Source organism: Oryctolagus cuniculus, chromosome 2, assembly GCF_051225735.1.
Source record: "Oryctolagus cuniculus isolate XC-2025 breed Fujian yellow rabbit chromosome 2, ASM5122573v1, whole genome shotgun sequence".
NCBI classification, from domain to species: Eukaryota; Metazoa; Chordata; class Mammalia; order Lagomorpha; family Leporidae; genus Oryctolagus; species Oryctolagus cuniculus.
In genome coordinates, this window is record NC_142868.1 from 170,040,415 (window position 1) to 170,328,772 (window position 288,358).

The 288,358-nt window shown below is 46.4% G+C and overlaps 1 protein-coding gene and 4 long non-coding RNA genes across 12 annotated transcripts; 3 read left to right on the forward strand and 2 right to left on the reverse strand.

Annotated features, from left to right (window-relative positions):
* Window positions 1–38,645: 38,645 nt before the first annotated feature.
* Window positions 38,646–79,437, forward strand: LOC149128141 (uncharacterized). Its single transcript, XR_016230438.1, has 3 exons — window positions 38,646–39,532; window positions 73,435–73,673; window positions 79,227–79,437. It is a non-coding gene; the product is annotated as an uncharacterized LOC149128141 (long non-coding RNA).
* A 220-nt stretch (window positions 79,438–79,657) lies between these two features.
* On the reverse strand, window positions 79,658–80,689 carry LOC149128142 (uncharacterized). Its single transcript, XR_016230446.1, has 3 exons — window positions 80,550–80,689; window positions 80,289–80,373; window positions 79,658–80,153 (listed from the first exon to the last, which is right to left on the reverse strand). It is a non-coding gene; the product is annotated as an uncharacterized LOC149128142 (long non-coding RNA).
* Window positions 80,690–81,094: 405 nt separating this feature from the next.
* Window positions 81,095–175,466, forward strand: LOC138848641 (uncharacterized). 4 transcript variants are annotated; one of them, XR_016230440.1, is made up of 4 exons: window positions 81,118–81,219; window positions 163,815–163,945; window positions 168,500–168,595; window positions 171,074–175,466. It is a non-coding gene; the product is annotated as an uncharacterized LOC138848641 (long non-coding RNA). The 4 variants fall into 4 exon arrangements; XR_016230441.1 differs by having other exon boundaries at window positions 171,162–175,466; XR_016230443.1 differs by lacking the exon at window positions 163,815–163,945 and having other exon boundaries at window positions 81,095–81,219; window positions 171,162–175,466.
* Window positions 175,467–240,055: 64,589 nt separating this feature from the next.
* On the forward strand, window positions 240,056–265,110 carry CDC42EP3 (CDC42 effector protein 3). 5 transcript variants are annotated; one of them, XM_008254532.5, is made up of 4 exons: window positions 240,971–241,232; window positions 241,938–242,136; window positions 244,047–244,139; window positions 263,136–265,110. In XM_008254532.5, the coding sequence occupies exon 4, from the start codon at window positions 263,334–263,336 to the stop codon at window positions 264,096–264,098; it is 765 nt and encodes a 254-aa protein (XP_008252754.1). In that variant the 5' UTR covers window positions 240,971–241,232; window positions 241,938–242,136; window positions 244,047–244,139; window positions 263,136–263,333; the 3' UTR covers window positions 264,099–265,110. The 5 variants fall into 5 exon arrangements, with proteins under 5 accessions (XP_089183851.1, XP_008252751.1, XP_008252754.1 ...); XM_089327725.1 differs by lacking the exons at window positions 241,938–242,136; window positions 244,047–244,139 and adding an exon at window positions 261,764–261,937 and having other exon boundaries at window positions 240,056–241,232; XM_008254534.5 differs by lacking the exon at window positions 244,047–244,139.
* On the reverse strand, window positions 264,524–272,933 carry LOC149128143 (uncharacterized). Its single transcript, XR_016230445.1, has 2 exons — window positions 266,970–272,933; window positions 264,524–266,598 (listed from the first exon to the last, which is right to left on the reverse strand). It is a non-coding gene; the product is annotated as an uncharacterized LOC149128143 (long non-coding RNA).
* Between the last annotated feature and the right edge of the window lie 15,425 nt (window positions 272,934–288,358).

Sequence of the window (288,358 nt, forward strand, 5' to 3'; positions counted from 1 at the left end):
ATATGAAAGCCTTTTTATAGGGTGATGTGTTGTTGATATAACCGAGCTGCTAAATCATATACCCCCACCTCTGAAGTTGCAGTTACTTGAGATAAAAAATTCCATGTTGTTTACCAATGTCAGATTTTGTTTTTGTTGTTGAAAATACCCTCACTGATACATAAGATAATTCTTCATTTGCAAAAAACACATTTGCAAATTGCTCTTGCTTTGGGGTACAACCTCAGCTAATAGTAAGTCTTTTCTTTGATCTGTCATGCTAGTAGGCAAAAGTCCCCTAAAAACATCATACACAGGGCACCAGAGCTGCCCAGATCAGGAGCAGAGCTGAGTTGGAGACAAGGCACGGATAGGATAGCAACAAGCAGACAGGAAGAGAATGGGGCTCCCGAATACCCAGAAAAGGCAAAGGTGTCAAGTGAGGTCACTTGTTTATCCTAGGATTGGAAAACAAAATCTGCTAAGGAGTCTACGCTGAAAGTGAAGGGAGAACCTGCTACTTCTCCACTGGGTTTGTGAGACGTGCTCATCTCAGCACCTGCCAGCAGCCTTCCTCCCCCAACACTCACGCACTCGAAATTGGTTCTTGGGTCTGTGCAGGAGGAAATAACATCCCAAGAATGTACAGTGCTTGTAAAGACAGGCTGGGTGCTCCGTGCCCCTCTCACACCTTGAAGCGTGGGAAGGGGTGGGAGTTGGCTAAGAGAATTGCTTGTGATGCAAAGAGGGGTCTTCTGTCCCCCTCATCCCCAGTTGGAGGTCTACTGAGTCAGGGTTCATTATCAAGCCCCCAGTGCTAGCCAGTCTGGGAAGAATTTTGGGGAGAATGGCAAGCAGCATTACCAGGTAGAAGAAGAGAAATGTTCCTGGGAAAAACAGTTGCCCCTGCATCCCCAGGTTCCACATCTGTAAATTCAACCAACAAATTCAGTTGTGTCCTAGGCAGTTAGACCTGCAAGGATTGCATCTGTATTGAATACACACAGCCTTTTCCTTGTCACTAGTGCCTAAACAATTCAGTACAACAACTAATTACAGATCATTTGCATTGCGTTAGCAAAATACAAGCAATCTAGAGATGATTTAGAGTATAAGGAAGCTGTGCATGAGCTATATGCGAAACTATGCTATTTTATACAAATGATTTGAACTTCCATGAATTTTGTGATCTGTGGTACCAGCTGTCCCGAAAATAGATGCTTCCGGTGCCCACAATCCCCAGAGCAGTCGATGTGACTGAGGGCTGCAAGAATACTGAGGATCTTTGTAGGGAGGAGAGAAGGGCTCATGCATCACAGAAACAATGAGCATTTTGCCTTCATGTGGATAATGATTGAGAATACACACTACAACTCTAAAAGAGATTGCCATCGCCTGGAGGAGCCATTTTGGACTGTGTCCACACCAGCAGGGTCACTTGCACTCTTCACGTGCCCACATCAGCTATGATGACTAAGAAAGGGAGCAGGATGTGAGATGCCCTCAGTGACCACCTGTAGTGCAGGAGCTCAGCTCCAGGAAGATCAGGTGCATTTTTGGACAGGCCAAAGAACAAATATGGAGCCGACTGCAGCTTCATATTTCTTTGCTTGCGGGGAACCAGGTGAGTGCACAGAGATCCGCCTTCACTCATGGTGGTGGCCAAGCACACATGCAGAACGTCTGCCCTTGCTCCCAGCAGCAGGCGAGCACACACAAAGGGCCCATACGCAGCCACAAGATTTTCCTGGGCTCTGCCACCTCTACACTTCCGGTGCCCCTCATCCCCTAAGCTTATCCCCAGGGGTTTCAAGAACTCCTGCCTGCTTTGCTACCTGAATGGGATATGCAGGGCTTCCCGAGACAAACAGCATATTGGTGAAAAAGCAAGGTGACACAGTCAAGCACAAATATCTCACAAGAAACCTTCTGCCTGGGAGTGCTTGCCCAATCCCTCATTTCCTTTTACAAAATTCCATGAAAGTTGTGATTGCTGTAGAGGAAAACAAGAAAGTAGCATTGCTTCCCACAGTACAAATTCTGCTCTGGGAAAGTAGGGAGAATTCGATCTTCTCTTTTCTTAGATAAGGGAACACAGCCGGAGATAAGCTAGTGTTGTCTTGGGAAAAATGTTTGCCTTCAGTGATTTTCCCTTCTGGGAGCTGACTGGTCTCTGCCAGCTCAGGGCTGAGCCAGCGTTGGGTTTTGTGCCAGTGAGCTTTGCATATAAAGCATACGGCTTCTCAAAGAGAAAACTGTCGAATGGTTACACTCCCCATGTTGAATCCTGAATCTGTGCCACCAGGCACCGTGTGGTGTGTGGGCTGTATATGGAAACTGAAGTTACCAGTTTACAAAAATGGAGGGGAAAAGTTAATACCTACAGTTTTGCTGCAATTTCAAGTGTTGGTTTATACAGGGTCAAGGAAGAGTTTTGAATGATGATGGTCCACATGCTTAAATACACACTAGTTAGGAAGGTAAATTTTGAGTTAAAAAAGAAGTTTTGCATGGATAGTAACCTATTGTGGAAAGGAAAACATTAGGCAAAATCAACTTAGAGTTGCTTTTGAGTGTTAAAGGATTTATGAATCAGGCAACATTCAAAACTAGGAGAATGCTCTATGTTGGCAGTGAGGGGGGTGGATTCTGTAGGTTGAACATGGAAGCAAAATAGAGTATTTATTTGATAGGCTACAGGCTTCAGCATTTGCTCTATTTGTGTGTGAACCAGTGAAACATCTCTAATCAGAGGTTACTTGGAAGTTTCTGATTAGCTGAGATGAAGTTTCATTTTACTGTTTATAGTAAATTGAATTTTGGCTTGCTAATGAAGAAACCCAATCACTGGAGTCATCAGCTGAGTGGACTTCCAAGTAATTATTTTAACACAAATACTGTTACTGGAGGAGAAGAGGCAGGAGATGTTATAGACTTGGGCAGTCTTGATAGAAGAACACTGGGAGGGAGACCTGAGTTGCAACTAAGAGGAGAGCAGCGGAGGGGGATGAGAGGAAAAAAGGCAGCAGGAGAGAAGAGACCAAGTGTGCACTGACTCTGCGGTACCCATGACTGACTAGGTCTCAGGGAGAGGCTCAGGAGGTCAGGGTGATCCTCGGGCTGGAGATCAAAGATCCAAGCCTCCAGGCTGGAATCATGATGGGGTTTGAAGACAAAGGAAGTTCAAATGGAGTCAAAGGGAGCGTCCCCCAGACATCCCAGGGAGCTGCTGTCAGACTCCGAGTGACCATCGCTGAGACATAGCCCTGCGAACCCTAAAAGGCCTGGACTTCACAGTGGTAGTAGCAACATCTGTGAAGAACCTCCAAGTGCATGAAATGTGCTGAGCATATTTTACGCTCTGCCTCACTTGATAATCACAACAAGTGATTATCTCCTTTTCATAGATGAAGAAACAAATTTAGATGTATAAGGATAAGTGTCCAAGATTACCCAGCAGATAAGCAAGCAGAAACTCCAATCCAATCATTATCCGACACTGCCTTCCACTGGTGAGTTCTGACCTCCTGGGAGAAAGCAGGAACTTGTTCACTCAGAAGAGATCAGAGACTATGTGTTATGGCCGTGTTGAAATTTGGGTTGAGAAGACTGGGGGGCTCTATATTTTATTGAGATTTATTTTATTTATTTATAAGAGTTACAGAGAGAGAGAGAGAGAGAGAGAGAGAGAGAGAGAGAGAGGTCTTCCATCTGTTGGTTCACTCCCCAGATGGCTGCAACGGCTAGAGCTGTGCAGAGCCGAAGCCAGGAGCCAGGAGCTTCTTTCAGGTCTCCCATGCTGGTGCAGGGGCCCAAGGACTTGGGTCATCTTCTACTGCTTTCCCAGGCCATAGGAGAGAGCTGGATCAGAAGTGGAGCAGCTGGGACTCTAACAGGTGCCCACATGGGATGCTGGCACTGGGGGCCGGGGCATTAACCCACTGCGCCACAATGCTGGCCCCAGGGGCTCTATATTCTTGGAATCTTCCCTAGAATCTGGTCAAGTCTCATCCTTTGAGTTGTAGCAATTTCATGACTTTTTTGAGTGAATTTCCCATTCCAATCTCATTGTGAGGCTCAGAAACTTAGGTTGAGGAAGAGAAAGAGAGAGAAGGAAGGAAGGAAGGAAGGAAGGAAGGAAGGAAGGAAGGAAGGAGGGAGGGAGGGAGGGAGGGAGGGAGGGAGGGAGGGAGGGAGGGAAGAGGAAAGGAAGGAAGTAAGAAGAAAAGAGGATGGGGGAGGTGAATGGTAGGCCCTGAGTATTCCAGAGCACATATTTTATCTCAGGGCTGCATTTCTCGGCAACTTTTCTTTCCCGTGTAACTGTCGTGGTCTGGTGGCGTGCAGGACAGGACTAGATCACCAGGGGACCAAGACCAGGGGTCTAACTACCCACAGATACGCGTTCAAGCAGAGGAGCCCAGATAACACAGGGAAGGTGGGGTGGGGAGGCAGAATCAGAGTCAGGGCATCTCCAGGGGCGGGGAGCACCCAGCAGCAGGAGGACTTGGAGCAGCGGGGAGGGGGCTCTGGACCTACCACATGAACACTGTCAGCAGAAACACGGATACGCTTCTGGAAAGGAAGCCAGGCCGAGCACTGAGGACATCAGCAGCAAGAGCAGACAAGCTGGGGGGTTCGAGGTGATGTGTTTTGGCATCTGCATCAACTCTGCAAGTCCTCAGAGCTACCCCCAAACCTAGACAGACCACTGACCTCAGGACAGAATCTCCTCCCTCGCATCTCTTGGCCAAGCATTCTCTGCCCGATTTGTGTAGAAACGCTGGCCACGGGAGGGCAGTAGGGAGCCACAAATGCCCTCGGATGATGCGTTCCTGCAGAGCGCTGCGTGCACTAGGCTGGCTCAAGGTACCTAGGAAAAATGACGTCGATTCTCAGCCCTGCCCGAGGAATTCTGCTTCTGCATGCAGCCTGGGTGGGACATGGCAGCCTGGATTTTAACACTTAGCCCGTGTCGCATGGGAACTATCTCCCTACAGTAGGCAGAATTCTCCAGCCTTGTTCTTTTTTTTTCTCCCCTCCCCTCTCCTCCCTCTCCTCCCCTTCCCCTTCCCTCCTCTCCTCTCCTCTCCTCTCTTTTTTTCTTTTCCTGTTGGGAACAGGCTGTTATGAATATTTTTGCATCTGAGGAATTTCTCAAGAGTTTTTCTAGTGTATATACCCGGAAGTAGAATTGCTAGGTTTTCCTGTGTATGCGTGATAAACACTAATGACACCAAAAAAATGACAAATTAGACCACATCAAAATTAGGACTTTTTAAAAGATATAAGTGAAAAGGCAAGCCATATCTTGGCTAAGGTAGTTACAACACCATATAATTAATAAAACTGGGTTTCTGAAGAACCATAAAACAATAAGAAAAAGGTAGACAGCCCATTAGGAAAATGAGAAAATGTTTGTGTACTTCACAAACAAGGAAATCCAGAAGGTTATTTAAAGTATTAAATGATGCCCAACCTCATTAGTTACCAGAAAATGCAAATTAAATCCACATGGGGTACGAGTGCATAGCTTACAGGTTGGTTCAAATTAAGAATCAGTTAGTATCAAGTGTTGCTGGGGTTATGGAGCCCTCAAAACTCCCATTCACTGTAGTCAATTGATGCAGTCACTCTGACACTGATATTGTCTAAGAATCCTCTTGAGGCTCATGTGTGGAAGGACAAGCTGGAGAATGCCATGGAATATGAGAAGCTGAGCGTCCGGGGCTGAAATGGCACTAGGAAGGGACGCTGTGGCGTCTGTGGGAAGCTCTCGCATTGGTGTCGATACAGTCTCTGGGAGTTGGCAGCCTAACACCTGCAGGGATACTTGAGGCCCCTAGAGCTCACCAGGGCCAGCAGTCTGGAAGAAGAGTTAGATAATGGGCAGAGGAAAGAGAGGCCAGTCTAGACCCTGCAGGCCACCTTACTTCATGCTGAAGAATTTCAGACTCCCGTGGCTCCCACTTCCCAACTCCCATCCAGATGTAGCCTTTGGCCAGCTCTCACCTGGACATGCAGCACAAGAGATGCTGGAGAAGGCCATTTCTTATTATGGAGATAAGAAACCACACAGACTTACTGACCGAATTATGAATGTATTAACTTTTATAGTTCCAAAAGTAAAATGTCTAGAACAGATTTCAATGGGCTTAAATCAAGGTATTTGCAAGGTAGAATTCTCTCTGACCGCTCTGGGAGAATCCGTTTCTTTGCCTCTTCCATCTTTGAGAGGCCACCTGCCTTCTGGACTCCAGGCTGCCTCCTCCATCCTCAAGGGCATCGAGGCAGGCATTTCTTCTCTTCCCACAGCTCCTTTCTGATTCTCAGCCTCCTAGCTTCCTACAACAAGGACCCTGTGACTAGCTTGGACCCACTGAGATCAAGAAAATCTCCCTGTCTCAGCATCCTTAGCTTAACCACACCTGCTTTGCACAGTACGGTGACATACTCCTATTCACAGGACCTGAGTGTGGACATGTTGGGGGGGGGGGGCTGTGATTCACTCTCCCACATCATCATGATGAAGTGGACTACCGCACAGTCCTGTCATCTTCCCCCATCGATGAGGGACATTTGTTACCACATGTTTTTCAGTTTGCTTACCTAGCTTCTTACACAATACCTGATCCTCTTTTTTTTTTTTTTTAAAGGGATGAGCTTTGTTGGCAACTTACACAAAGGTGCTTCAAAACATTCATGGAAAATGGAATCCGAAAGATGTTTATTTTGGTGCAAAAGTTTTTGAAATCCATGCACATGAGAAATCTTCAAAAAGTTAATGGGAAATGCATACTATGAAAATTTTATGCATGGATTCCCAAAAATATTTTTTGCACTAAAATACACTTATCTTTTCATTCCACTTTCCACAAACTTTATAAAGCACTCTTGTAGATTCTGTGGTCATCAGAAGCTTCTGGATCTTCTTCACTCTGTTAGGCCTTGTTGATAGTCCAGGTTGGTTCACTTACCCACGTTCTGGGGTCATAAGAATTCCTTTTCACCTAAGTTTGTTGAAGATGTATTCAAAGCTTTTTGCTCTGATCCTAGTTTCTATGTCTGGGTCTTCTTTTATAATTTTGGGAGACTAAGTAAAACTACACTGCTACCCAAATCTTAGTACCCAAATGATTTGTACTCTTGCCATGATTTTAAACCAACACAGATGAGACTCCTGCGTAGGGAGCTTTTCTCATACTGAAGTTAGCAAATAAGTATTGTAATAAAGATTCATAAAGGCTTTCAAAGGATTCTGAGACAGGATTATCCAGCCATTCTCTTCCCAAACCATCCCCTAAACTATGACTCGTCATTAAACTTCAAAGCTGAGTAGTTATATATACTACTAGAAAAGAAACTGGATATGAGGGTGTGTGGTCAATCCCTCCATTATGGTCAGAAATGAAACTTCAAGGGTTTAGGGTCATGATATTTTCTCAGCTGAAATACCAGCTACTTGGTTGAAAGACTCTTATACAAAGTAGTCTAACTTCTTAGTGCTCTACAAGCATTTGGTTTGACTTCTATCCCAATGAGATTTTAAACTATAAACCATACTGAAGAAATCCTTCAGACTCCCTACCTCAAAGCTGATGCTGTCAACCACAGAGAACACACACCACCACCACCACCACCACCACCACCACCACCACCATTTGAAGTGTTTGCCTAGCATGTGGCCATTTTCATGGTTATAATTTTCAAGTATCTATTTCTGTACCCTTTTATGGAGAATTCAAATCTCTAGTAGAAAATGCTCTTCAAAGAAAACCTACTCGATGCATTTGGGCAAACCGCAGACCATGTGGAGAGACTTCAGAGATGAGAGTTTTGGAAACAGTAGTTTAGAGCCCAAAAGGAATTACTGTCTTGAGTTGAGGAAGATCAGAAAGATACCAGGTACAACCTCTCCCCAAATGAAAAAGTGGCAATCGCAAGCAGTATCTGTTCCTTCATATACGAAAACTGTCTTGGAGTGGTTACCTGTGGAAATCAGAAGCCAGTCGAGACCTCCCTGCTGTTTGAGGATCTAGGAACCTTTGGGGCAATAAGGAATGCTCCTGGGCTCCTACACTCACCAAGACTATTTTACTTCCCCTCAACCTGGAGACTCAAACTACTTGGAAGTTTCCCTAACTGGCACCTCTCCTCCATTGTCTCACAAATGTAGTGATTTCCGTGGGGGTCATCTGACATCACACCTCACATTCTGCCCTCCCTCCCTCCTTCCCTCCCTCCACACACTTCTTTGCCAACCTCTACTCTTCCACCAGGGAGCAAATCATTCTGACACCTTGTGCTCTATGTCCCTGTCACCAGGCCACACCCACCCACCTGGAGAGTCACCTGCTCCAGTGATCCTAAGTATTTTCCCAACACAGATGAGACCCTGTGAAGAGGGATCCACCTACCAGCCACTCAAAGAATACACTTGTCTTCATCTTTTCACATAGATGACAGAGTAAGAGCGTGAACTACATGAATTTAGTTTCTTCCTCTACCAGATAGGTGAGGAAGAATGTGAGGGCATTGGAGGGTATCCAAGGGATGCCTAAAGCCGTCTTCTCCAAAACGACTTCCCTTCAAGGGTTCAGCAAATATTTCTTACCTGAAATTTAACCATCATTTGCTACAAACAGAATAGATGGTTCTTTTTTTCTTTCATTCTTTTTTACTCTTGGGAAATCCTTCTTCCCTATTAACTAAGATCGTAACTAATCTTTCTTCTTGCTCAAGGACACACAATAACTAGTCTTTCTCTCTGTTTATGAATAAGCAATTCACAAGCCAGCTTTCTCCTGCTGGGTTTTGTGTTTATTTTCCTTGCTGTTGAAAAGGCAAAGTTGCAATGACCTATACTCCTCTGATATCTCTTGGGTAGAGAAATAAGTAAGTTCCTAGGACAAAAACAAAATGAATTCTGATGTTTTCCTTCGAGTTTCCTGTGCTTGTGTGTTTTACTGGCCAGGGAACCAGCTGCCAGGACCTTGTTTCAGTTTTCCTTCCCTCCTTCACCTAACCTAGCCTGCTGCCACCTCCTAGCTTTAGAAATGAACACAGGGAGCTTCCCTGGGCTGCTTCTATGAGCCAATCAAAAGAAGAAGCTGTCTCTATTTAAAGTACTTGAAGAAACAACGTGATGTAATGGAAAATGTTGGACTTCAACCCTGGGGTTTGACTTCAGAAGAAGCACAAGCAGGTTATCGAACCACCTTTGTGAGTTCATTTGGTTTCTTTGTAAAATGAATATTATAATTACTGCTCAGCATGAGGTAGTTGTGAGACTCAAATATGATTATGTGTGGTGAAGTTCTGTGCAGCTTATAAAGTATCTCATAATATTAAGGCATTAAGCCAAGACTTAGGCATAGACACAAGGACCAACCAGTATGTGAAGGGAAAAAAAAAAGTGGATCCAGTTAATTTTCTGAGCCTTCAGATGCATTCTGTGTGCTTGAGCTTCAAATTCCTTTCTCTAGCTTGATATTTCATATAAACTCTCCTCTATCACCAACAGTGCACTTGGGTGTGTGATGTGTTGAGTGTAGCCTGGGAGAATGGCATAAATCTGAGCAAACAACGTGAACTTAGCCCTCTTGAGGGAAGGTCTCAGGCACGAGTTGTCTGGGAGTGATCTAGTCTCCCCTATAGGACTTCATGGTGTAAGTGTATTCCTGTGGATGGTTCACTCCTCTTGCCACATGCCAAGGCACAAGCAGGCTAACCATGCTAGACAATTCAGGCCATCTCCTCGGTCCAACCCAACTCTCTGAAGAAGGATTTCATTTATGTTTCTTTTGTGGATTCTGGGATGTGGGATTATCAGATCTGGTTAGAGGCCTGACTAGGTGGACACAGCAGTGACTTAACCAGGCCAAATAGGGTGGGGGTGGGTTTGGAGTTCCCTGCTGGGTTGCTAGGTCATGGGGAGAGCCATCTGGGGGATGGATACTGTCTGGACAGAGAGAACAGGGAGGAGGAATTTGGAGGGGAGCCTTTAGGAGAGATGTGCCAGTAGCTATTTGGCAATCAGTGGGAAGGTGTTTCAACATATTAACCAATTGATTCAGTCCTAAGGTTTCAATTCTGCAAATATTTTAATGACATTTATTTTATTTTATTTTATTTTATTTGGACAGGCAGAGTTAGACAGTGAGAGAGAGAGACAGAGAGAAAGGTCTTCCTTTTGCTGTTGGTTCACCCCCCAAGTGGCCACTATGGCCAGCGTGCTGCACTGATCCGAAGCCAGGAACCAGGTGTTTCTCCTGGTCTCCCATGTGGGTGCAGGGCCCAAGGACCTGGGCAATCTTCCACTGCACTCCCAGGCCACAGCAGAGAGCTGGACTGGAAGAGGGGCAACTGGGACAGAATCCGGCACCCTGACCGGGACTAGAACCCAGGGTGCTGGCACCGCAGGCAGAGGATTAGCCTAGTGAGCCGCAGCGCCAGCCCGACATATTTGCTTTAAAGTTACCATACATGGCATATTTTTGCTCAACTTAGGTCTTTTTAGGTGTCCTATGTACAGGATGGCAGGGCGTACTGGGTTCAATACTCAGAATGCTCTTATGAAAGCCCACAGGCTGAATAGCAGCTGAGGGTTTGAGATGTCCTCTCGTCGATCATCTGGCTTCACAGATGGTGAAATCAAGATCACTTTGCAACCGGAGTAGCCTCTGCTGTACTTTCTCCCTGGCCAATCATGCCTAATTATCTGGGCAACCTGATTTTTCTGGCAACCATAAAACAGATGTGATAGCGGATAACTCTATTTCATCAATACACATTTTGTTATTGGCACCTTGGATTTGATTTCCTGACACTTCCCCATATCCCTTCATGGGTAATTCACATCAACAGAACTTCATTAAGTAGCTATGGTGTGGGAAGAGCTATGCTGGAGTCTACAGGGAGCTGAGAGAATCAGAGAGCCCAGCTTGAAGATGACCATAGGCAGAAGCTGACAGGTGCTGCCTGGGGACTCCAGGAATTCTGAAGAGCTGAGGAGAGGTGTGAGCCAGGGAGTGCCCCATACTAGTGTCCAGGCAAGAAAATGGGGCCTGGTAGACATATCCACGAGGAGATGTAGATTTGCAGAGAAAATTGTATGAAACCAGAGAACTCCATGTTGACAGCTGACACAATGCGTGGCAGTGAGATGAGGCAGTTCTCTGCTCTTTGAAGCAAATCTATGCCAAGGCTGAGCATATAAAACGGATTGAAACAGAACTGTGAAGTGAGAATGGAGTGTGATAAACTTTGCTGTGGGGCCAAGATTTTGGCCTCGTGGTTAAGAGACATCTAAAGACAGCTGCACCCACGTTGGAGTGCCTGGGTTTGATTCCTGCCTTTGGCTCCTGAGGCCAGCTTCCTGCCGATGGCACCCTGGGAGGTTACGGCTTTAGTATTTGTGTTCCTGCCACCCATGTAGGAGACCTAGATTGGGTCCCTGGCTCCCAGCTTTGGCTCCAGTTCTTGCAGGCCTTTGGGGAGTGAACCAATAGACGGGGCTCTCTTTCCCTCTCTGTCTCTGTCTCTTCGCCATTCAAGTAAATAAATACATACATAAATAAATCATGATGGAAGAATAGCACTTCAGGGACACAGCTTGAGACCCAGTAATGAAAAAAAAAAGGCCCTTGGTGGCTTTGCTGGATGGCTTCTGTCTATCACCTCATTCCAGAATCCCCATGGGGAAGGCCTCAGACTCAATGGACCTTGAGAGATTGACTTGGGCTGGAGGCCAACTGCAGGATTATATTATTTATAAACATATATGTAAATATACATAAGATATATATATGTATATATTTCCCCCTCTCAGTTAATCACATAGAAAACTACTAAACTCTAAACTTTGTTGATTATGTACCCCAATGAGCTCACAATCTCATTATATGTATTTTGAAAATTTATTTTATTTATTTGAAAAAGTTACAGAGAAAGATAGAGATAGAGAGAGAGGTCTTCCATCCTCTGGTTCACTCCCTAGATGGCTGCAATGGCCGGAGCTGTACTGATCCGAAACCAGGAGCCAGGAGCCAGGGGCCAGGAGCTTCTTCTGGGTCTCCCATGTGGGTGCAGGTACCCAAGCCCTTGGGCCATCTTCTGCTTTCCCAGGCCATAGCAGAGAGCTGGATCAGAAGTGGAGCACCTGGGACACAAATTGGCGCCCATATAGGATGCCAGTGCTTCAGGCCAGGGCTTTAACCTGCTGCACCACTGTGCCGGTCCCTCAATATATGTATTTTGAAAATGTATTATATATGTCTTCTATTGGTATCTTGAGTATTTAACGTTAATTAAAATTCAATTAAAAAATGAAAGTTCCAGGATTTTATTCCCTCATTACAGTGAACTACTTACATAATCTTTTAATAAAAGAAATTGATTCTATATCCATTAGTTTACTACATATGAAATTTTGAAATTTACTACATATGAAAGTTTGAAACTTTCTATAGAAAGCTTTAGGTGTTTGGAGGCAATTTTTCTTAGATATGTTGTTTTAAGCTCTTCATCTACTTCATGGATAACTGTTGTCAACACCAGATGCAGAAATTCTGATTCCAAGCTTATGTATTTGCTCTTTGATCTTATCCACCAATGAAGAACTTTTTTCCTTCCTTGCATGGAAGTATTATGATAATTGAAAATATTGAGTGCTTAGGACCTGCATTGTGGTATAGCGGGTTAAGCCACAACTTGCTACACTGGCATCCCATACAGTGCCAGTTCATTTCCTGATTGCTCCACTTGCAATCCAGCTCCCTGCTAATTTGCCTGGGAAAGTAGCGGAAGATGACCCAAAAGCTTGGGCCCCTGCACCCATGTAGGAGATCTGGAAGAAGATTCTGGCTCCTGGCTCTGGCCTTGCCCATAGTTCAAATCTTCTTGACTGGATGGAAGTTTCCCCTTCAATAACCATCATAGGAACAACCATTACTTCTGTGGGCCTGCATTCCTATTAACACATGATAAAGGGAATGGTTTGAATCGAGCACGTTGAGCTTGGTGGTATTCAGTTTTTATGATATCATTAAGTGTACTCTGTAGTTCAGCCAACTTGTAAAAAAGGTTTAACAAGGTTTTCTGGATTAAAAAACATAGTGAATGATAAAGTGTCCCTGATGCAAACTCTTCAATCTGGATACCTGCCCCAGAAAGTATTCCTGACACCTGAGTTAGGCCATAGAGCACACATGATAAATGCTTCATCTTATTTGTTTCCAGTACAACCTTCCCTGGATTTATGCAGTTCAGAGCGAGTTGTGATACTCAATGACACAACTGCCCAACAGTTGCTCCTTTATATCAGTGTCAGGTTCAAATAGCATATGCACTTAAAGGAATGACCTGTTGGCAATCTCTGTGCATTCCTCAAGTTGAAAACTGCTGTGCAAGTGTTAGACGCCAGCAATGAGGACGAAAGCCTATCCTGGAGGGAGTGGCGAAGTGGAGGAACAGATCCATCCAAGCCTTGCTCATGAGGTGGGGCGGGGGCAGTGTGGCTGAGAATGCTGGTGAAAGAGGAGAAGCTGGCAGAAATTGTTCTCAGGCTTCCTGTTTGCACGACTAGATGCATGGTGCTGTAGGAAATAATACAGAAAACACCGGAGGAAGACAAACACTGAAGCAAAGATGCTTGCTTTTCTTCCAAGTAACATGGCAGGTGCTTGTATAGGTGTTCATTCATCAGGTTGTGCCTGAACTGTGATGATTTCTGCCTGTTGTCCTGGCTTAATTAGAAATAGAACTCCCATTCCCCCCAAAAAAGAAAGAAAATACTTGTCTGGCTTCATTTGTTTTTAAGAGTTAGTCTTCCGCATGGGCAGCCAGTTCCTGAACACATCAAGTCCAGTGTCATAGAAAATGCTGCAGATTCTTCTGAAATTTCCAAGCAACATTTTTGATGCTATTTTTCTTTTTTTAATAGAAAACTTCTGTTTAATAAATATAAATCTCAAAAGTACAACTTTTGGATTATAGCGGTTCTTCCCCCCCATAACAACCCTCCCACCTGCAAACCATCCCATCTCCTACTTCCTCTCCTATCCTATTCTTCATTAAGATTCATTTTTAATGATCTTTATATACAGAAGATTTTGATGCTATTTTCACTCTTTTCTTAGCAATTACATGAAGCATTAATCCGCTAGTCTGAAGTACTAAAGCATGCGCAGCACTCACGTTTAGTAAGAAATAATCAGAACTTGCTTTTACTGGATCTTTGACTCAATGTGTTTTCTTTCAAATATTTCTTCTGACTTTCAGCTTATTATTTTTATTTCTTATGTGTGAATGCCCCTTAATTTGGTTGATTGCTTCATTATTCATTATTTCTCTGAAGATCACACATTATAGTTTTATACTTTATTTTTACTATGGTTATAAAATCTAAAGAGATCATACTTCAGAGGAAAACTACTATAATATATAGCAGAAACCTTGCTTTCTGTTTCTTGGAATCTCTTCTGTCTTCATCATGTTGTTGCTGATCACTACCACATTCAGTAAACTGCCTTATCTTGATGCACACACATACAAAAGACATGAGATACACATGTGTTTATACACACATGCATCATACATGCAGTGTTTGGCTAGTGTATTGTTAAATTTTGAAAATTTGCATTTTATTTATTTCCACAGTTTTTGGAGATTTTATTTATTTGAAAGGCAGAGTTACAGAGAGGCAGAAGCAGAGAGAGAAAGAGAGAGAGAGGTCTCCCATTCACTGGTTGATTCGCCAAATGGCCACAATGGCTGGAGCTGCGTCAATCCACAGCTAGGAGCCAGGAGCTTCTTCCAGGTCTCCCACGTGGATGCAGGGGCCCAAGGACTTGGGCCATCTTCCACTGTTTTCCCAGGCCATAGCAGAGGGCTGGATCAAAAGTGGAGCAGCCGGGACTAGAACCGGCGCCCATGCGGGATGCTGGCACTGCAGGAGGCAGCTTTACCCTATACTCCACAGCTCCAGCCCCTCCACATTTTCTATAATGATCATGTAGTTCTTGAAGTAAAAAAATATGATTGATTAAAAAAAGAAGCCCAAGGAAGCTTATTTCACCAGTTATGAACTAGAGTTAAAAATAAGTAATAAATATCTAAGTTCTAAACTCTTTTAGTTAAAAACATTCATTATAAATTTTAAAATATGGTTAACCAAAAACTAAAATGGTCATGACAATAACAAGTTAGGGGGCCAGCACTGTGGCATAGTGGGTAAAGTTGCCACCTACAGTGCCAGCATCCCATATGGGTACTGGTTTGAATCCCGGCTGCTCCACTTCCAATCCAGCTCTCTGCTATGGCCTGGGAAAGCAGTCCTTGGGGCCCTGCACCCATGTGGGGGACCTGGAAGAAACTCTGGATCCTGGCTTCAGATAGGCACAGCTCTTGCCACTGTGGCCAATTGGGGAGTGAACCAGCAGATGGAAGACCTCTCTCTCTCTCTATCTCTTTCTCTGCCTCTCCTTCTCTCTTTGTGTAGCTCTGACTTTCAAATAAATAAATAAATCATAAAAGAAAGAAAATAATAAGTTAGAACCCCACATGCTGACATTTTTTTCAAAGCCTCCTGCTTCTTATTGACCACTTGTCCTACCATCTCCATCTAGTTGGAAGCTCTTGCCTTCTGTGACTCATTGTGTGAGTGAGTCAGCACCTGTACAGGTCTCTACCTGTTCACCGAGGTGGCTTTATACACCACATACTTGAGTGTTACAACAATGTCAAATCCATGAAAGTGTCTACATTTCTGCTGTCAACGTCCATACTTACCGCACCTTATACGGGCACAGAGTTCTCTGCAGGCCGTGCCTTGAGTTGCACTGACGTACAGTTTCACACTTCCTCATTCTGGGGAAAAAACACAACATGACTAAATGACTGAATTTTCCTTTTTCTGCTTGGCTGTTTCTGAAAAACCCTAACCCTCCTCTCACAACACACACACACACACACACCAAGCCTGAGAAGGTATACAGAATAGACCTAATCTCTTAGGTTCTTCCTCCCTCCCTTTCCCTTCCCTACACTCTCCTGGGGCTCAAGGGAAAGACTTTCCTCTTACTTCTTTATTTCCAGTATGGACTTCTATGGTCCTGTCATATGTTAAAGAAGGTGATCAAGGATTGGTAACAACTTTCTCTCTCTGAATAATGCTTGGCTCTTAAGCTTAGTGTTTTGCTACAAAATCCCATTTTGAATAACTAAAGCTGTGACTCAAAATATCGGTCATTTCCCACTTTGCATCCCTGCTCTAACAACCTTACTCCTAGATACAGCTGATAGCCCAGGCTGCCTAGGGAGAGAGGCGTGCACAGGCTCCTGCCTCTCAGTTGACATCCAAGAAGGCCTTGCAGGGCACGCTCCAGACCATGGTGTACTGCGGGTGTTTTGCCAGCACCAGCCACCTGGGGCGGCACTCACAGCTCTCTGAGGACCCTGTCTGGCTGTCTGTCATGATCACTGTTTCCTGCCTTAATGCTCCAGCTACAGTAGTTCTGGGCTTTGGTCTTTCATCTCTTCCTGCCAGTTGCCACCAGAGACACTCTGACCCACCACAGGAAGTCTCCAGTGTGTGAATGGTCTGTGTTCGGAACATCCATAAGTGTAGCATTGGAAACCCAGAACTCATTTTTCTGCAGGCAGAACATTAGAAGTGTGTGTTGAGTCTCTAGGTCAACCCACAAAGGTGCATTCAATCTCTGCCACAGGTAATGAATTCCCCCTTTGCTCCTTTTATGTATCAAAGAATTATAGAATGTCAGAGCTGAAACAGCATTTAGAACATTGTGTTGCAGTCTGACAACGGAGCTGTTTTCCACTGGATTCTATTACAGATGTCCTCCATTCTAGGTACATTAGACATTAAGTAGGATTCTGTGGTCTAGCCTTAACACCCAATCACTCTTTACAACCTGTAAATCAAACAGTCATAAAGATGGGATGGCTTTGCCACAGAGAACCTCTCCTTTCTGTCTTTCCGTTCCCACTGCAAGTATCAGATCTCTGTAAATGATGTCCCTACATCTCTGCACACAGACATGGCCCATGCGTACGCACTTGAAATCAATGCAGTCCCAGGGGCCACCAGCAAGGAAACCAAATGCCTCAGGATTCAGAGCCACGCCTGTGCTATGACACAACATAACTGACTTTGAATCAGAGGGAGGATTGGATTTGAATGTGGTTCTCACTTGACTGTGTAGCCCGGGAATGGAACCAGCTATCCCAGAGTCTCCATCCTGCAGGGCTGTTGGGCAAAAAGCTCCCAGCACACCTTGAGACTTCAGCAAACGCCATCGAACAACAGATCGAACATCCTGTGTTCTATGTATCTAACTTAATTTAGAAACCATTATGGGCATAATTATTCATAGTTTGCAGTTGGGAAGACTGAGGGTAAGAGAACCCTGCAGTTACAAGGTGGTTGAGCTGGGATGTATTCCCATGTTTGCCCTCTGATCATAAGCGTTGCATAAATAATTATGTTTTAACATCATATGATTATTCCTAAGAGTGTTATAATATAAAGTAAAAATCTTGTACCAGAGTCTATATTTCTCAGTTAAGTTCTGGAATCTAAAACTATCTCTTCTTTAAGGCCGATTTTCATTGACAGCCTGTTACATAACAGCTTGATTTTATTTTTTGACAGTAGATGGCGCTGATGATTGTCAAAAGAGACAAAGATTCCGGTGTCCACTACCTCCTTTCCTTAGCAACTAAAGCATGCAGGCGAACACACACGCGCACATACAGCCCACCACCACCACCACCAACAACAACAACGACAACCAAACCAAAACCCCAGTGAAAAGGAAATAAATAATTTCATTCTAGTGAAGGGTTGAAATCAGGTTCAGATATGACATGTAATTGAATTGGGTGTATTGCAATCCATGTGCATTGTATTTAGGACTGCAGGGGACATCTGAGCTATTTCCCAAATTTCCTTGTGAGGATTAAAAGAAAATATATTAAACTTTGATTATCCAGACAAACAATAAATTCGGAGTCCTCTGGAAGACAAATTTAATATTTGCACTGTAATTTTAGGAAGAGATGAATATTAAGACAACTATGAATTTAACTGATAAAAGCCCACACACCTATGACTTCCAGAGTCCTGCAGAGGGCTAAGGCCAGAGGAATATGGTGGTCACAGTGAAAACAAAACAAAATCAATTAATTCTAGGACCTTTGGGAAAGTTGCCTAAAGTCTCAAGACCTAAGTTTCCTCATTTGTAAGACTGAAATGTTTCTTGCCTCATTCAAACTGCAAACACCTTAGAATGACACGTTCTTTCCAAATCAACCCTTCTTCATCTTTAGCACACCTTCAACCCAACCTCCTATAGGTGAAACTATGACACCAGGAAAACTGAGACACTCAAGTGCTCAATTCCCTCCTCTGCTGAACAACAATCTGATAACCTTCAGGGTATTAATCATACATAAGAAAAGGGACTCAGGTATTTTCAAGCACAAACAGAGATTAGATAAACATTCAGCTACCTAGGACATTGAATAAAAGAACACTTGAACCCAAAGTCTTTAACTGAAGCAGCCTTTATTTCTTGCCCTGTCTTTGCAGGCGTGTGTGTGCCTCTGCACGAAGTGGCAGGGAGCCCGTGACTGTGGGAGTGCAGACACTGAGCATACGTGGCCGAGTATTTGTAAGCAGCAGAGATGCTCACAACCCCAAAGAAGCCTATTTGAAGGCTACGCGTTGGCTTTCATGAGAGGCAGAGCTAAAGTCTCTGCTCTTCCTTTAACAAGACAATCCCAAATACTCGCTGGGGCTGATGGGGTGTGCCTTTTCTGCTACAGCAGCCCAAGCCTCTGTGGCACCTGCTGCTGCTATTCCAAGCGCATTGCAACCCCTCTCCCTCCTCCCCACGCAGGAGCCCTCGGGGTTAGCGTCAGCGTCTCAGTTCCAGTGGGGAGCAACCTGGTTCCATGTTCCACTACTTGGGGACTTAATGTACCCTGTCTGTGCCCAAACAGTGATAGCCCAGCTTCTAAAAGCACAGGGGGCAGACCCCTGGCCCCTGCTTTTACAGATTCCAGCAGCCTCAGGAAGGGAGGCAAGGGTTTGGGGGTTCCCTTGGTGACCGCAGAGGGCTTTGCGAGGAGGAGGTGGAATCATCTGTCCTTTTTACAGCGTGGCCTCGGGCCTGGCACTAGGCACAGCACCAAGCAGGCGCTCGGCACATAGTTGCTGACTGAATTGAAGAACGATGGGCTTCAGCCCAGAGCCTTCCCTGCTAAACCAGCCCCAGAAGCCGCCGTCTGGTGCGCCCCTTCCTCCTCTTTCCCTTACTGCTCCCTGCGGGGCTGGGGCTGGGGCTGGGGCTGGGGCTGGGGCTGGGGCTGGGGCTGGCGCGGAGCTTGATCCTGCCTCAAAGCCTGCGCCAACGGGAAGCAAGCAACCTTTCTCCCCTGGCGGAGGGGTTTCCTCCTTAGGAAAGTTACAAAGGGTTCTTTTCAGAGAGAAAGGGGGCTGGGGCTGGTGTGTGGCCACGCCGCTGTCTGCCCGGCGTGGGGCGAGCCGTTCTGGAGCCCGGGGGCTTCCTCTTCTGGACGAAGCGCTGGGCTTCTGCGGCGCCAGCCCCGTTGAGCCTCGGTCCCTTACCTGCTCCATGCAAGCATCCTCTTGACGCCCCCAGGGTCATTGTGCAGGCCGGGACTTTCTTTTTTTGGGCTTCTAGGACACAGAAGTCTGCTTCACAGTCGCCCATCTGGGTCCTCTTCCTCCTTGTAATCCCTTCATCAGCAGACTGTCCTGGGCTCTCCCCTGCACCTCTCGTCTCTAATCACAACCGCTCTGTGGGATAGCACCCCACAGAGCCTTTCCTGGAAACAACTTCCCTCTGTGTGCAGGGGACTCCCACCTGCTAAGATACAGCTCTGGCCTCACCCTGAGTCATCCAGTTGCTTTATCCCAGTCCCAAGCCTCTATCTCCATTATTTGATGTCTAACGAGCGTTTTACACTTGTTCAATCTCAAGCCTAACTCCTGTCTCTGTCTGTCTTTCTCTTAATCCTTCTTTCCTCAATAAGTGGCTCAGCCCCAATCCTGAAGTCGAGGTGGGCTGGACTATATTAATTTTCACTCCAGGCTCTTGTCTCAAACATAGTTAGGCATTTTCAGCACAGACATATATAACGTATGCAGAAAGTGATAAAATTTTATTCAAAAACTGAGAAGGTGAACAAACATACATGCATGAGCATGAGTTGCCCCGCTTGGAGAAATACCCATCATGAGTGAGCCGTGGGCCAGAAGATTGTCTGAAGGGAGAAGGGAAGGGGAAGGAGAGAGGACACCTGTTTAGCTCCTCCAGTCATGATCTGCATAAAAGAGAGAACTCCCCCACCCATTGTTGGCCTCTTTTATGAGGTGGGGAGTGATGCCTCTGCGCACTTCCACAAGTAAAATATATCTGCTATGAACTGCGATAGCCTTCATATAACAAAAGCAAACACATCTTTTTTGATTTTTGGAATCTGTGGTCTTCAGCTGACTCACAAGAGTAGGCTGACTTAGCCTCTGTGTGCACCTGTGAATACTTGAGAAGCGAGAGTTTAATTCTTGACAACTGTTCCCAGCTTGGAATACCCTGTGATTTAACTGCAGAGGGAGTGCTACATAGCACCTGGTATGGTCCCTGCCTTTTAGGCTGTAATTGGTCAGAGGGAGAGCCTTCCTTCTGACCTAGATCTTTAATAAAGTATTTAATAAAACTAAGTCTCTTGGGGAGATAGGCTGTTCATGACTTTGGGATCTGGCACCAGGAGAATTTTGTGACTGTATTCCATCAGGGCCTGACCTAGATTGGTAATGTGCTTTATTCTTGAGTTTCTGAATCAGAAAGGATGTCAGAGGTGAAGAAGGATCCTCCACAGAACATTTCAAATGGACTCTGTTTTAAAGCAGCCTTAGGTGTCGTTCTAGCCTGAAGATGCCAATAGGTAGTAGCTTAAGCCATGATTCTGAGGTCTCTGGGCAAGGTTTAGTCAGAATTTTTTAAGACTACGATTAGCATTTTTACCTAATAACTGAGGTCTCCAAGAGGCTTGGAAATGAGAAGAGATCCCTGGAGCAGTGGCTTTCTGCTGAGTTAGTTTTAACACAAAAGAAGGTCCATTGTCACCTTGGAGTGACCTTGAGAAGCCTAAGGGAGGGAATGTTTCTTTTAGCAGGGCTTTAGGTACTTCTTGTGCCTCTTCTGCTTGTGTTCGCGAAGCTTCTATCCGCTCTGTGTATGTATCAATAAAGGATATACTTACTAATAATATCTACTAATGGGTATTTGTAATTATTTTGAGGGTGTGTGAGTGCAGTCTATCGCTCAGTCTTCACCTGAGTCTCTTCCTCTACTTTGTGCAGGAGTGAGCAAGGGAAGTGGTCGTCAGCGACCACTGGAGTGGCCCTGCTGTGGCACAGGTGCTGCGTGTGCAGCAGCTCTTTCCTCTGCCTGGTCTGCTGGTGCTCCCTGCAGGGTATGACGTCAGTCCCACAGGTTCTAGTGCCGCTTGACAGAGAACTCATAGCTCCTCCCCCTGTTTAATGGGAGAAGTCTTTGTAGTGAGTAGGCCTCTTTCTTTCCAAATCGCTGCACATGTATGCAACGACGTGAGAGTAAACATTCACTCTTTGGCTTATTTCCTAGTGGTAAGGCCCTACTCCAAGCAATAGGTTCAGCCTTCTGGACTGAAGTGTTAGATGACAATGCCTGAGCTCCTCTCGCCTGACTGTGATCCACCATGGCATAACCCCCTTCCGAACCCCTTCCTTCATACAGCTCCTGCCATCAGTAAGCCGTTCAGCATCTGGATTTTCCAGACGTTTGTCCTGGAGGTAAAACCTGCTTGACTAGAGTTTCTCTGCGCTCTCCACACAAGAGTGCGCTCACTCCTCACACCTTCAGCTGGCAAACGAGCAGCTGGATGGAGGAATCGGTATAACGTGTTACTTCGGGTGAGCGAACTAGCAAAGGTGCCTGGTATCTGATAAGGCATCTTGCTAGAACTCCTTGCCCCTGGCGGGGACTGAACTTCAAGTGACAGTGGTCTCCTCCATCATCAGTGCTGTAGCAGTGGCTGCCCTTAAACATGCAGCCGCTGGATCGAGTTACTTAGAAAGCAGCCACCGGTGGTGGAGATGGACCCAACTCTGAGTCGGTACACCTCAAGCCACTTCCTATTTCTCTGTTACAGAGTGAACAACTTGTCCAAAACAGGGATTCCTAGTGCGGGACTTCTGTTCATAACTCCAATATTTTGGAAGACTTTCTCCTGTCCAGTGAAGAGGGTTTGTGTCAGGACCCTTTAAAGTTTCATATAAAGGTTTGGCTATCAACCCAAATCCCAGAACCCATAACCTACACAAACTCGCCATTCCCAGGAAGTTCCACCTTTGATGGCCCTATACACATTAATACAGCTTCCTTTCTCTTAAATAAAAGAGCATGCTTTCTGTGAGTCAGAACATGTCCTAGGTAGTCTAACTCTTAGTTAGAAATCTGGACTTTGTTAGAGGATACTCTATATCCCTGTTTCCCTAGAAAGTTTCAGATTTGGATTGTATTTTCATCTGAGTCCTCCTTGGAGGACTTGCAAGTGAGAATCTTATCTACATATTGCAGAATTGCTCCGGTCTTTAACTGGAGCTCTCTGAATTCCTTTGCAAGAGAAATACCACACAAATGAGGGCTATCTCTGAAGTCTTGAGGGAGGGAGAACTGTTCAAGATGTTGCTGATCTATATATGCTTTAAAATATTTTTTTAAAAATTTTAAACACAGAGTTACAGAAAGATAGAGGGAAAGACAGAGATGTGGAGAAAGAGAGAGAGAGGAAGAGAGGGGAAGAGAGAGAGAGAATCTCCCATCTGTTAGTTCACTCCCCAAATGGCATAACAACCAAGGCTGGGTCAGGATGAAGCCAGGAGAGGAAGTAGAGCAGCTGGGGCTCAAACCAGTGTTCAAATGGGATGCCAGCATTGCAGGCAGCACCTTAGCCAACTGTGCCACAACACCGGCCCCGTGCTGAATTATATTTGAGGATAAATCAGACCATTCAAAGACAAACAAAAACTGGAATTCTGGGTTTTAATGGGCTGCAGAAGAAAGCATCTATTAGGTCTAGGACTATGTGCCATGAATTGAAATCAGGTATCTGTGTTAATATAGTGTAAGGATTTGGCAGAAAAGGATGAAGTGCAATAATGAGGAATCATTAATATTCCTGAGGTCCTGACCATTCTATATTCCCCATTTGTTCTTTTAAAGATTTATTTGTTTGTTTGTTTATTTGAAAGGCAGAGTTACAGAGAGGCAGAGGCAGAGGCAGAGGCAAAGAGAGAGAGAGAGAGAGGTCTTCCATCCGCTGGTTCACTCCCCAGTTGGCCGCAACAGCTGGAGCTGCACTGATAACAAAGCCAGGAGCCTCTTCCAGGTTTCCCATGTAGGTGCAGGGGCCCAAAGACTTGGGCCATCCTCTACTGCTTTCCCAGGCCATAGCAGAGAGTTGGAGTGGAAGTGGAGTAGCCGGGACTTGAACCAGTGCCCATATGACTCTCCATGAGCCCAGTTACGCTTAGACATATGACTTAAATGTCTTTTGTTAGATGAGACCTGGCATCCTGAGACAGCCTTCTTGAACCCCCACGTGGGGTTCCCTGTTCAAGCCTGTTCAAGTTGGGACTCCCTGCAGGTTGATCTAGATCTGGGGTTTTCTCCCAGACTGGAAACAACTGCCCATCCCCAGATATTGCTGGGAGGAGGGGGTGGTTACCACCATACCTAGGGTATCTAGCGTCCAGGGAGCACCACTGTCTCTAAGCTCTAAGGTCCCAGTAAATCAGAGGAGGCATTTGACACACATCCGAGATGCATTTCAGGGCCTTTCCTGGCAGCCTAAAGATTTTAGGAGCTGACGACCCTGCCACTGGGGCTTTTAACCTCTAAGAGGCATTGAGCCCCATGCCTGGAGTCTATGCTCTAGAATACGTCTTTGTGGCACCAGCATTGAGCTGAAAGAAATAAAGAAAAGGAACCTTGATGTTTGCTGATAACGTAGGCAGTGCAGGAAGAGTACCAGGAGGTGCTGTTATGGGGCAGGGACTGTCAATCTTCTGGTAAAGGAGGAAGCCCCGCCCTCCATGGCCAGAGGTAGAATCTCTACCCCCATCAGCAGCCCTCCTGATGCTTGAGGGCCAGTGTTTTCCTCCTTCCCCTCCTGTCAGGAAAAGCAGCAGTGTTAACAAGCTGCATGCTGATGGAGTAAGAACCTCAAATGAAACCTGGGCCAGGCATGTGGAGTCTGTGTGGCTCAGTGTTATGAGCTGATCTGTCTCGCAGTGGACACGAACTCCAGAAATACACGGTGGCCAAAGGGCAGGCACTCGTAGGTCATATGCAGATAGTGAGGATCTGGCTTTCCCTCTGCATTACCATCCCCTCTGCCCCAGCACTGACAGCCTGTCCTTGCTATCCTGCAGCTACCAGCCTTAAGAATAAAAGCACCCAGGTTTGCATTTAAAAAGGGCTGCCTGAAACTCCAAAAACAGAAGGCGATGGGGAGAGAGATTTCCGACTTTTCACAAAGGGCTAGGAACCTTGTGTAGCTAAGAGAGATTCAATTTCATTCACTCCTTCCTGCTGCTTGATGTCACGGTGAGATTTTCTCCAATTCCTGTTGGCTCACCAATATGAAGTGGGCTAGGATGTACCACGTTTTACTCCAGGCTCTTGTCTCACACTAGGCAGGCACCCCAGCTGCGGGCATGTAAAAGAAGGTAACGAAAATTATTCAAAAGGTGAGAAAGCGAACATGCAAACATGGCCTGGGCATGGGTTGCCCCACATAGAGAATACCCATTATGAGTGAGCAGTGGGCCAGAGGATCGTCTGAATGGAGGAGAGGTGGGGGAGGCACAGAGGGCACCTGTGTAGCGCCTCCAGACATGCTCTGGGGTGAGAGAGAAAGAGAGAGCACTCCCACTTGTTGGCCTCTTTTATAATGTGCAAGTGATGCCTCTACAGGGGTGAGGCCACTAGGAATTTTAGGATACCTCCACAAGATCCGCTTGGAGCTTAATATCCATATTTTCAAGGCATCCCTCTTTAGGTCCCGGAAGAAACAGGTGCACCCCAGGAAAGGGCCATTTTAATTGACTTCCGGCTCAGCAGATCGAAACTAAGTATCTGTCTATTTATCCCAATCAGAGTCACCTCAACTCCTCTCTCTGCTGCACACTCCACATATAACCCACAGCTCCACCTTCAAAATACCCCCTGCATCTTACTTCTCACAGCCTGGTCTCCAGCAGCCCAGCCCTAGATGAGGTTACTGGGGTTTGAGTTCAGTTTGCCTTCTTGAAACTCCTGTTGGAGGTTGATCTCCATTGTGAGAGCTTAATGAGACAGGGAGGTGGGGAGGAAGCCAGAGATCCTCCTGGAAATACAAGACCTGTAGGAGACGGGTTGGGTTCTCCCGGCTCTGAAGATAAACAGACTCCTGCCTGGAGCGGGCTTACTCTGGCTTAGGGGGCCAAGCCGGCGCCGCGGCTCACTAGGCTAATCCTCCACCTAGCGGTGCCAGCACACCGGGTTCTAGTCCCGGTCGGGGCGCCGGATTCTGTCCCAGTTGCCCCTCTTCCAGGCCAGCCCTCTGCTATGGCCCAAGTGCTTGGGCCTTGCATCCCATGGGAGACCAGGAGAAGCACCTGGCTCCTGCCATCGGATCAGCGTGGTGCACCGGCCGCAGCGCGCCAACCGTGGCGGCCATTGGAGGGTGAACCAACGGCAAAAGGAAGACCTTTCTCTCTATCTCTCTCACTATCCACTCTGCCTGTCAAAAAAAAAAATCATTATACACTCACTGTAATACATAATGACACACCTACCAGCCACCATGTTAGGAAATATGGGACCATATACCAAGTAAAAGCGGCCGTAGCTAGATTCCAGGAAATCTCCTTTATTGTCAGTAGCAACAGGAAACAAATTCAGATGCATACCAATCCATGCTACCTCACTCCCAGCCCATTGCAAATCTCTGACCTTTTGCTTCCGTTCTCATCCCCGCTACAAGCAATTCTCTGCACAGCAGCCAGGGTGATCTTTTTAATCACCAGGTCATGGCCCCTTTGCTCAGACCCAGCTGGGGGCTTCCTTCACATGTGGGATGAAATTCAAACAAAGGTCTCACAGCCCTCACAGGCTCTGGCTTCTGTTTCCCTCTCTGATTTCTACATCTGTTTCTGCTTTAGCCACAGTGGTGTTTGTGGTATAGGGCAGTCAGTTTTAAATGTAGTCCTTTCCCCTCTAAAGTCTGGACAATTTTAATTTATGAAATGAATGGACAATAGATGTATTAACAGGAAAAAAAGTAACAATTGTTATTACATACCCAAATACAGTATTCAGACACATATAGAAGTGGGTGGAAAGGAGGCCTGGTAGTTGACATTTCTGTAGAGCTAAACAAAGATTGAGTCTTGAGTGCGGAGAAAGGGAAGTGGGTAGCCACAGAAGGAGGTGGAAGCCAGAGTGTTGTCTTGTTATGCAGATAAAGTCTCCCAGGCAACAGTCACCTGTGGTCCCCATGGGCCACCAACCCCTTCCTCCTGTGTTTCCTTGGCAGAAGGGGGGCGGGGCATCAGATGGAGAAGCCTCTGCCTCCCCTCAGCTGTTAACTTCACTGATGTGGACATCAATTTGTTTTGCAAAGGGTAAGCCTTTTAGGACCTAGCCTGTATGTGCAGTGTCTCAAAATTATCATCTCAAAAATAAATGCATGTATTTGGGGTGATGGATTTTGAGGTCCCACACTGGCATGCCTCAAACCCTCAGTTTGTTACCATCTCGCCTTTCCACCTCTGTCTTCTCTCCGGACTTCTCTTTCCCTAGGTCTTTGTGTGGCTTCACATTGTTGATTTCTGTCATATCCTTAAGGAGCTTGCCTCTGACGCCAGATTTAAAATAGCTTCCTCCCCCCCCCCCCCCCCGATCGCATGCTGTCATCTGGCTTCACCTTTGACACAGCTCTTGCTCCTACCTCTGTTAAGTTCTTGGGTGGAAACCTTATGAGAAACCCTGGCTAGTTTAAGTAGAAGAATTCATCAATAGACTGTGGTTTAGTTGCATCCGTTTCTGTAATTATGTGAATTTATGAACTTCAGTGAGTCTTGAGTGAGGCTACTGATGCCTAAAATAAGTAAATGAATTTGTATGCTGGGATCGCCCCAAACTAAAAAGTATGGCGCTTGCAATTGTGTTCTTTATGGATGTGAGGGTGTTGGCAAAGCCTTAATGTGCAGAAAGTAAAGGAATTACAGAGTGAAAAGCAAACACAGAAATACTTGGGGGCATGGGGAATTTGGGGGAAGGCTCAGCTATTCATAATCAAGAACAATGCACAAATGGTAGCAGTTGGCAAGAACTCCGCTGCCCCTACTGGCCCTGATTATGTCGCTAATGCCCCTGTCATGGACACTGGCTCTCTGTACCTGCTGCCACAGGTCCCTGGCACCTCTGTCTCACTGCAGCTGCTGCCATCAGCAGTGAGAATTTGCCCTAGGTCTGCTGTCCTTAAATCACTGGCTCCTAATCTTGTAGGCAGGGTTGAGTTCTAACCTTTTCCTAGGTCTCTGTCTCACACAAAGAATTCTAAATGCAGACATTTATCAAGTGCACAAGTGGTAACAGTGCTTATTCAAAATCTAAGAAAGTGAACATAGATGCACACGTGAGGGCTGCCCTACATGGAGAAATATCCTTTATGAGTGGCCAGAAGATTGCCCGAAGGGAGATTGGCACGGAGGGAAGAGATAGAGCATCGGAGTAGCACCTCCAGCTGTGGTCCACTGTGAAAGAGAAAGACCGCCCCCCCATTTATTAGCATCTCTTATGAAGTAGATGGTGGTACCTACACATGCATGACACCACCTGGGGATTTTATAATACCGCCATCAATTCCACATGGAGCTTAATGCCTATCTTTCAAGGAACTGGTTGAAAAAGGTACATGCTGGGAAAGGGGGTGTTTTGATTGACAAGCAGAGGGATAGCATTACACTGGGGGCTTACAGGGACCTCCAGCTCACAAAGACCTAAACTAGCTACCAACTTACACCACATAACTAACTCCGTGTGAGTTAGTGTATGAGTAGTTAAGCTACAGGCCTTGACGGACAGAACCACTATCCATTATTTTCGGTTTCTACATAGTGCGCCATGGCTCTGCATCCCTGCAAGATTCCATGAGGTAGGTAAACTTTTAGATATAGGCTTCAGGGCAACCAAAAAATGATGATAAGCAGCCACCATACCAGCTGGTTTTCTGTGAATCAGTCATGTGCTTATTTGCCTGCTGCCTATTTCTTCCACTGGAACGGACGCTCCATGAAGTCAGGAGCTTTGTCCTTTCCCTGCTGTAGCCCAGCAGCCAGAACAGTGGCTGTGCAGAGGAAATCCTTGACACATACTTGCTGAACAACTGTCAGACTGTGTTGATAGTGTTGGCGATTGCAAAGACTAAACAGTGTACTTCTTGTGACCAGTTCTCTGTGTTGGTAGCTGATGCTCCTGGTCTCTCTTTTGGCTTATTCACTCCCTCTCCTGATCCCTAAGGCAAAAGCCAGCCAATGCAGATGATGTGGCTTGCTAGGAAGAAAGCAGGCAGGTTGATGGAAGCCAGGTGCTCTGTACTGCAGAGACAGAGGAGGATCCCAGGGAGTTTCGGGGGGGGGGGGCGGTGCAAGCTCTCAGAGGTAAAGGGCCAGAGTGCAAGCAACTGAGGTTGCTAAGCATGAGAATGCCCCATATTGTCAGTAACTTCTTCAACTGAGGCCCTGGACAGTGCCTTGGATGGGCTGCCAGCCACCATCAGGCCCTCATCTCCCAGTTTCCCTCCTCTTGCTAACAGTTTCTTTGTAAATCAACCTCTTACTAAATTTAGCTCAGCAAATTGAGGGAGTGATGCAACCAGCCCCAATGGGTCCCCGATTCCAAGATGCACAAGGTCATTTTCCTCTTCTTTACAATAACAACTTGATTTTGGTCTTGTCTTAGGGGTTTCCATGGAAACCCCAGGCCCTGAACAAAAAGTCACTACCACCTGACTGGCTGAGGTCCAATTTGCCATCATCAAACATTCTCAAAAGAACACAGTATCACAGACTAATCAAAGGAGGGCTACAAGCATTGTGGACCAACCAGAGACCTGCACCCTAGCTGAACATGCCCCTTTGAACCCCAACTTCAATTTACAAGATCCCTGATCCTTAGCCCCTCAGAGAGCCCTGGAATAAGGGAGAGCTCCCAGCATCCTTCCTCTGTACTTTGAAAATAAATACCTACTACCTTCTACCAGCCAACACCAGTGATCAACTTGCTGGGCACTGGGCGAGCAGACCCAGGATTTGGGGTTTTACAGGGCTTCCTTGAGGAGAGCATGTGCAGTCCCAGGAATCAGGGCTGCTTTTTACTTTTTCTTAAAGATTTAATTATTTATTTGAGAGGAAGAGTTACAGACAGTGAGAGGGAGAGTCAGAGAGAAAGGTCTTCCATCTGTTGGTTCACTCCCCAAATGGCCTCAATGGCTGGCACTGTGCCCATCCGAAGCCAGGAGCCAGGTGCTTCCTCCAGGTCTCCCACGTGGGTACAGGGACCCAAGGATTTGGGCCATCTTCTACTGCTTTCCCAGGCCATAGAAGAGAGCTGGACTGGAAGAGGAGCAGCCAGGACTAGAACCAATGCCCATATGGGATGCTGGCACCACAGGTGGAGGATTAACCTAGTGCACCATGGCACCAGTCCCAGGGCTGCTTTTAACTGCTCTGTGCTCGCAGACTCAGGGAGCCCAGTGAAGGCGAGAAAGGAGGAAGGAATTGCATTGGTTGGAGAGCTGAGAGCTAGAGTGCAGTCAACAGAACACTGGCTGGAAAAAAGTCCCCATTCTCCCTCCTTAGCTTCCAGAAACCTTGTATTTGTGTAGGGTTGGTGGGAAGAGCAGGTGAAAGGTGTAAAAGCAACTCACAGTGGGTGTCCTGCTCCTCCCCGCTCCTCCCACCCCCCACCAGGCCATACTTCAAATGCTCAGGGACTTCAGCATCTTGTTCTAACATTTGACCTTCAAGCATTTTGAACGTGCATGTGATTGGGGGTGGAAAGGGCTGGTTCTGCTATCGGAGCACAGCTCTAGGTGAGCTCTGGGTGGAGCCAAGCGTGTCATAAAGGCTCAGGGTCATCTACCCCAGCCACAGCCTTACCGTCCTGGAACAGGGACTGGGCCCACAGGGTTAATGCTTTGATAGGATGTGGGCCTCCTGGCCAGCTGGTTTTTCCATCCATTTTCCACACACCTGCCCAGCCTCTTTCCCTCCTCATCCTTCCACCACTCCCATGGAGCCATCCTGATATAGACACAGCAGGGATTCACCCATCCCCCGCCCTGGCTAGCTCTGGGCTTCTGGGACCCCTGAGCCCAGCTGACCCCAGCATGGTGGGGGAGCAGGGACAGCTGGGTGTCTTCTAGGGGGTCTTTAAGAATGAGGACTTGGGCATGTAGAACTCTAGCCACTGAATGGGCTGAGGGCAGGAAATCAAATGCAAGATCTTTCTCATGAGGAAGAGAGAATAAATGATGAGCCATGTCTGGGCAGGGAAAGAGGAAGAAGCAGGAAAGGAGTGGGAGCAAAGACAGCAAAACAGGGAAAGGGACATTTGAGGGTGAAGTAGACCGAATGCGGCACTAGGGAAAGGCTTAAGATATTCTATCTACAGATCCTAGAGAACTTCTGAGACGAGGCACTGTTAGTGGGTTTAGCTGTGCTAAAATATGACTAATTACAGTCATCTGCGGGAACCGGCACTTAGCGTTTCCAGCTAATCAGCCTGCAGGTTGGGAGTCTGTCAGCGTTTTGATGCGAATTCTATTTGACTGCAACACCTGCTCAGGGAGGCACCCTTTATTCTCATGCAGCAAAGCTGTCTACTCGGGATGAAAAATGGTCCAGAAGGAATGCTTTCTAATAAAGGAAAACAAAACAAATGCCTATAAGTATACCATATAATTATATTTTCTTAATTGGTGTGAAGGTTGATGGAAGGCTGTCAGTAAACACTAAGAATATATATTTTTTGCTTTTGCAGCTTCTTATATCCCCATCCCCTATCCTTTCTACCATCACACACACACACACACACAGAGTTGTTTTTTTTAAAAAGGATATATTTATTTATTTGAGAGTCAGAACTATAGAGAGAAGGAGAGACAGAAAGAGCTTCCATCTGCTGTTTTACTCCCCAGATGGCTGCAGTGGCCAGGGCAAACCGTGGAGCCAGGAGTTTTATCCAGGTCTCCCGTGTGGGTGTCAGGGCCCAAACACTTGGTTCATCTTCCTTTGCTATTCCCAGGCTATTAGTAGGGGACAGCCAGCATGTGAACCGGCACTTACATGGGATGTTGACATCTTGGGGGTGGCTTTACCTGCTAATCACAACACTGCCACCCTCCCTACAGTTTTTTGAACATGAGACCCATGACAGTTTCAGAAATTATGGCATCTCATGTGCAAATCTATCCATTATGGTGTTTTTCAAATGAACAAAAGATGATTTTTCCCCATTTTACTCTCTCTCTCAAACACACACACACACACATTCAGAGAGAGAGAGAGAGAGAGAGTAAAAGGGAGAGGGAGAGAGAGACATGGATCTAAGTAGCTGTTACTTATGATGATGCCTAGGTCATTCAGGAAATCTATATCCTATCAAGCCGTGTAGGATTTGGATGAGAACAAAGAAGGCTACATTAAATCCAAGCAAAAATCCCTCGACTTTTAGTTTAGAAATGCCTGTTGTTCCTTGCACTATATTCCCAAGTTTGAAAAGTCGCTCCCAAATGCAATCTGTGGGTGCCAGTAAATGTGTAACCCCTCAAGCAGTTTGGAAAGAAGTGGGTCAATAAGGGCCCGACTCTCAACCCCAGAGCCTGCTGCCCTTGACTCTGTGCAACGGTGCTATCGTAGGGCAGCAAACCCGGGAATAGCATGTATGGAAAAGGAAAATAGATTTGTCACTTAGCTGCTGGGTAAATTCGTCAGCTTCCATGCAGTTAGCACGTGGCACTGACACAAGGAGATGGATCTTCATAGACTGAATGCAGATGAAGATGTCACAGGACAGGAGAGCTTCCCAACACAGCAGCAGGCCCCAGATAAGAACCAGACTTAGGGGTCAGAGTAGGAACACGTTCTGTTTAAACATGTTACTTACTGTTAAAAAAAAAGAGCAAAAAATTTTAAAAATCAGAAAATAAAATATAGGGGAAGACAATTTTAAAAATCGAATGCTTTCTCATTAAAAATTATTATTTTGATGTCAAATTGTGATTTGGCTGTTAATGCTCACAATGATTTGGTCATTGGAGAAGAACAAAATAACAAACTTGGGAACCATCTATTGCAACACACATTTGGTATTTTTATTTGTTTTTTAAATGGACATCCATTTTTTAAAAAAAATTTATTAGTTGATTTTCAAATGCAGAGAGACAGACATTTTTCCATCTTCTGATTTATTCCCCAAATGACTGCAATAGCCATGGCTGAACCAGGCAGAAGCCAGGAGACAGGAACTTATTCAGGGACTCCCAAATGAGCTGTCACCTGCTGCCTCCCAGGGTGCACATTCGCAGGCAGCTGGACTTGGGAGTTGAATTGGTATTTGAAAATAAGTACTCCAAATGGGATGCAGGTGTCCCAAGTGGAGTTGTAACCTTTATGCCAAATGCCCAACACCCTCTTTATATTATTGAATTCCCTCTGTGTGCTCCATCATCCACTCCCTAATGGTGATTTTTAAAGTCCTGTCTCATAGCATGATCATGAAAATGAAATGACAAATGAATGAAAAACACACTTGGCCAAGTGCTTGGCATATAGTAGCCTTTTAATTATATGGGTGTGTATTTCACGAACTCCCTACACCGCACCACCAAATACTACCCATATTGCTGCTGCATTTTCATGCTGATGCCCCTTTCACATTAAATTCCCTCCCTGCTTCTGCTTGGCCTGATAAACTCTTGTAAGTTCATGTACAGATGTCATCCCTTGGTGGAGTTTTCTTTGACTCCATGAGAGAGTCAGCCCCTCCTCTGGCTGCCTCTCTGGTGACAAGAACTTGACTCAGCTACAATGATTTGCTTACAAAGTCACCTCCTCCATGACAAAGCCACTGAAGCTCTTCCACTGAAAGTCCTTTTTCGTTGAGGGTTCTGCAAAGTCAGACGTGGTAACCAGAGCATCTCAACAAACGTCAGATGAGCGGATAAATGAAGTCATGGTGAAAATGGAGAAGGCGGGCTGCCACCTACTTCACTGGAAAGTAAGGTCTGGCAAGCAGGTTCAGGCAGGGTGGTCAAGCTCCTTCCATGTGTGTGAAGACTTTCTGGCAATCATCCTGTTGCCAATGATACATGGTAAGGTTTGGCTGAACACATTAAAGTTCAAACTTCAAGCATTAACTATTGGAAAGCAAGTCTATGGAGAAATTCTCTGTAGGCTTAAGGAAAAAGCCTTTAAGAAAGTTGAGGATTATATAGTGAATAAGAGTTTTGATTTCACTGGGAATTTTTTTTTAAACCAAAAAGTGTTTTCTGTAAAGAGGAAGTTGACCAGTTGCCACAAGCAATCACTAATTTAAAAAAAGTCATTTCTCTCTGAAATTCAGACAAAGCACCTTAGAAATGAGGGCTAATGGGGAAAAGCAAATTGTCTCTGCATGCAACTCTTTATATTTTTCAGTACAACGATGTTGTTGTTTTTTCATATTTGGTTATTTTTTCACAAAAGCCAGGGAAAGTTTCAAACCATTTAATGACCTAAATTTTTACTGTCAAATAAAAAAATCAGTGACTAGAGTCTCCAAGGAAAGCATTATTTGGTGAGTTACCTGGACCTTCAAAGCAAATACACAAAAATAGAGCGCCACAAATGCTCCTTTGGGAACCCATGAACTGGCTGTGCGAATGTAGTTCAAGGTTCTTCTGGCCTCTCACTGACGAGAGGTCATCCTGGCTCCCTGGACAATTTTCCATAGGTGGAAGTTGCAACTAGAACCCTCGGCTGGCTCTCACCTTTGCCCTGCTGATGTTAGCAGCAAAGCCGCATTCAGAAGTCCACATGCAACATGAAACTTGGCTGGGCTCACTAAGGCCATGGAACCTTTTCAAGAACACAAAACAGAAGGTTATGACCTCGGTTACATGTAAAGAAAGACCTTCCTGCTTTAGATTATAAACTGGTTTGGATAGAAACCAGCTGATGTGTGGGCAATGGATGGGTTCAATGGCCTTTTCAACCCTTGTAATTATCTCTTTGCTAAAGTAAATGTTAGCTTAACCATTGGCATTTGATAAGTCACTCTGTGATACCCAAGAGAAAAAAAGATAAACTTCTAACATTATTTGAGTAGTTAATATGCATTTCTTATCACAGTACAAAGTCCCATTTTGTTAGATTTGGTGTATAAAAATACATTCACAAACATGTGCCACTAAGTTAAAATGACTGTGCATGTGTGCCAGTTGTGTTTCTCCGGTACATATGCATGTGGCTTTTAAAACAGGGGACACGTAGAGAACAAACGGTGCCTTTCCTTTGCACATCTGAAGCTCAGGCAGGGATAAGGACCTAACAGCGAAACCCATGACTTAGAGATGAAATGATTCTGTAGGTGCCACAGGCCTTTGTTAAGACATGCCCCCCTCTCCATTACCATCCACAGCACCGCTTCTCAGGCCAGCAAAAATTATCTATTTCCAAATATAAGAAACATAGCATGTTCAATAAGGAGACGATCTGTCAACATCGCACATAAGTAAAATAATAACCAGAAGGGCTTTGTCACTTATAGCATTTAACTTCTTCTATTCTGCTAGAAACAGCCAGAGAGGATGGGGCAAGTGACAAGCAGTTCACACACAGAGATATGGGCACCCTAGGGACTCCTGCCAACATTACAGGATCTAAAATGGTCTTTTGGCAACCGAATAAGGACTGGGTTCTGGGCCCTGAGGCAGCTGTGCACATCAGAGGAATGGGCCTCCGTCTAGGGCTTCAGCTAATTGTCACTGACACAGCAGCTCTGCTTTGAGGACAGCCAAATAACACTTGACAAAGACAGCAAGGGGAACAGCTCAGCCAAGCCCGTAGCCACACACCGCTACTGGAAAACCCCAGAACATCTTATTTAGTCTCCTTAGCAAGAGAAATTATCAGTGTCTTCCTACCTCCTCCTTTCCAAAGAGGCACTGTCCACCTCCCTTTAGAGATTCTTCAAAAGCCAAGTAATGGAACTCCCACTCCGGACACCATCAGCTTGTGGATGAGCTGATCAAGACCAATTTATTTAACATGCAACAACTATTTTCCAAACCCTCACTACATGCAAAGTCCTGTGCTAAGGCTTAGAGAAAGGTTCATGGAGGAGGAATAAGAATCATCTTAAGAAGAACAGCTCAGTGAGGAAAAATAAAAATAACGATACTAAGTACTTCCGTGTGTTATGGCTTCCTACTAACTGCGAGGCCCCGTGGGGTGCACTTTACATGATTTTCTCATTAGGTCCTCAGAAGCTATCTTGTAAGGTGGATATTGGCCTTCCTACTTTACAAATGAAGAAGCTCAGCTTCAAGAAATCAAGGGATTTGGTGAAGCTGAGCATATCAAGGTTATGAATTGACTCAGTGCTTGATGGGGAGCTGTGAGGACAGCTGAGCAGTGGAGAGATCCAAGTATTAAAGAAGCACATGGAATAATGGTGAGGTCGACTAAGAGGTGGGGCTATGAGCTGGGAGATCAACCAACATTTAGTGTAAAAAATGAGGAAGGTTGATAAGCAAATCTAACAATACTCATATACACACATAGGTTTTAAGAAACTGTAGAGAAAAGCAAAGGGTTTGTAAGCATAAAGATTCAGACTAGTAGTCTCTTATGGGAAGGGTAGGCAGAAAGGCCATAATTAGGGATGAAATATCAGGGACCTTAACTAATCATGTAAGTGCTCTATTCTCAAGTTGTATTATAGGCACATGGGTGATTATTTTCTTCTTTTCAGTTCATGATGCCTTTAGTGTCAGCAAATTCTTCACCACCCCAAGACAAAACCAAATACCATCAGTTTTATTCATTAAGGAATTTGATCCAAATGATTTGAAGTAGTGCATTTTGTGCTGCCCCTTGAAAATGAAAATATTCTAATGCCCCCGTGATTTAATGGTGGTGTCCTGGGTTGTTGCAGTGGATTCGTTCTGAGAGGAGGAACGTGGTGGGGGCAAGAGGCGCGGGGTCACCACAGAGATCCCAGGAGTCGGGTGAAAGTGGGCCAGAGGCAAGCAGGCTGACTCATTTATTTCAGTTGGTACAGCAGCTTATATAGCCAAGGTAGCCAATCCGGTCAAGGGGCGGTTTATGCCCTAACCAATCACAGCCTGTTGCCAGGCAGGCTCTGTTGCCAGGTGGTTTCCCAAGGGGTTTCTGAAACCACTCCTGAGTAACTGATGCTCACTTGCCAGCAGCCATCTTGGCATGGCCTTCTCATTCCACCACACTGTGTGTCTTAGTACACAGCACCATTTATGTTCATTTTTAGGAAATGTTTATATATTTATGCACATATGTAAGCACATATGTATAGTATACACTACATAATGTATATTCAAATATAATCAGAGCTTTTCAGTAGTGAGGCCAATGGAAACAGAGAGTGACTGAATGTGAGGAGGGAGGAAACAAAGGCCTCATCAGAGTGCTGAGGCAGAGTGCTCAGAAAAGGGGAAAGTCATTGGTAGGATCTAGCTGGAGACTTCCAGGAAAGTATAAGGGTAGTTTGGGACATAAAGAGCATGTGGCAGCAGAAGGTATTCAGACTTCTCGAGGTGAGCATGGGGGACAAGCTTGCAGTACAAGAGACTTGGCCAGGAGGAGAGATATGGAGACCACCTGTGTAGAGCAGTGGGGTTGGGTGTGAGGGATGACTACAGGACAGGGCATGAAAGAGGGTGAGCCAGTGCCACGGCTCACTAGGCTAATCCTCCGCCTGTGGCACCAGCACCCCGGGTTCTAGTCCCGGTCAGGGCACCAGATTCTGTCCCGGTTGCTCCTCTTCCAGTCCAGCTCTCTGCTGTGGCCTGGGAAGGCAGTGGAGGATGGCCCAGGTCCTTGGGCCCTGCACCCACATGGGAGACCAGGAGGAAGCACCTGGCTCCTGGCTTCGGATCGGCGCAGCGTGCCGGCCATAGTGGCCATTAGGGTTATGAACCAACGGAAGGAAGACCTTTCTCTCTGTCTCTCTTTCTCTCACTAACTCTGCCTGTCAAAAAAAAAAAAAAAAAAAAAAAAAACAAAACCTACAAGTCTGCACAGGAGCATTGAGAGGAACAAAAGGAACCCATGATGCAGCTGTCAGAGAGAGAGAGAGAGAGAGAAAGGGGGAGGGGCAAAGAGCAAAGTGAGGACGAACTCAGAGAAACCATAGGAGATGGGGTTCCAGATAGAGAGTGCAGACTGGAAAGATTGTCAATGGGGGCAACACTGGACAGCCACAGAGAAGAAAGGTGGACAGAAGCTACTGGGATGGACAGTCATAGAGCTGTGAAGAAAGGGTCATGGGTTATTCTTGTCCTTTCAATAAATGTGAAGGTAAGGAGAAAGAGGACTTGCTTGAAAGGATCCAAGTGGTCAAAAGACTTTGTTCTATTTTGTAAGCAATTGAACACCAGTACTCACTCGCGGTTAGAGAGAATGAGACCAAAGGAGAGGAAAAGTTTAGTTTTTAACTTGTTTGCTCTTTCAGCCACTTATTTCTTTGTATTTACAGTTTGTGTTCAATGCAAATCAATTCCATAACATGAGAAGTTACTATGAATCGAAGCATAAATATGCAAACACATGTACAATCCAAAATAAATGAGCAGCATTTAAGTATGAAGCAAAAAGGAGTGTTCATTCGCATACACAATAGCTTCAGATCTGTTCAGCCGGGTTGATCCCAGGTAGATCCCTAAAGATGGTAAAAATAAATCAATAAATAAACCCTTGGTAGCAAGACTCCTGTGGTCAGAGTTAGATATTAAACACCTAAGCGTCAGTGTGTGACCACGTGAACAAAAGACTTCAGGGAGTGGCTGGTTTTGAAAAAGACTTTGTGTATCAAGGGAGTTGTGACAGATTTATTGCAAACTAAAGCCAACTTTAGGCTTAGAACTATCAGATTCTAACTGTCTAAAAGTTCTGACTGATAATGGGAAATGTTCCAAATGTGGCTATCCTGATCCATCGTGGTTGGATTTTTTTTTTTTAAGTATTTACAGAAAGCGTATAAAAGTTTTTGTGAATTGAATGCAAGTTAGCTTCCAGTCTTCACTTCCCAAATACTTGATTTACAGTTTTGGCTCCTTCACATATTTGCCTTTCTATTTTTAATTTCAAAAGTTCTCACTCCACTTTCAAAACAGACCCTTTGTTAAACTGTAAAATGTACTCAATATAGGTAGAAATGAAGCAGCATTTTGAAATTAGTTGAAGTAAATGCAGTTCCACCACCACCACCACCACCACCCACTTTTTTTTTTTTTCTAAAGATTTTATTTATTTGAGAGGTAGAGTTACAGACAGAGAGGAAGAGGGCTGTGGCTCCTAGGGGGGTAGCACATCCGGGAGCCTCCTCACTCCCACTCCTCAGTCCTTAGCCTTGGGCCATCAGCCCTCCCAGACTGACCATCAGACCTCTGTGACGCCTCCTGGCTTCTGCCACGCCAGCCCAGACGGTGCCCTGCGGGCCCTCTCTGCTCTTCCCTCCTGAGCTGCTGACCACAGATGGAACTTTTTATCCGCTGGTTCACTCCAAATGGCTAAAACGGCTGGAGCTGAGCCAATCCAAAGCCAGGAGCCAGGAGCTTCTTCCAGTTCTCTCACGTGGGTGCAGGGGCCCAAGCCTTTATACCATCTTCCACTGCTTTCTCAGGCCATAGCAGAGAGCTGGATCGGAAGAGGAGCAGCCGGGACTAGAACTGGGGCCTGTATGGGATGGTGGCAGCAGGCAGTGGCTTTACCTGCTACACCATTGCTCCAGGCCCTGGACTCAGTCTCTTAACAGTAGAGATGTAGAAGAGAGAGTGAGACTTTGCGGAGACCAGACTGGCTGTTGTTGACTGAAGGGCATTGCCAGCTGCCCTAGCAGTGACATTGGTTGGACTTGGGGCAGTCAAAGCATTCTGGGAGGAGTTACTTGACACTGTTACAACAGTTGTTTGATTTGAATAAATCCGCCTGTGTAGGAGCAGTGCCAGAAGCAAGAGCCCCAGTCCAAGCCTGGCACCGTCGCTCTGCCGTGTTGCCTGCATCAGTACACAGTGCATCGCCTGGGATGCGGGGTACATGGGACCAGCAGGCTCCGGGTCAGAGCAGCTGAGGAGGGGAGGAAGACTTTGAGAGTTGCCTGAAAATCCACAAAAGGTGTTCAAAGGATGCCCAGCAGGGGGAGGGCAGGGCTGGATGGGCCGCGTCTGGGGGCTTCAGGAAACACAGCCCGAGTCTTCCATCTGTGGTCAGCAGCTCAGGAGGGAAGAGCAGAGAGGGCCCGCAGGGCACCGTCTGGGCTGGCGTGGCAGAAGCCAGGAGGCGTCACAGAGGTCTGATGGTCAGTCTGGGAGGGCTGATGGCCCGAGGCTAAGGACTGAGGAGTGGGAGTGAGGAGGCTCCCGGATGTGCTACCCACCTAGGAGCCACAGCCCTCAGTCCATTCCCTTTCTTCCCAGGCTCCCGGGTACCCCAGCTGTCAGGCAGTGTCCACCAATGGAAAGCGCTGTGGGGTGGAAGAAAGGGAGAATCAAAGTCACTACACATCTTCCTTTCTTCCCTTGGCACCGAGGGCAGTGGGTGTTTCCTTCTTGGCTCTGGGTCCTCCAGGGACCCTCCCTCCAGGGTCCCAGCTTCGGTGAAACAGCGCCTGCGCTGTGGCCACTCCACTTCCTCCCAATGTTCTCACTGTCCCAGCAGCGGTTCCGGGTTTCCATAGATGCTAATCTCTTAATAACCCCAGAACCGATTCCCTGGGTAGAGTCTCTTGTGCAGTGTCTGTCTTCTTGGGTGGACTTTCACTGATACATTAGAATAGAGTGAAATAAAGCAAATGCTCCCTCCTGATCACCTCCCTCCTCATTTTTGTGCTCAGAACAGTGGGGAACAGTATACAAGCATAGCTCCAATGGAGCCTACTAGGGGAGAGTGCAGGTGTGGACACATTTCTACTGACTGGGAGGAGGAAGGGCCTTTGTTTAATCGGAACAGCTGACCCAGGACACAAAGGCAATGTGGACACAGAGGTAGGGCTGAGTCTGCGGTAATCCACGTGGCCCCTTGACCTCAAAGTAGCCAAGGTCTTGGTGTCCGAAATTCCTCCGATGCTGGTTTATTCTTCCTCTTTGAGTCAAGTTACTCAGCATCTTCAGGTGGATTCTATTGACATAGTATAAGCAACACAGGGAAGCCTCTCTATTCCACTGGAGGTGTTGGAGCGATTTTAGGGAATGGAACCATACTAGAGCGTAAGGTTGAATGGACAGAGAGGAAGGAGGAAGGCCTTCTAGGGATAAGGCCTTCTAGGGTGGAGGGTGGGCCTGGGCTTGCTGGAACAGACAGGTGCACCTCTCCCTGACTGGCCCTGTGTGAAACGGAGGGAGAGAAGGTTGGCTGGGTGGGCTGGAACCCGAGGGACACAGGCTGCCAGACTGTGGATCTGGGCTTTCCCTGCTAGGCCATGGGAAACAGAGTTCTAAGCAGAGCTAGAACACGTCCAGAGTGGTATGCTGGGAAAAACAAGGCCCTGAGCTGGTGACCCTATGGAGACCAGAGACAGGCAGACCGCTGGAGGGGCCATGGCAGCAATCCAGGTGTGACGGAATGAGGATCTGGACTAGAACAGTGGCTGGCGATCAAGCCAAAAATGGATGTGAGAGGTCTGAGGATGGACGATTCCGTGGGATTAGGCTGATTGGATAGGGGGGTTATAGGAGATGGGTGAGATTCCTGCAAGGTTGGTCTGTTAGAAGTACTTCCAAATTGTGCTCTTTATTACTTAGTCCCAGATATTTATGGCTTCCCCAGTGTTATTACCTAACTCATTTACAATCTGGAAACTCCTATCCACTTTATCCATCATTATAGACTCACTCCTACTTCGCAAATGGGTGAGCTTAACTCTTTACAAACAAGGCTTTATATCATGATACCATGGAATTAAGTTTTCATAACCAAGGCTTCTGGAATCCTAGGATTCCCAAATCTGTTCCCGATCAAGAAGTATTAGGGAAACTCAGAACTGGTAACTAAGCCTTAGCTTAACCCACCCAGCTGGGGGGACAGTCAGCGCTGCTCCTATGGGCCAACCCAAGCCAGACAAAGCAACAGCTTAATTTGCTGCCAAATAGAGTCCTGCCTACTTTCTTTTCAGGTTCAAGTGATAAAGTGTTCGGATTTCAAGTACGAATTTAATAGACTACACTGTGGTATACACGTGCAGATGTGTCTGACAATAGGCAATACTTGTGTGTATATGAGAATGGAAGAGAACCATAGTTTGCCGCAATCTGTATGAAAAAGCAGAAATTCGACTGCGTTTGATAGTTGAATTTCTTCTGTGACTTAGGTCAGACTGCGTGGTTTCATTGGTTGCTGCTACTCCTATCCAGGGAATCATCTCCTCATTAGCAATGATGCCTACATCCTCCAGGGCGGGTTTTTCTACTTTCAGAACATAGAGCAGTTAAAGACCTATGAGCGCAAGTGAACACTCAGACTGCAAAGGCTCCTTTAGCCTTACTTATCCTTCAGTTATGGATGCTGAGCCTCAAGTCTGTGGAATGCCCTGGCCGTCCCATTCACAGATCCAGTTCTCAGCCACCTGCCTCAGCCCGTTAGTTCCCCCTCTCCCTGGCCTGCATCTTGGCACACAGATCGTTAACCTCCCTCTCCCAGTGTTGTCTTTCCCTAACACAGGGCTCCAGGCACAGTGTTCCCTTCCAGCTTTGACCTTGGGGCTACTGGATGACATTCTGATGCTTGCCTCTGGCAGCTACTCTTTGTATTTTCGCAAGTGATTAAATTTATTCTATATTAAAATGATAATAAGTTGGCCTCACCGTGATTTCAATGTGTACTTCTGATGAGGTCCTTATTTGGCTGCAATTTGTTCATGTAACAAATGTTTAATGAGCAGCTACTAAATAATCAAGTAATTGCTAAATGCTGACATACTCAAGTGAGCTCTGGAGGAGGCAGAATATTACAACACACAAATACGCATTAGCCACAAGAATCCTTATGGATTTAGACAGGATCTTCTGCCCCTGGAAGTTAGTATCCAATCCCCAAAGAAAACACTTAGAATTAAGCCAATAAAAGGAGTAGGCAGGCGCAGGTGTTGTGGCGCAGCTGGTTAAGCCCCCACTTGGGATGCCCATGACCAATATCAGAGCGCCAGGAATCAAATGCCATCTCTGCTTCCAAGACAACGTTTTGCTGACGAGCACCCTGCGAAGCAGCAGATGATGGCTCAAATGCTTGGGTCCCTCCCACTCACACTGGAGACCTGGATGGAGTCCCTGGCTCCTGGCTTTGGCCTGGCCCAGAGCTTGCTGTTGTTGGCATTCAGGGAGTGAGCCAGTGGACGGAAAAATCTCTCTGTCTCTCTTCCTCTCTCCCTCTCTCTGTCCTTCTTTCTCTTACCACCTCCTTCCTTTTCTGCCACTGTCTTTCAAATAAATAAAAAAATGGGTTTTATTTTCTATTTATTGAATATTATGGCTGGTGGTAGGAAAAAAAACATTGAAGAAGCAACAGACAAAAATTAAATGTGCTCTTCTTATAAGAAAAATACATTTCTCATCAAAATACTGACTCAGAAACCTTTTCCCCCATCAGAAAATAATTTGACACAAAGTGAATCCTTACAGAAATCACAGTGAGTTGACAACCTGGCTTAAAAAACAGCTATGTGACTTTTCTTCGTTTCATTACTGTATAACATAATACAAATTTAATTTTACTTTTTAAATATGATTTGGATTTGTTTTATCATAAGGAGTTTAGTTTATCTGAACTTCTTAAATGTTTTATATTAGTTTAGCAAAAACATAAGCCAAGATAATTTCCATGAGATAAAGAAAAACATAAAAGTTGTGCATACCCTAAATTATGATTGTCACAAGCCTTTCTATATCAATAGCGATTATGTTCCTTGATGTGTCAGCTTCAACATAATTCCCCATATCTTTAAGTTACACACTTCTGTCTTAAAGTGTCTGATTGTTCCAGAATGTGAAAGAGGACCAGAAAGGACAGAAGTTGATGGAAATAGATATTAAATGTTTGCAGAAAGGGTGCTTGATTATACATTAATGAAAATAGTTAAGTCTACAAGAAAGTAAGAAAATGTTCATTTTGATTTTAATTTTTAAGTGTTCATTTTTTAAAATTTTTAGTTACTCTTTAACAGATTCAATGTGATTTATAGATACAGTTCTAAGAAAATATGATAATATTGGCAATAAATAATGAGTGAATAAGCTCTTTAAAAGGGAACAGGCGGCCAGCGCCTCGGCTCACTAGGCTAATCCTCCGCCTAGCGGCGCCGGCACACCGGGTTCTAGTCCCGGTCGGGACGCCGGATTCTGTCCCGGTTGCCCCTCTTCCAGGCCAGCTCTCTGCTGTGGCCAGGGAGTGCAGTGGAGGATGGCCCAGGTGCTTGGGCCCTGCACCCCATGGGAGACCAGGAAAAGCACCTGGCTCCTGGCTCTAGCCATCGGATCAGCGCGGTGCGCCGGCCGCGGCGGCCATTGGAGGGTGAACCAACGGCAAAGGAAGACCTTTCTCTCTGTGTCTCTCTCTCACTGTCCACTCTGCCTGTCAAAAAAAAAAAAAAAAAAAAAAGGAAAAAAGGAAAAAGGAAACAGGCAAGGGTAGTGTCAGCCATTTGCTTTGGGGAGCAGGAATGATGTGTTCTTGTTTAGAACGTCCCTGAGTGACGAAGCAGTATCTGCGCAGTACATAAGTGGATAATGCATACGGTGATCCACAAGCTCACCACCGGCAGCTGGTGCGGACATCCGGCTGATGAGGCTGGGCTGAGAAGCCGGTGCAGGAGCTGGGGGCGTGGTCCATCACCCTTCTGTGGGCGCGCACCTGCCCGAGCGCCACTTCCCCAGCCCTCAGAAAGGGCTTCCTTTCCCACTGTCCCCTGCTTTCCCCTGCCTCCTGGGCTCACTCTCAGTCTTTGCACCATTGTGCTGTCTGCTTTGATGAGCCCAGCAGTGGGCTGGGCATCAGGGAAGCTGCACAGGAAATGAAGTCCTGGCCTTCCTGGGCGGCCAGAAGTGAGGTTCCGGGTTCCGTCACTGCTGCGAGAGGAGAGGGAAGGTGGGAAGAGCGGCAGAGGACACGATGGGCAGAGGCAGAGGATGTTTGTGCTAAATGAGCCCTGTCGCTGCTGTCACTGAGGACGGAGCGGATAAATGGCCAGGAAACACCTTCTCTGTCTCAAATGGTACCAGTCAGAGGGGCACCATACCAGATGAGGGGCACCCAGCACATCCCAGTGCTGCCTTTTTATAGAACTTCTCAAAGGACATCCCCCCGAGGGAGGCTGGTAGAGGCTATTAGCCCCAGGCTGGGGCCCTAACCTGCACAGCTCAGAGCCTGGTATCTTGCTCTTCTGGGGGAGGGGGGCAGGGCAGCCACTGGAGAGGTTAGCTGAGGTGCCTGCTGTGTAAGCAGGGCTAGAGGTGGCCTCTCAGGAAGTTCAGAGCAGGACAACTGCTTCTGTCAGGGTTTGCTCTGTGGTGACTTCCAAATTAGGAAGCCCAGCTAGCCTGGAAACGCAGGAATGCAGAAGGCAAAAAAAAAAAAAAAAAAAAACCTCCTGCCCTACAGAAGTACAGAAGGTACTGAGTTGATCTCATCCCACAGACTGGGAAGGAAGGCTCTCTCTGCCCAGCCCCCTGCCCACCCCCTCCTCAACGGCAACTGCATTTCTGCGCCCTCACACTCGCGGAGCTGACTCTGACAATGAGTGTATTTCTCTTTATGAAAAGCGTCAGGAAACAGCGTTTGCTACTTCATGACTTCCAGCTCCATCCGGAGTCTGCCGTAGATGATGATGCTCTTTGGCTTCTTACCAATGCCAATAAACAAATCATCCTGGCTTTGATTTCCCTTTGGTGTCAGGGACACAGGCCCAGACCACACTGGCCAAGGACTATCATCTACGGCGGAACTTAAAATAAATAAATCTCTGGTTTATGATTCTGTTATTATTTGTTTTGTCTTAAAATGTGCACCTAGATATTTTAATATGGAGGCTCAAAGACAAACAGGAGTTGGTGCCTTGGCTTCAGCTTTGTGGGGGCTTTCAGTTTGCGGGGGGGAGGGTAGAAGAACAGCAAGGCAGGCCAACATGCCAGCTGTCCCAAGGCCTGATGAGGAAAGATGCGCTTTGCTGTATCAGAGGCCGCCAGGAAAATGTCTCAGGCCTCTCAACTCATGTTCTCTGCCCTGGCCCCTAAGCACCGGGACGATGTTTGCATAAGGCAGCGTCCCTGCGTCTCCATTCTCTGTGTCCTTGGGTCCCTGAGAAATGATGAATTGCTCCCCAAGGTCAGAAGTACAACCCATCAGGGGATTCAAAGCTGAGGTCAAGGGCACTGGGGATCCCTGCAGGTATCAGAGCAGTCACCTGCTTGGATTTGTGCCTGCAGAACAGAGACTGGATTGGGGGAGAGCAGAAGCGACGGCAGGCAGACCAGATCAGTCAGGTGTTCGGCGCTGCAGCCAGAGAGCAGGCGAGGGCAAGTGGGCTCCTGGCAGCTGCCATGGGTGCTGACTCCATCCTGCCTGCCTCCAGCTGGTCTCCCAGATGATGCATCCACCGCCAGGTGTGACTCCCATTGCTGGGACCACAGACAAATTCTCTCCTCCCCGATCTGGGCCCAGAGAGGGCTGAGGGTTTGCACCCAAGGAGGGGACAGAGAAAACAGGGCTGAGAGACCCAGAGAGCAGAGCAGTTCAGAGCAGTGCCCTCTGCTGTGGCTCTGCCTGCTCTTTGTAAGTCATCTCCTGGGCCGGTGGGTGGGGAGGCTCTTGCCACTTGTTTCTGGTTTCCAGGATGCCTTAATACACGTCTCTCTCATCTCAGGAAATGAGTTTGAAAGTTCACAGACTCAACATCCCCATGATGGCAGAGCAGCTCTTGCCATGTCTGAGAGAGAGCTGTTCTCTGATCCTCATGGCCAAGGTCACTGGCAGGGTCTCCTGGTAGATCCAGGCACTTCCTTGGCTGTGGCACCTTAACCAAGTCATGGAATTTGGAGTCTTTATGTGCAGCAGGTCTGTTTTCCTGTCTCAGACTCTGAGGGAGGAAACCTTTTTGCTCCTGCTGGCTTTGTCATCTGCCTCCCTGGGCCCAAGCCCTCTGATTTCCGGTCTGTGGCTCCCGCCCTCAGATAGACTGCCTATTACCCCACCCTGCTGTCTGACTGTGCAGCAGGGATGGTGCGCACTGTATGCAGCAGGTCAGAGCTGAAATGCCAGGGCAGAGGCGGGAGGCAGCTTTCCTGGCCCTCAGCTCTGCTGAGCCAGCTTTGAGCCAACATTTTCCTTCCTTCCTGTTACAAATAGTCTGTTTATCTGCAAGACTTGGACAGAAGAGAATTCATTTCCTTAATGAAGAACTAACTGGGTGACACATGAGCTATCAGCCTAGGGATCGGAGTGACACATTGACTCCAGGAGTCCCTGCTACCTGTGGGAGGCTTCTAATGTGAGCCTCAGGGCACACTTGTTGGCTCCTGCCTGTGAGCTGCCAACCCAGTAGCTCCAACAATAGGCATTGCTCTTGCCAAGAAAAGCTGGCTGGACTCCTAGAGGACAGCACCTGGCTGTGCCCACCTCTGGCAGGAGCCACGGGCGGGAAAGAGTTCTGCAACCCACCACAAGCCAACAGGCCCATGAGCACCCTGGAGTGTTCTCTGAGGTCCTGGGGCTTTTCCCTACCTAGGCTTGTGTCTTACCTGCTGGCTGAAGTAGGAGAAGACACGAATCCAGGTTGTTACAGTCAGAAGAGTGTTGAGAACGGGAGGGCGACATGGGCTGGAAATCACGACCCACGGAGAGTCAGGGGAGCTGGGACACTTGACGTGTGTGTGTGGAGAGCTTAAGTCTGTGCCTTGGTTACATGCGATTCTCTTACCTCTTTGGATTCACCAGGTAGTGGGCCGTAAAGCGGGCAGTAATCATTGCTTGTTTCTGCCTATTCACTTGCTCACTGAGCAGACCTTTATAGCACATTAATTCCATGCCCTGCCTTGGCCAAATGGTGGGGAAATGCAAAGGGAGGGACCTAATGCTCTCCCTCCTGGAGCTCACCTTGAGGCTTGGTGCATCAGAGTCCTAGATGCTTGCTGAGCTTTGCCCACACCGCAAAGCTTCTAGGCAACAAATTTCATGCAGCTAGGTAAGCCCTACCATAGTATTGTCCCTATGACCTTTAGCCAGAGAAGAAGGGCTTCCCATAAGGTTCAATACACAAGATGTTCACAGCAAGCTGCTTCTGAAGTCTTTTCCATGGAAGGCTAAGGAAACCACTCTCGTCCCTGTCACCACCACCTGTTACCTGTCATTTGATGCAGGAGAATCAGAAGGCCTAGGCTTGAGCCCTGTCAGTCTTCCAACCCTGGGCAGATCACTAGTGCTCTGTGCCTCAGTTTCATCAATGGGATAGAAAACATAACAACAGCAATAACCAAGAGACTAAAAATAAAATTATACGTTATAAAGGCAAGGTATTCATTGTTACTCGTATCATCATCCAGGAGAATCTTGCATAAACTTAGTACAGTGCTATAGGCTATTAAATTGTATACACTTTCTAGCTCTCCAATAAATGCCTCAGAGAGAATTAGCTTCTGACTGTCCTCAACCCAGAAGCTGCTCCGTAAATTCCCACAAAAGCCCCTGGCTGCTCCCATGATGACTGTGTTTCCTCTAACGAGTGTCCTGGCTTTAGTCCCTGCTGTGGCAGACTCGGAGATGGAGTTTAGCAAGCAGGGTATTTTTTGGGGGGGGGGGGAGTTAGCTTTCTTTAACCAACACCTGTTGAAGGGAGGGGAAAGAAGCAGGAGTGGCCAGAGCGGGAGGTTGAGCCGCAGTGCAGTCCAGGATGGCCCCAGCTGACTGCATGGACTCCGCAGCTGGAGGAATGCCAAGATGTGGAAGCCCTGCCATTATCTACTCTTTTGTAGTAGTAGTCATTGCTGTTGTATTTTGCCTCCAACTGGAGAAACTGAGGCATGGAGCAGGGATGACCTGTCTAATATCCAAAGAGATGGAGCCAGAAGTCAAAACCTAGGTCTCCAACATCCTGGGTGAGTAGGAGGTAGTAGGTGGGATGAACGAATAAAGAGGAATCTGTGACTACCACCAAGTGTCTTAATCCCTCATTTTCTCCATCGTTCAGTCAATGAAGATGTCATATGCTTGTTTTTCTGCAAGCACTGGTCATTAAGAAATGAATAAGTCTCCATCCCTTGTCCTCCAAGAACTCACACTTTCCAGATGTATGTTTTTGGCCAAGTTTATTTGGAGGCTCTATAAAATCCTTGAGTGCTCCTCACCCTTTAACAGGCCTATGGCTCTTCTGGGATCCGGTTCCCATGCAGATTCTGAGTCAGTAGGTGTGGGTGGCTCTGAGGGTCTTCGTCAGGAATGTGGTGTTCTTGGTACTTTGAGTAGCAAAGGTCTACTCTTTAGGGGAAGTCTCTACTTTGACCCCTTTAAGCCAATGCCTCCACAAGCTCTCTCCTTGGGCATGTCTCATGAACGCTTCTAAAGGGACCAGTGCCACAAGAAATGACTCCATCTGGTGAATGACCTTCTGCTTTCAGTCCTTCTGTGAAGCCGTCACCCAGCGCTGAGTAGGGCTTTTCTGAGCCCTTCCGGTAGTTTCTACAACCTGCTGTATGTCACCCTCTCTACTTTGATTGTCAGGAGAGGTGGCCATGTGGTTTTCCATCTGTGAGTGGTGTTTAACTGTGGAGGGCTGTAGTTGCTCGTGTGAACCCTGACTAATGGCAGCAACTGGACATGAACTGACTATGAATTTGCATTGGCGGATTGGAGCCAGAGAACCTCCCAATGGAATCCATTCATTCTCCTGGGACAAGATTCATAGGAAAATTTCCCAGATTAGTGCACAGCTCTTTTCTGATGCTAATGAGGTAACTACCCACCATAATATTTAGAAGCAATTTCTTTGTTCTTTTTTTTTTTCAGTTCAGTAGTTATTGCTGATGCTGCTAGTTATAGTTTGTGTACATGCAAGTTCTTTTCCACCCGTGTAGGTGTCCAATGTGTCGCTGCTCTCAGGTTTGCTGTATCTCCTGGCTCATTGAAGCTGATATCTGGGAGGAAACATGATGAAGGGGAATGGTTGATGCTAATTCATAGGTCGCTTTTGCTTTTGTCTCAATAAGGAAATGGACTGCTATAGTAACACATTTTTTGGGTTTTATCTCATGGGGAAAGCAGAAAATTGCCTTACGTGTACAGCTCCACCCAATAATTACTCACAGAGTGCCAGGTATTGAAGCTTACCATTTCTGTGGTTTATATTAATGGCTGCTGTAAGTTAAAAAAAAAAAGGTAAAATATATTTCACTTTCTCTGCCAAAGCAAGCAAACAGCAGCAGGAAGGACCAAACTAAGAAGATAATTTATCTCGGATTCTTTAAATAGAGGAAATGAGCTTTCACATTCATAGCCCAGAACCTTAAGAAATAAGACTTCATAAATGTAAGGAGCACAGATTTAAGGATTCTGGACACCAAAGGGGCCAAAGGAGAGAGGGGTCTGGCCTCAGGGAGTGCAGTGTGGGCAGGACATAGATAAGGAAAATCCAACAAATAAGTCAATTAAATAAGTTCATGTCCTGATTATGTCTGTAAAGGAAATAACAGGAAATCTGCTGAAGAATAACATGGGCACCACCTACTTTGAACAGGATGGCTAGCATACACCTCCCTGAGAAAGTGACATTTAGGCTGAGACCCGTAGGATGATAAAGAACAAGAAGGGCATGTTCCTTCTCTTGCAACTTACTTAGTGTGCATGCAAAGGGTGGATTAGATAATTTACTACTTTCCTGGCCAAGCCAATTTTCCACCTACATCTCAGTGCCAGAGAACTAACATTTAAGGGCTTTGGGCTGGAGCTTTCTTAACCCTAAATGCTGTGAGAGGGGGTCACCTCATTTTCAAAGGAGGAAAACAGTTCAGGAGGTTAAGAAGCTTGACTAGCTTGTACAGACAGTGAGGAATGCCATGTCAGGAAAACTTAAGCATTGACTGCTTTTGTTTTTCCAAATAGCTAATTCCAGTCCTCCCCACCCGCCCCAACCCCTTCACATTGGTCACCATGGACCCACCAGTTGGGGACGGTTGAATGTAAAATATCTCAGTGTGGCTCAGCAATTCATAGTCTGATCTAGTTGTTACATTTTTGGTCTTCTCTCTCTTTCTTCTATTTGTAGGTCCTGCAGCACTGGTGTTGGTGCCTGGGGGTGGGAGATCAGGGAAGAAATGACCTGTGGGTTTTCCTGTTTATTAGCAGTGGCCAGTTGTCTTAGTTCAGTCCCTTCTTCTTGTGGTTGAACCAAGAAAGATGTGCGGTCTATTGGGCTGTCCTCTGGGTTCACAAATTGATGCTTTGACCAGTGGTGGGAGAGAGGGGATCTGGCTGAAGAACATTTCCAACCTCATTGCATCTGTGAAGTCCACTCCTCAATCTATCCCACCATGATTTTTGGGTAAATCCGAGAGATCAAGATGGTCCAAGTCCCAGCTGCTCTCTGCTCTATCTTCTTGACTGACCTATGTTGGGAAGGTTCCCACACTGCGTGGAAGTTGAGCTGTCTCTCCAGCCATCCTCTCTCCCCTTCTCTCTTTCTCCTCCACTTTCTCCCACACACCTGCACCATCAGGTTCATCTTCTGGTTCAATGGCTTAGTGCTAAACTAGACCAGTCCCAGACTATGATTGGAGGGTGAGAGGTGAGTGAATGAGTGAGCGTGTGTGTATGTATGTGTATGCATATATATATGTGTGTGTGTGTGTGTGTGTGTGTTATGGGAGGCAAATAAGGAACCCTTGATTGCAAGGGAAGGAAGAGAGAGCCACCCAACATGAGCTTTCTATTCTTTCTCTAGCCTCCTTACTAAAGATGGAAGGGACATTATTATAAAGGTTCTGTTGACTCACTTCACCTTAGAAGCCCCGTGGTAAGGTATAGCACCTCTGTTTTTAGCTGTGAGCTCTCTGTCTAGTTTCACACTGGGTTGAGTTGGCTGGGGGTTCCCAACCTACCCCTCACAATCTCATGTTCCCCATAAGTAGATGGTCAAGCTAGAATTCAAACCCATACCTATGTAGCTCAAAAGTGCGTGCTCTCTTCTCTTCATGGTGCTACTTCCATTGTATATCATGTATGTATGGTTCTGTCTGCATGTCTGCGTACCTCCTGCAATTGGCATGTTAAATCCAATCACCAGCATGGTGATGTTAGAAGGCAGAACTTTGGGGAAGGGACTAAGACGTGAGGGCTCTGCCTTCATAATTGAGATTAATGCCCCTATAAAAGAAGTCCTAGGGCAGGCATTTAGCTTAGCAATAAAGACACTGGTTAAGATGCCCATGTCCCACAACAGAGTACCTGGGTCTGATGCCCTTCTCTGACCTCTGACTTCTGACTGAGCTTCCTGCTAATGCAGACTCTGGAAGGCAGTAGTGACGGCTTAAGTGATTGGGTTCCTGCAACCCACATTGGAGACCTGGACTGTGGTGTTCCCTGCTCCAAGCTTTGGCCCCGGACCATCCTAGCCTGTTCAGGCATTTGGGAGAGAACCAGTAAATGGAAGTGCTCTCTTTCTCTCTCTCTCCCTCTCTCTCCTCCTTTGTTTATGCTAAATAAAAAAATTTAAAAGAAACCCTACAGAATTACTTTGTTTCTTCCACAATGTGAGGACACAAGGAGAAGGCATCAGTGAGCAAGGAAACACACTTTTCTGACACTAAATTTACTGGTGCCTTGATCTTAGTATTCTCCGTCTTTGGAAGAGAGAGAAATAAATTTCTGTTGTTTATAAGCTATCTAGTCTATGGTATTTTTAATAGCGGGCTGAATGAATCATATTTTATAGTTCAAGCATGTTTTGTTAAAAAATTCTTAAGCCAAGAGAGAATAAAAGTATGTGTGCTGTGGAGGCATAGGGTTAGGATATGTTCTTGAACAAAATCTAGCTGGAAGAAACAAAATGGAGCAGACTAGAAGAAGCTGAAATTAAAATCTCAACATTTCTAAGCCCCCTTCCCATCACGTGCTTTGCCTGGGGACTTTGTGCTGATCAGCACTTCCTCTTCCAGTGGGTGCATGTCCTGGCTGCAACCTGTTTGTCTTGGCCTCACCAGATGGGGGATGGCTCCAATGTACATGTTCTTCTCATGTGCCTATGAAGCTCATGCTTGCAGCAAGAGAACAGAGACCTATACCAGACTGCAGCAAGAATGGGTCTGTCAGGGTATTGAGCAGACTGTGTATAACATACAGCACTCAAACCACCATACCAGTCATAATGGAGAGCCTGATTTTAAGAGCAGGACTGGGAAGGAAAAGTGAGGAAGGATGGAGACAGTGGCTGGGTGCAGAGGCTACCAACAAGGGCGAGGCCATCTAAAGGGGCTTTTTCTGTCCTCTTTCCATTGAAGAGTCATTGGATTGCTCTCCGCATCTTGGCATTAACTATTTTTCCATTCAGGACACCCTATTCTCTATTATCTGCATCTGAATAATGCACCCAGATTGCTTATGAATTCTGCTTAAGACTGTTTAAACTGAGTGGCTGCCTATGACTAAACCAGTCGACTAATGAGAATAAGGTCTGTTATCTGAGTAAAGATATCTTTTTTTAATAAAGATATCTTGAATCCAGGTGTAATCTGAGGTTATATCTCATATTGCATTTTAAAGCATTCTGGCTTTAAATTGCCAGGAAGTTCCGAGGCCCACTTCATCCTTCTCGAATGAGATTGGGTTTTTAGTCCATGGTCATTTAACTCAATTAGTTCAAAGAATCTTTCCAAATTACATTGTTTTATTTCTGTTCTTTTCTCACTTATTCCTTATGGCCCTTCAGGGACAGTGGTGTATAACAGAACTTTTCTGTTGCCAAGGGCAAAGACAGCTTCATGTGACACCTCTGTGCTCAGAAGACAAGGAAATAAGGTTTTTTTTTTTTTTTTTTTTTTTGGACAGGCAGAATGGACAGTGAGAGAGAGAGACAGAGAGAAAGGTCTTCCTTTGCCATTGGTTCACCTTCCAATGGCTGCCACCGCCTGCGCGCTGCGGCCGGTGCTCCGCGCTAATCCAATGGCAGGAGCCAGGTGCTTATCCTGGTCTCCCATGGGGTGCAGGGCCCAAGCACTTGGGCCATCCTCCACTGCACTCCCTGGCCACAGCAGAGAGCTGGCCTGGAAGAGGGGCAACCAGGACAGAATCCGGTGCCCCGACCGGGACTAGAACCTGGTGTGCCGGCGCCGCTAGGCGGAGGATCAGCCTAGTGAGCCACGGCGCCGGCCTGGAAATAAGGTCTTACCTGTCGCTCCCCCTCTTCATGGAGGAGCAACACAGGACCCTGCCTAGGTTTCCTTATCCGAGTCACGGCACCATTATGTCGCTCCCCCTCTTCATGGAGGAACGACACAAGACCCTGCGTTGTTCTTTCGTCTGCTCGGCCCTCCCCGGGTTTGCTGCTGGTTCTTCCCGGGTTGGCTACCGTCCCTTCCACCTCCGTGGAAGGGCGGTTCCCCCTGCCACTTTCCCCACTTCCACGGGGGAGCGGCACACTGCCGGCCGGCTCTCTCGGGGGCTGCTCAGGTGTTCCCCTTAGATGTTCCCCTTAGATGTTCCTGGTGCATGTTGTCTCTCTCCTCCTTTATAGTCCTCTTCCACCAATCCCAACTCTGCTACCCACACGCCGAGTACGCTGCTCTCCTCCAATCAGGAGCAGGTCCTGCTGCTTATTGGTTGAACTGGAGGCAGCTGTGTAGAAGCTGTTTCCTCCTCTCCCAGCGCCATATTGTGGGAGAGCAGATGCATAGAATAAGCCTTAATTCCAGTAACTTAGTCTAGTCCGAGTTGCTCCCAGTTGCTCCCCACATTACCAGGCCAGATCAGAGCACAAGTGACTCAAGAAAAGATCAAGATTTGTCATGATTGAGTTAACTTTTCCAGGATAACAATGATGCTAATGATGATGGTGATGATGAAGGTAAATGACAAGATTCAGAACTTATTAAGAGCGGGACACAATGCTAAGTGTTTTGTATGCTGAGTAAAATTTAAACATTTAAGGTTGAAGCAGTCATCATGAGACAGATGAACTAAGGGCAAAAGCATGGAAAAGGCAAGCCCAGGCCATGTGGGTAGAATGTAGAGTATTTTAAATAGAAGAGGAGGCAAAGAGGTGGAAAAGGTAGCTAAAACGTGTTGTAGATGATCTTTGTCCTGTAGGTGATAAGACAATGAGTCCCATGAAAGGGTTTTGAGTGATTTCCATAGTTATTCCCACTACCCTGGTAGAGTTTGCTGTTTCTCCTCTTGTGCCCATTGTACTCTGTACTGATCTTGCAGAAGCATCTGTAGCCTGTACATGTTTCCAAGGACTAAATGCTTTTTTGCTTGATTGTAAGCCTCCTTGAGAGCAAACTCAAGGAGAATAATACTTCTACGTGTATTGAAAGAGTCATCATGGATGTTAACACAAATTAAGCTATAGTGGATAAGATGGGCCAAGAGGGAGGCTGCCCAAAGACCAAGAGACCAGCAGTGAGGCAGCCTGTGGAAGTGGAAGCATGAACTGATTATGGGGATCAAAGAGTTAAATCTACAACCTGATGCAATCAAATTACTAGAGAACACTGGGGAAACTCTACAATACATTGGCATAGGCAAAGAATTCTTGGAAATGACCCCAGAAGCATGGGAAATCATTGCCAAAATTGACAAATGGGATTACACCTAGCTGAGAAACTTCTGCACTGCAAAAGAAACACTCAGCAAAGTGAAGAGGCAACCAATGGGAGAAAATATTTGCAAACTATGCAACTGATAAAGGGTTAGCACCCAGAATCTATAAAGAGCTCAAGAAGTTCAACAACAACAAAACAAACAACCCAATTAAGAAATGGGCAAAGGACCTGGACAGGGTATTTTTCAAGAGAGGAAATTCAAATGGCCAACTGACACTAGAGAAAATACTCAGGATCACTCGCCATCAGGGAAATGCAAATCAAAACCACAATGAGGTTTCACCTCACTCAGGTTAGAATGGCTCTCACACAGAAATCAACACACAACAAATGCTGGTGAGAATGTGGGGAAAATGGTACCCAATCCACTGTTGGTAGGAATATAAACTGGTGCAGCCACTGTGGAAGACAGTATGGAGGTATGTCAGAAAGCTGAATATATATCTACCATATGACCCAGCCATCCCACTCGTGGGAATTTACTGAAACCAAAAGAAATCAGTATATGAAAGAGTTATCTGGACCACCATGTTTGTTGCAGCACAATTCGCAATAGCTAAGATATGGAATCAACCCAGATGTCCATCAACTGTTGACTGGGTAAAGAAATTATGGTATATATAGGAGCCGGTGCTGTGGCTCACTAGGCCAATCCTCCGCCTTGCGGCGCCGGCACACCGGGTTCTAGTCCCGGTCGGGGCGCTGGATTCTGTCCTGGTTGCCCCTCTTCCAGGCCAGCTCTCTCCTGTGGCCAGGGAGTGCAGTGGAGGATGGCCCAGGTGCTTGGGCCCTGCACCCCATGGGAGACCAGGAAAAGCACCTGGCTCCTCCTGCCATCGGATCAGTGCGGTGCACCGGCCGCAGCGTGCCGGCCGCGGTGGCCATTGGAGGGTGAACCAACGGCAAAGGAAGACCTTTCTCTCTGTCTCTCTCTCTCACTGTCCACTCTGCCTGTCAAAAAATAAAAAAAAAAAAAGAAATTATGGTATATAGACACTATGGAATATTACTCAATACTCATCTGTAAAAAAAAATTAAATTAAATCTTGTCATTTGCAGCAAAATGGATACAACCAGAAAGCATTATACTTAGTGAAATAAGCCAGTCCCAAAAAGACAGATATGTTTTCCCTAATGCGAGGTAACTAATACAGTACTAAAATGTCATGCATTGGAGTGAAAACAGACATTTTGAAATTCAATGATTGTTTATAGTCCTTGTCTCTTCCATTGAGGAACAGTTGTTTTTTTTTTTTTTTTCTCCTTTTTCTTCATACTATTTGTTGAACTTGTTTACTTAGTGTAGGGTTAATTTTTCGATCATTAAGTAAACTGAAAATTATGTCTTTGTGAAAATTAAGAGTGGGAATAGGAGAGGGAGGAGGAAGGATTGGAGCATTAGCCAGAGGGAGGTTAAGGTGGGAAGTATCACTACGTTTCCAAATCTGTATATATGAAATACGTGAAACTTGTATAACTTAAATAAATTATTTTTTTAAAAAATGAGAGTGCAGCCTGTGAGAGACAACTTGGAAGCTAGTGTTGGTAAACACATCAACTGTGAATTGATCCGTGTTGGGAGTGAGATGGGATGAGGTCAAACCATTATAAAGAAGCTCCTAGGAAAAGTACTGTCAAGGTAGGCAGGAGGAATCCTACTCAAGAGGGTAGACATAACTACCCGGGAAGATGTGTATCTTGCTCAGCTGTTTCCTTGGCCTGGAATCCCCACTGGCTTCCACCATATGTAATCAATCATCACTATCATTCAGGACTATCTCAAATGCCTCTGCCTTCTCGATGATCATCTAGTGTTCATCACTAGGCATGCTCTCACCCTCCTTCCAACCCCTACAACATTTTACATCTCTCATTTGGCATATTAAAAAAAGAAAGGGGGGAGGCCAGCGCCGTGGCTCACTAGGCTAATCCTCCGCCTAGCGGCGCTGGCACACCGGGTTCTAGTCCCGGTTGGGGCGCCGGATTCTGTCCCGGTTGCCCCTCTTCCAGGCCAGCTCTCTGCTGTGGCCAGGGAGTGCAGTGGAGGATGGCCCAAGTCCTTGGGCCCTGCACCAGCATGTGAGACCAGGAGAAGCACCTGGCTCCTGCCATCGGATCAGCGTGGTGCGCCGGCCGTGGCGGCCATTGGAGGGTGAACCAACAGCAAAGGAAGACCTTTCTCTCTGTCTCTCTGTCTCTCACTGTCCACTCTGCCTGTCCAAAAAAAAAAAAAGAAAAAAAGAAAAAAAAAAAGAAAGGGGGGAAACTGAAACTAGAACAGCGAGCCTCTATGTTGATGCTTTAGCCAGTGTGGAGATGGATGGGAGTTGGTCAGGTCCTTTCCTGGCTCAGACTTGAATAGCAATGCAGGGACAGACAGCATTATGGATTTACACAAAGTGTCAAAGTGTCTGCACAAAGCTTGCCCTCTCCAAGAGCACCATTGAAAATTTGGACTAGAAAATCTTTTGCCAGTGGCTTAGGATGGTCACAGAGAAATCAATCTAGTGCTGCCCAGGCTCTGAGTGAACAAATGTATACTGTAGAAGGAAAATCCCAGACCTATAAGTTCAAGAAAAATTAATGGTTTAAATATATTATACCCTCAAGGTCCAAGATCCCCAAAGCTAGAGCCATTAATGCTCATGGGGCACCTGTAGAAACATCAAGGCTGAAGGGGATTCTTGCAGAAAAAAGTCTCTCTAAGGTCAAACTCATGGTAAAATGCTGTGGAGTCTATGAGGTTAAAAGAGTTCACCATGAGTGAAAATAGGGAAACAAGGGAAATAGAAATTCTAGAAATAAAAGAAAAAAATTCAATGGCCAAGTAAAACAGGAGATTAGAAACAGACGAAGAATGAATCAGAAAATTAAAAGACTTGAGGAGTTAATCCGAATTAACTTAGAGAAATAATTTGCCTAATAGGGGTTTTGAAAAAAAGTGAAGGAAAAGAAATGGGGGGTTAATGTTAAAATAAATTAATGACTGGAAATTTCCACAATAGATAACATGAGTCCTAAGACATGAAGTAAAATGAGTCCTAAAGAGGATAAATGAAAGCAAATTTTCACCTAGATGCATCAGTAAAGAAAGAAAAGAGCTTAAAAGTACTCCTAGGTGGAGCCAGCATTGTGGCATAGTGGGTAAAAGCAACCATCTGCGACACCAGCATTCCATATGGGTGTGGGTTCATATCCTGGATGCTCCACTGTCAATGGCGTGAGAAAAGCAGCAGCAGGTGGCCCAAGTGCTTGAACCCTTGCAGCCATGCTGGAGACCTGGAAGAAGCTCCTCACTCCTGACTTCAGCTTGGCCCAATGCTGGCTATTGTGGCCTTCTGGGGAGTGAGCCAGTGGATGGAGGATTCCTCTCTCTCCATAACTCTGACTTTCAAATAAATGAATAGATCTTTAAAAAAAAATTGAGAATGTTTAAGTGAGCATTGTTGAAAGAACTATTAAAGGATATACTCCAGAGAAAAAAGAATGGGGTAAATAATGCAATTTTCCTGTTTTATTGTTTTCTATGTATTTTGTCTTTTGATATGTTTCAAAAGTAAAATAAAAATTAAAAATGGTCTATGTGTTTCTATGTCTGTCTAAAGAAGTATAGCTTCTTGATGCTTCCTACATCAAAGATGTTTATCAAAGAACTATGTCTTAGACTTGGGTTAATTCTAAAGATAGGTTTCTTACTTCACAGGACTGGTCTCAATCAAAAGGACTTGAAGTATTTTTTTAAAGGAAACAAAAAGAAGAAAAATAGAACCTGACATTGGGTTCCTAGAGAATGATTTTCTGGTTAAAGTTTTTGAGTCTCAAAGTTTTAGAAAGCTATGTTTCCAGCGGCTATCCCTGGCTTAAAATCAAAGACCATTACAAAAAAAAAATTATTGAAATGCTCCACAAGCAGGTGAATCATCCAGTTAGAAAGCAGTCAAAGACTCCAGAGACATTACTAATGTAGATGAATGAGTTGAAAAGAATGCTGAGCCTCTGGTTCATGTATTTTATTTCTCTGACTAGATGCTTCTCTGGGGGTAGAAGGAAAGGCTATTAAGAGATAGTAAAAGTTTGTAAACATATGAAATTAATGAAATATTCCTAAGGGAAATGTAAGAGAAGAATTTTTGAGTGGAAAATGGGAAAAGGGGGCTGTTAAAATGATGGATGCTGGAAAACTGATGTATAAGAACCTGCAAGGAATAAAAAGCACCAATAAAGAGAACAGTACTATACTGGGAGATGACATGTGGCAATAAAAGTCTGTATTTGGGAAGGGAGCTTCCCGAGAAGAGAGTCTGTAATTCTATCATTTGGCAAAAGTTGGAGCACTCTTTTGGGTTGCCAGGAAAGATGCTTAAATCACAAGTTTTATAGTTTCCTTCAATTGAACTTCAGGAAAATGGCCAGATATGCACAGTTGAGTATGGATCCAAACCTGACAGGCTGAGTTGTATGCTATATTGGGTCTCGAATACTCAGTTTGGCTCCTTCCTTCAGCTCTTGGGTCATCATTCAATCGGGGAAGATTCATTGAGCCTGACTCTGTGCCAGGCAGTGCGCAAGGTGTCCAGTGGTCCTGTCTCATTTCCCTGGGATCTCTTCCTCTTTGGAAATTTATCACAACACATCTCTCTCCTGAGCCTTCCAATTCATCCGTCCTTCTCTCTCAGCTGATGAACTTTCTCCTTGAGAAAATATGAATAAACAGAAGAGAACTTTCGTAGGTCTTACCCACTCTATATATCCCTAACCCTACCCTCCGGTTACATTGAATTACCTGGGCTTTTACCTGGGACCAAGGTAAGGCCTCTTCTCAGGTCACTGGATCCCTTCTCCTCTCATTGATCCAAATATATGACTCGAGATATTCCCCTAGTTTTTTTGCTCTGAACTAGGGTAATTTCCAACACCATCCAGGCACCTCTATTCAGTTCCCTTTTCTTTGGAGAATAATCATAAATCACTTACAAATAGTTGTCTATACTTACAATTGCCAGTTCCTCTTCTCCCACTCTTCCTCAAAACCTTCTAATCAGGCTTTCATTCCCATAGTTCTACTAAAATAGTTCTTGCCAAATTACAGACAACTTCATGCTGCCAGGTTCAGTGTTAGTCCTCACTGTTGACACGGTTATCAATTCTTCCTTTTGGAAACAAGTTCTTCACTCAGCTCCAGCTCACCACTTCTCTTGGCTTTCCTTCCTGTATGAGTGAATTACCTTTCCAGTGTCTTTGCTTCATTGGGTTCCTCTTTTGCTGGAGTACCCAAGGGTTCAGCTACTAGCATGCCCCAGGACTCAGTCTCAGGCACTCTCCTCTATCTTTAGTCACCCCTAGGTTTTCTTACATGATCCCATGACTTTAAATATCACCTCTCTATCAATAATTTCCAAATTTATAAATCCAACCTGACCTTACTCTAGACTTCCTCTCATTTCCTGCTTGATTTCTCCACTTTAACATTCAATATAAATGTCAAACTTTTTATGTGTCCAATACCAGCTCTTCATTCCCACCCCCACACCCAATCTGCTTCTGTTTCAGGGCTCCCCATCTCATTCACTGGCAGCTTCTTTCTATGAAACTTCTTTTAAACATTCATGGAAAATGGAATTTAAAATAGGAATTTATTTGCATGTAAAATACTTTTGAAACATACATATATTTTTTCATAATATGCGTTTATACCTGTTATGAAAATAGTTTTTGAATCAAATAAACTCAGACCTCTTATTCCATTTTTCCTTAAACTTTTTAAAGTATCATCATATTAGTTGCTTTGGTTATTTTTACTTTCTCTTACCTCACCATCCACTTCCAATTTTTGATAAATTCTATTGACTCTACCTTATAAAATATATAATAAACATTATAACCTCTCGCCACTTCTGGTACTACTAACCCAGTCAGAATTGCCACCATTGCTTGTTTGGACTTCTAACTGGTACCCCCTGTGCACTTGCTCCTGTATAGTTGACTCTCCAAAGAAAACATCTCTCTAAAATAAATCTGAACACTTGCCTCTTTCCCTTTGAGCCTTCCATGACTTCCATCTCATTAGGTGAAGTAAGCCATTGCCAAGGTCCTGCATACTCGGGCACATCATGGACAAGCCACATCTCTGACCTCATCTGCCACTCTCCCCTTCTCTCACTCCTATCCAGTCATGATGGCTTGAGTGTACTCCTATCTGTACTTTTTTAAAAAAAACATTTTATTATTTAATTGTTTGAGAGGTAGAGTTACAGACAGTGAGAGGGAGACAGACAGAAAGGTCTTCCATTTGCTGGTTCATGCCCCAAATGACTGCAATGGCCAGAGCTGGGCCAATCTGAAGCCAGGAGCTTCCTCTGGGTCTCCCATGTGGGTGCAGGGGCCCAAGCACCTGGGTCATCTTCTGCTGCTTTCCCAGGCCATAGCAGAGAGTTGGATCAGAAGAGGAGCAGCTGGGACTTGAACCGGTGCCCATATAGGGTGCTGATGCCAGAGGCAGAGGTTTAGCCCACTATGCCACATCACTGGCCTCCTACTTGAACTTTTGTTTTCTATTTTCTCTATGCCTGATTGCTCTTTCAAAGATACCTGAACTGCTGATTTCCAACCTTTCTTCAGGTGTTTACTTAACAATAATTCCATCCAAGATACTTCACCAACCACCCTGTTCAGAATGACTCTCAGTCCCTGTCACTCTCTGTTACTCACTTTCTTATATTCACATGACTTGGGAACACACATTTCTCTTTGAGTTTCAAGGTAGAGCTTATTCTAGATTAACTGAACATTTAAAAACCATTCAGTCTTTGTTGATTTGAGTTTCTGATAATTTTGGGTATAGTTAAAATAATATGTGTCTTTTTGCATCATTTACCTGTCCCCCCAGATCAGTGCAAACAAGATATGGGATGCAGGAGGATGTGATATAAAGTTACTGAATTAAGATTTAGGTCAGTTGGGTTCTAGTCTCAGGTCCACTCTTCAAGACTGTTCCTGTTGGCCTGCTGGTCTACCTTTGTGGGGTGAACTCTCCTCTCCTAATTCCTTCCACACACAGTGAGGCTACTCAATAGAGCGGCACTGGAAAATCAAAGGGATGGGGAACTGCTCTACATTAGCACCACTTATAAATTATCTCTGCTCCATTCTATCCAATAAACATATTCCAAACATTTATCATGTCCAAGATACTACGTTAAAGACAATATGAGTAGCTGGCATTGTGGTACAGCAGTTAAGCCACCTCTTGCAATTCTGGCTTCCCACATCAGAGTGCTGGCTTGAGTCCTGGATACTCTGTTTTTGATCCAGCTTCCCGAGAATGGCAGAGGAGGACAGCCCGTCTGCTTGGGCCCCAGCCACCCACATGGGAGACCATGAAGAAATTCCTGTTCCTGGCTTCAGCCTGGCCTAGATCTGACTGTTACGGCTATTTGGGGAGTGAACCAGCAGATGGAAGATCTCTCTCTCTCTCTCTGTCACCCTGCCTTTCAGATAAGTAAACAATAAATCTTTTAAGAAAAAGTTAATATGAAATAAAAGGTTCTCCTTGCCCTGAATCTGTAGATAGTAGAGGAGAGAAGACCTAGCATGCTAGAATGAAAATAAATGTATTTTTAAAGATGGCTTAGTGTAGTTGTATACTTTACCCTGGTCTTCAGTTGAGGAAACTAGGCTGAGGCTCAGAGAAGTGATGACTTATTCAAGAAGACTTGGTGAATAATAGTGGAGCTTTTCCAAGAAGTCAATAAACTTGATTACCTTAATGATAGAACACAGTTCATTTCCCCAACAATAGCCACTTGAAAAACCAAGTGCAGATTCCAAAACTGAACGTTTCCTTTATATTTTGGTAACCTTTTAGAGGTTGGGAGGCTTCATTAGGAGATGACCTTTATATTTGTGCAGTTTGAGAGTCTGTAAATACTAACGTGCAAAAGTAGTCAAGATTTAAATCCCTAAAGACGAATAGCCTGTCCATCTGTGTCCAAACATTGGACAGGATACATTGTGACTAATTTAAGTCAACAACTAAGACAAAGCCCATGACTGCCTCACCTACCCACCCCATAAGAAAAGAGGCAATGTGGGATATCGTAAAATTCCCAAAGGACATCTGAAATGATCCATAGAATGCACTCCTAGTTCCTGCCTGCATCAGCACAATCCGGCTTTGGTTTAATCTACAAAAACCTTATGCAAGAGAAAGCCATGGGGGTCTAGACACACCCAACCTAACTATGAACTGATTTCTCCCAGACAACCAGGGAAGCCTTTTAAGAGATTCAGTTCCCTGAACTTGACCTTGTTCAGTGACTTTGGCGCAAAAAAAGAAAATGACTACCAGATTGAAAGCAAGAGCTTGTATTCTTTGGCCAGACTCTGCTCAGCCTAGAAATAAGATAATGATGACTGGGGAGTGAGCACCCTTGGTTCCCAGCTGCAGTAAACAAGATGGAGCCACGTGGTGCAGTGGCGCTGCTGGAGGCCTTGCAAGTTTTCTCTTGTGAATGAAGTCATTGCAACACATTGGAAAATCTGCATATGTTTTAGCTAAAAGTAATTTGCCCTTCACCTATCAACTCCTTCCCTTCATAAATGTCTTCAGATAGAAGAATTATCATATTGATGCTCACAGCACTTTGTCAGGTAGGGTAGGCATTGGTGTTTTCATTTTAGATGAGAAAATGAACTCAGATGATGTTCAATGATTTGCCCAAGGTCCCACAGCTATTCCATCCGAGAGAAGGAGCCAGAACCGGGGTTGTTTCCTCTGAGTTGGGTAACTGGCTCTTACCAACCTCATAGAGGGGACCATGCCTGAGACCTGAGCACAGGCCCCAGTTACTCATCAGTGCCAAGATGAACAGATAGTGTGTGATGCATGGGCATATGTCACTCAGGTCAAAATCCTGCTTCCTGCCTGCCTGCCTGCCCTTAAATGTCCTAGCACCTTGTCCACCTACCCTTTGCTACCACCTGTTTTCCTTCTTGGATCCCACAGGAGGAAAAGCCACAACACACACACACACACACACACACACACACACCCTTTCTCTCCTCGACTCCCACCACTGAGAATCAGGCACAGTTTTTCTGTTTTATGGAGTTCATTGCTGTTGTGGTTTTGTTTAATAACCAAGGTTTAATAATCAAGGGGGAAAATAAGGTAAATTAACAGAGTTAGAGATGCTTCTAGTTGCTAGAGAATTCAAACACAATGACAATCACTTTGCTGGAACTATAACTCTTAAGTGCTTTAGTAGGGCCTCACCTACTAGATGCTGAGTTGGTACTATACAGCCTCAGTGTTGTTATATTTACTCGTGCCCATTTGGCTTCATTGAAACAGACCAAGTATCTGAAGCCAGGCCTTCCGACTCCTTGACTAATGCTCTGTGTCTCCAGGTTGCAACGCTCAGAATAATCAGTGTGTGGAAAAGAGAGGTTGTGAACTTGGAGGTAGTTGTGGTTGTGGGATTAACACAAGTGAGACAAATGGCATCTTATCAGTTGTTCAGGCAGGGTCATCCAGCGCCAGCTCCTGCATGGGTGCTGGGAAGTGCAAGGCTAAGACTGAATGAACGTATTGCTTGTCTTATATGAGCAGAGAAGCTGCAGATGTGTTTGGCTGGAAAGGAAAAGATCCATAGGAGAGGGGCAAGAGATCACTCACTTGTGCTGCCATTTTGCCAGTAGGGGACATAGTTTTTCTGTTTGGGTCCTGAGTGAAGGAGGACATAGTGAGACAGGAAGATCTAGGAGCCCCAGAGGGGCTTGGGGGCTGGGAAGGGCAGAAAGGGCATTGTCCCTGGCTTTGGGCTATGCCCCTGACTACATCAATATTTTAGTCAAGAAGTCACTTGACCAAACCCCCTGCCCCCAAGCTATGCTCTCTTCCTTGCTCCAATGAACAGTGCTCCATCAAATCCCATCTCTAACTCAGAGCCCCAGCAATGCCCAGGGAGTCTGTTTTGTGCCCCTCAGCTCCTTGCTGAAAAGTCTTTTCCCAAAACTCCCTTGTCAGGGGGACGCCTTGCCCGCCCCCGGGCCCCTGGGCTGGCCATGTGCAGTCTGTCTTTGTCCTCCCATCGCTTCAGTGTGGTGCTTGGTCTTTGATGCAGGGGCTGACCCCGCGTGCTGTATCACTGCGAGCCGAGCACGGCCAGGGCAGTGACTTACAGCAGATGCTTCGTCTTCTGTTCTTTCTATTAGGGGTGTGATTTAGAAGCAGAATGTTTATAGAATGACCCAAGGAATTTCAACTGTCTCTGGAAAACTGTGTGGGAGTGAAACTCAATGGACACAGAATGATGCCTTCTGGGTTCCAGCCAAATGTTTGCACTTGTTTAAACAAGTCTCTGGGCTCACCTTCGACTGTTTATTGTAAACTCACCACTTCATCACAGACGCTGGCCCCCTGGGAAGGGAGTGGTGACAACTAAATGAGCATCTCATTTGTTTTTATGGAGAAAGCACTTAGCAGGGATGATGTGCAAATTCCGTATTCAGTGACTTCTTGACCAAGCACCTTAAAAGGCTGTGTGGCTCCCCTCCTGCATCGTCCCTGGGAGGATGGGGGAGGATCCTGACAGGTGAATTGGATTGAAATGCTGAGGTACCAGGCAGAAGAGCAACTTCTTGTCAATGGGTAATAGCTTAAGGCAGGTCTGTGGAAGGTGGCTCCGTATGGTAGAAAGCTATAGGATTTGTTGTTCCTATTTCCTCATCTGAAAAAAAAAAATACTCATCAGGGCTATTACAAAGATTAAATTATAAATGTGTGTAAAGAGAAGGGTAACAATTCTGCTCTTGTATTCCTGTTTTCAGTTGGTATAACACAATATCCGAGAAGGAGTACTTGTAAAGGGATCTATTTAGCACACAGTTCTGGAAATTTGAGAGTCTGGCATCAGCATCTGTTGGCTCTGGTGGAGGCCCCTCTGGCTGTCACAACCTGGCAGAGGGCATTATGGTGGGAGTGGGTGAGAGGAGAGATCCCAGAGCAAGACAGGGCCAGGCCTGCTCTTCTGGAGCAACTCACTCTCAGGGGCTCACTAGGTCCCACAGGAACTGCCTTCATCCAAACCATCCAGGGCACATCCCCCCGTGAGTTTGCCACATCCTAGTAGGCTCCACTACTTAAAGCGCCCACTGTCTCAACACCACCATACTAGGGACCAGGTTTCCATACACAAACTTTTGGCAGCCAAGCTCAATCCTATAGCAGTCATGGGTTTTGTGCAGGACTTTTGTTTGCTTGGTTCTTGTTTGCTTGCTTTGTTTTATGTTTTGCTTTGTGACAGATTTCTTGCCAACATTATGACCTCAGAAAGGAAGAGAGTGGCTTCTGCCTCAGGACAGAGAAAGGCAGCACATGGACAGGAAGGAGAATGGAAACCTCAGAAAGAATTCTAAGAAGGCAGAGATTTTTACTACAGATGCAAGGGGAAAAAATGTTCAATTGTTTTCTGTCTGTGAGATTGTGGCAGCCAAGACTGAGTAGAGGAATACAAGGGAAAAGATGGAGAATTTTTGCAACTCAGGAGTAACCATGGAAACAGTAAAAGGTCTGTTTTACTCCAAAGAAGAACCTAACATTTGTGTTTACATGAGAAATGTTGGAAAATATCCCTACCATCCTCAACTGATTGACTGTACCTTTAAAAGCTTAAAGGTTAAAACTAATTAAAAGCAAGCCAGTGACTCTTCCAAAAACGAAACAAAACAAAACCTGAAGGTAATCTAAAACAGAGATTCCCTGGGCATAGATGGAGAAAATCCTATGTGGTTTATGAAGAAGTCGTGTGTTAAACTTGACCTCTTAGGTGGGGAGCAGAAAAGGCAAGGTGGTCGCCACAATGATCTGGGATAAACCATTGCTTTTCTTCACAAAGGAGGCCAGCTTCTAGGAATTCCTTGGTTTCCCGGGGCCTAGAGGAGATTCTAGCTGCCCCACGTGAAGCTGTAACATGGAGAAAAACAGCCCCCACCATGGCTATGGGGTAGACCGTATCTAGGTATGGAGGAGGGAGGTCATCTTCTATAGTACCAATAAGCTCTATGGTGGATGTCAATGAAGCTCTAGTGAATGTCTAGCTGACTGTCCAAAGACCAGTAAACGCTGCATGGCAGAGCCAGAGTCAGATGGCACTGTACCCAATATCAGACCACTTGAAATGACCAGCAGGTGGAGCCAGCAGTCAACAGACAAGGAGTTCCATTGGCCATGGACTTTAGCCATGGACATCAGACAGGTGCACAGGATACAGACCTAGCCAACCACATGGAGTCAGTAACCCAGTTGGTGAACCTTCTCATCACCATGAGGACACACAGACTTCACTCTTCAGCCAGATGCCATCTTGGTTGGAGGCAGAACCTAAGGATTAAGTATTTTTCCAGAGAGATTTGTATTACTCTAAAGATCTAGATTTAGGAGACTATTTTGAATTCAGAGGTTCCTGTAATGTCGCTCCCCCTCTTCATGGAGGAACGACACTAAACCCTGCCTAGGCTTCATATCCGAGTCACGGCACCATTATGTCGCTCCCCATCTTCGTGGAGGAACGACACAGGACCCTGCGCTGTTCTTTCGTCTGCTCGGCCCTCCCCGGGTTTGCTGCTGGTTCTTCCTGGGTTGGCTACCGTCCCTTCCACCTCCGTGGAAGGGCGGTTCCCCCTGCCACATTCCCCACTTCCGCGGGGGAGCGGCACACCGCCGGCCGGCTTGCTCGGGGGCTGCACAGGTGTTCCCCTTAGATGTTCCTCTTAGATGTTCCTGGTGCATGCCGTCTCTCTCCTCCTTTATAGTCCTCTTCCACCAATCCCAACTCTGCTACCCACACGCCGAGTACGCTGCTCTCCTCCAATCAGGAGCAAGTCCTACAGTTTATTGGCTGAACTGGAGGCAGCTGTGTAGAAGCTGTTTTCTTCTCTCCCAGCGCCATATTGTGGGAGAGCAGATGCATAGAATAAGTCTTAATTCCAGTAACTTAGTCTAGTCCGGGTTGCTCCCCACAGATCCTCCTTTCTTTTTATTTTTTTGGCGTTGATACGCGCCTGTCTTCGGTGTCCTGCGGCACACACTCTGCTCTGCTTGCTAGAGTTGCCCGCAGGTTCTTACAAGTCCTATCAATCAGGCAAACCGAATCCGGGTCCTCTCTTCGCCATGTTGTGAGGAGGTTTTTAGGCGCTGATGTGTGCCTGTGTTCGGTGCCCTGCAGCGCATGCTCTGCTCTGCCTGCAGGTGCTTACAAAACCTAGCAATCAGGCAAACCGAATCCAAGCCTTCTCAGCGCCATATTGTGGGGAGGCTTATTGGTGTTGATTCGTGCCTATCTTCGGTGACCTGCAGCTCATACTCTGGTCGAGCCGCCTGTTGGTGCTTACCGCCCTAATCAGGCAGACCGAATCCAAGGTCTCTCATTGCCATGTTGTGGGGTGACTTATTGGTGTTGATAACGTGCCTGTCTTCGGTGACCTGCGGCGCATAAGCTGCTAGCCGCCCGCAGGTGCTCATCGCCTCACTAATCAGGCAGACCGAATCCAAGCTCTCTCATTGCTGTGTTGTGGGGAGGCCATTCTATTTCTCTATTTCTCTATCTCCGGGCATTCCTATTTCTCCCATTTTACTTCTATCTTCCAGCATTCCTATTTCTCTCATTTTACTTCTAAACTTCTGTTTCTCTTATCCCCGTGGCTTCCCGGCGCCCACCCCGAGGCTGCTTCTCAGCGGCTTCCCGGCTGAGCCGCTTCAGCCCGCTTCTCTTATCTGCGCCGCTTCGTGGCTCTGCGTGGCTCGGCTTCGCGCGCACACTCCGCGGTCTCGCACTAGCCCAGCGTTCCCTATCTACTTGTGCCCCGCACGCTCTCTGCGCGCGGCAGCCTCCGTGAGTCACACAGCCCCAGCTCACGTCTCCGCCACTAGTATTCAATCTAAGTTCCCCGGGCTAACCTGGCGAATTCAACCTAGCTCACGTTTCCGCCCCACGATCTGGCTTCCCGTCCTCTGCTCCCCGGGCTAATCAGACGGATCCCAACCTGGCTTACGTTTCCGCTTCTGGTTTCAACTCTTCGCCCCCTATTCCCGGGCTAACTTGAGAATCCCAAAGTGGCTTTCGTCTCCGCCTCGGCCTGCCCCCCGCGGCTTCAATTTCCCTAACATTTTTCTCTACCCGGTATGTTTCCCCAAGCTTTCCTCCAACAATACTCCTCCCTCATTTCTCCTGGCTTCTCCCCACAGTCCGTATCCAAATCTGTTTGTTCTAGCTTTCACTTTCGCTTTCAATCTTAGAGATTTCTCCCAGCTTCCCCCCGTAGTCCGTATCCGAGTCTATGCCTGGCTTTCAATAGCTTCTTCCGGCACCTTTTTCGTCCGGCTTTTCCCTAGGCTGTTTGCTAGTCTCTCTCTCCGATATTTTCCCATTTCTTCCCGTTTCTTCCCTCCTAAGTTTCCTATCTGTCCTAGGTTTCCTATCGAGTCACGGCACCATTATGTCGCTCCCCCTCTTCATGGAGGAACGACACTAAACCCTGCCTAGGCTTCATATCCGAGTCACGGCACCATTATGTCGCTCCCCATCTTCGTGGAGGAACGACACAGGACCCTGCACTGTTCTTTCGTCTGCTCGGCCCTCCCCGGGTTTGCTGCTGGTTCTTCCCGGGTTGGCTACCGTCCCTTCCACCTCCGTGGAAGGGCGGTTCCCCCTGCCACATTCCCCACTTCCGCGGGGGAGCGGCACACCGCCGGCCGGCTCTCTGGGGGGCTGCACAGGTGTTCCCCTTAGATGTTCCCCTTAGATGTTCCTGGTGCATGTTGTCTCTCTCCTCCTTTATAGTCCTCTTCCACCAATCCCAACTCTGCTACCCACACGCCGAGTACGCTGCTCTCCTCCAATCAGGAGCAGGTCCTGCTGTTTATTGGCTGAACTGGAGGCAGCTGTGTAGAAGCTGTTTTCTTCTCTCCCGGCGCCATATTGTGGGAGAGCAGATGCATAGAATAAGTCTTAATTCCAGTAACTTAGTCTAGTCCGGGTTGCTCCCCACACTGTAAATGGAAAATTTTCTATCCCCTAACTCCCCCACCACCCTCTAGCCCAGTAGAATAAGTACTTATCAGGATTTGTTGCATGGATTAGTTACAGAAAAATAAAGAGTTCCAACTGTCTTACAAGCTATTATATCCTAACCTGTGTCATCACAGACAGGAGATAGTGCATATGAATTGCCTTAAACATGACAAAAAATATCAAAACAGTGTAGAGCCCTGCAAAAGGAAAATCTCCTCATTCGTGATGTAGTAAATACCATTACGCAGATTAGAAAGAAAGCTTGTACATATTTATTGTTCACAATTGATTCTACTTGTAACACAGAAAGAAATGAAAAATGAAAAGACTTCATTATGTGTGTTAGCTTGTGTTTCCCATTGAACATACTTGAGATTTTTCCCCAATACTCCACAAGTATGAGAGGGATGAAAACAGCAGTGTCCCTTTTCCAGTTTGATATCATCTGTGTTGCTTGTGATTCTTTTAAATAGATTTATTTGAAAGGCAGAGCAAGTGTGACAATGAGAGTGAGAGGGACACCTTCCATTCACTGGTTCTCTCCCCAGATGGCAGCAATAGCCAAGTCTGGGACGAGGCTGAAGCCAGCAGCAGAATTCCACGCAGGTCTCCTGCATGGGTGGCAGGAGCCCAAGCACTTGGGCCATCATCACTGCCTTCCCAGGTGTGTTAGCAGGGTGCTGGATCAGCAGCAGAGCAGCTGGGACTGAAACTCCAACCTGGGATGCTGGTGTCACAGGTGGCAGCTTAACCTGCTGCACCGTGAGGACACATGGTTCCTAGTTGTAATGTTTTCATCCTTCTCCCATCTAGTGCTTCAGCCTTGGGGCTATTATCTTAGCCAACTGCAAATCATTTTTTGCTACTTCCTCTTTACCACTTTGCTTCAATTTTTTCCTAATTATTTTGTCATTCTTTTTATTTAATTGGTACAAATGCCCTTTGGGAGATGAATTATTACCTCTACTTTGCAGAGGAAGAAACGATGGATCAGCAGTTAAGAGAAGATATTCCTAAATATTTAATGCACATAAAAATGATGAGTTTGGTCTGAGCCACTATCCTTATTAAATGCATGATTCTTAAAGGGGGCCAGACTGCCACCACTACAATGCAACCTTTACAACTTAAAGGTTAAAACTAATTAAAAGCAAGCCAGTGACTCTTCCAAAAATGAAACAAAACAAAACCTGAAGGTAATCTAAAACAGAGATTCCCTGGGCAGAGATGGAGAAAATCCTATGTGGTTTATGAAGAAGTCGTGTGTTAAACTTGACATCTTAGGTGGGGAGATAGTGAAGCTGTGCCCTACCCTGGCCTCTCTGGTCATGGACCTCTGGGGATTAAGCTGAGAGATGGAGAAAGGAAATACGTCTGCCCATTCCACCTGCTCCCTTTGGAATTGTACCCAGAGAAGACTACCAACCAGGGCTAGGAAATGACCCGTTTTGAGATGACTGACTTTCCTATCCGAGTAACAAAAATATGCATGCAGTCCTTTCCCGAAAGAACCACAACCTTTTTTTCTGTAATCAAAGCTGAAGGTGAGAACTGGATTCAACACGAAACTGTCCGGGGTATGAAGCGAATCTCAACCCAGCAACGTGGCTTCGAAGGCGTCTGGGCGGGCCCAGGCTTTCTCCAGGTCTGAATTCCACCTCGGGGGTTGTGACAGCGATGGTGGCGATGGTGTGGTAATGTTTCCTTTATACCATGCTTGTTCAGAGTTTTAAGTACATTAGTGCTAAGCTTTGCAATTCAAACCTATCTCCGTCACCTAGAAATCCATGACGTGGGAAGAAACGTGGAACTGATCCCTATCAGTCTGACGTGCCCAGGGCGTGGCTCAACTCGTGGTTTACAAACACTGTTTTTTCCAAATGAAATACTTCAGGGTGGCCAATCCATGCAGGAGCTCGAGGCAGACCCTAGCCAGAGCCCCACCCCCCCTCCTCCCTCTTCCGCCCATCCCACACACCCTTGTGACATCCTTTTGGAGCCTCAGAGGCTCCACAGAGTGTGGTCTGGAAATCACTGCATACAGAGAAAATATGAGCGAGCAAACCACACGTGAAGGACTGTTGCTGAGGGCTCCTTTAAGCGTCCTATTTATATTTGGGGGAATTCTGATTCATTAACCAAATAAAAACTCACCACTGTCTCTTCAAGGGCACTTTATCCCAGGCACACTGTGCACATGGAAAAGATTCACTGTGTCACCACAATGGCAGTTTTCTATCTTAGTAAACTCTGCCCTTTTGCTTTGGTTCTACTTACATATTCAAGTTAGGCACATCTTACTGACGCTCGAAACTGTGTTAGGTTTAATGAAAGTCATTGAAATATCTAAAAACATGTTTCTCAAGGAATTCTCAATATAGTTAGTGTAAAAAGATATAAGTGTGTGTGTGTGTGTGTGTGTGTGTGTGTGTGTGTGATTTAAGACAAGTGAAGAGACCCTGCAGGACCATGTATGACTAAAGACCAAATCCATTGTCCGAGAAGTGGTTGCTGTAGGGATTCAGTACTGAGATTGCCTTGCACCACAGTGGCAACCTAATTATGGTATCTAGAAGAAAAGATGGCAATTTTGCTTGCTTTGGCTTTGGTCATGTCTCACCTGATATGTGGACTTAGTTCTGGGCACGTAGGTTTAAGGGGCACATTGTCCAAGGAGAACAAGCTTCAAGATGAAAAAGAATATGGTCAGGCTCTCGCCACCCTTTCTCTTCGTTAACCTCTCTAGTGGGGCTGACACCAGGGGGTGCCATTGACACAGATAACTCTATGAAGCTGTCCCTCAGAAGGGTGGCAATGTAGTCACTGTCATCCTAGAAAGGGATTTGATTTCTTCCACATAGCTCCAAAAGGTAGATAAAAATAAAATGCCAGAAAGCTAGAATAGAGTGAGATTTGGGCTTCAAATAAGGAAACGCTTACAGTGGCAGGGGACAGAATGGGCAGCTCTTGATGTAGGTGCTTGGAGAGGGGTCTTGGAGAGAAAAGTCTATGCTTCTAAGGTTGATATTGATGATGGCAACCAGTGACTCGTGCGCTGAGCACGAGGGGACTGAGCTTGCGGTTTTCCCAAGTGTCCTCCTTTTAGTCATCATGACAATCCTCACAGGTAGGACCTGTATTTACCTTTATTTTACAGATGAAGAAACCCACATTTGTACAAGTGGTGTTCCTTTCCCAGGGTCACACAGAGAACAAATAAGAGCCAGCATCTGAGCTCAACTGCGTTTGATTCCAGAAGGCAAACTCCGGACCACGGTGCCACGTTGCCTGTTGATGGGAGTTCCAAGATCTCAGCTTCTTCAGTGTGTCCAGCTCTTCGATTGTAGCTAAACTTGATCAACAAATAAAATTCCACCTTGGCCTTATACATCAAAGGTGAGAGTGTTTCTTGCGGCAAGGGTAGGCAGGCTGGATTTGCCTTGCTCTCACGACTCACTGATGTCTGTATCTGGACACCAGGGATGAACCCACACACCTGGGCTCCAGATGGGGAGAGCTCTCCCACACATGGTATAAGCTCAAGATCCAATTCCATCACTTCAGGCTCCCAGCGCATGAGCACAAAGGCTCATCTGGATAGTTCAATTTTGTCATTTTCCAAATGCACACTCCGAAAATAACTCTTTAGGGAGGGAAGATGTGACCTTAAAGATACTGGTGGGGCTGCTGGGGGAAGCTGAAAGGAGCAGGCCCTACTCAATGGCCGTTGTCACTTAGAAAACATGGAGACGAAAGGGAGAGGCACACCCCTGAGCTGTGTGCACCGACAGCTGCAGCTCTCCCATTGCTCGTGCTGTGCCGGTGCAGGGAAGCCACGGCAGGACCTCGCTGAGGCTCTGTTAGTGCTAAAACAGATGTTCCTTCAGCACTCACATCTTAGGTGGCCACTGTCATGGGGTGGAAAAGGATAATCTAAACCTTCCCGTCCTTGCCAAAATAGACATGTGTAGGTCTTTGTTCTGCACGTCCCTGGAACACACTGACAGATTTCCAAGTGGTGGGAACCACCCGGCCGGTTTAGTCTTTGGACAGACGTTTGTTCTGCCCATTTCACCCCAGTTTCCCGGAACCCTGGCAGTGGGGCGCCCATGGCTGGAGCTTGTGAGAGCCTCCTTTGTACGGAGAGTTTTCCCAGAGAAGGCCATCAAGGCAGGCAGCAAGAGACACCAGGCTGCAAGCCAATCACAGCAATGACAGGTATTGCCACAGCTGCCCGGGCTGTGAGAGGTTGCACCTCTGCAGGTCCGCTCACCTTGTCTGGCTCCAGCCCAGGGAGAAATGTGTTGAACGACTGCCCCTGGGCTGCAGGTAGCTCCACATGGCTGTGGCGGAGAATGGCGGAGAGCTGACCTGGTACTGGGTCAGACACTTGGGGCTTCCATTGCTCTTTGAGCTGATGCAGCCGATGGAGAAACAAGCTGGGAGTGGTGAAACTCGTCCTCCAAAGCAACCCACACCCAGGAACTAGGAATTTATATTCAAGTTTTTAAATATGGTTTCTCCACGAATTTGGGGCATTTGCAGCCGAGAGGGAAAGGGGGGATGAAATGGATCTGGAAAAGAGAGACTTGTGGGTTTAGAGTCATATAGAGAGGCAAAGTGATACACAGAAAGCAAGGCGGGCTTGGAGTGAGGACGTTCAGACGCAGGGCCCTACCACTGCGCATCTGTGACGCCCTAGGCAGATTGTCTTTTAGCTCTGAGACCTGGGTTTCCAACACTTCTTTCCACTGTGGGATTTAGCCCTAAGAGCTTTTGGCTATATAAACAGAATTCAGGGGTGGGTATTGCTGCACAGTGAGTTAAGTCACTGCTTGGGATGCCTGTATCCCATATTGGAGGGCTGGTTTGAGTCCCAGCTACTCCTGATTTGGCTCCCTGACAATTCTCCTGGGACTACTAGACAACGGCACAATTACTTGAGTTCTTGTCACTCAGATGGGTGATCCTGATCGAGTTCCTGGCTCCTGGCTTCAGTGTGTTGGCCCAGCCCCAACTTCTGTAGTCATTTGGGGAGTGAACCAATAGGATAGAAGACCTCTCCCTCCCTCTCCCTCTCTCTCTCTCTCTCTCTCTCTGTCTTTCAAAAAAAATAAATAAGTCTAAAAAAATCAGAATTCATCAAAGACTGTAATTGTTCCCATAATCAAGAACTATTGATTAAGTAAGCACCACTGTGTGATATCCTGAAAATGAGAGCAAGAAGGTATGGTCCTTACAGGCCAGGTAGGTGTGAGATGGATCAGTAAATAAGCCTGTAAGATATAAAGATTAAACTAACTCAGAATAGGAATGAATGCATAATATGAATATTAGAATTTCAGTGAGCTCACAAGAGCATTCCTAGTACTGTGCAGTGGGAGAGAGGGGTCAACAGAGCAGCATTTCCCACTGAAGAAACCTCGCTCATGATGTTATGATGGTAGCTTCTATTTGGATTCCTCAAGAACCTGTGCCAGGTGGGGACTCTCTGACCTGGAGCATAACCCAGGCATGCATGGCAGAGCTGTGGCCCATGCCTGTTGCAAGACATGACAGGGTATTGGGTCAAGCTGAAGAAAGTCTTCTGGAGTTAAGTCTACCAAGTGCTGAAGGTCATGGCTGCATCCCACACCCACTGGAGTGGGTTCCCGCTCATGGATGACCCTGGTGGCCCTGGAAAGACTAAGTAATGTTTAAGTCACTTAACCAACAGACTCCCAGACTTCATGGAGGGGGGGGGGGTGGATCTGGATTCAAGCCCAGGCCACTTGATTCCAGAGCCAACAGTCTTGACCACCATTCTACATGGCCTGTTCCAAGATGCTGCCAGTCTGAGCGGCAGGGATGGCCATTCCTGACAGAGGGGATGATCCATAGTTGTGGTCCTCAAGCGAGGCTGCGTATTAGGCTCACCTGGGGAGCTCCGCTAAACCTGTCCTGGCTCAGGCTCGCCTCTAGAGTTCCCAGTTTTCTTTGGGAATCCATACGTTTTAGAAGCTCCCTCCAGGTGATTCTAAGGGGAGAGCATGAGTTGTTGGGTTCCATATTGAAAACCGTCAGACTCCAAATCTTCAAGCTCGGGTCTAGGGCTGCCTCCACGGTCTTACCCATGGTGGATCTGAGCTGCATGGGTCGTAGCTTGTGGAAGTGGACACAAATCAAATCCTCTAAGGTGGGTGGGGTCTCCAGACCTAGGAGAACTCTGGTTTTAGTGAAAATTCTCTGCCTGCCACAGGCCTCCATGGAAGAAATTACCCTAAGGAACACCACCAGGAATTCATTCTGGCCTCCAATACTTGCAGGGATGTCTGTTGCAAGATAGATTTAACCATCCCCTGAAAGAGTGAGTACTCTCCCTCTTCTCTGGTTTCCAGGCATAGGGATTTCCCTACTTCCCCTTATTCATTGGCTCACTGCTAATGGCCCATGGGGTGCGATGAGTTCCCTTGTTGGTGACTAAGGGAAATAAACCCACACGTGTAGCCCAGGACCTTTCTCCTTTCCTTCCCATTGGGAGCCAGCTTCCCCTGGAACATTCACATTGGGCTCTGCTCTGTCGTGTGCCACTGGGTCCCTCAGTGAGATGGCCTATGTTTTCTAAAACTGCTCAGAAGTGTGGTGGTACTTCCTAATTCCAGGCCCAGAGCCAGCTATGCTGTAATACCTTGACCGTTCTTATGAACCAGTGCTATGTTGATCTCTCCTTGCTTTATTTCTTGTCCATCTCTTAATTTGTCCACAACTTAGATGGAGGAAAGAAAGGTATGTGTTTATTTTAAATTTATTTATTTATTTGAAAGTCAGAGTTACATAGAGAGAGAGAAGTAGAGAGAGAGAGAGAGAGAGAGAGAGAGGTCTTCCATCCACTGGCTCACTCTCCAATTGGCCACAATGGCCAGAGCTGTGCCTATCCAAAGCCAGGAGCCAGGAGCTTCTTCTTGGACCATCTTCTACTGCTTTCCCAGGCCATAGCAGAGAGCTGGATCAGAACTGGAGCAGCTGGGACACAAACTGGCACCCATATGGGATGCCAGTGCTGTAGGCGGCAGCTTTACCTGCTACGCCACAGCTCTGGACCCCAGAGGTATGTATTGTCTTCTTAAATAAATCCCACCAGTTCCCTTTAAAATATCATTTGTCCTTCGTTGTTTCTTCACATAACAAAAGAAACACAAATTCCCCAACTATACCCTTGCTCAATTGTACTGCAATCTTAACCATAATGTATTTGCTTTTTCTTTAAATAATAATCACTGAACAAAATCTAATTGATTTTATCCTATCTGCCTGCCTACATGGAAACCATTTGTAATCCACATGCTTCTATCCACAAGTGACAATCAGAATTTCAGGAAGCAATAGCTAGGGAGAGCTTTTTGGCCATTTCCCCAAGAGCCTCCAAGAACAGCACAGGCACGAGCAGCTTCAGCTGTCCCCACTGCCATGTCAAAAGTTTATGATGCTTTCTGTCCTCAGGAGAGGGCCAAGAGGCTTTCAGGGTCTGTATGACATGAAAAGCTCATTAGAGCAGAGGGAACCAGGCCTTGTCATCTGACACGGACAAGGTGCCCCTCTCCTGGCATACAGGGGTCTGGAGGAGGAGGAGCAGATAACCTTCAGCCTAAATAAGTCATATCATCACGATTCTGGAATCTCTCTGAAGCAGGGCTGGTTACAGTGCGGAATTCCACAGGACACGTGTCTCTCTTGGACTGCATCCAAAGGAGCGTGTTATCAGAAGGCCCTCATTATAACACGGGCCAGTGTTGTCGGCAGGCTTCAGGGGAGCTGGTAAAAGGCTGACGCTAGTCAGTATAATCACTACATGCTTGTTCGTGCCGTCAAGCCTCAGTTACATAAGAGTCAACAGTTTGTCACGCATTCACTCCTTGTTCCTTCACTGCCTGGCTGGGCTTCCAGCTTCTTCATCCAGCTGCTCTGGGTATCGGGCAAAGTGGGTGCCTCTTCTGGAAATGCCTCGTCCAGGGGGTTTCCCCGTGACCTGTTTGTGCTACCAGCGCCTTGTTCCACGCCATGCTCTTAGCTAATTGAAATTGCTGAGGGCATGAAGTTTCTGCTAATGGACTGAGCTCTCCCAGAGGGCTCAGACACCAAACAATGTCACAGCAGGGAAAAGAGGAGCCCAGCTGTCCACTCAGGTGGCGAAAGGCCTCAGAATCCGCCTGTAGGCATTCCCTGGCTTTCAGTTGAAAAGCACCTTGGCCCCACCCACCAGGGCGAAGGATTTCCTGACAACTTGCAAAACTCCGAGCTGAACAGAAGGGAGAGAAGAGCACTGCTTGGGGACTTGGACTCCGGTAGGGTCACCTGAGCGTGGGTCGTTTCCCTATGGTATTGAACAAAGGCGAATGACGGAAGAGCCTTCCTATTGCTCCTCTGAGTTTGGCATTGTTTACTGTCTCTGCATTGTTCCAAATGGCACTTGGAGCTCTGGCAGTCTTTTTGTCCTCAAATCTTAGTGTTGTTGCAAGCTGAGTTTTCAGTTGTTTCCAACCACATGTGATGCAGTGAGTGGTGTGCCTGGGCTCCTCACTTACCACTGAAGAAAAAACACTCTTTAAATGACAATGTTGATTTTTCACAGCTTGATGTTTTCTACACCTAAATTTCACTTCATAATCTGTTTGCAGGGCTGGTATCTGGTGCAGTGATTAAAACGTTAGTTGGGACACTTCTATCTTGTATGGGAATGACTGGGTTCAAGTCTGGGTTCCACTCCTGGTTCTAGCTTCCAGCTAATACACACCTTGGGAAGCAATAGGTGATGGCTCAAGTGGCTGGGTCCCTGCCACCCACATAGTAGACCTGGATTGAGTCCCTGGCTCCTGGCTTCAGCTTGGTTCCATTGTGACTGTTGTAGGTTTTTGGGGAGTGAAGCAGGGGATGGAAGATCTCTGTCTCTGCTTCTCTCTCTCTGCCTTTCAGATAAACACAGATAAATCATCTGTTTTCCTTCATCAAGAAAGAACTGTGGTGGAACTCCCAACACTGCCAGCATCGGGGTCATGACCTGCACCTGTATCTGGGCTCCTGTCAGGATTTCACAGTATGTAGAATAATTCAGCCACAGTGTTTCCATCTGTGGTTTGAAGGCGATGAGGTTTTACACTTACATTCAACATTTTGAAAATATTGATATGAATGGAAGGGGAGAGGGAGTGGGAAACGGGAGGGTTGCGGGTGGGAGGGACGTTATGGGGGGGAAGCCATTGTAATCCATAAGCTGTACTTTGGAAGTTTATATTCATTAAATAAAAGTTAAAAATAAATAAAAAAGAATATACAAATATTTGCAAAGTGCCACTCAACCCTCTTTTTCTTTAAGATTTTTTTAAAGATTTATTTAATTTATTTGAAAGAGAGTTACAGAGTGAGGTAGAGAGAGAGAGAGAGAGAGAGGTCTTCCATCCACTGGCTCACTCCCCAGATGGCTGCAATGGCCGGACCTGTGCCAATTTGAAGCCAGGAGCCAGGAGCTTCTTCTGGGTCTCCCACACGGTGCAGGGCCTAAGGACTTGGGTCATCTTCTACTGCTTTCCCAGGCCACAGCAGAGAGCTGGATCAGAAGTGGAGCAGCCAGGACTAGAACTGGCACCCATATGGGATGCCGGCGCTTCAGGCCAGGGCTTCAACCTGCTGCACCACAGCACCAGCCCCATCCACTCAGTCCTCTTTAAAACGCAGCCTGATTGGGCGTTGCTGGTTCCTTCTGTCGGTGGACGTGTGGGGTGGTGCAGACTTCCTGTGCTGACCTTCTGGAACACGAATAGAAGATCAACACTGAAAATGGAGCCGTTCAGCTCCGGGGTGGTGTGTGAAGAGCTCAGATAATCACAGGCATTTTGCAGGCACCTGTGAGAAGTAAGTTTTTGGTTCACCATCTGCTCAGCTATAGGGGATTAAATGGTGCTGCCTGCCCCCGCCCCAACACACGTGTTTCTGCAAATGCCGGGAACCTGGGGATGTGAGCGTGTTAGGGAAAAGCACCTTTGCGGATATCCTTCATTAAGGATCTCTGAGATGACAGCCTCCTGGGCTACCAGGTGGGTCCCATTTTCCAACAACAAGTGTCCTGATAAGAGACAGGGGAGGAGAAAACACCAAAGGAGAAGACTGTTGAGGATGGAGGCGGAGAGCGGAGTGAGGCTGCTACCGGCCCCCGCAACGCCTGGAGACCCCAGAAGCCGGAAGAGGCGCGGAGGGATTCCTCCCGCCCTCCGCCCCCCGAGCCGTTGGAGGGCGTACTACCGTGTCGACGCCTGGATGCTGGGTTTCTTCCTGGACTACAGAACTGTGAGAGCTATTTTCTGTTGCTTTAAACCACCCAGTTTTGGGCAATTTGTTATGGCAGCTGCAGGAAAACACACAGCACTTAGCACCCGAGTGACCTTGCTCAGTTATTTACGCTCCAATCGGTCCCCTCAAAGGAAAGCCCCCTGCCCAGGACTGTCCCCGGGGTGGGGGTGGCTGGCTCCCAGCAGGCCTGCGCCCTGCGCCTGCTCAGCAAGTGCTTCCACGACGGCCCTAGCAAGTGCAGCAGGGTCGGGTGTCTGCTAAGAAGAAATCACACCTGAGGTCGCGGTGAGCTCCAGATGCTTTAAATCTCAGACGGGCTCCAAGAGCATTTTGCTCGTGGACATGGAGGCTGAGCCAGGCACAGCAGCTGACCAAAGTACCCGCGAAAACTGGTGGCAGGGCCAGCCCTAGTCAGGTTCCTCACTCTACGCGTGTTTGCGCTCATGACTAGACCTGGGTACCAAAGACATCAGAGATTAGAGCAAACAATTGCAGCTGCCGATGTCTTCCTGTCAGGCCCACGGCTTGGGCTGAGCATCTTCTAACCCGGAATTTGGTTGTCTTGGAGACCCGCAAGCGCCCTCCTGTGTTCCCAGAGGCACCCGGAGTGCACACCTGGTAGGTGAGTAAGCGGGTGACTTTGGCACTGGGCTGTGTACTTCTGAGCATGTTTCCCCAAAACAATGGCAACCGTAATCATTCCCCTCCAGGATAGTTGGGGAATGAGAACATTTGTGCTTATTACAGTGCGTGATGGAATCCATGTTGGCTAATTATTCTTACTGTTGGTAGGATGAGCGCTCGCCATAACTGATCTGGTCCAACTGTTCATGAAAAGTGGCTTTCATACTGATGAGCTACTGCACCACCAAGGTTATGAACGTGAACTCAGGAATCAAACTCGGGAATCAGACTTTCTGGGTTTGAAGCCTGGTTCTATTTTACAAACTGTGTGACATGAGATACTTTGATTCCTTTTATGCTATTTTTAGTAGGAAAAGGGGTAAAATCCCCTTTCTTATCTATACGATCATCCATAAAATCGGGGCATCTGGTTGTCCTCCATCCGTAAAATCAAGATAGCTGTGTTATGTGCCGCATGGAGTTGTTCTGAAGAGTGAATTAACCGGCCCCAAGCTCATAGCACCATGTTTGGCACATACTTTGTGTTCAGTTAAGGGACGCTGGGATCTGACTGCCTGTATTTGAATTTTAGCTGAGCCTTTCCGAGGCAAGTGCTTGGTCGACTTTTTTTTAACCCTCTCTGATCAATCTCCTGACCTATAAAATGGAATAACGACACACCGACCTCATAGAGGCATTGCATCTTATTTAATCCTCAGTGTGTCTCAGTGTCGCTCCCCCTTTTCGTGGGGGAACGACACAGGACCCTGCGCTGTTCTTTTGTCTGCTCGGCCCTCCCCGGGTTTGCTGCTGGTTCTTCCCGGGTTGGCTACTGACCCTTCCACCTCCGTGGAAGGGCGGTTCCCCCTAGCCACTTTCCCCACTTCCGCGGGGGAGCGGCACACTGCCGGCCGGCTCTCTCGGGGGCTGCTCAGGTGTTCCTTCAGATAGATGTTCCCGGTGCATGTTGTCTCTCTCCTCCTTTATAGTCCTCTTCCACCAATCCCAACTCTGCTACCCACACGCCAAGTACGCTGCTCTCCTCCAATCAGGAGCAGGTCCTACAGTTTATTGGTTGAACTGGAGGCAGCTGTGTAGAAGCTGTTTCCTCCTCTCCCAGCGCCATATTGTGGGAGAGCAGATGCATAGAATAAGTCTTAATTCCAGTAACTTAGTCTAGCCCGAGTTGCTCCCAGTTGCTCCCCACATCTCAGTGTCTGACATTTAGTAATATCACATGAACTGTCTTTATTATTTACTGTTAATGGTATGTCTACTAATGAGATGAGAAGAAGCAATGTTCCATGCCTGGCACAGGCCAGAGAACTTGTAAGCAAAGAGTGCTGGGTGTCTCAAGTTCATCCCAAAGAACGTGGTGTTCCCACACGTGGGACATGAAGGCCAGGAATGGCTGTTTCCCAGTGGGGAGTTACTTAGTGGCTTCTGCTCTGTGGTGACTTATCTGTGGTGCCCCCCCAGTTTTCAGTTGTCATGGCTGTTCCAAATCAGCCAAGAGTTGGGGGAACGTTGCATGATGGTAAGCCCAGGGCCACCCTGACCAAAGCTTCTCCAGTCCTGCAAACCCGGGTGGTAAGTGGGACAGAGGATACAGGTTTCCCTCACATCTAGGAGGTTGCAGGTGATGCGTCCTATAATTCTGGCCATAAGAAAGAAGGCAGCAATAGCCAAGCCACCTTCCCAGGCAAAACGATGGCTCTCATTGAAAGGGGTTCAAAGCTGACTTGTTTTTTCAAAAAGTACTTATTTTTTTGTATTTGAAAGGTAAATCCAGAAGTGGGGGGAGAGGGAAAGGGGGAGGGGGCGGGGGGAGAGGGAGGAATCTCCCCCACTTACTATTTCACTTCTCAGTTCTCAAATATCCACAATGACCAGGGTTGGCCCAAGCCAATGCCAGAGCCCAGGATTCCACCTGGGTCTCCCACATGAGTGGCAGGGATCCAAGACTTGAGCCTTCACCTGCTGCCCCCCAGGAAGGGTATTAGCAGGCAACTGGAATCCGAGTGGATCTAGGATTTGAACCCAGGATGTCCAATAGGGAATGTGGGCACTCCAAGCAGAGTTTAACAGGCTACTCCAGATGCCTGTCCCCCAGAAACGGAATTTGTTTCTTTCCTCTGCAACCACTACTTAATGCATGAGATTTCAGAAGACAGTAATTTAAAAGGCACGTTTACAGAGACACCATGAGATTGTATAAATAAAATGAAGTAATATCTGGAAAAGGTACACCAAAGGAAACTGAACCCCAAATGTCTAGCTTTGCAGTCTATACTCAGCCAAAACATCCATTGAATTAAAGCACAGACTACATAATTATGTATACAAAATGTCTTTAAAGTTCTTCCATAAATTTGGAGAAAAAAGTAGTTTGTTTAGAGCTGCAAAGGCAAAATTCCTGACTATGGGTTTATGGGCACTAGTACAAGGGGTGCCCAAATATACATTCTTTTTTTTTTTTTAATTATAAATAAGAAAGAACAGATTCTACCCTAGCAACTCGCATTCCTTTGCAGCCCTCCAGACACAGAACAGAGTTCTTGGGAAAAGTGGAGGGATTAATTCCAGGCTTCTGATACTGACGTTATAGTCTGACCAAACATTGATTATGCTTAAATCCACCATATTTTTCCTTTGAAAACCACATGTTATTTAACATCTTGAAGGCCTTACATTGAGCTTGTTGGGAAAATTTCCCTGTGTTTTCAGGCCTTTATCATCATTTTAGTTTCTATTTAATTTTTCTCTTCAAATAAGAGAATCAAGTTGAATGGGCACTGACATGTAAGTCATCCATGGAATATAGAAATGCTGGAAATTTTGGCCTTCTCTGGGTGTTTGCCATTTTACCATGCATTAGAACAAAGCAGCTTCTAGATGGGGCCAGGTCTGTTCCCAGAGTATGTAGAAGGGGACAAGGTTTTGGTCTCTGCTGTAAGAGAGCCGATGGTTGCTATGAGCTATCAATGAACATGGCCAGCAAAGGGGAAGGAAGTAGCTTTGGAGAAAGAAGAGACTGTTGAGTAACTCGGGCCCCAAACTACGACAAAATTGATCAAAGTCATCCCGTGCCCAGCATCTTCTGTCATTGAGAGTAACATGGTCATTCTAGTGTTCCTTCCCTAAAGCTCTTAATGCTACTGCACTCTGATTATGAAACATGGAATTATATGGGGTGAATGAGGACAAGGTGGATTTGCCCTTGATTCTATAGCCCCAAGGGAGATTGTCAAAAAGTGATCAGCTTAATTGAGACCATAAGCATTGTGTCATTAAAGACACCATATAATTGCACTTTTAAAGTATATTCACAATCATCATTTCATAAATTTTCCCAATATCCCTTTGAGATAGTAGGGATTATTATTTCAGTTTTACCAATGAGGAGTCTCAGCATCAAATGTATGAAAACTACTTGAATTTACTAGTATGATAAAAAGTACACAATTTAAAAAACGCTAATTTTGACCAATATACTAACAAGGCCATATATACCATCAAGATTTTAAAGGTAGATAGTATCTTAGGTAAAGCTGCATTGAGAGGGAAATTTTCTTTTTGCTGGAGGGTGTACACATTAAGTCTTTCTGAAAAGCAATTTGCTGTGTATGTCATACACCTGAGAATTGTTCATATGTTGGACGCAGTGATTTTTGTTTGCTTAGGTTTCCTTCTAAGGAATTTATGGACAAATTTCATAGGCAATGTTTAAGATTTATTTGAAAGGCAGAGTTACAGATATGCAGAAAGAGAGAGTAAAAGTTCTATCTGCTGATTCACTCCCCAAATGGCTGCAACAGCTGGAGCTGGGCTGATCTGGAGCCAGGAGCCAGGAGCTTCTTCTGGGTTTCTTACGCAGGGGCAGGTGCCCAAAAACTTGGGCCATCTTCTACTGCTTTCTCAGGCCATGGCAGAGAGCTGGATCGAAAGTGGATTCAAACTGGCACCCATGGGATGCCAGCACTGCAGGTGGTGGCTTTACCTGCTACACCACAGTGCCAGCCCCAGGCAATGGTGTTTTTTAACAATGTTTTTTATAATGGCGAGTGCTTGGAAATGATCTAACTAATAAACTATACAAAAATAGTTATGGGAAATCTACATTAGGAGTATTATGGAGACCTAAAAATGATGTTTTTGAAGAACTTTCAGTTTCATGAGGAGATGTTCAGAAGCAAATGTTAAGTGAAAAAAGCAAGACGAAAGACTTATATAGTGGCACGATTGCTATCATCTGAAGATGTGCATGTAAATCCATTCAAAGTAGCCTGGAAGGAAATAGACTTAGGGTCGTCTTAGGGTCTCACAGCTGCCGAGCAGAGGAGCCAACACCTAAGCCCAGTTTTTCTGAAATAATCCAATGTCTCCTTCCCCATACCATGATGTCTCTGAAAACATTCAGCTTGAGCAACACTTGGTTGCTTGTCTGAGTTCCTAGAAAACAAACCATTCATGGAACTATGCTAGAGTCCATTAGCACTTAGATTGGATTTATTTAAGGTTTCAAGTATGTTTAAGGCTATTGCTCAATCTCACAGTCCTGCAAGTTGCTGACACCACACCTTCATTTAGAACACTCAAGTATACTAAACTCCCTTCTGGGCCTCAATTTCCAAAATGAATCTCCTGTGCTAGATAGGAAATGCCATGAACACAGGAAACCGTAAAACCCAGTATAGAAGATACCTGGCAGGATTATTTTTCCCAGTAGTTGCCAAATTGAACTCAACATTAAAATTATCAGGATGATTTTTCTAAAAAGATTCAGATCCCACCCCAAAAGATTGTTTTAGTAAGTCTTGGGGGGAGTCCTGACCTCTGTATTTGTATAAGTACTCTGGGCATGATTGCATTTAAATCATTATAGCCAGAGGTAGACTGTGTCTGGTGAGATCCCTACATGCACAATGAATTACATACAGTGATTCCACTATTAAAGTTAGAAAAATTTTTCAAAATCCATGTTGTGACATAAGTATATTGTCCCTGTGTCCTGTAATCACAGGGTTCACCTACTCAGTAGTTAATGGAAGAATCACTTTTCTCCCATTGCTGCTTCTATTGGTTATTTCTTACTATTTAACAAGTGATGCCCAAGACTTTGTGGTTTTGGAAAAATATTATCTCACAGTTTCTGTGGATCAATAGTCTGGACATAGCTTAAATGTGTACTTCTGGGTCAAGGTGTCTCTTGAGGTTGTAAGCAAGCTGTTTGGGCCAGGGCTGTCGCCTCATCTAAAGACCAGAGAGAGGGAAGAAGAGAAAGGAAATCTGCCTCCAGGCTCACTTATGGAGTTATTGGCAGGTCTCCATCCTTCTCACTGGCCTAACTCACAATATGGTGGCAGGTGACTTCCCACTAAATGAGTCATCAGAGAGAGAGAGAGAGACAATGAAAGCAGAAAGGCAAGAAAGTGAGTGAGCAAGAGAACACGCACCCAGGATGGAAGCTACAACCTTTGATTTGATTAATCTTGGAAGTGATACCCTATCACTTCTATTTTTTTTTTCTTTTTTTTAACTTTTATTTAATGAATATAAATTTCCAAAGTACAGCTTATGGATTACAATGGCTTCCCCCCCCATAACGTCCCTCCCACCCACAACCCTCCCCTTTCCCACTCCTTCTCCCCTTCCATTCACATCAAGATTCATTTTCGATTCTCTTTATATACAGAAGATCAGTGTAGCATACATTAAGTAAAGATTTCAACAGTTTGCTACCACACAGAAACATAAAGTGAAAAATACTGTTTGAGTACTAGTTATAGCATTAAATCACAATGTACAGCACACTAAGGACAGAGATCCTACATGAGGAGTAAGTGCACAGTGACTCCTGTTGTTGGCTTAACAAATTGACACTCTTGTTTATGGCCTCAGTAATCACCCTAGGCTCTTGTCATGAGCTACCAAGGCTATGGAAGCCCCCTGAGTTCACTGACTCTGATCATATTTAGACAAGGCCATGGTCAAAGTGGAAGTTCTCTCCTCCCTTCAGAGAAAGGTACCTCCTTCTTTGATGACCCGTTCTTTCCACTTGGATCTCACTCGCGGAGATCTTTCATTTAGGTTTTTTTTTTCCCCCAGAGTATCTTGGCTTTCCATGCCTGAAATACTCTCATGGGCTTTTCAGCCGGATCCACATGCCTTAAGGGCTGATTCTGAGGCCAGAGTGCTGTTTAGGACATCTGCCATTCTATGGGTCTGCTGTGTATCTCACTTCCCATGTTGAATCATTCTCTCCCTTTTTCATTCTATCAGCTAGTATTTGCAGACACTATTCTTGTTTATATGATCCCTTTCGTTCTTAGTCCTATCATTATGATCAATTGTGAACAGAAATTGATCACTGGGACTAGTGAGATGGCATTGGTATATGCCACTTTGATGGGATTGAATTGGAATCCCCTGGTATGTTTCTAACTCTACCGTTTGAGGTAAGTCAGCTTGAACATGTCCCGAATTGCACATCTCTTCCCTCTCTTATTCCCACTCTTATATTTAACAGTGATCAATTTTCAGTTAAGTTTCAGCACTTAAGAATAATTGTATCACTTCTATTTTTTAGAAGTAAGTCTATTTCCGCACATAACAAGGTGAGAAAAATATACAAGGATGTGACTACTAAACCAGGGGTCACTGTGAGACATCTTGGAGGGTACTTGCCACAATCCTGGCAAACAGCAGAGACTAAATTCTTTATCGAACCTTCTTCACCCCTATTCTTCCAGTTCTCTTTGGTAAGTAGGCAGAGGTGGGGCTGAAGTCAATGCTGCTTACTGATGGTGGTTATGCCTACAGGCCCAAAGCAGAAGGAAAAATCAACCTGCAAGTTTAATGTGCCTGAATTTATTCATATGCAGTATGAGTATGGATGCTGCCTTAGGTATCAGTAGAAATATTCAATTAGTCAACAGGGCTCTCACTCTGTCTTGTTAGGAAGCAAACATTTCAAATGATCTTGAACTATTGTTTTCAACTCCTGGCTTTTCCAGGCCCTAACTTGTGAAATAATATACAATTCTTCTAGAAAAGTCAATCAAACTTCAAGACCTAACCTCAAATGCAGCTTGCTTGGGGGCTTATACAACTACGTCATTCATCCTCTTTGGAAGAAGAAAGGAAACAAATGTTGAGTTTTTAAAAATGTCTTTATATTTTATATGTATGAGGGGACTTCAAGAAGTTTATGGAAAACAGAATTAAAAGATAAATTTCTTTTGGTGCCAAGACAATTTGAAATCCATGCATAGATTTTCATAATAAGCATTTTCCATGAACTTTTTCAAGTCCCTTATATGCTTGATTTTCAAAGTTTTTGCACCAAAATAAAACTGTCTTTTAATTTCACTTCTCACAAGCTTTCTGAAGTACCTTTGATATATGTACATATGTGAGCACATATATGCACGTGTGTATCTGTCTTCATATGTGTGTATATACATGCATATACACTGCATTTCACTGGGACCTTTTGAAGTCCATCATCAGCTTACCCCACCTTCTCCAGCTCAGCCATGGTAACAGAGACTTTCAAAAATGCAAATAAAGGTAGGCATCTAAATTCCTCCAGTCTGTCCACTAGACTTACCATGTGATGCTAAATCCAACTTGCCATCTGGTTGCCAGGTGACCAGGGCTACAAGCATTTTCTAGCCTCTCATATGCTGTTGAGGTAGAGCCCCAAATAAAAGCAGCAAAAACAGCTGCACTGTGGCTGCCTTTACGATGGGTGTTTTCTGTCTCTTCCAGTAAAATCCCTAGTAAGGAGGGAGTTCCCTTTGTCATTTCAGCTGCCAAGACATTGCATGCTAATGAACTGTGAAAGGGAAGTCGTTAATGATATGAAATCCCTTTTTATGGCCAAGGCTGGGCCAAGGCTGCCAGGGTAGGGGTGTTGCTCCCTGACATACCCCTGGGAGGAGTTTTCAACAATGAGGACTGAGCTGACAGGCTGATCCAGAAGCAATGCCCAAGAACCAAGGCGACGTTGGCATGACTCCATAAGCCATTATAACTTTCCTCTCCAACACCTCAAAATTTTAGATGGGAGCTTAAATACACTGGGCTCAGAGGAAAACTGAAGGAGAAATACTTTTGGCAGATCACTGAGGAAGACCAAAATTATATTCCCAGTGCACCTGTTCAAGTTATGGAAGTTCCCCTATTGAACTCCATGTCCACCCTCATTCAAGCCAGCTGATAGCCTTAAGGACTCGAACAAAGGGGTGGCCCTGGACAGTGTGGTGGGCTGGGAAGGCCCCTGCTTTGGAGCCAGAGAACCTGGTCCATGTCCTTCGTTACTTTTGGAAATCTAATCTTGTATAAAACACTAGAATGTTCTTACTTTCCTATCCATATCTATATGCTATCATTAATTACTTTGTATAGTGTTATGAAACAAAAAAAGTCATTTTCACAGAAACAAAGATTAAAATAATATTAGAATCTTTCTGTTACTAGAGATAAGATCCTTTTGCCCCTTTTTAGACACAAATGTCTTTGAAAAAGGGTAACACCGAATATGTAAGTGATAAGTCAATAAATTTCTTTCCCCCAGCCAATAGATACTTCAAAGTCTTCAAGGAATGTGAATGCTAAAGATAGAGGAGGAACTGGGAGAAACACAGATTCCATCTTCAAAGAACAGAGATGTGGTGGGGATCTGTTTGTTGGGAGAAGGGGATCCTTCTGAGAGGGGGGTCTTGGTAGTGTCTGATATTTGAATTAAGACACTATCTCCCACTGAACCCTGTATGTTCTTGTTTCCTGTTAACAAACACTTCCCTGTGGCTTTTGATTGTGCTTGGCACACAGTGGTTGCTCGATGAGTGTTACAGAACAAATGTCACATTTGGGAGACTTCACCCTTTTGCTCAAGGTCAGCTGACTAACCCAGGCTTTGGGGGGCACTTCTAAACACACTTCCTTCTCTGGCTCCTGGCTTCTTGTGATATGTCTGAGGTGGGTGCAAGTCTGTTTATCTCTGAGACATTCCAGTGCTGCCAGCAACTTCGGAAGTGTACCAGAAGCCCCAGACAAAGGCGTGTGGGATGTGGCCCTTTCTGTAGACACATCAATCCTACAAGCTGCAAGACTCCCGAAAGTCAAACAGCACGGATTCCGAGGGTGGCATGCAGGTATAGCGAAAGCCCCTGAGTCAGGTGGCCAGCCAGACAGAACAAGCATTACTGTCCCCTGGGGCCTAGAAGCCAACAGGCTCCCATGCCAGGGGCTGGCCTGACCTGACCCGGAGCGGGTTAGGCACAACCCTTCTGGCCTCCTTAGGTTTCAGTTTTCACAACTTCATCTTCTCTGACCAGTATTCTGATTTTTACCAAATTACACATTATAGGTTTTAGATCATCAGAGGGAAGACAGAGGCTTAGAAAAGCAACAACAAAAATAAACCCATCAAATAAACCCAAATATGTGCAGAGACCTAGAGATGGAATCCAGGGGTCAAGCAAATCAGAAGGTGTCAAATTAGTGAAGAGTCAAGTTGGTCTTCACCTCATTAAAATGCAGCTATGGGCTCAGATGTGATGGATGTGTGTGGGCTTTTGGAAATTGTCTAAGAATATGCAAACTGTAGCCTCACAAATGTCTGTCTTTGTGTGTGTGAATGGAGATTACTCTGTAAGCACAGAGAATCCACCAGGCAAGTTGGATGTAAAGTGAGGATCTCTTGGTACTTGTTTCCAACATCTCGATTGCACTCCTTACCTCCTGGGACAGTCATATAAAATACCCACACACCCTGCATGCACACACATTCATTCATTCTCTCTTTCTCTCTCTCTCTCTCTTACACATACACACACACATGCACACTTTGCCTTGCAAATAAATAATCTTTTAAAGAATTGCCATGCTCTTTCCTTGCCCTCTCTGGATGTGCTGTCAGATACAAAGCATCTTCCAGAAGCTCATGGGAAATGTGCATGGATTTCAAAATTATGTTTGCACCAAAATAAATGCATCTTTTAATTCCATTTTTCTCACAAACTTTCTGAAACACCCCCATATGTCTATGTGTTTTCTCTAATTAGCTTCCAAGCTCATTAGAGCTTCAAATTTCAGCAAAATATGAAAGGTTTTTTTTAAAGATTTATTTTATTTATTTGAAAGACAGAGTTACAGAGAAAGGTGGAGACAGAGATCTTCCATCTGCTGGTTCACTCCCCATATGGCCTCTACAGCCAGAGCTGTGCCGATCCAAAGCCAGGAGCCAGGAGCTTCTTCTGGGTCTCCCACATGGGTGCAGGGGCCCAAGGACTTGGGCCATCTTTTACTGCTTTCCCAGGCCATAGCAGAGAGCTGGATCAGAAGTAGAGCAGCCAGGACTAGAACTGGTGCCCATATGGGATGCAAGCACTTCAGGCCAGGGCTTTAACCCACTGCGCCACAGCGCTGGCCCCAAAAGATAAAACTTACTGGCTCTACATGACACCCTTAGATTTCATTCATGTTAATTTTGTTCATCTTCCTTCACTTTTGATGGGGGGAGAGTAGGTAAAGGAAACAACTTTGTTACGTTCAGGACAACAGATCACTTCCTGCAGTCCTGGCGAGCTTGGCTGTCCTTGCGGAAGGGTGCGCCCCCGCCTGTATGTGGACGAGCATCTGTACGTGTACTCGATTTCTTTTTCTCAACGCAGGGACCGTTTCTCACCTTGTTTTCTAACTTTGCGGCCAGATGGAGTACAGGGCTTTTATTGATTCTTGTGACCTAGAGTAGAGTTTCTCTTGGTGAGAGTGAAACATACTCAGGTCAGTCCCATGGAGCATGGAGCAAGCTGAGAAATGAGCCGTAAATTCAGACGTGCCCAAGCAGGGGCTGTAGTGGAATTTAATTCTTTGAGTGCAAGCCAAATGCTGCAGTAGGGCCTAAATTGGCTGTCCAGGGCAGATTTTTGGAACGTTTCCAAAGAAATATAACTTCTGTTACTCGCCAGCAAAAGGAACTACTGCTGTAGATGGCATAGGATTCAACTTACCTGGACAACTAGTTCTGAGGCCGGTAGCTTCGGAGTGGGAGGAGTATGAAATGGGAGAGATTTTCTACTCTATTCTTGGTCTTGATCATTGCTGAGTGTACATATATGTAAGGGAAGGAAGAAATACTCTTCTGTTTTATTCAACTTTGCAAATGGTATTATTCTATAAAGCCAAAAAGTTTTCATTTTTAAAAGTCAATAGAAATCAGCAACTTTTGGGAGGAATTTGAACTTATGTTTCTGCTCTGTTAGGCAAACACAGCTGAGTGACATCCTCTCTTGTTGGAAGATTGGATTGGATGCCATTTTTTAAAAATATTTATTTATTTGAAAGTCAGATTTACACAGAGAAAAGGAGAGGCAAAAGAGAGAGAGGTCTTCCATCCACTGGTTCACTCCCCAATTGGCCACAACAGCCGGAGCTGCGTCGATCTGAAGCCAGGAGCTTATTCCAGGTCCCCCACGCTGGTGCAGGACCTGGGCCATCTTCCACTGCTTTCCCAGGCCATAGCAGAGAGCTGGATCGGAAGTGGAGCAGCCGGGACTGGAACAGTGGGTGCCATTCCTAGAGGCCGCTGTATTGAGTCATCGTGTTTCAGGGATGGGATTTGAGCTCGTGAAACAGCCTTACTTACATAGCACCAGTGTGTTTCTTCTCTAGAAGGAGACCGCTGGCCACGCCGACCCCTGAGGCTATGAGGATGTCTTTGGCGCTTCTCTCGATTTCCAAAGGGATTAAATTCTGCAAGATGCTCTAACCTCCAAGTTCCACACGTGGAAAACAGCGGAGCCTGCAGAAGTCGCTCATTTTGAATATTTTTCTTTTAATTATTTTTTTGATGATATGAAAAGACTGCAGGCTGATGTTTGTTGTTGTTTAATGAAACTTCTGTGAAAAAAGTCAAGGTAGAATTTCCTCTCTGTATTTTGTTTGCTTCCTTTCTTCCCACTTCTCTTTGCTCATCTTGCCAAAACTAACGTTTCTCTATGGCTTTGGTATGCTTGATCCTTGAGCAGGACTTTTGATCTCTAAAGATTTAAAATTTGGAATAAGCATTGGTGGCCTTGCATTTGCAGAAAAAAGAAAAGGAAAAAAAAAAACCCTTCTTAATCTCTTAATGTCTTGCTTTTTTGAACATGCCATCATTCAAAAGTGTGGTTTCCCAAATGTAACATCAATTAATGAAGTCAAAACAGTATTGGGCAAATAACTGGTGAATTTGGACCAGTTTAGCTAGGTTATAGCAAGCTGTTGAGAAGTCATGCATTCATCATATGTGACTCTCAGAACTTTGTGTACAGAACTGGCTTAGGGATCTGTCTAGGCCCCTGGAGAGGGGAAAACTCTCACCCTTGATTCTCATTAGTATTAGTCTGGCAACTCTTAAGGAACTATTGTCATCTTCCCTTTTTCCTAATGCGTTGTCCATTCTCCTGCAGAGGAAAGGAGGTCTCATTTTCTGGTCACTGGACAGTATCTGAAACACAAAACCAGTAAGCCCAGTGCCTGGTTTGAGTCCTAGCTCTGGTTTCCAATTCTAGCTTCCTGCTAATGCAGACACCAGGAGGCACTGGTGATGGCTCAGGTGGCTGGGTTCCTACCATCCACATGGGAGACTTGGATTGAGTTCTTGGCTCCTGGCCCCAGCCTGGCCCATCTCCTCCAGTCGATACAGGCATTTTGGGAGTAAAGCAGCAGATTGGAGTTCCCTGAATTGCCTGCTCATTCTCTGTCTTTAAAGTAAAACATTTTTTTTAATTGGCAAAGGCTCAGAATGGACATTTCTCCAAATATACAACTGGCTACTAAGCATGTAGAAAACACTCAGTATCATTAGCCATCAACAAGTGCAATTCAAAAGCAGATTGCGATGCCATTATGTACCCACCAAGATGGCTGTAATCAAAAGACAAATAGATAAGAAAAGTGTTGGTGAGGATGTAGGAAAAGATGACTCCTCATGCATTGATGTTGGAAATCTAACATGGTGCATCCACTTTGGGAAAAATCTGGCAGTTCTACAAGAGGTTAAGCATAGAGTTACCCACCACCCAGGAATTCAATGTTTAGACACATACCCAAGAGAACGGAAAACAGAAGGCCACACACGACTTGTACAGTACTGTTCATAGAAGCATTGTTTGAAATAGACAAAAAGTGGAAACAATATAAATGCCTAGCAACTAATTAATAGATAAAAAAAGAGTATGTATCTATACAATGGAATATTATTTGGCATAAGAAGGAATGAGGTTCTGATACATGCTACAACATAGATGAAACTTGAAAACAGTACACAAGATGAAAGAAAGCTGCTGTACAATTTCAGTAATAGGAAAAAATCCACGTAGCAGTTTCCTAGGGAGAACCTACCAAAGTACCATAGGCTGGGTGGCAGAAACAACAGAAATTTAATCTCTCACTGTTCTGAAGGCTGGCAATCGGACTTTAAGACATCAGCAGGGCTGGTATCATTTTTTTTTAAAGTGCTTATTTACTGAATGTATTTTTCATAGGTACAACTGTAGGAATATAGTGGTTCTTCCCCCTATACTCACCCTCCCATCTCACCTCCTACTTCCTCTCCCATCCCCTCCTTCATTATGGTTCATTTTTAGTTTGATTTTATATACAGAGGACCAACTCTGTGAAGTGCAGATTTCAACAGGTTGCACCCCCCCACACACAAACATAGAGAACAGTTTGAGAAACAGTTTTGCAGTTAATTCTCATAGTACTACTCATTAAGGACGGAGGTCCTACATGGGGGGTAAGTGCACAGTGACTTCAGTTGTTCCTTTAACAGTTAACACTCCTATTTATGACATCAGTGATTAGGGCACCTCTAGCCATGTGCTGCCAAGGCTGTGAAAGCCTTGTGACCACAGAATCCATCAGGTTTTGGACTCGGCTATAAGCAAAGTGGAAGTTCTCTCCTCCCTTCAGACAAGAGTGCATCCTTCCTGATGGCCCATTCTTTCCTCTGGGATCTCGCAGAGATCCTCCGTGTAGGACATTTTTTGCCACAGAGTCTTGGCTTTCCACACCTGAAATGCTCTCACAGGCCTTTCAGCCAGAGCTGGTATCAGTCTAAGGTCTCCCTCCTGGGCTTGCGGATGCCAGCTTCTCCTTGTGTCTTCCCCCTGTGCCAGGGTCCTAATCTCTGCTGCTTCCATGGACGCAGTCATGTTGGCTCGCAGCCCATCCTAGTGATCTCATGTTTGCTTACTTATCCCTTTAACAGTCCTGTCTCCAAATATAGTCACATTCTACAGTAGTGGGAGTTAGAAGACCAATCTATGAATTTCAAGGGATGGGATTCAGCCTTTTGCAGTCTGCATCAGGCAAATTTAGAGAGACAGGAAACTGACAGATTGATGATTGCTTGGTGCTAGAGGCTGGTGGAAGGCTTGGGACATTGATGGCTATTTGGTCAGAAGTTTCTTTGTGGTAACAAAAATGTCCTAAAATTGATTATGGTAATGGTTGCAAGAATTCTGTGAATATTTAGGGTGAATTGTATGCTATGTGAATTCCATCTTAATAAAGCTGTTATGAAAGAAAAATGATAAGGACAGGAGTTCAAAGGTTTTAGATGGCCACAAAAGATGAATGCCTATGACAGGAAATTGGCACCATCAGCAGCAGAAAAATTCAAAGCAAAGCAGGCAATAACAACTCATAGTCTCCATGGATTAGTTTCCAAGGATCAGCCTAAGTTTAAATCACCTTGACATATACCCAACGGGAGCACTGGCATTGCTGCTGTTTTGCCATGATGCCAATGTTCTTCTGAAGTCCATGGGAACAGGAGTGCCCTGGCTGTGACCAACATCATCCTTTTGATGGCCAGGATGAATATGGCTGTGGTGTCGGGCACCCCTTACCTTGGCCAAAACTCTAAGTACATCAACATATTGTAGAGGAGAATCGTCGTCTTAGAGATACAGTTTTTTCAACCCTGAAATATTTTTATTTCCAAGTTGAATGTATTTCAAAAATGTTGAACTTAAAAGTCATCTCTGTAAGACCTAACAGAGCCTGCCTTGGGTATTTATTTTGCCTTTTATAGCATTAGCCCTTAATCCCCATTTGGCCCTGCTTCATTCCAGCACCTCCTCTTCTCCATCTCCATGTGGCTCTTCCTCAGACTCCAGTCGCTGGCTGCACTTGCTAACTGGCTTGCTTTGCTCTCCCTATAAATTTGTGAGGATTTACCTGCCAGAAGTATATTTCAGGGAGGTGGCACTTGGTGTAATGGTTAAGACACCACTTGGGACGCCCATGTCCCTTATTGGAGTGTCTGGGTTCAATTCCACCTTCCTGCTAATGCATATTGTGGCCTTGGAAGGCAGTAGTGATGGTCCTGCTAACCTCATGGGATACTTGTATTGAGTTCCAGGCTACTGACTCTGGCCTGGGCCACTCCCAGCTGTTGAAGGCATTTGAGCAGTGAACTGGCAGATAGGAGCTCTCTCTGTCTATGTGTATATATGTCTCTATCTCTTTGACTTTCAAATAAATATTTTTAGAAGTATTTTCTTTTTTTAAAAGATTTATTTATTTGAAAGGCAGAGTTAGAGGAGGAGGCAGAGAGGGAGAGAGAGGTCTTCCATCCACCGGTTCACTCCCTAAATGGGCGCAATGGCCGGAGCTGGGCTGATCCAAGGCTAGGAGCCAGGAGCTTCCTCCAGGTCTCCCAGGTGGGTGCAGGGGCCCAAGCACTTGGGCCATCTTCTACTGCTTTCCCAGGCCATAGCAGAGAGCTGGATCGGAAGTGGAGCAGCCGGGACTCAAATCGGCGCCCATATGGGATGCCGGCACTGCAGGTAACAGCTTTACCCGCTACACCACAACGCCGGCCCCAGAAATATATTCTGGAGAAAGCACCTCGTAATGGGTGGAGGTGGTGGAGAAGGTCAATGAAAGCATCTTAGAGTAGAATATTTTGGACTTCAAGTCCTTAAAGATTGACAGGGAAGGAGAAAGAAAAGTGTTGAGAGAGGAAAGGACACTCCAGGCAGGATGAGCCTTATGAGCAGTCACAGGATGCTTGAAACAGCCTGGAGCCTAAGGCACCTGTGAGTGGTTTGGTTTGGCTTCAGTCTGGGCTACAAAGTGAGAAGGGGGTGAGAAATAAACATGGACAGGTAGGCTGGGCCAGGAGAAGTAAGTAGAGCCGGGGGCAGAGCCTGTCTAAGACAACTCCAGTATAACCTGCTATCACACTAAAACATTGCCAAATATCATTTGGGGACTGGCTTCTTTTGGTTCGTGTGGAAGTCAGCTGCGTTACTCTGGACAATGGGCTCATCTAGGAATTCTTTTGTGGAGCAGTGTAATGGAGTCGGCCCACATGAGCATTCACAGTGAGTGTCCAGGTAAGCTTCGAGTTGACACAGAAAAGGAAGAGGCAGTGTAATAGTCATGGTGTGGAAGGGAAGGGAACACCATCGTCCACCTTCCTCAGCATACGGCCTAGCTGGCCCCACCTCAGCCGACTTCGGGAGAAAGCAAATAGGATCAACAGAGGTAAACCAAAACTGGCTGTTAATGCTTCTGGCAACAGTTTTTAATGACACTTTCCCAAGCCTAGTGTATTTGTTCCTCTATCTGTCTGGATTCAGAGTGAGAGGTGCTGAGTGTCGAAGGCTCCAATCATGAAAGGATGCCTTTGCTTCCATTTGTGCGTGCATCCATCCACCAGGGCTATGAGTTCCTGTGTACTACGTGACAAAGTCCCTGCTCCTGACTTTTGATTGAGTGTACACACACACACACACACACACACATCTATAACAAAGTCTGCTCCTGACTTTTTATTGGAAGCGCACACACACACACACACACACCTATTTTGCAAAGGATAAGTGATTACCTAATAATGAAAATCAACCTTTCCCTTAAGCCCCAAGGGAGTATTTTTATATTAGGAAAACACTGAATGACAAGAACATCACCACCTCATCTGAGCATCCTGTCTTCTTAATTAACCTCCCTGTAGTCCAGTAAATGAAACCCTCCTTTTCTAATGGAAAGCCCACATTAATTTTTTGGGTGTCTGGAATAGCTTGTAATGACTATATACCTATTTATGTTATTCCAAACACTTCCTCTAACTCTAAGTGAAAAATGCCACACAGTTTTCCTCTCATACACCCAGCTTCAACTCAAATCACAATCTTCTATTCAGTCAAGAACCTACACGTACTGGTATTTGCTGAGAAAACATCACTGTGTATCTTTGCCCATTTCAACTCCTACTATCTCTGAGCAAAGCAATCTTATGCCCATTGATTACTCCTATCACGTATATCATTGCACACCCTTGTCTGGGGGAAGTGGGGTGGAAGTCATTTTCCAAGTTCTGCTTTGAGAAGGGAGGAAACTCTGTGATTTTGCATGGGATGGGGTAGGGAAGGGTATGGCAGCCCCTTGAGTGACACATTTGGCAGAAGGCCCATACTCCTATCTCTCCTAGAATCTTAAGATGACAGACTAATTAGAGAAGAGGAGGAAGGAAAACTTTCTTATAAACAAAGACTTTTTTTTGGAACCTCCCTATGTGTTTGGCCTCCTCCACCATGGTCCCATTGCCCTTTGTGCAGCCCTGTGTTTGCATTACTCACAGAACTTTGTCCATGCAGTCATGCGGTAAGCTGAGTAACAGCCCCCAAGAGGTCCATGGCTTCCTCTCCAGAACCTGCCAATGTTACCTGATATGGCAAAGGGCTCTTTGTAGATGGGGTCAACTAAGGTTCTTGACTTGAGATTAGCCTGGTGGGCCCAATGACATCACGGTGGTCCTGATAAGAGTGTCAAAGAAGAAGTCAGAGTCACATAAAGTCGGAGCTGTGATGATGGAAACAAGAGGTTGGAGTGATTTGAGGAACGAGTCATGGGCCAAGGAAGGCAGGTCTTCTGAAAAATCTACAGGAAGCAAGCAAATGGATTCTCCCATGGAGCCTCCCAAAGAGATCAACCCTGCTGACATCTTGATTTTTGCCCACTGAAACCAATTTGAGGTATCTGGCTTCCAGGGCTATGAGAGAATACATTTGTGTTGGTTCAAGTCCCCAAGTTCATGGTAAGTTGCCATAATATTCCTAGGAAACTGAAATGCTCCACTTAGAGACATTTCTGCTTACTAGCCCATCACTTTGATTAGAGACCACAAGCTCATCTTTAAATCCTTAACACTGGGCACACTGTCAACTAGTTCTCCCAGGATGCAAGAAATAGACACATATTGCAGTCAACTCCAGTAAAGGATATTTATCATAATGATACATGAGAAAAGAAAAGAATTGGCAAAACTGTCCCAGCAGCTGCCCTGCCAAGCCTTGTGGCCACTAGAACATTCAAGGCAAACAGTATTAGTTTTGGTCATTGAGCAGCAAGGTCAGTAACGCAACAGCATCATTAATGGCCTTCTCTCCAATGTGTGGGTTTATTTCAGTGACTCAACTTCTTTTGCCACTGCTGTCACCAGTCACTCAATAGATTTTTCTATCATCCCAACTCCCCTAAGAGAAGAAGCTGGTCTCCTGCTCACCCTTCAGTGTGGAATGCCCTCTGAGGGCAAAACTGTCTCACTAAACCATTCTGTGATGCTGGTCAACTTTTAAATGGCTATCTGGGGGTTGGATGCTAATCCCTGGTTCAAGCAACTGTGATCAGGATCACAGGGTCATGTTACTAAAAATGCCAACCTGCATATGTATGACTGAGCACAAGATGGCCATAGACTTGGCATCAGATACAGCTCAGATATTTCAGGCTTTGAAAGCCAAGACACTGTGGCAAAAAAAAAAAAAAAAAAATGCCCTACATGAAGGATCTCTGTGAGTGAGACCCCAGTGGAAAGAAGTGGGCATCAAAGATGGATGTACTTTTCTCTGAAGGGAGGAGAGAACTTCCAAATTGCTTATGGCTTTGTCTAAATACTGATGGATTTCGTGGATTCAAAAGGCTTCCATAGCCTAGGTAGGTCATGTCAAGAGCCTCGGGTGATCACTGACATCATACATAAGAGTGTTAGTTGTTAAATTAACAACAGGAGTCACTGTGCACTAACTTCCCATGTGGTACTTCTGTCCTCAAAGAGTTGTATTATGAGAATTAACTGTAAAACTTGTCAGTTTTTTTTTGTGTGTGTCCAAATTGTTTAAATCTTAGTATAGAGTTGGTCTTCTGTGTATAAAGTTAATTGAAAATGAATCTTAATGGAGAATGGGACAGGGAATGGGACAGGGAGGAGTAGGTGGGGTGGGTATGGAGGGAAAAATCACTATATTCCTAAAGTTCTTATGACATTTGTACGCATTAAATAAGTCTTCTTGGGGGAAAAAATAAAATTAAAAATAAAAAGAGCTCAGAGACAATGCTTTAATCTACTGGTGGATCATCAGTTCTCAACAAATGTTTAAGGGAAAGTGCCCTGTTGGGGGGTAAAAATAAAGGAAAGACATGATTCCTGCATCCAAAGACTTGGTGACTTAACAGTAAAAGAAAAATACACATGGAACCATTAGTGACAGGACATCATTATTTTCAATAGTCACACATCCCATATAATAAAATGTCCTTTGCTAGCTAGAATTGAAGAAAATTATATTAGTGCCATCTTTTCCTTATGCCTAGTGAGAAATTCTGGCATGTGCCACTTTCTTGATATGTTCCTTTTGGATACTTCAGAGGTTTAGCTTCCAAAAGATGATAAAGTAGTTAGGTTTGCTAAGGTTGTGAGAATAACAGAGTAATCTAAGGCTTCCCTGAATCCCCTTACAACCTTTCCCTGCCACTGTAGTTGTGGGAAAACCTAGCGCTTAGGGAGAAGCAACTGAAACGTGGTACCTCGTATATTCACCTGTTATAAGAAACTTCATATGGTATGAAAAACAGCCATGCTGTGTTGCTAGAGATGCTATCAGTGGAGCCCAGTTGGGAGTCTTTGAAGAGATACAAGCACCCACAGTGAGGCCTGTGTAATTTCAGAAATTGGGAGAAGAAATCTCAGTAGAGAGTAGAAGTTCCCTTGCCTTTTCCCTGCCAAGGGAACCAGCTCTCTCCTCCCTCCCTCCCTTCCTGGGAGTGTCAGGCGCTGGGGAGGAGAGCTGGAGGCATCCTGAGAATGTCTGACCCAGCCAAGCAGAGTCGCAGGCCTGCAGCCAGACTAGCCTTGTAGGGAGAAAGAGGATCCCCAGGGGAAAATGGGAGAAGTCGAGGCATTAAAAGGAGAGAGGGGTCAAAAGGCAGAGTCCTGAGGGAGAGAAGGAGGAGGGGACACACCCCCAGGAGACACCCTCGGGTGGTCTGGGGCTAGATCGCACCTTCTGTGCAGTGTTGAGGAACAGACAAGCCAGCCCTGCACCACCACGTTGGGTTTTGTCTCCTTGGGTGAGTGCAGCTCTGAGAGTAAGACAAAAGACCTTCGGTGGAAACTGATTTCGTTCTTCATCCAGATCCAGGGTGCTCTTGGTTTGTGGGGAAAAGAAAGATGAGGATGAGGGTAATTCTAATCTCCCATGGCCAGTAGGCAGGCCTGGGTTCTTTCTTTGATGGTTGTGAGATGGTACAAGACAGACTGAGGGAGCAGGATTGCAAAGCAGAACCTGCAAAGCAGGAGTCAGTGGCTCCACATCACCAAATCAAAAATGTGCGAAATGGGGGTAGTGCTGTGGTGTAGCAGTTAAAAGTCACCACCTTCAACACCAGCTTCCCAAATGGGCCCCAGTTAGAGATCCAGCTGCTCCACTTCCAGTCCATCTCCCTGCTGATGGCCTGGGAAAAGCAGCAGAAGATGACCCAAGTGTTTTGGCCCCTGAACCCACATGCGAGACTTGGAAAAAACTCCTGGCTTTGGCCTGGCCCAGCCCTGGCTGTTGTAGCCATCTGGGGAGTGAACCAGGGGATGGCAGATCCCTCTCTGTCTCTCCTTCTCTCTGTAACTGACATTCTAGATAAATAAACCTTTTAAAAAATGCATGAAATGTTTGGACGGAAGAACAGGCAGGGAAGATACCTCTGGCTAAGCTATTACAGAACGAACTGAACACATAAACATTTTAACTCTCCATGGCCAAGGAGTTCCAGAAACATTTCTGGGGAGCAGAGGCTGGAAAATGGATATCAGTTCTCCCAAATTGGATATGCGTAATGTATTGTTGTCTTCATTTGGTGTCCTGCCTCTCCTGGCTTACCTTAATGAGCATAACCTTATTTACAGTGAATTTTATAGATTCATGCATGATCTCTGCTCCCCCAATCCTATATTACTCATAAGGTTACATGTTCCTCAACTGGAAACTCCCCTACCTTTAAGGTTTTCACAAAATCTCAGAGGGTCACAATCAAAATCTAATTCAAGAGGTCTTCAAAAAATTTCATGGAAATTTCTGTATTATGAGTAAACTATGGATTTGAAAAAACGTCCGGTACTAAGATAAGCTTGCACTTGCATTTCATTTTTCCATGAATCTTTTGAGGCACCCTATGTCAGATTGTGCGGCACTGCCACTAGCTGACAGTAGGGTAGAGAGGTTGTGGATGTTATGGGAGTGTCACGCTCATGGTGGCATCATGTATCGATTGCTTGCTGCTTACCCCTCACTTCCCTCTACTTTTTGTTTCATGAATCCCTCCAGCAAAGGGTTGGTGAGGTGTTTCTGTCTGCCCTCTTCAGGTGTGGGATCTGGCTTTGCAAATGAGTTGCTGAAAGTTCCATAGCTAGTAAGGAACAGAGAAGAGATGTGAACAGAAACCAATCTAAATCCAAAGCTCATCAATGCTGCCTTCTTATGGGAAGGTTGTGAGGGTGGGGTGGGGGGAGAAGGCTTGTGGTTGTCCTGGAAGGATGAGTAAGAATTGGAGGCGAGAAAGAGAAAGGAGAAGAGGAGAGATTGGAGCTGAGGTTGGGCCTGAGGGGTAAGGGCATGGACGGAGAGTCAGGGAGACGGATGCGCTGGAGACTGCAGTTCATGCTAGCTCTCCACAGGAGCTGAGGCTGGGGAGGGAGGTGAGGCCAGATGGGGTAGTCCTCACAGTGCAGGCTGTGGGGTTAGCTCGTGACTCCCATGGGAGAGGGAGGTCTTGGGCATGCTCATCTTAGTCGGTGTGATGCAGCCAATTCTTCTTATTGAACAATCTTTAGGCAATTTCTGAAGTTATTGTTTTTGGTGACAGTGACTTTGGCAGGACACGAGGATGCCTGAGCACAGGAGAGTTTAAGAAATCGAGAGCATGTGGTGGTTCTGTGGATGATATTTGCAAGGCTACAAGAAAGTATTTCAGCAAACTTAATTACTCATATAAGCAGGTTCTTCTCATTTGTTTCTCCTGGGACAGTGTCAGGCCATTCAAATACAGAAAGAGGGAACAGGGAATGGCACGTGAATGCTTCCACTCCTGCAGAAACCTGTATCTTGGGTTCCACTGGGGAAATGGTAACCAGTGTTGCAATGAAGTTCAGTGGGTCTGGCCTAAGCTTGGGCCTCTGAGCTGCTTAGGGCTTCTGTTCCTACCCCAGTCATCTCAACTTTTGGAGAGGGGAACCTCCTGAGTAGAATTCTGATTGGGAGTCCTTGTTCCAGAGAGCATTTAGGCAGGGGAGTAGAACCTGGTGGAGCTTATCGAGTGCCTCTGTGCCAGATACCTTTATGAATGGCTACAGCATTAGATTCCTTCTATACTACTTCTCTATAACAGGCTTGGAAACAGGTGGAGAGTGAGCACTGAAGGTCACTGAGCTAGAGACTCAGGAAGAAGGATTTGAACTTGGCTATTCCTAATTGCAAGTCCAGTGCTCTTCCATCCTGAACACTCTGGATTGCAGATTAAAACAAACTGGCACTAAACAGAAAAGCCACAAAGGGGAGGAAGAAGAAATACCATCATAAGATAAAAGGGAATATGGCCGGCGCCGTGGCTCACTAGGCTAATCCTCCGCCTTGTGGCGCCGGCACACCGGGTTCTAGTCCCGGTCAGGGCGCCGGATTCTGTCCTGGTTGCCCCTCTTCCAGGCCAGCTCTCTGCTGTGGCCAGGGAGTGCAGTGGAGGATGGCCCAAGTGCTTGGGCCCTGCACCCCATGGGAGACCAGGAAAAGCACCTGGCTCCTGGCTTTGGATCAGCGCGATTGGAGGGTGAACCAATGGCAAAAGGAAGACCTTTCTCTCTGTCTGTCTCTCACTGTCCACTCTGCCTGTTAAAAATAAATAAATAAATAACATTAAAAAGGGGAATAAAAGAGGCATGTGTTTGGTGCCCAATTTCTGTATCAGAGTGCATCATTCAACTTCTGGCTACTCTGTTTATGATGCAACTTCCTGTTAATGCACACTAAGGGAGGCACCAAGTAATGGCTCAAGTACTGCCACTCACTTGGAAGACCCTGACTGAGTTCCAGGCTCCTAGCGCTGACCTGGCCCAGCCCCTGCTTTTGTGAGCATTTGAGGAGTGAGCCAGTAGAAGAAAGATCTCTCTCCATCCCTCTGTGTCTCTGCCTTTCAAATAAAAGAGAAGTTAAGAAAAAAATGAAAGAGAATAAAAAAAACAAAGAAAGAAGTTTGCCTTGGTGTTCAGATGCATGCTTAGGTTTGAACCTGCTATGTGTGACCCTCAATGGACTGGCCAACACAGAGCAGGGGTGGTGAGTGTGTTGCTCTCATTAATAATTTGAGTTTTCCAAAAAGAATCACTCTCTCTCTCTCTCTCTCTTCCCCCTCCCTCCCTCTCTCCACCCCACCTCCCCCTAACCACTGCCTTTTTGAGAAAAAAGTGAACCTGAAGGCGTCCTCATTATGTTATGAGTTTGCTGGGCAGCCGCAAAGGCCTTAATCCTGGGAGATTTATGGCAGTGACTTCACTGTGAAAACAAAGCTATTTTCCTTGACCTGTCAGGGGGTAACAATTAGAAGAAGAATGTGAGGTTTACTTCTGATGAAGCAAGTGCTTCACGATAAAGCATCTCTTACCAATGGGGTGATTTGTAGCGAAACTATGAAGACTGTGGGATAAAGAGAAAAAAAATAAAGAAAACAGAACAGAATTCCTGTTACCCTACTTCAGAACAGGATAACAAAGGGTAGGCCTTGGGAATAATATGATACGGTTTTGTATATTTTTTCTGCATTAAGATGCAGATCATTCTACACTTAGAAGTTGGTTTGTATTAATTCATGTTGGGTGGATCTATTTTTCCCTGTTGATAGAAAAACATCTCACAATATGCACAACAGGTCTTCAGAGAATGCCATCGATTCCTGAGCCACTGCCGATGATTGCATTCTAATAGGGATGGTACAAGGACTAGTATTAATCCCAGTCCATGCCTGTCAATAAAATGGGAGTTCCAGCCCTTAGGTTAGGTGGGTATAGGTGGGTATAATGGCTTCAAGCAGTCTTAAGGCAAGACAACATAAGGGCAGTAGAGATAATAACAGTCACCAAGCTAAAGACTGAACAATTAGGCAGTCTGGAAGTGGTAGGGCTCAGGGTAGTAGTCAAGGTCAAGGCCAAAATCAGACTCAAATCAATCTAAAGCCACCATGATCAGAGCTATTAGAGGGACCCAGAGATGGTTATAGAAAAGGAGTGCCCCATGGCAGTGAGTGGATTTTTCACCACCTGGCATTGTCTGTCACTTTGGGGGAGGCATATTTAATACAGTGTTCCATTTCCCAGTACATACTGCACATCTTTATCCTCGGGCAATATGTGTCAAGTGTTGGTTGAACATGTGAATTATTTTATGTCTTTTAAATTCTTGGGCATCAGATCTGTGCAACCAAAAAGAAGCCCAATGGGAAAAGTAGTCTCCTAAGCTTTTGAGGTAGTGAAATGTCTGAGCCCATGTGCTTTCCATGTGTATAGCTGAAATCCTCCTGGCTTCCTTCCCCTGAATTGAATGAGAGTTTGGTGAGGGAGGTGTTTCATTTTCTAAAACTGAATTGGTTGGGGCAGACATTTGGTGCAGCACTTAAGATGCCAGTTGTAATGCCTACATCCCGTATTAGACTTCCTTGGTTCAAGTCCTGGCTCTGCCTCCTATTCCAGCTTCCTACTAATGTGCACTCCAGAGGCAGCAGAAGGCTCATAGCTCATGTGGCTGGGTCCCTGCCACCCAGGTAGGAGATCCAGGCTGGGCTCCCGGTTTTGGATTGGTCCAGCCCCTGCTCTTGTGGGCATTTGAGGATTAAACCAGCAAATAGGTTGCTCTCTGTGTCTCCAATAATAGACAAACAACCTAACAAACAAATTGATAACTAAATAAACATATCTTTAAAACTAGTTTGAATCCCGGCATGGTCTGAATTTGGTAACTGACACTTTGGTCTCCTGCATACCTGAGAACTTTCAGCGTTGGAGACTGTATATTAGTCTTTCATCACTGTAACAAACACCTGAGAGGAGCAGCATAGGAAGGAAGGCTTATTTTGGCTGGTGGGTTTTGAGGTTCACAGTCCAATATCAAGCGGTCTTATTAGTCTGGTGTTTGATGAGGGTGGTGGCTAGTGGAACATTTGCAGAGAAAGGATTGCACAGTGAACCTGGGGGCAAAGAGACAGGGAGCTGGGCTTGAATGCCAACCCTCTCATGAGAACTACCTTCCAAGGACAATCCTCCGATGATCCAAAGACTTCCCTTGGGTCTACTGCATAGACACCATAATTATATCAAGCCTCCTCTCTTAATCCATCAATCATTAACATTGATCTGTTAACTTTTGTTTTTAAAAGACAGAGTTACAGAAAGCGTTACGGAAGACAGAGTCAGAGACAGAGAGATCTTCCACCTGCTGGTTCACTTCTCAAATAGCTGCAATCCAAAGCCAGGAACCAGGAGCTTCTTCTGGGTCTCCCAAGCAGGTGCAGGAGCCCAAGCACTTGGGCCATCTTCTACTGCTTTTCCCATGCCATAACAGAGAGCTGGATTGGAAGTGGAGTAGCCAGGTCTTGAACCAGCGCCCATGTAGGATGCTGGCACTGAAGGCAGCACTCTATCTGCTATGCCACAGTGCCGGCCCCAATCCATTAACTTTTAACATTATACTTTGAGATTTAAGCATCTGCCTGAGTTGGGGAATCGAATTATATTCAAACCATAACAGATTGTTTCTACTAATCAGTTGCCAAACTGTTCCAATCCATTGTGGAAGCTCTGTTGAACAACATGTGATACATTTGTATGAAGTAGTTTGACACCAAGGGTAAAGCAAATGTTTAAATCATTTAATATTTCCTTCTTGTAAGCTTCTATAATCATTCACATACATTTCCTTTAGTCCTTATCACCCATTTGTTTAAGTTCATACTATTACTGTGAACTCTGTGGAGAGGCCAAGCGTGGCAGCTGTTAGTAGAATGTCCGTAAACACTGTGATGGTGAATTTAAGGAATGCATTAATGAGTTTCTAATGTGAAACTGGATAGAAAACTAGACCGTTCAAATTTTAGTCAGCTCAGTGTATTCTCTTCTTGAAAGACAGTATTTTGCAATACTTTGTCCACATCCATTACATTTTGGCCTAAAGCATGAATGCAGAATGTCTTGGCATTTTGTTACTTTATGGCGATTCTCATTCTATTGTGACAGCCGTGCTGTTAACAACTTCTCTCCAGAGGGAACTTGCTGTTCAACTATGCAAAGTGCAGTCAGTGGGCAGCCTGTATCTGCAATGCCTTCAGATTCCATCGTGAACATTGGAACCACTTTCACAGTCTGCTGCAGCCCCCAGGCAGTGACTGACAGGTCAGGGGCGGGGACCGACACTAGGGTGTGCCCAGCTACCCAGTGTGCAACTGCTCTAACAAACATCCTTCATTTGGGAGTTTCTCAGTCTGGGCTACGACTTTCCTTGCACGTTTTTGTTTCCATCGCAGGAATCAGGTAGTTGTCATTGTCTGAGAACTTCCTCTGCCCAGAGCTGCTTTCTTCCTTTTTATCTTTCGCAGACATTACTCCCAATAAATCTCTTACACCCCTATCTCCCATCTCCAAATCTATTTCCCAGAGGACCTGAACTAACACACTTACACAATACCTCATCAGATGTGTTTTCTTCCTTAAGACACGATGGAGAGTTTTTATTAGCTTGTATGCAAAGCGCTTTCCATCTCCACTGTAGCCTTGTTGAAATCCTTCCCAAAGAAAGCCATTTATCATGACAACAAAGCCTATTCCAAATTGTGCTTTGGATCCTCATGTTTTGCATGCAAAAATGCCCTCTCTTGGGGGTGGATAAACTAGAAAATGAGGCCTTCACAACCAGCACCCCCCACACTGGCTGTCTGGCAAGTCTTTGCAGCTTGGCTCAGGGCCTAGAGGAAACCTGAGCTCCCTCTCCCTCTCCCTCCCCCTCCCCTCTCTGGGCGTGGGGAGGGGCACTGAGCAGGCTTGAGGTGGTAATGAGAGCACCTGTGTTTAAGTGGGGTTTATGAGGGTTCCTGGATGGGGCCCTTGAGAAGCCTAGCGCTTTCCCTTGGCATTTTGCAGTTTGGGCATGAGATAGATGAAATCTTGGAATGAGGTTATCATAAGCTTTTTGTTTTGTCAAAGAACCAACTACTGCTTCAAGTCTTAGGTTCCTCACATCTCTTGTTTGTTTCTGCCTTGCTAGGGACCCTGCTTTCCTGTGGTTCCTGGAAGCCCCCCACCCCCACCCCCGGTAGCCAACAGGGAGACTGGTGGTAGAGAAGAGCAAGATGTAGCCAAGAAAACCAAACAACCTGAGTCCTATTATTTCTCCACTTGCCGCTGGCAATTTCCGTTCTTGATGGCTGTTGGAAGCCCTCTCCCTAGGAGGAGGCGTATCAGGTGGATGACATACTTTTCCTCTTAAACCCAACCCTATGCCTCAAAATTGGGTGCTGAAAACATTGGTTTCTTCAGCTGTGATTTCATGTAGAAAAAAAGAAAACATTATAAAGCACACACTCAAGTGTGCTTTGATTTAAGGCAGTAATAAGATGGCTCGTGCATAATTTCAAGGAGCTGAATATAAGATGTCGACACAGTTGACAGCCTCCTCCAGGGAGCCTTCCCTGACCTTTCTTTGGCTGCAACCACTCCAATCATTCATCAGCTCCACAGGCCCTTGGGCGTGTGTCTGTGTAACTCCAGTTGGTTTTGTATATTTTTCTGCTCTGTCTGGGAGTTGGCAAGAGCTGGAGGAGTTACAGAGTAACCTATAACGGAAGACAGGAAGCTGCTCTCATACAGAAAAGGGATATCTTATGCAGGCATTAGGCTCCAAAGTCAGAATGTAGAAGGGAATCAAGTGTTGTCAACATCACCTTTGAAAATTCCAACATGAGAAGTGAGTGGGAGCTGAGGCAATAGGGGTGGGGCACAGCCTCAAATCCCTGGTCTCCCTCTCACCACTGGACGTAAACAGCCTTACAAATAGAGTAGCAGAGAGAACTGTCTATACTATTTAATAATTTTTATTTGTAATTTTATCAAAGTTAAACCAATTACAGGTTATTTTTATTAAACTATTCCACCGGGTTGGCTACCAATAGTATCTGTGCCCTCACCCTCCTTTCTGTCTTCTCAGTGGCCATGGTTTTCAAGTGAAATAACTGATTCTCCATAAATGCTTGTATTGCTACTTGGGATTTTCACTTTTAGGTATCATCTATTGACTTCCTCCCATGGAAAATACAGGATTTAATTCTCTTCATTTCTCACCTATTCCCATCCTCCTCCACCACCACCCTTCTAGTTTAACTTTTCTCCCATTGCAGTTATATATAATTTTGATTATATCAGTATTCAGTGGTGGCATTTTTATGACTGTGTGAATTGTATTCACGGCTGAGCCATGTAGGGGAACTTACGTGGGGAACTTATTTGGCTTTCCTGAGCAATTTTATTAGAATTTATTTTTGTTTAATTTTATTTTTTTTAAAAAAGATTCATTTTAGTTATTTGAAAGGCAGAGTAACAGTAGTGGTAGTTGGCAGCAAAGTGTGCAGAGGAAGGATCACATGGCAAGCCACAGAGCAGAGACACAGAGGTTGGGCCCAAACTGGGGCTTTTATAGCAATTCTCTTGCGAGAACTTCCTTCTGAAGATACATCCTCAATGACTGGACCCCATATTCTAAAGATTCTGCTACCTCCCAATAGTGCTACACTGTGGACTAAGCCTTTAACGTGAGGCCTTTTGGAGAACATCCAAACCCTAGCACTGGATCACAGATGTCCTGGCTTGTGCTTCCATATCATTTTGGGGATATCTCTGACCTTTCTCCTTGTTGGATCTCCTCTTTGCTGTGCACTATGTCGTCTCTTCTCTGGCCTAGTCCACCCATTACGGTGAGCTATATCTTATAGAAGCTTTCTGTAAAAGCATGGATAGGAAGCATATTTTTTGAGATTCTGTAGATCTGAAAATATCCTTGTTTTATCCTCACACTTTACTGATAGTGTCTGGGTATAGAATTGTAGGTTTTTCATTCAGAACTTTGAAGGTACTGCTTCATTGCTCTGACTTCTAACACCACAACTGAAGAGGATGATGTCATTCAGATTCCTGTTCCTTGTAAGTGTATTTTCTCTATGAAAACCTGTAGGATCTTATCTTTTCCACAGTATTCTGAAATTTCATAATAACTTGTGTCAGTGTGGATCTATGTTTATTCATTGGACTGGGTACTTGGTGGGTCCTCTGGACATGAGAACTCATATCTTTAAATTTTGGAAAATTTTCTTGAGTTATTTCTTTGTTGATTTTACCTCCTTAATTTGGTCTACTATAATTTTTGAGGTCCACTATTGTTTGCATATTGGACTCTTTAATCTACTTTTGGTAAATTCTCTCTTTTTCCTCTATTTGCTCTGCTTGCTGCCAGATTTCTTAATTTCTCTCTCTCAATGCCTCTTTTGCTTTTTTCATTTTTGCCATCATATTTTTAAGTCCTCTGTGCTCTTTTTCCCCTCTAATTCTTTTAAATGAAACATTCTTATTTCTTATCTCCTAGAGATATTGACAGAGATTTCTGTTTTTTTTTTTTTTTTTTTTTTTTTTCATTCATCACCATCATGAGAACACATTTTTCTCAAGGTACATGGAACATTCTCCAGCATAGATCATGTGTTAGACCACAAAACAAGTCTTAACACATTTAAGAAGACTGAAATAGTGTCACATATTTTTCTAACCAAAGTGGTGTAAAACTAGCAATCAACAACAGGGGGAACTTTGAAAGTATACATATTCCCGAACAACCAATGAATCTGAAAGAAATCAAGGAGTAGGCATCGTGGCGTGGCAAATTAAAGCACTGTTTGGGATGTTCATCTCCCATAGCGTGCTTCCTGGAATCAAGTCCCACCTCCACTTCCCACCCAGCTTCTTGCTAATGCACCTAGGAAGCGGCAATACTCGGGTCCCTGCAAGCCACGTGGGAAACCTATATGGAGTTCCTCTAGCCCCAGCTGTTGTGGACGTTTAGGTGTGAGCCAGTAGATGGAAGATATTCTCATATTTTCTCTCTCTCTCTCTCTCTCTCCCCCCCTTTCAAATAAACAAATAAAACTTTTATTAAAAAAGAACACACAAAAAGAAAAATTTTAAAATATCTTGAGGGACTGGCATTGCGGCACCACAGCTTAAACTGCTGGTTGCAACACTGGCATCCAATATTGGAGTGCCTATTTGAGTCCTGGTTGCTCCGCTTCCAGTCCAGTTCCCTGCTAATGTGCCAGGGAAGGCATAGGAAGATGGTCCAAATACTTGAACCCCTGCAACCCACATGGGAGGCCCAAATGGAGTTCTGGGCTCCTGGCTTCAGCCTGACCCAGTGCTGGCCGTTGTGGCCACTTGGAGAGTGAACCAGCAGATGAGAATCTCTTTTTTTGTTTCTCCTTCTGTTGCTCTACTTTTCAAATAAGTAATCTTTTTAAAAAATAATATCTTGAGATAATATGAAGACTTGCATGATGCAGCAATAGCAATTCTAAAATTAAAGTTCATATCAATAAAAACTAAAAAAATAGGGAGAGGAAGCCATTTGGTGCAATGATTAAGATGCCACTTTAGATGCCTGCTTTCCGTATTGGAGTGCCTTCCAGTTTCAGCTTCCTGCTAAAGTGCACCCTGCTAAAGGCAGTGGATGATGACCCAAGTAGCAGGGTCTCTGCCACCTGTGTGGGACACCCAGATTAAGTTCTAGGCCTTGGCTTTGGCCTGACCTAGCCCTGGCTTTTTTGGGGACATTTGAAGAGACATTTGGAAGATCTCTCTCTGTCTCCCCACCTCTGCCTTTCTGTCTTACACATAAATACAAATAAGATAAATAAAATGCTAAAAAAAAAGAAATACTGCATGTAAACACCCTAAGGAACTACAAAAACAAGCACAAACTAAGCCCTAAGTTAATAGAAGGAAGGAAATAAAGATCAGAGCAGAAATAAATGAAAGAAAGAGTAGAAAAACAATTGGAAAGATCAAACAGGACTACAAGTTGATTTTTTGAAAGGATTTATTTATTTGAAAGAGTTGCAGAGAGGCAGAGGCGGAGAGGAGCAAGCGAGCAAGCGAGCAGAGGTCTTCCATCCACTGGTTCACTCCCCAGATGGCCGCAAGAGCAAGAGCTGTGCTGATCTGAAGCCAGGAGCCAGGAGCTTCTTCTGGGTCTCCCACGTGGGTGCAGGGGCCCAAGGACTTCGACCATCTTCCACTGCTTTCTCAGGCCATAGCTGACAGCTGGATTGGAAGTGGAGTAGCTGGGACTGGAACCGGCATCCATATGGGATGCCGGCACTGCAGGCAGCACCTTTACCTGATACATCACACTGCCAGCCCCTACAAGTTGGCTTTTTTTTTAAATATAAGCAAAATTGACAACTGTTAGAATCACTAAGAAAAGAGGGAATATTCAAATAAATAAAACCAAAGTGAAAGATGAGATATTACAATTGATACCATAGAAATACAAAGAATCTAGTTATATACTGAGTTGAATAATTTGAAAAATAAAACAATAGAAATGACTGATAAAGCCAAGATTTGGTTTTTGAAAATGAAAAAAAAAAAAAAAAGACTACCTTTGACTAGACTAACCAAGGGAAGAAAACAGAATGCTTATATAAATAAAAGTGAAGTGAAAAATGAAACATTCTAATTAACACCATAGAAATACAAAGAATCTCCAGAGTCTTCTATGGATAGCTAATTCCAACAATTTTGGTATCCTAAAAGAAACAGCTAAATCCCTAGAAATGTAAAACCAACCAAGACTGGATTATGAAAAAACAGAAAACCTGAACAGAGCAATAATTAGCAAGGAAATTGAATCCATAATAAAAAAAATCTTCTATCAAAAAAAGCTCAGCATCTGATGGCTACAAGGAAGAGGACAGAATTCTTCAAAAACTCATTTTACAGGAGAGATTTATCCTGATACCAAAGCAAAATAGGGCCACTGCAAGAAAACAAAATTACAGACAAAATCCTTAATGATTATGCAAAAATTCTCAACAAAATATATGCAAAGTGAATTCAACAGTATAATAAAAGATCCCACCATGAACAGGCGGCATTTAAGCTTGGGATGCTAAGATGGTTCAATATATACAAGTCAATCAATGTGATGTACCACATTAACAGAATAAAAACCAAAAATCATATGATCATCTCAGTAAATGCAGAAAATGTATTGACAAAATGCAGCATCTTTTTATAATAAAAACTTTTGCCAAATTAGGTACAGAAAGAATATACCTCAACACAAAAAAGGTCAAGTTTCACAAGCATACATCCTCACTGGTGAAAACCTAAAAACTTTTCCTCTAAGATAAGGAAAAAGACCAGGATGTCCACTCTTATCATATCCATTCAATATAATACCACAAGTCCTAGCCAAAGCAATTTTATAAGAAAAAAAAAAAAGGCATCCAAATCAGAAAACAAAAACTTACATTTTCTCTATTTGCCAATGGTATTATTTTATATAAACTCTAAAGATTCCACCAAAGCCTGTGATAAATGAATTCAATTGAATTGCATGTCACAAAATCGATATACAAATATCAATAGTATTTCTATCATATTAGAGGCTGTCCTCATGGGTTTGATCTATTTGTTCACATTTAAGGCACCAAAAATCTGATCGTAAGCTTCAAAACAGAGATGGCTTTTGCCTAATATAAGTTTCTTTGTAGGGTGATGAAGCTGAAATCCCCAATGTCATTATTATGAAGTGTTTCCTCTTGAGCTGGTCAGGTTTCCCAGAGGAGGTGTCCAGCCTACTGCCTGGCGGGTGAAGTCCTGGATCAGTGTCCTGGTAGTTGATTTTCCAATCAACTGGAAATTGGGTTCTCTTTGCTTTTCCAGTGCTTCCCAAGGAATCCATATTCTTTTTTTTTTTTTTTAACTTTTATTTAAGGAATATAAATTTCCAAAGTACGGCTTATGGATTACAATGGCTTCCCCCCCATAACGTCCCTCCCACCCGCAACCCTCCCCTTTCCCACTCCCTCTCCCCTTCCATTCACATGAGGATTCATTTTCGATTCTCTTTATATACAGAAGATCAGTTTAGCATACATTTAGTAAAGATTTCAACAGTTTGCTCCCACACAGAAACAAAGTGAAAAATAATAGATGATTTTTTAAATGATAATCCATATTCTCAGGTTCACTGTCACTTCCCACATGATTTCTGCATATTGCTGCCATTTTGTCTCTGTTTTTTAAAGTTTTTTTTTCTTTTTTTTTTCTTTTTTCTTTTTTTTTTTGACAGAGTGGACAGTGAGAGAGACAGAGAGAAAGGTCTTCCTTTTGCCATTGGTTCACTCTCCAATGGCTGCCGTGGCCAGCGCCCTGTGGCCGGCGCACCGCGCTGATCCGAAGGCAGGAACCAGGTGCTTCTCCTGGTCTCCCATGGGGTGCAGGGCCCAAGCACTTGGGCCATCCTCCACTGCACTCCCTGGCTACAGCAGAGAGCTGGCCTGGAAGAAGGGCAACCGGGACAGAATCTTTTTTTTTTTTTTTTTTTTTTTTTTTTTTTTTTTGACAGGCAGAGTGGACAGTGAGAGAGAGAGACAGAGAGAGAAAGGTCTTCCTTTGCCGTTGGTTCACCCTCCAATGGCCGCCGCTGCAGCCGGCGCACCGCGCTGATCCTGGCAGGAGCCAGGAGCCAGGTGCTTTTCCTGGTCTCCCATGGGGTGCAGGGCCCAAGCACCTGGGCCATCCTCCACTGCACTCCTGGCCATAGCAGAGAGCTGGCCTGGAAGAGGGGCAACCGGGACAGAATCCGGTGCCCCAACCGGGACTAGAACCCGGTGTGCCGGCGCCGCAAGGTGGAGGATTAGCCTATTGAGCCACGGCGCCGGCTGGGACAGAATCTTTTTTAAAGATTTTATTTATTTATTTGAGAGGTAGAGTTATAAACAGTGAGAGAGAGACAGAGAGAAAGGTCTTCCTTCCGTTGGTTCACTCCCCAAATGGCCACAATGGCCAGAGCTGCACTGATCTGGAGCCAGGAGCTTCTTCCCAGTCTCCCATGTGGTTGCAGGAGCCCAAGGACTTGGGCCATCTTTTGCTGCTTTCCCAGGCAACAGCACAGAGCTAGATTGGAAGAGGGGCAGTCAGAACTAGAACCGGCGCCCATATGGGATGCCGGTGCTGCAGGAGGAGAATTAACCTACTGCGCCAGAGCACAGGCCCTTGTCTCTTCTTTAAACTCTTTATACCTTTAAAAAATCCAGGAGTTTGAGAGAGTGTAAAAATTAGTGCACACATTCAACCTACCATCTTAACCAGACTGTGCAGTTTTAGTATCTTTTCTGTTCATTTTTGTCGTACTGAAAAAATGGATTTATATGTTATATACTCATATGCTTTGGTTTTCTAGGGCTCATTTGTTAAGTTCCCTTCAGTTTATAATTATTCCACTTTTTTTTACTGTGACCTAGACCTAGTATGGTAAAACTGCTATTCCTGATACTTTAGTATGAGAGAACAGGTTTGGAGAGGCTGAATCCTATCCAATTTCTATGAGTTGGTCAGTACCTGAAGAGACTCAAAAATCAGGTTTTCTGACTCCAGGCTTGATGTTTCTTTTGTCATTTGCCTTGACATTTTTGTGAACCCATCCTATAGGTAAAACTAATCAACCTGCCAGGTACCCTTTTTCAGTAGTATATGGTTCTGCTAGGAGGTTCTCTGAAACTTGCAATCCTTTAATATATCTTATCACAGGTGCTGGTACTGCCACCTTCAGCTATATGGCACATATCTGATTTCCCTTCTTCAGGTAGATCTTGAACTATTTATATTCAGCTTCTATCCATGTTTTATAAGGATAAAAAGGAGTGGGGTTGTAAAGATGAAGGCTCTCTGAAGCTACAATGTTGGATGAATGTGGAAATTAGCGTTGGTGATGCAGGTAGGTGTTGGTGAGATACTAGAATTCTTAAGGATGGCAGTGACTGATGTGAGGTTAGTATATGACAGCAATGAGGTAGAATAGGGAGTACATGGTGAATCTGAGTAGCATGAACCACAAAGGAGGAAGAGAATTTATGTCTGAGTATATGGTAGACATGCAAAGAGAAGACTGGAGAATGTTGGCCCTACCTCCTGCCCTCTAGGAAAATAATCCAGAGATCAGACTATGAGGTGGATAAAACATTAGATTTATAAATTGAAGACATGGAAGAGATCACTATAAGGGAATGGTATTTAATTAAGACAAAGTGGGAAGAATTGGGATGAAAGTTAGTGAAAAGAAGAGTTGAGGGAAAAGTAAGCTCAGAGCAATTCAAGGATGCATGAGACCTTGAGTCAAATAGAAAACGTGTACTTCCTCCCCCTGACCACTACAGAAGCCGTTGAGGACGACACCAAGGCAGCGGGAGCCTTGGTTTGGTCTCCCTTCTTCCAGTGGATGTTCTCCTGTGGGGCAAGCCTGCAGCGTGCCTGTCCTCACCTGTAGCATGTCCTGACTTGCCAGCTTGGCCCACAGGGCTCTTTAACTGACAAAGGCAATGGGTGAAATATTTGGTCTGAAGCCAAAGCAAATAGCAGCTGAGAGACACACAACAGTTGGTGTCTGGCTCAGATGGCTCTGGCGCCTTCCTAGACAAAGCCCTCACCCCCAAAGTCTGCGTGGCTCAATAAAAGCTACAACCAACTTGTGCTCTGAGGCTCACTAGCCACTTCCACTTACTGCATTTCATTCCATCCCCCCAACTATGCTGGTGGTTAAGTTTTATGATCCCCATTTTGAAGATGAGGAAACTCTCAGCGCCATCCCTGATAATGGGGGGACACTGACTAAGTCACTAACTCTCCCTGAACCTCAGCTGTCTTAGTAATAGAGTGTAGGTAAGACTCATCACAGGGTGTTCTGAAAGTCCAGTAGGACTGTGTGTGCACAGTGCTTGCACACAGTTGACACTGCATAAGTGTTTTTTCTATATCCCCATGTAAATGACTTATCCCAGCCCTTTCATGAAAGGAATAATTTGTAAGTATGACGCTTCAGTGAATGTGATCAATTATAAGGATGGCCCCAGCAATGTCTTCCATCCCTACATGCATGCTGCTTTGCAGTGAGAGTTGGCCTTCTCTTCCAGTGACAGGCATGGTCTGCTTCCTCTACCCTTTGAGTCTGGGCTGACTTTCATCAACAGAATGAAGCAGAAGTGACACTGGTCCTTGAGAATTTACTCTCAACTTCTTGATGCCCTGTGAGTCCCATTTAAGGAACCCAGGCTGGTCTCCTTGATGATGAATGGCCACATGTGGAGGGTTCTCAGTCACTCAAGCCATTCCAGCCATCTGAGGCTGCTTAGGACCAGCCGGCCCTTCCTCTACCCATCACCAGTCAACTAACTACAACAAACTTGACCCCAGGTGAGACCTGCAGAGGGGGTACCCAGCTGGATCTTGACCAAAATTACAGAACGATGAAAACTCTGTGGCTGTTTCTTTTGGCTACTAAATTTTAGGTTATATTGTTGGTTGGGGATAGATAACTGATATATGACTATGATTAAATGGTAGTAATATGCTTAGATATTAAGATTGTTTCCCAAAGGGAATAGGAAGAGTACTTATGGTATCATCCCTCCCCTTTAAGCTTTGGTTGATTCTACATTATCTAGGGGGTCATTTTGACTAAAGATAAAATTGTGAACTGAATTTGTGAAAACCTAGTGCTCTCATAGGTGGCATTCTTGGGAGAAATAGATATGACATCCAGGGCACTCAAAGTTCGTAGTCTCATTAATGGCCACCTCATCTTTATCAATAAAGGTAAGACTATAGATGTCTCATAGAGACACCTGGGAGTATTTCATCATCATGCCAGGATTCCAAAGTCAAATTTGGAACCAAGTCTCCTAGTCCTTAACCCCCACAAATCCGTCTGGTCAGGTGGTGTCATCACCTGATCAGCTGTCAGACCTCTAAGTTGTTCTGGAGGAAGTAATGCTCAGAAGAGAGATGCAGAGCCAGGGAGAGCAGAAACAAGGCATTCCTGTGTAGCCTGATCTGGTGCCCCTAAACCAGGCCTGGTCTGTGTCAGCTGGAACATTTTAGAGGGATTTGGGTCTGAAGGGGCCAAGGTGCCCCTTAGCTCCCTCACAACCCAAGCAAAACTCCTGAAGCAGACTGTTCTCTGAGCAGGGAGGTCCCTGGTGTACCCTTTCAGGACACTTAGTGACCCCTTTCTGGAGTTGCTCATGGACTGGGAAGAAGGTTGAAGGGACATCGTGTACTGAATACCCGACCAGATTTTCTCAGCAGGCAAAAAAAAAAAAAAAAAAAAAAAAAAAAAACCGACTTAGAGAAGTCAATCCACAGGCAAAATGGGGAAATGCCAGTGAACATCAACACACACTGGCTGCAGTTTGTGGCACAGATCCTAAACTTCCTCCCTTCCTTCCTTCTCGGGCTCAGTCCCAGGGCCACCACCACTAAGGTCCTAGGATCCATTTGAGTGAAGCCTCTCCTACTGTCCCCTCTTGTCCTCTGGCCAGTGACAGGCATGGAGCAAAGGACTTGGGGCAGCAGACATGGACTCTGGCTTCTGAGCTCTGCTTTCTCTGCATAATTCCTACATGCCTGAGTATGGAGACAAGAAAGGGAGAATCTGCCAGCTGGGGCCATCATTGCTTAATTCTGGATGTGGAGAGCAGTGGCACGCGGCCATCCATTCCCCCATCACTCTGCCAGTAGCATTTGTGCAGACTCCACGCGTGCTCAGGAGGAAAGCCCAGGCTGCTGAGAGGACACGAGTGAGGAGGTCTGGCCCGATGAGGACCTATTGCATGGACGTAGGCAGGTTAGGTAACTGGACGCTTTTGAGTCCTGTCTCAATTTGCAATCTGCTTTCAAAAGTACTTTTGAATTATTCCTCCCAAACATATAACATTCTGATTACTATTTTTAAAATGAAGATACTGAGACCCCGAGAGGCAAAGTGATTTTCCCAAAGTTACACAGCAAATGGAACCAGAATCTGCTGCCTGTGAGCCTTTGGCTTTTCTCATCACCCTTTGTGTACTAACATCTCCGAGCCTGCATTCCACCGTCGGTCAAATAATGGCAATTTTACCAGGCAGTTACTCTGTGTGAGGTAAAGCATATTACCTGTGCTATCTTGTTTCATCCTTAAAATCACCTATGGGCAGGGACTATTTTTATCCCCCGTTTTACAGGTGAGAGAACTGGGGCTCAGACAGACTACAAGCCTATGTAGGTCAGAGCCTGTGCTAATAGCCCCCCCCCCCACCGTGTAGACCCCATCTACCCCATGATTGATTTTACTCACCCTCCTGCACCACAGGTGTCACTGAATATACAATTAGATGGCAGATATGAAAACGCCTTCTGAAAGTTAAACACGTGTGGCATTCATATAAGGAAAAATTTAAAATCTCTACTCTCACAGATCTTATACAATAGCTAAGCCCCTAAAGAAACTCCAATAAATGGACACAACCCAAATCTTCAGTGCCCTAAAGTAGCAAAGACAGCTATCCACATATAAAGAAGCTGCAGGGGGAGGGGATGGAGGTCAGAAGCACCAGTCCTGGAGGACTTCTTGAAAGAGGTGAGTTTGTGCAATGATGCTGGCACAGAATATAGCAAAGAGGAGGCCTCCCAGGCAGAAGCTCAGAAAGTGCTACCCTACCCAGGGAATGGTCCGTGAGAGTCCAGGCAGAGACGGAGATTCTGAAAGTAGCGAGTACAAGGGCATGATGCTCTTAAAGCCAAAAGAGAGAGGGTGAGAGGGAGAGAGGGAGGGAGAGAAGGAGGGAGGAAGGGAGGAGGGAGGGAGAGAGGAAGGGAGAAAGTGAGGAGAGAGGAGAGAGAGAGAGCGCCCACCTTCTGCCACGGCACACACAATAGCTTCCACAGTAACTCTAACAGATACTGAAAAGCGTCTTCCGAGCTCTGTTTGCTGCCCTGGTCCCCCGTGGAATCACAGTCCACATGCTGATGCTGGCACAGATGCCTGCTCTCACTTGTGGGCCTCTTCCCTGGACTTCTATGTCTCTGTTTGTCCTGTGTGTTTGGTAAGTGGCTCATGCCTATAAAGGAAATGCGCCAGCCACAGCCTGTCATTGTGGTCCTGCGCTCGCCCTGCTCCCGGGATGCGTGAGCCTGGGCTTTTAATTTGCCGTGACAGGAGATAATTGCTGCTTGAGCTTCCACCTCTGAAAATAACCCCGGGTGGTGCTTGCCGGCTGGGAATCCGCAGAGGCAAGCTCATCACTGGGGCCTGTGCCAGCGAGACTTCGGCCAGGGCCAGAGTGACTGGTCTCAGTGTCCCGCAGCCCTTTCCCTTTCTGGATTTCAAAACATGCAATCAGTGTTTTCCTTAAGAGCTCAAGATAGCAAAGTGAAGAAAGTTCAGGGAGACTTTTGATAATGTATGCAGGAATTCTAGAACTCTGACATCTCGGGCTCTGGGGATACTGAACTCTGTACTCTGGTCTAGTCCCTGCTAACTGCTGCACTGTGGTTCAAGGCATCGTGTTCTACCCACTGGGACTATAAGCTCTTGTTTCCTCCTCCTTTTATAAAATATGACATCCTTCATGGAAGTAATTGGAGCAAGGTCCCACCAGGCCAAGCATTCTGGATTAGAAATCAAGGCATGGGTGTCTGGACAATGGCTAAGACGCTTCTTGTGTATGAAATGAGGTAGCTGGAGATGACCTTCTAGAATTCCTTTCTGGGATCCCATAGGTTTGTCTCCCCACAGTTGATCTGAGCACAAGGGGTGGCGGAGTCAGAACAGGTCAAGTTCAGATGTTCAGGAGCTGTGTGTTTTCGCTACACCTTGGAACTGATACAGAGAACTCGAGAGGCAGGGACACTCGCAGTGGCAGAGAAGAATGACGTCACTGGGATGCTGCCCCGCTTCTGCTCTGTGCCCTCTAGAAGGCCAAAGGTGCCCTCTGCTCTAGGCCTCTATGTTCATTTCAAGACCCAGATGACACTAAGTCCCTCCCCTTTTCTAGTTTCCCCATCTATAAAATGAGGTGCTGTGAGGTTTAAGACAGGATAAGCGTGGTGGGCATTTGGGCAGTTCACTGAAAATCTGCACCCTGCTCCTCTGGGGCACATGGTAGCACGTTTCTCTAGCCGCTTGAACTTAGGCTTACCCACGTGACTTGCTTTGGCCAGTGAGGCGGCAGCAGAAGGGTTCAGTGTTGCTCTCTGCAGAAGCCTTGACCAGGCAGGGCAGGACACTGCTGCGTCTCCTCTTTCCATGACAAGCAGAATGCAGTTCATGGTGGCAGCTCTGTTACTCCAAGTCATTGGGTGAGAAAAGCTGGAGTGGAGTCCCAGGCCACTTGCACTGGGCATCTAATGAGACAGAGAAGTAAACTTATTACGAGCTCCTAAGGTTTGAGGGTTGTTTGTTCCATAGCACAAACTAGCCTGCCCTCAATACAAGACATGAAGTGCTTAGCACAGTCCCAAGAATATAATAACCTCATAGCAAATGATAATTTTTATCTTGATTCGTAGGACAAAGGGCTGCGACCTTTCTGAGGCCACCTTTCACAGGCGACCACACTGGCACAGTTCTGAGCAAATCCTTGTACCCCCTTTTACAGTGTCAGGGGAGAGTTCAAAGTCATCAGGGACAATCAGAACTCGAGGAAATACTGTGCCCAAGAAAAGTCAAGTCCTCCCCAGAACAAGAGAGAGACAGCAGTGGAGAGCTACCCCTCGCTCAATACACAGAGTCATCACTGTGTGCTCCAGTTTTTTTTACCAACCAGAAAACAGGGAGCAGAGCAACTGGTGTGGTTGCCCCTACTCTCTGTGAGGTTACTTCTGAGGCATAAACCTAAGGCTCAGAAGAACCGATAACAGATGGCTATGTATTTGATTCCAATGACTGACATTAATTACCTGGTGCGGATACCAAAATCATGGCTCGTTCTGATAGATGCCATGGGAATATTTTTCCTATTAAGTTCAGTAAGTTATGAAACTATAGAAACCTCAGTTACATTTGTGTTTCAGGAGTCTTTGCTCATTCTTCACAAGGCAGTCTCTAGTGACAAGGGAGTCTGCTACATGTAGAGAAGAGGTAGTGTAGTTAGAAGTTACTAGTATGGTCTTGGATGGCCCCAAGTTTGCATCCCGATTCCTTCACTTAAATATAAGGTGATGTGTGTTTAATAACCCAGAACTGCTTGATCACAGGGTGGAGTCACTACATAGTAAGCCTCATTTCAGACTCTTCCTGTAGATTGGTTGGTAATTTTTAACATTTATATTATCGTTTTAGTCATTTATTCAAAAAATATTTGCTTCAAATTTTCTCAGCGCCACTACCTCATTTATTCTTCCTGGTAACCCTATGAGATCAGTCGTATGGCTCTCCTTTCATGAGTAATTAAATCGAGGCACAGAGACAACACATAGTTCAAGACCACAGACTAGTTAAATGGAAGAGTTAGGCTTTAAACCCAAATCTTAGGTAGGGAAGTTCCCAAGAAATGAATCTTGCGAGTAAATTCCAAAATTTGATTGCTCCTAGGAAAGGGGAATAGAATGTTGTAATACCGCCCAGCCCACTCTGAAGCCCAGTGGCTTTGAACTTGATAGGGATATGCACTATAGGAAAGTATGCTGGCCAGGCGTGTGAGTCATCTCCTAAAGATAAAGACCATGTGTGCAGAGAGCGTGTGCTTAAGTAAGTGAAATGCAGCTCAGTAAAGAACGTCTGTCTCCCTTGGAAGCCAGGCAGGCCCAACATGGCAGCTGAGGACCAGTACCCTTTGCCCTCTGGCCACAAGGGCTCCGGAAGAAGGATGTGGACCTGGGGGACTTGGGCCTCTACACCAGCCACTCAACACAAGTCTAAAGTTTTCCAGTACGTGAAACACCCTCGCAGGCATCCTACCTTCTCCTACCTTCACTACGTGTTCATGTGATTCTATCTCAGAGAAAAATCATGGTTGAAAGAAGACTTGGCTCAATAGGTCTTTCTTTTACTCCCTTCCTTTTTAAGGCTGGGTGCATTTACCACATTTTCTTCATCCATTCATCCATATGTGGACACCTAGGTTATTTCTGTATCATGGCTGTTGTGAATAATACTGCAATAAATATGGACGTGCAAGAATCTCTGACATTCTGATTCCCTTCCCTTTGGATGCGTACTCAACAGTAGAATGGATGAATCATATAGACTACTCAGTTCCAAGTTACTGAAGAATGTTTCTTATTTCATTGGAATAAGCAAGCCAGGCACATAAAGACGAGTACTGTATGTTCTCATTCATTTGTGGAAGCTAGAAAAGCTGATCTTGTAGAAGCAGAGAATAAAACAGTGGATTCAGAGGATGGGAAAGGTAAGGGAGACAAGGGGAAAGAGGTTAGAGATTGGTTATAAAAATACAATTAGAGGGACTGACACAGTGGCGTGGCAGGCTAAGCCTCCGCCTGCAATGCCGGCATCCCACATGGGTGCTGTTTCCAGTACCAGCTGCTCCACTTCTAATCCAGCTCCCTGCTAACATGCCTGGGAAAGTAGTGTAGGATGGCCCAAGTCCTTGAGCCCCAGCACCCACGTGAGAGACCCAGAAGAGGCTCCTGGCTCTTGGCTTCAGCCTGGCCCAGCCCCAGTCATTGCAGCCATTTGGAGAGTGAACCAGTGGGTGGAAGTCCCCTCCCTCTGTCTCTCCCTCTCTCTGTCTGTAACTCTCAAATAAATAAATCTTTAAAAGACTGTAGTTAGATAGGATGAACAAGTTCTGTAGCATAGTATGGTGACTCTAGTTAACAATAATCTATTGTAGATTTCAAGCTAGCTAGATGAAGTGAGCTTGAAGACTTCACACATAAAGAAATGATAAGAAATTGGAAGTGTTAATTACTCTGATTTTATCCTTACACACTATATACACATGCTGAAATAGCATAGCATATCCCATAAATATCAGTTGAATATATTTCATAAGTTACAATTAAAAATTTAAAAAATTTCCCTTAAAGGAGACGCATTTCGGGGCTCCAGACATTAAGAATGCATGCAAAGAGTTCTTGAAGTCTCCAGTATTTCCCGGACCCAGCGGATATAAGAACGGAGATGTTTTAGGAATTTTCTTGAATTCAGTTTTGAAGTGTTGCTGCGAATGCCAAGCTGGAGCTTCATTGTTGTCATTCATTCATTCATTCATTCAAGCAGTAATGCTTGAGCGCCCTCCAGACTGTGGTTAGGCTCTGCCAGGGAGGCAAAGATGCACTTCCTGTCCCACGGGAGCTTGCAATCTGGTAGGGGAGAGAAATGCCGCCCAGGGGGCTGTATTAAGGGCCTGTCCCAGAGCGCTAGCTGTCCAGTGGGGGACCCCAGAGTCGGAGGCGGTGTACATTTTTCCTGTTTGCTCTATGACCTTGGGCCTCACTGGTTCGCTGTTACAAATGACACCTGCAGACTGAGCACCTGCATCTCAGTACCTCTGACCCTTGCTTCGTGGTGTTAAAGGCTTCTGGCAGTGCCGTCAGAGCCTCTTTCCGGGACTCTGGGAGTCTCAGGAGCTAATCTTGAGTGTGCCCAGGCACAAATGTGTGCATCCTCTTATGGAGCCCTGGGACACACCCAGCTTCCCAGGCACTCGGGCCCCTGCACCTCCCTGGTCTCCAACAGGTGCCGCCTGTGTGTTGGGCACAGCAGTTGGAAGACTGTCCTTCTGCCTGGCTCTCACAAGGTCCCTCACTGGCACAGTCCGTCAGCCTCTCACTCAACTTTTGGAAGCCTCAAGGTGTTGTCCCTATAGAGGAAAAAGACCCAAGGCTGGGTCCTTAACCCCATCTTTCTCTCGACTCAGCCCACTCATGCAAGCACAGTCTTCCTTTATGCAGGATGAGAGGCCCCATGCACATCACTTCCATCAAACACTACCTGGGACTAGAGAAGTGATCTCCCTTAGAGTGAGGCTGTCACTCATCACCCATGTGGGAACTTTGGCAAGTGACAACTGCGAGCCCGATGAGACTCTGGAACAACAGGAATTACCCAAGATTGTCCCAGAAAAGTTGAGAGCCGTGGCAATTCCTGTCCCCCAGCACATCCGGGTCTGCTAGCGCCACCACACCTTCCACGGAGTCAGTGTTTTACTCATGCTGTGTTTACATTTACTGGTCAAAAAGTACAAAAAACCACGGTAGCCAAATTTTGGTTGCCCTCCTAGAACTAGAAGACAAGCGCCCATGGACTTAAATGAAGGAGTTAGTTTATGAGTTTGAACTTCCACCTAACGGATTCAACCACTCTGTAGTCTGGAGGCTCCAGTCTAGGAAATAGCTGTCGACAGCCTTGTAGGTGGTGGCGTTGTTTGGGGCAAAGTAAGAAAATCTTTAGTCAAGAACGTGTTGGCCCTCGCGTGGACTGATTTGCCACTGTCCATTAAAGGGACCTCATTTAAGACTTGAGTGATTAGCTTCCTGTGATTTCCAAGTAAGACGCCAGTATTCGTAGAAGACATTTGTCTTCAGACTGGCGTAGCACTCTTCCCCTTGAGCAACCAAGTTTTCTCTATGAAGACAGTTGTTTAAAGCTCAGCCCAGCACTTCCGGACTTTGTCGTGCTTGTACAGACAGGGAAATCAGTCACCGGTTTAAATGGACTAATCAAGACCTATGGGTTGCTGTCTGCACTAATATCCACTTTCCCCGCGATCAAAGCCACGTGGCTGCGGAGCCAGGCTTCCAGCTGCTTGTCTTGCCTCCTTTTCTGATCAGAGAGATTTGTCACTTGACTGCCACAATCAGATCGGGGTCTTTTTACTGCAGCTATGTGGTACCAGACTGTTGAGTACAGAATGATATAACAGTTTGAGTTTGTGCTCGGTTTGCCTTATAAACAAACAACCCTGTGAGTTTTTTTTTTTTCTTTTTAAATCCTCTTCTATGGGAAAAGACTTCTGTATGTGACTCTGTGAAATGGGAAGAGGTGCTATTTAGGAAACCCAAAGGCCTCATTTTGTCTCGCCTCCCATCAACCCAGAGGTAGACAAACTGGTGATCAAGGAGCTGTCTCTGGGCCGATATACAAAGGCGCCCAGTGAGTGACATCTCCGCACCATGCATGCGGGGCTACGGGGATCCTTCAACACCATTTTTTTTTTTTTGACAGGCAGAGTGGACAGTGAGAGAGACAGACAGAAAGGTCTTCCTTTGCCGTTGGTTCACCCCCAATGGCCGCCGCGGCCGGCGCACCACGCTGATCCGAAGCCAGGAGCCAGGTGCTTCTCCTGGTCTCCCAAGGGGTGCGGGGCCCAAGTACTTGGGCCATCCTCCACTGCACTCCCTGGCCACAGCAGAGAGCTGGCCTGGAAGAGGGGCAACTGGGACAGAATCCGGCGCCCCGACCGGGACTAGAACCCAGTGTGCCGGTGCCGCAAGGTGGAGGATTAGCCAAGTGAGCCGCGGCGCCAGCCTCAACACCATTTTTGAGAGGAGGGGGTTCTGGTGTGGCAGCTCCTCTTGGGCCCTACATTAACGGGAAGAGCACCTTCAGCCCTTCCACAGACAGAAAATCCTCTAGAGTGAGGCCCACGTGCAAGCGTTCCTGCCAGCTCCCCACTCACCTCAAAGGACAAACTGTCCCATCCTAAGCATTTGAGCCTCTTTCTGTGCTGCCCCCACCCCTCCACCCCCAGACAAATGTCCCTCCTGGTGTGGTCCTGGGGCTCGCCATGGGGAAGCAGCTGTCTGCTGGCGGGGGTGCAGACCAGCATTCACAGTTGCTGTGAGCAGAAGCCTCCAGCTGCTTGGTGCTGCTCCTCCCCAGGTCCCCCTGCTGCCCCACGCGATCTGGGGATGTCATTCGCCCTTGCACTGAGGACAGCCTGCCTTTGCCTTGGCTCACGGTCTGACCGGGCCTGCCTGGCCTCGGCGGGGTAGTGCCCTCCCCATAGTGAGTTTGCAGCATCTGCTCTGCCGGGTCATCTAGTGGATTCCAGGAGGCTTGCCGGTTCCTACCAGCAGCCTGGTGAGCAGTTGATGGGTGACTGAATGCAGATGTGTGGGCTTCCAGCTCTGCTTCCCCAGGGTCCTCGCCTCAGACCGGGAGGTCAGCAGGGGGGAGTTGAGCCCCTCTGCCCCAGTCTGAAGACTCTGGCGGGGGGCGGGGAGACCAGAAGCAGGGGAACAAGAGCTGGGACTTCCTCTGGGAGTTTCCTGTGATGCTGCTGCCACAGGGCCAGGGCGAGACCCCCTTGGGACGAAGGAGGGAGCAGCATTTATTTCCTCCCCAGCCCTGGCTAGGTACCGCCGACTCGGCACTGCTCTGCTCTGCTCAGTCTTTGCGCAGTCTGGGACACATCAGGGACATAAAAACCATAAGGAGTTAGTGCTTCCCTGCCTCTCCAGGCCCCCAGTGTGGACCCCCAAGCACCTGACACTGCAGGGCCATCTTCCGGGAGGCTGAGGCGTTTCTAGCTGTGATGCCAACCCACCCAGGTGGTGGGATGCTGTGGCAGCGTTTCCATTCTACACATCCATGGCCACTGTTGGCCAGAAGAGAAACCCCATATGGTCACTAGCTGTGTTTAGCTATTAGAAATAAAAAACGCAGCCAGTACTCAGAAGCTAATTCCCTGCCCCTAGACACGTGGGCTCTGCTTGGGGAAGCAAGTCTCCACCACGTCCAGAGGATCCATAGTCAAATGCTTATAGGGGAGAATCTGTTACAGAAGCTCCAAAGTGGTCAGAAAATACCTCCAACCTGCCTCGGGGGTCGGGGTAGGGCTCATTGCAATCCTCAAGGCTGGCTGTGCGCCAGCTGTGCACACTCCTGCTTGCGTGAGCTCAGGCCAGCACAAGGGGCTGTGGGCAGCAAACACGTGCTGCTGTGGTTTGGATGTGGCTTGTCCCCTGCAAAACTCATGTTGAGATGTGGCCCCAGTGTAACAGTGTGGAGACCAGGTGAGGTCGGTAGGAAGTGACTGAATTGTGAAGAGGGATTGGTGCCTTGCTCCTGGGAGCGAGCTGTCACTCTTGGAGCACATGACTTGTTATTGTAGAGAGGTTGTTACAAAACAAGTCCAGTGTCCTTGGTTTTCTTTCTTTTTTTAAAAAAAAAGATTTTATTTATTTTATTTGAAAGGTAGTTATAGACAGTGAGAGGGAGAGACAAGAGAAAGGTCTTCCTTCCATTGGTTCACTCTCCAAATGGCCACAACGGCCGGAACTGCACCCATCTGAAGCCAGGAGCCAAGCACCTCCTCCCAGTCTCCCACATGGGTGCAGGAGCCCAAGCACTTGGGCCATCCTCCACTGCTCTCCCAGGCTACAGCAGAGAGCTGAACTGGAAGTGGAACAACCGGGACTGGAACCGGCACCCATATGGGATGCCACGGTGCTGGCCCCAGCCTCCTCGGTTTTTCTTGCTCCCCTCTCACTGTGTGATTTGTCTCCATTTGTACCTGTACGCCCTCCCATTTCCCCAGCACAGGAGACCCTCACAAGAAGCCAAGCAGATGCTGGTGCCAAGTTCTTGGAGTCCAGAACTATCAGCCAGAATAAGCCTCTCTCCTTCGTAAGTCACTCAGGCCCAGGTTTTCTGTAACAGCAATAGAAAATGGACTAAGACCCCTGGCAAGGGCCACATTGAGGGCAAAAAGAGGAGGCTTGATCTAGCCTCAGTACTGAAGAAATACCTACTTTTCAGGGCAGGTATCCGGTGCCACTTGGGATGCCCATACCTCATGTTGGAGTACCTGGCTTTGTGTCCCAGCTCCTTTTCTGATTCCAGCTTCCTGATAACGTATACCCTGGGAGGCACCAGCTGATGGCCCAGGGACTCGGGTCCCTGCTATCCATATGGGAGACCCGGATGGAGTTCCAGACTCCTATAGCCTGGCCCTCTCTGGTTGTTGTGGGCATTTGGGAGCAAATCAGTAGATAGAAGATCTCTCTTTGTTTGTCAGTCTGTAACTGTCTCTACCTTTCAAATAAATAAAATTAAAATTCAATCACATTTTTTAAAAAACCCACCTCTTTGGGGGGTAGATTTACATATTTACATTTCTTTTAATATTCTATTAATATAAAGAGCCCAGATTTCATGTATCTAATAGGAACCCTTCTAAGAAGAAAACCATATTTACTCCTCCTTTCCTTCCCTCAATCCCCTCCTTCTTTTCATTCTTTTTTTGTTTTAATTTTTGCCAAAACATATTTATGGTCCACTCTATAATCACAGGCTTAATGTAACAATAACCATAATATTCAACAAGTAAAAAGTAGGAAGAACACAGTTCTACAGGAGTATGAACAAGGGCTAAACGCAACAATCAAATCACAAGATGCCCATTCCATTCCTATCCATTTGTTTGTATTCTATATTGACTACTACATATCAGAGTAAACAGGATATTTGCTTTCCAGGGACTGGCTTATTTCACTAAGTATAATGATTTCCAGTTGCATCCATTTTGTTGCAAAAGACAGGAATTCATTTTTTTTATTGGTGAATAGTATTATCCAGTCATTAGCTGATGAACATCTGGGTTGATTCCATACCTTAGCTATTTGGAAGTAAACTGCAAAACATTTGGGAGCGTGACTCTCTTATATGCTCATTTCATTTAATTTCAGCAAATTCCTAGGAGTGGGATAGCTGGGTCAAATGGTAGCTCTATTTTCACATTTCTGAGGATTCTCCATACTGTCTTCCACAATGGTTGTGCTAACTTACATTCCCACCAGCAGTGGATTAGGGTAAGCTTTTTCCCTTACATCCTTGCCAGCATTTACTGGTTTTGATTTTTGGATGATAGTCATTCTATCTGGGGTGGGGTGAAATCTCACTGTTTTTGATTTGTATTTCCATGATGGCTAGTGCTACTGAGCATTTTTTCATGTTTCTGTTGGCCGTTTGAATTTCATCCTTTGAAAAATGTCTGTTCATGTCCTTTGCCCATTTCTTAACTGGATTTTTTTTTTATTAAGTTTCTTGAGTTCTTTTAGACTCTGGATGTTAACTCTTTATCAACTGCATAGTTTGCAAATATGTTATCCCATCTGTCAGTTGCCTTTTCACATTGTTGAGTGTTTCTTCTGCAGTGCAGATGCTTCTTAGCTTGATGTAATCCCATTTGTCTAGTTTTGCTTTGATTTCCTATGCTTCTGAGGTCTTTTCCAAGACGTTTTTGCCTATGCCGATATCTTGAAGAGTTTCCCCAATGTTTTCCTCTAGCAATTTGATAGTATCAGGTGGTATATTTAAATCCTTGATCCATCTTGAGTTGATTTTTTATAAGGTAGAGTCTTGTTTCATACTTCTGCATACACAGATCCAATTTTCCAGCAGCATTTGTTGAATAGACTGTCCTTTCTCTGGATGTTGATTTTAGCTCATTTGTCAAAGATTATTTGGTTGTAGGGCATGGCTTCTCCAGCTCCTTTGCTCAGGTTGGCCACAGGGCATCTCCAGGGACCCTTACTAGCATCCTCCAGCCATGGCATTTGCCACGCACTGGCGTTTCCTACACTCCTCACTATACTGACTGCATCTCTGAAGGCTGCTAGGAGCCCACTGACCAGGCCTCCAAGGATGTGAGTCAGCAAACTGGTGTCCTTAAGAAGAGGGTGTTTGGCTCAACTTGGGAGTTTTTCTTAGGAAAGACACGAGCTTCTCCAAAACACTCCCATCTTTGGTCCTTCCAGTGTCCCTTCTTCAGCGGCAACCCCTGGGCAGCAGCCTTGTAGTTACTCATCCGTGGTGGCACCGGCACAACTATGTAAGAATCACTGGAAGTTTGTTAAAATTTCAGATTCCTGAACTCCACACCAGACTTTCACTGGGTGGAGGGTGGGAAGTAGGGTACAGCAATCTGCATTCAAATGTGCTTTCTGGGTGCTTCCCAGACACTGCTAGCACTAGGAAGCACTAAAAATTAAGAAGTGTACAAACTTCAAAATGCATCGAAAATCTCCCTTTCTTTGTGACCTTTGTAAAAGTAACTTTACCACTTGGCGACCCTTAACTTCCTGATAGCTTTAAAAGAAGTAGTTCCTTCATTTCTTAAAACTACTCCCCACTCTGGGTTCTTTGAGCATCCCAGGCCAAAAAGAATCTGAGATTGTCTCCAGCACAATGTGGGCTGCAAACTGCCTTCGTAGGCATTCCAGACTCCCACGGATGGACAGACGGATGGACATAGCTTCCAGCATGTTCCTGAACTGCTGGAGACGTGAGCTTTCACCCAGGACTCACAAGATCCCAAAAATTCTAGACAGGGCCTTCCTGGGCTACGAGGCGCTTCCTGAGGAGAAGGGAAAACCTGACGCATACTGTGGAGGCAATCCCTGGAAAGGACTAAGGCCCCCTATTGTGTCAAGGGAGAAAGGAGTCTGGAAACAACCTAGAGTGAAGGCAGAGCAGGCGCTGCCAACAAGACAATTAGGTAACAAGAAAGCTGCATTTGTTGCCAGTGCAGAGGCAGGAAATCATTCATTTTCCTACAACTAATCTCTTTGTTTACCTTATTCCCCCTCCTCCCCAGGACTGCCTCAGAAAACGTCTGCTTTTAGGCTTGGGTTTTTCACTCCTTGGCCAATTTGGTCCTATTGAGTCTCAGACCAGGGAACCTGTAAGCCAAAGCCATTTTTGTGAGTCACAGCAGACTCGCCGTGGAAGGGAGAGTGAAGGCTGGGATGCACCTGCCCTGTCTCCCAGGACTGTCCTTGTCCACGGCTGGCTGGGGCCTGGGTAGGGGAGGCAGCTGGCCTAGATATCTCAGAGCAAGCGGGGGCAGGGGGGAGGTGTATGTCTAGCTTCACCCTATATCTCCAGCTGTTAGCACAATGCTTGACGAATATTAAATAGACCAATGATCCATAGGTAAGGGATACGGAATTCCCAGGATGAGCAAGGCAAAGGTGTCTGTCACCATCTCTGTACACACCGATGGAGAGAAAAAAAAAAGGGCGGGGAGGAGGAGGAGGCAGAGAGGAAGGAAGGGGGGAGGAGAATGACTTGGAGGATGGTCCCCTCCCCCATCATCACACAGCGGGGATTTCAGACCCCTCTGCGGCCCCTTCTGCCCATTGCTGATTGGCAGCATCCAGAGGTGAGAAGAGGCCAGGCTAAGAGCTGTAGGCCCGGGAGGCCACCGGCACTCACGTTGCTCCTCGCACATGGCCTCTGGTCCCTGGAGGTCCGGCTCCTGGGGAAGCGGTGAAGTCCGGCACTTTCCGTGCCTCTTGTCTCTTTAACACCGAGAACCCCGCGGTGTGCCCTCCGGCTTCCGCACGCTGTGGCGTGACCGGGCGTGGGCAGACTCCGCCTCTTCCCAGCATTCTCAGCCAGGGGTGCGGAGAGAAGTCCCCAGGGCCAGTGTCCACAGGGCAACCAGGCCCTCCCAGTGCCCTTCCTCCCTGTCCCTCTGGATGGTCACAGCTGCATGGCCCAGCAGAAGGCCGTCTGTGATGTAGAGGGCGCGTCTTGAATAACATGCAGTTTTCTGCCTTAACAGAAGAAAATCCCTCTTCCTGTGGCCCAAGTGAAAATAAAACTGGGTTTCCAAAGCCCCGCGCAAAAAGCCCCCATTATCTCACAGGCTGCTAACTGTACACTCTGCGCCACACTCAATAAAAGGCTCATGTAACTGTCTTTGAAATTAACAGCCACCTCTGTGCTTTTCACATTATTAAAGACGTCGGCATGGTGGAGAGACTGTAAACTTTCTATACTGGTGATTAGTCAGCGAGACCACAGCCCACCAAATACCCCCCGAGCGCTCCTGACAAAGAAGTCCTTGTGACCCGAGTGCCAATTTCTCTCTCTTGTCTGTTCATTCTAATTCCACTCAATTACTCCTGAGCAAGCTGCTTTATTCCTGTCAACTCCTGTTATTTACTGGGGCCTGTCAAGGGGACTGAAGTGGAGGCTGATATTATGTAGGATGCTTGGAGACTCGTTAAAACATTTTAAAACAATCACCTATTGTGATATTCACGGCTCCATGTGGGGTAGCCCTGCCTGGGCCACTTGGAGCCTGGACCACTTTTATTTATTTGCTGTTAAAAGTTTCCGGTTAGAATGGCTTTCCTTGCTACAAAAACTTTGGGCCCGGGGACTCAGGGCCTGGTCAGGGTTCCTGGAGATTTCTGGGCAAGGATCTGAAAGTAAATGGATTACGAGTGCTTGGGGAGGGGACAGCAGTGTCTCTCCCGGGCGTGTTGAGGAGGGATGGGGATCAGCTCCGGGCAGCCAGAGAGCTTTGCGGCTATCACAAGGGACGGCGTGCCTAGGAGACCATGGCTAAGGGCGGTTCTCCTGTGAGGATGGACAGATCTGCTGTGTCACTTTTAGTCCGCCCTTCTTTGTACAAAAAAACAGAACAATTTGTATGCACAAGGCAGCAGGCTGGCTTTCCTGAGGTCCTCAAGCAAATAACTTTCCTCATTAGAGGAAGAGTGCATTTAATGGATGCACCCAGCGTCAGGTGCCGGTGGGCAGTGCAGCCGGGTCTCTGGGTCAGGGAGGAACCCGAGTGGCCTGATCCCTCCACTCACCCTCTCAGCTTCCTCCTGCTCCGCACTGTCATCCTCTATCCTCCCCTTGCTGGGGCTCCTGCCCCTGCTTCCACACACGGAGGTCCTCAGCCCAGACAGCCCTGGGGTTGGAGCATGATTCCTGCTCTAGGTCCCTCAGACTCCAACAGGAAAGCTGTGTTCAGAGCATTCTTGAGGTCCACACTCCAAGACCAGTGGGAGAATCGAGGCCTTCTTTCCTCGATCATTCTAGGATGCTCTTTGCAGGCCTGGGCTCAGAGCAATACCTAGCACCCGGCCAAGTGCATACACTTACAGCATGGTGTTGCATGAAGGCCTCTGCACACATCTTCTCTCTCAAGTGGTCATCTGCGGGCAGCACAGGGAGGCTGGAAGTCTACACCCATGTGCTGTCAGGCTGGGTGCAGCTAGGCCAGCACTTCCCACTTCCTGTTCCTAAGGCGGTGAGATGCTAACCTATACCCTAAGAGCTGATGGTATCCAGTCAGACCAGCCTGGGAAACACTGCCCCTCTGTCACCTGCTCCCAGATTGCCTTCCCACTACTATGGGTTTAGAATGTGCTAGACTTAGCCTAATGCACCTCTGAGATCCCACCTAACTCCTGAAAGTCTCATGTGCAGTGGGTAGAAAAATGTAAATGTAGAAAACAAATTATGAAAGGAATTTTTAGAACACGTTCATTTTCCATTGTGGCTAGCTATAATAATTACCCGGGGAAAATCTGTAAAAAAGAAAAGCCCTCAGACTGGGACCATGGTTCCGTTCCCTGAGACTCAGGCGGGCCCCGGTATCTGCATTTCCAACAAGGCTCTGGGCAGCATTGAGATGTGGCAGGCCTCCTGGCCGAGAAGTCGGGAGCGAGTTTGGAGCTGGTTGGGAGCTGTTCCTGCAGGAAGTGAAATGAGGAAAGAGCCGAAGCGGGTTTTTAACATGCACACTTCTGTTCAGAGGACGTGGCCCTTGGGCAATTGCGCCTCGTATGCTTTCAGAAGATGCTTCAGAAATCAACAATTTAGGACACAGTGAAACCGAATTTGTTTTGTTTTATTTTCAACCTCAGACTGGCCCTCAAACCACATCCCTAGGGTAAACATCTTCTAGCTTGATTGATGGGGGTCGCTGGCAGCCCTAATTGTTGCCTGGAACCAGATGGAGGGCAGTGCTGGCTTCCCACTCCAGGAGCTGGGGACCTGAGAGACCAAGGGCCCTTGTGGGAGGTGGCCTCCTCCGTGTCCCCAGCCTGCGTGCACGGCTGCTCTAGGCTCTCCCAGGGCATCTGTGCTTTGAGGCGGATGGGCCAGACCAGGGAGGACAACGGAGGGGACAGGAGGTCAGGAGGAGCCTCAGGCCAGCCCCGCAGGCCAACGAGCCGCATCCGCACAAGCAGGCCGGATGTCTGGACAAGGAAGCCACCGCAGCTCCCCGGGGACTGCTCCTCGCTTGCACGCACACGCAGGAGAGCAGCTCCACTGCCTGACCACAGAGCAAGTGCTGCTGCTGACGGGGGTGTCTGGTCCTCCTCAGGGTACACAGCCAAAAGTGATTAATCTTATGTGTGACTGAAGCCCAGAAATAAGTCTTACTCCTTCTACTCCCTCTCACATAGTCGACAATCCAGACAAGCGCGATGACTCCCTGCTGTTTCGAAAGCCCCGCTTCTCCTCCTGGGTGCTTTTGCTCCTGTTTTTCCTCCCCAGCCCTGTCTGCTGGACTCCTACACATACTTCAAGGTCTATGCATAATAGCACTTCCACTGCTCTCCCCATTAGGTGCAGTGCTATCTCTCCCCTTGGAACAGCCTGGCCCTACCTCTTGCACCTATCATCTGGCATTTCTCTTATGCAGCCCTGTTTCATGCCCTTTGATTGTAAACACTTGGGGTGTAGAGGCCTCAGCAGGTTCCAGCGCTGTGCTTTGCAGCAGTTCTCTATGGGATGGGAGCTGCTTCCAGGCTGGCAGGAGCTGTAAAGCCCTGTGGCCTCCCTGGCTGGTGATGGGCAAGCTCTCTGCTCCCTTTTCATGTTCGCTACACTCGGCCACACACAAGCAGGTGGCATGGCTTTGAAAAAGGGCTTGACCTCCTGAGCCCAGTGTCTTAGCATCTTGATTCTTTTGAGTACAAGCCCAAATGTGGGGAGAAATGATGCCCCAGTCTGTGGCACATTTGGGATCCTACTCTGAAAAAATAAAAGGAAAAGAAATTTACTCTACTGGTAGTAGAACTTGAGTGTACATTTGGTCCACGTTTTGCATCAGAGGGTAATTGCCTGATGGACATGATTGCTCATTAATCACAATGTACCACATTATTTCTCATCCTCATATAGAGTTTTTTGTTTATAAATCTTCTATCCTTAAAAATGAGCGTATCCTGAGAACACCACCAGTAACTGATACCACGGTAGGAAGGATCCAGGTTTTGGCATCAGAGAGATTGATTTGAAGTTTGGTTTAATCATGTCATAACCAGGCACCGAGAGGGTCCATTTTATCTGTCAACTTGCCTGGGCCAGAGGGTGCCCAGATATGTGGTCAAGCATTATTCTTGGGTTTCTGGATGAGATTGACATTTAAGTGTACACATTGTCCTATTTAATGTAGGTGAGCTTTTTTTTTTTTTAAAGGATGTATTTATTTGAAAAGCAGAGAGAGAGAGAGATATCAATCTTCTATCTGCTGGTATACTTCCAAATGGCTGCAATAGTTAGGGCTGGGCCAGGCAGAAGCCAGGATCCAGGAACTCCATCCTGGTCTCCCACATAGGTGGTGGAGACCCAAGTACTTGGACCATCTTCTGTTTCCCAGGCGTGTTAGCAGGAAGCTGCATCAGAAACGGAGCAGCCAGGACTCAAGCAGGTCATCCCATATGAGATGCTGGCATAGCAAGCAACAGCTTACCTGGCTGTTCCACAGTGCCAGTGCCAGTGTAGGTGGACTATCCAACCAGTTGAAGGCCTGAATGGAACAGACAGACTGACCATCTTCCAAGCACCAGAGATGTTCCCTGCTGACAGCCTTCAATCTGCAATATTGGCTTTTTCCTGATTGGGGACTTGAACTGAAACATCCATCCCCCAACCCCCGGGTCTTGAACCCACAGCCCGTAGGCTAGAACTATGCCATCAGTTCCACTCAGTCCCCAGATTTCCCACTTCCAAATTCCTTGTATGTATATAAAAAACTACTTATCTCCAGATGTTTCTCTGGAGAACACTAATGAATATAAACGGTCTTGAAAATATGCATTATGGGCCGCGCCATGGCTCGATAGGCTAATCCTCCACCTGTGGCGCCAGCACACCAGGTTCTAGTCCCAGTCGGGGTGCCGGATTCTGTCCCGGTCGCTCCTCTTCCAGTCCAGCTCTCTGCTGTGGCCCAGGTTCTTGGGCCCTGCACCCACATGGACACCAGGAGAAACACCTGGCTCCTGGCTTCAGATCAGCGTGGTGCGCCAGCGCGCTGGCCACAGCGGCCATTGGGGGGTGAACCAATGGAAAAGGAAGACCTTTTCTCTCTTTCTCTCATTGTCCACTCTGCCTGTCAAAAAAAATATGCATTATCTTTTAATTCCATTTTCTACAACCCTCTCCGAAGCTCCCTCACACCAGCATCTTGGGCAGGTTGCTGTACCTCTTTGAGCTACAGTCCTCTCATTGATCACATTTGCATGGTAACGCCAACCACTGTGAAAGTTAAACATACTAACCATACAACTTCCTGCCATGTTACCTGAACAAGGTCCACCCCTGCTTTCTCTCCTGCTCCTTGATTCTTTTTAAAATACATAGATGCTCTAAGGTTTCTGCAACCACGTTTTCTGAACCAAAAATGGAGGGGACATGGTTCTGGGAGGAGCAAATGAATATGTAAAAGTAAGGCTCTCTGGGGAAATCCAAGTGTATAGTCACTATATCAAGGGTATTTATTCATTTATGCATTTCAATAATGCAAAAATAAAGGCTCATCCAATGTAATTCTTGCTAAGTATCAAAGTCAATGACTCAACTGTCATTTCCATTTGGGCTATGGAGACAGCAGATGAGGGGGCATGAAGACCACCCTGCTGCAGGGCCCTGCCATAGGAGGCACTTTCTCTACTCTATTACCCCAAACCTGCACATCTGCATGCTCCCAAAGGACGTTGATGCTTCATCTGTCCACCTGCTGACCCTCCATCGTGGTGTCCCATTTTCCAGGGTGCTGTCATGTCATCCCAACTTCTCTGCAGTGTTTGAGGGCATTCGAGCCCAACAACAAGTAAGCTCTGCTGTTTGGTCTATAACCAGAGACTCAAATTAAGAAAAACAACTGAGTTTACACTGGCTGGGAGTGTTTCCAGTAGCCGGAAATTCTCATTGCTGGGAACTCGGGGAAACAGTCTCAATATAGCATTTTATAGATCCTACAGCAGGGCCTGAGTTAATTGAAAAGGACCAGCCAGGCTGGGCAGAGAGAAAGCCTGTCATGACCAAATCTCTTTTTAACTGAATGGCTGTTTTTGACTTGGGATGTTACAATTGTTTTCATTATTAATGATGAGGAGGAGTTTTTCCCTTCCAAAGTTTCAGAGAAAAAAAAAATACATCTTCAAATTACTTTGCAGGCAAGCCACTGAGCACGTGTGGCTCCTCTTCCAAAACCCAACCCCAAAAGCTGACATCGGGGTTCTGAAACAGACTGCCTGCAGACACACCTTAAAGAAATGGCCATGGTTCTGGGGCCTAGGGAACCCAACCTTGAGGGTTCAATCCCTTAAACATGTTGCATTCTGAATACAGTTTTGATGGTTGTTAGCAAAAGTGGATTTCACACAGCAGCTGTGTCTTTGATGCTGTGTTTGACCCCATCCTGCACCGCCCAGAGATAGGCATCGTGTGTAATTATGCTGAGCCTTTGCCACATGGTGGAATAAACTCAGCACCTTCCCACTGGGGACATTTATGTGATACAGTGGACTGGATGAGGCCCGAGAAAGAATAGTTGTGGTGTACGCTCCATCCTAAGTGCTGCTTCCCTCTCCTTGACCTACCCTTTGTGGGAAGCCAAGAATGCTAAGTATTTCTTGTAGCTCTGCCCAGGCCTTCACTGTATTTATACTCCCCCTCCTCCACGCCCCAGCCCCAGCCCCAGCCCCAGCCCCAGCCCCAGCCCTCTCTCTTCCTGCAGCAGCTCGGGCCCTCTTCTCCAGGCTGTTGAAGGGACTGTGTTTTTCTCTGAGATGATACATCACAGGTATTTCAAATACACAGAGACAAAAGTATAACATGATGTGTGTCGGAGAGTAAGCCGTGCTCCGGCAGGGACAATGGGCAATCCCTACATCATGGAGTTGTCTGAAATCCCATACCAACCTTTCTAGGCTAGAGATAAAGCAACTTTTTCAGAAAGTGAAATAAGATAGCATCAGTCAAACACAGACTAAATGGACAAGTGGCACAAGATTGATGGAGAACATTTTTAACGAACATATGGACCACTTTGTACATTTGTTCCCCGAAGGGCAGAATTAAACCTTTAGGGCAAGTCTTTCATTTTTTGGTTTCTTTTCTAATTCTAGAATCTCCTCTAACCACATTGGGAAGGCAAGTGGAAGTGCAACGTCTTCTGTAGTGACTGCTGCCCATTTATGAGCACATTCTCTTCAACAAGTCTGTTTGGCCCCCAGAATACACCATCAAAATCATTTCCAGACAGTGCAGCCCTGTAGGTAGAGCCTCGGGAAAGCAATAAATGTTTTCAAGTGGAAGCGGACAGTAATCACAAGCCTCTTAAAGAGAAAATACTGGCGTCCTGATGACCTCTCCTCCTGCTGGTGTGGCCACGCATCCCAGATTGGCTGCAGCAGGCTCCACGCACACCTGTTGATCTGGCATGATTACCATTAGTGCGCTCTTTCAAAAGTGGCTTGTTGGGGTCCTAGGTTGTCGGGCCATCCTGCCTTTCACCACACGTACCGTTTCTGCCGTTGGGCTTGGCTCGCTGGAGGGGAGGGGTGACATCCTGAACACACAGCCAGGTGACGCAAGGACCTCAGGTCACCATGCTGCTCAGCCTTCGGGGCAGGTCCTAAGCTTGGGACTACGTTGTGGTCTCCACACGGCAAGTGAGACTTTTATCCTTGGCCTTGAATTTCAGACACTAGGCTTTGGAGTAGAAGGCAGAGCAGATGTCCAGGTGGGTCTTTTCTTTCCTGACTCGAGTCCACATTTGCATCAGCCTTGATCCACGAATAACTGCAGAGTGGAACAGTGACCCTGCTGGCTTCCTTGCCAGAATGAGTGGAACATATTTTTGGTAGAAAAACAACATCCAACACATCTTTATCAGCAAATGTCAAAAAAAATATGTTAGCGAGTTTGGCTATGACATTACTGCTTACCCAATCAAGCTATTTAAATGATTTGCAATTCTATGTAAGTAGGTGGTAGGAGAAATTTGGACACTGAGGGAGGGGAGCACAGGAGGCATTGATTCATGATCATATCCTTAATTCTTGGCTCAAGGCATGCAGTAAATATTTGCCTAATGAGTACATGGCTAATTGCAACCAGTTGGGAAGAGTTTTGTCTACTCTGAACAATTTTTTTTAATACTTTTGAGAATTTAGCTTATCCTTAACAAAAACCTGTAGTAACACATGGTCAAAGCATGAACTGAATACTTGTCTAATGAATATAGGGATAATTGCATTGGTGGGGGAGATTTTTGTCCACTCGACAATTATTTTAATACATTTGAGAATTTAGCTTATCTTTAACAAAAAAGTCATAGTAACATATGCTCAGAGCATGTACTAAATATTTGCCTAATGAATATATGGATAATTGCCTTGGTGGGGGAGATTTTTGTTCACTCAACAATTATTTTTAATACATCTGAGAGCTTAGCTTAACTTTAACAAGCAAATCATGGTGACACACACTTTTTTGAGACACTTTTCCTGAAAAGATAGTATTTTGGAGTGTTTCATTTTACTCCTTAGGCAAAGCTGATTTAGGATTCTCACAGTGTACTTTTAAAAATCATTATTTTAAAAACTCCGTTCAATGTTTGTTATTTTAAATTTTAACTGGACTTAATCGTCAATGGATTTTGAAGTGACCTGACATATTGCAAAGGGCTTCTTCAGCTTTCAAGGTAACCACGACACTGATAAACACAAGGCAGATGCAGGGAATATAATTAAGACTTGGCTGCCAAGTCCCACTCTCTTGAATTTGGAGTGATATTGCACAGAAGAGATGGTTTTAGTTAAGCTCTAGGTCTAAAATTAAAAAAATCATTAGTAAATTAATTGTCATCGCTAGCCACATACATTTGCATGTACCATGATACCAACTAGTGTAGGATATAAGAACACTGAAGATTTAAAAGTCTGGTGTTGGTTCTAATGTGGTTGCTTTCCTCGCTTTGTATGACTGTTCTAACAGACTGATGGTTAAACAGCATAATACTTAGAATGGAAAATATCAATAGATTTTAAAAATATTTCTGACGTCTGTAATTTACTTCTTAACAAAGGGCATAAACTAATTCAAGCAAGGATTGATGACAATGAGAGTACCCACAGGCTGGGGCAGTTGACAAGAAGATCGTAGCTGTTCACTAAACAGTTTTTGAACAGTATCTTCCGTATCTTCTTTGCTGAATGCTTTATCACTTATTATCGCCTGTGTTCAAAGGATGCCTCCAAGTAGTGCTGTGGAATTCAAGACCGGCTCTGTTTGCACAGAGCTGCTGCTGCTGACCTGCTTCCTGTCAGCTCCTCCCTTTCCTTTTACTAATTAACATTCTTGACATCCGACTTCACCGTAGTATATTAGAGGCTTCAGACATGACTTTTGCCAGTAAATATAATATTCTTGGTGTGACTTCTTGCTCTTTTGTAAGAATGAAAACTAAGGAAAACGCCGTTCATTTTGTCAGGGACAAGTTTCTAAGAGCTTAGTTGCTTTCCACCCAGTTGTGCTAGAATCCATCAGGAAATTCCTCTGTAACAAACCTGAGATGAAATTATCCTGCTCTTTTTTTAAAAAATAGCTGCACTTTGCAGCCAATGGAATGCATCAGCATTCTTTACTTCTACCTCTATGGAGTGTTTTGCCATGTGAGCCGTGGTAGGAGGATCATTTCGTCATGGCACCAGAATGGATGTAAAGAAAAGTGTAACTGATAAAATGCAGGAAACTGCTGTTTCCACTTAGACCAAACTGTCTCTCACTTGAGCCATCACAGATAGTAGCCTCAGGTGACTTTCCAATACATGTTATGTATTTGCCACATTTGGTAGTCTGGAGACATAACATCATGCTGTCATTCCTTAATTAGTCCTCTGATTAAAGTAAACAAAGTCTTACACTGGAAATGTCTTAATTACTTAAGAAGCATATAAACTTTTGCTATATAGAATACAAAACTGATTTGATCCCTAACAGACCAAACATTATCAAAATATTAATAAAAAGACTATGTTGCAGATGTTGGACATTGCATCAGCAAATTTCTTTCCCAGAATACCCTGGGAACTATGAACCAGACTCAGAATACACCTAACAGTTATTGGGCATTTTATAACTCTCTCTCTCATGCATCTCACAAAAGAATAATAGGTTTTACATTTCAAAACCAAGTCTGATAAAAATCCCTTTTATTTACATAATTGAATACAATTTCATGCTCTTTTCTAACTGTATTTTGAAATAATTTAGAAGGTTGCAAAGTAGCATGAAGTTCCCTTTCACCCTTCACTCAGCTTCCCCATTAGCATCTTACAGAACCACAGCACGATGAGGACATCAGCTCATTAACATTTGTCTGATAGTGACAGCCAGTCAGGATCTTGTTCACATTTCAGCCATGTTTCCGCTAATGTCCATTCTCTGATCCCAAAGCCAATCTGAGATCCTACACTGCTCACATGTGCTCTCATCCTGCCTCCATCCTTTCCTGAGTACTTTCTTTACTGTCATACTCAGTTTAAAAGAAGGATTTAACTGTTCTTTGTAAAGGTGATGCATACTCATTACAATAAATTCAAGCAACATAGAAAACTACAAAGGACAATGTAAAATTATACAAAATCTTGCAACCATGAAAGAATATTATTTGGAGAAAATTACTCATGACAGCTTTCTATACATATATACAGCTTAAACAATTGATAGCATTTGGATAAAATGGAACCCATTTTTAATCAAAAATATTTAATAAATCATTTAAATAAAAAGCATTCGATGTAACTTTAACAGAAGTGGAAGAATTGCACTTCTGTGATTCAATTAACCTGGGGTTGAAAACATTAAACAAAAAAAATCATGTGCAGACTTTTTTTCTTGTTATTCCCTAAACAATACAGCCTAACACTATTTACCCAGCATGTACATTGCATTAGATATTATCAGCAGTCTAGAGATGATTCAGACTACTGATATGCAGGAACATATGCAAAGATTGTATGCAAGTACTACACCATTTTATATACAGATTTGAGGATCTGCAGATTTGGTAGCCCCTGGAGCCTGGAATGAATTACATGAGATTACCAAGAGACAACGTTAATTGTATGTGCTGAATGCCAGCTAACCACGTCTTTACATAACACACATTATTTCCTAAATTCTCTAAGGGCAAGGGAAAGATGATGAAAAAACATATTCACTAGTTACCTTTTGTTACCTAATACACCACCCAGAACATCGCAGCTAGACACAACACCGTCTGCCATTGCTCTTCTGTGGGGTGGTTCTGCTGACCTCAAGGGAGTGGGTCAGGACATGGCAGCTCCAGGGCTGCCTCACTCACACGTTGGCTTTATCTTGGCAGGATCGAGGTGGGAGGCCCTGGCCACGTGATTGCTCATGCTCCAGCAGGATAGCCCAGGCTTATTCACGGAATGGTGGTGGGATCGCAAGAGAAAGTGGAAGTCTGCAGGGTCATTTCAGGCTTAGGACCAGGGCTGCCACGTCACTGCTACCACACACTGTTCGTCACAATATACTACAAGAACGGCCTAGATGGGGCCAGCTCTGTGGTGTAGTAGGCTAAGCCTCTGCCTATGAAACCAGCATCCCATATGGACACCGATTTGCATCCCAGCTGTTTAACTTCTGATCCAGCTCTCTGCTAATGGCCTGGGAAAGCAGCGAAAAATGGCCCAAGGGCTTGGGCCCTTGAACCTATATGAGAGACCTGGAAGAAGATCCTGGATCAGCCCAGCTCCAGTTGTGGTCATTTGGAGAGTGAACCAGCAGATGGAAGATCTGTGTGTGTCTGTGTGTGTCTCCCTGTCTCTATAACTCTGCCTGCCTCTCAAATAAATAAAGAAATCTTTAACAACAACAACAACAACAAACCAACCTAGATTTATCAGTAACCTTATCAGTCTTGTTTTTTTTAAATTTATTTGAAAGAGTTACAGAGGTGAGGCAGCAGAGAGAGACAGAGAGGTCTTCCATCCACTAGTTCACTCCCCAATTGACCACAACAGCCAGAGCTGGGCCAATCCAAAGGCAGGAGCCAGGGGCTTCTTCCGGGTCTCCCACATGGGTGCAGGAGCCCAAGGATTTGGGCTATCTTCTGCTTTCCCATGCCAGAGAACTGGATGGGAAGTGGAGCAACCAGGACTCAACCAGTGCCGGCAAGACTACAGGTGGCTTTACCCTGTATGCCACAGCGCTGGCCCTGTACCCCTATTATTCCTTACCTACAATGCCACAATGCAAGCCCCTAACCCCTAATTCTTAAATATTGATGTTGATCATTCAAATACTCAAGTTTTCATTAAAGCATTATTCTTTCAGTCTGAAGATTATTTGGGGATTGTTTTTCCTATTAAATTTTTTAACATATTTTGTGTTTCCTTTTCCTTTGTTTTTTTTGAAAATGCCAATTAGGTGTTTGTGGGACATTCTTTACCTGTGACTCAAGTCTTTCTTCCTTATAACCATTTTTTTAATTATTATTAAACAGCTGCTCCTTATGATGAGGTTACATCCCAGTAAACCCATTGCAAGGTGAAATAGTGTAAGTTGCAAATGTGTTGAATCCACTTAACCTATCCAATGTCATAGCTCAACAGCACAGCACACTGTAGGATGCCCAGTGTTAACCTTTGTGATCTTTGGGAGCTATATTCACTGCCACTCTCCAGGACCATGAGAGAGAATCTCCCCGTGTATCACTAGTGCAGGAAAAGATAAAAAGTCAAAGTTTGAGCAACAGTTTCTACTGAATGCCTATTACTCTCACACCATCACGTAGTCAAAAAACCGTAAGTGAAGTCATCTGCAGTCAGGGACCAGATGTGTAAACCTAGACTGTCTCTCCAGACAGTAAGTCACATGAGAGAGAATTCTTTTGGTCACTAGCAATGACTTTTCACACTCCATTATGTAGTCCTCCTTTACTTTTTTTATAGGAATACTTAGCAAGTTTAATCTATGTCTTGTTTTCTCTACCATCTCCAGCTTAGACGGTGGTAACCTCCCTAAGGACAGATGTTGCCATCTTAGGAACTGCTAACTCATCAGCATCTAGAAGTGAACCTGGCACTTGAGGGGCGTTCACCAAATACTTGTTGAGTGAATGAATGAAAGTCCTACCCTTTTAAAGTCAGGCTTATTCTAATTTTAGTCGCTTTTGGTATAGCTTTCTTCTTGATAACATTTTTCACTTACACTTAGATCCTATCTTTTTTTAAAGATTTATTTTATTTATTTGAAAGGCAGAGAGAGAGAGAGAGAGAGAGAGAATGAGCTTCCATCTGCTGGTTCATTTGCCAAATGGCCACAACATCCAGGGCTAGGCCAGGCTGAAGCCAGGAGTCAGTAGCTTCTCCCAGGTCTCCCACATGGGAGGAAATTTTCCCAGGTGTATTAGCAGGGAGCTGGATTGGAAGCGGAGCAGCTGGGATTCTGGTGCTGCAAGTGATAGCTTAGCCCACTACACCACAGCACCAGCCCCACCTATTTTTTTTTTTTTTTTTTTAGATTATGGAGACCTCCTTGCCTGGACTTTTTTTCTTGCCTCTGTGTTCTTGGATAAGTCTCCTTATGGTTCTTTACTTCCCTCACTTCACATTCCTTTTGCTATGATTTGACTATGGTTTGTCTCCTCTGAAACTCATGTTGGAGTTTCATCCCCATGGTGAGGTCTTCAGAGGGTGGAAACTTAATGCAGTAATGGTGTTCGAGGTGGGGCCTCGAGAGGTGATTAGGGCTAGACAAGGTCATCAGGGAGGAGCCTACAGGATTGAATTGTGGTGGCTTTGTAAGAAAGGGGGGGATGGTAATCGCAGGACACAGACACTCCCTGCCACTCACTGTTGATTCTCTACACTGCCTTTGGTTTCTGCCAGTAAGAAGGCCATCAACAGATGCAGCATACTTGACCTTCAACCAGCAATGAGCCAAAATAAACCCTTTAACGTTCCTAGTCCGTGGTATTGTATTATCAGCAACAGTAGACAGACTAAGACACCATTGTGTCTTAACTTCCCTCTCTTTGCAAAGTAGATCTGTGGGGGTGGTTCCTTATGGTTATTTTATTCACTTTATATACCTGTTGAAAAAATAGTCAGTGGACACAGGAGGAGGAGGGAAGGTTCATAAAGTCAAACAGAATGTGTTGTCTCCCTTCACCTCTCTGTTACCTCTCTATAACCAAATGTGTTATTGTCCTTAACCAGGGGCCATATATCACCACTCCATCCATGGCCTTGAAGAGGCTGGTAATTTGGAAACTGCTGTTTCCCTCAACATTCTTTTTTTTTTTTTTTTTGACAGGCAGAGTGGACAGTGAGAGAGAGACAAAGAGAAAGGTCTTCCTTTGCTGTTGGTTCACCCTCCAATGGCCGCTGCGGCTGGCGTGCTGTGGCCGGCGCACCGCGCTGATCCGATGGCAGGAACCAGATGCACTCCCATGGGGTGCAGGACCCAGGGACTTGGGCCATCCTCCACTGCACTCCCAGGCCACAGCAGAGAGCTGGACTGGAAGAGGGGCAACCGGGACAGAATCCGGCGCCCCGACCGGGACTAGAACCCGGTGTGCCGGCGCCGCAAGGCGGAGGATTAGCCTAGTGAGCCGCGGCACCGGCCTCCCTCAACATTCTTCATCTGGCTTCACTCCACTCGCCTCTGCAGAGGAGGGAATAAATGGAGGATGAAAACTGTGTCTCCCCGGCTCCTCCTCTTCACTACCTGCTGTGTGCTCTGGGGTCAACCTGGGTCTCCATGGGCAGAGTCCTGTTGCTCCACAGCCCTCTATCTCTCAGATCTTGCATGGTGACTTGTTGATGGGCAATTCAGGGTGGGCCCCCTTGCCTTGGGGAAGTGTCCATCTTGCCCAAGGTCTGAGGATATGTTTAGTTCTTGGTGTTCTTCCTCATTTTTGGCCCAGATTTCACAGTGTTTGGCAGGCTGACCACATACTCCGTGGTTTGAGATTGCAGTCATATCTTGACTTAATTGACAACCAATACTCGTTCCTCTATTTTTGGTTCCTTTGGAGAACTTCTACAGACCATGATCTTGAACCTGAACACATCTTGTGCTCTTTCGGTTGCATTCTGCAAGTCTGGACTACACAGTGTAGGAGAGATTGGTAACTCCGTAAAGTTTATCCACATTTTTGCTACATAATTTTGAGGCCATTACTTTTCTTCCCCATTACTTTTTCCCTGCCTTCAAATCTCCAGCGGCTTACTTTTGCTTTGTTTGGCCTCCTAATGTAACTTCAATATGTGCTTTTCCCCTTTGTAGCAAGAACTTTCCTAGTCCTTTATCTCCTTAGCTTCTCTGTTTGCTCCAAAGTTGCCTGGCCTCAAACAAATGGTTAGTTGATAATAAAGACCACCTCTCCAGTAATCACACATATTGCTTCTATTTGCTACTTTATGCCAGTAAGACTGCTAAAGCCTGTCCATCTCATTTAATTCCACCAATAACCCAACAATGTTGTTATGATTATCTACAGTTTATGTATAAGGATGCAAAGAGTAGCCTTTTCCTAAAACTGACTCTAGAACCATGCTCAGAGATGCCACTGCTTATTCAACAAAATGTTTTTGTTGGGGCAGTTGAGTTTTTGTGATGTCAGAAGTGGACATGGGGATAGGTGAAGGAGAACATTGTTGCTTTGCTACTGGAAGGAAAAGGTGAGAGAAATGAAAGGAAAGGGAATCAGGTTATAGGCTCTCCCTGAGAAAGAACCGGGCACACTCCTGGGGCTGCTGCATGTGAAGTGTCAGCCCTGTCACTGCCTGCACAGACTGGATGTGCCACCTGCTCTGGCCTCCCTCCCTGCATCTTCATCCCCTCCATCATCATCAGTATTTTCATTATATCCAGGCTGAGGCACTCGCTGTCCACCAGACGCTGTTCTAAGAGATTCATGTGCATTTAGAAAGATATTGGCTCTCTGAGGTCTATAATGCTTAAGAAATTTGCTTGAAGAGACACAGGTAAGAGTACCGAGCCCAGATTAGAATGCAGGCTGTGGAGTGCTGCACACATCAGGTGGTTATTGAAAACAGTGCAAATCTATTGACATAGACCAGTTTTTTTATTTTTATGTAGTTTTTCCTAAAACTATTTAATCAGTACAAATTTCATAAATACAACTTTAGGAATATAGTGATCTTCACATCATACCCACCCTCCCACTCCCACCCCCATTCCTACCCCACCTCCTCCTCCTACTCCCATTCTCAGGCCCATTCTCCATTAAGAAATACAAAACTGTTCCTTGACAGTCAAGACAAGGGCTGTTCAAGTCATTGATTCTCAAAGTGTCAGTTTCACTTATACATATTTCCTTTTAGGTGCTCTATTAGTTGTCAGAGATCAACGAGAACATATGGTATTTGTCCCTTTGGGACTGGCTTATTTCACTAAGTATGATGTTTTCCAGATTCATCCATTTTGTTGCAAATGACTGGATTTAATTTTTTTTTACTGCTGTGTAGTATTTCATAGAGTACATATCCCAAAATTTCTTTATTCACTATTCAGTTGATGGGTATTTAGGTTGATTCCATGTCTTAGCTATTGTGAATTGAGCTTCAATAAACTCAGTTGAGCTGCAGATAACTCTTTTGTTTACTGATTCCATTTTCTTGGGTAAATTCCCAGGAGTGGGATGACTGGCTTGTATGGTAGGTCTATATTCAGACTTCTGAGGTACCTCCAAACTGATTTCCATAGTGGTTTTACCAGGTTACATTGACACCAACAGTGGATTAGGGTACCTTTTTCTCCACATCCTCACTAGCATTTATTTGTTGATTTCTGTGTGAAAGCCATTCTAATCGGGGTGAGGTGAAACCTCATTGTGGTTTTGAGTTGCATTTCCCTGATGGCTAATGATCCTGAGCATTTTTGCATGTGTCAGTTGATCATTTGGGTTTCCTCTTTTCAAAAATGTTTAACTCCTTGGCCCATTTCTTAACGGGGTTGTTTGTTTTGTTATGGAATTTCGTGATCTCTTTACATGTTCTGGTTATTAATCCTTTATCAGTTGCATTGTTTGCAAATAATTTCTCCCATTCTGTTGGCTGACTCTTCACTTTGCTGAGTGTTTCTTTTGCAGTACAGAAGCTTCTCAATTTTATGTAATCCATTCTGTTAATTTTGGCTTTGATTGCCTGTGCCTCTGGGATCTTTTCCAAGAACTTTTTGCCTGTGCCAAGGTCTTGCAGGGGTTCCCCAATGTTCTTTGGTAATTTGATGGTATCAGGTTGTAGATTTAGATCTTTAATCAATTTTGAATGGATTTTCGTGTAAGGTACAGGTCCTGCTTCATACTTCTGCATGTGGAAATCCAGTTTTCCCAGCACCATTTGTTCAAGAGACTGTTCTTGCTCCAGGGATTTGTTTTAGTTCCTTGATCAAATGTAAGCTGGTTGTAGATGCTTGCATTGATTTTGGGTGTTTCTAATCTGTTCCATTGGTCTGTATCTGTTTTTTCACCAGTACCAGGCTGTTTTGATTATAACTGCCCTGTAGTATGTCTTGAAATCTGGTATTATGATGCCTCTGGGTTTGTTTTTGTTGTATAATATCATTTTAGCTCTTCGAGGTCTCCTGTGCCTCCATATGAGTTTCAGCATCATGTTTTCTAGATCTGAGAAGAATGTCTTTGGTATTTTGATTGGTATTGCATTGAATCTGTAGATTGCTTTTGGAAGAATGGACATTTTGATGATGTTGATTCTTCCAATCCATGAACATGGAAGATTTTTCCATTTTTTTTGTCTGTCCTATTTCTTTCTTTAATGTTTTGTAATTCTCATCGTAGAGATCTTTGACATCCCTGGTTAAGTTTGGTCAAAGGTATTTGATTTTGTTTTTTGTAGCTATTGTGAATGGGATTGATCTTAGAGGTTCTTTTTCAGCCATGGCAATGTCTGTGTATATAAAGGCTGTTCTTTCTTGTGTATTGATTTTGTATCCTGATGCTTTACCAAACTCTTCTATGAGTTCCAATAGTCTCTTGGTGTAGTCTTTTGGATCCCCTATATATAGAATCATGTCATCTGCAAATAGGGATAGTTTGACTTCCTCATTCCCAATTTGTATCCCTTTGATTCCTTTTTCTTGATTAATGGCTCTGACTATATATTGAATAGCAACGGCAAGGATATAGGCCAATTTTTCTAGAGTTCCTTTGTGAAAAGCAATCTGTCAGAAGAATTCATGTTTCCAAGGCATTTGCTAATGGAAAAGAGAAATCTCTCAGAGAGAGCCTTAAAATCCTTCTCACTGACACTTTGAAAAAACAGGTGATTCTGCTGCAGGACCTGTAATTGATGCCACTTGCAGAAATGAAAGAAGGTGAATTAACAAAGGAAACTGAAATAGCTGCTCCAGCCTGAGTCCTTCTGCCCTTCTTTGCAAACCCCTGAAGGCAGTCTTGGACAGCTTAGCAGCTGTCTGTATCACTCAAGGATTGTCTCTGAGCCCACAGGGCAGAGTGATGGAAACATCACTACCCAGAGAAGCAAACTGATTTCCATCCATTGAGAGTGTAAGAAAGTGCAGCCCAGCGCAGAGGCAGCTGGCTCAGCCTACGGCAATGTGCTGCTACCTCCTCCCATCCACATGTGAGAAGGAGAAAGTTTAGCCTCATGACTTCCACATTACACAACTTCCTCTGGAGGAATCCTAGTCCTCTTTCCAGATTCTTCAGGCTTGCCTGCCGGGCCACAGGTCGGAGCCACCAGTGGGCAAAAGCTACTCGTCAGTCCTTGCAAAAGACTTGGCCATCCGTTGACCAGAGCCGAAATGCTCCTAAAGAGAAAGAGGAGCTTCCTTTCATGCTAGGTTTCCCGTATGTATTTCTACTTGTGCAAAGTATCAGCAGCGACACTAGACACACAGAGTGGGCTGCAGGGCCTTTTTCTATTCGCTCTGAGGAGCTGCAGTCACCACGCCTGAGTCTTTGCCAAGCTGAGACCGTGCAGCATTCTTTAAACTTCCTTTCCCTTGTCTTATCGATATCATCTGTCTGTGGAATGCGCCAGTAAATTAGTGAGGCTTTGGAATGCCACATGCCCAGAGAATTCCTAGGGAAAAATATGGTCATAAAAATAAAATCACACTATTTTTTTAAAAAAAGCAACAACAGAAACAAAAACATAAATTAAAGCAATAAAACACATCTATTGGGAATGACTGTGGTAAGACGGAGAGCCCTTTCCACATGCCAAACTGAAATGTTCTATTAAGATTTAAGCAATCCTGTTTACAGCAGATATAAATTAAATTAACTGTGAGGCCATAAAATATAGCAGCTGTTCTCCATCTCTTCTGAGGCTGGAGCAAGAGGAAAAGGCGAGGCAGAGGTGGGGAGACTTCTTGGCAGGGAGACCTGTAATGATACTGACGGAGACATTGGGGAAAGGTGGAAGTGTTGAGGACCTGTCTCCTCGGATACGCACTTACTACAAAGTCAGTGGGTTTTCAACGCACCTGGAAGTTCTTTTGGCTTGACCAAGGTTTTAAAAGACCCTGCATTTCTCTGTCCATTGAGCTATTCTACTCACAATAAAAGGAGCTACAAAGCATCCCAAGGATACAAATGCGCACCTAAGATGATTGTGAAAACTACTTAGCAACTGTTAGTCCAAAGTGACCATGAACATCTATTCCTGGGCTGCAGGAGTTTGATTTAAGGCCAAGGGGTTGAGAGAATTAAGAGATGGCTGACCCCTTAGTCCACAAGCCCATGATTAGAACCTAAGCTAACCAGACACCCACAATGCTTGCATTGCTCTTGTCTTTACTTGCTGGCCTGTCTTCCTAAAGTGCTGGATTTGTGAGAGGGTATTCCAGAGAGAATGTCCTGCCCACCACCCCCATGCCATCACCGGCTGTCCCCAGCCCCCACCCCACTCACCTCCCCAACCCCCCAGATCTGGAGGCAACCAATGAAAGTACAGATAACAAGGAGGAAAACAGAGGTGATTTTGAAAACATAGCAGGAATTCAAAGACATTCTAGAAACTGTATTGAATTCTGCTTGTCTGATGAAATTTGATTCATCAGAATGCCCTAGCCATTTTTGTGTTTTTGGTCAATTCAAATGTCCTGAATTGATCAACGTTCCAGAAATAATAAATTTCTCAAAGTTATGAAAGCATCTTCAACTTAACAAAATTGTCTGAGGCATTTTTTTTCTCTTTTTTTATTTGGTTAGCTGCTTTATTTTGTTTTAGTACTGAATATGTCTAAAACAGTGCTTTTTTTTAAAAAAAATGGTTTTAAAGATTTATTTGTTTATTTGAAAGGCAGAGTTACAGAGAGGCAGAGGCAGAGAGAGAGAGAGAGGTCTTCCATCTGCTGGTTCACTTCTCAGAAGTCTACAACATCCGGAGTTGCACCAATTCAAAACCAGGAGCCAGGAGTTTACTCTGGGTCTCCCACACAGGTGCAGGGGCCCAAGGTTTTGGGCCATCTTCCAGTGTTTCCCAGGCCATAGTGGAGAGCTGAATTGAAAGTGGAACAGCCAGAACTCAAACTGGCGTCCATAGGGGATGCTGGCACTGAAGGCAGTGGCTTTACCCACTATGCCCCAGCACTGGCTCTAAAAAAATATTTAGTTATTTATTTGAAAGAGATTCAGAGAGGTGAGACAGAGAGATATCTTCCATCTACTGGTTCACTCCCCAGATGACCACAATAGCCAGAACTGGGCCGTGCCAAAGTCAGGAGCTTCTTTCAGATCTCCTACATAGGTGGCAGGGGCCCAAACACTTGAGCCATCTCCCGCTGCTTTGCCCAGGCCATTAGCAGGGAGCTGGATCAGAAGTGAAGTAACTGGGACACAAACTGGTGCCCATACAGGATGCCAGCACTGCAGGCAGCAGCTGTACCCATTACATAACAATGTTGGAGCCTAAAACAATGAGGGGGGAGTGTGTGTGTGTGTGTCCAGCAATAAAGATTATATACCATGGGACCAGTGCTGTAGCATAGCAGGTAAAGCCACCTCCTGAAGTGCCAGCTCTAGTTTGAGTCCTGGTTACTCCACTTCTGATCCAGCTTCCTCCTGGTACACTTAGGAAGGCAGTGGAGTATGGCCCAAGTGCTTGGGTCCCTGAATCAATGTGGGAGACTGGAGGGGGCCCCTGGCTCCTGGCTTCAGTTGGCCCAGCCTGGTCCTAGGGTCCATCTGGGGAGTGAACCAGCAGATGGAAGATCTCTCTCTCTCTCTCTCTCTCTCTCTCTCTCTAACTCTGCCTTTCAAATAAATAAATTTAAAAAAAGAAAACACTATCACCAAGAAGGATTTATCCCAAGGATTTAAGGATAGTTTAACAGGGAAAAAATTAATCCATGTTATACACTAAATCAATAAAATAAGGAGATCTCAGTAGATGCAGAAAGAGCCTTTGACAAAACTGAACATACCTTCATGGTCAATGCACTCAACAAATTAGGACTAGAACAGACAGTTCTAAGCCTGGTAAAGGAAATCTACAACAGAGTCCACAGCTACATTCTCTGTAATGGTGAAAGGTTGAAAGCCTTTTCTCTAATATCAAGAACAAAACAAGGAGAGCCACTCTTGGCATTTCTATTCAACTTCATACAGAAAGTTCTGGTCCCAGCAATTAGTCCAGGAAAAGGAATAAAAAGCACATAGCCAGAGAATAGTTGGTGTTGCAATCTTGAGTCTGAAAACGAGGCCAGCAGGCCCACAGGCAAAATGCAGTCAAGATTTCAGCATTGCCATATTGAATAGAATTTCTTCTGCTTCTATAAACCTCCACATTTTTTTTCTCTCAATGCTATCAATTGATTGGATGAAAGTCACCCACACTACCAAGGGTAATCTCTTTTACTTAAAGTCAGTTTAGTGCAGATGTTAATCATAAATGCCAAATACCTTCACAGCAACATCTAGGCTAATACTTGACCAAATGACTGGGCACTGCAACCTAGCCAAGTTGACACTCAAAGCCAACTGTCACAACAAAGGTGCCGAGTCAGTTCAATGGAGAGAGAACAGTCTTTTCAACAAATGGTGCTGGGACAGTAACCAGATACAAAAATCTGAAGTTGGACCCCTATCTGACACCACATATAAAACTTAATGAAATATAAACCCAAATGTAGGAGCTAAAAATCTTACAAGAAAATAAGATGTAAACTTTTATCTTGGACTAGGAAATGGTTGATTAGGCATCAAGAATATAAGCAGCAAAGGAAAAAGTAATAAATTACTTTAAAATGAAAACTTTGTGTTGCAAAAAATATTACCAAGAAAATTAAAAATGCAACCACAGAATGGGAGAAATACTTGCAAATCATGTGTCTTACAAGGGACTTACATACAGAGTATGTAAAATTACTATTACAATTCAATACTATAAAGACCAATAACCCTATTTTTAAAATGGACAAAAGATTCCTCAAAAGATGATATACAAATGCTCAATAAATACATGAAAAATGCCAAACATCATTATTCCTCAAGAAAATGCAAATAAAAACCATTCCAACCCAAACCAAAATGCCTGTAATCAAAAAAAAAAGACTATAACAAATATTGACAAGGATGTGGAGAAACTGAATCATTCATATATCATTAGAGAGAACGCAAAATGCTGTGTCTAGTTTAGAAAACAGCTATGCAGTTCCCCAGTAGGTTAAACATAGTTACTACATGACTTAGCCATTCTACTCCTAAGTCTAGTTCCAAAAGAATTGCAAGCATATGTCCAACAGAAAAGCTTGGACATGAACAACATAATATTTTTACCATTAACAGTAAAAAAGTGAAAAAAAATGCAATGTCCATCAGCTAATCAATAAACAAAATGTTTCCTACCTGAACCTGCTGTATTTGGCCAGAGAAAAGAATGTCATTTGGAAACAAGAGATAAAGTACTGATACGTGCTACAACATATATGAACCTTGAAAACATTATGCTAATTGGAAGAAGTCAGTCACAAGGCCACAAGGCCACATGATTCCACTTATATCAGGTGTCTGGAATAGGCAAATCCATAGAGACAACAGATCCACAGTTGTCAGGTGCTAGACAAAGGAGAAATGAGGAGTGAATGTGCAGATTTCTTTCTGGAGGGATAAAAATGTCCTGAACTCATTTAGCCGCAATGTTTCCACAATTATGTGAATATATAAACAAATACTACATTGTTTAAAAAGATGAAAACGGTATATGAACCATATCTCAATATAGCTGTTATTATTAAAATTTTATTAAAAAGGTAATCTATGTTTTTGGAGAAAAATTAGAAAGCAAAAAATATTTGTGAAAACCTACTTATAATCCTCCAAATCCTGTGGTTTCTTTACAGACCTTCATTCATTCATTTATGTCTCTCTGTAGGTTGGCAAAAGTACATTCAGACTCTCTGGGACAGCCTGTGGCATACTCTTTTTAGTTTAATATATTATGGGTATCCTTCCATGTCACTAAATATTCATGATAGCCTTTAAAATGGAAGAATAGCATTCCTTTGCATCACTGTGTGAAGCCCAGTATTTCAGGATTCGTTCTCCTTCTCTATCTTTTCTGCTGGGTCCAACCAAGATATCTTTCCAAGAACATTCTGTTTTATTACCTTCTTCCTTATTTCTTTATCACGCAGTGTGACTTCAGTTGAGTTAGCTTGTTTATTTACTACCATAATATTTATATCTGTATTTATGCTTTTTTAGAGTTTCTTAAACATTTGGATTCTTTTATTTTCTTTTATGCCTTAGCAACATTTAACATAAGATTTTAACAAATTGTTAAGTGTAGCAAACATCGGTACCACATTGCATAGAGCTTTTTCATCTTGCCTGATTAAAACTTGCTAATTGGTAACATCCTATTTCTCCCACCCACAACTTCTGCTAACCACCATTCAACTCTGATTCTATGAGCCTGACTATTTTAGATATCTTATAAATGTGGAATCAGGCAAAGTCCTCAGGGTTTATCAGTGTTGTCCCATATGGCAGATTTCCCTCCTGTTTTTTAAGGCTGATTTATATGCCGGTATAAGTATTTGCCACATATTCTTCCGTTGGGAGTCAGGTTGTTTCTCCATCATTTTTGTTGTGAATAATGCTGTCCTGACAATAGGACTGCTATCACCTTTTTCAGAGCTTCATTTTGAATGGCTATCAAGAACAAGTAAGATGTGTGAATGGTAGGGACTGCCCTCAAAGTAGTGTACAGTCTGTTAGGAAGATGTGGGAGAATCAAATTCACATAACCTGAACATGTACATCATTTGTTGGTGCTAACTTCGGTGACTTCAACTATTGCCCTTGACCTCGCTGGATTCACCTGCCTGTCATTGGCAAATGCAGCAATAAATGGCTTCAGCGATGTTGACTTGTTAGTCACAGTCTGTATTTCTGAGAAGGGAGAGAGAAGGCATTTTGTGGGGGAGAGCTGGAAGTCTTAACGCAGGGAAGCATTTGAGGTATGTCCTGAATTTGTAGTAGGATGCTATTGGCAGTGATGGAAGAAGCAGTCTCTTTGGACCAGAAGGACAACCTGAGCAAACCCCAGCTGAGAGAGCCAGTGGCGTTTTGGAGAACCTCTGAGATGCTCAGTAGGAATAAGGAAAGAGGGTGTTAGACGGGGTCAGGTGCCATCACAGAACCAGCAGATTCGCAACACTTGCTATTGTGTGTGTGTATAAAAGAAAACTGATGCAGTAACTCACCCTTAAGTCTGAGAACATGGGAATGTGTTAGGATTTCAAAATCTCTATCCCCACCCCAGACCTGACTTCATTCCCACAAGACCCTCAGGGGACCCACGTACACACTGAAGGTGGAGAAGCAGGAGTGCCTAAGACTTTAAAAGCCAACGTGGAATCTGCATATTTGATTCAACAGTCGTTAGAAAGTAGAGTACAAGCATGAATTTCTTTTCATATAGTGAATTCTTTGTTTCCCCTAATTTTAACTCCTGTCGACTATTCACTTCTCAAATGTACACAAAGCCAGTGCCAGGTTGAAGTCGGGAGCCAGGAACTCCATCCGGGTTTCCCACATGGGTGGCAGGGACCCACTGACTTGAGCCACCACAGATATCTTCCCAGACAGCTGGCAACAGAAGCTGGAGAAGGACTTCAAACCCAGCCGCTCCAAAGTGGACTGCGGATGCCCAGCCTGCACAACATGAACCTTTGTCAGCTTTGTTCACTGCAGTGTCTCAAGTATTGAGGATAGTACTTTGCACAGAATAGGTACTCAATAAGCGTTTGTTGAATGAATAACTGAATGAGTTTAGGCTTTTAAACAGGTGAGGGATTGGAGCTGTGTAGAATTTCCCATTCTGTACTTTACCCGGGCGTCTAGTGTCCCCAGGTGAGCAGCTGCTCATGAGGACTGCAGCACGCAGAATTACCCTGAGCTTCGTGAGATCGTGTTAGCTCCCACAGAGACAGGGACCTTGGAGCAATCACGTCAGAATCTCTTGTTGGGGCTCCTCGCCACAATGGTCAAAGCTCCAGGGCGAGTCTAAATGTACCAGCAAATATGAGGACCATGCCTGGAGCAGTGCCTCTCCATCTAGAAGGTGTCCTGGCTTATGCCTATTTGCCCATTCACAATTCCCAGAACTTTATCTCCAACGGCCAGGAAAATGAAGGTTCTCTGTTGGCCTCATGTGTCTTTCTGTTTGATAATTAACGGTTCATTCATTTTCTCAACTGATCTTGAACACCTGCTACGTGCCGGTGACTGAGCTGCAGCACAAGGTCCTCAAAGGACTCTCATGGACACTGAAGCTTGGAAAGCGGATGGAGAAGACCAGAGCACGCTCCCTGCTGTCAGGAATGCACAGAGTCGCAGGGCAGGCAAACGAGCAGTTCTCGCTGGTGTGAGTGCCGGTGATAACTCGCCGCCTGTGAGAACCATGCCCACAGCTGAGTTCCGTTGCTGCCATATTTTCTCCTCTCTGCGATCTTCAGCATCTCTAGAGGTCATATCCTTAAGCAGCTTGCTGTGTCTTTTTGTTCCTTTCTACTGCAAATTAGATCGTTTCTGTGTCATAAATTCTCAGATGGATTGCAGATTGTAGATAGAACTACTCACTTGAGCATTTGGGAGCATTTGCATTGCTTTATGCCATTTCTAGTCATCTTTGTGTTTAACATGAATGAAAAAAAAATTCACTTGCTTCTTTCCTAAGAGGGCTGTGGAGGCTTTCAAAGGACGCCATTGGTGCGGGTCGGAAATGGGACTTTGCTGACTCTGGGCACACAACTCTTTTGGCAAAGCCCACCGAGAGTCCCTAGACCTGCGGGGGACCTTGCAGTTGGCCTACAGGGCATTTTCTGTTGCTAGAGAAATGATTACCTAGATTTTATTGGAGGACTGTGTTATTGAATGTTTTTCCAACTTTCCTCACTGCAAATCGGTCAAATATCCTCTTGGGTACAGAACCAATCTCCTGTTTGTGAATTTCTTTGCTCATTTGTGCTTCCTTTCATTGATTCAATAAACACTATAGAGAATCGGCCCTGTGCCATGCTCTGTGCTGGCACTAGAGAAGCAAGCCTATAAATCAAACACAATCTCTGTCTCATTGGCAGGAGAACAAGGAGGAGCAGGAAGAGGAGGGCTGTTCTAAGGACTCTGTATGGATAACCCCATTAATCCTCCCAGCAACCCATCATTAGGTAATTTGTCAGATTCACTATGCAGATGGAAAAACATAGATTAAGTTATTTGCTTAAGGTCATGTCAATGGTAAGGACTGACTCTGAGTCCATGTGCTCTAACTGTAAAGTGGTTGCTGAACTAACGTACAGCATTCTGTACTAAAACGTGAAGAGTTTTCAACATGGTCATGGAGATATCATAAAACACTATGCATGGATTTCAAAAATTTTTGTAACAAAATAAAGTTGCCTTTTTTATAAACTTTTATTTAGCAAATATAAATTTCCAAAGTATATTTTATGGATTACAATGGCTTCCCCTCCATAACTTCCTTCCCACCTGTAACCCTCCCAACTCTCGCTCCCTCTCCCATTCCATTCACATCAAAATTCATTTTCAATTATCTTATATACAAGAAGATCAATTTAGTATATATTAAGTAAAGATTTCAAAAGTTTGCACCCACACAGAACATAAAGTGTAAAATACTGTTTGAGTACTAGTTATAGCATTAATTCACATTGGACAACACATTAAGGACAGGGATCCCACATGAGGAGTAAGTGCACAGTGACTCCTGTTGTTGACTTAACAATTTGACACTCTTGTTTATGGCATCAGTAATCTCTCTACGCTCTAGTCATGAGTTGCCAAGGCTATGGAAGCTTTTCGAGTGCGCCAACTTTGATCTTATTTAGACAAGGTCATAGTCAAAGTGGAAGTTCTCTCCTCCCTTCAGAGAAAGGTACCTCCTTCTTTGATGGCCCATTCTTTCTACTGGGATTTCACTCGCAGAGATCTTTCATTTAGGTTTGTTTGTTTTTTGCCAGAGTGTCTTGGCTTTCCATGCCTAAAATACTCTCATGGGCTCTTCAGCCAGATCCAAATGTCTTAAGGGCTGATTCTGGGGCCAGAGTGCTATTTAGGACATCTGCCATTCTATGAGTCTGCTGTGTATCCCACTTCCCATGTTGGAGCATTCTCTCCCTTTTTTATTCTATCAGCTAGTATTAGCAGACACTAGTCTTGTTTATGCGATCCCTTTGATTCTTAGACTTATCAGTATGATCAATTATGAACTGAAATTGATCACTTTGACTAGTGAGATGGGATTGAATTGGAATCCCCTGGCATGTTCTAACTCTACCATTTGGGGCAAGTCAGCTTGAGCATGTCTTTTAAGTCCATATCCCATGGATTTTTTGAAGTCTTTTCATATGAGTTCTTTAAAAAAAAAATCTATTCTACTTATTTGAAAGGTATAGTTACAGAGTGAAACAGAAGGAGAGATCTTCAAACTGCTGGTTCACTCCCCCCAAATGGCCACAACGGCTGGGGCTAGAAGAGAACAAAGCCAGGAGTCAGGAGCTAGGTCTCCCACATGGGTGCAAGGGCCCAAGCACTTGGGCCATCCTCCATTGCTTTCCCAGGTACATTATCAGGGAGCTGGATCAGAAGTGGAGCAGCTGGAACTCAAAGCAGAGCCCAGATTAGATTCCAGCATTTACCCACTACACCACAATGCCACCTCCATATGAGTTCTTTTTTTTTTTTTCTTTTTTGACAGGCAGAGTGGACAGTGAGAGAGAGAGGGACAGAGAGAAAAGTCTTCCTTTGCCGTTGGTTCACCCTCCAATGGCCGCCACAGCCGGCGCACTGCGACCGGCGCATCACGCTGATCCAAAGCCAGGAGCCAGGTGCTTCTCCTGGTCTCCCATGCTGGTGCAGGGCCCAAGCACCTGGGCCATCCTCCACTGCATTCCCTGGCCATAGCAGAGAGCTGGCCTGGAAGAGGGGCAACCGGGACAGAATCCGGCACCCTGACTGGGACTAGAACCCGGTGTGCTGGCACCACAAGGCAGAGGATTAGCCTATTGAGCCACGGCGACGGCCCCATATGAGTTCTTAAAGCACCTATAAAATGAACTATGAGAAGCAATGGAAGGCACTGGGAGAGGAGGGGTCAATTAGGAGGGGGTGTGGACACATTCTTTATCTACCTCTCATGTCCCATTCTCCCTTTGTCCTTGCTGACTCACATGAGAGACCTCCTTTGTACCAAAGTGGAGAGGTACAAATGCTGGCTGTCCATCCTTGAGAACTGGGGTCCTATCTCCATGTCCTATCCCTTGGGCATGCTGTGTGTGGAAGTGCCTGAGGCCACCAAGATCATTGTGTAGGTTCTGCTTCGTGTGTGTGTGTTGTTCCTACAAAAGGAAATCAAAATCCACAGGCAGTTATTTTGGGGATGCTTGATAAATGGCCTTGTTCAATTCAGTACCTGCAGGACTCCAGGTAGGACTTGGAAGAAGAGGGGAGGCCAGAGGATCAGTTGCTGGCCCATTTCTGTGGGGCTACTGCCCTCCCCACCAATATCCAGCCATCTACAGGAAACCCTCAAGCCAGGCCCATAAGCATTGGGGTTAGCCTATTTGCTGGGTTCAGCTCCTGGTTTGTTTGTTATGCCAGCATAACCATTGGTCTCTCCCTTTTCATTCTTGAAAGTATCTCTGTTTACATGAGAAAGCACCCAGTGTGGGTAGTAGAGTGTCCTGGAATGCCTGAGTCAGAATCCTACCTCTGTTAGTTATTAGCTCTGTGACCTGGGCAAACTGCCTACATTCTCCCTACACAAATTTCTCCATCTGTGAACTGGGATGCTAATAATAGAACCTACTTCATAGGATCATTATGAGGATTAAAAGAGCTAATGCATATAAAATTCTTTGAATGGTACTTGGTGGAAAAGGACCATGTGTTAACTATTGATATCGATTTGCATTGACTATTTTAAAGATCTGTTGACTGATTTTATTTTCTAAGTGCTTTATGATAGCCACTCCTCCTCCTAAGAGTTCTGTGAGTTAGGTAAGAAATATACATTTTCTTTCTTCAGTTTACAGCCTGGGAAACTGACACTCTGAAAGGGTCAATGATGTGCTGACCATCAAACAGCCAATAAATGGCAGGAAAATCCAGGAATTCCAATGCACACTGGTCCCAGTCAACTTCCAAGTGCATGCAATAAAGAATTCTGCGGCCGGCGCCGCAGCTCACTAGACTAATCCTCCGCCTTGTGGCGCCGGCACACTGGGTTCTAGTCCCGGTCAGGGTGCCGGATTCTGTCCCGGTTGCCCCTCTTCCAGGCCAGCTCTCTGCTGTGGCCAGGGAGTGCAGTGGAGGATGGCCCAAGTGCTTGGGCCCTGCACCCCATGGGAGTCCAGGAGAAGTACCTGGCTCCTGCCATCGGATCAGCGCGGTGCACTGGCCACAGCGCGGCGGCCATTGGAGGGTGAACCAACGGCAAAAGGAAGACCTTTCTCTCTGTCTCTCTCTCTCTCTCACTGTCCACTCTGCCTGTCAAAAAAAAATAAAAATAAAAAGAATTCCGCTGCTTGAGAGTTGTTTTAGCCTAAATCAGCATTTTTCGCTGGTGGATTAGAACAGGTTGGTGTTGACGATTCAGTGGGCCTACATCATTCCAGGCAGACCTCGAGAATTGCTTCCACTTTTACTTGTAAACAATCAGCAAAGATAACTTTGACAGGACTCACCTTCTTACTAGAATGGCTAGGAGTGTCCACAGAGATGCTGAGAATCCCTGGGGAGGGTGGCGGGAGACTGGGGGAGTGGGGCACCAGGGAAAATCCTTGGGATGTGGTCTTCTGTCCATGCACTGCTCAGTACCCACCCACTTCCTCATGGGCAGTTCACCTTGTGTTTATCCTCAGTCTCACAGCACGTAAGTACACCAGGATGAATGATTTGCTAAGGACAGGAAACACAAGGCACGCTCGCATTGAAACCACGTTCAGTAAGAGCATAAAAGTAATATTCATTTTTCATATTTGCCTCTTGGTGCTATTTACCAGATGTAATTGTGTTCATCTCTTCAGACTTCTCATGAAGAAGCCAATGTTGAAAAAGGAAACTATACATACTATGTTGAAAATGAAGAGTATATTCAGCTTCTAACCCTCAGTACCTTTGAGAGTGATCCTATTTGGAGACAGGGTCTTTAAAGAGGTAATTAAGTTAAAGGGAGGTCATCAGAGGGGGTCCTCATTCAATGACTCAAATCCTCATAGGAAGAGGAAATTTGGGGCTGCCGTTGTGGTGTAGTGGGTAAAGCCACCGCCTGTGATGCTGGCATCCCATATGGCTACCAGTTCGAGGACCAACTGCTCCACTTGCAATCCAAGTTCCTACTGATGTACACAGGAAAGCAGCAGAAGATGGAGCAAGTTCTTGTGACCCTACCACCCATGAAGGAGATCTACATACACAAGATCCTGGCTCCGGGCTTCAGCCTGGCCCAGCCCCAGCCGTTGCGGCCATTTGGGGGGTGAATCAGCAGATAGAAGACTTCTCTGTCTCCATCTCTCCCTCTCTCTCTGTAACTCTGTATTTCAGATAAATAAATCTTTAAAAAAGAAAAGAGGACATTTGGACCCAGATGGACATAGAGGGAAGGCCATGAGAGGATGCAAGCGGAAGACAACATCCATAAACCAGGGAGAGAAGCCTCAGAAGAACCCAACCGGGTAGGCAACTTCATCTCAGATTTTTAAGGCTCTTTGTAAGGATAGCCCTGACGAACTCAGACAACGCTGTTAAGGGAAGGGGCCCCTTGACCCACGTTTCTAATGCATGCCCTCACTGATCCCCAGCAACTCTAATGGATGTTCCTACTGTCCCCTGCTCGTGCAACTCAGAAAACCAAGGCATAAAAAGGAGCATAATTTGCTCAGTGTCACGCAGACAGCAAATGACTGTCCCAGGCTGGAGCTGAGTCAGGACGTCTGATTCCCCAGAGGGTGCTGTTAGCCAGGAGTGAGTCTGCTCACAGTACCCACGTGTCTTTTGCTGACATGTATGCACAAAGCCTAGCCTGAAACACTTCTCTGCTCTTCCCATTTAGAGGCAAAATGCAAATATTTTTAAAGGAAATTAGTGTGCATAAGAATAATAAAAATAATTATATTCCAAGCACGTCAGGGAAGTATTTTGATGTCAAAAAACAAAGTTAAATTTCAACCCCAGTTTTAATATGCACTTATGACTCGAATCATGTTTTCTTAAGCAAGCCTCAATTTAAAAAAAAAAAAAAAAAGAGTAAAACTAAATGAATTTAGGCCGGCGCCGTGGCTCACTTGGCTAATCCTCCACCTGCGGCGCCGGCACCCCAGGTTCTAGTCCCGGTTGGGGCGCCAGATCCTGTCCCGGTTGCTCCTCTTCCAGTCCAGCTCTCTGCTGTGGCCCAGGAAGGCAGTGGAGGATGGCCCAAGTGCTTGGGCCCTGCACCCACATGGGAGACCAGGAAGAGGCACCTGGCTCCTGGCTTCGGATCGGCGCAGCGCACCAGCTGTAGCGGCCATTTGGAGAGTGAACCAACAGAAAAGGAAGACCTTTCTCTCTGTCTCTCTCTCTCTCTCTCTCACTGTCTAACTCTACCTGTCAAAAAAAAAAAAAAAAAAAAAACTAAATGAGTTTAAAGAAGTGTGTATATATATATATGTAATTATAAGAGTAGCTTCAAATAAGTGTTATGAAAGAAATTTTCATGTTATATTTCTATCAAGTTACAAAGTTTTATACATTGTATTATATCATATACAAATAAAATTCATTAACACATTCACTTATTCCACTTATAGTTACTGAGCTTTAACTATGTTCCAGGCAGGAGATTAGACCCTGGGGATAAAAAATAAAGGGACATGGGTCTTGCCTTCGTGGAGTTCACAGTTCACAAACAATAAATGTAGGTTGTGAAAATGCCCAGCAGGTGGGAAGGCAGGGTAGCGGTTACCTGTGGGGTAACTTCCTCCAGGTGTGGTGGGGGGGAAAAGCCTTTCAGACAACTAAGTGAAGATCTAAAGGAAGAGATGGGGCCGAACTGAACCCAAGAGCTTTTCGGGGAGGAAATCAGTGGTTCTGAGCCAGTAAAGAAGAGGAAAGAGCAGTAGTAGAAGAGTTGCTGAGGTGGCCAGGGCCCCGTTATGCAGGGCCTCAGGGCTATGGTGCAGTGCTCAGTTCCGTGGAAAGCCACGAGAGGGAAATGGGAGGGTGACAAGTGATGGGATCCGACCCATCTGAGAAAGCAGTTCTGCTGCTGTCTAGAGCTGGGTTGCAGGGAGCAAAGCTCTCGCGGAGCTTGTAGGAGACTCTTACAAGGCACGTGTTAGGCCTAGAGGTTAAGACACTGGTTAAGACACTTCTTCCCACATCTGAGTGCCTGAATTTGATCCCAGCTCTGGCTCCTGACTTCAGGTTCCTGCCAGTGTAGATGGTAAGATACAGAAATTGTGGCTCAAGTAATTGGGTTCGTGCTATCCATATGAGACCTGGCTCCTGGCTTCAGCCCATCAGCTGTTGTGGACATCTGGGGAGTGAACTGGTGGATGGTAGTCCTGTCTGTCTCTCTAGCTCAAAAAGTATACGTAAGGGGAAAAAAATCAGTTTTCAGAGTTGTAGACATAGAGTGAGGTATTTCATCCACTGGCTCACTCTCCACCCCCACCCCCCACATGGTTACAATGGCCAAGGCTGGGCCTGGCCAAAGCCAGAAGCCAGGAGCCAGGAGCTCGCTATGGGTTTCCCCAGGCCACTTGCAGGGAGCTGGATTGAAAGTGGAGCAGCTGGGACTCAGACCAGTGCCCAGATGGGATGCCAGCTTTGCAGGTGGTAGCTTTACCCTCTAGGCCACAGTGCTGGCCCCTAGGGCAACAATGTCTTTCTAAATTTACTCAGATCTGAATTATTTGTCAGTGAGCAGTTACGTATAAAGGGTTCTGGCCCACCTGGGGCTGTCCACTCTGACTGAGAAGACCACTCTGTATGTCCCAATGTGCCCCTCAGTGCCAGAACTTTCCTCGGCTCAGAGCGACTGTCTCACGTGGAAGGTTAGTATTCTGCCACTAGAACACCTCACCAAGTGTCCAGAGAGAATGGCATGGCCAAACTGGATGCTGACTCTTTTTCTTACATACTGCCTTAGGAGGCTGGACAGCAAGTTCTGCCTTAGCCCTGGGCCAGCCTCCCCATGTTAGTCTCCAAAAAGTCCACACACCCCAGGTGGATCGGCCAGCTCTCCTCGGCAGGCCTCGCTGGGATGCTGAAGCCTGTGGCTTCTCTGCACACAGGGACCTTGTACCTGAACGTTCTCTTCTCTGACGGCCAGCCCAGGCCTCTCTAACACTGCAGCCCATTCTCCCAGTACAAGATAGGCTGTACTTGGCTGGAATCTAATCTGGAAGTGTTTAATCCGTTTGCAGTACCAGGGCCAGCTACTTGATTTAAGAGGAGAGAGGACCACTTTTCTTTCTCTTCAAGAGAAACTTCAGACTTGATAGCCATCAATGCCTGAGTATCTGCATCACGTTTAATAACAGTTTTCACGGAGGAGACTCTGGGAAGAACATTGGACAAGTCAGAGAAAAGAGAAGAAAGGGAAACAGGAGGGGAGGAGAGGCTCTTACGGTGTCAAATCAGAAACCTCACTTGCTCTGCAAGAAATTCAGCGAATGAGTGTCTTGCCAAGTTAGTGTGGCGAACACAAGCACAACTAAGACAGCGCAGAGCATCCCCAAACGCTTCGGTGTGGGATTTGATGAGCATTTCAGGCTCTTTGCCCAGTGCTTGGGGTTTGGCCCAGTCCTGGTTCATGGTTGGGAAGTTTTCCTGTCCAAATGCTCCTATTTTTATTCCACCTCCATGCGGTTAATATCCGACTGATTCGTTCATCCCAAATTCTGCATCTGATACTCGTCAGGTATCCTCAGTGTCTGGCTATGCCCATTCCCTGTCATGTGGTTGCTGGAAATGTCAGAGCATTATCTCCATGCCTGGCTTCCAAAGCAGGTGCCCACCCCGCCTCTTTGTCCAGCGTTCTCTGTGACAAGGGTGGAGTGGAGACCATGCCATGTGTGGCGCAGCAGAAGGGTTGGGGACTTGGTTTTCAGGGGCAAAGCTTCAGGGAGCAGCGGGTGCTGTCTGCACGGTTTTGGAAGGGATGGCCTGTGCAGAGAGATTCAACTTCCTTTCTGTGGGCCCAGAGGGGTGGAACTAGGACCAGAGGAATAGGTGGGCTCATATGAGATGGATTTCCTCATTTCAAAGTGGCCAGGAAAAAAAGAGAACTTTTCTTCACCAAAGTGGTGGATTTACAATGTTCACTACTAATTTTTGGAGACAGGAAAGTGAATTAATAAAGCTACTCCATAGTTGGATCCAAAGAGCACAGAGAGCCCTTTTTAAGTGTTTGGTACTATATACCAGCACTCAGCACTCGGCACAATGCCTGGTATATATGAGAAGTACCTAGTGATTGTTTGTTCAATGAGTGTACAGCTGATTGGGTTAAAAATAAACTGACAGGGGCCAGCGCTGTGGTGCAGCGGGTTAATGCCCTGGCCTGAAATGCCAACATCCCATATGGACACCGGTTCTAGTCCCGGCTGCAGAACCAGGATGCCAGCCAGCTCCATCTGACCCAGGGCCTGTGCTCCTGCCACAACATCACTGACAAGGGAGTGCAACATATGGCAGTCCCTGCTTAGCCAGTTTCACTTTCTGTGGTTTCAGTTACCTGCTGTCAATCAAGGCATGAAAATATGCAATGGAAAACCCCAGAAAGAAAGAATTCCAAAGTTGAAATTGCACACTGCTCTGGGCAGCATGATGAATTCTCCTGCCTTGCTGTTTTGCTCTACCTGGGGGTGTGAATCATCCTGTCAGGCAATATAGTCACCGTGTATATGCTACCTGCCCCTTAGTCATCTAGTAGCCACCTTGATAAATATCAAATTTATTACTGCAATATCATAGGACTTATGTTCAAATAACCTGTAATTTACTTAATAATGACTCCAAGAGTAGTGATGCTGGCAGCTTTATTACAGCATATTGTTATTATTTCTCTATGTTTTATTAGGTATTGTCATTTATTGTCCCTAATTTATAAATTAAGATGCACCATGTGTTTGTGTAGGAAAAAACCTAGTCTACATAGGGTTCAGTACTATCTGTGTTTCAGTTGGGTCTTGGAATGTGCTCAGCTTGCATAAGGGATGTCAGCTGTGTTTTTCTTTTTCAAGGTTATTTGCGCTTATTGCTTCTTTGGCAAAGATGCAAAGATTCCAACCCAGCCTTGACCTGAAGCATCTTTTACACCCTGAAACTGTCAGCCACAGGTAAGAAAACTGAAGGAGCCAGGGAAGAGGTGCCTTCAGAGCAGGAGCACTGTGGGCCTGGTTTCTAAGCTCTGTTGGAGACCTGAACCCATTTCCACCCACATCAGAAGGTGGGTTTGCATCATTTGGATAGCTTTGTGTGTCTATGATGCAAGTCCAAAATTACTGCAAATCCTACTTTACAAATTAATAGTAATTCCCCTGTGGTTGAAAGATGGGCTCTCGTCCAGACCCATGGCTCAGAGGGCCACTTACTAGCAGTGTGGTTGTGGCCAGCAGCACAGGTGCCACATGGGCAGTGGAATCCGGGTCCCAGCTGCCTTGAAGAGTTGTTGTAGAACCCAGTGAAGAGCAGCACAGGGAGATGCTTATCTGTAAAGCCTGGTTGTATGAGTAAAGTTAGTCGTCATGATTTGTTCAATACTTTTCCATGAGAAGTAAAACACCTTTGACTTGAAATTAGAAAAAAAAAATCATAAGTTGAATAGACTGGATAATCTTGCATTCTTCTTTAAAAAGACTTTATATACAATATTATATGTTAGCATTACATATAATGTTCATGTGAAAATGGGAATTTCACACTGCGTCTCAGTACTTCTACCTGAGCTTGAAGTCAGCATCCAGAAGTAAGAATTGGCTCCTTCATCCATTGGTTCTAACTAGATTGTGCATCTTAAAATGGTCAGCCCCTTGTTCTAGCAACTAGAAAAAGAGAGAATATCTACAGCAGCTTCCACTTATTCTTGGGTCGTCGATGCTGTGTGGGATCTTTATGTTTTGCTTATGAATGTGGCTCCAGAATTACACCAAGTTCAACCCAATTAGAGCTCTCACCACCCAGAAGGCAAGGAGGAGAGAGGAATAGAGAAACGTGGTGAGGCCAATCCTATATTCTCCTTCGTCCCAATAAGCAATACAGTACCTAAGTGCAAGTTTCCCTGAGGTTAGTTGGAACAAGTTTCAGTGAGATTAGTTGGAACCTGTGGAGCTGGGGGTGGGGGAGGGGTGCAAATCTTTGAAGACTGGGCAGAATGGGGCAGAGTGGGGCACCTCATTGGAATATTTGGAGAGTGGGAGAGGTGGCCTTGGTGGCCTGGGAGCACCACTGGGGTCACTGGGGCTCAGCAAAGCACTGACGGGGAAGTGACAACTTTTGGCTTCATAATCATTTCACAGAGACATGGGCTGAGAAGCTAAGCTGGTTAACTCCTGTTTCATAATTATCTGGCAGTGGTTTGAGAACCAATAAATTCAAATAGTTCCACCTGCTCATAAAGCAAACAGTACAGCTGGTCAACATCAACTGCCTAAGATCTTTAGACTACATAATTAATTTAAAGATATTCAATGGGCCAGCACTGTGGCATAGAAGGTTAAGCCTCCGCCTTCAGTGCCAGCATCCAGTATGGGTGCCTGTTTGAGACCTGGCTGCTCCACTTCCAATTCAGCCCCCTGCTAATGTGCCTGGGATAGCAGTGGAGGATGGCCCAAGTCCTGGGGCTCCTGCACCCACATGGGAGACCCGGAAGCTACTCCTGGCTCCTAGTTTTATCTTAGGCCAACCCCAGCTGTTGCAGTCATTGGGGAGTAAACCAGTGCATGGAAGACCTCTCCCTCTCCCCTCTCCCCTCTCCCCTCCCCCTCCTCTTCCCTCCCCCTCCTCTTCCCTCCCCCTCCTCTCCTCTCCCCTCCCCCTCCTCTCCCTTCTCCCCTCCCCTCTCCCCTCTCCCTTCTCCCCTCCTCTCCCCTCTCCCCTTTCCCCTCCCCCTACTCTCCCTTCTCCCCTCCTCTCCCCTCTCCCCTCCTCTCCCTCCTCTCCCTTCTCCCCTCCTCTCACCTCTCCCCTCCTCTCACCTGTCCCCTCCTCTCCCTTCTCCCCTCTCCCCTCCTCTCACCTCTCCCCTCCTCTCCCTTCTCCCCTCTCCCCTCCTCTCCCTTCTCCCCTCCTCTCCCCTCTCCCCTCTCCCTCTCTCTCTCCCCTTCTATCTGTATTTCTGTCTTTCAAATAAATAAATAAATATTTTTAATAAAGATACTGAAACCAGCATAAAAAATTAAATATAATAAGCTCTGGCCACTAAGTCTCAAGATATGTCCATTTGCTCTGTTGTCATAGAGCTACCATTTATATTGAATTTCTACTTCTTTAATATGAAGGGTACATTGTAGGCACTCAGAAATGCCCAGACAGCATCTTTTACTTTGAAATTCTAACTTATTTTTGGCCATAATATTTTGTTTTCTCATTATGCATGAAAACGGTGACTAGCTTTGGGATTATTTAAGGTTGCTGTTTTGGGGACCCCTTTGACACTCAGCACTAGTCACATCCTTGGTGAAATGTTGACTGAATGACTTAGCAATGTCAATGACCCTGTCATGAATACCTTGTTTGTCTGTTGGTCTATGACGTAATGGAGGTTTAAGGAGAGTCTCTGATTGGGAGTCCCACTTCCTGTTTCTGGGTCTTGACAGCCAAGAAATGCCCCGGAGGTAAAGCAGGACAATGGACGCAGAAAGGGCTGACACCAAGGTGCAGAAATCTTGTCTTCTCTCCAACTAGGAGCATCCGCAGAGCTGAGCAAGGCGATCAGAAGCCTTGTTCATGTGAAAATGGGAATTTCACACTGTGTCTCAGTACTTCTACCTGAGCTTGAAGTCAGCATCCAGAAGTAAGAAGCCCACCTCGCAGAGGCTGGCACTTCAGGGGCCAGAAGCAGGAGGACTTTGTGTCTGAGGGCTCAGGGGAAGCTCTGTAGCTGCTCACCTTGTGACCGAGGGCCTGTCCTCTCTATCCCCCTCACCTCTCAGCCCATTTCACCTGCTGCCCCCTGCAGTTCCCCTGCCTGGGCACTCCGCTCACCTGGAGCCTGGGCTGCTCCGCCCTGCTAATTCCTACACACAGCACCATAAACAGCTGTGGCTGTGCCCCTGGGGCTCCTGGTGACCAGGAAAGCTGCTGCAGAGGATAGTGAAGGGTCAGGAAGCATTGACTGGCTCAATGGCAGCGTCTTCTGAGTCCCTGGTGGTGCTTCAAAGAGTGTTGGCCACATTTGGGATGGAAGAAAGTCGAAGAGGAAGAGGAGAGAGATAGTGTCTGCTTGTCAGTGTGCATTACCGATGATGGAGAGAAGACAAATTGTGACCCCATCTGACTTTCATACTTCCTGAAGGATACACACAGCCGCAAGCCACTCCTACCAGCACCATCACAGTTCACACATACTGAGTACTTCTTATGTGCTGGACAATATTCTAAGCACTTTTACATTTAAATCCTCCTAACAACCCTATGAAGAAGGGACTGTCAACCCCACGTTACGTACAAGGATAGGGAGACAAAGAAAGTGCAGGTCAATTGCCCAGCTGTAGAAGATCCAGGATCCCAAACTCGTGCCTCCCTGGCTTTAGAGGTCACGGTTCCCCTGCTATGTTATGTTGCTTCTCATAAAATACAAATAGATTCTCAGGACCTGATTTTAGGCTTTCATCCATTTTTACAAAACATTTCCTTATTTACTGCAATATCCAAAAGAACGGAGACTTCCATTTTCACTATTATTATTCCATTGTTTTGGCCATTGTAGATGTGATGTCAATCCATGTTTGAAATAGAATCTCTATATTTGGAAGGAATGACCAGAAAGGTCTCTTTGGTTGCACAAATATGAAACATGTGCTCTTGTTTTTCTTGGAAAATAGTGAAGTTATCAAAAACCCGGATGTAAATGCTACAGCCTCTCTTATTAAGTTCTATTTTGTAATATAAATGGAATGCGTTTTTAGGATGACTGCATCCTTACGGAATTAGAGACGTTTTTTCCCCCTCAATATGGATGGGAGCTATGTGGTTGGGACAGCACACAAAATGTTATTTAAATCTGGGTGACCCAGTGTTTGGAGGGCACAGCTTGCCGTCTGGGTAGGAGTGGGAGGTCCCCCTTAAGGAAATGGATGCCCCTGCTGCGGATCGTTCTGTGGGAGCAGGAGGTCAGGACTGTGAGATGGGGACAGGCCAGGAGACGTGCAGTGAGGCCAAGACGCTGGAGCCAAGGCAGGGAAGGAGGGTGGGCAAGGGAAGGTCAGGGGTCAGGAACCGCTGGAGGCCTGACTGCTGTGCTTTCTGGCATTAACTGGGTGACTCCCAGTTTCTTGCGCTACCTCTCTGCTTCCAGTTCCGCTGCAGGGCTGGTTCTAGCTGTGCTTTGGACATTTGCAGAACGTGGCCAGGCTCGAGTTAGGAGCCACATTGAGTGACCAGTGGTCTGAGAGGGAGGCCTGGGGGCAAGGACAGGGACACATCAGCGTGCCTCCAGGCGTGCCCCATAGGAGGAAGGGCATCACTCTCATTTGAGAGAAAGAGGCCCAGGCTTTGGTAGTTTGGATATGAAAGGGTATTTAGTCACACATTAAAGAAGCCTGAGGTTAGTCTGGTTTGTGTTGAAGCAATCTATGTTGCTAAACAATAGCGGAAAACCAGCTAATGCTTCATTTCACCAATCAAGTATTTCTCAAACTTAAGGAACAAACAAACCTTTTATAGAGCATTATCATGGATTCTCAATGTCACAATTTATGGTACTATTACAAAATAAATAAAAACATAAATCTAGGTTTAAAAACAGTCCTTATCCCTATTCTTACAAACCAACCACCTCCAAGTTAACACAAACAAAATTATAAAAGCACACTGCCTTGCTAACAATAGCAATTTACTGTGACTGACAATGAGTTTAAGACGAGAAAGTAGGGGCTGAGGTTGTGGCACAGTGGGTTAAGCCAGCACTTGTGAGGCTGGCATCCCATGCAGGTGCCAGTTCGAGTCCTGGCTGCTGCACTTCTGATTAGCTCCCTGTTAATGTACCTGGGAAAGCAGTGGAGGACGGCCTAAGTGCTTGGGCCCCTGCCACCCATATGGGAGACCCAGATGGAATTCCAGGATCCTGGCTTCAGCCTGGCCCAGCCCCAGCCATTGCAGCCATTTGGGGAATCAACCAGCAGATGGAAGACCTTTCTCTCTCACTGTCTGCCTCTCCCTCTCTCTCTGTAACTCTACCTTTCAAATAAATCAATAAATCCTTTAAAAAATTTAAATAAAAAAATAAAAATTCCAAAGCTTTGCTTTCCAGTTCAGCATAAATAGACCTCAAATTTAGCAATAATAAAAAATTCTGTCAGTGAGCCAACTGCAAATGCCCATTTTGACGATCTTCCTTCCACTAGATAACCAAATAAAGCCGCCTTATATCCACAAAGATGAGGCTACCTTTGTGGAATTTTTGGAACCTGCATTCATGGGAAGCTAATACAACTTACTACAGTGTGAATAAGAAACAGACCATTTTCGGTGGAGCACTTCCTCCCCCACTTACCGCAAGCTGACCTGAACAGAGACAGTGTGTAACATACCTGCTCACTCCCTGTGCGAATGTACTACTCAGAGCCCAGCACTTGCTGGTCCTTTCCTATGCGCAAGTTCAATTCTCCCACCCCCATTTTTTTTTCCCTGCAAAATCTTTATTCAAACGATGTGCCCTGGATCCAATAGGAACAGAAAATAACATTGCAAGGGCAGCAGTATTTTATGATCATGTGCTCATTCAGATGAACACATAGAGATTTGATTTTTTAAAAAGATTATCATCAAAGCAATAAGCACTCAAATAAATTCCTGAACAGAAGATAAAAGTCTTCAGGGATCCATCCCAAGGCTCCTGGCTGCTCCTGCCTGAGGGCAGAAACTGAATGCTGGTAACAGGTAGGAGCAGGGCTGCTCTGGCTTTGCCAGCATGTGTCTGGGTGACCGCCAGCCCCTCTCAGATGCCACCGATCCTGAGCCCACAGCACCACATACCTCTGTCTAGCTCTTCCACTCCGGAAGGCAACAGTCCTGGCGTCTGGGTTGTTCCCACCTGCAAAGACAGCCTCCCCTGGGATCCTGGGCTCCATCCCCAGCTCCACTTCCGATCCAGCTCCCAGCTAATGCACCTGGGAAAGCAGTGGAAAGAAGCCCAAGTGCGTGGGGCCCTGCCACCCATATTGGAGACCCGGATGGAGTTCTGGGCTCCTGGTGTCAGTCTGGCCCAGCCCTAGCCATTGTGGCCATTTGTGGAGTGAATCAGCCGATGAAAATTCTCTCACTTGCTCACTTGCTCTTTCAGTAACTCTGCCTTTCAAATAAATAAAATAAATCTTAAAAAAAAAAAAAAAAAGGCCACAGTCCTCTGCTGTAACCATCCAAGGCCAGGATCCAGACAAGGACCTCCCCTGTAACCCAGAACACATAGTAACCGCTCAGACTCTCCAGCCCTAAGCTTCTCTTGCTTTGCTCCTGCTTACAGAAACCACAGTAGAGGCTTCTGTCAGTGCCATGCTCTTCCCTTGTCCCCTCTGCCTCCCTCCAGCCCCTGGTGCTTCCCCGTGTGGCCCTAAGTGGTGTGGTGCACCTGTGTCTTGGGAACGCTAAGTAACAAATGAAATCGTCAGCGGCAACCATCTACTGCTCTATTGGCCTCACCACACCCAAATAACACCAAGACCCCAACTGCACTCAAAAAACAGTTTGGAGCCTGCTGTGAATGGGGAGAAGCATGAGACGCTCCTGAGTAAAGGGGCCTTGATTGGACTCTTTAAATCTTCAAGCCTAGCATGCTATTTAGAATCATTGTGGCTTCCATAGGTCTACAAAGGTCATTGGGAAAGGGCCCTAACATACTGTAGCCTTACTACTGCTGAGCAAAACAAAATAAAATAAAAACAAACGTAACAAGGAAATGAAGATTTCACCTTATCAGGGTAGAAGGTTGGGTCAGTGGGATGTGCAGCTACCTCCACAGTCTCCCACAGGAACAACCCCTTCCTCTTCCTCTCTTCCCACCCCCACGCAAATAGAATAACAAAGTTTAGAACAGGCCGGTGCCACGGCTCAAGAGGCTAATCCTCCACCTAGCAGTGCCGGCACACCAGGTTCTAGTCCCGGTTGGGGCACCGGATTCTGTTCCGGTTGCCCCTCTTCCAGGCCAGCTCTCTGCTGTGGCCCGGGAGGGCAGTGGAGGATGGCCCAAGTGCTTGGGCCCTGCACCCCATGGGAGACCAAGAGAAGCACCTGGCTCCTGCCTTCGGATCAGTGTGGTGCATAGGCTGCAGCGCGCCAGCCGTGGCGGCCATTGGAGGGTGAACCAACAGCAAAAGGAAGACCTTTCTCTCTCTCTCTCTCTCTCACTATCCACTCTGCCTGTCAAAAACAACAACAACAACAAAAAAAAAAAACAACAAAACCAAAAGATAAGTAATTGGGCTTTAAGTACATAATCGGATGAATCCCATGTCATGTTAAGTTCTTCCTTCCCTAACCGGGTTGTCACAGACAGGGCTGTGCTGGTTTTAAAATGTGCCCTCAGGGACAGGTGTTTGGCACAGTGGTTAAAATGACAATTGGGACACCCACGGCCCATATTGGAGTGCTTGGATTTGAGGCCTGGTTTCTCTGCTTCTGATTGATTTCCTGCTAAGGCACACCCTGGGAGGCAGCAGATGATGGCTCCCACATCCGGTTCTCTGCCATCCATGTGGGAGACCCAGACTGTGTTCTGGGCTCCTGGTTTCAGCCTGGTCCAGTCCTGGCTGTTCCAGGCATTTGAAGAGTAGATCAATAGATGCAAGATCTCTCTCTCTCTCTCTCTGTCTCTCTGTTGTCTCGTACCCTTTGTCTCTTCCTTCTAATAAAGTGAAAATAAATAATTAATAAAAAACATTAAATGAAGCATGTCCTCGAATTCTTCAAGACTCTCACGTTAAGGGGTCTATGTCTCCTGCCTTGTATTTTGTTCTTTCTTTGCGTGATTGATTGGTCAGCTTTGACTGGCTGTCAGGCATTGTGAGTTTATCTGGTGCTGGATAGTTCTGAATTCCTGTAAATGCTGTTGGGCTTTGTTCTGGGACACAGCTGAGTTATTTGAAAGCCATTAGATCCTTTGCAATCTTGCTTTCCCGATGTGTTGGGTGGAGGCAGGATAACAGGTAGTCTAGCGATAACCGTGCCTCACTGCTGAGGCAAGACGCTTCTGAATAATCTCTCGAGTGCCCTGTGAAGCAACAAGTTGTGCAGTCTGGCTGGCAGAAACAGGCGCTGCTCCCGGCCTGGTGGGTGTGAGCACAGCTGCTCCTGTCCTGTCAGCCGCTCTGCCCCAGCTGCCTTGCAGGAGCCGCTTCATCCATAGGCGCTGACAGATAACTCCTACTCTCCGGGCTGGGAAGGCCCTCCCGTCTCCCTTGTTCTCCCTTGGTGGAGCTTTCTCCTCTCCAGCACTTGGCTCCATGGCCTCGAGTCTCCCCAGAGTCTCAATTCAGGGCCTCCGTGGAGTTTTTCCTAGGTCCCCCTCCCCGGGCTGACAGCTGGGACACGGGTGTGACTTCATTTTGCTTGTTATCCATCTCTCAAAGATCACTATCCCTTATCCAGTGTTCCCTGTCTTGAAAGATGGAGTTTTGTCGAATTTGTCCATCTTTTAAAAGTTTTTTTTTTGTTTGTTTGACAGGCAGAGTGGACAGTGAGAGAGAGACAGAGAGAAAGGTCTTCCTTTTGCTGTTGTTCACCCTCCAATGGCCACCGCGGCTGGCGCACTGTGACCGGCGCACTGCGCTGTTTCGATGGCAGGAGCCACGTACTTATCCTGGTCTCCCATGGGGTGCAGGGCCCAAGCACTTGGGCCATCCTCCACTGCACTCCCTGGCCACAGCAGAGAGCTGGCCTGGAAGAGGGGCAACCAGGACAGAATCCAGCACCCGACCGGGACTAGAACCCGGTGTGCTGGCGCCGCAAGGCGGAGGATTAGCCTAGTGAGCCGCGGCGCCGGCCAAAAGTTGTTTTGATCAAGCGATATCAGTCCCTCTGACTCCGTCTTTTCTGGAAGTAGAATTTCCTAGACTGCTGTGAAAAGTGCTTATGTCAATCTGTACCCCTAGCCACACTGTGAGCTGCCATTGTACTGCATCCCTGCCAAACCTTGCTTGTCCTTTATTTTCAGACTTTCTAAATTGTTTAGGGACTAAACTAGCCCACACAGTGGATCTAATGCACTGTTCCTCCCAGTTTGACCCAAAATTGACACAGAGAGGATGACATTTAATCTAAAGGGATGAATTTCAGGCAAGATGGTACTAGACGGGGACATAGGTCAGGACCATGGTGATGTTTCCATTAGAGTATCTCAGTTTGTTTGGTTTAAGTAAAGCAAAGTTGCTAACTCTTTGAAACTAATAGTTCTGTAACATAGAGGTAAAGCTTAATGCTTTGTATAAATCCCAGAAATTTGCCTGCATTTAATTGCCTGAATGGAGAGTACTCTAAAGATTCCTGAACTAAAATTTTCTACTTAAAGCCTGGAAGAAGAGGCGTGCATCGTGGGCCAGCAGGTTAAGCCCCATGAACCCAACCTACCCGAGGGACTCCACGTGGCACATTGCAGTGCCTAGGATCAAGTCCTACATTTGCCCACAGCCCAGGTCCCTGCCCTTGCACCAGGGAAGCTGCAGGTGATGGCTTAAGTATCAAGTTCCTGCCACCCATGTTGGAGAGCAAATGGGATCCCAGGCTCCTGACTTTGGCCAGGCCAAGCCTCAGACATTGCAGACATTTGGGGAGTGAAGCAGGGACTAGAAGAAATCTCTCTCTTTCTCTCTCTCTTTCTCTTTCCCTCTCCCGCTCCCTCTCTCTCCTCCCCCCCTTTTGTTATTTTGCATTTTAAGGAAATAAATCTAGGGGCTTGCACCATGGCTCACTTGGCTAATCCTCCACCTGCGGCGCCGGCATCCCATATGGGCACTGGTTCTAGTCCCAGCTGCTCCTCTTCCAGTCCAGCTCTCTGCTGTGGCCCGGGAGTACAGTGGAGGATGGCCCAAGTGCTTGGGCCCTGCACCCGCATGGGAGACCAGGAGGAAGCACCTGGCTCCTGGCTTTGGATCGGCGCGCCAGCTGTAGTGGCCATTTGGGGAGTGAACCAACAGAAGGAAGACCTTTCTCTCTGTCTCTCTCTCTCTCACTGTCTTTAACTCTACCTGTAAAAAAAAAAAAAAAAAGTTTGTAGATTTTTTTAGATTTTTTTTTATACAAACGAAATCTCACACACACACACACAAAAAAAACTAAAAAAGAAAGACTGTTTGGCATTATATACCACTGACTGCTCTGTGTTCCCTTTGCACCATGACTTGGAGAGAAAAGCAGTGAAATTCTTTAGCCCCACCCATCCACCTGGCCTTCATCAGCTTTTACAAATGCCCAACCCTGCATATAAGCATTTTGATTCAAAAAATGAAAAAGCAAAGCTTTGGTAATGAGGATACTCCTTAAACTATAAAAAATGCCTCTAGAACCTTCTTCTGAAATTCAGTTTTTAGTATTGCTACACCCATGGTCCCTATTCTGAAATAACATTTGTTTTGTGGCTGCTGGCAGAAGGGATGAAATGGTCCAAAATCTACATTCCACAGTTCTCCCCAACAGACCAAAATAGCGTCCTTGTCCACGCTAGGGTGGCCCAGTGAGGGTGTCCAGCGCAGCCCACTAGCAGAGGGGGAACGGAGACCGGGGAACACCTTAGTGCCAGAATATACTCCTCATAGTTTCACAACTGTTTCCTCTAAGGGAAAAAAACAAAAGTGCTTTATGCCACGCTTTTGCTTGGTCTAACTCAAACAGTGCACTTTGGGGGGAAATGAGAGGAGAGAAATGGCAGCCTTGTTTGTGGAGAGAAAAATGTCTTCCTTCCTTGTGAAAGGGAGTTCCAGGAGTCCATGGATGAAAAGCCACCGAATGTTTTCCATCAGAGAAGTTTTGGAAGCTGCAAAGCTCGAACTGCCAACACGTCTTCCACTAAGAAGCTTTATTTTGAAGTTTTGGAGATAGTTTTGAAAGAATGATCATTTGTACTTTTGACATCCTCCTTAAGAAACATTTGCAACAGAAAGACAGGGTTCAAGTTTGGCTGACAATGTTGGAGTGTAGTCTCCCACTCACCGCTGATCAGATGTGAGGAGTGAAGGACGGACAGGGCTCAAGGCCTTCATTCAGACAATCAGTTTGCCCTCGTTAGTACCAGACTTGCTTCTGAGCAACTTTCCCATACCCCAGCGAGGGCAAGATCTTAACTCCTCACACAGCGAGAAGGAGTTAGTCCTAGTCTTTCACAGCACAGTAGGGCGACTGCAGTTCACCACCACACATCCTGTACTTCACGAGGAACTCGAGGGAGAGGAGCCAAAAGCCCCCGGGCACACTGAAAGGACAAGGAAGTGGAAATGTCGATTATGCTGACGTGGCCAGTGCACCCCGTATACATGTGTTGGAATACCACGTGTACCCCATGAATACGCACGCTGCAATCGCGACATGTGCGTGAGGATATTTTTAAATCTTTTAATCATGGCATTTCCTTTCTTCTTGAGAATTTGACACATTCCTGACTTAGCTGCCAAGTGCTCTATTAGGGTGAAATGACTCAGAATCTAATAGAAACACCCTTGTCAAATGCACGCGGGGGCTCCCGCAGCACAGCCCCTGGAGGGAAACTTCAAGGCACCCTTCCCTGCCCCTCACAGTCAGTCAACCAGCCTTAGAGACCTCTCTGAATGCGTCCCCACAGGGAGATGCTTCCACAAGCCCCCCATGGGTCCCCCTGCTTGCTGGGTCTTTTCCTTCCCGACCTCATAGTGCTGCCAGGTCAGCCTTCAGAAACACAAATGGCACTGACTCACTCTGGGTCTGCAGCTTGCCTTTCGGGTGGCCCTCTAGGGGGCGCAGTAGGGGCTGGGCTCCCTCCCTTCACGTCCCAGCAGCCGCTCCTATCCAGCCCTGGCTGAAGACTTTCCTTGAAAAGAAAGCATGCTGACTTAAGAGACTATCAAGAGTGAGCATCTATCCTCGCCCTAAAGATACTGCTGTCAGATACCCACATCCTGTTTCAGAGTACCTGGGTTCCAGCCCTGGCCTTGGCTCCTGATTCCAGCTTCCTGTCAGTGCAAACCCCGAGAGGTAACGCTGATGGTCCAGGGTTGTATCCCTGGCCGCGGGCCCAGCTCCAGCTATTGCAAGCATATGGGGAGGGAACTACAAGTGGGAGCTCTCTGTCTGTCTGTTTGACTCTCCCTCTGTCTCTTTATGTCTCAAGTAAATAAAGTAAATCAAACCTACAAACTACTGGTCACAAGATAAAACCCTAATCCTTTATCATGGCATAGAAGCCCCCCACCCCACCCCACCCCACCCCCAACAGCCCCACCCTATTCAGGAGCCTCTTCTGCCATTTCTTCTGCTAACTTCTGCTCCAAGCCTTCCAAACTCTCTGATACACCAGAGAGTACATGTGTCCCTTTTAGGGGCTACCTTTCTGATTCCCCCGCAACCAACACTGAGGACACAGCTCATTTGTAACTTTCTTAGTGAACTTTCCTTAACTTCCCTGGTGAATTATTTTTCAATCTGTGCTCCCCTAGTATTAAAATCCCACTTTAGGGCTGGCGCCATGGCTCACTCGGTTAATCCTCCGCCTGCAGCGCTGGCATCCCATACGGGTGCCGGATTCTGTCCCAGTTGCTCCTCTTCCAGTCCAGCTCTCTGCTGTGGCCCAGGAGTGCAGTGGAGGATGGCCCAAGTGCTTGAGCACTGCACCTGCAAGGGAGACCAGGAGGAAGCACCTGGCTCCTGGCTTCGGATCGGCGCAGTGCTGGCCATGGTGGTCATTTGGGGAGTGAACCAACGGAAGGGAGACCTTTCTCTCAGTCTCTCTCTCTCTCTCTCACTGTCTATAACTCTACCTGTCAAATAAATAAAATTTTAAAATCCCACTTTAGTCATTGCCGTCTTCTACACTGCATGATCACTTTACCTTTCTCTCTGAGCTGTCTTACTGATCTTCACATCACTGACATTGAGCACTAGTTTCTTGCACACAATAGACAATCTCAAGTTAACACCCTCGTGTTGAGTATCACCAGATCTCTTCCTCCTCACTTCTTAGTGCTTGTGCGTAAGATCTTAACAGCTCGTCAGATAAATCCATCACCAAATAAACAGTCAAAAACTCAGCTTCTGATACACCAGAAAAACAAAGGACGTGTGCAAAAGGGGACAAAGGCAAGCATTCCTGCAGGAAACGAAGCGCCACAGCTGGGTAGCTGAATCCAAGCTGACTGTTTGGACTTTGCAAAGGTCTGCCACTTGCACACGTTTGGAACCTTCCAGGAGTTTGTCAGCACCAGAGGGAACTGGTTTTGGAGGATGAGACTAAATGTTTCCCCTTATTTATGTACGATGAGCCTCATTAATTCACAATAAGGGGCCATGAATAATAACTTGTGAACTGATGAAATTCCATATTACAAAATGTGCACACTCATAAGGTACAAATTAAATTGTTAGTAACTTAAAATTTTAGTCTTTCAGGTAAACTGTGTATCTACCATTAAGTCCATTACAAACATTATTTTTCAGAGATAGGCCAAAGGTAAACCTCATGACATTTCTTCAGATGATCACAATTCTCAACTAGGATCATATGAATTAACGACATTGAAACACAATTGTCATATTTCAGCAAATATGCACTAGTGCATTGTATTCTCAAGACTGGAATGAAGAACTGGACTGGGAAGGGGCCATTCTCTACTCACTTCATGTTTCCAAATTATTTCCATGATGAATTTTGCCAATTTTCCATGGCTCACAAAACTCCAGGCTGGCTTGAGTTCCCTGCTTCCTTCTTTGGCAAGAGTGTACCAAACCTTTTCAAGAGATGTGTTCTTACTTAGAGGAAGAGGAAATATCATAGCCAAACCATTTTACATGCACCAGATGCCAAGCAGCGAACAAAAGCAGCTCCACTTTTCCAAGACTTGATATCTTAACTATAGCCACTTGAGAAAAGACTCGGTCCCCAGAATGGCCAAGTTAAATTAGGCAGAATTAGGACTAAATTGACCTCTGTGTTTAGTGTTCCTAAATCTGCATGAAGAAGTTTTGAATCAAAGAAAATAAATTAAAAAATGGGTACTACTGGTTTCTGTCCAGTAGATCTGTGTGTTTTGGAGAAGAAATTTGTGGCTCACTGTTGCTGTGAAGACTTTTTTTTTTTCCCCAAGGCAGGTTGAATCTGTGGCTGCTTGTAGAGGTGGAGCCAAGAACATTCTGGAATTCTGGAAGACAGTCCCTTAGGAGACCACCCACTTGGAATCCCATCCTGTAAGCAAGGGAAAAGAGGGACGTGGTCTCCTATAGGTGTCTTGGGAGCCACCAGACATCCGAGTGTTTCTCAAGGAGGGGAATACAGGAGCCGCTCTGCCACTTGTATTAGTGCATGCTCATCACAGGTGCAAAGATTGGAACTGCAACGCTTGACAGCTTGGTAGCTTCGTGGAATTTCTGGCCCTGAGTAGGAGACAGTTATGGCTGCTAAGGTCTAATAAGTGTGAGAGAGAGAGTGGTGTTGCAGAGAGGGTTGGTTTTCTAGCAGCTTCAGTTAGTAGGATTTAGGAAATGCCTCTTGGCTGTAGCTGATACCAGCTCTCCTTTTTGAGAACTATCTTCAGGCAGCAGCAGGATTTCACCAGGCCTGATATTCTTGCTCAACAGCCCAGTCTGAAACATATGCTTCTCCCTCCTTGACTGCAGTTGATAGCACCAGGGACAAACCCTTGATCGTCCAGGTCCCACCACAGAAATCGCACTCTATCTTTTAGGAATTTGGATTTATAAACTTCCAATTAACGTAAGCTGCTCCTTACAAAAAGATGTGGGAAACACCAGTTCTCTGGAGCAGGGTGTGTGTGTGTGTTGTTTGGAGGTTTGGAAAAGGGGTTGAATCTTCTAACGGAGGCTGCATATAATGCAAGGGAGAAGAACAGAGTGAACAGAGAGAAGTAGCAGCAGGAGATAGAAGGCCCTACCGAGACCCCTAATGACTTTTCCCTTCCTGGCTGGCTGTGTTCCGGCTGCATTTCCTTTCTCGGGTTCCATGAGACACCTCTCCCCTTAAAACAAAAGCTGTTGCCCAAACTAAATTGGTGGTGGTTCATAGCAACCTAACAGTCTTAGCAAAGACACTACATAAAATAGTCACCTCTGGTAAAATTGACCTTGCTTCTAGCAACATCTGCCCTCTTTTTCAGCTGATGCATGGCTCAGATAGGTTTATGTGTAATCCTAGCTGGGCTTCATATTAACAATTCATTTTTAAGGCCCTTTAAGAACGATTAGATGAGCTGTATTAGCCAGCCTCTTATTTCTCTTCATGGTCAAGTTGTTTAAATCCAACTTGTGTGCTGCTTGCTGCCTTTTCAGTCTTCTTCATGCTGATTTCCATCTAAGTGGATTTGGAGAATAAATGACAACCAGCCACTCTCTGAATAATAACGTTCAGTGTTAGACGTAGAAAGAGGCAGGCATTTCAAGCTTACTTGGTTCAACTCTCTCATTGACAAATGAGGAGTCTGAAGACTAATAGAGGTTTATGTGATTTGCCCAGGGTCACATGTCTACTTGTGAAAGGACAGGGAATAACATAAGCTACAAATTACCCCAAAGCCAGCTTTCACCCTAGAGAAATGCTAAAAGCAAAGCCCATAATTTCTTATGTCATTAATTTTAACTTTCTAGTTATATGATCTGGAGAGTGTCTAACTCTGGGACATTTTTACACGTGAAACTCTTGGCAAATAATTAAGTAGTTCCTCTGTTTAATTACTGACTCAGTAGTATATAGGAAAATCATTCGGCTTTTAAGACAAACTTGACAATTTTGTACGTATTAGAATAAAAGTAACCTTCTGAATTTTGAGTTTACAGAGCTCATTAAAGAAGAAATATAATCAAGATGTCAGTGGAATTTCAGAGGAGTATGCCTCATGAAATTAAGATTGTTCTAAACTAAACAAACGAAGTAAAAGGATAAAAGTGAAAATGGAATTAAAGGATTTTTGTCTCACTGCAAAAAAAAATTTGAAATCCATGGATAGTTTTTTCATAATACACATTTTCATAAACTTTTTAAAGACCCCTTGTACTCAACTATGTGTTAATGATGTGCTTATGAATCATAACCAAGTCAATTTTTGGAGTGAGTGACAGGTGGAAATGGCTCTTACTATTACTAGTTAGTATGATGTTGGTTTCAGAGACAACACAGACGCCCATTTGTGAGGTGACCCAATACTGCTAAGTTTATGATGCTTCTTTAACAATTTGGGCAATCAAATACATTATTTTTTTCAAAGAAATAGACTGGCTCATGTGAACTCAATTAAAATCCCCTTCCTTTCAAATCAGTATAGATTATTTAAGATCCTTTTTATCAGAGGGAAATTTTAAAAGAGTAAAACAGTGATATTTAGGGTACTAGGCTGTGTGGAAAATAGAAAAGCAACAGCTCTCTCTCTCTCTGTCTGTCTCTTGATCTTTCTTTCTTGCCCTCTCTCTTAACTCTCCTCTCTTTCCTTCTTCACCTCTTCCCTCCATTCTGTCAAGTTTCCCCCTTTGCCTTAAAAAAAAAAAAGCAACAGGGTTATTGAGGTGGCAGTATATGTATATATGTGTAGGTTAAGCTGCGCCTTCAGGGTTGATGCCTTCCCATAAGAGACAAGTACATTGCGGGGGGGGGGGGGGGGGGGCTTGACCTTAGCTCTGATACAATAGAGAAAAAATGAAATTTCTAGCATGAAGAGAAAAAAACATTCCAGTTAAGAGCCATGATGGTTGGAAAGGTAGAGAGCAAGAGACAGAAAAAGAGAAGGAAACAAAAAAAAAGAAAAAAAAAGAAAAAGAGAAGGGAGTAAGAGCAATAGACCAATGTAAAAACCTTGTTCATTCCAAATCTGCAGAGAATTTGCAATCAAATCTCTAGATATTTGCCTTGCTTCTCTAGTGCCCTGTGTGCAAGATACTCTGAAAGCCTAAAGTGTGTGTGTATATATATGTATCATGAAACTACAAAATGTCCTTAAGCAAAGCCACCGGATAAATAAGGTAATACTCTAAAATACAGAATGTTTACACAACATAGAATGGGCTCACGTCCATCATATACCAGGATTGTATGTGTTAAACACACTAGACTCTGGTCTTCAACAAGATTTTTGTCCATTTGACATTACTTTCCAAATGGGAAATAGGAAATGAATACAAGTCAAAACACCACGAAGCTTTCCTTTGAGTAGCTTTTCTCTCAAGGAATTTGGGTAAAGTGATCATCAGTGGCATCAGTGGTGCCATGGCAGTCAGTGCGCAGCGAGAGAACCCTCCAAGCTCCTGCTGAACTCCAGTGTTCCTCTTTCACTGGGATGGTGGCCTCATACAAAGTCATCAGCTCTTCCACCTGCCGCAGTCAAGATGCACTACTTGCAGGTTAGAGAATAAGCCACGCTCTCTCTCCCCTCCTGTCCATGTGTCTGCCTTTCCTCCCAGCCCCCGCCATGAGCACATCCCAACCCTATGCGCACACAAGCACATACCCGTACCTGTAGACTGCCTATCCTTAAGACTATTTCTCAGCGGCCTCCTCAGGACCTTCAAGCCCGAGTTGGAAGCCCTGTATAGATTTGCATTAGTTCTTTTTTATTTTTTTAAAAATTTATTTATCTATTTATTTATTTGAAAGTCAGAGTTACACAGAGAGAGGAGAGGCAGAGAGAGAGAGAGAGAGAAAGGTCTTCCATCTGATGGTTCACTCCCCAATTGGCCGCAACAGCCAGAACTGTGCCAAACCAAAGCCAGGATCTTCTTCCAGGTTTCCCACATGTGTACGGGGCCCAAGGACTTGGGCCATCCTCTACTGTTTTCCCCAAGCCACAGCAGAGAGCTGGATGGGAAGTGGAGTAGCAGAGTCTCGAACCGGCGCCCATATGGGATGGGGCGCTTCAGGCCAGGGTGTTAACCCACTGCACCACAGCACTGGCCCCTGCACTAGTTCTAATCTAACACATCCCTCAGCTCTTGTTCATGTATAAACAGCCACTAAATCTCAGGGCAGTACATTAGACATTTACTTCTTGCTCACTCACCTGGGACAGCCCTTGCTCCACTCATGGTGTTGCATAAGCCTAAGAACTCAAAGCTCACCCATCAAACCCATTTCTGGCCTCTGCTTATATCTGGTCAAGTAAGCCACAGGGCCAATCCCAGAACCAAGGGCAGGGAAGTACATTCCACCCATGATGAGGTCATGAAAAAGCTGGATGTATAATAGCACTACTTCAGAGAATGAGAAACTGAGGCCAATTTCAGTCTTCCCCACCTATATTAACAGCACCTTTGACGATATATTATTGTAACCTGCATGAAGTATCTGTTTAAACCATTGCCCTCTTATAAACAAGGACTATGCATTTTCATATTTTTATTTCAAATTTTATATATAATTCGCACTTGAAAACAGTTGGAATGAATTAATGAATTGGAGACAGACAGTATTACACCTGGCTCTGGCCCTGGTCCTTCATGATGTCCCACCATGTGCCTACTGGATGTTGTCACCATGACAGCAAAATTGGTGTGGATGAGATCTGACCCCACTACAGAGGGAGGGAGAAAGGACCCACACTGCAAATCACTTGACCTACTTAGTTCATGTGCCTGGTTGCCACCAGCAGTCTCTCCCAAAGGAGCTGTCATTGTTACTAACCTGGTTGGGTGCTGGGATCCCACAGGATCCTAAGCTGAAGTGGTGGGGGTTCTTGAGCACATTTTTATAAAGTATTTCAGAATCCTATCTACTGCTCAGTAATTTGATTTAGAGCAAGCAGAGGAAATGGAACACATTTCTAAGCAAATACTTCCCTGATTACTTACACATGCAAATTCATGAACTAAGTTTAGATGTGTAAGTAAGCATCTAGCTATTTTTGAACACACACTCAGGCCAAATCAGATGCCTGAAGGAGGCACATGGCTGGTTTATTTCTGTGTATTTCCTTGCATCCTCAACTCTGGGCTCTCACCTTAAAAAAATGCATTCGCCCAGAGATCTCCATGACCCAGTTGTGGGCCTGAAGAATAAAAGGAATCAAGATCCAGGGCATGCCAATTTTTGTGATTTATAGCTCTTCAGAAAGCTGCTGCTCTGGGCAGAGAACTTCATGGTGATGACCCCTCTTAGCAAGCAGGAGATGAGTTTGAGTAGGCTCCATTCTCACAGCTGTCACTCTTAAAATGATTAACAATAAGCTGGCCAAAGCTAAAAGGGTGATCCATATGAAAATGTTCGTGTCATGCGATTTTATGCCAAATGACACTTTCAGATGCCCATTTTGCACATGCAAAGCAGACAAGTGGTTTGGAAAGTTTGTGTTCATTGTTACTTTGTAAGCAAATGGCACCCCACTTTGTTCACCCCTAATCACAGAGGCCAACTATTCAATGTTCTTTTTGCATTTGCTAAAAGCTTCACTTGCTTAAGAATTTCTTCACAGAGCATTTACTTAACAAAGCTTTGACTTCAAGCAAGTATTGTGACCAAGAGCTTCTAGATGAATGGCTTGCTGGTACATGTGCCCCTCTATGGGCAATAATGGCGCACTTTGCCCTGATTTCCTGCCATCAACACTCTAGAGAAAAACCTCTCTGGCAAGCTGCACTGGGGCGCTCAGAAAATGCCTGGTACTAGTTTCTTTTTCCCCCTCTCTCTCCTACTTCTCCCCACAAGCCTTCCAATGCTGTTAATTCCAGAATCTTGTTCTCTGCTACCTGGAAAAAGAGCTCCTCGGTTTCTAAGGGGCCATGCTATATGTATGGGGTCCTCCAAAAATTCCATTTGGGGGACCAGCATTGTGGTACAGCAGGTTAAACTGACAGTTGCAATGCTGGCATTCCATATCAGAACACTGGATGCAAGTTCCAGTGCTCTGCTTCTGATCCAGCTCCCTGCTAATGCACCTAGGGAAGCAGCTGGGAGATAGCTCAAGTACGCGGCCACTGCCACCCTCATGGGAGACCAGGATGGAGTTCCAGGCTCCTGGCTTCCACTTGGCCCAGGACCAACCATTACGGCCATTCGGGGAGTGAACCAATGAATGCAAGATCTCTCTCTCTCTCTCTCTCTCTCTCTCTCTCTCTCTCTCTCTCCCTCTCTGTCTCTGTCTCTCTCTGTGTGTGTGTCCCTCTACCCACCAAATAAATAATCTTTTTTTTTTTAAATTCCATTTGGTCAGAACATAGCACATGCCAGATACTCTGTTTAAAACATGAATGTGTTTGCTTGTCAGGAATGATTCTATTAACTCTACAAACTGAACTGATCTCTAGTTTCCTGATGAGGTGAAGCAACTTTTCCAAGTCCCAAATAAATAAAAGAACTGAGATTCAAACTCAAGTCTATCTGATTGCAAATTCAAGGCTCTTAACCAGTTCACACAAGCCGCCTCCTCAATCCCCATGGATACTTACAGGAGCTGAGCAAGTCCCCAGTCTAGTTTTGAATCAACATAATACCCATTAATGAGGCTTTCTTTGTAAGACACATGATCTCTTCACTGTGAAATATTACTTCATCTGAAAAAGCAGTGAACTCAGTTTGATTGGGATATTGTTTTTTTTTTAAAGATTTATTTATTTATTTGAAAGTCAAAGTTACACAGAGAGGAGAGGCAGAGAGAGAGAAAGAGAATGAGAGGTCTTCCATCCACAGGTTCACTCCCTAACTGACCACAGTGGGCAGAGCTGTGCCGATCTGAAGCCAGGAGCCAGGAGCTTCTTCTGGGTCTCCCATGCAGGTGCAGGGGCCCAAGGACTTGGGTCATCTTCTACTGTTTTCCCAGGCCATAGCAGAGAGCCAGATCATAAGTGGAGCAGCCAGGTCTCGAACTGGCACCCATATGGGATGCCAGCACTGGAGGCAATGGCTTTACCCACCACGCCACAGTGCCAGCCCCAGGATATTGTTGGGATATTGTTTTCTGAATGTATGCTTCTGACTATCCAAAACAAAGATTGCAAATCCCTCCTTGATTCTACTTTCCCTCCTAGGTAAAAATAGTATTAGTATGCTGAAATCTTACAAATTCTCATCTGCTGCATTTTAACAGGCATAAGCAAGCAATGGGAGAACCTGAGTTTGTAATCCTCACAAGACACTGCACAAGCTGTTCAAAAACATCAAGCAGTACGTTAAGCCTTGGGAGAGTTATCCTAGTGGGTTGAGAATGACTCCACAGCAGAAAAACAAAGGACCCACAACTTTTCCATACATGATCTTGCTTCAGACAAGAAAGCTCTGTGCTAAGTTTGCAGTGGACACCTCTTTGTGTCCATTATGGCCTCATAGCTCATATCAGGATTCTCTTGGGTTCCCAAGATGGTAGAAAACTGACCAGGAGAGCTGGCCATATACCACTGAGTTCCGAGTAAGAAAGAAGAGGGAGTATGGAGAGGGCTCTCCCAAAAGCCTCTGGAGTCTCTGAGACCCTGCCCATGTATTTTGTACCCTACCTTTGTCAGGTGACAAATACATTACATCCATCACCTTGGCAAAGGGAGATGAGTGTGGCTTCAGGAAGGATCCAGAAGACACATTAAGGATGACTTCATTCCCTTTTGTCATAGCATTGCTTTTCCGCTTGTCTCCAGAATTCAGAAGTTGAAAACAGGCCCATGTGGGTGACTGTTCTTAGGGCCCCCTAGGCCTAGCTCCAAACACTTTTTACAGAAACAACCTTTCTCTTCTTGTGGACGAGAAGTGGCTACAACACTTCTAGAGTGAGCAGTTGCATGGCTAGATTAGGACCATTTGCCTTTTCCAAGGCACACAAAGGCTGCCCGTTCCCACAGAACAGTGTGAGCAGCACAGACTGATACCCAGGGCACTGCAGCTGAAATGAATTTAAGGAATTAAAGAAGGGACCGTAGTCCAAATTGGCTGTCCCACTGCTGCTGTTTGGGTTTTATTACTTTTTTTTTGGAAAATAAATATTTTGCTACTTTAAACTTTTAAACTTATCATTTAAACACAAATGTTCTGTGCTTCCAAATGCCATGTGTCTAGAAAATTGGCAGCTGCCAGCTAAATGAGATTATGCCAAGGTCCTACCTTACAGTAAAATAGGATGGTGCAGCTGCTGTCACAACTTGGACCCAAAATATGCAGCATCAGCACGTCTTGGTCTTTCAGTTCCCCCTCCATAGACACTGCTTGCTCTGGGATGCTGGGACACTCCTCATTACAACATTTCCTTCAGGGACATTCCAAGTGATGAAGGAAGTGCCCAGCTAGCCTTCCCCACCGGCACTCTCAGGACTCTCTGGGGGCACCAGAGTACAAGGGAGGATTGGCCAGACCACCATCATGCTTATTTCTTACTCACATGCCCTTCTAATTAATTTAACTTTTCAGAAATATGCATAAGAAGAGGAAGGACATTGGGGAGAAAAAAGCCTTCTATGGAACATTATATTTCATTAATTTTCATTCTGAAAAATAAAATCCTGCACTGTTTTCTAAGGCCAAATTTCAAATGACAGCTCCATCATGAAGTCCTTACCAATATTCAATTGCCAATTCACTGTACCAAGAGTCAATACACCAGGGGCACTTCTCGGGCCTTTTAAGGGTACTTCAGGCACAGAACTCCTCACGTTGTTTCTGATCCTGTGAGTTTTTAATGACAGATCTGCTCTAGGCTGATTGGCAGTGACTAAGTCCTGTTCAATTCTGTCTGTGTCGTGCACCCTGCATGATGCTGAACTGGTTGGACCGGTGAAAAAATTGGTTTGCACTATCATGTTTTCAGAGATGCTGAAATGCACTACTTCCCTGGGTCTGAAACGTTCAGGCATCAGAGTCACTCAGAGGACTTGCTACTCCCAGGTGGCTGAGTCCCCCACCCCCAATCCCTCAGTGCTTGATACAGTAGGAGCAGGGTAGAGCTAGATACCTTCCATTGCTAGCAAGCTCCCAGGTGGCTTTGGTGCTGCTGTCCACAAATGATATTTCATGAGGAAGAAAATTAATTTTATTCACATTTTAATATCTCTACTGTCATCAATGTCTTAAATTTGTTAACAGATCAGTTTAATAGACAGCTTTTTTGCTTCGATAGTAGTATGTAAAATAAAGGTTTTTTTTTCTTTCTTTTTTTTCTTTTTTCTTTTTTCTTTTTTTTTTTTTTTTTGACAGGCAGAGTGGACAGTGAGAGAGAGAGACAAAGAGAAATGTCTTCTTTTTGCCGTTGGTTCACCCTCCAATGGCCGCCGCAGCCAGCGCGCTGCAGCCGGCGCACCGCGCTGATCCCATGGCAGGAGCCAGGAGCCAGGTGCTTTTCCTGGTCTCCCATGGGGTGCAGGGCCCAAGCACCTGGGCCATCCTCCACTGCACTCCCTGGCCACAGCAGAGAGCTGGCCTGGAAGAGGGGCAACCGGGACAGAATCCGGCGCCCCGACCGGGACTAGAACCCGGTGTGCCGGCGCCGCAAGGTGGAGGATTAGCCTAGTGAGCCGCGGCGCCGGCTAAAATAAAGGTTTTACAATCGATAGTATCTTAGATTAAGTGAAATATCATCATCTTACCCCTTTCCTGAGCTCAGAACCAACTGGGAAATAGATACAGGAGTCAGGCTGGAAACCCCACACACCAGCATGCCCGGTGAGAATGCTGTGGGCAGACTGCGGTTCAGCCATTGGGCAGGCTCATCCACTGGGATACAGATAGACCATATAACAGGCTTTCTTGAACACCTGCCACCTCCACAAGACCACCCATCTACCCTGCTCTGCTTACTCCAGAGCCAGAAACAAATAAGGGCTCCCTTATTTGTCCCAGAAACAAGAGGACACAGGAGCAGATGTGCCACAAGTGCCCCGGATGCAAGGGGATGCAAGATTATCTCACTAATCCTGACTCCTTAACATAAACACACAAGATATGGAAACTATATCTTTACAGGTACCTAAGAATGGCAGAATCGGCTGATAGTACCCCAGTAATATTGCTTTTTTGCTTAGAAAGCATTGTAAAAGCTGTTTAATTTATAAATTATTTCAATTAGTACTTTCTGAATGCTTGCAATGTACAAGGTACTGTAGTCTTTTCTAGGGTAGTCTATAAGATCATATCAGATGAACCTATAGTTAATCATGTACCATGATCTCCTTTAAAATATATATATATATATATATATATTTGAAATGAGAGAGAGAGTGAGAGAGCACTCTTCCATCTACTGATTCACTCCCCAAATGCCCAAAACATCCAGAGTCAGGCTAGGCCAAAGCCAGTAACCAGGAATACCATTCAGTTCTCCCACATGGATGGCAAAAACCCCAGTAAGGGGGCCGTGATCTGCTGCTGTTCAGGTGCTTTAGCAAGAAGCTGGATCGGAAGCATGGAGAGGCTAATACTTGAGCCAGGCACTCTGATATGGGATGTAGTCATCCCAAGTGGAGGCTTAACCAGCTATACCACAACCCCCGCCCATATTCTCTTAACATACTCTCCTTTAAACAATCCTTCATTGTTGTACTGTGTTCAAGGAACAGACCTCTTTACTTACTTGGATGGTGGTGTTATAGCTAAGGAAGCAGTCAGGAAACAGCCAATCCAGTTAAGAAATGGGCAAAGGACCTCAATAGACAATTAAAAGAAGAAACACAAATGGCCAACAAATACATGGAAAAATGCTCAACATCACTAGCCATCAGGGAAATGTGAATCAAAACCACAATGAGCGATCAGGTCACCCCTGTCGGGATGGCTAAAATCAAAACACAGAGAATAACAAATGCTGGCAAGAATGTGGAGAAAAGGGAACACTTATATACTGTTGGTAGGAATTTAAGTTAGTGCAGCCACTGGGGAAAACAGTATGGAGATTTCTTTAAAAGCTAGAAATAGACTTGCTTATATGATCCAACAATCCCACTTCTGGGTATATACTTAAAAGACATGAACATGTTGCATCAAAGAGATACCTGTGCCACCATGTTTATAGCAGCAGTATTCATAACAGCCAACATTTGGGATCAACCAAGGTGTCTATCATCAGATGAAAGGAGAAAGAACTATGATCTATATACACAGTGGAGTATACTTCAGCTGTAACAGAATGAAATTCACATCAAAATGGATGCATCTGAAGGATATCATGTTAAGTGAAAGAAACTGGACACAGACAAACGCTGGGTGTTCTCCCTTATATGTGGGAGCTAAACTCTAAGAAAAAAAAAGAAAGGAAAAAGAAACCAAAATAAAGAAGGAAATGCCTGTGTGCATCGGTATTGCTGCAAATATCATTTTGTAAAACTATCTTATACCTTTATCCAAACAATAGTTAAGAATGTTATACTACAAAAAAATAGAATGTTATACTACCATAGTTTTAATGCTCCGTGATTACTTGAAAATTTACTATATATGGGTGAACTGGTCATTTTTCCATTCAATTATTATTTATAACTATTGTCTGTATTCCTAGTAAACGAGGGCCTTTTTTGCTTTTTACTTCTTAAACTTATTTGGTGAAGCATTAAGCCTTTTTACTGTAATGTAAATTTAAATACTGCTATTTCAAAAACAAAAACAAGAAAGAGGGAGAGGAGGGAAGGGTAGAAGACAGGGGGAGGGATGGACTGGGGAGGGAGAGTAAGGGAATATTATCATGATAGAATTGTATCTATGAATTGTATTGAATTTGTTAAAAACTAATTATATTTTTAGGCCAGTGCCGCGGCTCACTAGGCTAATCCTCCGCCTAGCGGCGCCGGCACACCAGGTTCTAGTCCCTGTCGGGGCGCTGGATTCTGTCCCGGTTGCCCCTCTTCCAGGCCAGCTCTCTGCTGTGGCCAGGGAGTGCAGTGGAGGATGGCCCAGGTGCTTGGGCCCTGCACCCCATGGGAGACCAGGAAAAGCACCTGGCTCCTGGCTCCTGCCATGGGATCAGCGCGGTGCGCCGGCCGCATCGCGCCGGCCGCGGTGGCCATTGGAGGGTGAACCAACGGCAAAGGAAGACCTTTCTCTCTGTCTCTCTCTCTCACTGTCCACTCTGCCTGTCAAAAAAAAAAAACTAATTATATTTTTAAAAAATAAACTAAGAAAAACAAAAAAAAAAATGAGACAGGAATCAGAGAAACAGCTTGGAGGAAATACACACCCTTCCTCTTCCCCAGGGTTGCCTCTCAAAACTCCTCCCCTGACAACCTGAAATCATTATTGTAACAAAGCCACTGCCCAAAATTGGTGTGAAGATATCCAACATGGCTGTTGACTTCATACCCGCGATGACTTGTAGCCTATTATAGTATAATTATGTAAAATGACCTTGGCTGACACTCCCACTCCCATCATGCACCTAACACCATGACAGTTCCAAGAATTTCTAACATGGGCAGAAAAGGAGCAGCCACCAAATTCCTAGAAGATTCTGTTCAGAGCACCACCCTCTATGCCTCCAAATCACACAAAGGAAAGACCTCAAAACTCATGGGGCACAGCCTGCTTCAGAGTGTGCCCACACCGTCTATCTCCTTCCAAACTCATCATCGTAGGTGGGCAAGGAGGGCAGGAAACTGGTGAAGAGAAAGACGGAAAAGCAGATGGGCCAGAAAGGAAAGTAACAGCAGCTCCCAGGGAAACACAGTTGTGTTTCTCGCACTGGCACCCTGAAACGTTAAGGCTATTGCCATTTGCCGTTGTGTTTTAGTTACCGTTACCCTGTTACAAGGGGTCATCCATCGAGGGGAGGATTGGCTTTTCCAGATTTGGGTACTTGTCACTTCTTGCAGACCTTGGTTCTTTGTTTGAAGGGCGTCGTTTAAAGCAGGCTATGCCTCATCTCACCACCACTGTGCTGTGCGCTCTGCAGCTGGGTGTGTGGGTGTCACCTGTGAGCTCCCCTTGCCCAGCAGTTGGCTCCTCAAGCCTTGGCTGTGTCCACAGCTTCAAAGGATGCGCTGCTCCATAGCAGACTCCTCTGTGGTGCGTGTGCTTCCGTGGTGTGTCGTGATCTCTGTGGGAGGCAACTCTGTCACTGCGGTCTGCTATCAGAGCAGAGGCTGCCCTGTTTTATAACAGGAAATGAGGAGATGCTTGGGCAGGAGGGCCGTGCAAGTGCAAGGAGCACCACGCCCTGACAGAGAGAAGTCTTGTTACAGCAGCTGCTTGGAAGTGGTTTTCCATCTCTGCACAAGGCGCTGTTGCCTGCAGGAGCCGAGCCAGAGCATCGTAAGCCCTGACACCTGTGTGCATTCATGCCTGGAAGGATCTGTTAGTTGGCAGTTGGGTGATAGCAACAGAAAGAAACAGTAGGAAATGCTTCAACCTCCAACATGAAATGAAAACCACAAATTATTCCATTAAAGCTAGGCATGATTTTTTAAAAACAAAATCTAATAAAAATAAATCATTTGTGGCTCTGAGTATTTCTTCCCATTTCTCATCCCTAAGAATTGATGACATACAAAGAAATATGGCCATGTTGGCCTGTTCTTGGGATGCCCAAGTCCCACTTTTCCCTTCTGCCTTCCCAGGCACATTAGCAGGGAGCTGGATCCAGAGTGGAGCAGCTGGGACTTGAACCAGTGCTTATTCCAGATGCCAGCTTCCCAGACAGTGGGGGCTTAACCTGCTGCACCAGGACACCAGGCCTAACACTGTTCCCTTCTGAATCCCCACACTAATTTACATCTTTGTATGAGGGCCTTTATCACAATTTACAAAACATCCTGGTCTCACTTTGTAAGCAGAGGTGTGAGCTTGGACTAAAGTTCGGAGTTTCAGTCAATCACATTGGTGAGGAATTTTGCTGCCTTCTCATGTGCCCTGTGCAGTGCTTCTCTCAGTTACAGGGTCAAGGTTAAAGGGCCAAGGGAACCAGCTTCCCATTTCATGTGCGAGAACTGAACTACAGCTTTCTCTCCTGCTCTGGCCGGGCACTCCCCATTCCAGCCTGCTGCACCCTGATACCTTCTAGACACACTGCACAAACAAGAGCCACAACACACTGCCCGGACCATGGGCGCACGGGGGATTACTGGTAACCATGCTCAGGGGCTATGAGAACTTTAAACAGAAACATGAAGAAGACATGGAAGGATCACAGGAGGCTGATGATGGAAGAGGAGCACTAGAGACAAGTTGGAGAAGCAGCTATCTCTAGCAGATTTACATGACCAGAAATGATTAAACAGGAAAACAACAAAATGAAGAACAACAGATAAGGTAAATGCTTGGGTAAATGTAAAAGGATCTTTTCTTTTTTAAAGTGATATACATTGGGGCCGGCGCTGTGGCTCACTTGGTTAATCCTCCGCCTGAGGTGCCGGCATCCCATATGGGCGCCGGGTTTTTGATTCTGGTTGCTCCTCTTCCAGTCCAGCTCTCTGTTGTGGCCCGGGAGGGCAGTGGAGGATGGCCCAAGTGCTTGGGCGCCTGCACCTGCATGGGAGAGCAAGAAGAGGCTCCTGGCTCCTGGCTTCAGATCAGCACAGTGCCGGCTGTGGCAGCCATTTGGGGGGTGAACCAACGGAAGGAAGACCTTTCTCTCTGTCTCTCTCTGTCTCACTCTCTGTCTATAACTCTACCTATCAAATTAAAAAAAAAGATATATATTTATCACTTAAAATATATTAAGTATATCACTTAAAATATAAATATATTGACATGACATATAGGTATATAGACATATACATGGATGCACATACATGAGAGAACCTCAAAAACATAATGGAAATGTACATTAGCTTTTAAAAATTTGTTTATTTAATTATTTGAGAGAGAAAGAGAGGGCATACTCCCATTCTCTGGTTCACAAGCCAAGTCTCTCCTGTGTGTGACGGGAACCCAACAACCCAACAGCCATCACTGCTGCCTCCCGGGATCCACATACTAAGAAGCTGGAATCAGGAGCTGAAGCTGAGGACCAAACCCAGGTACCCCAATGTGGGGCATAGGTATTCTAACCAGCATCATAACTGCTAGGCCAAATGCCTGCCCCACACATTAGCTTTTTTTTTTTTTAATTTTTTTTTTTTTAAATCAAACGTCTCTGACCAGTTTCTTTTAAGATTTATTTATATATTTGAAAGTCAGAGTTACACAGAGAAGGAAAGGGGGAGGGAGGGAAAGAGAGAGAGAGAGAAAGGCAGAGAGAGGGAGGAAGAGAGAGAGAGAGACCTTCCATCCAATGGTTCACTCCCCAATTGGTTGCAACAGCCGAAGCTGCACCGATCTGAAGCCAGGAGCCAGGAACTTCTTCCAGGTCTCCCACGCGGGTGCAGGGGCCCAAGGACTTGGGTCATCTTCCACTGCTTTCCCAGGCCACAGCAGAGAGCTGGATGGAAAGGGAGCAGCGAGGTCTTGAACTGGGGCCCATATAGGATGCCGGTGGTTCAGGCCAGGGCCTTAACCCACTGCGTCACAGCTCCGGCCCCAACACATTAGCTTTAAATTCCACTTTCCATGAACTGTGTGAAATACCTTGTATGTAATTCAAACATTATTGAAAGATGAGAAGACGTTCTGGTGCAGCAGGTAAAGCCATTGCCTACGATGCCAGCAACCCATGTGAATGCTGTTTTGAGTCCTGGCTGCTCCGCTTCTGATCCAGCTCTCTATTAATGCACCTGGGAAATCAGCAGAAGATGGCCCAAGTGCTTGGGCCCCTGCCACACACATGGAAGACCTGGATGGAGCTCCTGGCTCCTGGCTTCAACCTGGGCTAGCCAAACTGCTTCAGTCATTTGTAGCATGAACCAGCAGATAGAAGATTCCCCCCACCCTCTCTTTCTCTGTGACTATGCCTTTCAAAATAAATAAATCTTTTTAAAAAAAGATGATTGATAAAAACAAAAGTAATAATAATGTATTATGGAATTTATAGCATATGTAGTGGTAAAATATAAGAAAAACATAGCATGAAGAATGGGAAAGCTAAATGAAATTGTGCAATTGGAAGTTCTTACATTGATTATGAAGTAGTATACTTTTTTTTTTTTTTTTTTTGGACAGGCAGAGTGGACAGTGAGAGAGACAGAAAGGTCTTCCTTTTCCATTGGTTCACCCCGCAATGGCTGCTATAGCCGGCACACCGTGCTGATCTGAAGCCAGGAGCCAGGTGCTTCTCCTGGTTTCCCATGCAGGTGCAGGGCCCAAGCACCTGGGCCATCCTCCACTGCACTCCCGGGCCACAGCTGAGAGCTGGCCTGGAAGAGGGGCAACCGCGTCAAAATCCAGCGCCCTGACCGGGACTAGAACCCAGGGTGCCGGCGCCGCTAGGTGGAGGATTAGCCTATTGAGCCACGGTGCCAGCCTGATTATGAAGTAGTATACTATTGAAGGGACATCATGATAATTTAAAGATATAGGGGCAGGCGCTGTGACATAGTGGGTAAAGCCACCACCTGCAGTGCTAGCATCCCACATGGGTGCTGGTTTGAGACTTGGCTGCTCCACTTCTGATCCAGCTCTCTGCTATGGCCTGGGAAAGCAGAAGATGGCTCAAGTCCTTGGGCCCCTGCACCCACATGGGAGGCCAGAGGAAGCTCCTGGCTCCTAGCTTTGGATCTGTGTAGCTCTGGCTGTTGCAGCCATCTGGGGAGTGAACCAGCAGATGGAAGACCTCTGTTTCTCTCTCTCTGCTTCTCCTCTCTCTGTGTAACTCTGACTTTCAAATAAATAAACAAATCTTTTAATATATATATATGTATATACACTGTAATAAGTAAAACAACTCCAAAAAGTCACACAAGGAAGTAGGGCTTATAGGTTAATAGAGGAAATGAAATGGGATTTGGAAAAATGAGTGATTCACCTAAAAGAAAGCAGAAAAATAAGAATAAATGAAAGAAAATGGAGAGAAAAAATAGCTTCAAAATATGTAAATCAACACCAGATAGAATTAATGGGAAAATGTAAGTTTACAATCATGGTTAAATATTTTGAAATCACTTTCTCAGTTATTGATAGAAGGAGGTGAGAGAAAACAATAAAATGTTAAAAAGTTTGATTGAAACTCATCTAAGTGATATTTACTGAACACTAGTCCCAACAACAGCAGAATACACATTCTTTTTAACTGCACAGACCATCAACCAAGGTCAATGGAACATGCCGAGTCATAAAACAAGACTCCTTAAAATTAAAAAGACCAAAATCATGTAAAGTACATTTTATGACCATTTTGGTAAAACATATGAAAAAACTCTAAATATTTGAAAATTAAATAACATATTTAAATAACTTATAGTCAAAGGAAAATTTGTAGAGGAAATTTGAAATATTTTGAACTAAATTACAACAGACATAATTTATCAACATTTGTAGATATAGCTAAAGAAATACTTAGAGGAAAATTCATAGATTTAAATTAATTTGAACAAAAAAAAAGATATAGGACCAATTATCAAAGTCTCCACACTAAGAAGCTAGAAAAAAATAACAATTAAAACTCAAAGTAGGAAAAGGAAAAATACTGAAAGTGAAAATATCAATTGACAAAATGGAAAACTGACATATAGTAGAGGAATTCATCAATGTCAAAAGTTTAAAAAGAAAATGAAACCCCAGGTAAAAGTGATCCAGTGAAACAGAGAAATCCATTACCAAGATTAGGAAAGAATAAAGGGGCATCTGTATACATCCTACAGGTAAGAAAAGATAGCTAGGGAGTATCTTGAACAACTTGCTGTCAATAGACTAAATAATTTAGATGAAATACAAAGTAATTTGAGAAACATAACTTATCAAAATAGATCACAGAACTATAAAAAGATAAATAAATATTCCTATGTTAATTTAAGTAATAGGATTCGTTATCAAAAACATTTTTATGAAGAAAATTTGCATTACAGGTGATTTCACTGATGAAATCTATAATTGTTTAGGGAAAAACAAGCACCAATTCAACACAAGTGCCTTCAATAATAAAAGGGGAGGGATAATTCTGACTGTCTTATGAAACTAGCGTGATCCCAATACCAAATACTGACAGTGACATTATAACAAATATCAATGTTACTTATGAGTGCAGATGAAACATCTTTAACAAAATATTAACAAAACTAATCCCTAAAATATTTCAAAAGGAAATATGTTGTGACAAAAGAGGTCTCCAAGAAATGTAAGATTGGTTTCCTCTTTTAAAATTACTTGATGACATTGAAGAGTTAAGAGAGGAAACTAAGAACATCTCAGCAAATGCATAAAAAGCCCTAGACAAATCAATGTCCACTTGTGATAAAAACTCTTGAGTAAATAAGAAATAGAAAGAACTTCCTCAAAATGATATTTTCAAATATCTTTGAAAACCGGCAGCTAAACTTAGTGTTTTTTTTTTCCTTCAAACATCAAGAAAAAGGCAAGGATTCTACTTTCTTCATATCTAGTCAACATCTGCTTTTTGTTTTTTAAAATTTATTTATTTGAAAGGTTGAATGACAGAGAGAAGAAGAAAGAGAGATCTTCCATCTGCTGGTTCACTCCTCAATGGCCAGGGCTGGGCCAGGCTGAAACCAGGAGACTGGAACTCCTTCCAGGTCTCCAGTGTGAACGGCAGGGGCCAAGTTCTTGGGCTATCTGCTGCTACTGCTGGCGCTGGAAGATGGCAGTTGAAATCGCTGTGCCACAACCCTGGCCCCTCTTGTCAACACCTTACGGGAAGTTCTAGTCAATACAATAAGGCAAGAAAAAGAAACAGACAAAAGAAAGAAAATTAATTTGCATAAAAATAAATAAGGAATGGGCATTTAGCTTTGAAGACACCAGATAAGACACCCCCATCCCACACCAGAGTTTCTGGATTCATTTCCCAGCTTCAGTGCCTGATTCTAGTCTCCTCCTGCCGCAGACCCCGAGAGGCAGCGGTGATGGCTCAAGTGGGTTTATGACACCCACATGGGCCATGGTTCCTGTTCTGTGTCCCGGCTGCTCCACTTCCAATCCAGCTCCCTGCTAGTGCTCCGGGAAAGCAGCAGAGGATGGCTTGAGTGTTTGGGCCCCTGCACCTGGTACATGGTAAACCCAAAAGAAGCTCCTGGCTCCTGGCCCACCTCTGGATTGGCCCACCTCTGGCCGTTGCAGCCATCTGGGAGTGAACCAGCAGACAGAAGGCCTTTCCCTCTGTCTCTCCCTCTGTCAGTAACTCTATCTCTCAAAATAAACAGATGGAATTAAAAAAAAAAAAAAAACCTGATTCCAAAACTGAACATAATACTACTGTAATGAAGACACTATAGTATTGCCATGAGGATATGCAAACATTTCAATAACATGGAATCCAGACATAGACCCACACATAGAGACTCAATCTGTTTTTTAAAGACTTTATCTGATTAGAACAGTTTTAGGTTTGCATAAAAATTACAGCCAGTTGAGTTTTGATTAAATGTGACAAGATAGTTCAATGAAGAAAGAAAAATTCATGAACAAATGGTGCTGGAGCCACTGGATAGTCATACCAAACAAAAATAAACTTGACTCTTATCTCACCCCCTACAAGAAGACAGAGATGAATCATAGAGCAAAATATAACTTAGAGCAAGAAAATTTCTGCTAGAAAGCATAAAATAACTTTTACGACTTTGGGTAGAAAATATTTCATAGAAAGAATACAAAAAAGCACCAACAATTAGATTTCCTTAAAATAAGTCTTTTCATATGAAAAGATACCGTAAAGGAAATAAATCAGTGAGCTAGTACATCCATCTGTAAAGGGTTTGTTTATTCACAGTATATATAAAGGACTCCTCTAAAGCAATTGTAGCAAGACAGTCTAATTTTTTTTTTTAACAAGCAGAGGTTAGAGCAGTCATTTTACAAAAGAAGATACTACTATTGGTAATAAATACAGGCCAATCTTTTATTAGTCATCAAAGATATGCAAATTAAAACCACAATGAGATATCATTTTATATCTATTAAAATTGCTAAAAATATAAAGTTCCAATACCAAAAGTTGTTAGAGATGTAGAGAACCTGAACATTGATGGTAGGAAATGAAATGGTATAACCACCTAAGAAAAATAGTTTTTCAGATTCTTATAAAATGAACCTTTCCATCTATTCTTTTTTTTTTTTTTTTTGACAGGCAGAGTGGACAGTGAGAGAGAGAGACAGAGAGAAAGGTCTTCCTTTGCCGTTGGTTCACTCTCCAGTGGCCGCCACGGCCAGCGCGATGCAGCCCAAGCACCGCGCTGATCCGAAGCCAGGAGCCAGGTGCTTCTCCTGGTCTCCCATGCGGGTGCAGGGCCCAAGTAGTTGGGCCATCCTCCACTGCACTCCCTGGCCACAGCAGAGAGCTGGCCTGGAAGAGGGGCAACCGGGACACAATCTGGTGCCCCGACTGGGACTAGAACCTGGTGTGCCGGCGCCGCTAGGCGGAGGATTAGCCTGTTGAGCCGCGGCGCCAGCCTCCATCTATTCTACAACCCAGAAATCTCATCCTCAATATTTCTCAAAATAAATGAAAACATATGTCCACAGATACTCTTAGACGAATATTCAGAGAAACTTTAGCACCCCAAAGAGCCCAAATCTTCATCAACAGGCAAATTAAACATATTGTGGAATACTAACCAGAACTAAAATTAAAGATTACTGATGATGCAACAACATGGAGAGCATTTGAGACTTCTAGGTTAAGTGAAAGAGGATAGACAAAAAATGTATATTATCTCACCTAGATGAAGTTCATAAAATAATCTGTGCAATATTAATCTGTGGTTGGAAATGTATGAAGTGCGATTACATCTTGCATAGTGTTGTCAATTGGCATGATGTTTTCAACTATAAAAGTCATTGAACTGAGTACTTAATTATTTTTGATGGGCTGTGTAGAAATCATACCTCAGTTTCTTTTTTTTCTTTTAAAGATTTATTTATTTACTTCAAAAGCAGAGTTATAGAGAGGCAGAGGCAGAGAGAGAAAGAGAGAAAAGTCCTCCATCTGCTGGTTCACTCGCCAACTGGCTGCAATGGCCGGAGCTGGGCCCATACGAAGCCAGGAGCTTCTTCCAGGTCTCCCACATGGGTGCAGGGGCCCAAGCACTTGGGCCAATCTCCACTGCTTTCCCAGGCCACAGCAGAGAGCTGGATTGGAAGTGGAGCAGCCGGGACTTGAACCGGCGCCCATATGGGCTGCCAGCACTGCAGGCGGTGGCTTTACCCACTATGCCACAGTGCTGGGCCCCATACCTCAGTTTCTAAAATGCAATGATATCTGGTAGATAACACAAAGCATTTATCCATAATTTCATATCTGTCAAGCTCCATGCTAATCTCTGGAAGTGTCAAGCTCTGTAAGACATGATCCCAGCACCAAAGAATACACGGCTTCTAGGGGATTCTAAAAGGATGGAGCAAGTAGGGTTAATGCAGCTATAGTCCAGAGCTATATATAGGAACACAGAGAGATGAGCAATATGTTAGAGATTAGGATAATGGCCTCTTGTCTGACCATAGGGGCTGAATCATCGCTTGGGGGAGAGAATGGAATTTTGCCTTTTATTTTTGGGTTTTGGTACTTGGTGTAATATTTTAGCAGGTGTAAGAACTCTAAATAGCAGTTACCCAAATGTTTAGGATAAAGTCCTTTGCATGATGGGAGACTGGAGAGACTTTCTCATGTCACAGATAAGCAGAAAAGTGCCAAACCCTTCCTGAGGAACAGGCGGCGAGGGAAGCAGGCCTTGCAAGCCAGGGTCTGTGTGCCACGCTGCAGAGTTGTGCATAAAACAACCCAGAGGATGTGGCTCCCTGGACACACCCCTGGGGTTATGACAGCCCTGCCAAAGAATGCCGGGCCCCAACAAATAAGGCTTGAGAGCTGCCAGCTAAGAGCCCTCCAGGAAAACCACAGCCAGCAATTATGCACTTGCAACGTCTTGTGAGAGCCTCTTGCTGCCTCCATGTTTGGCTCCCTTAAGCTCCCACCATGTCCCAGGTCTGCTCAAAAGAAGCAGTGGGACCAGGTGTGGTTTGTTTGCTGTTGGTAGAACAAGACACCTGCCTGCAAGTCGCCAAGGATAGCGCGAGGAGGAGCCTTCCTCTGAGTGCCTGCAGAGTCTCCCTTGGATGCCCCAGCTCCTACAGGACTGAGACCGTGCTCCCAACAGAAGGGCCACCCAGAGAGAGGGGTTCCTGGGAGAAGCTCCAACAGGGCCCTGCCAACTGCAACTGTACCAACTTCCTGTGGATGCTCTAAGAAGTTACCACAAACTGAGTGGCTTAAAAAAACGCACAAACTTATTACCCTCCGGCCCTTGAAGCCAGAAACCTAGGATGAGTCCACAGCAGAGGAGAATTCCAGGGAGGTGCGGTGGGGACACCAGGGACAATCTAAATTCTTCATTTTTGAAGTCTGCATTGAACCCATCACCAATCATTTAAGCAACAGAAAAGTCTAGAAATATTACAGTAGAAGGCACAAAATTGGGGTCTGAAAAATAGAAGAACATCACATCATGGTTAAAAATAAAGTAAAATAAAATAGAAATCAGAATCCCATGGTGCAAAAGCACATGAAGATTTTTTTGAAATAATATTATCAGGACACCATCATTCTTGATTTTTTTTTTCAGTGAAAATTATTTTTAAATAATTAATGTGTGGATTAAATCAGAATAATTAAATTTATGGGAGACAGAATCTTTTAAAGACAATCCTTGAATGACAAATTGTTGTTGATCGCTGTGTGTGAGAGTCTTTGTCTCCATTGTACGTAATAGTTTGTTGATGACAAGAATGAAATCTGGAAGCCCCGCATTGAGGTGTAGCAGGTTAAGCCACTGTCTGCAATGCTGGCATCCCATATGAGCTCAAGTTCAAATCTGAGCTGCTCCACTTGCAGTCCAGCTCCCTGCTAACCATGCTTGGGAAGCCAGTGGAAGGAAGATGGCCCAAGTGCTTAGGCCCCTGACACCCACATGGGAGACCCGGATGGAATTCCAGACTCCTGGTTTTGGCCTGGCTCAGTGAATGGAAGATCTCTTGATTTCTCTCTCTCGTTCTCTCTCTCTCTCTCTCTCTCCCTCTCTCCCTCTCTCCCTCTCTCCCTCTCTCCCTCTCTCCCTCTCTCCCTTCTCTTTCCTTCTCCTCTCTCTCTGTCTTGCAAATAAATAAATAGATATTTTTTAAAAGAAGATGAAGCCTGGTCCTGATTTTTATACGTGTCTGTCACTGTAAAACCATATGCTTTGGGAATTCTGGGTCAGTTCTCATTACTGCCTCCTCAGTAAATGGCTCATGAGTCTTTACTGATAAACATGGCCACGACAAAATCTAGATCATTAAAATAACTGTGAATGAACTCGGGCAAAGGTAATGCAGTAGGGGCAGGGACATGAACCTGATTTAAGACCCATCTGTTCACCCTGAGGGCCTCCTGGTGGTCAGCCAGGGACCTCCTGCCCCCACTGTCCCCGCGGTGTCCCACTGAGACCGAACTTCTTTCCACCTTCCCCAGCAAGGACACACCGTAGAGAACTACCACGGATTCATCTGGAAAATAGGAGAAAATGTTCTTGCTGGAATACAGATGATCATAACTGAGCGACAGGTTCTTTGAACTTAAATAATACTTAAATGCCTGAAATAGGTTTAGTTAACAGAGCGGCAGGTGATAAATGGACATTTCTGAAGATTTTAAAGAGCATGTCTGGGTAGTTTCAAGATTGCCAGAGGCTGTAAATCCTCATAATTTATTATGTTTACTTGAACCTTTTTAAATTCATCTCCTGACATCTACTTTTGCACCCCTCCAACCTGTGTTCTCTGTAGCACTCAGAATTATTCAGTGTGAAACTCAACAGTCAGTTCTCTCCCCTCCTCCTGCTTTTGTCTACCTTTGTCTCTGCCTCTCTCTGTGTCACATACACAAGCACTCATGGGTGTGTGCACTAACGCGCACATCCTCCTGTTTAAAACCCTCTGTGTCTCTTTAATCTTTCAGCATTAAACACTGAAATCCCTAACATGGCCGGTCTGTGTTGCCTGTTCTTTGACACACAACCAGGCCCGTCTCTGCAATCTTGCATCTCATCATTATTCCTCTTACTCACCATGGTCCGATCACAAGGTCCTCTGGGGCCCATCAGAGTCCTAGGCTTCTCCCCACATCAGGATCCTTGGCTGTGCTCAACCCCTGCCTGGAATGCGCCCCCACCCATACTCCCTGGGTGTACACACCCCTATATGCACCGTCCCACTACTTACTCTGCCTCCTCCTCTCTCAGATCCCACTTCAAGTCCACACTTCCTCAGGGACTCCTTCCATGCCCTTCTGACCTGAGCTGAGCCCCCTGAGGCTTGTTCACCTAAGCCGGTGGTCCGTGGGGCCTGGCACGTGGAAGGCATTCCACTAGTACTTGTAGCACACGTACAATCAGCAAATGGGGGTGGTCATGGATCCAGATTTAGCCCTAGCACAAGTCAAATATGGAGGGAGGGAATGTGGTTTTTAGCCAAGAGAGTGAATTGGGGAGTGGCTGGAGGGTGAAGATCGCCATTCAGTAACCAGGGAAGAAGCTAGAGGAAGTCCAAGGCAGACTTAGACTAGTGGATGAGAAAGAGGTTATCTGAGGTGAAAATCACTGTGAACTGGGAATGACCCAAACACCAGGCAGGCAGGGGCAAGGGGAGTTGCTTGTCACTGTCAGCTTGATAGTTTCGTGTGGAAGGCAAGTGAAGAGGGGACAGCAGCAACCAATGCAAGCTTGCGGACGTTTTTTCAAATCTTGTGATGACGTCAGAGTTTTAACAAAGGTGCATTCAATCCAGTAAAAAAAAAAATCTGTTCCAAACAGGGAGTAATCATAAGTAATACAAGTTATGTGGGTGAGATTTGCAAGAAATATCTGCCACTAAGGTTGAAAGTCTTCAGTCTGTACTTTGATATGGAAAATGTTCCATTGACTTCTGGAAAAGTTATCTATGAATTATATAGAAACACACATGAATAGATAATAGTAATAGGATGTACAAGATGCTTTAGTTTTTTGTCTTACCATTGTCTGAGCCTTTTACAATTAGTTTACATTTTCATGGGTGACTTTCATAATTCAAAAATTAATAAAGAAAATATGCCTCAGGGCAGGCATTTGGCCTGGTGGTTAAGCCCCTCATGTGGGAGAGCCTGGGTTCCAGTGCCGGCTATGGCTCCTGACTCAAGCTTTTTGCCGATCCAGAGCCTGGGAGGCAGCAAGTATTTGGGTCCTTGCCACTCCACCCCAGCCCAGATTCCTACCCCAGACTTGAGCCCTGCCTAGCCCTGGCCCACCCCAACTGTTGTAGGCATTTGGGAAGTGAACCAATGGGTAGGAACTCTCTCTGTCCATCTATTTCTCTCTCTCTGGCTCTTGAACATCCTTTTTGTTAAAGCCTCTACAAAGGAATCAACAATGTTCACCTTAGGTGTTGACAATACTGTGTTAGCATTCATACCGAGTCATTCACCGAGATCACACAACAGAAACGACTTCCAGAGCCCTTTTAAATGCCCAAAATGTTTACTCCTGTTACCACACAGTGCCCTGCCTTTGTTCCAGGCAAGGCCAGGCTAGGCTCTGGAAACCACTTCATGATCCCCGTTTGAAAAATGAAGAAACGAGCAGGTAGCAGCTGGGTGGCCAGCCCGGCCAGGAGTCAGGGCACAGTAGAGTTTGCACAGTAGGGACTCGGGCCTTCCAGGACTTTCCCCTGCATTGTCCATGCCTTTTTGTCCTTGTTCCCAGTGTGGCTGGGAATTCTTAGCATTTTGAAGCTGAAATAAAGAAAAAGTCTTCGCAACGTTCGATTGCTCATAAAAAATACTTCATTGTAAACTGTCCTAGAACGTCTGAATAATGCTGCATAAATGATTTAAGGATTTTCCATTATTGCAGAAGTGGAAAATTTACTGCTTTCATTTAAAACCCTAGCACTCTCTGAAGAAAAGTTGCAGTAGCTGAATATCTGTATTACACACGTGCTCTCAGAGCGAATGCCTTGGAAAGAAAGCCCTGTTGGGTGCACACAGTAGTGCCCAGGGTAAGGCCTTTCTTGAATCAGAGATATAAGGTGCAAAAGCGCATTTACTCCTGAACAGCCTCTGGAAGTTACCTGTCTCTTAAAGACAGACACGCGCCCAGGTGTCTATCTACAGGTTCCTCCTGGGGCCTCAGTGGGTCGAGACACTCCCTGTGCTAGTTTCTCTGCAAACAGCCACTACTTCCCTGAGGTCCGTCTTCCCTCCCCTTGAGTCAAGCTGGCTTGGGGACTTGTTTTGATCCATAGAATGTACCAAAAGGGATACCTTTCAGTTCCCGACCCCTGCCCATGCGAGCTCACAGCTCTAACATTACTCCCAGCCACCACTTGAGAAACAGACCAGAGTATCCAATGACAGGAGGCCCCAGAGGATAAGAGGGCTCTCAGCAGGGTGCAGCCTTGTGAGTGACCCCAGCCGACATCACGTGTGGCCAAAGGACCATCCGGTTGAGCTGGATAAGCCCATTGGATTGTGGAAAATAGTAAATCATTTCTGATTCAAGCATCTAAGGTTGGGAGTGATTTGTTACAGCAGGAGAAAACCTCCCCTCTCTTTGCTCTCTCAGCCCCTTCCCCAGTCAATGTGTCTCCACCCATCACAGTGCTCCTTCTCTACGCCATCACTTCTGTTGGAGGAAATGAGAACATTCTTTGAATAAATCTTCATTCAACAATATTCTCGAGTCCTCCCGCTGAGCTGGGTGGGCACTGTGCGAGGCTCTGGAATACAGGGGCCAACAAAACACAGCCCTGCTCTGTGTGGCCTACAGGTTGATGGAGAGCACATCCAAATCCTAACCTTTCTCACCCATAATGCCGCCCTCCCATCCACGACCCCACAGTTCTTGGCGTAGGTTGACCCTAATGTGCATTCTCAGAGCCACACAGGTAAGCAGTAGACAGGTTTTTCTTTGAGCTGTATACATTTAAGCTCATTCAAAGTGACACATTTTACCTCTGCCTAATATGGCGGTATATTGTCATCAGGAACCTAATATATGAAAATTAAATCTTACAAAAGAGATAAAGGGACAATTACCTACTTTATTTTTTAATTATCTACTTTATAAACATACATTTTCATTTATCTTTATATTACCTATTGCCTAATTAATAAAGACACTGTGCTACCTGGAAAGCATTCTGACTGTAAATCAGGAAGCCTAACCATAGGTGCTAACTGTGGTCCTCAGAATTGTCAGTTAAGCGGCTCATGTGACTTTTCTGTTTCTTTATTAAAAGGGAAAGGGAGTTTAACTGAATGATTACTAAGCTTCTTTCCATGATTACATATGGGTTTAAAGAAATAGGTAGGAGAGGCCGGCGCCGCGGCTCACTAGGCTAATCCTCCGCCTTGTGGCGCCAGCACACCGGGTTCTAGTCCTGGTCGAGGCGCCGGATTCTGTCCCGGTTGCCCCTCTTCCAGGCCAGCTCTCTGGCTCCTGCCATCGGATCAGCGCGGTGCGCCGGCCACAGCGGCCGCTGGAGGGTGAACCAACGGCAAAAGGAAGACCTTTCTCTCTGTCTCTCTCTCTCACTGTCCACTCTGCCTGTCAAAAAAAAAAAAAAAAAAAAAAAAAGAAATAGGTAGGAGAAAGGTAGAAAATACTACCATAAAGTATTAGACTCTGTGGCCAAATTGAATTTAAATTTCAATGCTAAGCCTCCCTGGAACGAAACTGAATCCAGGGGCCCAGGCAGGGACTGGAAATTGGGGTGTGAAGCCTGGGACTGGGACTGGGACTGGGGGAGGAGTCTTAACTGCAAGGGACGGAGAACTGGGGCGCCTTCGACTGACTGTCCTCTTATGCATATCGTCATCATCCGCCACTCAAGGAAATGTGACCGTCTCAATTTCCAAGACCTGGACACAATGGACACATCAGATTAAGGAGTTTGGACTTTCTGCACAGATTTCTCCATGTACTACCATGGAAGTCATGGCGGTGTGTCGAATAGGAAAGAGTGACCCTCAAATTGGAGTGTCTGCTCCATCCCTGACCCTTTCCATGTAGCCAGCACTGCATGGCTTTGTTCCAGTCTTGCTACCCTACCAAGGCATCTGAATCCAGCCTCCATCCTCCAAGCTGTCACTACCGCTCTTGTCCTCTGCATTTTGGAGGTTCATCTGGATACCTTTCTCTAGCTCACTGGCCCCTGTTTCTTCCTATTCATTTACTCTTGCAGTGACTTGACATCGGCATTCTAGAAGGTTTACATAAGAAGATGGTTTATTTAATTGAGGGGGCCCCCCAGCACCCTCACAATCAAGGCTCTTTGACAGGAGAGAATGGTTCAAATACATAACCTGGGTGGTGGCAGAATAAACCCATCCAGAGAAGGCCAATGGAGGTCCCTGGTTTTTTTTAAAGTCTGTGAGTTTTTTACTATAAGCTCAGAAATCGTGGAGGGAAGAGTGAAGATGGGACAAACCAATCCAAGAAGGCAAGGATCTGCTGCTCACGCAGAACCCTCGTTTTGAGGTCTAGGTTAGAACCTCCAGCAGAGGCTGAAGCCTGCAGATGGGGGTTAGAGAAACCTGACACCAGATGGCAGTGCGCCTGGGTTTCAGGAACAGGAAATCCTGCCCTAGAGGCGGAGACAATAAAGCAAAAACTCAGCCACAATGGAATTAGCCTTCAAACATACCTAGCTTGTAAGCTTCCAAATCACTTTTGCATGCACTGTTTCCTTTGTCTTGGGGGATACATGGGAAGCTGTCATTACTCCCACTGGGCAGATAAAGAGGAAGCCAGACTGTTGAAGGCTTTGAAACACAGCGAACAGGTTCTGAGACTCTGCCGGAGGAGGCCACAGAAGGTCAAGGTGGGAGGTTGGGTGTGGCGGTCTATCATGGAAGTTTAAGAAGATTCACCTCTTTAAAGCCTGATGCCTTGGGTCTCCCTAACTCACTCCTGTGGTGAGCCTTTTAGTGAGTCAAATGCTTAGCAGCAATGTCCCTATCAGTAGCTCCCAGGAAACAATCAGCAGGCTTCCAAAGGCCTTAGAAGTTGGATTGTAGGAGAAAAAAGGCACCTCTTCTAGAACATATTTCGTGCCTGCAAATAACTTCACATTCCTTTCTGAGTATCAGTTAGTTAATTTATGTCATTCTTAGCATTTATTTTTTGAGGTTTTTTTTTTTTTTTTTTTTTTTTTTTTGACAGGCAGAGTGGACAGTGAGAGAGAGAGACAGAGAGAAAGGTCTTCCTTTGCCGTTGGTTCACTCTCCAGTGGCCGGCGCACCGCGCTGATCCGTTGGCAGGAGCCAGGTACTTATCCTGGTCTCCCATGGGGTACAGGGCCCAAGCACTTGGGCCATCCTCCACTGCACTCCCGGGCCACAGCAGAGAGCTGGCCTGGAAGAGGGGCAACCAGGACAGAATCCGGCGCCCCAACCGGGACTAGAACCCGGTGTGCTGGCGCCACAAGGTGGAGGATTAGCCTAGTGAGCCGCGGCGCCGGCCTTGAGTGTTTTTTAACCTTTCTCATTTCACCCCTTTTGTCTCCATTACCAATGTAGAAGAAAATTTCAAATTTTCTGATGTATTATATGCATATATTTTCAGATAAAATTGTGTGGTCAGCTTGGGTTCCACTCACCATGTGGCTTGTAGAGTTTAAGGGGATTGTTAGCTAGAAGTCACCATTGTCACAAGAAGCTAAATATCACCACCCATATGAACCTCCCTTTGACAAGAGCTGCCCAGCGCCAAACCCAGATCCTGCTTCACCTGAAATCCCAAATTCTGTGGCCTGGCTGGAGTCCTGAATCCTGGCTGACCCTCTTAAGCCCAAAAGCTATGTCACCCATGGCCACATTCTGCCAATCTCTCCTGCTAACTGGTTCTCTAACCTATTCTTCTCTTGTGTTTGTATGGTTAGAGCTCAGGGCAAGGCCTCAGTCATCTCATTTAGGTTATCAGATGCTTTTCATGCCCGTAATTTACTCAAGAAATCCCTCTTTCACCTGGCTGCCCAAGGGATGGCCCCGACATAGAGTTTACCATGTCATTTTTCTTTCTTTTTTTAAAAAAAGATTTATTTATTTATTTATTTGAAAGGCAGATTTACAGAGAGACAGAGGCAGAGAGAGAGAGAAAGAGAGAGAGAGAAAGGGAGAGAGAGAGATGTCTTCCATCCACTGATTCAGTCCCCAAAATGGCTGCAATGGCCAGAGCTGGGCCGATCTGCAGCCAGGAGCCAGGAGCTTCTTCCGGGTCTCCCATATGGGTGCAGGGGCCTAAGGACTTGGATCATCTTCTGCTGTTTTCCCAGGCCATAGTAGAGAGCTGGATCAGAAGTGCAGCAGCCAGGACTCGAACTGGCACCCATATGGGATGCCGGCACTGCAGGCAGCAGCTTTACCTGCGCCAGCCCATCCATGTTATTTTTCTTTCTGTAGAGGTCCAGGGACTCTCAAAGTCTGGCTGAACTCCCTCCCAGGAGTTACCTACCTCTCCATTTTCTCTGTCTCCCAAATTTCCACCTCCCTTTTTTACACTTTGATAATACTAAACTAGTTGTCCTTCTCTGCATTTATCATGCTGAAACCCCACTATGGCTTTATCCTTGCAATTCCTCTTGCCTGAAAAGCTCTTCTCCACACTACCCCACTGTTCAGCTGGTCTTTTCTTCCATACTAAGCTTTGATTGCTGTCATCCTATCCAGGAATCATTACCTGAACTATCATGTCAAGCTCTGTGACACTTCCTGGGCTCTCAGCATCCTCCTCTTGACTTGCGTCAATCACATGCATAGATAGATAGATAGATGATAGATAGATAGATGATAGATAGATAGATGATAAATAGATCTTTCCTCTGTATCTATTGTCCTCGAGGTCAGAGACCTAGTAGTTTACAATTTTTTACAATTCCATCTGTGAGGCTAGCAAAGTGACAGAAACATATTAGGTGCTGAATAAATATTTAATGCACCAAAATAATTTCCACTGAAAATGGATTTTCCAAGCCCTAGTGGCCTTCATGCATGCCGGCATTCATTTATTCTTACTCATTCAGCAATAGAACAACTACTAAATATTTATATCCTATTTATCAAGCTTTCGTGGCCTCTCCGCTGTTTAGATATGCAATGACTTCTTGAAATGCCTCAAATTCAGAAGTACCTCTCATGTGAACTATAGTATCTGGCTTCTGCAAAGTTACTGACAGTGACTATCTGGGAAGAGGCAAAAATAGGGCAGCTCATGTTCTAATGGCATTTACAATCTCATTGACTATACACATTTGCAATGTTTGGCAACACGTAGCTTTCTTTTTCATCTTTCAGCAAATGTAAATTAATAAAACACAAACTGAATACCTTAATGTCTCAAGAACTCAGACAGGAAAGATAAAATGGTTCTAACAGGGAATTTAATCAGAACTGGTTGCAGAAGGTAAGGTGTGCCTCTACTGGAGAGACTCAGTGAAGAGGAAAGACTTCAGAAGAAAGAAAATAGCACTCAGATTCAAGAAAAGACATGAACAAAAGAAAAGTAGATAAAAACTCTCTTGAGAAAAACAGCGAGCCCATTTGGCTGACCGAACCACAGGACCTGTGCCTGGATAGGAGAACAGGTAGTTAGCATAAAAGACCTGCACAGACGAAATCCACGGGGCTGAAATAAAGCTATGAACCTCTCCTCTCCCCTTTCCCTGGGGGAGCAGGTTTGCTTGAACCTTCCTGAGACGTGGTAGTAATTATGTCTTGTTGGTAAAAAGAACAAAGTCCCCTAGAATGCAAAGCAAACAGTGAATCCTTAAGTGTAACTACAGTGAAGGAGACAAGTAGCAACCAAGAAATTTGCCTTTATTTCTGGTAACTTACTCTGTAATATTAGGTAGATGTGGGAGAAATGGATAGCCCCCTAAACCTTAAGCCTTTGAAAGCCAGGATTCAGGTTTAATTTGCAAATATTTCTACAATGCAATGTATTCATGGCTGGAAACCAGACCTGCAGTTATGCACAGAAATATAACAAGAATTGTGGAACTCACTAGGAATCATGGGACCAAAGGAACGACGTAGTGGTGGCTTCCTTGTATCTTCTCTTTTACCTCCTATATCCCAGACTTGGTCAGAAATTCCAGAAATACTGACGGGCACAGACAAAAAATACCCAAAACAAACTTGTTTTTCTTATTTAAAAAGCACCAAGAAAGCAAAAGGCCTAGAAAGACAGAAATTTAAAATACAATTTCATTTATAATTGATCGAAATAATGAATACTTTGGGGTAAATATAACAAAGCATGCAAAGCACTTGTATGCTAAAAACTGCAGAACATTGACAAAAGATATCAAATAATATCTTAATAAATGGAGAGGCACACTGTGTTCACAGACTGGGAGACTCAACATAGTAAAGATGTCAGTTCTCCCCAAGATTTAACAAAATTTCTATCAAAATCCCAAAAAGTACTTGTGTGGATATAGACAAGTTTCTTCTAAAAATGATTTTGAAAAAGACAAATAAAATGGAAATGGTTTTCCCAATGTCAAGCTATGTAATCGGGGTATGGCATGAAGAGAGTGAGAGACCAATGGAAGAGAATGGAGAATTCAATGAGAAGCACACCCACACAAATGTGCCCAACTAATTTTTGACAAAGGTTAAAAACAATTTATTGGAAAAAGAATAGCCTTTTCATAAGAAGCACTAGAACAATTGAACAGCTATAGGAAAAAAAAAAAACCTTTACATAAACTCATAGCCTACATAAAAGTTAACTGCAAATGGGTCATAGACTCAACTGTCAGATATAAAACTGTAAAATGCTTATTTAAAAAATAAGAAATCTATAGAACCTAGGGCTAGGAGAAGAACTTTCAGACTTGCCTCCAAAAGTACAGTTCATAAAAGAAAAAAAGTGACTAATTGGACTTCACCCAAATTCAAAATGTTTGATTTGAAAAAAAAAAAAATGAAACAACTTTTGAGAGGATGAAAAGGCGAAGTACAGAGTGGGAGAAAATATTTGCCAACCACATACATAAAAATGTAGTAGAATCTGGAATATATAAAGGACTCTAAAAAGTGAAAAAAAAAATCCAATTAGAAAATGGGCAAAAACCTGCAGAGCCGTCTCACGGCCAAGGACGTACCAATGGCAGCTCAGTGCATGAAGATGCTCGGCATCCTTAGACATTTGGGAGGCGTGAGCCAAGACCACAATGGACTATCACCTCACACCTTTCAGATCAGTGAAAATTAAAGAAAAACACCACGACCAAATGCCAGCAAAGATGTGGAAGAACTGAATGAAAATAGATACAGCCACACTGGAAAGCAATTTGGCAGGCTTTTCTTAAAAAAAAAAACAAAAACTAAACATGCCATCATCATATAACCTATACTCCTGGACACCTATCCTATAAAAATAAGGATCTGTGTTTATACAAATCCTGAACACAAATATGTATTAAAGCTTTGTTCATCATGACCAAAAAATGGAAACAGCCCAGATATCTTCAAGGAGTGAATCGATCCGTGGGCACCATTGCTGTGGAATATTACTCAGCAGGAACAAGAATGAGCTAGTGATACACACACGTGCCTTGGATGAATCCCCAGAGAAGTACACTGCGTGCCCTGCCTTCATATTTTATGGCTCCATGTATTGAACATTCTGACTAGGAAAATACAATATAAATGGAGAAGAGATTGGTGATTCCAGGAACTAAGGGGAAAAGTAGGGAGACATATATTGTGTTAGAGTTTTGCAAGATGTTACCACGGGAGGAAAGTGAGAAAATTGTAACAGAATCTCTGTATATTATTTCATACAACTGCATGTGAGTCTACAATAATTTCAGAATAAAAGGTTTAATTAACAAGAGTATACACAAAGATCAAGAACCCTCCCAATAATAAGAATAATAAAAACAGATTAAGGCCGGCGCCACGGCTCACTAGGCTAATCCTCCGCCTGTGGCACCAGCACCCGGGTTCTAGTCCCGGTTGGGGCACCAGAGTCTGTCCTGGTTGCCCCTCTTCCAGGCCAGCTCTCTGCTGTGGCCCGGGAGTGCAGTGGAGGATGGCCCAAGGGCTTGGGCCCTGCACCCCATGGAAAACCAGGAGAAGCACCTGGCTCCTGGCTTTGGATCAGCGCAGCGCGCCGGCTGCAGTGGCCATTGTGAGGGTGAACCAACGGAAAAAGGAAGACCTTTCTCTCTGTCTCTCTCTCACTGTCTACTCTGCCTGTCAAAAATAAATAAATAAATAAAAAGTAAAAACATTAAAAAACAAAACCCTTTCAAGACATGGCATGTAGCCAAACTGAGCGTAAAGCAAAAGCCTGCGATGGCCAGGCGTTGGTCTGTTGCATTCAGCTGTGATGGTGCCCTTGGTGTGCAGAGTGTCAGATACTATGATCTAGAAGCTGAAAATGTTAACACATGAGAAACACATGAACCATGATTCGGGTCTCATTCTTCTATTTACCAGTCATAGATAACCTAATTTGTATTACTGAAACATGTTGATACAAGATAGCTCATTTCTTTAAACCGAGTGAATGTGTTGACATTATGTAGGTCATCAATTAATATTGGGGGGTGGAGGGAGTGACTAGAATGAATAAGTAAAGGCAGCAAAGCCAGAGATGGGGTATGCAGCTGAAAATGCAAACTTGTACTTGAAGAATAGTCACCTAGATTCTGACTATGCGACAAGCGTATTCACCCTGCTTCTGACTATATGGCAAAGTACACACAGCTGAGACAAAATACATCACACGTAAAAATTACCTATGTTTTTGTTAAAGTCTAATTAGCAGTAATGAAGACCTGAATGGAGTAAATCTGTAGGATGCTGAGCAAGAAAGAATTAGAGAATTGAAATACAAGTAAGGCCAAAGTCCCAGTTTTTCCCTCTCACCAAGCCTCCTGCCTAATTCCGTGATGTGCCAGGAACTGTTGCCAAACCCTTGTTTCGATTGTGCAGCAACAATGCTATCTCCAGCTTGGTTTCCTTTGCCCACATCCCAAACCAGGAACTCCCGCTTCTTCAGCTATCCCATCTCCAAAGTAAATCTTTAGAGACTCCCCACAGCTACTGAAAAATTCCTCCGCTGAATGTAACACCTTTCACAGCAAACCCTTCAACACGTTCTCTAGATAATTAGTTTCATAAAATACTGCTTTCCTTCTGGAACATTCTGTCAACAGCCACAAGTTGCCTAGTAATAGCTGAAATAAAGAACAGGTGTTTCTCTTGCCAACATTCTTACCACAAGATTATCCTAATAGAAGTTTAATTAACAGGAAGCAAGACACAATAAATAGGATAGTAAATGGCCAATAGAAACAGCATTCCCAGTCCTGCCAAAAACCCGACATCTTTATGTGTGCGCTTTTTCCACCTCACTCTGGTGATTGATGAGGCAGAAAGACTTCCTGGCTTGGCTTCCCTGCTGGCTTCTGTTAGGGTCCTCTCAGGGGTCCCTCCCAGCCTTTACCTATTCCCTGCCTCTTCAACCCCTCTGGAATGGAGTAGAGCATTCTTGAGACGGCCTCAGCCACATATGTGCGTGGCTGTGCCGGACACTGAGAAATCGGCCCTTCCAACGTCTTATTGGAAGGGCAGGTGGAAAAACTCACGTTCTTTGATTTCTGTGATCTGGTGGACACTCAGCCCACTAAAGATCACCCCCGTTCCTATCTGCTCTCGTAGGAGTTCGGCGCCGAGGCCTGCCTCTCTCAGCTCCACCTCGTCCCTCTAGCTCACCACTCAGATGTCCTGGGCACCAGCCCCTTCCTGGAACTCTGCTGCTGACTCTGACCTCAGCAGGAAGTGACAGTGCCCTCCACTGCCACATTCCTTTATTCGCCTGGTTCTACTCCACCAGTAACACAAGGCTGTTGGGCTTGACAAAGGCTTAGAAGTAGAAGTCCTCATGATGTTTAATATTAAAAATGACCCAGAACATCACGGTTCCCAGGATCTATGAGAAAAACTGAAGAGCAAGTTAAATCTTTCGCATAGATCCCTCAGGGCCTGCTAGGACATAGCCTTGCTCCTCGTCCCTCGCCAGAAATGAAGAACATTCCGAAATGAAATCCAGCGTGTTGTAAATTTCAGCCTTCCTGGGGACACTTTATCCCCTTACTTAAGGGGTCTGGTCTCGTCCTAACCTACGATCTCCCACTCCCCGATAGGACAAGCAGTGAAGCTAACAGCTCCTAACAGCATCTCCTCCAAAGACTGAGTTGTTCATTCTGGGACAGCACTAGGGACCTTTAGTGCCACCCCTCCCCCCACCAACACACACACACACACACACACACCCCGTTTTCGGAAAAAGTGTAGTTGAAATTCCTCCATAAAGAAGAGAACTGCTTCCCTCAAATGCACATAATCCACAGAACTTGCCCTCAGGTCACAGTGGGAATAGCATTTATAAATTATTGGTAAAGAGACGTCAGTCCTCCTCCCCTATTCTCCTGTTTCCAGACCCTGCCCAGGCTTTCCCCTATGTCAACGACCAACCAACAAAAGACCCCTAAATCACGACTCTTCGTTTTAGACCAAATCATCTTCTGGTCATGACTTCCCCACTCTGGTCTGGGTAAGAGGGCAAAGACTACAATAAAGACACCTGCTCCCCCAGAGCCACGTGTTTCTTCTTGCAGGATTGCTTTGTTCCTACCTTGCTGGGTGCAGCAGTCTGCTTCCCACTACTTTAGCTAAAATACCCGAGAGGAGCTTCTTTAAGAAAAGGTTGATCTCAGTGAACGGTTTGGAAACTACAGCGCAGGCTCAGGCAGCGCCATAGTCTGGCATCTGTGGAGGCACAGTGACCACGTGGTGGGGCAGGAAAGAGGAAAGAGGACCTAGGCTGAACTTGAATGGAAATTATCAAAACTCTGGAAAAAACCATCCTTCGAGGATGCAGCCACAATGACCCAAAGACCTCCCACCCTCAGAGGTCATGATCAGGTCAGGTCTCAACCAACCAACTACAACATTAAGACAGCAAAACAGCTGCATGAGTTTTGGGGTGACAGACCCTACTGGGCAGGACGTGTTCCGGAGCTTCCCTGCAAGCTCCCCTTCCTGTCTGTCCTCAGACCTCCTGTTTCTCCCGGGTGGTACCCTGACCTGGCGGTGAGATTCCGGGCGGGGCTCACCTGGCAGCCCGTTGCTTATGCCTTGGATTCTGTTACAAACGTTTTGCAGGTATAGCATTTCCTGGAAGATATTTGTCTAAAACCAGCCTTCCTCCACCCAAAGCCATCCAAATCATCTACCAAATCATCTTCTGCCTCTTGCATGTAAATCCTTAACCTTCACTGCACTGTTGCCACCTTCACTGTTAGGGATTAGACACTGTTGTCTTCAGTCCCTTTGTCAGTTCCCAGTTCCTTGTCAGATTTCACGTCTCATCCTCAGCTCACTCAGATCCTACCGATTTTTAACCTCTCCTTTCCTCCAACTCCTGCTTGCACCTCTCTGGTTTCCATGGTGCCTCTATTCCTGCCATTTCTGCTCCACATCTACACTTCTTTTAAAAAGATGCCAACAAAACAATAAACAAAAACAAAAAACACAACTGACTTCTCTCAAGAAAGCTTCTCCTCACTTGACAAATCCGCTTTCTATGCTTTGAAAGTTCAGGAAAATTTCCCTCAAATTTCAAGCGGGTGGAATCGACAGTGATAATATATACATGACTTCAGCAACTTTATGAATTAGAAATGTATTCCAGCTGCATAATTAAACAGCTTTTGTGGGCTAGCCCAAGAATCTAACCACCGTTTATAGCACTGTCTGTTTGGAAAATGAGTCCTCCGTTCCAAATAACCACAAAAGAACTTTTGGAACGTGACTTGTTCACGCCCGGCCTCTGTAGACATTGCTGTAATTTCTCACCCACATGTGACCTTCATCTGATGTAGGAAGCAGCAGCTTTTCTGTTTCAAAGACCTGGATTGATCCAGAAGAAATTTATCGCTGCACACAGAGGGAGTCCACTTGCTGAGGCTAACAATAACACATTTATATCCTATACAGTTTTGTCTTTTACTGCATCCAATATTCAAAATGGCCCTTAAGATTTTCAGAGGAGCTGGCTTTGAGGCCTGGTGTGGCTACTTATTAAACATATACCTGGCCAAGTCACTTGATCCCTCTGAGCCTGCTTCTTGCACAGCAACGCAATATTGGTAGTTACAACAACAACATTACTCACCTGGGGCAGGCATTGTGGCACAGCAGATTAAGCTGTTGTTTCAGACACCCACATCCCGTATTGGAGTGCCTGCTTGGAGTCCCAGCTACTCCATGTTTCCAAGCCAGCCCCTGGCTAAGGCACTAGGTCCCGTGGAAGACCCAGATGGGTATCTTGGCTCCTGGCTTCGGCCTGGCCCAGCCCTGACTGTTGCAGGCATTTGGAGAGTGACCTAGAGATGGAAGATCTCTCTATATCTGTTCCTCCCTTTCTCTATCCTTCCTATTAAATTATAATACTTTTTGGCAAGGCGTGGCAACAAGACAAATTGGGGATGGGGTGGAGCTACTGGGACTGGTGAGGACCGGGGTAACCACAGAAATTCAGATAAGCAGGCAGAACATAGCAACCAAGGCGACTGAGCAGCATCAAGACATCGAGTAGGCATACACCAGGTTAGAGGGCAGAAGTGACAGGATGGCCTCACTCGAGGTCAGAGCCTGTGAACAAAACTGAGTGGGTGCTATTTGGAATCCCAGTCCTCCAAGGAGGTCTTTATCAATATCAAGCTCCATTCCTTGGGGAGAAAACCTAGTCATAAAAATTAAAGAAACAGACTCAAGAATGGGACCTCAAGGGAAGGCAGTGCTGTGAGGTGAGGGGGACGGAGGACACTTGGAAACAGGTGGTAAACCATAGTGGTGGCGGTGGTGACACCGTAATTCCAGACCAATAAAGGATTCTGCCCTGGGACTCCGTATCCCAGTCATAAAGAAGCTTGGACTGTGACATTTAAGCTTACACACTATCAGGACAAAATGTATGTTGTAGGAATTCACATGAAGTCAGCAGGCCTGGCATTGTGGTGCAGTAGCTTAAGTAGCCACTTGTGAGGCCATTATCCCATACTGGAGTGCCAGTTCGAGTTCCCACTTGCTCCATTTCTAATGCAGCTACTGCACCTGGGAAAGCAGTGGAAAATGACCCAGGTACTTGGGGCCCTGTCACTCACATGGAAGACCAAGGTGGAGTTCCTGGCTCCTGATTTCAGTTAGCCTAGACCTGGCTCTTTTGGCCATTTGCAGAATAAATCAGCAGATGGACGCTCTCTCTCTGTCTCCCTTCTTTCTCTCTCTCTGTGTTGATCTATCTTTCAAATAAATAAATACTTTATTTATTTATTTATTTATTTTTTATTTTTTGACAGGCAGAGTGGACAGTGAGAGAGAGAGACAGAGAGAAAGGTCTTCCTTTTGCTGTTGGTTCACCCTCCAATGGCCGCCACAGCCGGTGCGCTGTGGCCGGCGCACCGCGCTGATCTGTTGGCAGGAGCCAGGTACTTATCCTGGTCTCCCATGGGGTGCAGGGCCCAAGCACTTGGGCCATCCTCCACTGCACTCCCTGGCCACAGCAGAGAGCTGGCCTGGAAGAGGGGCAACCGGGACAGAATCCGGCACCCCGACCGGGACTAGAACCCGGCGTGCCGGCACCGCAAGGCGGAGGATTAGCCTAGTGAGCCGCGGCGCTGGCCTAGATAAATATTTTTTAAAAAATCAGCAGAGGGTGGTTTGACAAAAAAAGGAAAGAAGAAAGAGTGAGAGAGAAAGAAGGAAGGAAGGTAGGAAAGAAAGATGAGAAAAGAGAAGGAAGGAGGGAGGGAGGGAGGGAGGGAAGGAAGGAAGGAAGGAAGGAAGGAAGGAAGGAAGGAAGGAAAAGAAAAATAAGTGAAAAGAAAAATAAATGAAAAGAAAAGAAAAGGAAAGAGAGAGGGAGGGAGGGAGGGAGGGAAGAAGGAAGGAAGGAAGAAAACAGTTTAGAATTAAGGTCAACTTTCCAGATAGCTCAGTTGGTTGGGGCTCTATTCCCAAATGAGTGATGGCATTCCCTGCCTCATGGCCACTGGCCTCTTTTTGTTCCTGCAGTTACCCTGCCTGTGCCGAATGTCAGGGAACCAGAGGCATAGGTGAATCAGCATGGTGACAGGTGCCCAACAGGTGTCTGATGAGTGCAGACACACAGACTTGCATAAATGAGTGTGGCAGCCTTCTGTACCAAGGAAAGTCATAAAACGCCAAGTGCAGCATCTCGTCCTGGGTCATTAAGCCTGAAGACAGCCCTATCTGCACTTCAGAAGGTCCAGTGCAGCCGTCTGGGAGCATCCTAACAGCTCTGCAGGAAAACACGAACAATGGCCGTTGAGAAATCAATGTCAACAACAAATACAGAGTTCCTGTCTGAGGTCAGGTAGAACCCGTAAACAATCAAAATGTCTTCGGCAGAGAAAGCTAATCACCTCATCAAACCTTTATAGCCATTTGAAATTCATGGACCTCTTTCTTAGTCCTGACAAATCTTTTTCTCGATGCACTGAAGGGGAGCGTAACGTAAAATGGAGTCCCAGGTGTCGCGTTCTTGGCTTCCTGGTGATCGCATGAGGCATGCGGACTAGCCTGCCCTGGAGCCCTGCAGAATCTGAAGCTATGTGTGACCCTCAGTGAGCCCCACCCACGTCGAGGAGAGGCCGGGGGACCTGTGCTCCCAGCTCTCATCCCCAGCAGAGGGCCCTCCGCATTTCCTAATTAGGTTAGGTTCAGCGTTCACGGGACGGTGATGGATGAGATACTGAAGTGTAATCACAACTGATATTATTCACGTCCCAGGAATGTGCAGCCTGGGCTGCTCTGCCAGCTCCAGCTGAAAACAATGGTGCGGTTGACAAGTCACCTTTTTACATTTCAGAGTCTGATCCAGATTTAATCTTTCTGTTTGGTCATGAATGCAGAACAGGTATCGAGAGAGAGAGGGAAGAAACAAACACGCTGTAAATTCCTGTTAGAGTGTGCAGAAACGGGGCCAGCTGGAGCAGCCTGTGCATCTGCCTTGAGATGTGTGGTTGCCTGGAGGCCCGAATAACCACAGTAAGGGTAATTATCTTCATCAACAGTTGTTGTGCCAGGCATTGTGCTAAAACAAAAGATGAAAATAAATGGCCTGTTCCGAAATGGTTTGCAATCAGGTGAAAAAGTAGGGCAAAACATGCCAGCAACTGACGCAAGTCAGAGGCAACTCACAGCCATCATGGAGGGATAAACAAAGTTTCTGTGATTCTCCAGCACAGGGGGCCATTAACTCTAAGGGGAGGACCCTCCTAAAGGCAATTCTGAAAGATGAGTAAGAGAGTGTGAATGAAGGCGGGGGCGTGTGCATTCCAAGGGGTCATCAATGGACCGAGCCTATGGGCAAGGAACTATAATCACAGAGGAAGGCACGTGGCCCTGTGGACAGGACCCCAGGGAACATCACTTTTGCTAAGCCACCAAGTGTACGGAGGTGATCAGATGCAGGGCAGGGGAAGGGTATTCTAGAAACGGGCAGGACTGCTCGTCTAGAGGTGAAAGAACGTGGTGCTTTGGGATACCCCGGTCATTTGGTGTATTTAGAACCCGGGGGGAATAGGCGACAAAGCTGGAGAAGTGGGCAGGGCCAGGGCAGAGCAGAATGGTTAGGTTCTCAGCTAAGTCCTTTGCACTTTATCCTGGTGGCAATGAGCAGCCACCCGAAGCGGTACTACCCAGCTGCCGTGGTGACTAATTGGATCTGTGGAGAAGGGTACACCTGAAGGATAAGAGTGAGAGGCGACGAGAGCCTCAACTCAAGCCATAACTGACAGAAACAGCCCCATGTTGGTCCCATCGGTTCTCCTAAGCAGAAGAAGAGAATGGAATATTCTCCTATAGACTCAGTAATATTCTTTTCCACTCATCATTCTCTACTATGCAAATTCTGTCTCCTCTATTCCTAGTTCTTGAGGCAACATCAGAAAGATCGGTGTTTAATTTATTGCTGTGTTGTCCACACTTTCTGGTAAAGATCTTACACACATCAGCCATTCTGTAAATATATTTTGAATAAACAGAAAGCACGGAATCTCTGTGTGCTGGCTGGGGGTGGATGGGTGGATGAGCAGGTGCACAGTTAGTATTTAAAGTAAAGGAAAGCCTGCTGACTGCCTTCTTGTGCAGAGGTTACATTCTCTGTCATCCTACACATCCACAAGACACATGGCCTACCAGAGACCTTGGGAGGAGGTTTCAAAGCGTGTCTGCTGCCCCTGTGCTTGGAGATGGTGAGCACGAGAGTCTACAGTTTCTAGATTTCAACATAGCTCGCCAGACATTTGAAAGTGATTGACTGGCAAGATCCTTTTGTAACTGTAATAGTACCACTTTAATGTAGCTCTACCAATATGTGGTGATGCTATTTTGTTTTACTAACAAGCTCTGAAAGTGATCTGAGCTCATGAGTCAGTCACCCACAAGAGTGGACAGCATACTGGCCAGCACCAGGGCCAACATGCTCAGGAACTTCTTGTCGAAGCGTTGAGATACCCATTCATTTACTTGATGCCCTGGATTCTCCAAAGTCATCCATTTCCAAGTATGTTCCAAAGCCAGCAATATTTCCTATACTAAGACTATTTTGCAATAGAAACTGGCTGATTTATTGTTTAACTTTTTCTTGGAACTTTCACACTCTCATTTCAACAATGCAAATCACATGATAACCTTTATTATCAATATGGAAAATAATATAGACTCATACTTTTAAAAAAAAGATTGATGGATTTGAGAGAGATCTTCCAACCACCAGTTCACTCCTCAAATGGTTGCAATGGTTGGCAATGAGCCAGGCTAAAACCAGGAGCCAGGGACTCCATCCTGGTCTCCCACATGGCTGTCATAGGCCCTAATACTTGGGCCATTCCCTACGACCTTCCTAGGCGCATTAACAGGAATCAGGAAGTGGAACAGCCAGGATTTGAACTCACACGCCTATGGGCGCTCCAACATGGGATGTTGGCATCACAGGTGGCAGCTTGTACACACATAAGCTTTTGGTCTTGCTCATTTCATTTTTTACTTCCTTTTATGTTCTTTATTTATGACTTATTTGAGATTTTCAGCTCTTCCTTTATGATGAATTAAAATTTAGCCATTTTATTATTAAAAAGGTTACAGTTCAGGAGTAGCTGTTTGGCCTAGCTGTTAAGACACCTGTTTCCCACATTGGAGTATCTGAGTTTCTTCTCACAGGGAGGCAACAACAATGGCTCAAATAATTGGGTTCCTGCCACTCATGCAGGAGATCAGGATTGAATTCCTGGCTCCTGGTTCCTGGTTTCATTCGGGCTCCCTCTCCATTTCCTGGGCATTGCAGGAATTTGGGGAGTGAATCAGTGGATGGGAGTTCTCCCAATATCTATCCATCTATCTATATATCTCTGTCTCACGGCCTCTAAAATAAATATATTTTAAAGATTTATTTATTTGAAAGCCAGAGTTATAGAGAGGCAGAGGCAGGGAGAGATTTCTTCCAGCTGCTGGTTCACTCCACTATCCAGCAGACTTGGATAGTTTTGGGAGGGGACCGTCCCTTCTAACTTCAGCAAAGTCCCAAATGTTAAAGCCCCAGAATAAGAAGACATGTGTGCTACACTCTTCCTTGTCTAGGTTTTATTATTGGATTTTTTTTTTTGGACAGGCAGAGTTAGAGAGACAGAGAGAAAGGTCTTCCTTCCGTTGGTTCACCCCCACAAATGGCTGCTACAGCCAGCACGCTGCACTGATCCGAAGCCAGGAGCCAGGTGCTTCTCCTGGTCTCCCATGCAGGTGCAGGGCCCAAGCACCTGGGCCATCCTCCACTGCCTTGCCGGGCCACAGCAGAAAGCTGGACTGGAAGAAGAGCAACCGGGACAGAATCGGCGCCCCAACCGGGACTAGAACCCGGAGTACCGGCGCCGCAGGCAGAGGATTAGCCAAGTGAGCTGCAGCGCCAGCCACTGGGTCTGTTTTCACTGGGGCTCCCTGACACTGTGCTCGGGCTCTTTCCCATGGGCCCCTGCTCCTGAGGCCTGAGCCCTGGAAACCTTTCCAGATATGCCGAGCAACATTTCCATCTTCACGTCCTTGTGAGGTGTGATTGCCTTTGGTCTTGATGGCTCCCACACACCTGTTTTGTACTTCACGCTTCATGAAGCGTGACAAGTGCACCTGTTGTGTGACCCCAGGTGACCGCCCCCTCCGGAGGCGGAGGAGCCGTCACTTACTTTTACTGCCATGTGACACTTTTCAGATCTCTCTATTTGCCCGAGAATCCAAATGCTTAGAGATCGCCCTTAATCCACATGTCAGCCTGTACTGTGCTCTGTTTTCCTTCTTTTCCCAGCTTTCCTTTCTCCTAAGCCACCCCTGAGGTTGCATTCATTCTATACATGTTTGTTGCACCCAGGCTCTGTGATGGGAATTGTGCCAGTCCTGGAGACATAGAAATGAAAACCCTGTGCTGTAGGAATTATAGGTGCAAGCATACATTGTGTGGTTTAATAATGTGTTGATCGGTCCTAAGAACTGTTTCACTTAATCTTCACATCACTCTCACGATGAGCTCTGCGATAACCCCCGCCACCACCCCTGTTCTTGACAGCTAAGAATGAAGGCTTAGGGACCCAAGACCACACAGCTAGAGGGTGGAGGGCTGGGATCTGAACCCAGGTGCCCCACTCCAGAGCAAATGCTGATCACCCGGATGCCACCACCCTCTCACAGATAAACTCAGAGAGGTTTCTCTGCCCAACCCCTGCAGGAGTGAGCCTCCTTTTTCAAACAGAGGCCAGAGTACTTAGCCAAACAGAAGAAATGTCTACACCAGGTGCCTCTGCTACTAGCTAACTAGGTGTTCTGGGGAAAATCACCAGCTTCGTTTAGGCTCCTGCTTGTCTGCTGTAACGTGGGAGGGCAGGACTTGACAGCCACTAAGACGCACTCAGCTCTGACGTTCTCTTACTGACTGGGCACATCTGCTCCTCTGCTTTGCCAAGGAGTTTTGCTTTCAGGTTGAGATAAATAGAAGAGGAGCTAGGAAAGGCAAGGTGCTCACGCGGTGATCAGAAGCATCTCAGAATCTTTTTAGCTGGTGTCAAAATATGTCTTTTAGTGCTGCAAACTCAGTGGACTGAAAGCACTGTGTGCTGGCCCCAGAGCTAAAGCAGAAGTCAGCCAGGGAGTTTAGAGATCAGCTCTCATCAACTTAGAAATACGCAGGAGACAAACACCTGCTAGAACCAAACCACCGACCCCAAAGCTGGCCGAATTCACAAGGACAACCCTTGGGGCCCAGTCCATCCTTGCACACTCACAGAGCCCTCTCTACTGGCTAGGCTGGGGCCAACCATAGCCTGGTGAAATGGCCCAGACCACCAGCCAACCTGGGCTCCTCCTTGATGTTGGACACAGGTCACACTTTCCAGTCTGCACATTCTTCACACTGCTCTCACTGTTGAGGTCACCTCCTTCCTGCCTTCACATTTCTATGCATCTCCTAGGGTTGCTGTAACAAAACACCACTGGGAGTTTCTTAAGGCTGGGTGGGTTAAACCAGAGCAATGTATTTCTTCATAGTTCTGAAGGCTGGAATTCCAACATCAGGGTGGCAGCAGTGTTGGTTTCTCCTAAGGCCTCTCTCTTGTGAATGGCAGCCTTCTCACTGTGTTCTCACATTGGTAGAAATGGCTTAATGGTGTATTTTCATAAAAACTTAGCCATGATATCAGGCCTCAGTAGCACATAAGATAAAGTTGCAGAAACCACAAAGTAGGTTAACCACTGAGTTGGCTGACAATTCTGGCCCTCTGATGGGTTTTATCCCAACCCTCAGACATTTTTTTTTTAAGATTTATTTTATTTATTTGATAGAGTTACAGAGAGAGGTAGAGACAGAGAGAGGTCTTCCATCCACTGGTTCACTCCCCAGTTGGCTGCAATGGCTGGAACTGCGCCGATCCGAAGCCAGGGGTCTCCCACATGGGTGCAGGGGCCCAAGGACTTGGGCCATCTTCAACTGTTATCCCAGGCCATAGCAGAGAGCTGGATTGGAAGAGAAGCAGCCAGGACTAGAACTAGCGCCCGTGTGGGGTGCTGGCACTTCAGGCCAGGGTTTTAACCTGCTGCGCCACAGCACCGGCCCCTACCCTCAGACATTTAAAGCTCTCCAGTAGGTACTCCAGACCATGTCCCAGGTGCTCTGCTGTGGTCTCTCAAGGATCCGTATTTTCGTTAGAGTCCATTTTTTTTAGGGGAGAGGATGTGAGGAGTTAGATGGCTTCATGGGCAGTTAGGTGAGGCCCCTATTGGAATGAGACAGGGAGAGTCCCTTTAAGAGTGGACAAGATGCTTGCTTCTCACCAACTTCCTTTAGCAAGACAAAAGTACCAATCCCACCCCCCTGAGCTCCTAGCTGTATCACAAGAGTAGAAAGTCTAGGTTACCTATCCCTCCCCTTCCGCGGGCTTGTTTGGTGTTATCATGGGCAGCCCAGACAGGGTTACCACAGGGCCCCGGCCGTGCCAGTTCCCGGGATCAGAATGAAGTGCCCTCGTGGATGTGACCTCACCACCAGCCCTCCCACATCCCTTCTCTCATCTGCCCGGCAACAGGCCTGGGTACCCCTTCTCTATTACCCCTCCCCGCCCTAGGCGCCATATTGGGCAGAGCACAGGGAGCGAATGAAGCGTTCCTTTCAGCCTCTGTCAGACTTCTGAGTCCCGCCTTTGCTGGGTAGGTGGTCTCGGCTGGGCTTGTTCCCCGCACCATGCACAACATGCACCCCAGAAACCAGGGCTCTGGGGTGACAAGGGTCAGCAGGAAGTCACTTGGTGTGTACCAGTCTCCTCTCCTTAGGACACCAGTCAGACTGGACAAGGGCCTGCTGCTATGACCTAAGGTAACCTAACTACTTCTCTAAAGGCTCTGTTACCAAACACAGTCATTCTGAGATCATGGGAATGAGAACGTCAGTGTTGGCACTCAGGGGAAAGGGCACACAGTTGAGTACCTACTAAGGCTGAAATACCCTCCCCCCCATCCTTGTAAGTGCTCCTCCAGTGCATTTATCCCTCAGGCAATTTAACCAGCCAGAATTTCTCCTTCCTTATCATCACAGTGCTCCCAGCTACCATTCAACAAAGGCCCTCATCAAATGCAAATTCCTTGAATTGAACAATTTTTATAAACAATGTCTTATATTTTTATATTCTTCAATAGCAGCTAGCTTGGTGCTTTATACAGAATAAAAATGCAACAAATAGAGATTGTAGGTTAAGCCTCTGCCTGTGACGCCAGTATCCCATATGGGCATTGGCTGCTGTACTTCTGATCCAACTCTCTGCTATGGCCTAGGAAAGCAGTAGAAGATGGCTCAAGTCCTTGGGCCCCTGCACCCATGTGGGAGACCTGGAGGAAGCTCCTGGCTCCTGGCTTCAGTCTGGCCCAGCTCTGGCCATTGCTTTTGGGGAGTGAACATTTGGGGAGTGAGTGAACCAGCAGATGGAAGACTTCTCTCTCTTCCTCTCCCTCTCTCTGTCTGTAACTCTGTCTCTTGAATGAATAAATAATTTTTTTAAAAAATGCAACAAGTATTCACTAAGTTAATGAATAAAAATTGTGGCACATTCAAACAATGGAGTAGCATTCAGTTATGCTAAAAAGAAGGAAATGAGTTATGAAGTCATGAGAAGACAGAGGAACTTTTAATGCATCTTTCTACGTGAAAAAAAATGTTAATCTGAGAAGACTACAAACTACATGATTCCAACTTTTGGAAGAAGGCAAAACTATGGAAATAGTATAAAGATTAGTGGTTGTCCAGGGCTGGGAGGGAGGGAGGGATGAACAGGCAAAGCGCAGAGGATTCCCAGCACAGTGAAACCATCTGGCTGACACTATAATGGTGAATGCATGCCGTTATATGTTTGCCAGAACATAAGACTGTACAACAGCAAGCGTGAAGCCTCCTGTAAACCATGACTTTGAGGAACAGTGATGTGTCAGTGTCGCTTCGTCAGTTGTAACAGAGGTAGGTACTCCTCTGGTGGGAGGTTTTATAGTGGGGGAGGCGGTGTGATGTAGGAACAGGAAGTCTGTGGGAACTCTGTTCTTTCTACTCAGTTCTGCTATGCGCTTAACTTGCTTTAAAAAAAATGAAATCTGTTTAAGAGGAGAAAACTCAATGAATATAGTTTTTACCTGAATTCTCTACACAACCCTCCCATTTTTGAAAATCTTGATATAATAATCACATCTTTGGATCTTCCATAAGCCCTGCTTCCCTTTATAGCTAACTAGGTCATTAGCCTGACAATGGATGAAAAAGCAATTAATGAAGAGAATGATGTCTGAGACTTGGTCACTCCTCCATTGTAATCCTAATACTTAGGGATTTCAGGAAACATGAGCCTCATAGTAGGCAGCACACCTCCCAAGCAATGTGTGAAGCTTATTAATGATACTCCAAGGTGGTATAGATCTGATTAGCCAGAGTGCTCCATTAAAGAACTGGGCTTCCAGGGCATTGATTCTATGGTTCCAGAATGCATCCTCTCACTCAAGTCTGCCCTCCTTGGAAACAAACACAGTATTCTTCAAGGGTAGCACTATTTGCCCATCATTGACCACAGTGTGGGCTTCAGGGGTCCATTGCTAAAAAAATAAATGTCTGAATCAATTGTGGATGATGTTGCTGGCCAGTGACAAGTAACAGAGAAACCAGGGCTCTGGGATGAGAAAGGGTCAGGAGGAAGTCACTTGTGGTGGAACAGAGAAGTGGAAGAGGGGGACTGGGGAAAAGGAGGCCAGAGAGGAACCTCAGATTCTTCATCACTTTGCCTGAAGCTCACAGGTGCTATGAAACTCACACGTCAAGTGCTGGATCCTCATGACACCCTCTATGGAGGCTGTTGTCCTGGTTGTAAGGACCTGTAGCACATAGAGGCGCACTCACACCACGTGGGAAGTCCAGGAATCACCCATACTAATCAGGCCATCCTGATGACTCTTAACAGATGTAATCACTCCACTTACTGATCATCTCATCATGACTTCTATTGTGTTTCTGGGAGTCTATCTTGCACAACCTAAGCAACTTAGACAACATTTATCTCTCACAGTTCTAGAAGCTAGGAAGCCCAAGATCAATGCCAAGATCAGTCTGTAAAAGCTTTCTTCCTGGTTTTGCTGGTTTATAGGGGACCATCTTCTTACTGTGTCTTCTCCTAGTGGAAGGAGCAAGAGAGCTCTCTGGGGTCTCTGGTGTAAGGGCATTAATTCCATCCATGAGGGCTCCATCCTAGTGATCTAATCACTTCCAAAGGCCCCACCCCCTAATATCATGGCATCAAGGCTTAGGATTTCAACAAATGAACTCTAAGAGGACAGAAATAGTCCATTACAAAGCTCATGAGGGTCAGGAAGGAGTTTCAGGAACCCCTTGGCGATAAGGTAGAGGGTTTCAAAGGAAGGGCTCCCCACTAGAGCTCAGCCTGAGCCACTGCACTTGCACCTGCAACATACACTGGGGTCTTACAATTCTATTCTAAAAGAGAAAAACTTTTAAATCACTGAAGTATGATGAAATACAAGTTTTATTGGGCCATGCATCCCAGGTAATCCAGGTGGTCCTACTTTCAAAACACATTTTCCCTTGCCAGTTAACATATCAGAATATGTGTCCCTATTTGACATTTAGAAAATAAGGAATTTGATAACATTTATCATATATTGTCTTCTATTATAGCTACTTGTGTGTCTGTTTTATCATCTGTAAATTTAATGGCTTAAGTATTAAAAATATATTAATTTTTGAATCCCTTAAATACCTGTCACACTGCCTGACACTCTGGTGTTCAACAAATACCAGTTGGATGAAAATAAGAATGTTAGGCTATGGTCATTAGCAAGCCGATTTATGTGGCAGGTGCTAAGGTTTACCATATAATGGAATGCACATGCATAATTATTATGTTTGCTTTCGAGACATACTAACAATTAGAAACAATTTAGAGATAAGACTTTCCAAACCAAAACGGAAGTCCTAGCCCATTCTTAGGAACAAATAGTTTAATATATGGCCACAGAGGAGACAACTCCCTTTGAAGAAGCTCACATTCGGTGTTCACTGGTGTATGTCTCACGGCTGTTCTGGGCTAAGATGCAGTACACAGAATGGCCAAATGTTGCCTGTGGTATGGGTACCTAGCCTGAATAATATGTCCCGGTGCTCTGATAAGTGACTTGACAAGTCAGGGGCACCTGGAGGTCCCAGGAGGGTTCAGATGGAGGATTTTGAGAATCCAGTTTCCATGAGTACTCAAACAGGTCAAGATGAGGAAAACACAGGTCAGCATTGTTGAACAAGTGCCTTTGCACAAGGTGGGAGCCCGATAAATGTGTGTGGCTTGTGTGAAATGATTCCTCTCCTCCCGTTTCAACCCTTTCAGTCAGTAGCTGGGTACTTCACAGAACTGTTAAGGCCATGCCCTTACCAAACTCTTACTCTTCTTGAAGAAAACATAGCAATCATTGTTTGCAGAGAGCTGATGAGCAAGTGAAAATCTAACCAACAGATTTCAGAGCGTCCATTGACCACTCTAGGTAAGAGGGCCATGCTCCAGAGCTGACAAAGGAGCCTGGCTCCGAGCCTCAGCCAGTTTGGGGACCCAAGAAGAGGAGGAGGCCAAGTCAAATGTGACTTACAAATATCTCTTGGGATGTCCTTTGCCATATAAATGGTAATCAGGGGTGTCCTCTATTGCACATTCCCTGGTTCTCTTTATGGGAGTTCAGATTAAGTGACTCATAATCAACCCTCAGAAGGTAGACTGCCCTTGTGTACAGGACTTCTGGTGACATTGGGCTACAAGGAGGGTGAGTCACATGGCAGGGACCAGGGAGGTGTGTGGGACGTTTGTGGGTATCTGTCCTCCCAGGCGTGTGTGTGAATGCAGAAGCGATGGATTTGCTACCAGGTATACAGATGAAGAAGACTCAGAGAATCAATCTAGAAAAATCTAGAAACAGTCAGTTATTACCATCTGTGTGACTGAGGAAGTCACAACCTTTCTCTAGTTCATTCATTAAATCTTTATTTTATTCAACAAATATTTATCATGTGCCATGCACCTGTATTGAGCACAAGGATCCATTCATTGATTCACTCTTCTTTTTTAAAAAAAAGATTTATTTATTTATTTATTTGAGAGGCAGAGTTACTGGAGGGAGGGGCGATAGAGAGGTCTTCCATCTGCTGGTTCGCTCTCCAAATGGCTGCAATGGCCAGAGCTCAGCAGATCCAAAGCCAGGAGCCAGGAGCTTCTTCCAGGTCTCCCATGTGAGTGCAGGGTCCCAAGCATTTGGGTCATCTTCCATTGCTTTCCCAGCCCATTAGCAGGGAGCTGGATCAGAAGTGCAGTAGTAGCCAGGACTTGAACCGGCACCCATATGGGATACTGGTGCCACAGGTGGAGGCTTAACCTACTATGCCACAGTGCCAGCCCCTTTTTATTCACTCTTTAAATAGATATTTAAGTCCCTATGATGTGCCAAGCGCTGATCAATGGTTAGATACAACAGTGATTAAAATAGGCAATGCTTCGGCCCTCAAGGGACTTATATTCTAGTGGCGTGGAGCAGAGGAGAGTATAAACAAGTATAAGATCACTAGTTGCGTGTTCAGTGCTATTGCTATGGGAAACAGCATAAAAGGTGACCTCGGTTCTTGTAGAAGAAGAATTCACGTAGAAGAATTTCTGTGCGGACAGGACAGTGAGCAAAGCGAGATTTACTGAAATCAGAAACCTCCTGGTGCAGCATCAGGAAGAGGCTCCAAGAGAGGAAGACCTGAGAAACTGATCAAAGGGGGTCTTTTAAGCCCAATTCAGGGGAGGAAGAGACTAACAGCTAGCAATCATCCAAAGGTGGGGACAAACCCCATCAGTGGGCTGGAATTGTAACCCTGGCTAACCCTGTCTAGCCTGCTCATGATAAAACCAAAAAACCATCAGAAGGGTGGGATCGGTAACTTAGACTTTCTAGTCTCCTGATAGAATCAGACACTCAGAGGGGTGCAGTCACTACTTCCTTGTTATTCCCTGATAAAACTAGAAACTCAAGGCAGCATCTGGACAGAAGCAAGCATCTTGTCCACTCTGAAAGAGACTTCCCCCTTTTCTCATTCCAACAGGCACCTGACCTGACTATTAACCCCTCTAGCTCCTCAAACTACAAAGAAACATAAAGTGGGGGAGAGAGACAAAAAGGACCATGGGTGACGCTTTATAGAGAATGGTTGCAGGCCTCCTGGAGCTAAAAGTTAAGCAGAAACTTGAAGTGAAGAGGGAAATAACTGGAGATGGAGCACAGCACAGAAAGCGTAATAGGAATTAACCAATTCTACCCTCTCAGAAAAGCTGGGGGGGTGGGGGTGGGGGGAATGACTCATTATACCCAAAAGCTCTTTAAGTGGCCTCAAATCCCTTTTGAAAAGAGAAAAAGCATAAATCAGCCAGAAAGGCCTTGCTCACCCAACATGGACAGAACAACCTAAAATGAGGATGAAATGAGATGAATGTAAACGGATTTCAAAAAGCCTAGAGGCTCTGTAAGTAATGGTATTTATCAGTCACTGGTTTCCACTAACAATCAGGATCAAGTTTTCATCTATATTTGAAGGCCTTATCTACAAATTAAATTGGTGCTGGCATGAGTTCAAGAGCTAATACAAATACCAAAAAAAAAAAAAACAAACTCTGATTTGGTGGTGATGGGTGAATGACTACTTAAAGATGTTCAGAACTAGATGCTAGGCTCGCAGTCTGCATGCTACCATAGTCGCACGGTATATACCATTTCCTGTTGCATTTGATTAGGCGAAACTGAAATCTACCCACGACGTGACCTGAATTTCTTTATTTATAAGGAAATCACAGGTTAGGAAGTGCCTTAGCCTTTGGCAATTAGTCAACCAAATTCATTAGTACAAGTTAACATATATTTCCAGGGCTGGTAAAATTTTAGTTGGGTAGCAGGGAGGAGAATCCTCAGGCTATACGGAACTTCTCACTCAAAATGTCCCAGGCTTCCAGCGTCTCCTACATTTTTCTTAGATCTAACTTAGGGGGATAATCGAGAACATACACACAGGGATTCCGCCTGAACGTGGCATTTTGGAGGAAAACCCCAGCTGAGTACACACGAATAGGGTTCAGCTTCGCCAGAATAGTTATGCATGATACATGGGCGGGAAGGACACTTTCTGTAAAGCCTTACTTTAAAATGTTTGAATTTGCGAACTTAAAATGTTCCATGTGTTTAGTGTTTCTTGTTCAGTTCGACTACAGAGAAGCGGTGGGCAGTTCTACCCCAGCATATGTGTGGTATATTTCAGGAATGTTTAATATACTATTCCGTAGCTCTGGCATTTGTAAACAAGGCTTTGTACACTCATTACTGGTTGTAGTTTAGGGGTCATTTATTCAATAAACACATACTGAGTACCTACTATGTACTAGGCATTTTTTTATATATATATGAGAGATAGGACAGCAAAGAAAGGCATATAACAAGTCAAAAACAGGTGTGTAAGTAAATAGACTATAATGCCAGGTAAGGAAGAAACTAGGCTTCCTGCTTTATTGGGGGGGGAGGAAATGTGGGTGGGGCTTCCTGTTCTTGGAGGGCCTCTCCCTCATAGTCTCATTTACATAAAGACCTTAATGAATAGTGAGGAGGAATCTTTTGGTGATTTGGGGAAGAAGTGCCCCAGGCCCTATTAGATGGAGCCCTGAGACAGCTGGGCAGCTGATATGGCCTGGGCAGAGCCAGTGAGAAGGGAGAGTACCACCTGGGACTGGCCAGGGTAGCCAGGTTCCCTAATACCTAGTGACAGTTATAACCTCAATTTTTCCTCCAGGGCAGGAATGATAAGCCAAACAAGACACAGAGAGCTCGCTAATGAATCAGTTTATTGCAATGCACAGAGAAGCAGAGAAAGCAAATGAAATATATTTAAAAAAATAGGCACAAAAATAGCTAACAAAGAAAAAACAAGTACAAGAATTCTAGTAACAAACTAAACAGCAGGCATCCACAGAGAAAACTGTCCCAGCTGGACTGCGAGATGGGCCCTTCAAGTGGACCCCACATGGGAACAGATTGCCACCAATGTGCCCACAATGCAGCCAAGGACTTTCCAAGCCAACGTGGCCTCTGCGGATCGATTGCTTCTCGCTGATGCCTCTTCAGAGTGAATATTTACTGAGAACAGTCACGGTGAGGTGCATGCGGAATGCCAGTCTGAAGGCACTGGGACTTACCAACCCAGAAGGTGGATTATCTTGCCTTCCAGATGTCAACCTCGCAGGAAAAGTCTAGAGCCCAACTTGCCTCATTTGCCTATCAGCTCACAGTTGTCAACCTGTGAGGTGACGATCAGGCAGCTGCTGGGTTCAGACAGAACCTCTGTGACAAGGGAAGGCTCCAAATGGAATTGGCCTTAATTAAAATATCTGTTTAATTAGATTCATAGGAATTCTTACACGGCAAAACACACGAGAGAGCCAGTAAGAGGAAAGGCGTCTCACATAAAACGCAGGTCACAGGGTGGGCCGATCACTAGTCCACGGCGGCCCAGCTTCAGCTTCTGGAAGGTCAAGGCAGCATAATAAATTGCAAGGAGCGTCTGTTATCAAGCCATAATCTCCCATTCTGTCTCCTGTGAACACATCTGCTGTTTGTGTCCTGGGCCCATTTACCTAGATATCGCACCATCCTGCAATGCCTCTTATCCCTCCCCCTATCCAATCTCTCTCTATTTCAAGGCTTCATATCAGCCCTGCCACCTACAAAAACCCTCCCCAAATTCTAAGTCCATCTTAGTGCTGAAACTGTGGGTGAGAGAGTTTGTAATGCTTGATGTTCTTCCAACAAGAGTGTTCATACACCCTGTGAGCTCCTACCAGGAGTGTGTGGGGCAGGCGTTTGGCACAGGGGGTAAGGTGCCAGGAGGGACACTGCATTCCATGCTGGAGTGCTGGCTTCAGGTCTTGACTCCACTTCAGACTCCAGCCTTCTGTTGATGCGCACCCCGGGGGGAGGCAGGTGGAGACTCAGCTGCTTGGGTCATTGCCATCCACTTGAGAGACCCAGATGGAATTAGCGGCTCCTGGCTTCAGGGTGGCCCAGTCCTGGTTGTTGCATGCATTTGGGAAGTGAACCAATGGATGGACGATCTCTTTCTCTCTCTGTGTCTCTCGGCCATGAAAATAATTTTTTATTAAGGAGTTATTTTATTTTATTTGAAGGGCAGAGTTACAGAGAGAGAAGGAAAGAGAGACAGGTCTTCCATCTGCTGGTTCACTCCTTAAATGGCCACAATGGCCAGAGCAGGACCAGGCTGAAGCCAGGAGTGAGGAGCTTCATCTTGGTCTCCCACGTGGGTGCAGGGGCCCAAGGACTTGGGTCATCCTTTGCTGCCTTCCCAGGGCACATCAATAAGGAGCTGCATCGGAAGTGGAGCAGCCAGAACTTGAACCAGCACCCATATGGGATGCCAGCATCGCAGGTGGTAGCTTAACTGTTACACCATGAAATCAGTACTGAAAATTTTTTTAAAAGTGAGTTTGTGACCTAAAATGGCAAAGAGCCACCTCTTTTGGACAGTGCTTCTCAAACATTCAGTGTACACATGAACCATCTACATTTTATTTAAAATGAAATTCCAATTCAATAGCTTGGTGTTGCTGATCTTGGAGTGCACGGCATCAGAGGCCAGTCTGCCCTTCCTGTGTATGCTGGCAGGCTGCTCTCTGCCCTGTAAGCACACTGCGGGTTTCTGGACAGCAAGACCACTGCCCATGTTACCTCGCTCCTCTCTCAAGTAGGGACAAATAAAGAAAAAAAATACACTGTTGGGCCTAACAGGTGTTCTACAATACTGCTCCCAATGAGAGCATAACTAACAGTCACTAACAACTAAAAACTAACTTTACTAAGAGTTTTTCAAGGCCAAACAGAACAAAATCTCAAAACCCCAAAACTCCCCACCCCCAAATAAAGCCTGTCCTTTCTCTTCTAGTAGTAAGTTCCCTAACACTGAAATTTAAATATATCATGCATAAAGTTCATCATGGTTAGAACAAGAAGTGCGTTCGTTTGAAGGGATAATTCACTATAAAAGGCCATTTTTTTTTTCCCTCACTGGAGATGTTCAGTGCAAGTAAATAATGTGGACATTAAAGAAGCCAGGATAAACCAAATCCCTGCCACGAGGCACTTGAAGGTGTAGATTCTGGATAAACTGTTTACCTTGCGGCGATGTTGTAATTTTTAAAAAATGCCAGAAGGGGAAAGTTCTAGAAGATGAGTTCGAGTGTAGAAAAGTGAAATGGGATTTCAGCATAAACATAGTCCCTCGCCCAACCTGCTGCCCTGAAGTTGCACAAGTTGTAAAAGGAGTTATTTATTTAGTCCTGTGGCAGATGAGGCTCACAATGGGTAAATGAAAAAAAAAAAAATTGCAAGACATATGTGTAAGGAATGTTTTTATGTGTGCAAAAGGAATTTTTCATGTGATATTGTATAAATATATACACGTACTATTTGTACTTATAAAAATACCATATGTAATGAGAGCAAGGCATACATATTTATAAAAATACCTTTATCTAAGTAAGGCAGTAACGTTTAATGTTTCTTCAGTACATTCATATGTAACACATGTACATGAGTGCCAAAGGGAACATATATTTTGAAATATGAACCCCAAGTAAAATTCTCAGGAATGTGGGGTAGAATTAGGTATTGGCCCAAGGAAACCGGAGCAGCCGCCGGCATTCGAAGACAGGAATGGACGCTGGGTCTCTTATCTTCGGAGACTGTTTGTGCTTGTCAAGTTTCTAACAGCGCTTCCCCAGAATTCGGTATTTGACTTCCAACCTCGTGGCCATGTGACCTGCCAACTCGCATTTTCTCTGAGGCTGTTCACACTCCGCCCAAGGACTCCGCTTTGCAGAGCCGTGGCGACCGCTTCCTCTCCTGCGTCACCATCTCCTTAGCCGCGGCTGACAATGCAGCTTAGCGCGCGCAGACCCGGGTTGGGGGCGACGCAGCGAGGACCTCAGGCGCACACCTTCCAGGAAAGCCAGGCCCTCCTGGAGGGTCCCTGCTTTGTGCCAGGATTTCCATACAATCTGACAGTCCCCGAGCAGTGGCTCAGCCCGCCAGGTCCTACTCCCCGGGGTCCCAGCCCCCTCCCCAGGCCTCCGCGGCCGGAAAACGCCGCCCTTTCCTGTCTCCCACTTCTTCCCCGGACAGACGGCTCGAGGAGCAGGAGACGGCGAGCGATTAGGAAAATTAACCTTAATTAGCCGGGTTCACGGTCGGCCGCGGGCGGAGGGGCGGGGCGCGTCGCGGCCGGGGCCCGCATGACCGGCGGGCGCAGGTGCCGCCACGGGCGGAATTTTACACTCCCGGCCCGGCAGCTGCGCCACCTGCGCCCGCTCGGGCGTCTGGGGCCGCCGCCACCCGCTGGCTCCGGCTTCCAGCAAATCTCTTCGCCAGAGCCGAAGGAGAGGAAACGCCTCCCCCTGGACAGGAAAAACCTGCAGCGTCGGCGGTTCTCCGCGTGCCACTTTGCTCAAGCCGGGGGGACCCCGGCGTCTCCAGGGCGCCAAATCCACTCTCCGGGTTTTGGTGGCAGCTTCTTGGGGGAGCGAGCTAGAAACTGACAGAACGCGACCCTCCCCTTCTCCATCCCCATCCTCCCCCACCCCGAGCCCGGGCTGCCGGTGGCCGGGCAGCGGAGCCTCGGCGCGGTCAGGTGGTCCGGCTTGGCCGTGGCCTCGCACCACGAGGGTCGGCTGCTGGGCACGCGGAGAGGTGGGCGCACGCGGCTCCGCGCGGGTGCCAGTGCCATTGTCTCGCGCACCGGCCGGCTGCACCCCCGGGTTCCCCTTGGAGCCGAGCGTCCCGCGATCTTTCTTTGTGAGGACTTTTCTTTCTTTCCTCCCTCCGAGCGAGCGCAGCCGCATCTCTCGGGAGCGGCGCTAGGGAGTTCACGGCGAGCGCCCATTGTCCCAGGGCCCGGCGACCCCGCAGCCGGGGATCACGCGCGCGCGCGCGCCCGCCCTCCCGCGCGCTCCCCCACCCTCGGCCTCGGCCCCTACCCCTACCCCCCGGCCCGGGCACAGGTACCGCGGCGGGCAGGGTCCGCGCGGCCGCCTGCGCCCTCGGCCCCGCCCCGGCCCGCCCCCCGCGCCGCCGGCCCCGCCCCGCGCCGCCCCGCCCGCTGCAGGTTCAGTCCCCGCGTCCGGCGGCCGCGCGCTCAGTCTCGCTCGCACCTTCCGAGGCGGCCTAGGCGCCGGCTGGTGGGCAGGGCCCTGGCTGGGGGCTAGGGGCAGCCCAGAGAGACCTGGCTGTGGACCCGGAGCGCCCTCACGCCGGCTCCGAAAGGATAACGTAGTGAGCAGGCGCCGCGCCTCCGGCTGGATCTGCGCGCACGAGCGGGCGCGGCGGACGCCCGCGGGAGGCGTCGGTGCGGGGCGCCCGGCCCCGAGGCAGCGGCTGGGATCCGCGGCGGTTGCTGGTAAGTCGGTACCAGTCTAGGGCCTCTCGTGCCCTACCTGTCTGTGGGTCTGTCCTGCCCGGGGCCGCCGGCGCGTGCGCCGGTGTTGGATTTAGAGACCCGGCGGGAGCGGGCACCCCAAGCGAGGGCCTCGCCTGCCCAGCGGGTGGCCCGAGGAACCCAGGGGAGGTACTGCGAACCGGGAGCGGGGGTCGGTTGGCATGGCCGGGGGACGCAGGGCGCTCCATCTCCCTGAGGGTGGGGCCGCGCGGCCGCGCTGCACCCTGCGAGCTGTTGACAGAAGCCTTCTGGGCGCGCGGTGCCGTTCTGCATTCGAGCGCGAGCCGCACGGGGCTGCCGCGCCCCCCTCGTGGTGGGCCGAGCCCAGGGCCCCCGGGGAGCGCCCGGAGCCGCTCCGCCGCGGCGCTGCCGGCCGCGTGCGCCCTGCGCCCCGCGACCCTGACCGGGGACCTTGTAGCTCAGGCTCCAACCTGCCGAGCTGGCCGTTCTGATTTCGTGCTGCAGCGTTTACAAGATCCTCGTCTCTCCCCTCCCCACCTCCACCTTGAACTAAGTGTGTGGACGTATCCGACAGTGAGGACGAATGGATCTGGCCGGGCTCTTTTTTTGTTGTTGTTAAGAATGATCGTCCTCCACCCCCGCCCCCTCGATTTGGGGAGGCATGTGTTTCATCTTATAAATAGAAAGTAGCATATTTTTTGGCAGGACCGCCTTTATGCTGTACAGTCCAGGAGAGGTCAGTTTAAAAATAAATACGCACTTGAATGTTACGGTACCGAGAGCCAGGCTGTGGCTGGGACAAGCTGCCTGAACAGCAGCATCAAAGCCCGGAGCGCAGCTGTGTTGAAAGGAGTAAAAGCCCCAGAGTGCCGCCCAGGCTGACAGTGGAGTAATTACATTTTGGGTAAGGAAGGGGAAAAAGTGAATTAAACGGAGGGAGGGCGGGAATGGGGATGTCCGGAGGAGACTGCAGCCCCGTCTTTGGGGGGAGTGGGTGCTGACGGTGTGTGAAGCCAAGGCTGGGGGACTCTGGTGGGTGGGGACTGATGAATGTGTTAGGGAGGGAGGGATTCCCTCCCCACCCCCGACTCAGCCCTGACAGCATCCTGGAGGTTCTTGGGGTGCCCCCTTTTAAGAAGGAGCAAGAATTGGGGGGAGGGGCAGCAGATGTTCATGCTTTACTAGTTTTCTCTAAACAGCAGAGGGAGAGTAAAGCTCACCAGGAAGCCACAGTGATGTCCTGGGGGAGTCCTAAGTGTATTTAAACAACACCTGGAATGTCCTAACTTAGAAAAGAGCTTACATCTACCAGGGAGTGCCGCTTGTTTTCTGGATAGTTCCAGAAAGCTTCTCTTTGATAGCACCTGTAATTTGTATGAGCTCTTATGGGCAGTTAAGAATAAGCTACACAGGTGTGTGTGTGTGTGTGCACGCATGTGTGCACTACAACCCCTTTTCAGAATAGAGTTAAGCACTCAGGAATAAGTTGGGGGCGGTTGTGAAATGTTAAGCAGTATCACGTGTGAAAGAAACGAGAAAAAGGCCACTGATACATTCAAGGAGTGGATGAAAGGTCTTGGTGAAGACACTCAGAAGAATGCAGGCTTCCCGGTAGGCCGCACCCCTTGAGTGGGGTGCCAGCAGTCCTTGGTTCACAGCTAAGAACCTGGGAGGAGGCACCCTGACAGTTCGTGTTCCAGCGGTGTCTGCGGGAGAGTGAGGGGATGGGTCCCAGGACTAGAGACCTGAAATAAAACCAGCTCCCTCTTCCTCCAGCTGAGCGCAGCAGTTCGGTTTGTATCTCAGCAGAACGTGGAGAGGCAGCTAGAGTAATAAGCATTGCACATTTTTTTTTTTTGCTCTTTATTGCAAATTTAAATGTGGTGCAAACGCCTAAATGCAAAGCCAGGACAGTAGGTGCAGAAGGGCTCCCACAGGCCAGTTTGCCTTGTCTGTCTGTCCTCCTGCTTCCCCTTTAAATGTGCTGTTTTGTCTCATGTCCAACATAGTCACAAAAACTGCCCCTTTCCACTTAGAAAATTCTGGTATTCAGCAGCATTGAGGCTAGCATAGCTTTAACCTGTATCACCTCCGGAGGTTCAGCCCGTTAGCTACAGCTTCATCCAGAGGGTAGAATACAGTTCATAACTCGGAAAACCTCCAGGAAGACCACTTCGATTTCTTTCTTTTCTTGTATTTTTTTTTTTAAGTTATTGAGGCTGTTGGCTTCAGTCTGATTTCATTCAAGCCCAGCCTAATTTCTTTCTAACCGAAATGCTGTGGACCTATTTTTCTTCTAAGAACTAAAGGTCTATTTTTAAATGCGGCATGTTTGCCAGGCATCAAGTACAGCTGTTTGAAACAAGTCGATTCATCCAGCCACAAACTCTCCTTTCCCGAGTGTGGAAGCCCAGGAATTCTCCTAATAGCTTCACCTCGTTGCTTACTTTGGATGTTCAAAGTACTTGCTATATGGACCTCATCCTAGGTGCCAATAAATTGTGCCACTCAGCCTCTTGCTTTAATTAATTCCTTTATTTCTAGCAACCATTCCGTGAAAGAGGAACTGTTAATATACCCATTTTACAGGTCTAGAGACTGAGGGCAGATTAGTTCTATTACTTGTCCTAAGTTAGACGATAAGGAATGTGAACATGTAGTTTAACAGAACAGTGTGGGCATGCACTAGTGGCTGGAGCTACAGGACGATTAGGGGCGCTTTAGGGGGCTAGAAGAACCATGATGTTGAGAAAGCTTGCTGAGTCCCAGGGCCTGGGCACCTGTGCTAACTCTGGTCCCTTAATCATTGGGCAGGTCACTTAGCCCGGGCGCCTTCCTGGGGATGCTGATGTAACACCGAGGATGGAAGGCGCCCAGAGCCGCAGCGCAGGGAAGAGTGCTGGCCAGGTACATGTTTGCATGGTCCTCTCATTGAATATTCATAGCTCTGCTTTGATGGAGATAGGCGAGTTGCTCTTGTGTTCCAGATCAGAACACAGGCTCCGGGAGATGTAGTAAGCTGGCCAAGGTCACAGTGCCAAGTGAGTAGCAGAATCAGGGTTTTAACTCAAGTCTGTGTGTGACCGTTTCCTAGATACCACCCCCCCCACCGCCACATCCCTGGGCAAGGACGGAGGGCCAGGGGAACTATGACACCTGGTTCTCGCTGTGGCTTTTGACTCCCAGCAAGGAACTCACTTCATCTCCTGCCCGATATCTCATAGCCCCCCACCCACAGGATAAATGGCAGTCACTGCCAGCCTGGGGAGTGCACGTGCATCCTTGTGTTACGGATAGTGCTTTCCATACTGGATCACTGCTAGTGTTTAATTTACACCACAAACGAAGAGATTGAGCAGGTGGAAACGTGGGGGCCTCTGGAACGAGGAAGAAAGTCACGCCGCAGCAGGCATGAAGTGGAGCTCCCGGTGCACAGTGTCCTCGATGCAGCTGGCACAGGGCAGGGGACGTGGGGTCTGGTCCCCATGTCTGGATGGGCATCACGTCTACAGTGCCACATTCCTTTGGTCCTGGCGCATGTGCGGTAGACACAGCCACCGGTGCTGAGGGAAGGGCAGAGCCAGGAGCACGCGGGGCGGGAGGCGCTGGGCTCTGCTCATGCGGAAGTTGGGGTCTGTCACAGTTCATGCTTGCCCTGCACGCTGTTAGATAAGCTTCCTGGGCAAGAGAGGGAGAGCAAGGGAGCGAGCGAGCGAGCGGGGAGGCCTGGAGACCACGGACAACCCTGGGCGCTGCTGGCCTCGCTGCCTTGTGGTTGGCCATTGCTGGAAATACCTGCCCTGACCTCAAAACTTAGGGTGACAGCCTTGGAGCTGTCCATCCCCATTTGGAGTCTTTCTTTCCTGCCCCTCACCCTTTAATAGACACAAAATAAAACACCCTACAAACCAGAATAAGTAAGCTGTCGGTTCTCCAGCAATAGTCAGGCACGTTTCTTTCCTTTAAACAGAAAAGAAAAAAAAAAAGCCTTGCCTTGGCCTCAGTAGTCTGCAAACCAAATTAATCCTTCAGTTTTTTTTTTTTTTTTAAGATTTATTTATTTATTTGAAAGGCAGAGTTACAGAGAAGCAGAGAGTGAGAGAGAGAGGTCCTCCATTTGCTGGTTCACTCCCCAGATGGCTGCAACAGCAGGAGCAGGGCTGATTCGAATCCAGTAGTCAGGATCTTCTTCCAAGTCTCCCACATGCATGCAGGGGCCCAAGGACTTGGGCCATCTTCTGCTTTCCCAGGCCACAGCAGAGAGCTGGATCAGAAGTGAAGCAGCCGGGTCTCTAACCAGTGCCCACGTGAGATGCCGGCACTGCAGGCTGCGGCTTTACCCATTGCACCACAGCGCCGAACTGATCCTCCAGTTTTATAATGTGAAGCATGCCAGTGACATTAAAAAGGTGCCACTTTCTAAATAGCAAAGCAAGCTGTGTGAAAGCCCATGAGTTCCGAGCTAGTGTCTACTTGGCCCTTACTGCTGGCCTAAGTCGTGAATTCATGGTAGAATCCTACGATCCCAGGTTGAAAATTACAAGCAGGAAGATTGTCAGTGACTTGGGAATGAGTTGTGTGTGTGAGAAATGTTAGCCTCCTCACCCTTAGTTCTTCAGAACGGGGTCATTCACCTGCCACTAGCCGGTAGGGCGGCACCTGGGGCACAGTGAGCCCTGGACGGGGGTCGGGAAGGAGTCTGATGAAGGTGCGTTTCGGTAGGACTTTGCAGAGCGTCAGCTGTGTCCGGTGTGTGTGCACCTCCAACAAGGAGGCAGTGTCCGGAGTTTCTCACGTGGCGCTGCACACACAGTCTGGAAAATGTTGAGCCATGGGCAGAAGCCACACGCCCCAGTACGCCTGGCAGAGCTGCAGGAGCCCGTGGGCGGCCGGGAGAACACGGGCCCGTGGGGATGGAGCAGTGAAGACACAGCTTCTGAGAGGCAGCGAGCGCCCATTGGTTTGCTGTTGGATGGGAGTCAGTGGGGACAGTGGGAAGATGGGGACGGACTAGAGGTGGGAGAACGAGGGTCTGGTCTCGGCTCTGACCTCTCAGTCTTTCTCGTGTCTGACGCGAGGCACCTGGCTCTAGATCTCAGATTCTGTCTGGGACGCGGTGAGCTGGGATGAGAGACACCTAGTAGCCAAGCCATCTTGCTGATGGCACTTTGGGACCATGAGGCAGCCAGAGCAGACACAGAGGGCAGGGAACTTCCAAGGCAGCTTACACGTGTGGGAATCCGTCACGTTCAGGTGACAACTTGAGATCATATTTGTAGATACCTCGCGCCCATGATGGACTGCTGTCGTGCGTTTACTTGAGAAAGACCCGTTCTGTTCAAATACATCATCATCATTTAGGCTACACATCGTTTTAAAACAAGCAGAGGCCTTTGGGGGTGAAATGTGGCTTTGCCATTTCGGAATGTGTTTGGTTTCTTTTCTTTTTTATTTATTTTTCTGGAAAACTTTCTTGCCAAGGGTCAGTTCCGACCTAAAACATTGATGTTAGCACAGCAGGAGCCCAGGCGGTGAGCCTGTTCCAAGGTGACTGGCTCCCCTTCCCCAGGCCCCTGTCCTGCCCTTGTCTCAGAGCCTGGGGGCAGGGGAGGCAGTGCTGGTCTCTGGCTCCTGGAATTCTGCCTCCTCTTCCTCATTTGAAGTGTTGCCATAGTGCCTATGCCTTCTACCATAACCATTATTAAATGTTACTAATTTTGTTACTCAGGAGGCAATGGGACAGAAAGCGCCCATCTATTGCTTCATTCCCCAGATGCCACAGTGGCTGGGGCTGGGCCACGCTGGAACTCAATCCTGATCTCTTGTGGGTGGCAGGGCAGGGACCTGAGTATGGGGGCCTCACTGCTCTCTCCCAGGGTGCTAATTATTAGCAAGGAGCTGGATTCAGGAGCAGAGCCAGGGCTTGCACCCAGGCATTCCAGGATAGGATGTGGGCATCCAGTGGCTTCTTAACCATTAGGCCAGACGTGACTGCATTTTAAGTGCTCATTTGTTCACCCTGTAGCTGCCTAATTCGACTCTCAGCTCCTTGAAGTGAAGCTAGTGTATCTCACCATATATCTTTTACAATAGGACTTACTGAGGAAGTGCTACCTAAGTCTCAGGGCGGATCTCCCAAGGTTACTGTGGAAACTGGTCCAGCCTCCCCCCACCCCCATCTTCTCAGGTCTTCTGGCTGGACCATGGCAACCTGCACCAAAGCGTTCTTGTGTCCAAGAGAGCACAGGAGAAGAGTTGTTGCACCTGCTGAGGCTGCCCTAGACCTCTCACTGGCCATGACCGTGCAAGCCACTTATTTATTAGTGGATGTATTGATCATCTGGGCCCAGCTTCGAGTGCACCACCACTGTGACCTTAACTTCCTAAAACATGGCCTGGCGCTTCAGAGATGTTTGTTATTGAATAAATGGAGGGGCTTGGTGACGCACCTGGAAGCCAGCTTCTCACTGGGAGCCACCCAGCTCCCTGTGTGTCTGTCATCGCAGCAAGCTGGACACGTTTCTTTCTTTCAGGTGGCCTTACTGTGAAGCGTCTTGGCCCCGTGAAGTCTAGTGGAAGCCGTTGCTGAGGGGTAGATTTTGCTCCAGGTCCCTTGGGGGTCGGGGATGGACTGGGGAGGGTAGGAGTGCTTCTCCTGCCGGCCTGGCGAGCACGCTGCAGACGGATCCCTGGTGCTGCGCTGCAGTAAGACAGGCTTCTTTCGTATTCCAGTTTTGTCTTTTGTTTTTCTTTTCCTTCTCAGAATGGGGAGTTAGGCTGTTGGCACCAAGACATTTGGGAGTTTTTCATGCTCCATTGAAAACAGTCAGGTGGTGGGGCTGGCACCGTGGCTCACTTGGCGCCTACAGCGCCAGCATCCCATATGGGCGCTGGGTTCTAGTCCCGGTTGCTCCTCTTCCAGGCCAGCTCTCTGCTGTGGCCCGGGAGTGCAGTGGAGGATGGCCCAAGTGCTTGGGCCCTGCACCCCATGGGAGACCAGGAGAAGCACCTGGCTCCTGCCTTCGGATCGGCGCAGCACTAGCCATAGCAGCCATTTGGGGAGTGAACCAATAGAAGGAAGACCTTTCTCTCTGTCTCTCTGTCTCTCACTGTCTGTAACTCTACCTGTCAAATAAAAAAAAAAAGTCAGGTGGCAAGATCCCAAGAGTGCAAAGAGTTCCCCACTGTGCGCTTGCAGCCCCTCTGACTCCTCCCGCAGCTCTGGTTGTTGGAGCAATGGGCAGTACTAGTCACCCCTGGCACTGATTTGGGCTCATTGCTCACCAGGGCCTTGCCAAGCACTTTCTGTTCTATGCTCCCAAGATGACGCCTACCGGTGCTGTTGCCACTTTACAGATGAGCAAACTGAGGCTCCCAGAGGGACTCGCTGGCATTGCTTGGAACCCTTAACTCCAGGGAGGGTGAGAAGGAATGATGACATTTGTGTAAGCTGGTAAAAAGATGTTTGATTGTAAAGATAGCCTTGTATTAAAAATGAGACCTTCCTCCCTTGAAATTCCCTAGAAGCTAGATGTTCCTGCAAGTAATGTTAGAATTACGGACGCTGGCGTTTCACAGTCGGAGGGGAGCTTATCTCAACCCCATTCGCATTCTGGCATGAAACAGGCCCTAAGAATTTAAGCGACACTGAGCATGACGGCTCGCTCGGTGCAGTGCGCTTTTGAACATGTTTTTGTAGGCAAGGGAAAAAAAGAAAACTGTAAGCCCCATACACGAGCAGATGCTAACGTAATTTTTTTGGCTGGAGAGGAGAGGGCTTGGCCTTTCTTTCCAGTCCCCCTTCCATTTGCCACTGTTCCAGGGATGCCTTCCTAGAGCCCTGAGGGTTCCAGGGCAAGCAGAACACGGGGTCAAGACCCACGGTCCTAACATACTGTGTGCCTTTAATACTGAATGTACACAGATGGGGCGCACTAGGCCATGTGTGCTGTCACCGGGGTGTGTGTGGAGCTGACCTGTACACACAGGGGATCTGCACCCTCTCCCAGGGCAGGGATGCCCATCGCCCTCCCTTCCAGCCCCCAATGGAAAACTTCCTGGCTTGGGCCTCTCTCTTGCACCCGTTCTGCACTGGGCGCTCGCTGCTGCGGGCTTCGTCCTCATCAAGCCCTCACAGCCTACCTGGGAACCTTAAATCACATGCCTGGTTCATTACCTGGGACCCGCAGGTGGCTCCTTCCCCTCACCTGGCGGCTCCTGGCGTGTTTAAAGAAGACACCCAAGTCCCCTGCGAGTGCTCCCTCCCCTCCCACAGCCCGCAGCTGGGGCGCCATGGGAGCTACCTGCCCTTCCCCTGTGGGCACGGGCTTCCCGGAGCCCCTTTGAAGATGGGATTCCCAGACAGGGTCCGAGCTAAGCAGGACGTAGGAAGGCCTCCTGCTGGTGGGGTCCATCCTCTCTCTCTCCCTCAGACGCCCGCACCCTTCAGCCATCTGCTCACACTGTTGGCTCCCAGTAAGAGGATGGGGAGCTGAGTGCCTGGGTCCATTTTTATAGGAGCTGTGGGCCAGATCCTGCCCTGGTCGGCACTTGGGGGATTAAGTAAGTCATGCTAACCCAAACGCCAGGCTTCATACGCTTCCCTGATTCCATTTACTCCTGTGGATTTCATCCTGCCCGCCTTGACTTTGCCTGTGTAGTTTTGGTCCCCAGTTTGCCCGTGGCACTTAGTCTGGGTTTCATGTCACCCACAGATTTGATGAGAGCGTGTGCTGTGTCTTTCAGGTCAGGGGGGCCTATCCAGAGGCTTTTACTGCTTTGCTAACCTCAGCGGGTGACGCATGGTCTCCCCAAGCCGCTGCCCGTCACAGAGGTCCAGACGCAGTGAGGCACCCCGTGCTCGTGGAACATGCAGTTCCTAAGTGCGCAAAATCAAAATTTTACTGAAGAGAGACGTGACAAAAAATCACTGATCATTGTCTCTTTTCTGAATTCAAGTCAGCGGCTTATGTGCCTTTTTTTTTTTTTTTTTTTTTTAACTGGGTGCATAGTTTTCCAAATGTTCTAGAACGTGGGTCCACGATCAAAAGGAGGAAAGTGTTAGCAGGACCTTAGGGTGTTTTTAGTCCTCAGGCCCTGGGAGACTGGACTCCCATGCATTGCTCCGCTCGGGCTTCCGCTTGCCTTGGCCGGGTGTCTTGTGCCTGCCCCCGGCTGCCTCCGGATCCTGCAGCTCCCAGTGCCGCCAGTTCAAGGCCCTGTCCCTCAAGACAGAAGCAAAAAGTTTCAGCTTGCTATTCCATAAAAACTTAACATGAACCTTGAATGGCATTCAGTAGATTTTTTTTCCTCAGATATCATAAGGTACAGTGGATCACCAGAGACTCTGTTAGAGAAAAATGTTAGGTTGCTTTGTGTTTTCACCAGGGCTATAAGAAATCCCGCTTAGGTATTAAAATGCCACCTTTATCTGCCTGGTGACAGTCACGGGGGGTCCTGGTGACTCTCGGTCCAGAAGCACCGCACCTGGAGATGGTTATACAGGTGCCTGTCGGGAACTGCCCTCCATCTGGCTGGGAGTGGGAATCCCTCTGGGGCAAGCACGAACCATTTCGACCCCATCTGCCGCCATTTTACTGGTGACTGGTACAGAAAACTCTGAGGGAGGAGATAGAAGTGGCTATCCTGGCCATTAGGGTTGCATTTCAGTAGGCATCCTGGATGTCCATGTGGAATAAAGATGGTGCCGTGTGTTTGCATAACCCGCTCGTGGAAGAGTTGCATGTTCAGCCCTTCTGACCACCAGTGAGTTAACCATATTTGAGATTATCAGTGTCCATTTTACTTGGGCAAGAATGGGCACCCAGGTATGCCAGGGGTGTTCTACCACCTCCCCACGCCCCCCAGACCTGAAAGAGCAGTGTGATGGCTGCTCTACTGGCCCAGGCCGTACGCGTGGTTGGGTGTGGTTTCTTCGGTAGGCAGTTTGGCAGTTTTTTTCCCAAGCATCTTTGCCAGTTACACACTGATGTTCAAAAGCACCTTTTGGTGTAGGATGTTCATTGTAGCGTCTGGAGGTCTCCTTCTACCTTTTAGGCCACATAAGCCAGGTTTCCCCTTAATTTCTATCCTTTTAGGAGGAGAGGTCAGGAGAGCAGGCTCTTTTTTTTTTTTTTTTTTTCTCCACAGCCTCATTCTTTGAGTTTGACTTAAATATAACCAGCAGGTCTGAATTTGGGGAACTGTGTTGTCGGATTTTCCCTGAGACACTGTTTGCGTCCTGCAGTCACGGATAGGAGTGGTTTCCCTTTCATGCAGCATGTCCTCAAATATTTGCACTAATCCCAAAGATCTGTTCCATCCTGTAGAAGCGCTCTGGCTGTGTGCATACACTGGTAGATTCTTGCCCTTCGTGGACAAAGGAGGGTTAAGATGTCTCACAGATGGAAAAAACAAGAAAGCCTCTACCACGAGGAAATGTTCAGTGTGAAATGGTTGGCTTGTTTTCTCGTAGGAGTCATAGGAAGACTCCGTCTCACCTTTTCAGGACAGGCAGGGTTGAAGAGGGAGAGAGTTGCAGCCGTCTCTTCCAAGCTTTCTCACTTGTTCATTCAACAAACATTTATTCAGTACCTACCCTGAGTCAGGCCAGCTAGGTGGTCACCTTGTGGGGAGACTGTCCAGCAAGCAGTGAGGCCAGTATGACTGAGAGTTCATAGGTTTGAGGCATCCATGGGGTGCTTTGGGGAGCTTAAGAGGCCTTGGGGAGGTGGCAGGAAATGGGCTTCAGGTTTGGGCAGGTTTCCCAGATTGCGGGGTGGGGTGGGGCTTACAAGCTGTCTAAGTGGAGAGGGACAAGGTTTCAGGTAGAATCTAGGTGACTGCATTTGGTGTGGATGGGAGGAGGGAGGCAGGTAGGGCCGGAGAAAGACGGGGCAGGCCAGAAGCAAGGCTAAGGCAGTGAGGGTGGACAGGCAGACTCCCAGACTCCATGCGAGGTCGATGGGACTTGCTGTGGAAAATGAGGCAGGAGGAGGTGCTGGGGTGTCAACCGGGTCTTGGATTTGGATGGATTCCTGCCGGTCACCCAGAGAATGACGGGAGGCAGATGACTTGGCCAGGCAGGGGGGGAGAAAGAGGGCAGAATCCGTCTGGGACAGATTGAACGGGAGTGTCTGAAGCAGGGAGCCACATGGAGAAGACGACAGGGAGGGAGAGGAGCGCTTCTCAAACTGTCTGGAGAGAACCGCCAACTCTGTTCATGTCAGTGTCCCTCGCGCAGTGGTGCAGCTGTGCGCGGTGAGCACCCGGTGTGAGCCACGCACGACCCCCAGGCAGGTTGACAGGGCATGACTGCCTGAGCTCTCAGCTGCAAAAGCACCTGTCACATCCTTGGTCGCTAAGGCGATGCCAGAGTCCCTGGGAGCTTTTCTCTTCCATTCTTTGACCTGCATTGCCGTGGACTGGCCCGGGTTCCTGGGCGCACTTCGAGTTGCGCAGGTCTAGACTTCCGTAGGTAGGTGAGGGCGGAGGATGCTGTTCGGAAGCTAGCGTGAGGGGTGGTTGTTGAAGCCACGTTCAGGGCGCCTGCGGAGGAGGGTGGGGGACACATGGCAACTGCCCCTGTAAGACAGGCTTCCAACTTGTTCTGGAAGGGCTCGGTAGTATTTTAGACTCTCAGACCACATACAGTCTCTATCACGCTGTTCAGCTCGGAGCTTGTGGTGCAGAAGCAGCTCTGCTGGGGTTTTTCAACCTCAGTACTACCGAAACATGAGGCCGGGGGATTCTTTATCTGGGGGAGGTTGTGGTGTGTGTCGCAGGTTATTCAGGAGCATCTCTGGCCTCTCTGGCCTGGAGTTGCCAGGTGCCATAGCACACACATGGCCTCCCCATCACCGTGGGAGTCAAACACACTGCCAGGCATTGCCGCTGGCATCTGGAGGGTGAAGTCCACTTACCTGCAGAGGTCCATCACAAAACCCGGATGCAGGAAGACAGCGAATCGCATCGTGTCAGTCCCAGGCGGGCCCAGCTCAGCCGCACCGAGGCCGGATGGCGTGAGGTGAGTTAGAGGAGACTCTGCTAGGCAGGAAGCGACTCGAAAGCAGGTCTCGGGATGTGAGGAGCAGCGGTTGACCGTGCGAAGGTGGGAGGTCGGCCGTTCCACGCCAGGGACACAGGGTGCTGGGCTTCCGGACGCTGGGAGGGAAGTAGAATGTTAACAGGGAGGGAGGGGAACTATTGTCCCTGGTGAGAGCGGTGTGGTTGTACAGCGCCCATGCACGTGCTTCCTCTGGGAAAAGAATTCGCGGCACTTAGCCCTGTTGTCTAAGAACAGGAAGTTTGTTTTCCTGCTCGGAGGCTTCATTATTTTAACATTTTAATTTTTTTGTCATTGACCAAAAGGTCAACACATGTTTTACTTACTCATTTTTTTGAGACCCTTTCTGACAATAGCAAATATATTAAAGTGCTCGTGAATCCGAGCTGGAGGGGCTGGTGTCTCGGGTCCCTTATTCGTTCCTGGTTTCTGACAAGGTCAGGCGGGGGTCCCTGCCCCTCTGGCTGGGGTGGGGATCTTGTGCATCGTTTCCTCTGGATGCAGTCGGTCTTCAGGTTGGCAGGGCCAGCAGTACCGCGGGGGCTGAGAGCCTTACCCCTCCGCATTTTGGCTGCTGGACCTGACACGGGGGCTTCGTGCGCCCAGCTAGCACGCACGTGTCAGGGACCTTTGCGGGTGTAAGTTCCCGGGAGCACCAGGCACTAATCTGTCACTTGCTGCAGGGCCCCTGCAGACTTGGGCCGAGGTTCCGGGAGCCAGTCAGTGCACCTCTCACGGCGGGAGGCCTAGCAGGGGTCATGGGTGCAACACCTGACAACTTCAGGCTTGCTGTGTGCCTTGTGTGGTGAGAGGCAGAAAGATGAATGAGACCCAGCTCATGCTCACAGAAGAGCTCTCAGCCGCCTAGAAAGAGTTCATTCATTCATTCATTCAGCAAATGTGAGGGGGCTTCAAAAAGTTGGTGGAAACGTCAAGCAATCCCTTCTTTGTTTTTTCCTCATATGCATAAAGATTTATTTATTTGAAAGAGGGAAAGACAGAGAGCTCTTGCATCCTCTGCTTCGCTCCCTAAATGGTTGCAACAGCCAGGGCTGGGACAGGCCAGAGCCAGGAGCTCCTTCTGGGTCTCCCACACGCGTGCAGGGGCCCAACAACTTGGGCCATTTTCTGCCCCTTTCCCAGGCACATTAGCAGGGAGCTGGACTGGGAGTGGAGAAGTCGGGACTCAGCCAGTGCCCATATGGGATGGCAGCATGGCATGGGGTAGCGTTACCAGCTGTGCCACAGCGCCGGCCTCTATGGACGTTCTATGACAGGCATGCACAGGGAGTCTGCCATGGCGGGGCTGAGAACAGAATGGCCAGCGCTGCCTTCCCCATGCCCCCAGTACTGCTGTGACGCAGGAGGGACATGCGTCAGCTCACCTTGGAGGAGTGCAGAGAGCCCTGGCACGGAGGAAGAAGAGCATGAAAACCCCGTATCTGTTGCTCCACTCCCATCAGAACAGGAGAGCCAAAGGACCTAAATTTGAAGACAAAGGACTAGGGACTTGGCTGCCTGGAGTTGTAGGGGTGAAATCACTATGATTTGAATTCTGGCACCTGTCAGCTTGTTATTTCGGCTCACTGGAGGTTACTGCTGCCAGCACGGGAGTTTCATGTAGAACACTTGCTGCCTTAAATAGGAAGCTTTTTTCTTTCTTTAATATTTTTCGATGACACATGACTGTACATATGCAAGGGAGATAGCAGTTGTTTCACAAGCAGGGAAGCAGCAGCACAGGTTCCGTGCTTCTGAGCAGAACTGAGAATGAATCTCCTGGCTCAGTATGGCTGCAAACCTAAGGGCCACGTTTCCCTCCCCTGTTGATAATGGCCTTGGAGCATCGCAGAGCACGCTGGGTCCACTAACTGTGAAAGTATGCGAGCAGCTCACGGCCAGAGCCTCCTTGGACTCCTGCCTACCTATCTAGAGAGCCTGTCTGAGCGCTTGTGACGAGCCCCGAGGCTGTCCCCTGTACAGCTAGCAACGACAGCTGGACGAGGCATGACAGAACCTGCCCTCCGTCTGCCTTGTTGTGACTGTCAGGGATCAGTGGCCATTCTGGGCCCTCCCCATTCACTTGTTTTTAGAGGGAAAAAGGCCCTAATGGCCTGTCTTCAGAAGAGCAGCCTTGGTGCTGTTTCTGTCATCCGATCTCGGCTCCTAAAAGATCTTTCACGTGGTACAATTAGATCCCATAAACGTGAGGAGTGAACGCTAATGAGCAGTGAGGCGCCCACATGCTGTCTGTGGATCTTGTACCACCAGGGCTGTAAAAGGAACGGGAATTAAGCTCCAGCTATTCCTAAACCGAGGAGTCCGTTTATAAATAGCTGAAGGTGAGGCGGATCAGACCTTCTGCGTGGGTTACAGACTGCAGCCTGCTGGTTCCCTCCAGGTTCACGTACTTCACTGAACCCAGCGAGTGGGACTTCCCAGTCTTGCATCACAGAGCCAGGTCCTCAGTAGCGACCTGGGGGAGAGCATGTGAGTCCAGAAATAGAACGGCTGTCTTATCTTCTCAGATGGCTGGAGCGAAACGCTAAAAATATGAAAAGAATCCCTCCCACCCTGGTCCCCAGCACGGTTGGGCTCTGGTTGCATGGATCTCTGTCTCAGATTTTCATTTAGGTTCCGTGTTGAGATTTCAATGCTGTGATCTTTTCCCCTCCTTGAATTGAAAACTTCCTTGTCTGACTTGGAGAAGTCTTCCTGCAGAGGTCTGCAAAAGCATGGGCACGGCCACCCACGTCGGCCTCATCTTTGAGTGTTTCTCATTGCAAAGGCTGGCCAGTCATTTAGAAGGCTGAAAGGGGAACACGAACGGGACCATAAGGACATTAGCAGTGACAGTGTTCCCACACAGAAGACTGGAAAGAGCAAGACCGCCCCGCCCCCCCCCCCAATCAGGGAGGCTCTCCCGGGGCTCCTCCCCCTCCCCAGGGCAACCCAGGCCACCTCTCCAGAAACCTGGATCTTTCCTTGTAGTTTCTGCTTGGGAGCCCTTGGGCCTCCCAGAACAAGTTAATAATAATCCCTTTCCCATCACAATTAAACGATTCCTCCAGATCCCTGAAGATTAGTTTTCTGTAAGCTGCTCTGTTCCTTCGGCTTCTCACTGGTTTACCTTCCTCTGAGCGTGTAGGAACATGTCCCTGATAGCCTTTATCCCTGCTAAAGGATGGTGTCCGGGGTCACACACCGTGTTCTCAGAGCTTAGCGCAGTGGGGTTACTGCCTTCTCCTGGCTGGCAGCAGAGGGCAAGACCCGAAACAAGGAGGGCTGGGGCTGGGGCAGCGCTGGTGTCCTTGGACGAGTCGGGGGCCTCCCTAGAACTGCTGGTTCAGGCAGGAAGGTATGGACTAAGTTACTGTTTTGGCTTGGGGTGTGGACGGTGCTGGGAGGAAGGGCACACAGATAGCTGCCCAGACCAAGTGAAAGTGATCAGAAGCTGGGATGTCCTCCCGGGGGGGTGGGGGAGGGTGTCGGGCCCAGGCTGCCTGCAAGCAGGAGGGCAAAGGCCACCGAGGGCTCTGACAGTAGCACCCCCTCCCCTGACTGCCCCCGTTTTTATACGTGTGTGTTTGAAATTAACATTGCAGCCTGCAAGAAATTCTTGTACCCTTTCTGCACACTAAGAATTAATCTAAAAACAATTAGTAGACAAACCAAGCATTCCTTTCTTAAAATAAACAGAATTTGTTTTAATCCCAACCTCTTTGTTCTTCTCAGAGCCCTGTGAGTTGCCAGTACAGTCAGCTCTGAGTGATTCAGGAACTGAGTTTTCTGTCTGTCTGGTGTAACCTCTTGCTTTTTCCCGCCTCCTGGCTCTGCCCTGTTTTGGTATTCTCTGCCTCACTCTGCCCAAAAGATAAGGAAATTAGCAGAGGGCTACACCGGGTGTTTTAGTTTTTCCTGCATTACTGTGGGGATTATTTCTGTTACTGTCACTTACGCTGGCATCAGTCAGAACGAGGGAGCCGAGTGCCTTTTTATCAGATCCCGGCTTTCCCTTCCTCAGCTCCTCTGGGGTCTCGAGGCTCTGGGTTTCCCAACACCTGCGAGTGGGAGCGTCCACTCGCAGCTGGACTCCACCCACCTCGGTCTGCGGGGCTCCTGCTCATCTTGAGAAAGGCGCCAGGTGCCGACAGGAGAACTTGGACCCTTTGTGGGCAAAGGTTTCCAGTGCCCAGCAAGGCTGCAGCATTTTTTTCAAACGAATGTAATTTCCCAGGGGAATATTATCTCTGATGTCATCTAAGGTGGCTGGAAGAGGAACAAGCTGTGATCCAGGAACCAAGTGAAAGGGCTCAGCAGTCTCGGGGGTGGGTGGGGGAGGTGTCCAGACTTTAGGGTCAAAGGGAGGGTTTTTGAGGAGGAGCTACACAGAGGGACCTGTTTGCCTTTTGCGGATCTGGAGAGGCGTGGTGACCAGGCCCTGGCTAGCTCACGCTGCCGGGGGAGTCCTGAAGGCTACACAGAGTGGTAGATGCTCTTCCCATGGCTCGTGGAGCGCCCAGGTGCCCAGTTGCAGGCCAGTCTTTCACCCCTAGCTCCTCCCCTTTCTCTCCTCCCACCAGGCACAGGACAAAGCCCTTGGTGGCCCAAGGACTCTTGCTCCATTTTTTGCTCTGCTTCCGCGTTGGTCAGCCGCCGGCAGTCTGAGAGACCAAGGAGGGTCCGGGTTTTGGGTCGTGGTATGCAGCAGGACCATGAGGTCCTAAAATATCTTTGGTGTCACCACCCGCCTCCCAGACCAGGAGCTGCACACTGCCTGCCCTCCCCCCCTCCCTCCCTGGGGCGCCCCTCCTCCCAGCTATTACCCAGCACCCTGTGCGCTCCTGCCGCGGTCCTTTCCATTCTGCAAGTTACACACCAAGGCTGCCCCTCCCGCAGAGAACACACACTGACGCGGGAGTATGTATTTATGTCCATTTTGCCAAAACCGAGGCGAGGCGAGGCCCCTTTGGGAGGTCTTCCTGTCCACACACCACCATCCTGGACTTTGCTCTTGAACCACGTTTTGCTCTAGAAATGGCGGCGTTGTGCTCAGTAACTCACAGGACCAAAGTACCAGGCAAAATGTTGGCGCTCATAAAAAGCATTCGGAGCCCTGTGTATTTGTTAATTAGGCGTGCTTCTAAAGGTTTTATAGACTTGCAATCCCAGTCAACTATGCTGCCACACTTGTGCAACTCTCTCTTCTATACTGAAGATGGATATCTTTGGCATGCTGTCCATTGAGCATTTTAAAAGTTGTTCTCTCCTCTTAGAGACCTGTATAGCATTTGTTTGTATGGGTACACCTTAATTCATTCACCCAGTCTTTACTAGGTGGACAACTGCGTCGTTTCCAACTGTTGGCCAATATAAATTGCTGGTTTCAACAACTTTGTGCAGTATTTCCCATATGCATGGGTTGGATAGATTTTTAAGATTTTTATTTATTTGAAAAACACAGGTAGATAGAGAAAGAGGTCTTCCATCCACTGGTTCACTCCCCAAATGGTCACAACGGCCAGAACTGAACCAATCCGGAGCTGAGAGCTTCCTCCGGTCTCCCACACAGGTACAGGAGCCCAAGCACTTGGGCCAAGCCATCAGCAGGCAGCTAGATTGGAAGTGGAGCAGCTGGGACTCAAACTGGTGCCCATATAGGATGCCGGTGCTGCAGGCCTGGGCTTTAACCTGCTGAGCCACAGTGCTGGGCCCTGGATATTTCTCTTGAAGTGGAATCTGGGGACAAAGAGCTAGTTCTGATTATTTCTATACTGCCTTCCATCATCAGTGTACACAGGACCTATTGCCCACCCTCACCAACCCAGAGCATTGAAACTTTTTTTTTTTTTTTTTTTTAAAGAAATGTAGAGTTACAGAGAGATCTTCTATCTGCTGGTTCATTTCCCAAATAGCCACAAAGACTGGGGCTGGGCCAGGCTGAAGCCAAGAGCTTCTTGCTGGTCTCTCACATGGGTGCAGGGGCCTAAGGACTTGGGCCATCTTCCACTGCTTTCCCAGGCCATCAGCAGGGAGCTGGATTGGAAGTGGAACAGCCGAGACTTTAACTGGTGCCCATATGGGATACCAGTGCCACAGGCATCAGCCTTACCCACTATGCCACAGCTCTGGCCCCACACAGCTGTGTCTTAAACAGGCTTTGTAATGTGCCCCCTTTACTAATGGAGGGCTGACAATTCCCAGGGCCAGTGCTAACTCCAGAGCCCAGCCATCAGGCTGAGTGCTTGGTAGCTGTGCAGCCTTGGCAGAGGGACTCCACCTCTGTGCCCTCAGCAGTGACTTGTTCCTGGAGTGGGGATGTTCAGGCATTAACAGTAGCAGCCTCATGGGTTCTTGGGGGGGTGGGGGAGGTTGGAACAGTGCCCAGCAACACCAAAAGCTCTCAGTATTTACGGTCGTGTTAAGTGCTGCTGGCTCCCAGGAGACACGCATACCCTCTCCAGAACCAAATACATTTTGCCCTGAAGGAACCACCCCATCGCTTTCTGCACCAGCGGTAGCGGAGAAGAGCGAGCAGTGGGGTAGCAGGTGCAGCGGAGAAGTTGTCACCTGGCATGCCTGCGTCTCGTGCTGGAGTACCTGGTTTGAGTCCTGGCTCCTCCACTTCTGATTCCAGTTTCTTGCCAGAATGCTGCAGCCTGGCAGGCAGCAAGGTGATGGCTCATGAACTTGAGTCTCTGCCACCCACATGGGAGACCTGGAGGGAGCTTCTGGCTTTGGCCTGGCCCAGCCCTGGCTGTTGGCAGGCATTTGGGACAGTGAACCACAGGATGGAAGGTCTCTCTGGCCTTTGAAATAAAAGGGGGAAAAATTGTTTAAATGTCAGCCTGGACAGGGGAAACTGATAGCACTGCTTGGACATCCATTGGTTGATGAGCCCAGAATACTCCGGAAGCAGAGGGGAAGTAGCATTGCCTCTGGTGGGATCAAGCATGCGCAGGAGCTGGAGCAAGAGAGATCACAGATAAGACAGAGGGAAGGGGTCAGCTTCCAGATACTTCCAACACCACCAGCATCCACCCCTTACAAGCTCCAAGACTGACGTTTTTGCTCCCCGACCCCCTTTTTGAAACAGTATATGTGCAAGTTCTCAGAACTGACACAAAGTAGGAATTCAGTCAGTGTTGCTGTGTGAAAGTCCTAGGATCCTACATTGTTGTCATGGAGTAAATGCTGCGTAAATATTTACAGAAAGAAAAAATGCTTTGAAGACGTCCTTTCCAGTCTTCCCACCCTCCCCACGTCACCCCTCCCCCACTCTTTCTGCACTTTATCTTTTGCCGCTTCCCTCCAGCATTTGTCTCCAGCCACTGACCTAAAACCCAGCTTCCCCCAGGCCAGCCCTGCGGGGACTTGTTGCCTGCGGTGCCCAGCCAGGAGGACTGGGAGTACAGAAGCGCTTCCTCCCCCTCCTCCACACTGTCCCAGATCCTTGTTCAATGAAAGGGAAGCTGTGAGTGATGCCCATGGAGGGGCACAGCCCTGCTCCCTGGCTGAAGCTCTGGGCGATTCTCTTTCACTAGTTTGGGCCACCCTGCTCTGGGTCCCGGCCTTGCATAACCCTGGCTGCGCCAGCTGACCACAGGCAGCCCTCGCAGGCCCTGGAACAACACACTGCCACGGCAGCTGCCTTCCTGGCCGTGCAACCCAGGGCAGCTGTTCCTCCTGCGGCCTCAGTGCCCCGGCCACTCCTGCCGGCAGCACCGGGGGCCCTGGGCTGGGACCGTGTGCTGTGCACTTCCATCAGAAGGGAGTTCTGTGGAAACACCGGAAGCTGCAACCTGTGTTCTTGCCTCAAGACCCAAATTAGAGCTCCATAAACTTAGGGGAATCCGGCCCCATGAGCCTGTCATGTTTGGCATCTTCCTTGTCTGCCCACTCTGAGGGGGGAGCAAACCTCCACCCCACACACCGCAAGCCAGCCCATTGCCCCAGGTGCCTGAACAGTAGGTGGACACGTGACCCCGCCAGCCCCTTCCCAGTGAATTGTTACCTTGCCAGTGGCTGGCTGAGCACAGCTCTTGTCACCTGTCACTGGCAGATGAATTTAAAACTCTTGCTGAAAGGAAAGAAAGATGAGGGAGAAGCCGAGGAGGGGCTCCTGCTGCTACAGAGCCCAGGCGGCGCTCTCCACCCCATCAGGCCCTCCGTGGGCTTGTTCGTAGACTCTGTGGCCAGGCAGACAGGGGAGGTCACCGCGGAGCCACTAGGGGCGTTCTCGCAGTGGGAAGGTCTCCGCTGCTCCCTGGCAGTAGATGCTGATGGGGTTGAAAGATTATTTTCAGGAGATAAGAGTTTCTCCTCAGTGAAACAAGGGCTGCTTCCAGCTCTTGTGATCTCGGCATACGATGCGGGGTTACTTTAGAGGGTCTTCAGAAAAATGGAATTGGAAAGTGAGTTTATTTTGATCCAAAAGTCTCGTTATCTGTGTGTTTTTTTTTCATAGTATGTATTTTCCCTGAGTTGTGTGAAGACCCCACGTACGTGCAGGGGGGTGTCAATCTTCTACACTGGGAGCAAATTCCCACACCCCTCGGAGCGGTGACAACACCCATCTATGAGCTCCCAGTTCCTGTGTGGCAGGAATCCAGGCCCAGTGTCTCGCTGGGCTGTGACTCAGGTGGGGGCCAGGACAGCGGTATTCTCGGGGTTGGGGGGGGTAGCCCCTCCCAGGCTCCCTCGTGGCACAGCTGGAATTCATCTCCCGAGGCCCCCTCCCGGCGCCACAGCTTAGGCTTCCAGAGCCAGCAAGTAAAGTCTCACCCTCGCCGGCTCAGGAACCACACCATCGGTGACCAGTCACCTTTGCTGTGTCCTCTTGGTTAGAAGCGAGTCACTGAATCCACTTGCAAAGCCATTAACATCGGGAGCCAGATTGCAGGGGGCCACCCCAGAACGTGCAGAAGACCCAACCTGTTAAGATCAGCACGCCTTTCCTTTGAAATGAAGCAGTTTGTTCTCCTTCCATCCCAGAATACCTCCATAGCCTGTAACCCTTTGTATTCTTGGCTACTACTGGATCCCAACACCAGCTCTTCTGTTTACTGATATGTTAATGACACCAGGTATTTTTTTTTTTTACTCCAGCCTCTCTGTTCTCTCATTTGTAAAAATTCATTTTCCTACCTTTTATTCTTTTAAGATTTATTTATTTGAAAGAGAGATCTTCCATCTGCCTGTTCACTCCCCAGATAGCCACAACAACCAGGGCTGGGCCAGGTTGAAGCCAGCAGCTTGGAACTCCATCCAGGTCTCCCATGTGGGTGGCAGGGGCCCAAGCACTTGGGCTACCAGTAATCAGCGGGATCAGAAGTGGTGCAGATGGGACATAAGGGGTTACAGGCGTTGGTCTAACCCACTACGCCAACACACGGCCCCTCTCCTAAGATTTTATTGGACACTAGCATCTAATAGTCACTGGAAATTTCCTTATAGGACTAATAAAAACGCTATCTGTCTTGATGGTGTGCACAGCAGAGCAAAAGAGAAAATATATTTGAAAACAAATCAAGTTGATTCTAAGCTGAAATCACTCTGGTCACCGGCTGAAAGCAGGTCTTAGAGGAAGATGACAAAAATCCAACCTGTCCAGAAGTGGTGGTGTCACTGGCTTGGGGCTCTTCCGTCTCTCTCTCCTATTGCTTTTCTGTTGTCCCTTAAAACTAAGCTTGGCAAAACCGTTATTAAGCCGAGTTTGTACCCTGCTTGGGGACGGGGGGACAGTAAGACGAAGTGGAGCCGTAGGTGGGCACCGGCCCTGCCGTCGTGGGTGGGCCCTGAGCGTCACGCGTTGTAACCCGCTCCCATTCCTTCTCCAGGTTTCTCCTCGCTCCGGAGGGCGCTGGATGATGTAACCGGAGCGACTGGCAGACCCCACCGCATTCCCCGAGGCTGCTGGAGTAAAATGATGTGACGCTTCCACCCACGAGGCTCTCTTCCGAAACACACAACAGCGGAGACGAAAGCAGGCCTCCCCCATCCCACCGCGTGCTAAGCAGGCACCCCCAGATCCCACGATGCCAGCCAAGACCCCGATTTACCTGAAAGCTGCCAACAACAAGAAGGGGAAGAAGCTGAAGCTGAGGGACATCTTGTCCCCCGACATGATCAGCCCCCCGCTTGGGGACTTCCGCCACACCATTCACATCGGCAAGGAGGGCCAGCACGACGTCTTCGGGGACATCTCCTTTCTTCAGGGCAACTACGAGCTGCTGCCCGGCCACCAGGAGAAGGCGCGCCTGGGCCAGCTGCCGGGGCACAACGAGTTCTTCCGGGCCAACAGCACGTCGGACTCGGTGTTCACGGAGACGCCCTCGCCCGTGCTCAAAAACGCCATCTCCCTGCCGACCATCGGAGGCTCCCAGGCCCTCATGCTGCCCTTGCTGTCACCGGTGACGTTCAGCTCCAAACAGGAGGCCTTCGGGCCGGCCAAGCTGCCCCGGCTCAGCTGCGCACCTGTGGCCGAGGAGAAGGCGGCGGAGGACGGCGGCGTGCTGGGGCACGGCGCGCTGCGCCAGGGGGACGCGTCGTGGGCGTCCAGCGGCTCGGCGTCGCAGTCCAGCCAGGGCAGGGACAGCCACTCCTCCAGCCTGTCGGAACAGTACCCCGAGTGGCCGGCCGAGGACCTGTTCGAGCAGCCCGCGCCCTGCGAGCTCGCCCAGGGAAAGGCTAAGTCCGAGGAGTCCCTGCCTGACCTGACGGGCTCGCTGCTCTCCCTGCAGCTCGACCTCGGGCCCTCGCTCCTGGATGAGGTGCTCAACGTCATGGACAAAAATAAGTAGCGGCACAGCCAGTTCTCGTCCTTGTGGGGTAACAGGTAGCCGCACCAATACCACCACGGAGACCAGAGCGCCCGCTGCGGAACAGGAGAGCGCCCGCGGCCGTGTTTGCCGCTGGGGGATGGGTTTTCTAAAGTAACGTTCCTACAAAGTATTTTTTTACCTGTTATGCTCTTCCTGTTGGCAAAAACAATGGGGGGGCGGGGGGGAGGAAGAGGACAAGCAAACCTGGCCGAAAGAGGAAATGAGGAGTCGGGGCGCCTTTTCAGCTGCGTGCTGGTGTTCAGCTCCGTTGCTTCTTGGCAGACACAGGAGGAGTCTGGTTTGGCCAGGACTGATACTAACTACGAAGGGCTGGTCCAGTCATCCTGAGACTCCGACATTTCCCGAGCAAGAGGAAGTCGGAATTTATTTAACACTTAAGCCTGTTTTTGTTTTTTTCTAGACTCTTTTCTATATCACATTGGTTTGGGCTCAGCCTGGCAAATTCTCCAGTGTTAAACGTTTTTGTCTGTTTTCACATCTGAACAACTTTATAGGCTTTTGGGAGATTCTCTTGTACTTCTTATATATATATATCCCTATATATTATTATATCTGTATTGCAAACTGTTGACCATCAGCTACATGTTGGTAAGACGTAAGCAAAGTATGACTGTAACTAAGTTATTTTTAAAGTTAAAATATATTTTTATGTGCCTTTGGCTTTTTATTGCAGAGTCTACATTTTATAGAGGATACATCCAGTGTTGCCCTCTGACCTGTCTCCCTTGGGGTTCCATTGTAAGCCGTGCATGTGTCTGTCTGGGGAAGTATCTTCATACCTAGCTTTATTTTCCCCCTCTGTGTGTTATCATACGAAAGTGTAAAGGCACAGGTTACTCATAATGCTTCTGCAGAGACTCTGGGCTACACCATGCAATGTTATTTGGAAATATAAGTATTTTAGTACAGTACATACTTGCATTACATAGGTACTTCATACAACACAATAAAGAGTAAATGTTAAAATTGAGCTTGCCTGTTTATAGCAATGAACATGAGATAAGAATGTTTCTCTGAATGTAGCTAGAAAAATTACATCAGTATATGCAACCCTTTAGAATAAGGTAGAAAATGCTTTCTATCTACCTTATTCTGATTACTTCTCAAAGTTTGAGAGTCTAGAAACAGGGCCTCTCGACTTTAGGAGAAATGAGCATGTGATGTCCGAATCTGTTTATCCACACTGGTACCGGTCTCTCAGTGCTTGGATCTGGGGGGCCCCTTCCTTTAACCCCTGCTTCTGCAGACTGGAACCCTTCATGTCTGCACGGCGAGTGCTTGTGTGGACAAGCCCTGCTGTGCATGGTCGAGACTGAGTAGAGGAAGGCAGGAGAGAGCGCCCCACCTCCATTGCCCCAAGGACGTTGGTTGATGAAACAGGAAGGGGAAGTTCGTGAACAGATTCCTGTGCCTTTACCAAGCACTCCTTACCCCTCAGAGGAAGATACCTGACAGTAACTTCCGGCTCTTTCTCCTGGAAGTGTATTCTCGAAGTAGCCTCCCTTCTCAACTACTTGAGTGATTCTTTCCCTAAGTTTGGAGCTGTCGCAATTCTGTCATCACCTGAAATCGCCTTTGACCTGCAGGTGGAATGCACTTGGGATGACTAAGGAGGAGGAGAAGCGAGTTCCTTTAGAACACTGTGTGCTTTCCTTCATCTCCCAATTGCTTGAGTGCCTATCTCATGACTTTCTAGTGTTCTTTTCCTGTTGGGCCACACCCTGCACACAGGTTACAGCTTCAGATGGAGACTTCCAGCATCGTGTAAGTCTTGCTAATGAGGAAGAGGCCAGTGTAACTTGTACCCTGTAGCCGATTTTGCCAGACTCTTCCAACATCGTTATTATTGATCATATTCAGTCTCCCATTTCAGCCTTCATTTGTAGGATGGCCTCCGGGAAGAGATTAAACTAACTGGTGAGATGAGTAGTGTGCCCGTGTGTCTTCTCTGCTGCCTTGCTGGGAAGTCTAGGAGACTGCTCCAGCAGGCCTGAGTTTGATACAGCTGACAGAATCAAGCATCCTGTGTGTGTCTACTTTCTCTGGTCCCTTTCATACATATCCTGTCCTGTTAGGTTAAGTGTAACTGAGAGGACAACAAGCATGCCCTTATTAGAAAGCTCACACGATTTTGTTGAATTGGTTCTCCAGTGGCAGCCCTCCTAGTGCCTGTCCCTTCTGCATGGATCAGGTACACAGCTGGAGGTGGCTTGACGTGCACCTGTTGAGAGCCTAATTGATGTTCTCAGCCCTGAGCAGTTACACACAGAACCTAATTTATCCTCACCTTGTTTAAAGGTTAAGGAACCCAAGATGCACTTAAATTTGAAAAGTCAGACAGTTCACCTGTGGTGTAGCAGATGGAAAAGAGCCCGTGCAGATTGTGAGCTTGAAGGTTCACGTAGGCAAGTTTCTTGTCGGTGATCTTTTACTGGGCAATGAGACCTAATAGGACAAGCTATATTATTTATTTTATTTTTTTTATTTTTTTATTTTTTTTGACAGAGTGGACAGTGAGAGAGAGAGACAGAGAGAAAGGTCTTCCTTTGCCGTTGGTTCACCCTCCAATGGCCGCCGCGGCCGGCGCGCTGCGGCCGGCGCACCGCGCTGATCCGATGGCAGGAGCCAGGAGTCAGGTGCTTCTCCTGGTCTCCCATGGGGTGCAGGGCCCAAGCACCTGGGCCATCCTCCACTGCACTCCCTGGCCACAGCAGAGAGCTGGCCTGGAAGAGGGGCAACCGGGACAGAATCCGGTGCCCCGACCGGGACTAGAACCCGGTGTGCCGGCGCCGCTAGCGGAGGATTAGCCTAGTGAGCCGCGGCGCCGGCCTATATTATTTCTGCCTAAAGTTATCTGTTCAGAAAGATAACATATCAGGGTGCTTTGCTCTTCACAAATACGCAGTTTTCCATTATCACACTTCAGTGAGCCCAAACCACTGTCAACAGGCATGGACAGAAGACTGCACTGGCTTAATAGAAAGTCGGGTCTCCAGAATCACAGTCTAGTTCTTGTATTACCGCAAGCTACCGTTTTTTACCCCCTAGACTCCCCACAAACACTTAAGGTCATGGGGTAGAGAAAATCCTCATGTCCATTCGTTAAGCTGATAAGTGCTTAGAACAAACAAAAGAAAATTATACATTAGGCAGTGGTTCTAATCTTCCTAATAGGGACCCTTCAGAGACTGGGTAATTTTACTGTGAAACACATAAGCACAATAGAGTCTCTCCTTTGAAAATTACGTTATCAGCTTGGTCCCAAATTTAGTAGTTCTAATAACAAAATTCTCTGTTTTTAGGAACAGTCCACCAGATTAAGAAAAAACAACCAACCATTCCTATTAAACAGTTCAGTAGTCCATGCACATAAGGTTCTTGGATGTTGCCCCGGGTTGCCACTCACACTGGTGGGCCAGATCCAGCAAGATAGAAGTTTTTGGATGCCAAATTAACCCAGATGGGTAGCCTCCTGGCTTGTTCATTTACAGAGGGTTCAGAGCTACTCACATGTTAACTTACTAGTGCTGGCTAAACAACATGTTTATTTTCTAAAGAAGATGGTCTCTGGTGGATTTTCAACACACTTGTTTCATCTGACAACACCTGGAACATCCCATGCCTTATTCTGACGGCACACCATTTCATCTAGCAAGCTTTCCGTCTGAGAATGTTTCATTGTCAACCTTCTTAGATCAAGTAGGTTTGAATATTTGTGTTGTCAGGGAGTCATGATTCTGTGGTAAAATGCTACAAAGAATGTCATGTGGAAAAATGGGAACTATGCTTATTTTTGTGAAATGATGTATAATGCAATGAAATTGTTTTACAACTACTGTGCTGCATTTAATTATATTCCATTTTTAATTTAAAAAATATGATAGTGATGTCATTTCCATTGGCTTCCAAGGGAAGTCAATCATCGTTATCCTTTGAAGATCAGCCAGATTTCTTCCATGGAAAGCAGATTGACACGGGTGAGAGATAAAAACAGCTGCCCGAATCAAAGCCATCATACAGAATTGAGTTACTATTCCAGAAACTTGCCACATGCCCAGAGATGTCTGCCACACATCAAAATTAGCACAGCTGAATACGTGAAATGGGGATTATGCTCACCATAAAATTATTACTGGATATGCCACAAAGCCTATGTGTGGTTCATTGCCGAAGGATCACTGGGACGAAAGAGCTGTGAATTTTAGGGAGGGATGATGAGCTGGAGCAGCTTCGTGGGACAGAAGGACCCAAAAGGGACCTCAGAGGACAGATGAAATTTCCTTAGGGAGAAGGGAAAGTCATGAATAACTCAATCTACTCCCATCCTGCCAGTCTACTCTAAACAATCTAGGAACAGGATTGCCTGGAAGACTGGACTCACTGCTGAGGACACTCCTAGTGGAAGAAGAGGATTCTGGAACCAGACTGCTGAACAGGTGGTTCCCAGGATGAAACACTTTTATAAAGTTAAGCACCATCCTGGGACAGCCCCTGCCCAAGTCCATGGTGCCTGTTCTGTGACCTGCAGGCCAGAGGGAGCACTGGACTAGTAAGGCTGATGTGCCGGGTCCTGGGAGAGCTGTTTAGGTGCGGGACGAGGGGCTCAGTGTCTCCCGAAGCAGCCTCAGAGGAAACAAGTTCATTAGAGTACGGGCAGCTGGCCCACCCGCAGCACCCCAGGGACCTCCTCCTCACAGCCTGTATTTTCTCACTAGCTATCTGCAGGATTAGGAGAGGAAGGTTCTCAGGAGACAGAAAGAGGAGTCCAAATGTCACGGAAGAGTCTCCACTGAGAATTTCTTCCTCTTGGGTCCTTGGAACCTGAGGGGGCCAGAGGTTCTCGTTTATTGGTTAAGAAAACCAACTCCAGAGGAGAAACATACCTTCCCTGAAGCTCTATCAAACCTCAAGTATGGCCCAAAACAGGCCCAGGGAGTGGCACAAAGTCTTGGACTTTAGAGTACCTGGCCCTTCCCAGGGTGATTTCTGGACTGCCTACCCTTCAGATGAGACCACATTCACTCCCAGAGTGAGCCTTGACCCTACAGGGTGCATCAGGAAAATGGTCACACGTAACAAGGCCCCCAGCTCTGACAGCACAAATACCCACCATAAACAGTGACAAGTTCCCTCCATTAGCATTTGGATCTTGAAAATCCCAACAAGGAAATCCTATCAGGAACTGCTTCCTTAGAAACTTCCATCTGTAACTAAAGTCACAGCCAAGGTGCATTGAGACTTAAAGGAACATTGACCTCGGATCCATGCCCAGCCTTGTCTGTAAGTGAAATGCAGGGTCACCTGAGTGACCCTGGGAAGATGGTCCAGCTCCAGTTTCTCCTCAGCTGCCCCAAGGCTGGGAAATCTACCATTGGAGGTGACATCCTTCAGGCATCACCTTAGATGCCAGAAGTGATGGCGCCTGAAAACCACCAACACGGCACTCAGCAGGTGCACACGTCTCAAGTGACAGGACCGGGCCAGGGGAAAACAAGAAGCGTGAAGGTAGGGTTCACTCTAAGAAATAAACGGGTAGTGGGAGAAGCTTTTGACTCCACAGCCAAGACTGAGCTGCCTCTGTCCCGCATCCGTGCTGGCGAGTCCTAGCTCCTCCGCTTGCAATTCAGCTTCCTGAGAAGCAGAGGGGATAGCTCACATGTTTGGATCCTTGCCACCCACGTGGGAGATTCAGATTGGGTCCTGGGCTCCAGGCTTGGCCTAGTCCAACCCTGGTGGTTGTGAGTATTTGTGGGAGTGAACCAACAGACGGAGGATCTCTGTCTCTATGCCTTTTGAGTGGAGTGAAAATGAATAATTTTAAAAGAGGATAATGAAGAGATAGGAAAATCTCTTCACCAAATTCTATTACCAAACGTAGCCTTCACCAGAGGGGATAATAAAGTTTATTGTTGGCTGGTCTCCCTGGTCCTAGAGGAGTACATACAGCCATTGCAATTAAATCGAGTTTGGAATCAACCACATTCAAAAGTACAGAAGATTAACATAAAACTCAATCACTGACATGACTCCACCCACCCCACAAACCACAAAACTTCAAGGCATTGTGCCTTTGACACAAATGTTGATGTTTCTAAGTCACTGATCTCATCTCCTTCCCCTCCCCTAACAACACCATCTTAGTGATATGATTTCCTTAAGTATCCTGAAGACTCCCTTTATATTAGTTTTTTTTCCCTGCATTTTAAGGTAAGCCATGAGCAATGCCCCAGAAACAGAGTCCAGAAAGCCTGATACAACATTAAAAATTACTAAATTTTTCAATGTAAGCAGTAATGTTCAGACATAACTGTAAAGTGGAGCATAGACATTGAAAATTAGTAATTATCTTGCAATCCCTACTCGTATTGGGGACAATGAACTTGGAATGAGACTAGATACAAGAAGCAAAACATTCACAGTGCACTGGCAGATTTCTCACCATAAATGGCAAGAAGGAAGAACAGACGAGCACAATCTTAGATATTAGATTAGCATGCAATAAAGTTCTCCCAACACAGTATCAGACCCAGGCTCTTCTGACCAAATAAAGCGCTGTGTGTGAAGCTTCACTCTGCAGTAATCCCCCTCTTGCAAAAAAAAAAAAAAAAAAATGCTGGGTTCAGTGTTGATCAACATAGCTCATTTTCAGCACAGCTGGCTCTCTGGACTTCATAAATGCATGGCCTGTTCATCAGGTACCTTAGGTCATCAAGAGGAAAACAGTAAGTGCCATGACAGAACGCAGCGGAGAAGCAGCCCCAGGTGTGAGAGTCCAAGGGAAGCAGGGCCTTCCTACCAAAGCCCACAGTGCGGGAGATTGGTTTAACCAGAAGAAACCAAGTGTTGAAGTGAAATGGCTTCCAGGAGTGGGGAACCCACCCTTCTAACCAGCCATGAAGTCGGAATGCACAGGGGAGTGTTCTTCTCTTCCTACCCTTGAGCTTCCAAAGAGCCACCCCTGGGGAGACTCCTCAGCTCCCCAGCCCTTCCCTGTGTCTCAGCAATGGCCACAGGAGGGGCCTGGACTGTGCTGTGGAGGCTTCGATCTTGCTCGGACACACCCAGGAAAGACACCTGTGTGTCTCTTGCCCTTCCAACAAAAGCTCTCAAGTTGATTCTATTAAAATTCCAAATGATGATATATGAATAATAGATCTATGATGGGCTAAATAATGGTCCTCAAAGATGCTAGGTCCTAATCCCTGAACCTGCAATTATTATTATTATTACTATTATTGGAAAATGGGATCTTAAAGACATGGGTAATTAATGGTTCGTGCGATGGGAGTTAGTCTGGAACATGCAGTGGGCTCCACATGCAACCTCACTTATCCAGAGAAGCAAAGGGAAATGCAGTCCACACAAGGGGAGGTGGTGCGACCACAGAGGCAGGACTGGAGTGATGCACCCACTAGTTAAGGAATGTCGGCCACCCCAAAGGATGCAAGAGGCTAGGAACAGATTTTCCCTGGAGCCCCTGGGAGAGTTCAGCCTTGCTAACAGCAATTTCAGTCCAGTAATCCTGATTTTGAGCTTCTGGCCTCTAGAACTATGAGATAATAAATTTGTTATTTTAAGCCACCAAGCTTGTAGTAATTATTAAAGCAGTCATAGGTAGCCAGTGCAAGCACTGGAGAGAATACAGAAAAATGGAAAATGTTAGGGACGGACACTGGTATGGATGGAATTCTGTTCTAAAATTCGTATTTTGAAGCCCTAACCCTGAATGTGACTATATTTGGAGTGAGGACTTCTAGAGAAGTAGTTGAGGCTGAATGAGGTCATAAGGATGAGACCCAAATTGGATAAGGTTCATGTCCTTATATTTTTAATGCTTGTTTATTCATCTTCATTTATTTGAAAGGCAGAGCAACAGAGAAAGAGAGACCTCCCATTCACTAATTCTTTTCCCAAATGCCAATGCTAGGAGCCAGGAACTCCATCCAAGTTTCCCACGTGGGTGACAGGGACTGAATTACACAAGTCTTCACCCGCTGCCTCCATGGGTGCACATTATCAGGAAGCTGGGTCTGAAGCAGAGGCAAGACTCGATCCCAGGCGCTCTGATGTTGGGCACTAGTTCCAAGTAGGAGCTTAACCCGGTGCACCACGACACCCACCCCAGGACTCAGGTCCTCATAAGAGGAGGAAGAGACACTAGGAGGGCATGTACACAGAAGAAAGGTCATGTGCTGGTACAGCGAGAAGGTGGCTGCCTGTGATCCAGAGAGAGATGCCGCAGGAGGAACTACCAGGCAGGCACCTTGATCCTGGACTTGTAGCCTCTAGAATGATGAGAAAATAAATTTGTTGTTTAAGCAGCCTCAATGGTGTCCTGTTACCATGGCAGCGCAGCCAACTAACACACACAGTCAATGAATAAGTACTCCCTCAAAGGAGTACTCCCTGGAATTGTGGGCAGAAGAGTTTACACACTTACTTAGGGATGCTCTGGCTTGGGGGAAGGGGAGAAGATTCTAGAAGACAGGAGCAAAATCCAGACATGCACTAACATTTCTAGAAAGTATCTCTTCCTCTGAGCAAGCAAGAGAAAATTACTTTCACTGCCGTGTAGTCGGAGGGGGTAACCCTGTGTTTCATAAGACACAGGTGCAGGGGCTGGCGCCGTGGCCCAGGGGGTAAAACTGCTGCCTGCAGAGCCAGCATCCCATAAGGGTGCCGGTTCGAGACCCGGCTGCTCCACTTCCAATCCAGCCTGGGAAAGCAGTAGAAGATGGCCCAAGTGCTTGGGCCCCTGCACCTGCGTGGGAGACCTGGAAGAAGCTCCTGGCTCCTGGCTTCAGATTGGCGCAGCTCCAGCTGTTGTGGCCAATTGGAGAGTGAACCAGTGGATGGAAGACCCCTCCCTCCCTCTCTTCCTCCCTCCCTCTCTTCTTCTGTGTAATTCCAACTTTCAAATAAATAAATCTTAAAAAAAAAAAAAAAAAAAGGATACAGGTGCAATGCCTGAGGCCATGGGCCAAGCACAGCCACTTCAAGAGGGTCACTCATTCAGTGCTGATTGCTGCTGGTGTGACCTCCGTCAAGTGCAGTAGGTGGGCAGCCTTGGGGACGATGGAGGGAAAGGAAACATGCTTTGAGGCTTGTTTCCAGCCCCAGGCAGCCTTTGACAGGGGCTGGGGCCAACTGCACCCCTGCCATCCAGATCACAACGAGAAGGGAGCAGGAAAGACGCAGCAGTGCCCAGTGTGACAGGAGGAGGAGCAGGACTGAGCCCGCCTCCGCATCTCGCGCCTGAGGGGCTTCTGGGAAGAACATGCTTGTCTCTCCCCTGAAAACCAGACAGAGCCCGGCCTCAAGCCAGTGAGCCCCTTCCCCAACTTCAAGAGGGGCGTTTCCGGCCCGTCCACACTTCCTTGCCTGACAGCCACTGAAGCCACTGCCTCTGGAGCCACCGCCACCGCTCCACCGAGGCCGCACTCCGCAGTCGCCAGGGAACGGAAGCCGCCCTCCCCAGCCCACCCTGCGCCTTCGCAGCAGCTCCCGACTGCCGGGCACTGCTTCTCCTCCCGTTCCCTTCGCTCCGTTTCTCCTTCTGCACAGATATGAATCCTGCCTGGTTCCTCTTCCTCTGCCTGCCCATCGCCCCCTGCCCCCCAGGGCCGCCCTCCCCCTTCGCTGGCTCCCCCTGTTGGTGACATCCGCTTGCAGGGCTTCCACTGCCAGCTGCTCACTGGTGACTCCCCAGTCTTACCTCCTGTCCAAACTCAACTCCCGGCCTTCAGAACCGCAGATCCAGCTGAGCCCTGGATTGTCCTGTAGGAATCCCAAAGCCCCCGAGTCCTAAAATGAGCTCACCATATGCAATGACCTGCTCCCACCTCCTTCCTCCATCCGGTGAGTGACACTGCAGCCCAGCCAGCTGCTGGGGACGAACACCCGGCAGGTGACTCCTCTTGCCGCCCAGCCCTCTCCTTCTGCCTCCTGCGTATTTCTAATACCCAACCTCTGACTGCCGTACCTCGAATGCCGCCTTTTCTCAGGTTCTCATCATTCCTTTTTGCAATTACAGCTCTATTTCTATTTTCTTGTCTCCTGTGTGACCTCTGCCAATGTTTTATTTTGTTGTGGTAGGTTATAAAAATATTTTTAAGATAATTTACTAAATAACACTTTACATTTCTCTAAAGAGTCATCTACACATAAGTTCTCAGGGTAACAACCTTCAGACACTTCCCTTTACCATAGAAAGCCCAAATTCCTAAGAAGGCACACGGGGCCCTCAATGAACTATGTTTGTGGCAGAACCTGGGCATAAAACCCAAACTTTATGAATCAAAATCTGAAGCTTACCCTCCCCAACACCCCAATTCATAACTCAAGGAGCTGGGATGAGATCTGATCTGCGCTGCTGAGGACGAAGTGGGCGGAAGAGAGGCGACAGACACCTGGGGCTCATCATCTAGCACTCCTTCCCCGGATGTTCAGTTCTCCCCAAATTTCCATCACTTCACACTCCACGCTCCCTAGCAGTAAATGTGTCTGCAGTCTCCTTAGGATTGAAAAACAGCATCTTCTTTCTGCCCCGTTTTAGAAAACCAAGCAGAGTTGAGGAGAGAGGAACCCAGAAAGTGGCCTCAACTGTTCTGGGTGGGTTCAGGGGTGGCTAAGGTCCATTCAGCTCCCGCAGGGCTGGTCCATGCGCAAGACCTGGAACAAGCACTGAGGGAAGGCATCAGCGCTAGGGTGAGTCGCTTTCCCGACATGCTCCTCGGGGCATACTGTGGGAGCAGGGAGCAGGTGTGGATAGGACCTTGTCTGTTGCGTCTGTCTTCTCATTGTAGACATGGCTGACCAGCAGGTCTTTCAACTGCCACCACTAAGTAGGCATGAAACTTTGGGCTACCCAATGTGGTACTAGCTCTCCTAGAAAGTGCTGCGTAGCCCTGATTGTCATGTGGTCTGATCTCATCGCAGCACAAGTGGAGAAACAAACAAGCAAACCATGAGGTAGCAACAAAGAGTAATGAAAGCCCATTTTTATACTTATGTCCTTCTCTCAAAGAACTCCAAAAGAAATCCAGCTCATGCTCCTTAGCTCTGCCAGAATTTTCCTGGAGGATGTAGAAAGAAAGAAAGGAGGAGGAGGAGGAGGAGGGGTCCTGATTTCTTACACATTCGTTCATTTTATCTAATATTTTGTTTGATCAGCTTGTCGATAATCACAGGAAAGGCCTTTTTTTGTTTTAAAGATTTATTTATTTATTTGAAAGTCAAAGTTACACAGAGAGAGAAAAAGAGGGAGAGAGAGGTCTTCCATCTGCCGGTTCACTCCCCAGTTGGCCGCAACAGCTGGAGCTGTGCCGATCCGAAGCCAGGAACTTTTTCCAGGTCTCCAATGCAGGTGCAGGGGCCCAAGATCTTGGGCCATCCTCTACTGCTTTCCCAGGCCATAGCAGAGAGCTGGATCAGAATTGGAGCAGCCAGGACTCAAACCGGTGCACATACGGAATGCCAGCGCTTCAGGCCAGGGCGTTAACCCACTGCGCCACAGTGCCGGCCCCCAAGTCCTAGTTCCTTCTGACAATATTGTTAAGAGCCTGTGATTGCAGCCCAGTCCACTCTAAGTTACAATGCTGACTGCAGTTCTCCCAGGTAGCGGTGGTTAGGAGACTCAGTTCAAACCCGCCAGAACTCCTCCAGGTCCCTCCCCTTCTGTCTGCAAGCTCTACATTAAGCCTCATCCCCATCACTGGCCCCTGTACATCGGCGGTAGCTGAACTCCCCCAGATCTAGACATCGCAATCTTAAATTCTTTGCATGAGCATCTCCTTTGTTCCCCACTGACATCAGAAATGTCATCTCCTGGGGCCGGTGCTGTGGCTCACTTAGTTGGTTAATCCTCCACCTGCGGTGCTGGCATCCCATATGGGCACTGGGTTCTAGTCCCGGTTGCTCCTCTTCCAGTCCAGCTCTCTGCTGTGGCCCTGGAGTGCAGTGGAGGATGGCCCAAGTGCTTGGGCCCTGCACCCGCATGGGAGACCAGGAGGAAGCACCTGGCTCCTGGCTTCGGATTATGCAGCACGCCGGCCGGGGCGGCCATTTGGGGGGTGAACCAACAGAAGGAAGACCTTTCTGTCTCTCTCACTGTCTGTAACTCTGTCAAATTAAAAAAAAAAAAAAGTCACCTCCTCCATGAAGCCTGTGCCAGCACCCCACTGCCATGAGTCTCTGCTTTTTGGCCCCATCCCACATTGCACAGACCCCCATTCTGTGAGTCTCCCACAGGGCTATAACCAAAGTCCATCCAGTGATGAGACAAACAGTCCTCCAACCTGACTCCCAGCCTGGCACGGGAGCTGTATTTGAATGAAGGAGAGGATGAAAGAAGGAATAAAGGAGTAAAAAGTAAAGACTAAAATGCATACCCACCAAAAACGTATTTTTTAATTATCCACAAGACATGGCTTCTCAGGAGTCTTAACTAGACACAAGAAATGTCATTAACTCTGAAACAATTTTTGGGGACAAGGGAAGGTAGGTCTTACGCATTTCTCCAATGTAGTAAAAGAATAGACTAGTGGGACAGCAATCTTTCTAAGAAATGTGTACCTTCAGACGTCTCCATGGATCACAATTGCTTTTCATTACCTTATAAAAGAAACTAGCCCTATAGAAACATTTTTATTGTTTGCTACAATAAGAAACAGCCATTACAGCAAGCTTTGAAAGTGTTGTTGGCTTAAAGGACAAGAATGTGATTTGGATCCTGTAAGCACTTGGAGTCCTGAGCAAGCCTAAACAAACATTTTCATCAGTGTTAGTACTCTAAGATGTTTTTAATCTGCCACTTAAGAGACAAGTTAATGTACAAGTTGGCAAAAATAAAAAAAAAAAAAGTCACCTTTACCAGACATTATCTAAATGCGCTACAGCAAACGCATTTCAGATTCCCAGCCCTGCTGTGCATGAATAAGATAGAGTCAGCAGCAACTGATGTTGTACCCTAATTAGTGTCATTGGCTATTTCTAGGATAGATAATTGTGTCACAAATAAAGACACATAAATCAGCTACAAAAACAAAGGGAACAATTTGTAACACTGGACCGCAGTACCTCCTGGTGTAAAGCAAAAATTCATCCTAGCCTAGCTAAATATTTTTAAACGATATAAAATGATTTCCATCCATAGCTTTCTATAGCCAAAATGTAGACACGTGGCCATGAATAACACACAGCACCCAATTATCTCATCCTGCACTGCAGCTGTCACAAGTCACAGGACACTTGATCCGAGGCAAGCAAAGATCTAAAGAGCCATGTTCTAACCACAGACCCTCAAACGTGCACCACAGGGCATCAAGAATTCCCCCTGTGCCATGCGGGGCATCTCGATACTCTCAGCGTACTGTAACACGACTGCACACAAAACCCAAGAGTGAAGGCAGGGCGTCTTGGATTCCCTTTCCTGTACCAAACACTGGACCTTCTATTTCACAAGGTTTATATTTTCTGAAGCAAGAAACAAATTCTATGTAAACATCACGCCTGTACATTAAAACAAAAGACTCTGAGTTGTGTGTGTGTGTGTGTGTGTGTGTGTATGTGTATGGGGTGGTGTATATCTGTAGAGCTGTGTGTATGTGGGAGCGGTAGAAGGAGAATGACTGATAGACTAGGACAGGCAGATGATCAAAGAGGCACACAGACCGTTGCTGCGGCTCACTAGGCTAATCCTCCGCCTAGCGGCGCCGGCACACCGGGTTCTAGTCCCGGTCAGGGCGCCGGATTCTGTCCCGGTTGCCCCTCTTCCAGGCCAGCTCTCTGCTGTGGCCCAGGAAGGCAGTGGAGGATGGCCCAAGTCCTTGGGCCCTGCACCCCATGTGAGACCAGCAGAAGCACCTGGCTCCCGGCTTTGGATCAGCGTGATGCACCGGCCGCAGCGCGCCAGCCGTGGCGGCCATTGGAGGGTGAACCAATGGCAAAAGGAAGACCTTTCTCTCTGTCTCTCTCTCTCACTATCCACTCTGCCTGTCAAAAAAAAAAAAAAAAAAAGGCACACGAAGTGTTAGCCAAATTACCTGCTTGAAAAGAAGCAGGGTGGTGGCCGGCACTGTGGCGCAGTAGGTTGATCCTCCACCTGGGGTGCCAGCATCCTATATGGGCGCCAGTTCTAGTCTTGGCTGCTCTGCTTCTGACCCAGCTCTCTGCTGTGGCCTGGGAAAGCAGGAGAAGATGGCCCAGGTCCTCGGGTCCCTGTACTTATGTGGGAGACCTGGAAGAAGCTCCTGGCTTCGGATCGGCTCAGCTCTGGCTGTGCGGCCACTTGGAGAGTGAACCAGCAGATGGAAGACCTCTCTCTTTTTCTGTGTTTCTCCCTCTCACTGTCTGTAACTCTACCTCTCAAATAAATGAAATTAAAAAAAAAAAAAAAGAAAGAACAAGAAAAAGCAAGGGGATACCTAGTCTTACAAAGCAGAAGTTGATGTTTGAAAAGAAATAGCGATATAACAGAAGAAGCCACATGGGAGTGCACACAACTGAAGACAAAGAGGAGAAACTACAAGTGAAAACAAGGAGACACCAGGCAGGGCCTTCCCCTGGGTGTGTGTCCCTGGCAAGTAGGCTCTTGCAGTATTTTTTGTCTATATAAACAGTCCAATTTTTTTTAATGCCTTACAAAATTTATGGGCCAGTATGAGACATAAATGATTTTTCAGTGTAGATAAACAATGGGTAAAGAAGAATTTTTGTCTTTGTCTTTTGTCCAATTGATGTTAAGTGAAGATTGTAGGTAGTGTCTGGGCTCCACTGCTTCCTGTGCAGGTGCCGGAGCTGTCTCTGTCTCTTTGTTGTCAGATGTGTTAATTTCTCATTTCTCGGAGGAACAAAAGATATCACTGCTATTATTATTCACATCGTGGCTCTGCAGAATTTTGTGACTCCTCAGAATGTTTGTACTGTAACAACAGAGACGCCCTTGCCTCTGCATTTTCCTAATACTATTTACGTAATGTGGGTTATGTCATCACTCATGATGCTGAACCATCCACCCCGCCACCCGTGAGTCCCAGCTCCCAATGACTCCTCTGGGGTTGCGTCTGTGCTTTGTAGATGGCAACCACAAAGGCAAGTGTTTCCCAGAGTACTCGGGAAAATATGCATGTTAACTCATTTTCTGATCACGTAGGTTCACTGTTTGAAACTTCACAGCATAAGCAGAGACCCGTACATTTTTCCAACTGTATCATCTCTTGCATATTCCTTAGGGTGATCACCGCATTCCTAAAATGTTATTTCTTTCCACATAGACAGCACCTTCCCACACCACCGCCAGTGGGGAGGGCTGGGGAAGAGCCATGAGTGAAAAAAGGAGTGGTCCCACTTGTGTCAGGAATGTCTGTCTCATCAACGCAGCTTACACATGGAGGCCAGTGTCAGCATCTTGATTAGAGGCAAGAGAGAGCACCAATCAGAGGGTCTACTGGCATGGCAGAGTCAAGTCTCAAAAGCTCTCCGAAAAGAATCACACAGCCACTTCTGCAGGGCAATCTGGGGAGGGAGTTTGACCATCCTGGCACCAGCAATGGGAAGTGTACATGGGAGAGGGTGTGTAATGCTACCTTCGCTTCCCTGGGGTGCTATATTCTGGAAGTTGCTGTATATTAGAGCATGGGGGAGTGGGAGCTGGTGCATGGAACCCACACGCAACTCAAGCCCAGGGATTGGCAGCGGGCCATAGGTACCCAGAGCTCTGAACTCACAGGTTCTATGTGAATGAGAAGGATCAAACCCAGGGCATCTGCACTTACATGGTGGCTCAATCTCACATCCTAAGGAGCAATAACTTTTCAGGCCACCCTTCTGGAATTGGGGGCCAGGCCCAGAGCCCCAGGATGATCCCATACATGAGTCGTGGATCTCCTAGGAGCATCTGGTCAACCCTACATGAAGAATGGAGAGTAGAGATCAAAGGGGACCTCAAAGGGTAGAAACAGGTGACACTGGCATCCCATATGGGCACCAGTTTGTATCCTGGCTGCCCCACTGCCAATCCAGCTTCCTGGTATTGGCCTGGGAAAGCAACAGAGGATGGCCCAACTGCTTGGGCCCCTGCACCCATGTGGGAGACCCGGAGGAAGCTCCTGGCTCCTGGCTTCAGATTGGCCCAGCTCTGGTGGTTGTGGCTATCTGGGTAGTGAACCAGTGGATGGAAGACCTCTCTCTCTCTCTCTGTAACTCTGCCTTTCAAATAAATAAATCTTTCAAAAGGGGGTGGTGGTGGTGGGTAGAAACAGGGGACCCTGTCCCAGTTCAGGACACTCTACCGAGAAGGCACTGCCACCCCAGTTGTTTCCAGGCCACTCCTCAGCAAGCGGCAGGGTCCAAGGTCCCAGAGCTGCCCTGATGTCGAGGATGACCAGTGACACCTTTGCCAGCTGGAAACATTGTGAAGGAATCTGAGCCACGGGACAGGTGAGCAAAACATCCACTGCACAGCTACTATAACCGCGGGAGTCTGAGCTGAACCCAAGAGTCAGACTCCGGGATCAGCATCCTCCACTAGGAAACCATGTCAGAAATGCTCAACTTGATATTCAGACACACCTGGGTTTGTGATCGCCAGTCTGTGACCATGAGATATAGCAAGGAGAATATCGACTTCATAGCATTGTTTTGCAGGGGTCAACTCCTTCTGTAAAAGGCCAGATGACAAATTCTTCAGGCTCTGCAGTCTATAGAGTCTCCGTCAGCCTCTACAGAATCAGTTCTACTGTATAAGGTAGACACAGACAATCACACATGAACGAGTATTGCTGGATCCCAAGAAAATTCTCAAAAACACCCAAGAGTGAGTTTGACCCTCAGGAGTTAGTTTGCCAGCTACTTACTTTGAGAATTAATTCAGATAATACCAATAAAGTTTTTATGGTAGTTACTTGTACTTGGTAAACATTCAGTACATGTTAGCTGCTATTTTTATACCAAAACATGACTACATTTTAAACTTGTTGGTTTAAGGTTCTAGTGTGCCTACTATTCTTTTTAATTTCATTATTTTATAACTGTATATCCTTAAGTTAAAATAACATGTGAATAAATGTTTCATTACTTGAAACCTTCCTCTTCACTGTCATTTTTCAAAACCTCTTTTTAAGACTTGTTTTCCACTGAAAACTGTCATCATCTTTAAAATGCGAGGGTCAAAAGGTCCTAATGTCTTTTGGTGTAGTTTTGTTGTTTATTTAAAATGTCTGCATTCTTTCATACTTTTATTTCAATAATACAAGAAGTCTTCCTGGATAATTTGTATAATGAAAAAACTATATATGGATTCCAAAAATTTTACACCCAAATAACTCATTTCTAAATTTCATTTTCCAGGAACTTTTGAAGTTCCCTCATATAAAACAGTAGGAACTTTGGATGCCACAAGTCAATTTTTTCAAGACTACATCACCTTTCTGTAACACATAATCACGTTGTCATCATTTGTGATTTCCGTAGTATCATTTATTTGGAATCACCGCAGCACCCTTCTTTTGTCAGCATTTGCTGGCTTTGGGAGATGATCCCTTGCGTCCTGTTCCTGTGGTTTAGAGCAACCATTGCCAATGTCAACCGGTCGTGATTGTGAACACCATGAGCTGTGAGGGTTGGTTGCTTCTGCTGATCTGGTTTCCAGCTGTCGGGAACCTGTTTGTCAGACAGAATGGAACCAACAAGTATGAAACAGCAGAGGCCAGGAATACAGGGATAAAAGCTCATGGTGGTGGAGTCCACTTCCCAATCATCTCTACCATCCAGCCACACCACGGTGCTCCCGCGTTGTTGGTTATGAGACACAGGAATTCCCCTTTCGCCTAGGCAAGTTTCAGTTGAGCCTGCACTCTGACATCAGCCCTGGGTGGTGTGAATCACTCTCACTTGGCTTATCCCAAGGGAAAATCCATCTGCCACTCACCAGCTGTGTGGTTTGGGCATCATGCTAAGTAATTGAAGAGAATAGAGCTCACTCAAGGGCAGAACTCAGTTCAGTGATTTACCCTTCTCTCATTAGGAGGACCAGGTGGACCTAACTCTGTCAAAAAGAGACTTTAAATGACTAGGCATGCTTTTCACATTTGTCTTTGATAACTACTACAATCAAGAAGATTGTTCCCAATCAGGGCACAAAGCATAAAGGAAAATTCTAAGCAGATATCACTGGTATAAGGTTAAATACAAAGATAGCAGACAGACAGACGATAGATATCTTGATCAATCATCTTATAGCAACTGGGCTGTACTTGGGCCACAACCTGATAAACCCTAATAAAAAAGAAATAACATAACTCTTATTTAAAAAAATAACACTTGTACCTCTTGCCTGATTTCTAGGGATTCATCACAGGGCTGTTTGGTAGTCGGACAGCAGACAGGACGACACATTTGGCACCATGTTCCCAGGTTTCACCTGCAACCCCCTGGGCAGGTTGCTGGCTTTTAGAAATCACTCCATTAGGTGTCCTCGGGGGTGGGAAGAATCAACTACCCCCATATGCTTCCATCTGCTGTGCAGACAGCAGGTGTGAGGGAATGAGCAAGGCCTTTTCGAGTCATACGGATTTAAGCCCTGTGCCAAGCTTGTACTGCCTCAGTTTCCTCCTCTGGAAATTGAGATGGTGAGATCATCAGCTTTACAACAATCAACAGGATAACACATGCAAAAGAAAATACATAAAATGCTCTTCCCCAGTGAAGAGGCACTTTATTAATTTGCTAACCCTTCAAGGACACCAGTCCTTTACCAGTAGCTGTGTAAATTAAATCAATTTGCTTCTTTTGGGATTAGCCTGAGTACATGGACATTCTAAAGTGTTAGGATAAGGATTCTTTTGGGAGGTGGGGTACAACAAAAGGGAGGAGAATTTGATGGCATCTGAAGAAAGACAAAATTGGACACTGAGAAAGTAGGACAAAGGGATCCATCAGTGGCAAGGATGAGGGGACTGTGGAGCAGGGCCCCCGGAGGAATAGAGTAGAAAAGGAAGTTGGAAACCACCAAGCAACAAGCACTGGACTCCTGGCTCTCCAAAAATCCATTATTGTCACTTTTCCCTTGTAGCCCAAAGGAAGGCAAGAACCCCCATCACACCTCATAACAACCAGTGCACCTGCAGCAAGGGAGCGTGAGCCGAGAGTCCAGGGTCTTCTCTGGCTGAGCCCGTCGCACCATTCTACCTGACTCGGAAAAGTAGCAGGCATGCTCAGGGCCAGCTGTGGGGTGCCATGCTGCAGAACAGATGCTGCAGTTGAGGGGGTTCTGAGATGCACTGTCCTACCTCTCCACCAGGACGTGCCATTGGAGGACAAAGAAACAGAGAGCCGACCCCTAAGTCCATAAGAACTAACAAGTGTGATTCCCATGGCAGCTTGCTTGCACAGCTGTAGGGATGCTTCTCACTTCTCCCTTACCCACACACTGGCCAGCCTTAGCACTCAAAGACAACTGCTTCATAAAGAGCGTGACAAATCACCACCAGAAATTCTTTCCAGAAATGATCTGAGAACATCCTTCCTCTCAAGACTCCTTTGCCCAACCTCCTAATATTCTTGTGTCAGAGATGGAGAATTTGCAGCTGACAAAACTCTGCTTTCCACAATCTTCCACCTCGCCACTGCCTATTCATTAGCTCTGCTTTGTCAGCTGGCCTCGCACACAGGGCCTGAATGTTTAGTCTGCAGTTTGCATAACCATTCTGCTGCTTCATAATTACGCTCCGGAATGACTTCGTTCCTGGGGCACTTCCATGAATATGTGCTTCTCATTTCCTTAGAGTAGCACATTATCGGGTCTGGATTCATAATGCCTTGATGAGGGGTTGAAGAGAACCTTTATACGATACAGGTCCTTTAATCAAGTCCCCACTTTTACACCTGCTTCTCAGGCGCATGCCTCCTAGGGAAGGTACTGCCGAAGAGAAGCCTTCTGGTTTCCAGTATCTACGTGGAAGAGAAAAAGGAGTTCCCACACCCGGAGGCAGATGTCACCACTCCATTTTCCAAACCCCTGTGACCAAGTTGGCAGAGTATTGAGCCCTGAGGAGTCCCCATCGTGGCCTTGCACACTCACCTGCTACGCTTAGTCTTCCATTAGACTCAGCCTCGCAGGAGCCAGGAAGGACAGGCCAACCCAGTGGGAGGGGACTCTGAGCTTCAGGGAAAAGTAGGACAGTAAAGAGGCCCAAGTTGGCTCAGAGTGAAAGGGGTGCGAGGGTTCCAGAGGTAGATACCATATCAGCAGTTCTCTCCAGGTACATGGAGAAGCTGTCATCCCCAACAGTCAAAGCCCTGGGCTTTCCAGCACAGTGGTGATTCCTAGCCCTCACTCTGATCTATTCATCATCTCGAAACTTCGTTCCAGCCAGTAGGGCTTCCTCGTCTCACTCTCGTGCACACGGTTGTTTCTCCACCACTGCCTGCCTGGAATGATCCCGCCCATGCCCCCTGCCTGCCCAGAATGTGCTCAATCTCAAATCTACCCCTCCAGAGAGATTTCTTTTCCTGCCAGCCCCAAACAATATCTTGCCTCTCTGAGACATTTCCGTACTTTGCATTTGTAAGTTTACCCTGCTCCCTCCTCTGCCTCCCTTTCCTTGTTATCTGCAAGTATCTTCGCATTTCCATGATTACTGAACTTGGCATTGTTGATATATTTTCTGTATAGATGTAAGCTCTTTGAAGGCAAGATCTTGACTTCCTGGCTTCCCATCTCTCATCAACAACAACACTCAAGACAAGTCTTCCTTTGATTTCATTCATGTGCCGGATCACACCCAGAATCTACAGATTCCTCACCTTCCTGGCAAAAGCCAGAATAAGAACCATTGGACCTGCGATTCAGCCCGTTTAGTTCATTTGTTAATTGACACCATGATTTCAGAGTCGCATTTGTTTTCTTGCTCCTGCATTCTAATAGTATGCCTGGGGCTAGAACATGTATACCAACTATCATGACCACTACCACCACCGCCGCCACCCACCTGCCTTTTTTTTTTTTGCTAGACTGAGGGCCAGCCGGCTCTCTATTCTGTGAAAAGGTGAATTAGTCATGGCTACTGAAAAAAAGAGGCTACATTCAAAGTAAATATTGGTGCATGAGATTGCTTTTCACTCAAAATATGAACACTCACTGAATTTGTAAATATTTACTATGACTTAGGGCAAAAAATATTAGCTTTCTAAGCTATCTTGCTGCCAAAATATTACTTTCTCACATGCCTACCCAAAGTTCTGGCCTGTGGCTGGCAACACACCCTCTCTACTTTAAGTTAACCTCAGAGCAAAGATCAAGTTTCAGTGTGCTTGTTTGGTGAGACAGGAGAGAGAGGGAAGGGAGGACGAGATGGGAGAGAAGATTTGAAAAAGCAAAACAGGCAACATAGCTAATGACAAAAGCACTGTTTCCAGTGGTATCTGATGACAAGGCTCTGAGTTAAGCGAAACAGCCACCTACCAAGTGTAAGTGCTTTACAAAGAATGAACCCGGGCAAGGATGACTAACTCACCAGACACTAGTGCCACAGCCGAACAGGCTGTGCTGTGCTCCAGGGCACATGGGAACATCCACCATCCCCACCACAGTTCGGGGCCATGTGACAGTCTTACATCTTCATTCTCAGAGCCTCCCTGGATGATCAGTGCCAGAACTCCGTTCTCACGGAGGCCACATCTCGTCTCCCTACATTCTCCACTCTACTCCCCCCTTTCCCTCCATCCCCTGTCTTGTGACCCTACGCAATCTATTTCCGTGGTAAATCAACCTAGGTTAAGAATGGAGCACTCTTGAGCTCCACAAAGAAATGCACCAACACAAAGCCATGAGAAACGCCCTCACCTTTATTGCAGGTGCTATGTAGAGTGGGGAGAGCAAGGGCAACCGCACAGCCAGTTTACGACATCACGCACTTCTGCACTCCCTGATGGCCCTTCCTCGGCCACCCGACCTGTGAATTCCTCTCTGCTCCTCGCCCTGCAGAGCCCAGCCTCTTGATGCAGGCACTGCCAGCACAAGGCTCTTCTCCGAGACGGAACCAGGAGTTCCCTTGCCTACCCCTTAACCAACTGGAGGGTGGTTTTGCAGACACCTAAGTGGTCTCCGTGAGATGGGATTTCGGCTGTTGGGAAGACTTTGGTGGGGCATGATCTGTTAGACTGTCTAGACTCTTCAGCCCATGCCTCCACTTGGTGACTTCAAGGAAACAGTCTCTAGAGTGAGGCAAGAGGCCAGTGCCCGAGGCAGTTAGGAGTGAGATTTCCTCTGCAGCACTCCCTTCTCCAAGCCCCTCCTCTGTCCTGTGACTTCCTGCTGTGCCTCACATTTTCCAAATCAGGGAAGTTTTCCGTTATTATTTCACTAAAAAGGCCTTCTAATCCCTCTTCTCTTTCCACACCTTCAGGAACTCCCAGAACCCATATGTTGGGTCATGTGTTAGTATCCTGTAGATTCCCAACAGTGTTTTTTAGTTTTCTAATTTCTTGTTTTTTGTCTGACTGTATAATTTGCTGTGATTTGTCTTCTAAGTTGGATATTCTTTCTCTGCTTCACCAATTCTGTTGTTACAGCTTTCCTCTGCACTTTTTTTATTTGTTCTATTGAATTCTTCATTTCCAAGATTTCATTTTGCTTTAAGATCAACTTTGTGGGAGAAATTTTCTTTCATGTTATGCACAGATCTTAGTTTGTACATTTGCTTCCACTTACTTCTATGTAATCTTACGATCAATTTTTTGAATTCCATTTCTTGCATTTCTTCACACTCTTCATTTTCACAATCTAGTTTTGAAGCATTGTATTTTTGGGGAGCATCATGTTGTGTTCCTTATTCTTGTTTCTAGGATTGGTGTGTTTATTATTTGGCATTTGTGGAGATACTCGTTGGCTTCCTGTTTTTTTGCTGTGGAGGTTTTTATCTTTAGACTATGTCTGTATGGAGTAGTAGAGCATCTGCTTTCAGAGAATACCTAAAGTGTGTGGTGGGTGTGGCCAGGGAACTCTGTTCAGTGCTCCAGGGTGAGGGGAGTATTAAGGTGAAACCCAGGTTGGCCATGGTAAATCTTTAAAAAAAAAGGGGGGGGAGTTTTTCTGTTCTGTTGGCGTAGACTCATTTCCTCTCCTCAGAGGAGACAAGTGCCTGGGTGCTAGCTGCAATGGGTACACTATTCGTCTGCACTTCCACAGGACCACACAAAGCATCTGTGCAGTCCTCAGTGTAAGCAGATTACCCAGCAATGTCCCTCACCAGGGAACCAGGAGCCTCCCAAGTGACTGCCCAAAATCCAAGCCACACCCTGAGCCTTCCCACGCAGCCTCAGTGCTTTCATAGTCCTGGCACACAAGCCTTCCACAGTCACAAGCACCCTCCCCACCCCACCCCCATCAGTTCTCCTCACCAGAGAGAAATCTCCACTCAGCTAAGGTTGCTGGGCATGGACATGAGCTAGGGCAGCTGTTAACATGTGTCCAAAATGGCTCCTGCTCTCTGTCAGCTTATTAGAGGATGCCTGTGCAGTGTGATCAGGGAGAGAGAAACATGCCCCCTCCCTTTTTTCTTCCTCTGGTTTGGCAGGTGCACTATCCCCCACAATGCTCCAAGCCAGATTCCCTCCAGACTTTTCCTGCAGGTTTATTGCCAGTGGCTTGGGCTGCTGCAGTCTGGTCTCACCTCTCCAAAGCTGGTGCAGAGGCTCTCGGATTTTGGAGTCCTGATTTGTGTGTGCCTACCCCCTCCACATAGGTCTGCTGTGTCTAATTTGCATGGAATTTTCTCTGCTGTTTTCTTCCCAACTCCTCCCTGAGATTGCCCTCTCTCCACTTTTTTTTAATCTGCTTCTAGAGTGGTCAGCTCCCTCCCTACTCTGCCATCTTAATCCAATCTACCTTCACATTTCAGACCTCCAATTGCCTCACATCTCCAGGTACAACTTTCCCTTTTTCCACCTTCTCTATCAGCAAACGCTCCTTTTCACATACCTTCCAGGCTCCATCTTACTATGAGATAAATTAAACCCATTATTTTCTGAAAAACAATTTCTCTTTCCTTCTCCTAGTAGGATAATAAAAGAGCTAGAAACTTGTAAAAGGAGATGCTTCCTGGCTGGATTAGAGGCAAGGGTTCCTATGATAGCTAAAGAGATACAGTCTGACTCCTTCCCTCCCTGTCTGGTTCCTCTACTTTCAGCTCCTGGCCTGGCCTTAATTCTTTTAAGAGCTG

What these genes read in the sequence shown, in the direction of transcription:
- CDC42EP3 (XM_089327725.1), top strand. Translation starts at nt 263,334, where the DNA reads ATGCCAGCCAAGACCCCGATTTACCTGAAAGCTGCCAACAACAAGAAG.